Below are 288,358 nucleotides of genomic sequence, written 5' to 3'. Positions count from 1 at the left end.
TCAGGCCCCCGTAGTGGAAGGCTGGCGCTCTAGTACCGAGCGTGCGGGCCGCCATGGATACTTCGCGACCTCCAGCAGGCAAAGCATTCGCGGTCATGCGTTATCCAGAGCATCCGGAAACAGGGCAATCCCCCGGCTAATTGGAGCGCGTTGCGCCGAGTTTCCGTAGTTTAAAAATTGTGCTTTGTCGACCTACACAACATTAGTAATTTCGTTTCCTATTGGCTTCAGCTATCCAGGGTTAAAATATCGTGGCACAATTTTTCTCAACCCTGTATATTCATTCACTGATTCACACAAAAGGCGACTTAAAGGAGGAAACATGATAATACAGGATTTCATTATATACTTATTGGGGCGTATTACACAGGATGAGTAATAGAAACACGTAGCATATAAAATTTCTGATACAGAACACAGGTTACTTGCATCTAAACGCCAGATGATTAATTAATTAATATTAGTCCTACTGCTGAGACTTTCTAGGAACACGAGATGTGACCTCGACTTATAAGTAATGGCTGCCCGCGCCGTCAAGTCCGGGGTGGGACATGTGTGTTGTGGGCAAATTCACTCCGCTGTGACTAACAGCACGGCCAGAGGCTTACGTGGTCCTATCCCCGCTGCAAGTAGACGTTCACAATGCTCAAGTGCGCGGATATCGTTCCTGGATGCTGCGACCCATAGCAAGGCGAAGGGCCCTCCACTCGAACGTATGTAATGTATACAACTGTTTCACCTTATATTCAAATAAATACAGGCTCATTAATATGTTTTTACAATCAAAGAACATACACAGTGGTGCTAAACTTTCGCGTCTCTCTATTCAGTTCAAGCATTGACAATCGGGAAAGGTTAACCATCTGAAGATGGGCATGAATGTCCTAAAGTTGTTAGGTCACTGAAATAAAGTTTTGAAATTTTTAGTTAAGGATAAAAGCAACCAACCGGCTACACAAATTTTATTTTATTCGCCTGGCTTTGATGCCGACTAAGGGTCTCTTCTTCAGAATACGTTACAGTTATCTACAAAAAATTTTACAAGCAGCCAATTGGCTTCTGTTTCGGGTTCTTCGGCCGACGTTCGTCTGATGATTTTACAGACTTTTTGTCAGCAGGAGTGGCTGGCATTGTCAATGTTTCACCCTCCATTGCTGGTAGTGAACTGGAGCCGAACTCACCACCAGAAATAGAGGGTGAAGCGTTGACAATGCCAGCCACTCGTGCTGGTGAAACGTCGGTAAAATTATCAGGCGAACGTCGGCCGAGGAGCCGGAGACAGAAGCCATTAGGCAGTTTGTCAACGAGTCGCCACGAAAGCCTTAACAATTTTGTAAAAAATTTTTAATCAACGTAGGAGAATAACAATCATGTACAAAACATTAAATAGCACTAAACGTATGAAACAAAGATCAGGTATTAGTTACATAGCTGCACATTTCATGGCACGATGATGAAACAACGGCCGGCCGTAGTGGCCGTGCGGTTCTAGGCGCTACAGTCTAGAGTCGAGCGACCGCTACGGTCGCAGGTTCGAATCCCGCCTCGGGCATGGATGTGTGTGATGTCCTTAGGTTAGTTAGGTTTAATTAGTTCTAAGTTCTAGGCGACTGATGACTTCAGAAGTTAAGTCGCATAGTGCTCAGAGCCATTTCAACCATTTGAACCATTTCTGATGAAACAACATGAGCTGAAGTGCTGATGTGAAGTATGTAAAAGTTATCTTACAAAACCGACATTAAAATCACAAGCATAGCAAGCCGCTAGCACTGATGTCACACTGGTTACCCAGCTTTGTGAAAAAAGCACTGTGCACGCCACGTATGGGGCGCGAATAGCGTAGAGAGGCGCAAATTAAGAAATCAGTTATGTTATAAATGCATATAGTTATAACAAGAGACCAAGCTTAATAACCGAAGTATAAAAAAAGTAAAGAAACAAGATACATAGGAAACGCTACAAAAGTAAACAGTTATTCATCGCGCCATCTGTCCAGTGCAGGAGGCATTAAAGTGCTCTCAATGAACAGAATTAACGTAGAAGGAATGGTAGTTGTGGAATACGATTAAAACAATTAAAAGAGGTGGAAAACGATGTTTGAGAACCGTGTGTAAAGACCTTCATCTAAAGAACGACAGCAGGTCAAGAAGTTACGAATAACGGTTTGGAGCCGTTAAAGAAATTTTTATTTCGCAATTGTAGCTGTTCATTAACAAAGGCATTAACGTTAAGAGATATTGATAAAAATTTCGTCCGCCCGTGGTAGCTGAGGGGTCAGCGTGACGGACTGTTACACCTAACGGCCCGGGTTCGATTCCCGGCTGGGTCGGAGATTTTCTCCGCTCAGGAACTGGGTGTTGCGTTGTCCTAATGATCATCATTTCATCTCCATAGACACGCAAGTCGCCGAAGAGGCGTCAACTCTAAAGACTTGCAACAGGCGAAAGGTGTACTCGACAGGAGACCACAGCTACACGGCATTTTATTTACAAAAGTTTCAAGTTCTTTAAGAACGTCGAGTTTACAGAATTTCTCGTTTTCGTGAAGGATGCTGACTTCGTTGCCTCCGTTCGGTTTGTTGCCTGTAAAAAGCAAATGGTTAGGGAAAGGACGAATTATGCACATTAGCACCCGTTTTCTTAGTAAATGCTCTGTATATCCGATAGTGATGCCTCGTCCGGTCTGCTCAATGTATTAAACAAGTGTCACAGGTTATTTTACAGACTCCTCCATTACGCAAAGAGTAATAGAAGATTTCAGATTCCAAATTTAATTTATCTGCGAACTGTTATTTGCGGAAAAAGCAGGTTTGCATGATTAGAATACTGCTAGAGGATGTGAATTTGCAATGAAAATAAACAAGGCTCGAGTTCAAAGAGGAGGCGGCGGGCGAAGACGAGATGAACAGAGGGATGGGAGAAAAAGGATACAGAAAAGGAGGAGATGGACAACAACAAAAAGTTCAAATGTGTATGAAATCTTATGGGATTGCTGTGGTCATCAGTCCCTAAGCTTACACACTACTTAACCTAAATTATCCTAAGGACAAACACACACACCCATGCCTGAGGGAGGACTCGAACCTCCGCCGGGACCAGCCGCACAGTCCATGACTGCAGCGCCTTAGACAGCTCGGCGGAGATGGACAGAGAGGGGAGGAAGGGAGAAGATGGGTGAGGAGCAGATGGACGGAAAATGGGGAAGGAGCTGGTAGACTGTTGGGGGGGGGGGGGGAGAGGGGGCAGGAGGAGATGGGGAGATGGAGAGGATGGACAAAGAGAGAGGGAAGGAGGAGGAGATGGACAGAGACTGAGAAGGGAAGGAGATTAGGACGTATATCCCAGTCACATACACATTAGAAACGTATGCTTTCTCTTTTCTTTCTTTTCAGTTTAAGAAGACTGAGCCACAGCAAAGTGCGTCCGGGAAATGCCAGCTGAGAATAAACGTGGTAAGCTGTTTTAAAGAGCCTGCAGTAGTTTTTGCTGAGACGGAGTGTAGCAGGCAGAGCTGTGGACCTGGCAAGTTCTGCTACAGCCACTGCAGTGGCCGGTGGTGGTGGCCGTGCTGTGGCGGGCAGAGAGAGAGGGAGACAGAGAGAGAGAGAGAGAGAGAGAGAGAGGTAGGGCCTGCCTGCTGGCAGAATGAGCTATTGATCAAGCCTAACCGGCCACAACACAGGCCCAATGGCGGCCTATTTTCCGCTTCATTACGAGCCGCGCACTGCGCTGGCTGCAGTCGGCTACCGTTACCGGTAGGGGCAGGAGGGGGACCCAGCGAGTGAGTGGCCGAGGACTCGGTCCTCAGGTCGGTGAGGCGGGTGGCCACAGGTGCGGCGGCCGCTGCTGCGGCGCGTCGCTCGTTACGTGGTGGAGCAGTCTGGCCAGTAGGGCGCTCATACGCCTGCGTGCCCTCGTCTGACAAGTACCCCGCGATCAGCCAGTGTCCCACGAGGTGAAGGTTACGACTGATAAGTACTCTTACATAAGTGGGAAAGAAAATCGCCTTAAAAAAACTTCTCGACAGAAGTAAAAATTATGTAATAAATTTAAGAGAACCGTCCAAGTTGCAAGATTAATTTGCTCTATCACTTGATTACTAGTTTCCAGCCTAAGCTCTTAATCAAACTACGTATGTGAGTGAAGTTCAGTCCTGCAATAATTTACAAGAGGCGTTTCACTGGAATGCATAGCCATGTGGCTGTCGTAACGGAAGTTATTCCATAGATCAATGGGTGATCTGATAATGAGTTTAGGATCGAAACTACTTAACAGGTAATAAAAAAATAATAACACTGCAACTTCGACAATTTATTGCATAATTTGGTAAGCCATACAGTTCCTGACGTCATGCCCTACAGAATCGTCCAAATTACTAAAGAACAAATCAGGAAGAAGGAAACTGCTACCAGTATTTCGCATCAAGTGTTTGTTTATCCACTATCGAGTATCCCAACATCAGCAGACTCGTCATCTTATGGGACAGGCTCTTTCATATATTACGCAGTCTTTAAAATGCAATAATTAAGTCACAAACACGTCGAAATAAAACATTCTTTTTTAAAAACTTTACGTCTACACACACTCTCTTTTAAAATCTTAAACATGGTTGCTATTCAGTAACTGAATAAATCTGAAGAGGTCGGAAAAAAATCAGTCAACCAGTTGCAAACCCAACGTTTATTTAGCCCGTGACCTAGCTTTTGATACTTCTGAAGAAAATATTCTACATCTACATCTACATCCATACTCCGCGAGCCACCTGACGGTGTGTGTGCGAAGGGTACTTCGAGTACTTCTACCGGTTCTCCCTTCTATTCCAGTCTCGTATTGTTAGTGGAAAGAAAGGTTGTCGGTATGACTCTTCGCGAGATAGACGTAGGAGAGAGCAATATACTGCTTGAGTCCTCGGTGAAGGTATGTTCTCGAAACTTCAACAAAAGCCCGTACCGACCTACTGAGCGTCTCTAAAACAAAAATAGTTCAAATGGCTCTGAGTACTATGGGACTTAGCATCTAAGGTCATCAGTCCCCTAGAACTTAGAACTACTTGAGGCAGAATTCGAACCTGCGACCGTAGCGGTCGTGCGGTTCCAGACTGAAGCGCCTAGAACCGCTCGGCCACACCGGCCGGCGAGCGTCTCTCCTGCAGAGTCTTCCACTGGAGTTTATCCGTAATCTCCGTAACGCTTTCGCGATTACTAAACGATCCAGTAACGAAGCGCCCTGCTCTCCGTTGGATCTTCTCTTTCTCTTCTATCAACCCTATCTGGTACGGATTCCACACTGGCCGGCCGGTGAGGCCGTGCGGTTCTAGGTGCTACAGTCTGGAACCGCGTGACCGCTCCGGTCGCAGGTTCGAATCCTGCCACGGGCATGGATGTGTGTGATGTCCTTAGGTTAGTTAGGTTTAAGTAGTTCTAAGTTCTAGGGGACTGATGACCACAGCAGTTAAGTCCCATAGTGCTGAGAGCCATTTGAACCATTTGATTCCACACAGGTGAACAATATTCAAGCAGTGGGCGTACAAGTGTACTGTAACCTACTTCCTTTGTTTTCGGATTGCATTTCCTTACGATTCTTCCAATGAATCTCAGTCTGGCATCTGCTTTACCGAAGATCAACCTTATATTGTTACAAATATCGCAACCTAGGTCAAGGGCTAAATAAACCTCTGGTTTGCAATTGGTTGACAATTTTTTTTTCACGTCTTCACTCTTATGCAAGTGCTATCCCCTTCTTCCCTCGTTTAGCACACAAGACACTAACACTTTGCCTGCTAGCCACAGACTCTCACTGTCCGCCATTGATTATCTCTTGCCACAAACGATCCTAGTAGTTCGACCGCCAAATCCACCTTTCCTGTTCCTGCCATGGGGGTTTCGTACCGGAGGGACTTCCATTAAGGTTTTACATGATTCCCCTAACTTCCCTATGAACCAGCGGTACGAGTAAAGTTTTAACATTTCTATTGTTTTACATAATGTTAGTCTTGATTCAATACTTTAAGAGACAAATTGGTCTGGGGGAAAACCTGTTAGTAGTGTAAGTTTGGTACTTTTATGACTTTAAGTTGGCGTCATTGGTATGAGCTCTGATCCGCTGATGATCAACACTGTTTTGTTTATAACCTCAAAAATACATTTCAAAATGGCGAATCCGCTTGAAACGTCCACATGAACAACGTCCTGTTATTCGTTTTATACATGCTGAAGGCGAGAAACCAGTGAATATATGCCGTACAATGTCTAAAGTTATGGTGAAGGTTCTATGAATCGTGCAAATTTTTTACAAGTGGGTAGAGCAGTTCAAAAATGGTCGCGACTCAATGACTAACGAACACCGTTCTGGCCGACCAGTTGTAGTTTCAACTCCCTCACTTGAAATTGGAATTGATGAGAATTTACGAGCCGACCGCCGTGTGCCTGCGGAAATGATAGTTCAAATGGTTCAAATGGCTCTGAGCACTATGCGACTTAACTTCTGAGGTCATCAGTCGCCTAGAACTTAGAACTAATTAAACCTAACTAACCTAAGGACATCACACACATCCATGCCCGAGGCAGGATTCGAACCTGCGACCGTAGCGGTCGCTCGGCTCCAAACTGCAGCGCCTAGAACCACACGACCACTCCGGCCGGCGAAATGATAGTAGATAAGGTTCAAGTTAGTACTGGTACAGTCCATAACATTATCTGTAACAAGGTGAAGTACCGCAAAACATGTTGAAGATGGGTCCCAAAGCAGTTGACGTGGCTGCACAAGGAAACAAGGTTGAGAGTGCGCACAGAGCTAAAGGAACGTTATGAAAGATAAGGCGAGCACTTCCTCAACAAAATTTTAACTTGTGATGAAACTGGGGTTCACTGTTATGAGCCAGAATCAAAAAGACAAAGCACGGAGTGGAAGCACACCAACTCACATGTGAAGAAAAAAATTCAAAACCCAACCATCAGCAGGAATAGTCATGTTGACCGCGTTTTGAGATGCTGAAAGTCCAGTTTTTTTGTGATTATCTCGAAGAGCAGCCTACAATGAGCAGCCAGTACTACTCGGATTTGGTTTTAAACAAGGCGAGGCCAGCCATGAGAGAGAGACGTCGTGGATCTTAGAGGAGAGGTGTGATTCTCCAGCAAGACAACGCACGTCCTCATATTACTCAACTAAACCGTGAAAGATCGATAAAATGGACTGGGAAGTACTGCACCATCCGCCTTACAGTCCTGATTTAGCACCTAGTGACTTCCATTTGTTTGGTGCACTGGAGGAGGCATTACGTGGGAAGAGATACCAGGAGAACGAGAAGTTGAAAACCTTTGTGGGAAATCGGTTCAAACTTCAAGACAAGGAGTTCTTTGCAGCCGAAATAAAAAAGCTTCTAGCCCATTGGAACAAGTGCGTAAATGTTCAAGGGGAATATTTCGGAATGTATAAAAAGTATTGTTTTGTAAAAATAAACGCTTTTTTCTCCAGCTTATAACACCATAGCTCTAATGCTCTACTGATTTATTTTGCTTTTGTTTCATTTAATGTTACATCGCTGAGCTTCTGTAAATGTGTGTGATTGAATCGATAACATAAAACTGTATATTTCTTTCTTTGCACAAACTTTGATGTCATGGTTTGGTTCTATGCTGTCGTTTAAATGCTTTGTCTCATTTGGAGGGAACAAAACTTAATGTATATAATTGTAATTTTGTGTGAATAATTTTTTGTAGAGGTGTCAATATGTGTAAATGTTTTGTTTTATTTAATGCATTTGGTTACTGTTATGTAAATTGCTGATCCTCACTTAGGGTTCTTAGTTAGTTTGTATGTAAATGGAGTAGTGGTGTTCCTCGGGAACGGAACGGTGCAGCGCGCACAAATTGTGGTTGGCCTATGTAGAAAAGGTGGAACTGATAGTCAGACGGAGGCGAGCTACGAGTCGGGGACGAGCTACGAGTCCGTCACTGCCATGTAAAAGATGCATATTGTGCTGATTCCGAGAGAGGCTTTTCCTGCTTCTTTCCAAGACCTCGGATGGAACTATTCTGGAATTTGTATCTATAATCGCCACCAAGAAATGACCGAGTCCAGCAATTCTGCCTGCAATTCTACCTACCAACATGCAGTTGCCACCACATTGCGCAATCATTGCAACATAATACTATAATGATGTACAGTGAAGGATCAGCTTAATGGATGTGCTAATGTGCTGAAATATAAGGTAATTTATATCTGAATTTATGTACCTACCTTGACTTTTCTCCTCATCATAACACCTCTCAGGGTCCTCTCCGTTTGAACTAAAGTGATTACCAAGTGTCCTTACCGAAAGTACATTAAAACCCAGTTTTCTAATTAATGCCCCTTTGAACATAGTAAAGAGAAAGTTAAAGTTAATGTGGCAAGAGTGTGAGTTAAAGTTAATGATGCTTGCTGAAATAATTTTCCTAGTAAAACTGCTTATTAATGTGTTGTTGCCAACTTCAAATTAAAATTTCTCAAGACTGAGGCTTATAGAGTTTTGCTTAGTAAATGATCACATTACTGCCTGTTGTTAATCACAGAAAGTGAGTCAGTATCTTACATAAATGTTAATTTTATGTCTCACGGTAGTAAAAGTGGAAAACTGCATAGTAGGAAGTTATATGTTCATGATTACTAAGTGTTGGTCTCTCTTGTGTATTATAAGTGCATATTAACAGTATAACAGGATCCACAGTTTGTCTAGTGTGCTAATGCGAGATAACAAATAACGGAAAGATCTTTATTTATGAAAATCATAATCTATTTATTAGAAAAACAGTGATAAGTAACCTGTCAGTGAATTTCAACTAACTCTCATTTTAAATAGTAAAGTATTTAACTGAGAGAGACTTAACCTAAACCTATGTCCAATTTATGATCCTAGAGGGAATGTTAATGGTAGTGTTATAAAGACCACTCAGTTTGTGTAAGCCCTAAAAGTGATAGTGTTTTTCTGTACCTGTTATAATTTTGCAAATAGTTTGTGCTGCTCGAACTGTTAGTTTCAATCTTACCGTAAATATATGAGTGTGTCAGAGTTTATTGCACTCGCGTGTGGCCAAGTATAGGTTGTGTTTATCCATTACTAATAACTATTTTCTTGAACGAGAATGTTAATCACTCTCTTGCCTAGTTAGGCTGGCGACCGTTATCGTTATCCGTTAAACAGTGCAGATAGGCAATATTTTGTTTGTCACTGTTTAATTATTTACGTAATTCTGACTGTCATTTCCGATAAGCCATCTCCGTTAGGAATAACACAGTCAACATAACAAAATTCCTCTCAGAGGGTAACACTGCTCTGTAGCTTTATACCACAATTGCTATAACAAAATAGTTTTATTTCACAACCTGTTTCCAGCTTTAAGGTTATGGTACAGTAACAACAGACAGAAGTGTTATACGTGGCTTTTCCGTGACTGATTTGTTCTGTTTGGGGCATAGTACGTAACAAGCCAAATTTGGTATCTGATTACATAAGCTACGTAAATGCTGTTGCAGTGCTATAAGCTCAATTTGTCTCTTTATTGTATGGCCCAGATGCATCCATAGGTCAATTACTTGTCGCGCGCGTGTGTGTGTGTGTTGTCCTTAGTGTAAGTTGGATTAAGTTAGATTAGGTACTGTGTAAGCTTAGAGATCGATGACCTCAGCAGTTAGGTTCCATAAGACGTTACCAAGAATTTCCAATTATTTACTTTGTCATAAATGGACATAAATAACTAATGAAACATTTACACAGATGTGACGTCGAAGAGCATTGTTATACAGATGTTCCGTTACTTAAATGGAGACAGAGAATTTACGAGGTGTATGTGTAGCTAACACCGACACTGATATTACAGACTTCGTCATGAGGAATGTGGTTCACAGCTTCAGTTCAATATCTGTCAATGTGTTACTCTGTAGCAACTGTGATAAAGATTCACGATGCATGAAAACTGCTAAAGCGATATTCGAAAGATGCGTAAAATTGCTCCAACCCACGTTCCTCCAATGACTACTCGACTTTGCATTTTATATGAGAGACATTAATCTTCTCACAGCAGTCGATTGTAGCTAATATATTAACAATTCAGAAAAGCGCAGTAGACGACACAATACTTTTTATGGGGTTTCTTATTGGGAACATAAATCTCGCTCTTGCTTTCCTGAGGGGAGGAAAACGTACGGATGGCTTCCCCTACCCGCACGAATGCAAGACCGGTACAGATGCCTTGATGTCCCTGCCGCTGCGTCAGCTGTCTGGAACGCCATGTGATGTCTTGGACAAGGGTAAGGGCATTCGTCTACATCTACATACACACTCCGCAACCCACGATACGGTACATGGTGGAGGGTACCTTATCCACAACTAGCCATTCTCTTTGATGTTTCCACTCGTAAACAGAGCGACGGAAAAACGAGTATGTGTACGCGTCTTTGCGAGCCCTAATTTCTCCGACCTCGTATTCGTGGTCCTTAGGCGAAACGTACGTTGGCGGGAATCAGCTTCAAATGCCGCTTTTCTAAATTTGCTCAATAGCGTTCCACGAAGAGAGTGTCGTCTTCCCTCCAGGGATTCTCACTTAACTTCCCGAAGTATCTCCGTAACAGTTACGTGTTTTCGAACTTACTGCTAGCAAATCTAGCAGCCCACATCTGAAACACTTCGATGTCTGCCTTTTATCCGAGCTAGCAGGAATGCGAAACACAGGTGCAGTATTCAGTATTGGATCGCACTAGTGTTCTATACGCAGTCTCCTTCACAGATGACACACTTCCCTAAAATTGTCCCAATAAACCAAAGTCGACCATTTGCCTTTCCTAATAACGTCCTTACGTGAATGTTTCATTTCATATCGGTTTGCAGTGTTACACTCAGATATTGAATCTACGTGACTGCGTCAACCAGTACACTACTGATACTATATTCGAACATTAAAGTATTGTTTTTCCTACTCCGACCTCAGCTTACATTTTACTACGTTTAGAGCAAGCTGCCATTCATCAAACTAAACAGACATACTATGTACGTCACCTGTATCCTTATTGAATCTACGTGACTGCGTCAACCAGTACACTACTGATACTATATTCGAACATTAAAGTATTGTTTTTCCTACTCCGACCTCAGCTTACATTTTACTACGTTTAGAGCAAGCTGCCATTCATCAAACTAAACAGACATACTATGTACGTCACCTGTATCCCGCGCTCTGCAGATCTGGAATAACATACGTTGCTGTTACAGAGATATCCAGTTCTAATGTACCTTTGATTTTATACCCGCGTCCCGTGACTAACTTAATAATTTTTATTCGATATAGGTACTGAATTTCCTAAACGTTTGAAGATTTAAATTCAGTGACATCTCGCTGCTTTGCGACAATTGTCACTGTTCAAATGTCGGTGTTCTTGTTTCGTTATTGGAAAAAGGATCAGCAACGAACATTTTTTGCGCTTTTTACAGGGCTATCTTTTCTAATAAATTATTCTGTGATGTAATTACGAAATTGCTTTCCAGCGGTCCACTTTGACAGTGTTCGGAAAACTGACTTCAAATATGTGTGCAGAAAGAGACCAAGGTTTAACTACAGTTTTAAAGTTCACGTGGGTAGAGGTTGTACAAATTACGCAGAGATGAAGAGGCTGGCAGAGGACAGAATATTGTGGGGACATGCATCAAACCAGTCTTCAGACCGAATATCATAACAATAGCCAGTACAACAGGTGGCCACTGTTCGAAGGGAGTGGGGAAAATTGTTACAGATTTTTGGTTTCGAAGGTTTCCTTTTCTCTGGTTCAGAATTGCTGTGTACAGGCCCTTGTCACTGTCCAAGCACAACTCTCATGCTGAAGAACTGCTGATGACGGATGCCTAAGTAAACGTCGCCTGCAGCCCTCGACCAATGGGAGCGTAGGAGGCCCCTGTAGACGAGTGCAGCATGGTGGTTCCAGAACAGACTCGTTCTCTGGAAGCAGCTCACGGACCAGCGACGCATCTTCAAGCACGCTTTTGCTTCTCTAAATCTCTTAGCCGTAATGGCTCCCTGCAAACGCCTGGCCTCTTCTCTGGATCCGTCCTGCGTACTCGCAATAAATTGAATAAAAGCAGATCATTCGTTAACAGCATTGTTCTGCTTTCCGCTGAAACGTCGCGGCCTACACTTCTATTGTGCGTCTGTGTGTGTCGCCCGAGGACTCAGCACTCGTTAGTTCAAGCTGCCTGCCACATTGGCGAACAAAACACACAAAAGACCAAGTAACCGATAGTGTGCTGAGACAGAAACCATCACAACCGTACAATTGTTAAACTGTTGTGACACTGCTAAGTGATAACGCAGATAAAATTTCAACATCAACGGAATTTAAATTTAAATAAATTCATATAATTAAAAATCACCAGCTAATTTTCAAGATTAGAAGATAAAAATATATTTCTATTTACGGCAACTGCGTAACACTGGAAACGCCGTCATAATGAAACCGCAATTCATGAGCAAGAATCCACTGACGATAATGTTCTTATAAGGTCAGGGTTGCATTATCAGAATATCGTGGGAGGAAATGCTGCAGTGTGAAAAGTTATTTTTAATATATACTGATCATCCAGAACATTAAGCTGCTGCCTCTGGATCACGGGACCTGGGTTCGATTCGCGTCCGGGTTGGGGATTTTCTCTGCCCAGGGACTGGATGTTTGTGTTGTCCTCATCATTTCATTATCGTCATCATTCGTGACGGTGCCTTGATTGGACTGAATAAAAACTGGACTGTGTAAAAATCGGTATTTCGTACGGGCACTGATGACCGCGCAGTTGAGCGCCCCACAAACCAAACAGAAGATTATGCCCCCCGATCTACTATCGATACAAGCTCGTCCAGGCGATAGCAGCGTCACCTGGCTAGGACCGACTGCTAGTAAGACACACGCACGGTGCATGTAGCATCCGAGAGCGTGATGTCCGTGTTTAGAATGGCGAAGGCGAGCGATCTATCTGAGTCCGACAGAGGGCAGATTGTGATGGCCCGGAGGCTCGGCACGAGCATTTCGGAAACAGCACGACTTGTCGGGTGTTCGAAGAGTGCTGTGGTGAATGTCTTGAACACCACCTGCAGACGACGTGGAGTTGGGCGTCCACCCCTCATTTCAGATGTCGGACGTCCTAAGCTGGGCAGACTGGTAATACAGCACAGGCGTCGAACTGTGTTGGAACTAACATCAGACTTTAATGCTGGACAAAGTACAAGTATGTCTGAACACACAGTGCACCGAAAACTCCAAACTATGGGCCTCCGCAGGCGATGACCCACGCACGTGCCAGTGTTAACACCGTGACATCGGAAACTATGATAGAAATGGACACATGATCATCGACACTGGACGTTGGCGCAATGACAGAGAGTTGCATGATCTGTTGAATCCTGATACCTTGTTAATCCTGTCGATGGGAGTGCGCGAATCCGTCCTCTTCCAGGGGAACAGCTCCTTGACATGTGTACTGCGGGACGGAGACAATCTGGCAGCATTTACACTATGCTCTGGGGAACATTCACGTGGGCATCCATGGGTCCAGTGGAGCTCGTGCTAGGCACCATGACGGCCAAGGAGTATCGTATATTGGTTGCTGACCACGTACAGCCCTTCATGATGAGCATGCCTCCCGACCCCTGTGACATTTTTGGGCAAGATTATGCACCATCTCACAAGCCAGGAATGTCATAGAGTGGTTCTAGGAACACAATGGCGAGTTTCAATTTCTGCCCCCCCCCCTCCCCCCGCCCCACAACTTGCCAGATCTGAAACCGATCGATCACTTCGCTCCCCTCTGCGGAATTTACGGAAATTAAGTGAGTCGTGTGTGCAGATGTGGTGCCAACTTCCTTCAGCGACCTACCAACGCCTCATTGCTTCCATGCCGCGACGCGTCGCAGCTGTTATCCGTGCCAAAAGTAGACGTACCAGCTATTACGTAGGCAGTCATGATGTTCTGTCTGATAAGCATACTAATTAATTGGCTCAATCACTGTGATTTAAACTGAGTTTGTATTGATTTTTAATTGTTAGCGTAAACGGCATAAATAGCAATATGCTTACAGCCAGACGGATTGTTTGGATTACCAGCGTGATAATATTAAAATTTATGGTGACGGTGTCTGTTCAGAAAGCACCTGATTTTCCCTTCGGAAGTCTATAGAGCGAGATGCAAACTACTGTCCAAAGTCGGAGCAGCTCACAAAACGCACATGTACCGACAGCATTAACGCGACTATAATGAAGAAATAAAGATAAAATGCAGCCAAAAGCTGCGAAACAGATTCACGAATGTGTAAACGCCAAACGCGACACTTACTCCACAAGCGCTTAAGGCGCGCAAAGCTGCATGCGGAAACCGAACAGGTGCTTTGCAACAAAGATACACGAACAGACTCCCTGTGCTCACTCAGAAAACGACCTCTCTAGTCTCCAAGCAAATCCCGACTGACTGTATCTCTCACACTCGTAAAAGCTACCGTACGAGAGGAGGAAAATGCAAGATTGGTTACAGTGATAACTGGAAATCTCCCTCTTCTTCCTGTGTGCAGAGAAAGCCTACAGAATTTTCTCATCCAACATTTGTTGTATTTGCTGTTAACAGACTAACAGTTGGCAGTACGCCTTCCCTCGCATTATGACTGGCGGTAAGATATCTCGGTGCGTAGATGCCACTCACTTCGCACGCTGTTAACAGGAACGTAGCGGTGGTCATGCTGGTTTGGTTCCGTGTTCCGACCCACCTGTGGGCTTTGCTCACATCTCTCAGGACCTCAAGTGGTTCCCACAGCTCTGAAGGGCTCTTTTGTAGCACTCTGCTTTAAGACATGCTCAAAGCGGCCTACTCGCTCGACCGTTGCCTGTCAGAATTTCTCTTGGGAAACCTCTCCGCTTTTGTTAACCCACTGCCGAATACTTGCAGGTGCCATGGCTCGCCACATTCCCAGAACCGAGGAAAAAACAAACTAATATGCCAAAAATCACAGGCCCTGCTTTTCCTTTGGGAAAGTTTACGAGAATTCAATACTGAATGCACTTAGCAACGTGTGACAAAACAGTACTGCCACCTTAGCGACATGGGACAAACCAGTATCGCCACATTGCTTAAAAAACTTCTCCTAGTGGAGGTCCACCATCCCATCCTGCACAACAATCACTGCAAGATTTTCCTTGTGTTTACAGTGACCATGAGAAAAAGATCCAATAATCAACGAAAGGATGACGTTCTACGAGTAGGGCATGGAATATTAGAAACTTGGATGTCACAGAGAAGCTATTAAATCTAAAATGGGAAATGCAAAGGCTCAGTCTAGATATAGTAGGGAACAGTGGAGTGAAATGGAAAGAAGACATCTGGTCATATGAGTATAGGGTAATATCAACACCAGCTGAAAATATTACAACAGGAGTAGCATTCGTTATGAATAGGAAGTTAGAGCAAAGTGTTATAGTGAAGAGTTCAGTGTTAGGGTTGTTCTTGTCAGAATCGACAGCATACCAACACGAACAACGATAGTTTAAGCATACATGCCGTCGTCGCAAGCTGAAGTTGAATAGACAGAGAGAGTATATGTTGTTGTTGTTGTGGTCTTCAGTCCTGAGACTGGTTTGATGCAGCTCTCCATGCTACTCTATCCTGTGCAAGCTTTTTCATCTCCCAGTACCTACTGCAACCTACATCCTTCTGAATCTGCTTAGTGTATTCATCTCTTGGTCTTCCTCTACGATTTTTACCCTCCACGCTGCCCTCCAATACTAAATTGGTGATCCCTTGATGCCTCAGAACATGTCCTACCAACCGATCCCTTCTTCTGGTCAAGTTGTGCCACAAACTTCTCTTCTCCCCAATCCTATTCAATACCTCCTCATTAGTTATGTGATCTACCCATCTAATCTTCAGCATTCTTCTGTAGCACCACATTTCGAAAGCTTCTATTCTCTTCTTGTCCAAACTATTTATCGTCCATGTTTCACTTCCATACATGGCTACACTCCATACAAATACTTTCAGAAATGACTTCCTGACACTTAACTCTATACTCGATGTTAACAAATTTCTCTGCTTCAGAAACGCTTTCCTTGCCATTGCCAGTCAACGTTTTATATCCTCTCTACGTCGACCATCATCAGTTATTTTGCTCCCCAAATTGCAAAACTCCTTTACTACTTTATGTGTCTCATTTCCTAATCTAATTCCCTCAGCATCACCCGACTTAATTCGACTACATTCCATTACCCTTGTTTTGCTTTTGTTGATGTTCATCTTATATCCTCCTTTCAAGACACTGTCCATTCCATTCAACTGCTCTTCCAAGTCCTTTGCTGTCTCTGACAGAATTGCAATGTCATCGGCGAACCTCAAAGTTTTTATTTCTTCTCCACGAATTTTAATACCTACTCCGAATTTTTCTTTTGTTTCCTTTACTGCTTGCTCAATATACAGATTGAACAACATCGGGGAGAGGCTACAACCCCGTCTTACTCCCTTCCCAACCACTGCTTCTCTTTCATGTCCCTCGACTCTTATAACTGCCATCTGGTTTCTGTACAAATTGTAAATAGCCATTCGCTCCCTGTATTTTACCCCTGCCACCGTTAGAATTTGAAAGAGAGTATTCCAGTCAACATTGTCAAAAGCTTTCTCTAAGTCTACAAATACTAGAAACGTAGGTTTGCCTTTCCTAAGATAAGTCGTAAGGTCAGTACTGCCTCACGTGTTCCAGTGTTTCTACGGAATCCAAACTGATCTTCCCCGAGGTTGGCTTCTACTAGTTTTTCCATTCGTCTGTAAAGAATTCGTGTTAGTATTTTGCAGTTGTGACTTTTTAAACTGATACATCGGTAATTTTCACATCTGTCAACACCTGCTTCCTTTGGGATTGGAATTATTATATTCTTCTTGAAGTCTGAGGGTATTTCGCCTGTTTCATACATCTTACTCACCAGATGGTAGAGTTTTGTCAGTCCTGGCTCTCCCAAGGCCGTCAGTAGTTCCAATGGAATGTTGTCTACTCCGGGGGCCTTGTTTCGACTCATATCTTTCAGTGCTCTGTCAAACTCTTCACGCAGTATCATATCTCCCATTTCATCTTCATCTACATCCTCTACCATTTCCATAATATTGTCCTCAAGTACATCGCCCTTGTATAGACCCTCTATATACTCCTTCCACCTTTCTGCTTTCCCTTCTTTGCTTAGAACTGGGTTTCCATCTGAGCTCTTGATATTCATACAAGTCGTTCTCTTATCTCCAAAGGTCTCTTTAATTTTCCTGTAGGCAGTATCTATCTTACCCCTAATGAGATAGGCCTCTACATCCTTACATTTGTTCTCTAGCCATCCCTGCTTAGCCATTTTGCACTTCCTGTCGATCTCATTTTTGAGACGTTTGTATTCCTTTTTGCCTGCTTCATTTACTGCATTTTTATATTTTCTCCTTTCATCACTTAAATTCAATATTTCTTCTGTTACCCAAGGATTTCTACTAGCCCTCGTCTTTTTACCTACTTGATCCTCTGCTGCCTTCGCTACTTCATCCCTCAAAGCTACCCATTCTTCTTCTACTGTATTTCTTTCCCCCATTCCTGTCAATTGTTCCCTTATGCTCTCCCTGAAACTCTGTACAACCTCTGGTTTAGTCAGTTTATCCAGGTCCCATCTCCTTAAATTCCCACCTTTTTGCAGTTTCTTCAGTTTTAATCTACAGGTCATAACCAATAGATTGTGGTCAGAGTCCACATCTGCCCCTGGAAATGTCTTACAATTTAAAACCTGGTTCCTAAATCTCTGTCGTACCATTATATAATCTATCTGATACCTGTCAGTATGTCCAGGCTTCTTCTATGTATACAACCTTCTTTTATGATTCTTGAACCAAGTGTTAGCTGTGATTAAGTTGTGCTCTGTGCAAAATTCTACCAGGCGGCTTCCTCTTTCATTCCTTAGCACCAATCCATATTCACCTACTAAGTTTCCTTCTCTCCCTTTTCCTACACTCGAATTCCAGTCACCCATATATATAAGGATATTGAAAGCGTAGTACAGTACGTAAAGGAAGATGAAAATCTAATAATCATGGGGGACTAGAATGCAGTTGTACGGGAAGAAGCAGACGAAAAGGTTACAGGAGAATATGGGCTTGGGAAAGGGAACGAGAGAGGAGAAAGACTTACTTAGTTCCGTAATAAATTTCAAAATTTCAGCTATTAATAGTGAATACTCTGTTGAAGAATCACAGGAGGAGGTGGTGTACTTGGAAAAGACCGGGTGATACGGGAAGGTTTCTGTTACATTACATCAAGGTCAGACAGAGGTTTCGAAATAAAATATTGGGTTGTAAGGCGTACACAGGAGCAGATATAGACTAAGATCGCAATGCAGTGGTTATAAAGAGTAGACTGAATCTCAAGCAATTAGTTATGAACGATCAATACGCAAAGAAGTGGGATACAGAAATACTAAGGAATGACGAGACGCGCTTGAAGTTCTCTAAGGCTATAGATACAGCAATAAGGAATACCTCTGTAGGCAGTACAGTTTAAGAGGAGCGGACATCACTATGAAGTACCATCACCGAAATTGCGAAGAAACCATGGATAACAGAAGAGATACTTCAGTTGATCGATGGAAGACGGATGTACAAAAGAGTTCATGGAGATTCAGGAATAGAAAAATAAAAGTCGCTGAGGAATGAAACAAATTGGACGTGTAGGCAACATAAGACGAAATGGCTGTATGAAAAACGTGAAGAAATCGAAAAAGATAGTTTTTGCGGAAGAAATGATTGAGCATACAGGAAAGTCAAAAAACCTTCGGTGACATTGCCTTTAAAGCAAGGATGGTAACATTAAGAGTTCAACGGGAATTCCACTGTTAGAGGCAGACGAGAGAGCGGATAGGTGAAAGGATTACATTGCATGTCTCTATGAGGGGAAAGATTTGTCCAATGTGATAGAAGAAGAAACAGGAGTCGATTTAGAAGAGATAGGAGATCCAGTATTACAATGAATTTAAGAGCGCTTTGGAGAACGTAAGGTCAAATAAGGCAGAAGGGGTAGATAACATTGCATCAGAATTTATAAAACCATTGGAGGAAGTGGCAACGAAACGACTACTCACGTTGGTATGCAGAATGTATGAGTCAGACGACGTACCATCTGGCTCTCAGAATATCATCCACGTAATTCCGAAGACTGCAACAGCTGACAAGTGCGAGAATTATTGCACTATCAGCTTAACAGCTCATGCATCCAAGTTGCTGACAAGAATAATATGCAGAAGAATGCAAAAGAAAATTGAGCTTGTGCTAGATGACAATCAGTTTGGCTTTAGGAAAAGTAAAGACACCAGAGAAGCAATTCTGACGTGGCAGTTGATAATGGAAGCAAGACTAAAGGAAAATCGGGACACGTTCAAAGGATCTGTCGAATTGGAAAAAGCCCTCGACAATGTTAACTAGTGCAAGATTTTCGAAATTCTGAGAAAAATATGGGTAAGTTGCAGGAAAAGATGCGTATTATACTATATTTACAAGAGCCAACAGGGAATAATATGAGTGGATGATCAAGATCGAAGAGCACGGATTGAAAAGGGTCTAAAACAGGCATGTGGTCTTTCGCCACTAATGTTCAGTATGTACATCTAAGAAGCAATGATGGATATAAAAGAAAGGTTTAGGAGTAAGATTAAAATTGAAGGTGAATGGATATGAATGATACGATTCGCTGGTGAGATTGGTATCCTGAGTGAAAGTGATGAGGAATTACATGATATTCTGACTAGAATGAACGATCTAATGAGTGCAGTTTACGGACTGAGACTAAATCGAAGGAAGACGAAAGTAAGGAACGGCAGGGGTTTGCAAGCCGTCCGACAAAATCAGTTCGTGCGGCGTCCACAAAGCTGTACAAGCCACGATCGACAGTACACAGCTTTGAGCAAGAGGCTAGGTGTTGACGCCTACAAAGGACAGGTGCTTCACGCGGTAAAGCCGACAGACAACTCACAGAGCGAACGGTCTGCTGTGGATGTTTTTGGAAAAGATTTGTTTTTCGATGAGCCAGCTTTTCATCTGTCAGTCCAACTGAAGTGTTGTGATATTCATACATGGGAGTCAGTGTACAAAAATGGTTCAAAAGGCTCTGAGCACTATGGGACTTAACATCTGAGGTCATCAGTCCCTTAGAACTTATAACTACTTAAACCTAACTAACCTAAGGACATAACACACATCCTTGCCCGAGGCAGGATTCGAAACTGTGACCGTAGCAGTGGTGCTGTTCCGGACTGAAGCGCCTAGAACCGCTCGGCCACAGAGGCCGGCGGGAGCCAGTGTCCTAATTTTACACGTTGAAGAGAAACAAACATTGCATCATTAATCTATACATTTTCAGCAAGCCTACGGTCGACAGTGTTTTTTACTTGTACATATGCCACCTGCAACCTGACGTCACACTTCAGCAGCATGGAACACAACCTCACCGATTACTAAATGCCTATCTGTTTATGAATGAAAAGTTTTCGGATAGGTGGACTGGTCGAAATAGTCCGATTTGATGATCGTGAAGATCGACAGAGGGCTGAGAGGAGACACCGCTGGCTGAAGTGGCGACAGCTGCTGGGAACCTGAAGCGTCAACGACCCCAGTGAAATATTATTAGAGTTCAGTCTACAAGCCGTCGATCTGATGCAGCAGCCTCACCTATTGCTGGTTCAGCTGGGTGTTGGACTCTAGCTGGCGTCCGACCAGTCAGTTCCGCGACTGCACTCCCAGGAAGTGACGTCAGCTACCATGGCGGGGCGGCACTCCCAGGAAGTGACGTCAGCTACCATGGCGGGGCGGCGGCTGCCCAGAGCGAAGTGGCTCTCGCTGCGGAGTGTACTCAGTGCCAGTCAGAAATCTACGATGGTACACAAAGACCCATCCGCGACGTACCTGCTGTCTGTACTCGTGTGCTCGGTTGATCTCCTTCCTGTGCCTGGTATGGTAGGTTTCAGCACCCGAAGGCTCCTGAATGTTCAACAGGACCGTGTACACCAAGAGACCTTGTTGCTGTCTTCCGCGCTGAAGTCCGGCACTGGCTACAATCTGCGATGTGGTATTGCTGGAAGACGGTCAGTTTCTCCGTAGGTAGATGGTAGGCGGCGAGCAGCGCGAAGTCAGTCCAGTGAAGGCCGTCGTCTTGAGTACGCCTTCGGCTAGTTCATGGACTGTGCTGGAGCATGAACGACATAGATTCACTACACTATCATAATCGTGGAATCTAGAGCTACTACAGCGAATGCCATCGAGCCCAGTGATCAACCCACGTAATGGGTGGAGAGTGTTTAGAGGGAGTTAGCTTGAGCCTATGACGTAAAGCTCGGTACGTAATAACCTAATGTGTGCGCCATTTTCTGCTGTATTAACTTGTTGTTGTTGTTGTGGTCTTCAGCCCGGAGACTGGTTTGATGCAGCTCTCCATGATACCTTATCCTGTGCAAGGTTCTTCATCTCCCAGTACTTACTGCAACCTACATCCTTCTGAATCTGCTTAGTGTATTCATCTCTTGGTCTCCCTCTACGATTTTTACCCTCCACGCTGCCATCCAATGCTAAATTTGTGATCCCTTGATGCCTCAGAACATGTCCTACCAACCAGTCCCTTCTTCTGGTCAAGTTGTGCCACAAACTCCTCTTCTCCCCAATTCTATTCAATGCTTCCTCATTTGTTATGTGATCTACCCATCTAATCTTCAGCATTCTTCTGTAGCACCACATTTCGAAAGCTTCTATTCTCTTCTTGTCCAAACTATTTATCGTCCATGATTCACTTCCATACGTGGCTACACTCCATAAAAATACTTTCAGAAACGACTTCCTGACACATAAATCTATACTCGATGTTAACAAATTTCTCTGCTTCAGAAACGCTTTCCTTGCCATTGTCAGTCTACATTTTATATCTTCTCTACTTCGACCATCATCAGTTATTTTGCTCCCCAAATTGCAAAACTCCTTTACTACTTTAAGTGTCTCATTTCCTAATCTAACTCCCTCAGCATCACCAGAATTAACTCGACTACATTCCATTATCCTTGTTTTGCTTTTCTTGATGTTCATCTTATATCCTTCTTTCAAGACACTGTCCATTCCATTCAACTGCTCTTCCAAGTCCTTTGCTATCTCTGACAGAATGACAATGTCATCGGCGAACCTCAAAGTTTTTATTTATTCTCCATGGATTTTAATACCTACTCCGAATTTTTCTTTTGTTTCCTTTACAGCTTGTTCAATATACAGATTGCATAACATCGGGCAGAGGCTACAACCCTGTCTCACTCCCTTCCCAAGCATTGCTTCCCTTTCATGCCCCTCTACTCTTATAACTGCCATCTGCATTCTGTACAAATTGTAAATAGCCTTCGCTCCCTGTATTTTACCCCTGCCACCATCAGAATTTGAGAGTTTTCCAGTCAACATTGTCAAAAGCTTTCTCTAAGTCTACAAATGCTACAAATATAGGTTTGCCTTTCCTTAATCTATTTTCTAAGATACGTCGTAGGGTCAGTATTGCCTCACGTGTTCCAACAATTCTGCGGAATCCAAACTGATCTTCCCCGAGGTCGGCTTCTACCACTTTTTCCACTCGTCTGTAAAGAATTCGAGTTAGTATTTTGCAACTGTGACTTATTAAACTGATAGTTCGGTAATATTCACATCTGTCAACGCCTGCTTTCTTTGGGATTGGAATTATAATATTCTTCTTGAAGTCTGAGGGTATTTCGCCTGTTTCATACATCTTGCTCACCAGATGTTAGAGTTTTGTCAGGACTGGCTCTCCCAAGGCCGTCAGTAGTTCTCATGGAATGTTATCGACTCCGGGGGCCTTGTTTCGACTCAGGTCTTTCAGTGTTCTGTCAAACTCTTCACGCAGTATTGTATCTCCAATTTCATCTTCATCTACATCCTCTTCCATTTCCATAATATTGTCCTCAAGTACATCGCCCTTGTATAGACCCTCTATACACTCCTTCCACCTTTCTGCTTTCCCTTCTTTGCTTAGAACTGGGTTTCCATCTGAGCTCTTGATGTTCATGCAAGTGGTTCTCTTATCTCCAAAGGTCTCTTTAATTTTCCTGTAGGCAGTATCTATCCTACACCTAGTGAGATAAGCGTCTACATCCTTACATTTGTCCTCTAGCCATCCCTGCTTAGCCATGTTGCACTTCCTGTCAATCTCATTTTTGAGACGTTTGTATTCCTTTTTGCCTGCTTCATGTACTGCATTTTTATATTTGCTCCTTTCATCAATTAAATTCAACATATGTTCTGTTACCCAAGGATTTCTACTAGCCCTCGTCTTTTTACCTACTTGATCCTCTGCTGCCTTTACTACTTCATCCCTCAGAGCTACCCATTCTTACTCTACTGTATTTCTTTACCCCATTCCTACCGATTGTTCCCTTATGCTCTCCCTGAAACTCTGTACAACCTCTGGTTTAGTCAGTTTATCCAGGTCCCATCTCCTTAAATTCCCACCTTTTTGCAGTTTCTTCAGTTTTAATCTACAGATCATAACCAATAGATTGTGGTCAGAGTCCACATCTGCCCCTGGAAATGTTTTACAATTTAAAACCTGGTTCCTAAATCTCTGTTTTACCATTATATAATCTAACTGAAACCTGTCAGTATGTCCAGGCTTCTTCTATGTATACAACCTTCTTTTATGATTCTTGAACCAAGTGTTAGCTGTGATTAAGTTGTGCTCTGTGCAAACTTCTACCAGGCGGCTTCCTCTTTCATTTCTTAGCCCCAATCCATATTCACCCACTACGTTTCCTTTTCTCCCTTTTCCTACTATCGAATTCCAGTCACCCATCACTATTAAATTTTGGTCACCCTTCACTATCTGAATAATTTCTTTTATTTCATCATACATTTCTTCATCATCTGCAGAGCTAGTTAGCATATAAACTTGTACTACTATAGTAGGCGCGGGCTTCGTATCTACCTTTGCCACAATAATGCGTTCACGATGCTGTTTGTAGTAGCTTACCCGCATTCCTATTTTCCTATTCATTATTAAACCTACTCCGGCATTACCCCTATTTGATTTTGTGTTTATAACCCTGTAGTCACCTGACCAGAAGTCTTGTTTCTCCTGCCACCGAACTTCACTAATTCCGACTATATCTAACTTTAACCTATCCATTTCCCTTTTTAAATATTCTAATCTACCAGACCGATTAAGGGATCTGATATTCCACTCACCGATCCGTAGAACACCGGTTTTCTTTCTCCTGATAACGACATCCTCTTGAGTAGTCCCCGCCCAGATATCCGAATGGGGGACTATTTTACCTCCGGAATATTTTACCCAAGAGGACGCCATCATCATTTAACCATACAGTAAAGCTGCATGCCCTCGGGAAAAATTACGGCCGTAGTTTCCCCTTGCTCTCAGCCGTTCGCAGTACCAGCACAGCAAGGCCGTTTTGGTTAGTGTTACAAGGCCAGATCAGTCAATCATCCAGACTGTTGCCCCTGCAAGTACTGCCCTTGCAACTACTGAAAAGGCTGCTGCCCCTCTTCAGGAACCACACGTTTGTCTGGCCTCTCAACAGATACCCCTCCGTTGTGGTTGCACCTACGGTACGGCTATCTATATCGCTGAGGAACGCAAGCCTGCCCACCAACGGCAAGATCCATGGTTCATTATCTAAATTACCTTACTACATGTCCACTGTTGATTTACGGAGCTACCTTGCGGAATAACACTCAAATTACGAGAAACATTTCACACTTGAATATATCATAGTGTTTACTAAAGTGTATTTTGTGTGACAAGAAAATAACTTCCGAACTGAATGTAAGCTATCTGACCCAGTCGCTGATTAACTGTGTAACGACCCTGTTTTGCACGTATAGTGTGACTGTATGACTGCCCCTGGACTATTCTTGCCCTTACCTCGGTTCAGTAAGCGTTTTCTCTCTAAAGTGGAGCACAGAAAGCAGCACCATAACGAAGGAAAATTAAAACGGTAAACTAAAAATTATATTCAAAAGTGTGTGTACTGCTTCGTGCTATGCGAACATAAGCAACATACAATTTCTGGCATGGGAATTATTTTGGAATTAATGTTCTAAAAATAGATTTTCCAAAACGATTTTATAGGAAAGAATTACTTTATAGCTTCAGTTTAAAGAGCGTGAACAATGTTGACTTCATACAAAAAGTAATGGTTCGATGCACCCTCTGCCAGGCACTTAAATGTGATTTGCAGAGTATTCACGTAGATTTAGATGTACATGTAGATGCAGATGGCGTTTGATCAACGAAGTACGTTTGAATCGTCCACACGTAATACTAATTCTTAAAAAACTGTAGAATTTCACTCACCACAAAATTCTGTAATAGAAGGATTAATAGTATCTTCAAGACAGTTTTAACATACTACACTCTTAAATTTGGAGAGCCAAAAATACTAGGGCCGTTCAATGAGTAATACAACGCATTTTTTTTTTTTTTTTTTTTTTTTTTTTGTCAAATGTCGCTTGAAATACTGGGGAATATCTTGTGAAACATGATGGAATATTCCCGCTTCAGCCACCTATGGTATCATGAATTTCCGATAGTTTGGGCCTTGTATGTAGTCTTCAAAATGGCGTCTGTAATGGAGGTGCTTTCCAAGGATACGACTGTCACTGGGTTTCTTTTGGCAGAAAACCAGAGCATCGCAGATATTCATAGGTATTGCAGAATGTCTATGGAGACATGACAGTTAAGAAAAGTTTGCTGAGTCGTTGAACGAGGTGTACATCAACATCGAATCAAGGTCGCGCAAGCCAGTCCAATCTCCTGCGTGCCGGTCAGCCGCTCTGACTTCTGCAACTTTGGAACGTGCGGACACTCTCATGAGAAGTGAAGGACATTTCACAGACACTTCGCTGTCAACCGGTCCTCTCTGTTGTTAGGGGTCACACTCTAGCCCGCCAGCTGAGGTATTCGAAAGAGCATGCACGCTGGTTTCCTCGCTGCCCGGCAGAAGACTATAAAGAGCAACAAGGACCATATATCTGTAATTTCTTGAGCACGACGAGGGAGTTTATTGATGCAGAAAGACGTTGGCTCCGACGTCGTCGAGCAGAGTAGTACCATGCGGGCCTCACCGAGCAAGATGGCGTAAGGCCGTCGCATTGTACGGATATTTTGTTACAAATGGGGTTTTGAAGCCAAAAGGGTGAGGAATAATGTGGTGTATAGGGAATAAAACCAAACTGCTTCCAGAATAAAACGCCTTTGGTATTTACAAGTACTGCACGAAACAATACCTCATGTCTCACACCAACAATCTGAAATTGCCGGAAACGGCTTACGGATCTTTCTGTGATTCTGAAGTCAGTCAGTAGATTTAAACACTGACCAAGAGATATCATTTGTTTCTTGTACACTAACCTCCAGGTAAAAGATTCTGGGCTGCTAACGAATGAACAAAATTAGTGTTTTTAAATCATGCACCACGTTTACACGCGACAAAATTTGTTGGAAGTGAAAACCGAATTTCGCAACCAATTTTTCGCTGCCGTGTTTAAATGTTAGACAGGAAACAATGTTCCTACCTCGATGAAAAACCACATTTTTGGGTGTTAGTTTTTTCCACGAACTATGTCGTTTTTTTATTATTTTTAGCCGGCGAAACAGTCTGATGGAGCAGGAGGAAATCGTACAAGAAGAGTTTTAAAAATTGTGTCCACGTCAGTTATAGGGGAAAATACGCTGTCACTGGCAGAAGAGTACCGAAAGTTCTGCCAGCAAGATTGATTATGAAGGATAGAGAATGTCACTGAATGACAGGGCGCGGATAGCAGTTCACAAATTATCCAGCAGAATATAAAGGTGCGGTTCCTGCCAAACGGTAAAGCACTAATGCTCAAATCGTTATAGGCACTGAAAGCTGGCTAAAGCCGGAGATCAGCCGATATTTTTGCGAAGAACCTAACGGTGTTCCGAAAGGATAGGCTAAACACTGTTGGCGGGGGCGTGTTTGTTGCTGTTTGAAGTAGTTTATCTTGTCGTGAAATTGAAATAGATACTTCCCGTGAGTTAGTATGGGCAGAGGTCATTGTTAGCAACCGGAATAAAATAATAATTGGATCCTTTTATCGACCTCCCAATAAAGATGATAAAGTTGCTGAAAGGTTGAAACGAAACTTGAATTTGATTTCAAACACGTACCAAACTCATGCAATTATAGTCGGTGGTGACTTTAATTTGCCCTCGATATGTTGGCTAAAATATATGTTTAATTCTGGAGCTACACACAAAACATCATACGAAATTTTCCTAAGCGCATTGAGTGAAAATTATTTCCAGCAGCTAGTCCAAAAGTCCACGCGAATAGTAAATGGTTGTGAAAACACACTTGACCTCTTAGCAACAAATAATCCTGAGTTAATAACACGTATGAAAAGGGATACAGGGACTAGTGAACATAGGTTTGTCGAAACAGGGCTGAATCCTGTAACCCCGAAATCCTCCAAAAATAAGGGAAAAGTATATCTATTCCAAAAAGCAGATAAAATTTCGCTTGATATCTTCTTGAGAGGCAATCTACACTCATTCCAAATTAATGATATAAGTGTAGACCAGATGTGGCTTAAATTCAGAGAAATAGTATCGGCAGCAATTGAGATATTTATACCAAATAAATTAACAAAAGACGGAGCTGATCCTCCTTGGTACACAAAACGGGTCAAAACACTGTTGCAGAAACAAGAAAACAAACATACCAAATTTAAACAGAGGCAAAATCCCACAGATTGGCGACCTTTCACAGAAGATCGAAATTTAGCAATTCGAGATACACTACTGGCATTTAAAATTGCTACACCAAGAAAAAATGGAGATAATAAACGGGTATTCATTGGACAAATATATTATACTAGAACTGACATGTGATTACATTTTCACGCAATTTGGGTGCATAGATCCTGAGAAATCAGCACCCAGAACAACAACCTCTGGCCGTAATAACGACCTTGATACGCCAGGCCATTGAGTCAAACTGAGCTTGGATGGCATGTACAGGTACAGCTGCCCATGCAGCTTCAACACCATATCACAGTTCATCAAGAGTAGTGACTGGCGTATCGTGACGAGCCAGTTGCTGGGCCACCATTGACCAGAAATTTTCATTTGGTTAGAGATCTGGAGAATGTCCTGGCCAGGGCAGCAGTCGAACATTTTCTGTATCCAGAAAGGCCCGTACAGTACCTGCAACATGCGGTCGTGCATTATCCTGCTGAAATGTAGGGTTTCGAGGGATCGAATGAAGGGTAGAGCCACGAGTCGTAACACATCTGAAATGTTACGTCCATTGTTCAAACTGCCGTGTGTGCGAACAAGAGGTGACCGAGACGTGTAACCAATGGCACCCCATACCATCACGTCGTGTGATACGCCAAAATGACGACGACAATACACGCTTCCAATGTGCGTTCACCGCGATGTCGCCAAACACGGATGCGACCATCATGATGCTGTAAACAGAACCTGGATTCATCCGAAAAAATGTCGTTTTGCCATTCGTGCACCCAGGTTCGTCATTGAGTACACCATAGTAGGCGCTCCTGTCTGTGATGCAGCGTCAGGGGTAACCGCAGCCGTGGTCTCCAAGCTGATAGGTCATGCTGCTGCAAACGTCGTCGAACTGTTCGTGCAGATGTTTGTTGTCTTGCAAATGTCCCCATCTGTTGACTCGGGGATCGAGACGTGACTGCACGATACGTTACAGCCATGCGGATACGTTGCCCGTCATCTCGACTGCTAGTGATAAGAGGCCGTTGGGATCCATCACGGCGTTCCGTATTACCCTCCTGAACCCACCGATTCCATATTCTGCTAACAGTCATTTGATCTCGACCAACGCGAGAAGCAATGTCGCGATACGATAAACCGTAATCGCGATAGACTACAATGCGACGTTTATCAAAGTCGGAAACGTGATGGTACGCATTTCTCCTCCTTACACGAGGCATCACAACAATTTTTCACCAGGCAACGCCGGTCAACTGCTGTTTGTGTATGAGAAATCGGTTTGAAACTTTCCTCATGTCAGCACGTTGTAGGTGTCGCCAGCGGCACCAACCTTGTGTGAATGCTCTGAAAATCTACTCATTTGCATATCACAGCATCTTCTTCTGTCGGTTAAAGTTCGTGGCTGTAGCACGTCATCTTTGTGGTGTAGCAATTTTAATGGCCAGCAGTGTACTTATAAGAGTTTCCACAGCGAAACCTTGTCTCGAAACCTGACAGAAAATAAAACGAGGTTCTGGTCGTATGTGAAGTATGGCAGCGGCAAGACACAATCAGTGCCTTCTCTGCGCGGTAGCAATGGAGGCACTATAGAAGACAGTGATGGAAAAGCAGAGTTACTAAACACAGCCTTCCGACATGGCCATACGGAGTATATTCGCTCAAATTTAAGTAGCTCGCGAAGTATTTAACTAATAAAATCCAGTTCGCTGTACTGGCCGCCGAGTATTCCACAGAAACGGAAGTATACATGGCGTGCCACAGAAATGCGTAACAGGACGACAGACGTTCTCTGTATACATGAACCGGTTATCAGACACGGTCAACAGCGCTATAATATTGTTCATTACAGTGTTGCCGTCTAGAGAAACTGACGTAGTTGAACAGTCCGTAGTTGGACAATCGTAAAGAAATGGAAAAAGACTTAGACAAAATATTCACTTGGTGTAGTGACCGTCAGCTTGCTTTAAATGTGCGTTAGTGAAATGAAATGTCTGTAAATAAGAGAAAAAACTCGAGAATATACGATTAAAAGACTAGTGGCAGACATCTGGAGCACGTGGCATCACATATTTAACAGCGACACTTAAACAAGACGTATGGTACACCATACAGTGTGTTTCCGTAACAGGGCATAGAGAATGCTCCACTGAACTGTTTGAAGTAGGGAACCTGGAGTCGGAGAAGCCAGCTTAAGGAGATATGGAAGTAAACTTGTCTACTCTTTTGTCTAGCATTACTGTTTTCCAGCTTATTTACAACTAACATTCGTACAACGAGCCTCCATGTCTTCTACCCGACCGTCTGAACGACTAGCTGTACTTCAGGTCCACGCAGAGTTCTACCTGAGTTGCTGGTGAACGGCTGTTTCTTGAGAGGATGTGGATACAAAATAATGGTGCACCACCTCACTTCAGTGTGGATGCCCGCAGCCATCTCAGTGCTGCATTTCCTGGTCGCTGGATAGGAAGGGGAAGTCTTATTCTGCTAGGTCACCTATCCCGAACCCTCTATGGGGTGTCTAGAGTCACTTGCGTTGCACAACCTAGTGGATATGGAGACGGAATTAGTTGGCAGCATTGAAGTTCCCTGTGATCTGATTCGAAACGCACTAGGGATATTTGTGAGGGTGTGTCAGAATCTTATTTGCCGAAGTCAACCTTGGACTGACATTGATGGAAGTCAGTTCCAGTACATTTTGTAAGATGCAGTACGAACTGCGTTAATTGTGTGAATGATGGTATTTGGAGTTAACTGTCACTAATGTAAATAAAAAAGTAAACAGTTATGTGATTTTATTCCTATTTTCTCCTTAAGCTGGTTTCTCCGATCCCAGATCCCTACCTCAAAAAGTTCAGGTGGGCGTCCCCGCTAAAGTTTAGCACGCACTTATGGAAACACACCGAATAATTAATGTAATGACACTTTATTAGAATAATAATTTTCGTTTAAAACTTCCATGTGAGTTTCGTATATTTACCTATTACACGCACGTCACGGCGATCTAGAGATAACGATCTTTTCACATCTCTCGATACAATCCTGATGTCGACGTCCATCAACAGCACCATGAAGTGTAAAGTGATATCACATCTCTTGCGGCCATTATGACCTGACATAGAAATAAAAGAGTAAGTAGTTAATGTTATATACGTCTTTTGAAATAAGTTCAGTCTTTTACGGGCCACTCTAAAATCAAGTATATTTTTATAACATGGCCTACCATCATATAACTATGGTGGAAACAAACAAAGTTGAAATGTGTTATGAAAAATAGCTAATATTCATTGAATTATACTCACTGTCTTACACACTCAAGAAGAAAATTATTTCAGTTCTTCTTATTGAGAAGTGTAAGAAGTCAGAAATAATATCTCTGATTTCATTATAATTCGACGACTTGCATTTGCAAAACAATATTTTGGTGTTTCAAGGAGAGGAGAGTTGTACGAAGTATTTGTTGACGATAAGGACACAGATTTCCTGGGAAGTAATCCTACGACGTACTAATGTCGGAAAATATTAATTTCAAGTGAAATTGCTAGCACAGAAACTAACGATGAACTCGTTTTGTTGGCTACCTGTTTGAATTGCAACGCAGGTTGCTTAGGCAGAGGAGAAAAGCAATAACTGGAGTTTACGATAATTTCTGAAAATGACGACAGAAAAGTATATCCATTTCTTTTCCATACTCTAAGATGAAGTGATATCCATGAAGTTAGCCGTATCCTTTCATATTGTATCGAGTGTCAGACGACGTCCTGGTTGTGATGGGGCAACACTGGTTTCTAGCATCATACACTATATTATCTACTATCGATTTATAAGGAAAAGTGACCTTTCCATCCCATCTTCTAGCAAAAACCAGTTGGGTACTTTTAGAGAACCTGTATTCCTAGAGGACTGATTCAAATTTCTCCTTCCTTTCCTTCTTTCTTTCTGCAGCTCTTGAGGCCGTTTCTCGCCACCTCGTATCCAAGACTCTTGATCTCGACACTAGTTTTCAGATTTCTTCATTTTATATCTTTCACCACTTGATTTCTCCATTTTACATTCTACACAGGTCTTCCTGTTTGTGTCTCATATACAAACGGTACACAAAATATATTTTTCGGTTATCATTCATCCCTTAACCTCGTCACATACTCATACTATTTTAAACGACATTTTCTGATCGCTTCGGTGATGTGCACAGGAATTTTCATTCGCTTGTTGATTTCTTTATTTGAGATATTTTCTTGAATAAAACTCTGCACTTTCATTTTAAAAAATCGATTTCGACGATTTCAGATCTTTTCATATCTTCTTTTGCCATTTTACACGATTTCTCTTCATAAAAGCAAATGATGAGTATTATTGGTTCTTATAAACTTTTCTTGTCTTTTTCTTTTATTTTATCCGCTCAGAGGATGGAATTCATCTTACAGCTTACTTGCTCAGCTTCTGTTGTCCTCTAACTTATTTCTTGTTTACTGGTACCACGATGTGAGATTATAGCTCCGATATGTTTATACTTTGTACTAGCCTCGAAAATATCTTTATTTATATTAATATCGGGTTGTTTACCTCCTGTAGAGAGATTTATGCTTTTAGTCATCAGTCTTCTGACTGGTTTGATATGGCTGGCCACGAATCCCTCCCCTGTACCAACTACTTCACCTTACAGTAGCATTTGCACCGTAAGTCCTCAAATATTCGCTAGATCTATTCCAGTCTCAGTCTTCCCCTACCTCTCCCTCTAGTACCATGGAAGTCACTCCCTGATGTCTTAACACGTACCTTAACGTACTGTCCCTTGCCCTTGTCAGTGTTTCCATATGTTCCTTTCTTCATCGATTCAGCGGTGAAAATCCCAATATCTTGTCTTGTAAGGCCACCTAATTTTCGACGTGCTTCTGTAACACCACATTTCAAATGTTTCGTTTCTCTTTTGTTACAGTTTTCCTACTGCCCATGATTCACTACCATACAATGCTGTACTCCAAACGTACATTCCCAGAAATGTCTTCCTCAAATTATGTTTTCTTTTTTTAATTATTATTAGTCTGATTTTTGTAGGTTTCTAAGGTTTTCAAAATCATATAGGAGGCGTGTTTTACGTAGAGGAAAGTGTGCCTAGGGGCACATGTTGTTTTTGATCGGTACCTCAGTCTAGTGACTGATTTTATAATCACATGAAGAAGCGAACTTTAGGGACCGTTGAGCACTACCATCTACTATTGAAATAGTAATTTGCCTAAAATGTTTCCTCTGACAAAAGATTTCTATTTTGTGACCGTGACTAAGTGTAATGGAAAGGAGTCAGACTAAATACGTTCCCCTAAACATTTCTACTGAAAGAAGCAGTAACAACATAAACGGGAATCGAACTAAGATTCAACCTGTAGTCTAGTAAACTGTAATTACGTGAAAAGAAACAGTTGCCAGACTAATTAGGCAAAGTTGTACCCAGTACTATCATGGTTCATGAAGAAACTTAACTATTGGATTACTTGATCTGATAAGATACAAGAGAGTTACACTATTTAGCAAGACATATACCATTGATTTGACTTCAACTATACAGGAGTAGTGTTAATCCGTTTGCACAACAACTGGCTCTCAATGACACTTACTATTTGTACATTACAATAGGAAGATAATGATATATATAGGTGAATGAATCCTAATGCTAAAGCACTACTGACTTGGGCAAGATGTTCTCTTGCCAGTTGAACTAAAGGAAATTACTACTACTGAAATAATTATGAACCAGCAGTATGTTTTGTACTGATCATTATTTGCATGGTGAAGGAACATTCACTTTCTTATATTATTTATCTCAAGTGAAATATGTGACCCATGGATTTAGTATAGTTTGAAAATTTGTATCCAGTTACTTACTCTTCCTTGCTGTTATTATAATATATTTAAATCTGGCTGAACTGTTAACATGGTAGCCAGAAAATAATTTATCGGTAAATTCAGATCGTGGCTGAGCGCCTTAGTCACAACACGATATGGGAAACACTGTTAAAAACCAACACATGAGATTGTAAACACTATTATTTAAATAAGACAAATCTTTGAACTGAATATATTAACTGTCCAGTTATGAAAACTGCCAATACACTGGCCGCCGTGGTACCACCGGCTCCCGTCAGATTACCGAAGTTAATCGCTGTCGGGCTAGGCTAGCACTTGGATGGGTGACCGTCCGGTCTGCCGAGTGTTTTTGGCAAGGGAAGTGCACTCAGCCCTTGTGAGGGAAGCCGAGAAGCTACTTGAGTGAGAAGTAGTGGCTCTGGTCTCGTAAACTGACATACGGCTGGGAGAGAGGTGTGGTGACCACAAGCCCCTCCATATCCGCATCCAGTGGCGCCTATGGGTTGAGGATGACATGGCGGCCGGACGGTACCAAGGGGTCTTCATGGCCTGTTCGGGCGGAGTTTAGTTTATTTATGAAAACTATGTGGAATATTTCAAAACTTGTGCTCACGAAATGATTATGTACTTTACAACTTGTAACCTCCCCGCAAAAAAATTATAATTGAAATTAAAGATAATTATTATGGATAGCGATTCTAATTTTTGAGTGACCTCAGAACAAAATTGGTTCCCATTTAATGTATCCACTAAATTCTTTTCTCATTTAATGTAAGCACGAAACAGATAAATTCCTAAACCTCGTAATAAAAAATAAATTAAGTAACCGGGTAAAATTTGGACGACAGCTGTGCTGCGTCATGGCCCTGTAAGATCATTCTGAATAAAAAGCAAAAATTCTTACCTCAATAAAAACGGGGAATATATCTGCTCTTACCTAAAAAAAAAATTATTTTCGCTCAGCTCCGTGCAATGCTGGCCTATACATTTGTGATTTGTGAAAGAAAGCAACTGATTTTTTTTGAAATGAATGTTTTTTTTAAAAAAAATTACTTTATATTACCAAAATTATTATTAGAACATTTTTAAAACATTTGGATGACAGTTCAGATACATTACTAGATATGCGCGACGCTGCTTCTTTACCTTATACAACAATACTCCATCTCCAGATTCCCGACCAGAGCAGACTGGAGACAAACGCAGACAACCTCAGACAAGCGACTAGCATAAAAAAAATGGCTCTGAGCACTATGGGACTTAACAGCTGTGGTCATAAGTCCCCTAGAACTTAGAACTACTTAAACTTAACTAACCTAAGGACATCACACACATCCATGCCCGAGGCAGGATTCGAACCTGCGACCATAGCAGTCGCGCGGTTCCGGACTGCGCGCCTAGAACCGCGAGACCACCGCGGCCGGCGGCTAGCAACAACTAACTGCTACAGTTACACAGTTCGTACTGCAGTCAACACTGCTCTCTGGTCAGCGATTCTCATATCGCAGACAGCGCATACCTCTTACATAAGCCTCCACTGGGGGGTCAAAAATTTGGCAGCGATGGAATTCGATATGGACCTGCGTATAGAAGCTCAAATTTACTACACCTATTCTTTCCTCTGTTGGATAAATAATGTGTGCGTACTAATATCTTCTGTCCAATGTGAAAGTCACGGCGTGTACAAACCTGTTTTTGCTGTGTTCTCCGGCGCTCTGCGGCACGTTTGATGTTGTTCAGCGCAATGTCAATTATTTCATGGTGTCGTAGTCGACGAGATGTAGAAAAGGTTACTAATTCTTTAATTTTGTTAGGTGGTTCAACATTTTTCAGTATAACAGTCGGAGATTGCATAGTAGATTCATTTGGTATGGAATTAATTACATCCTGGAATGAGAGTATGTGTGTGTCCCAATCAATATGTTTTTTATGGCAGTATATTCGACACAGTTTACCAATTTCTTTCATTAATCGTTCACAAGGATTCGAAGAAGCATGGTACCTGGATATATAGATCGGAGAAATGTTTCTAGCTCGTAACATACATGTCCATATAGCAGATCGAAACTGTGATCCACTGTCGGAAATTACTTTCAATACATGCCCTACATGGAATACAAAATGTTTTACAAATGCTTTCGAAACAGTTTTAGCAGTAGCTTTGCGTAACGGAGTGAAGGTAACAAATTTTGAAGGGAGTTCAACAGCGACAAAGATGTAGCAAAAACCTCTATTAGTTCTGGGAATCGGACCAAAAACATCTACAGCAGCCATGTGTCTCAATTTAACAGGTATAATGGGATTTAACGGAGGAATATGTGAAGTCATATCTGACTTAGCTTTCTGGCAGATTTTACATGACGTTAAAATTCGTCGAATACGTTTCTCCATGTTGGTAAAATAACAGTTCTGCCTCAGTATAAGAAAACATTTTCTGGCTCCGTAATGTGCGTAACTTAAATGAGTATACCAAATTGATTTGTTAACAAGCTCGTCAGGAATACATAACAACCAATTGTTGCTGTCAGGGTGAGAGCGGCGAAACAGAATATTATTCCGTACAATGTAATGGTTTCTAATGGTAACATTATTCCTATCTTGCCAAAGCTGTTTAATTTGTTTCCATACGTTGTCTTTACTCTGCTCTTGTGCCATGTCTTGTAATGAAGACGAAATGAAATTTTCAAATGCAACTTGTTGAATGCACATGACGCTGAAATTTGCTTTGCAGAAGTTGGTTGAGATGTCTTGCTCATTGTTGCTGAAAGAACGGGATAGTGCGTCTGCTGCAATATTATGTGTGCCGGGAATGTGAACAATTGTAAAATTAAATTCCTGTAAATAAAGTTTCCATCTGCTTAATCTGTCGTGTGTAAATTTAGCGGAAAGTAAAAACTGTATATCTCTATGATCTGTGTAAACGGTAGTGTGTCTTCCATAAAGAAAATGCCTAAATCTCGTAAATACCAATACAACACATAATGTTTCAAGTTCTGTAACAGAATAATTGCGTTCAGCAGGTGACAGAATGCGACTCGCAAAGGCGATGTTTTTAATTACTGTAGTACCATCTTCTTCAATTTCCTGAAAAATGTGTACGCCTAAGGCGGTGTTAGAACTGTCGATAGCAATGGAAAAATTTCTAGTAAGATTTGGATGTGATAAAACTGGCGCATTCAACAAAGCTTCTTTCAGATTCACAAATTCAGAATGTGCTTGGCTATCCCAGGACCAAATAGTGTTTTTACCCGTCAATTGACATAATCTAGGGGTGTCTAAAGTAGAGTAATGAATAAATTTACGAAAAAAGTTAATTAAACCCAAAAAGCTGCGTAGTTGTTTCTTCGTCATAGGAACAGTAATGTCACGTAAAGCTTGAAGTTTTTCCGGGTCAGGCGCAATGCCTTCTGCTGAAATTACATGTCCAAGAAATGTTATAGAAGATTTGCCAAAGTGCGATTTACTGAGATTAACTGTGAGTCCTTATGCACGAAAAGTTTGCAACAGTTGTTCAAGAATCAGATTGTGTTCAGACCAGTTAGCTTCTGCAATAAGAATGTCGTCTATGTACGTTGTAATTCTGTCTTTAAGTTCTGTCCGAAGTATACTATTCAAACCGCGAATAAATGCTGCTGAAGAAATAGTTAAACCGAACGGTAATTTACAAAATTGATAACAGTCACCAAAACAGAGAAAAGCCGTGTACTTTCTGCAGTCCGGATGGAGTTGAATTTGCCAAAATCCCGATTTCAAATCTAATGTGGAATAAATAGCAGTACCATGAAATTTCTGTAGAAGTTCTTCTAGTGTCTGTGGGCGATCTGTTTCATTAATAATAATGTCGCTGATGTGACGCGAATCAAGTACGAGACGAAGTGAACCATCCTTTTTCTTAACAATATGGAGCGGGTTTATGTACGGACTAACTGCCGGTTCAATAATTCCTTGGTCAAGCATAGCTTGCCATCCTTTCTTAACTTGTTCTCTGTGAATATACGGAATGGGATAATGTTTGGCTTTAAATGTGTCGTGCTGTTTAACCTGAAATTCGTACATAAAACCGGACATAGTACCAGGAACGTTGTCAAAAACTGGAGCTTGCTGTAAAAGAATTTTTCGTAGTTGCGTGCGTTCGTCGTCTGTATTTGCACTGCCCTGTTTAACTTTATCAGAAATCATTTGCATAACGTCATAGTCAGCTTCGTCTGGAGTATTATAGTTGTGTACGTACGTATCTGTGAACAATGTGGAATGACAGTCTATGTCACGTGATCCGGAAATGACCTCTGTACGATTAATTGTTTGTTCTTCTGCAGATAAAGAGTGCTGAAATTCTAAAGCCAGTTGTTCATTTTCATCCTTTAACATTAAATAGGAGTTCTGAAAGTCAATAATTGCGTCGTGTTGTACCATAAAATTCGTACCTAAAATAACGTCTGTTGTCAATAACGGAACAATCCAATAATTTGAGTGAAATGTATGACTTGCAATACAAACTGATAAATGTGTCTGTAATTTTACATCTACTCCTTTACCAGATACTGCTCCTTTTACTTTAGTTTTGCCTAATGGTAACGTAGGATAGGTATTCTCTTTGTTACATTCGTTGAAAGTTTCCTCATTTATAACTGACATAGGTGATCCAGAATCGATTACTGCTGAAAATTTGGATGATCCAACCTTTACTTCAATGACAGGGTGTGAAATGGTTTTTTGAATAACCGGTCTTTCCTGCAAAAGAGTGTCTCGGATGTCGTCAAAAGTAATAACATTTTCGTGAACAAGATTCTGCGTGTCAAAAGCACTGCTTGCGTTGCTGGAAGATGCAACCTTTACTGTATCTACTCAAATTCTATCTGACGTGCTATTATTTTCGGGAGGATGCTGTGGCATTTCCACTGTTTGTACTGTTCTGTTATTTCTTCCTGGCGTATTGCGCTCGGGATGATATCTACTGTCCGGTTCATTCATGATAATTTGTTGCGGATGATTTGCTGCTGGTAAGACCGACTGTTATTAAACGTACGCTGAAAATTGTGCTCATTACTTTTACGTCTGTCATGATAATCATTTCTATACGGTGCGTTGCGATATGAGTTGAAATGGTGTGTTTTCTGTACGTAGTTATTTCTTTGTTGCTGTGCGTTACTATTTGGTGGAGCCGACGCTATACGTGTAGGCGGCGAAACATTAAAGCTTGATTGACCTTGTGCATTACATTGTTGGTTAGGTATGCTAACCGGCTGGTTTTGTTGCTGTTGTAGGGAAAAGCCTCTATTGATATCAAAATGTGGTTCCTGTTGCTGATAATTTTGACGATAGTGATAATTAAAGTTTTGTCTGTTATTAGAGTTCTGGTGGTTGTCGTTCCTGAAGCGACTATTACCTTTGCTATTGAAATAGCGTGGCTGATCGTAATTGCTGTATGCTTGTTGACCTTGGTTATTATATGAAACATTTTTGTTTATGAAGGAATAATCTGATTACTGAACTTCCAAAAGCTGTAACAGATCTCTGAATGCCGAAATATTTTCGTTCTGCTGACGCATTAAAAGTGATACTCTTAATGATCGTGGTAATTTAGAAATATATAATTGAGTAAGTGCAGATTCACTGTATGGTTCACTTAAGTACTGGTTTTGTTGGACCATGTGTTCAAAACATTGCGTGACAGTGGAAAAATTTGAGTTCTCATAATTCGGTAAACTAATTAATTGATCCTTGATTCCGCGCTGTGTCGTCTTCGACCAATACGCTGACAGAAAAACATTCTGAAATTCTTCTACCGAGCAGCATTGTCTCGCGATCGGTCTCATACGAGTTGCCGGTTCGCCTTCCAAAAAAGTGCAAATAAATTCAAGTTTGTGTGTTACGGGCCAGGTCGGTGGAAACGCAAAGTTAAATTGGTGTATCCAATACAAGGGGTGGATCTGTGTTCTGTCATTTTTAAATACTTTAAATTTTCTCATGGATCAAAAACGCTTGTAATCAAAATTATCGTCTCTGTATGTCTGAACAAGTTCAGGATTGTATGAGAATCTATTTGTCTGTGACTGATCGGGATCTAAGTCACGTACTCTCTGTAAATTACCTAAATTATACTAGCTGTGTGAGTCTGATAAATGTTCGCAAAGTGGCGTCTGCTGTTCTCTGTTAAAGGCTGAAATATTTTTCATTTCCGTCACTTCATGCTGTAAAGATGACAATTATTATTGGACGAACCTATCTCACTTCTTGTCTGCTGTAAATTTTGGAATTCGGGTGTTTCATTAAACGAAACTGGTGACGTATCATCTGATTTGGTATCATTATTACTTTCGATAACATCAACACGACTGGCCAATTCATCATATTTTTCAGTCAGTGCTTTTACCTGATCATCGTTTTTATTATCACAAGCATTAATTTGTTTTTGTATTTTACGTGTGGTTTCGTTCAATTTTTTAACATCTGCTTTGATGGCATCGGGATCCTGTATTAGTTCTAATTATTCAAGTCTGTTGGTCACTGTCTGAAAGTCTACTGTGTGTGTCTCTGTTTTTGCTTTAAGATCGGAGATTTCATCATGCAATTCGGTGTTCAACTGTTTGATAGCATTAATTTCGTCTGATACTGTTGCAATATTGTTGTCTACGTATGTTTTCGCTTTCGTAAACAATTTACGCCTATCTTCCTGTCTCTGTGCAGTAATTGTTTCCATTACTTGTCGCTTTACTTTATTCTGTTTCTGTATACATTTACGGTAACGCGTTTCACTGTTTTGTAGGTGGTGATTAAAGCGTTCGTCAATTTGGCTGTTCTGTTGGTCAAATTTCGCGTCTACTTTTGCGTCCAGTGTGCGCGAAAGTTCTGCTGACATTAATTTAAACTCGTCGCGTAACTGTGTTGCGTTTTCTGAGCATTGTTTAGCGACTGCACTAATTTCACCTCTAAGTAATTTAGTTGTAGCTGCATGTGTATTATTTAATTCTTGTTCCACAGATCTAATTTCTTCACTATTGTTCCTAGCACAAGCCTTAATTTCATCAAGTAATTGTTCTTTAGTATCATGACATTGCACGGCAATGGCTGCAATCTGTTCACTAAGTTGTTTGTTCTGTTCAATTAGGTGATCGTGTTTTTCGTTCAACTGTTTGAAATTTTCATTAAGTTGTTTGTGATTGTTGTCTTGCTTATCATTCGACTGTTTAAGACTTTCATTAATTTGTTGTTTGAGATTTTCATTATTTTCATTAAGTTGTTGTTTGACATTTTCACTAAGTTGTTTGTTTGATTCATTAATTTGTTGTTTATTCGATTCAGTAACTTGTAGCAATAATGCCTTAATTTGATCCAAGCCAAAATTACCTGCTGTAATCTCTGTGCTGTGTGATGGTGTATATGCATTTGTCACGTTTTATGTACCGGTAACCATTTGGTCATTCTGCGATTCTTGAAAATGTTTGCCAATCGGGTGTGCACTGTTGATCACTACACCGGAATCTAATAAATCAGCGTGTTTTGTGAATATTGTTCACCTTCGTTAGAAACAATTATCTGTTCACTATGTAAATTTTGCAAATTAGGCGTGTCAAACTGGGCAGCGTTCATTGTATCAGAACGTTCCGCGTCATCAATTGTCGTTAAATTAACAGAGGACACAATTGAATTTGTTTGCTCATAATTAGCATTAAAATCATTATTAGTGGTCGGTACGCACTGATTGTCTATAAATGGAGGACTATCATTAAGACACTGAGTGTCGCAAGTATTATCGGTCTAATTATTCGAATCGGCTATTTCACTCATCGCACATCGCGACGTACTGTTAACAGTTTTTCGCGGCATTTTTACACAAATCAAAATTAAGCACAAAATGAAACAAAGACGAAGCAAAAAAAAATGGAACAAACACAATTACAACAAAGAGCAATAAATTGCCGATGATCTGTGAAAGAAAGAGTGACAAATTAGTAAATGCGTAGCGCCAGATGCAAACTACATTTATGTAAATAAGAGCAGATATATGACTACTTATCAGAAGATTCACAAAGAAATACGATCCTGGCCGGATGTCGCCAAGTGTAACCTCCCCGCAAAAAATTTATAATTGAAATTAAAGATAATTATTATGGATAGCGATTCTAATTTTTGTGTGACCTCAGAATAAAATTGGTTTCCATTTAATGTATCCACAAAATTCTTTTCTCATTTAATGTAAGCACGAAACAGAAAAATTGCTAAACCTCGTAATAAGAAATAAAATCACTAACCTTGTAAAATTTGGACGACAGCAGTGCTGCGTCATGGCCCTGTAAGATCATTGTGAATAAAAAGCAAAAATTCTTACCTCAATAAAAACGGCGAATATATCTGCTCTTACCTAAAAAAAAAAATTTTTTTTCGCACAGCTCCGTGCAATGCTGGCCTTTACATTTGTGATTTGTGAAAGAAAGCAACTGATTTTTTTTGAAATGAATGCTTTTTTTTAAATTACTTTATATTACCAAAATTATTATTAGAACATTTTTAAAACATTTGGATGACAGTTCAGATACATTACTAGATATGCGCGACGCTGCTTCTTTACCTTATACAACAATACTCCATCTCCAGATTCCCGACCAGAGCAGACTGCAGACAAACGCAGACAACCTCAGACAAGCGACTAGCCACAACTAACTGCTACAGTTACACAGTTCGTACTGCAGTCAACACTGCTCTCTGGTCAGCGATTCTCATATCGCAGACAGCGCATACCTCTTACAAACTCCACTTTTCAACAAAATGCTTTTCAGTTCAGTAAAACGGGATGCTCGGGTTCAACGTAGAACTTCCTATGGACCCTGTCTAGGTAATTGACTAAGAATAAATTATGGTGGCTCTACACAAATTTTATAGAACACATAATTGGTCCATGCAAATGACATAGTACTCAACCGACAATTTGGGGTGAAGTTGATGGTATGGCCGATCTCCTGTGATATCCAAAAAAGGGCGGCAAAAGTATCCATGGCTCTTCCTGTGTAACAAGCTGTGGAAATCCTGTTTTTAGCGTCGAATCTCCGTAGTACAGAGCTAACCAAAGTATGCAGCGAATAATAAGACGCATTACTTCCGCATCCGAGGCTATATTATACAATCTTGCAGTTCTTCTCTCCTCTTTCAGTTCACGGGATGCATACTCTTCGCCTCCGAATCACCGACTGATCCATGCCACACAGGAGCCTTCCCGTTCGACCGCCAAATGCACCTTTTCTATTCCCGCCTAGCCAGTTCCGTTGAGCAGAGACTTCCCTCAAAATTTTATGTGTTTAAAACCTACTTACCCTATGCATGAACCACTATAATATAACATATTCGTTCTTTTACAGCGCTTTTCTTTTGTCGTTACATCCATAGATTAATTACATTTACGTAAATAATCAATAAAACATTTACATGGATGTTACATCAGAGAGCATACCTATACAGGAAACACATTAAGTAAAAACAGGCAAACAAGTTAAATAAGAGCACTATAGGTAATATCGATAAGTTACAACGACCGTAAGCAGTTTCCACAATGTTACTAGGAAAAAGCTTTTGTTTTGTGCAGCATTGTAAGTATTTAGATTTCTACGCATTTAAGTGCTGTATATTATATTAAAGGTATTTGGAATATGTTCTTTATTCTTCGGTTACTAAATTTTATAGAAAGTAAAATGTAATGTATTTTTAAAACTAGTTACATAACGGGTGGACTGTAAAGTCATACTTTAGTTTCCAATAGTTTCCACTTTTAAATGTGCACCGCTAAGAAATTATCCGAATGCGACGAAAATGGTAGATGTGACATATATGTGCAGACAAACAAATGATCACAATTTCAGAAGAACTGGGTGATTTATTCAAGAGAAACAACTTTATAAAATCAATAACTCGTAGGTATAGCTCTGGCCTTTATGCAAGCCGTTACTGAGTTTGGCACTGACTGTGTTTCTGGATGTCTTCGTTCCGTAACAGGGGCTCAGTTCGAAGTTGTACGCATCACTGAAGACAACTGTACTCCAGTCAATGTGATTCTAGGCCGAGGACATGCCTGGAGACGCCCTGGACAGAGGTGGGATACTAACCTAAATATCGCCCGTCATACGGCCCGACAACCAGGAGTGATGGTCAGGGGAGCCGTTTCTTTTCAGCGGAGGGGACCTGTGGTTGTCATCCGCAGAATCCGTACAGAACAACGGTAAGTCGACGATATTCTAAACCCCGTTTAGTTTTCCTTCATGGAAAGCCACCCAGGTCTGACATTTCAGCAAGATAACGTCCACCTGCATACGGTCAGAGTATCTACTGCACATCTACGTGCATGTTAAACCCAGCATTGGATAGCAACGTTGCCGAATTTATCCTCAATTAAGAACGTTTGGAGCATTATGGACAAGACCCTCATAGCATCTCGAGATTTTGACGCAGTAACGCGGCATTTACACAATATACGACGTGATATGCCTCAGGAGAACATCGAGCAACTCTGTTAATCCAGAATGAAATTTCCACTCCGCTGCAGAGTGGAAATTTCATTCTGGAAACATCCCCCAGGATGTGGCTAAGCCATGTCTCCGCAATATCCTTTCTTCAAGGAGCGCTAGTTCTGCAAGGTCTGCAGGAGAGCTTCTGTGAAGTTTTGAAGGTGGGAGACAAGGTAATGGCGGAATTAGAGCTGTGAGGACGGGTCGTGAATCATGCTTGGGTAGGTCAGATGGGCTGTCGGTCTTGAGAAGCCGTGCGGCGAGGACGTGTTGTTTACGCCATGGCCACAGCAAACAGCGTAGAGGAACCGTCGAGTGCTGTGATAGCAGCGAAACGTCCAGAGCACACAGACGACGTTCACATGGTTAACTCTTTACGAGAATCGACAGAGAACTTCACATTCGAGAGCCGCTTTTCCCGACCAAATGCGCTTGAAGTTGAACGTTTTTTGAGAAAAGTGGTGAAACCAGATTCTCACGAACTGATCGCCATTTATCTTTCGATAGCGGTTGGGTTTGGGTTGTTTGGGGAAGAAGACCAGACAGCGAGGTCATCGGTCTCACCGGAATAGGGAAGGACGGGGAAGGAAGTCGGCTATGACCTTTGAAAGGAACCATCCCGGCATTTGCCGGGAGTGATTTAGGGAAATCACGGAAAACCTCCGAGCGGCTGGTCCTGGCGGCGGTTCGAGTCCTCCCTCGGTCATAGGTGTGTGTGTTTGTCCTTAGGATAATTTAGGTTAAGTAGTGTGTAAGCTTAGGGACGGAAGACCTAAGCAGTTAAGTCTCATAAGATTTCACAGACATTTGAACATATTTGAACGGAAAACCTAAATCAGGATGGCCGGACGCGGGATTGAACCGTCATCCTGCCGAATTTCGATAGTGGGAAGTGTTGTATATGAAGATTGCTGTGACCGACTCCTTCGACCGTCAGGCGGGTCTTTCAAGTTCCTTCACTTCGTCGGCACTGCAGCACTACGGGACGGTTCTCGCCTATATGGAGCGAAAGTGGTTGAGCTTTGAGACCTGTCCTGTTCTCAGTCGTGTACGTCAGGTCAGAAACGATCTTCAAGAACACGTTTCCTCTTATGTATACATTTGTGGCTGCCGTGCGATCGTTACGTATGGCGGGCAACATCGTACATGAAGGTCACGTGCGATCAGAATGCCTACAATGACGAATTGCACAATTGCCGGTGAGAGACAGTCTTCACCAGCAACGATCCCAAGTGTGGCCCCTCACATAAGTAGAGGCTGCGCTGGGAACTACGGCACCACACCGCGTTGCACGAGGACCTCACGATGAATCAGAGGAGACAGCAGCGGTGCAGGATGCCCGGTAGTGGACCAGCCAATGAGACCGGTGGAAGAAGCCCCAAGTCACGCTGTGTCAGCGCGTGTCGAACCTATACGAACGGAGAGATAGTTGTAGTCACTGACGTAATGCACGAGACAGGAGGGGACTTAGAAATTCCAAGTGTGGGACAGTCTCAAAAATCATAAAAGAAGCGCTAGAAACAACGTATCACACTCTCTAATGATGCCGAGGCAGCTCGTCCATATCGAGAAAAAGCCAAACAGATAGCACAAACGCAGCCCAGTATTCCGAAGACGGTTCGTGCAAAAGATCAGGAACCTACACAGCAAGAGAAAACCCGAGGTCACTATGGCGGTGAAGACAGTGGTGCGACACCCATGTATGTGGGTTCGACGCGACAACCGGTGGTCCCGATCGACAAATTCCGACCTTGTACCGAGCCGACCCTATGCACAAACCTGTGAGTTGGGCGGATGACGTTGAGTTTGACAATCAGGATACAGGAACGATGGACAAACCCACAGCATCACAAGACGTGGCCGACAATCAGGATACAGTGGGCAGCGCAATACGAGGAGGTGCAAGTGAGACAGCCAACGTCTCGGAGAGAGAACGGCGAGTCGAGCCGCCGAATATGTAGCGGAGTTGTGCAGAAGGCATATGGAATAGCGACGATAAACATCAACAAAATAAGCAGTGGGCGTAAATTACAGCTTCTAAGTGATATGCTAGGGGTAGCAGAAGTCGATACCGCCCTGTTACAGAAGGTAAAGGAGTCGCAGTACCACTCCATGCACCTTTATATCGCTCATATCCATCCTGACAAAGCACACGAACTGGGCACAGCAATGCTAACTAAAGAGGTTATCGAAGTTACGGATGTCAAGTTTCCACCTTCGGCAACAGGAACAGCGCTTACGCTCGCCGGCGTCCGACTTATCAATGTATACGCCCCATCCGGCTCTAGAAACAGACGCGCCGGCTCCGAATTCTATCGAACTGAGATCATGCCCCTGTTCGCGGGCAGGTACAGTAGTGACTGGAACTGCGTGCGTTCACCCCGCGGTCAGACATCGAATCGCAACACCTGCTGTGAGCTCTCCACCAGCATACGTGACACAGTCTTGGTGGACACGTGGGCCTGCCTACATGGCGACGCGCTGGGGTTCACATACTTTACGGCTACATCATAGAGCCGCCTGGTCGTATATACAGGGCTATTACAAATGATTGAAGCGATTTCATAAATTCACTGTAGCTCCATTCATTGACATATGGTCACGACGTCACGACACACTACAGATACGTAGAAAAACTCATAAAGTTTTGTTCGGCTGAAGCCGCACTTCAGGTTTCTGCCGCCAGAGCGCTCGAGAGCGCAGTGAGACAAAATGGCGACAGGAGCCGAGAAAGCGTATGTCGTGCTTGAAATGCACTCTCATCAGTCAGTCATAACAGTGCAACGACACTTCAGGACGAAGTTCAACAAAGATCCACCAACTGCTAACTCCATTCGGCGATGGTATGCGCAGTTTAAAGCTTCTGGATGCCTCTGTAAGGGGAAATGAACGGGTCGGCCTGCAGTGAGCGAAGAAACGGTTGAACGCGTGCGGGCAAGTTTCACGCGTAGCCCGCGGAAATCGACGAATAAAGCAAGCAGGGAGCTAAACGTACCACAGCCGACGGTTTGGAAAAGGCTAAAGCAGAAGCCTTACCGTATACAATTGCTACAAGCCCTGACACCCGATGACAAAGTCAAACGCTTTGAATTTTCGGCGCGGTTGCAACAGCTCATGGAAGAGGATGCGTTCAGTGCGAAACTTGTTTTGAGTGATGAAGCAACATTGTTTCTTAATGCTGCAGTGAACAGACACAATGTGCGAATCTGGGCGGTAGAGAATCCTCACGCATTCATGCAGCAAATTCGCAATTCACCAAAAGTTAACGTGTTTTGTGCAATCTCACGGTTTAAAGTTTACAGCCCCTTTTTCTTCTGCGAAAAAAACGTTACAGGACACGTGTTTCTGGACTTACTGGAAAATTGGCTCATGCCATAACTGGAGACCGACAGCGCCGACTTCATCTTTCAACAGGATGGTGCTCCACCGCACTTCCATCATGATGTTCGGCATTTCTTAAACAGGAGATTGGAAAACCGATGGATCGGTCGTGGTGGAGATCATGATCAGCAATTCATGTCATGGCCTCCACGCTCTCCCGACTTAACCCCATGCGATTTCTTTCTGTGGGGTTATGTGAAAGATTCAATGTTTAAACCTCCTCTACCAAGAAACGTGCCAGAACTGCGAGCTCGCATCAACGATGCTTTCGAACTCATTGATGGGGACGCGCTGCGCCGAGTGTGGGAGGAACTTGATTATCGGCTTGATGTCTGCCGAATCACTAAAGGGGCACATATCGAACATTTGTGAATGCCTAAAGAAACTTTATGAGTTTTTGTATGTGTGTGTAAAGCATTGTGAAAATATCTCAAATAATAAAGTTATTGTAGAGCTGTGAAATCGCTTCAATCATTTGTAATAACCCTGTACAGGATGAGGCAGCTAAGTCATAACACCCCTTGTATCTCCCCAATCGTAATAAATACGAAGATGCCGTTCGGACAGTGAATTGCAGGGACAGGGGCTACTTGAATACATCACATTTCATGTTTGTGCTATTTTTGATTACCGAGATATGAGGCCATATTTAGTGTTTTAAATAGAACCCTATGTTAAATTTTAGCGTAACATGATGGGCTTATAAAGGCGGTTTCAAATATGTGTATGTCACAATATTTAAGCGAAAAGTTTTTGAGACACAGATATGTTCTCGTATCGTGTACGTCCTTCGAAGCGGCATTGTCCAATACTACCTTTCCTGTTGTGTAGAGTACATGATATACGTCGCGAGGCCGTCCTTACACAAAACCGCCAATTTACCCGACAATAGCAATACATAATACGATATTTTGCGCCAAAATTAACTGATGATGTCGCGCAAATATCATTCAGTTATTTGACAACTGTGATACCAAAATAACAGACAAAATGCAGTATTAAAATAGTACAAGATGTTAATACATTTTAAGTAACAGAAATATAAATGTAAATGAGGAGGCACTTGTTGGTCCCAATTATTTCGTACGTATTTGTTTTTATTTGAAAATATTTACTACTGATCACCATACGAAAAAAATACACACAAAGATGCAAAATACATACTCTACATGATACAAAACTTTACAGAAGCATGGGCTCAAAATGCTTCCCCTCTGCTGTAATGCGCATTTGTAGTCGCCATTCGAATGACTTATGAACGGCTGCGAGGATGTCACGTGAGATATCAGCGCCCGCTTCGATGAACGTTGCTTCATATCGTCTGGCGTAGTTGGTATTTGAGCATACACTTTATGTTTGATTGCTCCCCACAGAAAACAATCAAGAGGGGTCAAATCAGGAGACAGGGCTGGCCACTTCACTTCAGCACGTCGTCCTATCCAACAATCCGGGAACTTTTCATTTAACAGCTCTGTATCCACACGTGAAGAGTGAGCAGGACAGCCGTCATGTTGGAAGCACATGCAGTGACACGTAGTTAGTGATACCTCTTCCAGCAAACTTGGAGAACGTTTCGCAGGAACTGTGCATAATTATTGTCGTTTATTATACCCGGAATGACTTACGGATCCACAATGACATTTACGATGATGCCGCACCACACGTTAACACTCCACAGTTGCTGATGATGTAAATTCACATTACCGTGGTTGGTAAAAGTCGCTTCATCAGTAAGAAGCACCCGTTGAAAAAACGTTGGATCATCATGTTGGCGCTGCAGAGCAAACCGGCAAAATTCCTGGCGCCGTTCGAAATCCACACCTGAAAGTGCCTGATGTAATGAGTGGTGAAAAGGGTGAAATCTATGCTGGTGCAATATGCGTAGAACACTACTCTAACTTATACCACATTCCGAGGCGATACATCGCGACAAAACAGCAGGGTCACCATGCGGCAACGCTAGAACGCCCTCTTCATGTACCTCGCCAGTTGCAGTTTTCTGCCTTGTCCTCTGTATGGCGTTTCATGATCCCGATTCAAGTAGTTTCTTGCAAATATGTGCAAGAAGCTGACGGGTAGGACGCTCACGACGAGGATACAGCTCTCCATATCGCTTTATCGGTCTGAAAGTGTTTCATCTGGTTTCACCATACACTAGAAGCATTTCTAACTTTTCTTCGTTGGTGTACATGTGTGCTCCAAGAAACTGGGACAGAAATGCGATGTCTCACTACCCCAGCAGCACATTTTTATTCTCTCCAGCTACCTCGTGCGTCAACTTGCGGCGTTATCGAGAAGCAGGAAAACAACGCCTTCCCAGTTAAGTTCCTCAGTGGTCAACAGGAAAGGTCGCACTGCACAACGGCACTTCGAAGGACGAATACTTTACGGGAACATATATGTTTCTTAAAAACTATTCGCCTAAATATTATGATATGTTGTTGTTGTCGTCTTCAGTCCTGAGACGGGTTTGATACAGCTCTCCTTGCTACCCTATCCTGTGCAAGCTTCTTCATCTCCCAGTACTTACTGCAACCTACATCCTTCTGAATCTGCTTAGTGTATTCATCTCTTGATCTCCCTCTACGATTTTTACCATCCACGCTGCCCTCCAATGCTAAATTTGTGATCCCTTGATGCCTCAGAACATGTCCTACCAACCGGTCCCTTCTTCTTGTCAAGTTGTGCCACAAAATCCTCTTCTCCCCAATTCTATTCAATATCTCCTCATTAGTTACCTGATCTACCCATCTAATCTTCAGCATTCTTCTGTAGCACCACATTTCGAAAGCTTCTATTCTCTTCTTGTCCAAATTATTTATCGTCCATGTTTCACTTCCATACATGGCTACACTCCATAGAAATACTTTCAGAAACGACTTCCTGACACTTAACTCTATACTCGATGTTAACAAACTTCTCTGCTTCAGAAACGCTTTCCTTGCCATTGCCAGTCTACGTTTTATATCCTCTCTACTTCGACCATCATCAGTTATTTTGCTCCCCAAATAGAAACGCTCCTTTACTACTTTAAGTGTCTCATTTCCTAATCTAATTCCCTCAGCATCACCCGAATTAATTCGACTACATTCCATTATCCTCGTTTTGCTTTTGTTGATATTCATCTTATATCCTCCTTTCAAGACACTGTCCATTCCGTTCAACTGCTCTCCCAAGTCGTTTGCTGTCTCTGACAGAATAAAAATGTCATCGGCGAACCTCAACGTTTTTATTTCTTCTGCATGGACTTTAATACCTACTCCGAATTTTTCTTTCGTTTCCTTTACTGCGTGCTCAGTATACAGATTGAATAACATCGGGGACAGGCTACAACCCTGTCTCACTCCCTTCGCAACCGCTGCTTCCCTTTCATGCCCCTCGACTCTTATAACAGCCATCTGGTCTCTGTACAAATTGTAAATAGCCTTTCGCTCCCTGTATTTTACCCCTCCAACCTTCAGAATTTGAGAGTTTTCCAGTCAACATTGTGAAAAGCTTTCTCTAAGTCTACAAATGCTACAAATGTAGGTTTGCCTTTCCTTAATCTATTTTCTAAGATAAGTCGTAGGGTCAGCATTGCCTCAGGTGTTCCAACATTTCTACGGAATCCAAACTGATCTTCCCCGAGGTCGGCTTCTACCACTTTTTCCACTCGTCTGTAAAGAATTCGAGTTAGTATTTTGCAGCTGTGACTTATTAAACCGATAGTTGGGCAATCTTCACATCTGTCAACACCTGCTTTCTTTGGGATTGGAATTATTATATTGAAGTCTGAGGATATTTCGCCTGTCTCATACATCTTTCTCGCCAGATGGTAGAGTTTTGTCAGGACTGTCTCTCCCAAGGCCGTCAGTAGTTCCAATGGAATGTTGTCTACTCCCGGGGCCTTGTTTCGACTCAGGTCTTTCAATGCTCTGTCAAACTCTTCACGCAGTATCGTATCTCCCATTTCATCCTCATATACATCATCTTCCATTTCCATAATATTGTCCTCAAGTACATCGCGCTTGTATAGACCCTCTATATACTCCTTCCACCTTTCTGCTTTCCCTTCTTTGCTTAGAACTTGGTTTCCATCTGAGCTCTTGACATTCATACAAGTGGCTCTCTTTCCTCCAAAGGTCTCTTTAATTTTCCTGTTGGCAGTATCTATCTTACCCCTAGTGAGATAAGCCTCTACATCCTTACATTTGTCGTCTAGCCATCCCTGCTTAGCCATTTTGCACTTCCTGTCGATCTCATTTTTGAGACGTTTGTATTCCCTTTTGCCTGCTTCATTTACTGCGTTTTTACATTTTCTCCTTTCATCAATTAAATTCAATATTTCATCTGTTACCCAAGGATTTCTACTAGCCCTTGTCTTTTTACCTACTTGATCCTCTGCTGCCTTCATCCCTCAGAGCTACCTATTCTTCTTCTACTGTATTTCTTTCCCCCATTCCTGTCAATTGTTCCCTTAAGCACTCTCTGAAACCTCTGGTTTAGTCAGTTTATCCATGTCCCATCTCCTTAAATTCCCACCTTTTTGCAGTTTCTTCAGTTTTAATCTACAGTTCATAACCAATAGATTGTGTTCAGAGTCCACATCTGCCCCTGGAAATGTCTTACAATTTAAAACCTGGTTCCTAAATCTCTGTCTTACCATTATATAAACTATCTGATACCTTCTACTATCTCCAGGATTCTTCCATGTATACAACCTTTCTTTATGATTCTTGAACCAAGTGTTAGCTATGATTAAGTTATGCTCTGTGCAAAATTCTACCAGACGGCTTCCTCTTTCATTTCTCTGCCCCAATCCATATTCACCCACTATATATCCTTCTCTGCCTCTTCCTACTCTCGAACTCCCGTCACCCATGACTAATAAATTTTCGTCTCCCTTCACAATCTGAATAATTTCTTTTATCTCATCATACATTTCGTCAATTTCTTCATCATCTGCAGAGCTAGTTGGCATATAAACTTGTACTACTGTAGTAGGCACGGACTTCGTGTCTATCTTGGCCACAATAATGCGTTCACTATGCTGTTGGTAGTAGCTTACCCGCATTCGTATTTTTTTATTCATTATTTAACCAAATCCTTCATTACCCCTATTTGATTTTGTGTTTATAACCCTGTATTCACCTGACCAGAGTCTTGTTCCTCCTGACACCGAATTTCACTAATTCCCACTATATCTAACTTTAACCTATACATTTCCCTTTTTAAATTTTGTAACCTACCTGCCCGATTAAGGGATCTGACATTCCACGCTCCGATCCGTAGAATGCCAGTTTTCTTTCTCTTGATAACGACGTCCTCTTGAGTAGTCCCCGCCCGGAGATCCGAATGGGGGACTATTTTACCTCCGGAATATTTTACCCAAGAGGACGCTCATTTAACCATACAGTAAAGCTGCATGCCCTCGGGAAAAATTACGGCCTCTCATTTCCTCTTGCTTTCAGCCGTTCGCAGTCCCAGCACAGCAAGGCCGTTTTGGTTAGTGTTGCAAGTCCAGATCAGTCAATCATCCAGACTGTTGCCCCTGCAACTACTGAAAATGCTGCTCCCCCTCTTCAGGAGCCACACGTTTGTCTGGCCTCTCAACAGATACCCCTCCGTTGTGGTCGCACCTACGGTACGGCCATCTGTATCGCTGAGCACGCGAGCCTCTCCACCAACGGCAAGGTCCATGGTTCATGGGGGTAGTATTATGATATACATATATGATATATATAAGATTGTGGTCATATATATATGATATATATATTTTACACATATATGATATACATATATTTAAAACCGTCTTTTTAAGCCCATCATGTTACACTAAAATTTAACCTAGGGTTCCATTAAAAAAACCAAAGATGTCCTTATATCTCTGTAATAAAGAATAGCACAAACATGAAATGTGATGTATTCAAGAAGCCCCTGTCCCTGCAATTCACTGTCCAAACGGCATCTTTGTATCTATTACGGTTAGGGAGATACAAGGGGTGTTATGACTTAGCTATCTTACCCTGTATACGTCGCGCTAGCTACGGAACTCTGACCGAAGCTCTTTTCCGACAACTTGGCATACATCTGCACCATTAATCTGGCACGCCAGGCCACCTATCGCGGCAGAGGCTTGTGGAAATTGAATGTAGCTATTCTTACGGATCGAGATTGCCGTGAAGTAGTCGCCGAAACCCGTGCGAAATGCTTACGTCGCACATATGCATATCAGTCGGTTCTCCTGTGGTGGATACAGTGCGGCAAACCGGCTTTGAGGGGGACACTGATGAACTACTCCCCGAGATAGAATGAGACCGTATAACGACACAGTGGAATTTTAGTTTGGTGTCCTCAGTGATCTGTACAACAGTCCAGAACAGCAACCGGTTCGTCTTGTAGAAGTCAACCATACCGAAGCCGAAAGATGGATGGCACAGTCATTAGAGCACGACAGTGATATGTGGTCGCGCATGCACCACTCTACATACACCACATGGTAGGAGAAAACAGTCAGCACACTTCAGAGGATGACCAGCATTTAACAACACAGGCAGAGATAAAAAAGGGTTTGTCCGCTTTTGTACTCTCAGAAGAATCCGGATGGAGCGGCACTCGACCACATACTCACGGCACTGCTGCGCCGACTGGACCGCGAGGCTGCCGATGAGATGCAAGTAGAGGTGACGGACGAGGGGGTGGCGACGGCTTTCACAAGTGGTCACAAGAATAAATCCCCTGGACCCGATGGACTGCCCACAGAATTCTACACACAGTTTCAAGGTATATTAACACCGCCGTTGCGACAGTTGTTCCAGGAGTTACTAGCCCCCGAAGTGACCGTACTTCGCTAATTCATCGAAGGTCTGATCATCCCCGTTCCGAAGACATGGCAAGGATGCTCTGTGCATCGATTCCGTCGATACACTTCTTAACAGCGACTACAAAGTCTTTGCAAGACTTCTGGCACATGGTTTAAAACCAACCCTTATAGTGTTGATGGGAAAAGACCACACAGGAGTCGGCGACAAACGCCCTATTCACATAATTATCGCAGATGCATGCAGAATTCAACGCACGATGCTTGTGGTCGACTTAGAGAAAGTCTTTGAGGCAGTCGGCCTTGACTTTCTGCACGCAACAATGGCTGTGGTGAATATTCCGCAACGGTTCAACACGACTGTAATGCGGCTACTTCACCGATCACAGTCAATGGTGTTAGTCAACGGACTTTTGGCAGAACCAATACACACACAGTGCTCCGACAGACAGTGGTGTCCCATCTCGATGGGCTTGTTTGCTCTCGCGATTGAGCGGCTATTCATTCAACTCTACAAAACACTACGGGGCGTCACTGTGCAAGAAGATAAATTCGTGTACCGGGCTTGCGTGGGTGATATAGTCATTTTAGTATGTTCCAACGAAGAGATTGACATGGCACTAGCCCTAACTGAGAGATATGGGAAAGTGGCTGGTGCACAAATGAACAGCCGAAAATAGGGAATTATGCACATTAGTCGCGGGTTATCCGCGCCACCGGGAAGGCCGAATTAAAGTGCTTACTCAGATGAAATGTTTGGGGGTGGTGTACACTAAGACAACGAGCCGCACGATCGCTCTCAACTACAAACGCCTCTTGAACAATACCCGCGGCAATAACCGCCTACACTTCTAACGCTCCCTAGATGCACGGCGGGTGGTCGAAATAGTTAACGCCTACTTGGGGTCGAAGATTATATATTTGGCAAGGATATTTGCCATGCTGTGAGTGTCAGCGGAGAGATTCCATGCAGACTTCGGACATTGCGTGAATCAAGGACATCTCTTGAAAGTGACTAATACGACACTCACTCTCCCAATGGCTGGTGGCGGCCTCGGACTCAGCAAGGGTTTGGCGTTATTCATGCTACTGGCGCTGTGGCAATGCAAACACGACCATGCGGAAATTGTGCCACCCGACATGGACCCGCCGATAGGTATTCACCACATCCCTGCAGCATTGTCCCACGGCCGTACTTTTCTACTAGACCACAGTTAGCTGAGGAGAATGCTGCGCATTGACGATCTGCCCGCAGTCCGCAGGGTGTGAGGCACCCACATGTTGCGACAGCGACGGAACGTTGTCGAAAGCGAATATCCTACTGTTTACTGGAATACGGTCTGGTGTAATATGCACCCCGCACCCACCACCCCTTCCACCAACTTACCGACTGCGGTGCGGACTACATGGTACTGTTATGCGAATGGTAAATACACGCCCACAGACAAGTCTGTGCAAGATTCATCTCACAGCAACGTCGTTGTGCAAGACATGCCATATGCGTGATACCGACATCCACTGACTAGTTCGCGGGCCGACAAAGGAAGTGTGGCAACTGCTGTGCCGCATGTTGGCCTTCATCCAACGCACCGCGCAGCAAGCAATTTCTCTGATGTCCTCACTTTACACTGACGACGTACCATACGCGAGAACAAAGAGAAATCCAGTACACTGGTTAATGGGAGTCACCGTGTACTACACATTAAGCACATCGGAACATTCCATTGGTGATTACAGAACATTCCTGGAGAACCAACTTTCGATACGGAAGCGAACTCCAACATGCCACATGAATATTGCTAATATTTTTCTAAAAGTGTTTGAATACTTTCTGGAGATCCGTTGACGAAAGGCTTAAGCAGTTTATATATATGCGGAAGTATGTGTGTCTATACATATATGTTGTTGTTGAGGTCTTCAGTAAAGAGACTGGTTTGATGCAGCTCTCCATCCTGCTCAATACTCTGCAAGCTTCTTCATCTCCGAGTAACTATTGGACCTTACATCCTTCTGAATCTGTTTAGTGTATTCATCTCTGCGTCTCCCTCTACGATTTTTACCCTCCACGTTGCCCTCCAGTACTAAATTGGTAATCGCGTGATGCCTCAGAAAAAGTCCAATCCTTTCTTCTGGTCAAGTTGTGGCACAAATTCCTCTTCTCCCCAATACTATTCAATACCTCCTCGTTAGTTACGTGATCTACCCATCTACTCTTCAGCTTTCTTCTGCAGCAGCATATTTCGAAAGCTTTTATTCTCTTCTTGTCTAAACTATTTTTCGTCCATTTTTCACATCTATACATGGCTACACTCTATACAGATACTTTTAGAAAAGCTTCCTGACACTTAAATCTATACTCGCTGTTAACAAATTTCTCTTCTTCAGAAAGGCTTTTCCTGCCAATGCCTGTCTACATTTTATATCCCCTCTACTTCAACCACCATTAGTTATATTGCTCCTCAAACAGCAAAACTCATCTCCTTCTCCACAATTCTACTCAGTTCTTCCTTATCAGATACTGTTTCACTTCCGTACGTGTCTACACTACAACCAACCACCTTCAGAAAAGACTTCCCAACACTTAAATCTATTTTCGATTCTGACGAATATTCTTCAGAACAGCTTTTCTTGCCATTTCCATTCTACATTTTATGTCCTCTATGCTTCGGCCATCTTCAGCTGTTTTCCTGCCAGAATTCATCTACTACTCTAAGTGTCTCATTTCCTAATCTAATTCCCTCAGCATCACCTGATTTTATTAGAGTGTATTCCATTATGCTCATTTTGATTTTGTCGATGTTCATCTTATTTGCTCTTTTAAAGACACTGTCAGTTCCGTTCAGCTGCTCTTCCAGCTCCTTTGCTGTCTCTGACAGAATTACGATGTCATCGGCAAACTGCAAAGTTTCATTTCTTCTCCGTGGATTTTAATCACTTCTCCAAACTTTTCTTTTATTTGCTTTACTGCTTGCTCAATATACAGATTGAATAACATCGGGGATAGGCTGCAACCCTGTCTCCCTCCCTCCCCAACCACTGCTTCCCTTTCATGCCCTTCCATCTAATAACTGCCATCTGGTTTCTGTACAAATTTTACCCCAACCACTTCCGTAATTTGAAAGAGGGTATTCCAGTCAACATTATCAAAAGCTTTCTCTAAGTCTACAAATGCTAGAAACGTAGGTTTGCCTTTCCTTATCTATTTGCTAAGATGATTCGTAGGCTCAGTACTGCCCCACGTGTTCCAACATTTCTACGGAATCCAAACTGATCTTCCCCTAGGTCGGTTTCTACCAGTTTTTCCATTCGTCTGTAAAGAAATCGTGTTAGTATTTTCAGCCGTGACTAATTAAACTAATAGTTCGATAATTATCACATCTGTCAACACCTGCTTTCTTTGGCATTGGAATTATTATATTCTTTGTGAAGTCTCAGGGTATTTCCCCTGTCTCATACATCATGCTCACCAGATGGTAGAGTTTGGCCAGGGCTGGTTCTCAGAAGGCTGTCAGTGGTTCTAATGGAATGTTCTCTACTCCCGGGCCTTGTTTCGACTTATGTCTTTCAGTGCTCTGTCTAGTTCTTCACGCAGTATCATATCTCCCATTTCATTTTCATGAACGTCCTCTTCCACTTCCATAATATTGCCCTCAAGTACATCTCCCTTGTATAGACCCTCTAAATACTCATTTCATCTTCCTGCTTTCCTTTTTTTGCTTAGAACTGGTTTTCCATCTGAGCTCTTGATATACACACAAGTGGTTCTCTTTTCTCCAAAGGTCTCTTTAATTTTCCTGTAGGCAGTATCTTTCTCACCCCTAGTGCTATATGCCTCTACATCCTTAGATTTGTCCTGCTTAGCCATTTTGCACTTCCTATCGATCTCATTTTTGTGACTTTTTTTCCTTTTTGCCTGCCTAATTTACTACATTTTTATATTTTCTCCTTTCATCAATTAAATTCAATATCTCTTCTGTTAGCCAAGGATTTCTACTAAGCCTCGTCTTTTTACCTACCTGATCCATTTCTGCCTTCACTATTTCATCTCTCAAAGCTACCCACTCTTCTTCTACTGTATTTATAACCACTGTTCCTATCAATCGTTCCCTAATGCTCTATCTGAAACATTCTACAACCTCTAGTTTTTGTTAGTTAATCTAACATTATGCAACAGGACCCACCACATTAAATTCCTGCCTTTTGGCAGTTTCTTCAGTTTTATTCTACAGTTCATAACCAATCGATTGTGGTCAGAGTCCACATCTGCCCCTGGAAATGTGTTACAATTTAAAACCTGATTCTTAAATCTCTGTCTTTCCATTATGTAATCTATCTGAAACCTTCCAGTGTCTCCAGCCGTCTTCTACGTATACAACCTTCTTTCATGTTTCTTAAACTGGGTGTTAGCTATAATTAAGTTATGCAGTGCAAAATTCTTCCTCTTTCATTCCTTACCCCCATTCCATATTCATCTACTACACTTCCTTCTCTTCCTTTTCATACTATCGAATTACAGTCCCCCATGACTATTAAATTTTCGTCTCCCTTCACTATCTGAATAATTTCTTTTATCTCACCATACATTTAATCAATCTCTTCGTCATCAGCGGAGCTAGTTGCCATCTAAACTTGTAGTGTTGTGGTAGGCACGGGCTTCGTGTCTATCTTCGCTACAATAATGCATTCACTATGCTGTTCGTAATAGCTGACCAGCGCTCCTATTTTTTATTCATTATTAAACCTACTCCTGCATTACCCATACTTTATTTTGTATTTATACTCCTGTATTTACCTGACCAGAAGTCTTGTTCCTCCTGACACCGAACTTTACTAACTCCCACTATATCTAACCTATCCCTTTCCCTTTTTACGTTTTCTAAGCTACCTGCCGATTAAGGGATCTGACATTCCACACTCCGATCCATAGAGGCCAGTTTTGTTTGTCCTCCTGAGTAGTCCCTGCCTGGAGATCCGAATGGGGGGCTACTTTACCTCCAGAATGTTTTACTCAAGTGGGCGCCATCATCATTTAACCAAACAGTAAAGCTGCATGACCTCGAGAAAAATTACGGCTGTAGTTTTCCCTTGCTTTCAGCCGTTCGCAGCACCGGCAAAGCAAGGCCGCTTTGCTTAATGTTACAAGGCGAGATCAGACATTCATCCAGAGTGTCGCCCCTGCAACAACTGAAAAGGCTGCTGCCGCTCTTCAGGAACTATACGTATGTCTGGCCTCTCAACAGACATCTCTCCGTTGTGGTAGCACCTACGGTACGTCTATCTGTATCGCTGAGGAACGCAAGCGTCTCCACCAATGGCACGGTTCATACCAGAATCCACTGGCCCAAATGAGCATCGAGAAGACGACCGAGAGTACGGAAAGTCCGGAAGTCTATTTGGGAAGCAGCCGGCCGGGGTGGCCGAGCTGTTCTAGGCCCTACAGTCTGGAACCGCGCTGCTGCTACGGTCGCAGGTTCGAATCCTGCCTCGGGCATGGATGTATGTGATGTCCTTAGATTAGTTAGGTGTAAGTAGTTCTAAGTTCTAGGGGACTGATGACCTCAGAAGTTAAATCCCATAGTGCTCAGAACCATTTGAACCATTTTGGAGTCTCCATACATTCTGTCTCCACATTCGTAAATGTGTTCCAGACGGGAACTGATTGGCTTGTGGCCCAGGAGGGGCCTTTTCTTTTGTTTTTTGTAAGGACTTCTGTACGGGAAGTGAAAAATATGTTAAGATTGTATAAATGTAACTAAAATAAAAAATACACAAAGTAAATTAAAAAGAAACATGGTCGAGCCCTTGCCCGCGATAGACAAAGGTGCTGATTTCGAGTCTCGGTCCGGCACACAATTTTAATCTGCCAGGAAGTTTCGTATCAGCACACACTCCGCTGCATAGTGGAAATTTCATTCCAGAAACATCCCCCAGGCTATGACTAAGGCATGTCTCTGAAATATTCATTCTTCAAGGTCAACTAGTTCTGTAAGGGCTGCAAGAGAGATTCTTGAATTTTGGAAGGTCGGAGGCGAGGTACTGTTGAAATTAGAGCTGTGAGGACGGCTTGTGAGTCGTGCCTTGGAGTACTGAAATGGTGTCAGCACGGTAGGTCAGCCTGTTCTGTCAGAAGGCGAGCAGCCCTCTGTAATAATAAAAAACTGAGTAATGGAATCAACGGTCAACTTCAACGGATGTCTTGTGGCGTACACCCAGATAAAACGTAATGAACAATACCAAACAAAATGCAGGAGAAAAAGAGAATTGTAGGCACTTTCCCTCGAAAAGCAAAGGTGACGATTCGAGTCTCGGTCCAGCACATAGTTTTGATCTGCCAGGAAGTTTGAACTCTGTTAATCAGTGCATAGCACAGGAACTGCTTGCGTAAGGGCGTGAGGTGGACTAACACGTTATTGACTTACCGAGTTTGTGAAGCTTCTTCTCTCGAATGAATGGCCGTATTTTTCCGAAATTCTAATTGTTTATATGTACGTCATATCTAAACACGTCCGTCATATTCGGATAATTTCCTCGTGTTTCGCAGTTTTTTGTATTAGAATGTATTTAACATGTAACTAGTTTTTGATATGTGTTCTGCTTAATTGGATTCCAATTACTGATTATTGGTCTGAAGTAGAGTAATAATGTAACAGACAGATGAATAAATACAGTGTTGACAAGATTTCCTCTCCTTTAACGCTTTTAAATTTGAATCGAATATTTGTTCCTGTGTACATGACCCTGTTGTACCTTTTGTAATTTCAGAAAAAGAATTCCATCTTTTCAAATCTATTACAGAATTGGCTATAGGCGAGAGTCAAGAGGTACAACACTCTCTCCCACTCCGTATTTTAGTCATCTGCAGACATTTTCCATCACTCAGTATGGGAAGGTATGGGGTGACAAATAGATATACAGATACGAAACACCCTCCGCTACGCACTGTACTAACACTTACGAAATAGACGTGGTGATGTAGGTGTCCAAATCTGCTTGTTGCCACACACACACACACACACACACACACACACACACACACACACACACATCATCTGCCGTATCCAGTACTGATGACATGACGCACTTGTAGTGGAACCCGCAATAGCGGTGAGTATCTTGATGCCTGCTGAGTAGCGCAACTTCGTGTACACGTGGTCGATGCTGCAGACGTGCACCTGGTCAGTCACGATGTTTCTCCCTGCGCGGCGCCGGCAGGTTTGCCCCTACTGATTAGGCCTCTCCGCTCTACCTGCGCGGCGCGGGCAGGTTTGCCCCTGCTGAGCAGCCTTCCCCGCGCTACCTGCGGCCCTTGCGCTGGGGTAATTTATCGCCCGGCCAAATGCAAACCGGAGGCGGCTGTTGAGGCAAATTGTAATCGCACATCAGAGGCGCATTTATCTCTGCGCGCCCGTTAATCTCGGCCGACTTGTCGGAACAGCTGTAGCGGTTACCTGGCCTGCTACCTAGCGGCTGCTCCCAGGCTCCAGGGACACTAGGTCATCCGATGTCAGCCTCGACTGCTCCAGTAAAGGCCGCGTCCGTAGCAGAGGCTGCGATGGTTTCTGGAAAATATGAACACTATGTGATGACACACACTCGTCTGCGTCTACATCTATCCTCCAAAAGCCACATCGTGGCTTGTGGCGAAAGGTACTTTTTCACTTTTTCTACCATTGGCACCTCCCTTGCTTCTTGTTCCAGTCGCGAATGGTGAGCGGGAAGAGATCAAATGCACTGTCTACTCTCACATTAATGTGACCTCGCCTATGTTCGCCACCAACATGCAATTACCACTCACTGATGACCCGTGGCAGCACTGGTGGTGGCTGATATATAAAGTGTATTGGGGGAAAGTGGAAACAGTGCAGTCGTTGTCGTAAGGCGGAAACGAAGCGCTTATCTGGCGTCCAAAAGGGGATAATCGTTGGCTTTTGGGATGATTCACGTTTTCTACCTTCATCCGAAAGATGATCGTCGGAAGGATTGTAGCCAGAATATTGAGCGGTATGATCTGGGGAATATTTTCGCGGCATTCCCGATGTGATATCGTTATCCTGGAAATGCACAAAGGATCAACACAAGATTGCATCTATCATTCGGGACGATGTCCACCTCTACTTTTAGACTGTCTTTCGTCGCATGATGACATCTACCAGCATGACTGAGCAACGGGTCACAGAGCTCGCATTTTACGTGCGTGATTCGAAGAGCACCATGATGAATTTACCGTACTCCCCTGGCCACCAGACTCCCTGGATTTAAGCCAAATCTAGAATCTGTGGGGACACCTCGGTCTACCTATTCGCGCCATTGATCCACAACAGAAAAGCTAGCGCAGCTGGACACGACAGTGCAGTCATCATGGCTCCACATCCGCGTCGGTGCCTCCCAGATCCTCACTCTTCCACCGCGTCTCGCAGTTGTCAGCTTTGCAGATATGGTTATCCAGGCTTTTGACAGGTGGTTACACTAGAATGAGATTTTGACTCTGCAGCGGAGTGTTCGCTGATATGAAACTTCCTGGCAGATTAAAACTGTGTGCCCGACCGAGACTCGAACTCGGGACCTTTGCCTTTCGCGGGCAAGTGCTCTACCATCTGAGCTACCGAAGCACGACTCACGCCCGGTACTCACAGCTTTACTTCTGCCAGTACCTCGTCTCCTACCTTCGAAACTTTACAGAAGCTCTCCTGCGAAGGATTCTGTAAGGTATCTCCTTTATGAGTGTAATGCACTTCTTGAGGAACATATTCAATGAGTTTTGTCTGGCACCTGCCTTTCCTATGATTAGTATTATGTGGTCATTCCACTGTTCTTCGTTCACTAGGAATACACGCACATATTTAGTAGGCCTGATAATTTCACTAATTGGCACCCCATAATCGTACAGTAATGGGTCTTCCCACCTGATCCCGCACAGTACAGTACATTTGTTTATGTTGAGGGTCAAATTCCACTCCACGCTCAGAGCGTGAATACCTTGCAGGCCTCCTTGCATTTCACAACAGTTTACTCGTCAGTGCACAACTGGCACAGAATAGTTTACTCTTTCGCCGAAATTAATGTTGCATACTGATATTCGTTCCAAGCTCGTGCGGCCACAATTGCGTAGCTGTCGAGACCAAGGTACGAGCACAGGACAGTCTGTACGTGTAGTGCTCATGAAATTTGAAGAATTTTAGAACGTCCACTGACTTAGGTATGTCGTTCAGCGCTAACACATGTGAGACACAACACGTCGTAGCAATGGAAGGATTCGTGATTGGGTGTCGTTGTTCTGTAACGCAAGACGTTGATTACCAGTATGACTAACCAAAGGGACAAATCATCGACTGAATATAGCCTTGTTACTACCAAAGGCGAATTGTTGCCTTCGATCAATCTGGCAGCGCAGTAGCTCAGTCAGTTAAGAGAACGATATTTGTTAGAATTAAATATAATATTACTGTCATCAGTCAATGTCAAATATTTTATTTTTTCAGTCTACATACAAACTCTATTGCCATCGTATTTCTTAAGAAGTCCTATTCATGTACCTTGAAAAACTGCAGATAAAGTAAACCCTTATTTACTAACCCTCATTCGTTGTTACTTTGTAAGAAAAGGATCACCTTCAGGCAACCTAAATTTCTGAATCATTGTATAAGGTATGACTCTATGGCAGCAATAAAGATAAAATTATGAAATAATCGTGTAGGGTCACAGCCGGCAAGAGTAAACCACGATTATACAATTACGTAATTTAAGTTCGCGGTCCACTGTTACATCCGCTTCTGTACGTGCAATGTAGTAATGAAGAAGTTAAGTCGGCAGCCAACAAAAAGCCGATCAAGTAACCGACTTCAACCGAACTGGGTCACGGTTTTAACCAGCAGTCCCTGAAACAGGCACGATTACAGCCTACAGGTGAAGTGGGCGGTGACAGTATTCACTAAGTAAGGCATAGTTGCGTTTAGACTGTACTTGTAATTTACTGAACGCATGTAATAAACGTTTTTACCTCCACCAATTTCTTTTACCGATCAACTCAATGAAATTCCGTGACCCACTAAAGTTGATCTACAAGAACATGTTTCCCAGTAATCTCACGTTTATTAAGGAGACTTCATATAAGATACAGTGATTTAATAAAACCTCAAAATGGTTTACTCTCACTCGTGAGTGCAGCTGTTTCTCGTTGGTGAAATTTCGTCAGTTTGACGTCAATATTATTGCTTACTGCGCCATGATGCTCCTCATACATTCTTTGCATTGCTGTGGTTCCTCCAAGGACGCTATTGATCTGTCTATACCAGTTTGGCGAGGTGCTCTAAAACTGATCACACATTTGGTATGAATGTCGTTACAATTATTTCCTGAATCGTATTTTCCACCTTGAATGCTAATTGTTTCACCATAAAAGAGGAATGTAATTGTTCCCACTCTCCGTTTCCTCTAGTCATTTTCTGACCCTTCATATTAGTTACTGATTGAGAATTATTTCTCCACTTACTCCAGTTACAGCCTCCGACCCCATGATACATATAGCACTTTGCTTTTGCTGACAGGTTCTCTGCTAACATGCTACTGATCTCTACACTATTTCTGCAGTTAGTTCCTAAATTTCGATTCCATTGTGCCAAATGTCTTCTGTATTAACCTTTTTTACTTTTCGTCACCATATAGGATTTTATTTCTTAGTCAATACGCTAGTTACGCTCTTACATTCTCGTCTATGTATTTCACAACTATAGCAGCGTAAGTTTTTGTTTTATAAGTTTAGCTTACTCTTACCCGCACTCCGAAACTTCAAGTAATGCATGTCATTCGCTGATTAACTCCAGTTCCTGCTTGTATGTCTGCACTTGTTGTTGTGTTTCCTTGTACCATATTTGTACGTGCACTATGAACAACATGTAAACACTTAAGAGCTCATTTTTAGTGTTATTTAGGACTGCAGTACTATATTGCATACTTCTGCTTAGTTTTGACGCTCGGTAATAATGCGATAATTCTATATACCGTATGTACCAACTCTTCATCGTTAAATTTTTAAACTATTTTTTCTAAAGTTTTTAGTATTCTTACACAGCTTGTTCATTCGTGGTATATTTTTCTGTATAGTCTTCTAGGGGAGAGTTCTAGATACCTGAACCTGGTAAGGAAATAAAGTTTCTTTTGTAGAGTTGGTTGCTGATTTTTTTCAACAAATGTACCTTCATTTCCTTAAGGTGGATAAAGTTCTAAATTTATGTACCACATACTTTGCAAAGAAATGTAGCTTCAGTTGTTCCGAACGTTCATTAGAGTATAGTGGAAAAATCTGAAGTAAATCGGAGAAGAACTTTTCGAGATTTTTGGAAACAGTTTTCTTTTACAGTAATAGTATTGTTTAAGTTATCTGTGTGGCCAGTCATTTTCAGTGGAACATTTCGTGAAAGGTTGATATATGATGAAGTTAAGCCTTTCTTTAAGAAAGAGGATAAGCAAATACAGTCTAATTTCACTTTTTCATTATTATCGAATATTTTAGAGGAGGTAATACATAATCAGCTTCTTAACAACTGACTACAAGTAATATATCTACAAAGACCCACTTCAAATTGCTAAAGGATTCCGACCTAGAGAAAGCTATCTACACATACAGAAAGTATACACTTAATTCATTAGACAAAATAGTTCAGGCTACTCGTATATATTTTGTGATCTCAAGTGCGCTTGACTACATAAATCACAATATCATTTAACTAAATAATTACAATGTGATGACATAATAGGAAATGCTGCAAAACTGCAAATCCTGTATCTAAGATGGTTCACAAAGGTTGTGAATAGGAAATAGACGTGGGTTAAGGTATTAGGCGTCATGCAACTTTGACATAATTACATGTGGTGTCCCACAAGTTTCCATCTTATGGACCTTATTTTTGCATATGTATATTACTGATCTTTCCTCTGTAACATTACCAGATGATAAGTTTGTCTAGTTTGTCGATTATATAATCATTGTAATGAACAGGAAGTATAGTATAGTCTGGGAAAGATTTGTTAATCAAATTTTCATGGATATTAATAAACAGTTTCAAATGGTTCAAATGGCTCTGAGCACTTAACTTCTGAGGTCATCAGTCCCCTAGAACTTAGAACTACTTAAACCTAACTAACCTAAGGACATCACACACATGCATGCCCAAGACAGGATTCGAACCTACCACTCTAGCGGTCACGTGGTTCCAGACTGTAGCGCCTAGAGCCGCACGGCCACCCCGGCCGGCAATAAACGGTTTCTAACAAATACTTTGTTGTTAAACTTTGAAGGAACACACTGTGTGAAGTCTAGAACTTCTAAAATGTTTCCACCTGGGATAAGCCTAAAATATATCCACAAGCAGACAGAAGGAGTTGGCAATGTTATATTCCAGGAATTACAGCTTCATAATAAGTACAGTTAGAACGAGCGTACCCAGGAATGCTGAAGCACCTAAACAAAACTCTATTTACAAAGAGAATGTTGTCAGACAAAGGCAATATAAAAGTAAATTTCTTAGCACACTACTTAATTTCATTCAATAACGTAATTTGTGGTTACCTTCTGGCGAAACTCTTCAAGCAAAGCTAAAGTTTTCTGAGTTAAAAAACGCGTAAAAAGAATTAGTTGTTTTGTGAACATCCCAGCTGAGGCCTGTTTAGGGAACTAAGCATACTAACAGTAACGTCCCCACATACTTTTTTCTTAACGAAATTTTTGTCATTGACAATAAACCTCTTTTTCAAACAAACACTCCAGTTCATTGAATCAACACTAGTACTAATAATCTTCACAGTGATTTAAAGTCACTTATTTTGGTCCAGAAAGGTGTTCATTAGTCAGCAACAGACATTTCACTATGTTTAACTACTAATACAGTTCACTTCAATAGGAGTCTAAAGTAATTGTGTTAATGGCAAACTCCTATTCCTTGAAAAATTTGTTAGCAGAACCGATTGATGTGTAGATGTTACTGATATTACCAAATAATGAGAGTATTACATAAATTCTACTTCTGCTGAAATTCAGTGCAGCATTTCGATCGCTGTAAACAAGTGACATAAAATAATTTTTCTATTTGATGGAGCACTGCGGCAACTGCGTAAGAATTACCATATTCACTACAGTAAATTGAAAAATTTTTATGTTTTGTGATTCGCTCGTTATTATTTTTAAATGGAAAAATGTTTAAAATTTCTTTGACTAATTCCATATCCATGAGGCCCTTTCCACTTAGGGTCTGCGCAAGATAGATTATAATTTTTATTTTGCTTTGTTAATGTTTATGTGCATTTCTGTTTACTGGCATGTTCTAGAGCTTGGAGTGTGTACTGTAACAGAAAGTATATCTAATGTAATAACTATGGAGTCTATAAAGAATTGAACAAACAGAAAACTATAGCAACTTGATAGGAACGCATCAAACACAATTTATTGATGAACACTGTTGAAAGTCAACGAAAATGGATCACTGTTTTATTTAATACTGGATGTTACCATCCCCACTTTGCTGTGGATAAGCCTGCTTCAACGGAAAAGAAAGAAAAGAGAATGCACACGTTTCTAACATGTAAGGGAGTTGGATGTATGTCCTAATCCATTTTTCTACTCAGTCGCTGTCCATCTCTCCCTCCCCCTTTCTTTGCCCATCTCATCCTCTTTCCTCCTCTCTGTTGATTACCTGCCCCCTTTCTCTCCTTCTCCTCCTTTCCGTTTTCTGTGGCCAGTTCCACCCACCCCTCTGACCATCTCCTCTTGTCCCATCTCTCTGATCATAAGCCTCCATTACTATTATTGCAGATTTTAATCATAAACCAGCTATATATATCAAAGAATTAGGTACTTAAAAACAAAAAACACGTCCATACTAGAATGCAACGTTGTGTCGATTTCAAAACAATCGGTTAAGAACTTTTGGAGATTAACGAGTGTAAACAAAGGAACATTCATATTTTTATTTATAGAGATTTTGCACATTACATTTCCTAGTTGAATGCGTAGAGATTAGCGTTGTCACGTTTTTAAGAAATGTCGTGAACCTCTCTAAACGTCTCTGTGTACCTACTGGAGAAAGCGTCTTTGAAACGTTGCAGCAGTCTCGTTTCTTTCAAACATCCGTACGAAGTGAAGCAAAGAGCCGCCGCGAAATCGGATTTTCTCTAAAAATGACAACATTCTTCCACGATGAAAAGAATGCCGACGTGGAGTAAGCTTTTTCTGCGGTCCGCTGCGTAAGCCCTTCTGTTTCTAACAGCGCAAAACATGGCCTCTGTGTTCTTTTCATTCCTTCTGTCTCTGTGTAGCGGTCCAGCGCGTCGCACAGAATAAATTTCGCTGATGCCCTTCTCGCGTTTGTTTATCAAGTTACTAACAGCATGTGGCAACGAACACACAGTCAAGTCCTGGTTACGGGATCTCACGAAATAAATCTCTGTGGTCAACTCGTTGAAATAACAAAAACCTTACCACTATTTGTTTCTAGCGCATGATAAAATAACTAAGTAAATCTTTGTATTCAACTCATTGAAATAACAAAAACCTTACCACTATTTGTTTCTAGTGCATGATAAAATAACATTTTCTGTTACATGCGCTCAAAAACACGTACAGGATCCTTTCATTTGATGTAGTGTGCAATTATACTGTTCGCAGATATGAGCTTCAGTGGGGACTTATTTAAGGTAGTGTATTGTAACTGGAATGGTTTTATATAACAGCCTTGTTATTTTGAGTTTGTTAAGAATACATGATAAGAGCACAGGTTAAGAATACAAGACGAAATTATTCCATTTGATGTGCAAGATGTATGAGACAGGAGAAACACTCTCAAACTTCAAGAAAAATTTAATAGTTCCAATTTGAAAGAAGGCAGATACTGGAAAGTGTTAATATCAACGAACCCTCAGTTTTCAAGTCGTGGCTGCAAAATACTAACACAAGTCCTTTCCAGAAGAATCGAAAAACTGGAGAAGCTGACCTCGTGGAAAATAGTTTGGATCTCGGTGATATGTACAAAGACGCGAGATAATAGTAAGCTTACAACTTGCCTTAGAAGACAGGTTAAGGAAAGGCAAACCTATGTTTATTGCAGTTGTACTCTTAGAAAAAGTTTTGACAATATTGAGTGGAATACTTTTTTTGAAATTATGAAGGTAGCAGGGGTAAAACACAAGGAGCAAAAGGTTATCTGTAGCTTGTACAGATTCCACACAATAGTTGCTAGAGTCAAGTGGCATGTAAGGTAATCTGTGGTTGAGAAGCAAGTGAGACAGAGTTGTAGCCTATCCCCTATGTAATTCATTCTTTACGCTGTCAAGCAGTAAAGGAAACCAAAGAAAAACTTGCATTAAGAATTACAGTTCGGGGAGAAGAAATAAAAGCTTTGACATATGCCGTTGACACTGTAATTTTGTCAGAGACAGCAAAGGACTTGGAAGAGCAGTTGAATGGAATTGAGAGTATCTCAAACGGAAGATATAAGATGAACATGAAAAAAAAAACAATAAATCGACGATAATGGAATGTAGTCGAATTAAATTAGGTGATGCTGAGTAAATTAGATTAAGGAACGAGACACTTAGAAGAGTAGATTAATTTTGTTATTGGGGCAGAAAAACTGCTGATGATGGCCGAAGCATAGAGGACATAAAATGTAGACTGGCAATAGCAAGAAATGCTGCTCTACAAACTTTAGTTAGCATCGAAAATAGCTTTAAATTTTGGGAAGTCTTTTCTCAAGGTGTTTGGTTGAAGTGTATCCATGTATCGAAGTGAAACAGTAACTGATAAGGAAGTACTGAATAGAATTGTGGAGAAAAGAAGCACTGTTGGTAACAGCTTGGACATCACAAGTGATTCCTTCCACAGATTTCATGCGATTTCGTACAACCACCTTCATTGACCCGTGTCCGTCAGTACATGAGGTCTGTGTGGTGTTACTTTGACTGTACCCGCTAGGTCGCTTGTCCACTTCACAGTAACACCACCAGCAATCTACTTGAGCAGCTTTAGGAGGCCTGAAATTTTCCTTGATGGATTGGTATCCATCTCTCGTGAAACCTATTGCTCAAGTCCTTAGTGCATTATGGTTTCTGGATATATCTGATCAGATAGCGAATCTGTGGAAGGCTATAGTGCATTTTAATCGGTATTCGTGAGACTGTAGTGTATCATAGATAAAATTTTGATACAATGTGAGCAGATTTGGTTGAAACCTTATGAGTACCTTGTTATTTTTTGTTGCTTTCTGTTGCTTATGAGATAACAGCGGAGTATGTTGTTATACCAGAGCGTAATAGCACACGTAACCTCATTAGATGTCACACACATTTTGCAACTAGTAATAGCAGTTTCTTCGTTTCGTTTAAAGCTGTAACGAGAACAGAAGATACATAATTTACCTGATACAAGAAGTAAATTAAAGTTGTTAGAAAATTACATTATGATCGTCTACCAATTATGTTCTTTTATCACTTTTGAAAAATTAAAATGTCACACAATGCAAGGATTTTTGGTAACAGTTTACTATGGATTACTCTTAATTCCCACGAAGGAACTGAAATATCGTTTCAGCTATCAGTGCTATTCAAAATTTTTAGTTTCGTCTTTTAAATGCATGCTCATCTACGAGTGTAAGTGACGTGGGAAGGTAATTCATTGAGGTAACATATCAAACAAATAACGGGAAAGTTCCCAGATTGCAGGAAAATCTTCATGTATTCGATCATATTTTTTTAAATTTTCTTTAGGTGTCCTCCCGTGACGTTGCGAATTTCAAGTGTACAATATACGCTACTCGAAATTAAAATGTGACACGAAACTTCCTGGCAGATTAAAACTGTGTGCCGGACTGAGACTCGATCTCGGGACGTTTGTCTTTCGCGGGCAAGTGCTCTACCATATGAGGTACCCAAGCACTACTCACGCCCCGTCCTGACAGCCTTACTTCTGCCTTCCAAACTTTACAGAAGGTCTCCTGCGGTAGAGCACTTGCCCGCGAAAGGCAAAGGTTCGGAATTCGAGTCTCGGTCCGGCACACAGTTTTAATCTCTCAGGAAGTTTCATATAAGCGCACACTCCGCTGCAGAGTGAAAATCTCATTCTAAAGGTGACACCTTTGCGAAACCCTGTAATGACATTCCGTTGCGAAGCATAAGTTTAAAATTTGGCTCGAAGGTGCCCACAACTTTTTTCTGTAATAGTGCAACAGCATGGACGCCTGAAACGGCAGCCTCATGATCGGCGACGCCATAAGCAGAAAAAAAGGCCATAGCTTAGAAGTTCGTTTGAGTTTGGAGGTGGGTTGATGATGTCACATTGGCACCACAATTCTACCCAACGCCATTGTGGACGTGGGGCGTGTCACACCATTGGAAGGTTGTCACAGGTCGTCTTACAAACATATTAGCCCTTCCTTTGGCACCTCTATGATGGAGGTCAAACCCGCGCCGTTCTGCGTTGGAAACACGAAATGTTCTTGTGGGTGACAGAGGAAAATATTTCAGATACACTGGCACTCATAATCGACATTAAAAGCCCTCAAGGGGTGCCACCCCTTTCTTTGGGCCGTTGATGCCCATGCATTTCGCTGTCGAAAGCGTCACTTCACAGTGCGAGAAGCAATAGGACGAAGTTCTTGACCATTTTCGATGCTGGACGATTCAGCCTTACTATAAGGACATTTTAGAGCTGCAACCTGATTGAACGATATCTGACTCCTTTGGTGTGTAGCGAGAGTGCAATTTTTTTGCTCTGGTATAGCAGGTGGAATCAGTGGGGACTTTTAAATAGTCCCTACTGATTCCTCCTGGTACACCAGAACAAAAAAAATTGCTGGACGAAATTGGAACGTGATGCAAAGCAGCAATGGGTGTTTTAGCCACCCCGTTCGGCTCCCTATGGCAACGTGATCTGGAATGGGTGCATTACTTACAAGTGCATGAAGAAATGGCTAAGGGTCCCTCTATAAAACCCCAGTTCGACATCACCGTCGATGCTAGACCTGCACCGATGAAACGTCATCTGGCTCCTGTGTTGTGTAGCACGAACGCATTTTTTTTTGCTCTGATATACCAGTTGGAATCAGTAGGGACCATTTAAAAGCACACGACGAAATTTAAACATTATCCCAAACGGCAATGGAAGTTCGTGCCCTTTCAGCCGTCTTGTTCAGCTCTCAATTCCGGGGTAATCTAGGAGGGATGTAAAATTGACATGAGCGTGAATGAAACGGAAAAGGTTTCCTCTAAGAACCCCCTGTTCGACAACACCCTTGGTGGCACCTATGCACGTTTCCTGAGCACGTTGAAAATGTACTTGCCAGAGACTTCGACACCAATTCAGCTGAGTAGTTACTCACGAATGCTCGAGGACCTCAGGGCATACAACATCGCCTATGGTGTGTCGAAGTGGTTTCCCGCCATCAATACAACTTGAATGTGCTCAAGAAAGGCGCGTAGGTGGCACTGAGAGTGCTACCGAAGTTATAGGAACAGTTGGCTATTTTGTTCATGCCATGATTACTCTGCAGGAGGGCGCAAAAGAGGCGGGTTGAAAAAGCATAGACACCCTTTGCGTGTCGCACTGCGTCCAAATTTCAAGGAATGACACTGAATGGTCGCTAGTGGTTTCGCCCTAAATACCAAAGCAAAAACCGGCCGGAGTGACCGAGCGGTTCTAGGCGATTCAGTATGGAACCGCACGACCGTTACGGTCGCAGGTTCGAATCCTGCCCCGGGCATGGATGTGTGTGATATCCTTAGGTTAGTTAGGTTTAAGTAGTTCTAAGTTCTTGGGGACTGACGACGTCAGAAGTTAAGTCCCATAGTGCTCAGAGCAATTTCTGAAACAAAGCAAAATATTGCAGTCGCACAACACACCAAAGGGATCAGATCGCGTTAGGTGGGGTTGCAGCCCCATAGTATATTGACAGTAGGGCTGAACCGTCCGGAGGGTGTCAGCAGCGTCCAGCGTTGTCGAGAACGTCTTACTGTTGCTCACTGCACTGAAAACTGTAGTTTTCGATCTCTAAATGTACGAAAATCAACGCGCCAAGGGAAGGGCTGGTCTCATTGCTGCTATTTATTCCATCTCTTGAGGGCTTTTCATGTCGAATCTGAGCACCCGTGTGTCTAAAATGTTCTCCTCGGTGACCCATAAGAAACTTACGTGTTTTCAACGCTGTGTGGCACGGTTTTGAGCACCATCGCCGAGGTGCCAAAAGAGAGGGTGAAATGTCTGCAAGAGGACGTGTGACGACCTTCCAATTGCGTCACACGTCCCACGTCTACGATGGCGTTGGGCAGAATTGTGGTGCCAGTGTGATGTCATTAATCTAGCTTACAACTCACATGAACTTCCGAGGTGCGGCCTTTTTTGCATGTTTCGACACCTTGGTGTGTGAAGCGCCTCCGATTTGCAGGGAGCCACAATTTTGCACTGTTGCAGAGGAAGATTGTAGGCACCTTTGAGTCAACCTATGCATGGCAATGGGAGACAATTGCAGGCTTGTTTTTAGTTGTGTAGTGTAACGTCACACAGGTTAGCAGAGTTGTAGCTTTGGCATCGCGTTTGAAGATCTTCGATACCCATCAGTATGTTTGAAGATGAAACATCCATCGGCGAATAAATTACATCTCTGAAAACATTGTTATTAAAAGAGAAATACTAAATATAATAAACCAAACTAGAGACACAAAACCCAGCACCTATAAGGATACAACCCAGGCAGATTGTGGGGCCTGAAACAGGAGTGGCAGAGGCGTTCGTGGCAGACCAGGGGTGGCGCCAGCAATATCCGGATCGCCCCTCGCTGCTTTCACTCCCGGTGAAGACCTGGACGGCGGCGTCGTAATTATGCCCGCACGCAAGTATAGCGCTCCAGGTATTCTTAGACCACTGGCGGGCAAGTCGCTTCAGTGGGGGCAGAAACTTTTCCAGAGAAGTGTACTGCATTCTTCAGTGGAGTGTGCACATCGGCTGACACACACACACACACACACACACACACACACACACATACACACAGCTACACAACCCGGTCTGAAATAGTCTTCAGCGCTGTCATTAATCGTGAGGTTATCAGCGGCTGGCACGGCAGCCGATCTACCGACAGTGGGACGCGATTCTTGTGGAGCCAGAGGCAGGGCAGCAATTAATAACTCGCGACGTCAGGATTTCTCACGTCGGAACACGGAATCCTTCGGAAGCGCTGTTAATTTCCGCCTGCCCAGTTATATTTCCTGGTCTTTCCGTCAGGCGATCCGCTACAGCGAGACTGACACAACTGGTGTGCTTTTTTTTTAAAAATAAAGCTCGGAAATTTTATCATTTAACGTATCCTAAACACGTTTGTTGTGATCATTGTCTTCCAGTACCAACTGAATAAAGTCATTTCGGGTGTTAGGCTGTGTAATTATGAAACCCTGAAACAACTGTACCATCGACATTTTGACAGTAATACAGCGGTCCTCCTTCAGCATGGCTAAACTGATACATTACGGTCGTTTTCTTCTCTCTATACCGCCTCATGCGAAGTATAATATATCAAGAATTTTAACAGTTGCTGCTGCAGCCATGTTTAAAATCTTGATATAATATATCAAATGAGGAAAAAGTTGCCCTAAGTGGACTCAGGAATAACGAAGATATTGTAATTGCACGGGTGGAGATAGGACAAGGCACAGTAATAATGGACACTATAGTGTATGAAGGTAAAATGAGCGAGTTGTGAATCATTCCATACACAAAGAACTGAAAAGTGTCTCCACAGACAAGATAATGAAGAGACGGTAGCCACAATTAAGAGTTCTAGAATCGACGCTAAACAAGTAAGCCATTACTTATCATAACTTTATTTTTTTTTATTCGACCTATTTCAAATGGTTCAAATGGCTTTAAGCACTATGGGACTTAACATCTGAGGTCATCAGTCCCCTAGACTTAGAACTAATTAAACCTAAGAAACCTAAGGACATTACACACATCCATGCCCGAGGCAGGATTCGAACCTGCGACCGCAGCAGGCGCGCTGTTCCGGACTGAAGCGCCTAGAACCACGCAGCCACAACGGCCAGCTTCCACCCGTTTTACGTTAATGTGCTACCCTGAGAGATAAATGAAAGATAAAGCTTAAAAGCATCCTTCTCGCTTTCAGTTGCCTTTTTCTTAATCCAAATACACTTGATTTGCGTAACTTAACGTTCTTGCTGGTCTTGCCAGTCTGTGGTACAATCCTTTCTCTTATCTCTCCACCTTCCTCGATTCAGTACCAGTATAAATCAAGTAAGAGAACAGCATGAAATAATTAATTATTTGACAAATACGATTCATATTAGCACAACGAATAGCGCAAGAGAGGGCTCCGGTAATCGAAAGAGTTAGCCATCTAATCCACACACTGTATCACGATCTATATTTTGTATCTCATTAAATTTTTGTTCTACCTAGATTATGCTAGATTATGATGTCTACGTTCAATGCAGGAATAGTTAAAATTGTGGGAACTGTGATCTAAATCACCAGAAGAAATGTGGGAAGCTTTGTCCTTTGGCAAAATGATTTATTACAGTTTTCGTGCCCGTGAAACTATTGAAATGCATGCATTAACAATATCCTTGCGCTGATAATGCGTTTTTCCTAACATACTGGTCTCTCAGATACGATGTTCACATCGTTATTGGTGGGATCGATATTGTTATACTAGGAGACAATCAAATCTCTGTCAAAAATGGATTTCGATCTGCAATTGAAGTACGATTATCCAGCCCCTCGCTAACCTACGAAACTGAGTGTGCAACGCTATTGAGAATGACAGTCATTCGGCCACGGAATCAAAACTATCGTTTTGTAAACACAAAGTAATAGGGACGGGAAAAGGCACAGGCAGCATGAACTTTAACAGTAACACAGGCTCTTCATGCAGTAATACATCCTACTGATTGCTTCACTCGCGCACACGTAATTTCCTGGTCAGAATTTCAACAAGAGCGTGTGATCAAAACCAAATGGCTCTGAGCACTATGGGACTTAACGTCTGAGGTCATCAGTCCCCTAGAACTTAGAACTTCTTAAACCTAACTAACCTAAGGACATCACACACATCCATGCTCGAGGCAGGATTTGAACCTGCGTCCGTAGCGGGCGCGCGGTTACAGAATGTAGCGCCCAGAGCCACTCGGCCACTTCGGCCGGCGAAGAGCGTGTGACATCTTGCAGTATTAATTCGGCCACCGCCAGTTTGGTAGATGTTAGTCATTCTTATCAATTTCAATCACCGTTTTAATGACACACTCTTGGACTATAGCAAAATTGTCACTCGCATTTGTTTCAGCTGGAATTTCTCAGGAGCGGTTCACGTGTTCACGCTCTACTCACCTTCGGTGACCGTCCTTAGGCTATATATAAAATTTTACACGATTTACCTATGCTTACTAAAATTATGATGCTGGCGGTCAATTCTTCCCCTGGGACTGCCGATGAGGACAGACTGGACGCAACGACCGACTGTAGAAAGGCCCAGTAAGTAGCAAATTATTTTATACGCTGACATTTCTTAAATTTTTGACACAGGTTACACGTTTGTCCTAAATATTTTCATACGAGTTATGTGAATTATCTAAGTTATTCACGCTACGTTCACATAGCCACTTCAGCAACGGGTGAGGCCAAGTTACTATTAAAAATCTCAAATATTAATCAAAACTGGAAAAATTAATCTTAGTAAGAAAACAAATTCATTTTAGAGCTCATGTAAGATCAGTTGTCCATAAGGCACCCAAAAGATTGATTTCATTCTAACGGATAGCGGGAAGCTCCATGCTTGTATTTGAAACTGGAAACCCTATTTCTGAGTTTAGTAATGAAAATTACTACAAATGGCGGTTATAACAAAAATTTAACTAGCAGCCGCCTGTAAGAGAATGGATTATACACGTAATGATACAATAGCTCATCCTTATTGTCTTCGAATTTTCGTGTGGCGGTGACTATCACTCACTCCGTTCTCACCATCTGCAGTCCCAGTAACCAGAAGATGGCTGCTACCCCCAATTGTCGCTCTGCCTTCCCCGAAGGGGAGGGGGAACTGGTTTCAGCCTCTGAAGCCCAGACGGAAACAGGTGCATGTTCGAAGTCACACAATCAATTAGGTTGGCACCAGAAATTGAACATCTAATCAATCTTAGATACTCTATCACCCACATGACATCTCAACATTTAAAAATACATAATAACATAGAGAGAGAAATACAGGATGTGCATAATGTGATTTATAAGAAAGATACACAGTGATCTTCATTCCTTCATCAGAGGTTCACAAAATAGTAAGAAATCAACTAGAGTGACAATTTAAGTCCTTGAGACAAAAAAAAAGATGCCCCCGTGATAAGGTAATGATGTGGAATAACTGGTTCCATTTGAGGCAGTTTTGAAAAAAAAAAATCTGTGTATTACTGCGAAAACTGTAGACCGTTCCATTTTTTGGAAGTCAACAAAAATAGCTATCAAAATGCACAGTATTGCTGTCAATGCAAGAAACTACACACATCAAAAACAGTTTTGAAACACCTCGTTTCCAAGAGTTCCGGAACCTGTACAGAAAAATGGAATAGAGATCAACATAAACATCGGTTCAGCCCTTTTTACTGCGCATGAAAACCACATATTACATGTTGTACCACCATACAGCGAGACCTTCAGAGGTGGTGGAGTGCGTGAATTGTCGTCCACGAAGACGAATGCTCGCCATTATGCTGCCGATATGGTTGCACTATCAGTCAGAGCATGGCATCCACGTATCGAACAGCCGTTACGGTGACGTCTATGACCTCCAGAGGCGTACGTCGGTCTCACATAATGCCACCTCAAAACAGCAGGGAACCTCCACCTTGCTGCACTCGCCAGACTGTGTGTCTAAGGCGTTCAGTCTGACCGGGTTGCTTCCAAAAGCGTCTCCGACGATTGTCTGGTTGAAGCCATATGCGACACTCATCTGTGAAGAGAACGTGATGCCAATCCTAAGCGGCCCATTCGGCATGTTGTTGGGCCCATTTTACTGCGCTGGATGGTGTCGTGGTTGCGAAGGCGGACCTCGCCAGCGACGTCTGAAGTGAATTTGCGCATCATGCAGCCTACTGCCCACAGTTCGAGTCGTAACGCGACGACCTGTGGTTCCACGAAAAGCATTATTCAATATGGTGGCGTTGCTGTCAGGGTTCCTCCGAGCCATAATCCGCAGGTAGGGCTCATCCACTGCAGTAGTAGCCCTTGGGGGGCCTGTTCAAGGCATGTCATCGACAGTTCCTGTCTCTCTGTATCTCCTCCATGTCCGAACAACATTGGTTTAGTTCACTCCGAGACGCCTGAACACTTCCGTTGTTGACAGCCCTTCCTGGCACAAAGTAACAATGCGGAAGTGATCGAACGGGAGTACTGACCGTCTAGGCGTGGTTGAACTACAGACAACACGAGCCGTGTACCTCCTTCCTAGTGGAATGACTGGAACTGATCTGCTGTCGGACCCCCTTCGTCTAATAGGCGCTACTCAGTCATGGTTGTTTACATGTTTAGGTGGGTTTAGTGACATCTGTGAACAGTCAAAGGGACTTTGTCTGTGTTACAATATCCACAGTCAACGTTTATATTCAGGAGTTCTGGGAACCCGGGTGATGCAAAACTTTTTTGATGTGTGTATATTGAGAAAAAATAAAAAAAAATCTATTTTTAATATTATTGAATCCCTATCCAGTGAAAGGAAACAGGATTCTATGACAGCGTGTTTAACAAAGAGAATTAAGTTCTGATAGTGCAATGTAGGTACAACAAACCAGTATGTGTAGCCAGAAATTACGATACCCTTATTCCTTCGAGCTGGGGTACAAGATACTCATGGATAAACAAAAGGGAAATATCGGTGGCGTGCGGCATCGACGTCTTCGAGCTTCCCAGTGGGATGCCAGGCTGTGGCGTCGGCAAACAACTGACAACCCAAACAGGATAAGTAGGAGAGGTCGTTCCCAGGATCCAGCAATTTAAACACCCTGAAGAGTACCTCTGCAAAGGCAGTGCAAAAGCCGGTGATGCAGCTGATACAGCCTATTATAGTGACGTGGCCTTAGACACAAAATAATTTTATTCAGATTTCCAGCGAATTAACAATGTGTAACATTTAATGTGATTTCTGTAAAGGGGAAAGTCGCCGTACCTCTGCAGCTGGTTTAGAAGGTTAGTACCTCATACAACGTCCTTCGCTCGCTTTGGTCATTACTCGTGTCTGTAACTTAACCAAGCACTTGAACACCGAGTGCTTGCTTATATTCCCATACACAATAATGTTACTTCAAATTGTTCCAGTTCCTGTGAAATAAATTACTCCGAAAGAGCGAAGAGGAAAATATGAAAACAAAAATAAGTAAATAAATTTGTGATGAGTATTTTCAGCGAAAATAGATGTATCCTAATGAAATTATACACACAAGTGAGAAATCAGTACATACAAATACTCAATACAGAATACGGTGAGGAGATCTTGGGATTTCATGCACGATTGTTGCGAATTGCTGTGGGTCAAACTTCGTATTGATGGGCGACAATGCTCGACCTCAGAGAGCACGGATGGTTGAAGATTTTTTAGGAACGGAAGATATTGCATGCGTGGCATGGCCTGCTCGCTCTCCCGATCTGAATGCCATAGAGCATGTCTGTGATGCATTAGGGAGACGGGCTGCATCACGTCAGTATCCACCAAGCCCTCTCAAAGGCTTGTGAGCAACTCTGCAGGACGAATGGGCGCTATTGCCTCAACATGAGATTGGAAACATCGTTCAGAGCATGTACTTTCATAGTCGGGCCTGTATTGGTGCCAGAGGTGGTCACAACATGCAGTTGTGAGAATGTGTATGCAAATCCATTAAGTTGGAAGAAAAAGGAACAATATTGTTGTCCACTGTTGTGCATGTTGTAGTTGATTAAGCTCTGTATTGTTCACATTGTTTCTATTTTACTATCACCTGTTTATACTGTTTGTGGCAAAATAAACGCAACCTTGTCAAATTTCCGTTTGTTGCTTTAATTTTGGACACCAGTGTAGTTACAATGCAATACAAGTCGCTTTTATCAATACGTGCAAAGAAAAAAGTAGGTCTGAAGAAAAGAATTTACGCAAAGTGGTTAACCGTTAACGCTCCGCAGCAGAAGATAAATAACAAATATCGCTTCTTTAAATTATGAAAAGACAAAATTAAATAATGAAAGTTAACAGACAGCACTAGATTAAATCACTGAATTAAAGAGTGTTCCCCCAATAACAGGCCCCTATAAATTCACTCAAAAGGGGACCATCAGGCGTGTTAATCACGGATTTTCATGAGTCGTAGGTATTGTATCTACAGTGGTTAACAATCGGGACTACTACGTTGGCGGTACAGGTTCAAATCCTACCAGTGTGCTTTACCCCAATTTCACTGCAGAGAATATCATTGAATAGAATATGTGATGCAACATTATTCAAAAATCATACCACTCAAATGCACTCTACTCTGCCAATACTTTGATTTTTATTTTTACACGAAGGTTTAAAGTTGCACGGAAAAGAAAATACACTCCTGGAAATGGAAAACAGAACACATTGACACCGATGTGTCAAAACACCATACTTGCTCCGGACACTGCGAGAGGGCTGTACAAGCAATGATCACACGCACGGCACAGCGGACACACCAGGAACCGCGGTGTTGGCCGTCGAATGGCGCTAGCTGCGCAGCATTTGTGCACCGCCGCCGTCAGTGTCGGCCAGGTTGCCGTGGCATACGGAGCTCCATCGCAGTCTTTAACACTGGTAGCATGCCGCGACAGCGTGGACGTGAACCATATGTGCAGTTGACGGACTTTGAGCGAGGGCGTATAGTGGGCATGCGGGAGGCCGGGTGGACGTACCGCCGAATTGCTCAACACGTGGGGCGTGAGGTCTCCACAGTACATCGATGTTGTCGCCAGTGGTCGGCGGAAGGTGCACGTGCCCGTCGACCTGGGACCGGATCGCAGCGACGCACGGATGCACGCCAAGACCGTAGGATCCTACGCAGTGCCGTAGGGGACCGCACCGCCACTTCCCAGGAAATTAGGGACACTGTTGCACCTGGGGTATCGGCGAGGACCATTCGCAACCGTCTCCATGAAGCTGGGCTACGGTCCCGCACACCGTTAGGCCGTCTTCCGCTCACGCCCCTACATCGTGCAGCCCGCCTCCAGTGGTGTCGCGACAGGCGTGAATGGAGGGACGAATGGAGACGTGTCGTCTTCAGCGATGAGAGTCGCTTCTGCCTTGGTGCCAATGATGGTCGTATGCGTGTTTGGCGCCGTGCAGGTGAGCGCCACAATCAGGACTGCATACGACCGAGGCACACAGGGCCAACACCCGGCATCATGGTGTGGGGAGCGATCTCCTACACTGGCCGTACACCACTGGTGATCGTCGAGGGGACACTGAATAGTGCACGGTACATCCAAACCGTCATCGAACCCATCGTTCTACCATTCCTAGACCGGCAAGGGAACTTGCTGTTCCAACAGGACAATGCACGTCCGCATGTATCCCGTGCCACCCAACGTGCTCTAGAAGGTGTAAGTCAACTACCCTGGCCAGCAAGATCTCCGGATCTGTCCCCCATTGAGCATGTTTGGGACTGGATGAAGCGTCGTCTCACGCGGTCTGCACGTCCAGCACGAACGCTGGTCCAACTGAGGCGCCAGGTGGAAATGGCATGGCAAGCCGTTCCACAGGACTACATCCAGCATCTCTACGATCGTCTCCATGGGAGAATAGCAGCCTGCATTGCTGCGAAAGGTGGATATACACTGTACTAGTGCCGACATTGTGCATGCTCTGTTGCCTGTGTCTATGTGCCTGTGGTTCTGTCAGTGTGATCATGTGATGTATCTGACCCCAGGAATGTGTCAATAAAGTTTCCCCTTCCTGGGACAATGAATTCACGGTGTTCTTATTTCAATTTCCAGGAGTGTAATTCAAAATGCTCCCAACTCACTGGTGACTAACAGATAAATCACTCCGAGGGATGAATCAGAACTGTGCTTTCCGGTATCGCATTGACAACCCGTGTGCCTGCAAGGAAATAGCTTTCACTAAATATGCCTGATGTTCTACGGTGTTGTGTTTCGGTTCCTTCTACGGCATATACCACCAGAAATTACGTTGCACGACGTCAAGGTGTATAAGCGATACCCAGTAAGACGATTCTGTAATCCAGCATCTAACAAGCGGAATACTGGTTTCAGGGAAATTTGCTGTAATGATTTACGTGTTAATGACATTGCTACGATGAAAATGACTTTTGTATAGTTTTGTATGACAAAATTCGTGGGATACCTCCTAATATCGTGTCGGACCTCTTTTTGTCCGGCGTAGTGCAGCAACGTGACGTGGCAGGGACTCAACAAGTCGTTGTAAGCACCTGCAGAAATAGTGGTCCGTGATGCCACTGTAGCTTCCTTAATTGCGAAAATGTTGCCGATGCAGGATTTTAAGCACGAATTGACCTCTCGCCAATGCCCCATAAATGTTCGATGGGATTCATTTCGCGCGATCTGCCGATGTCATTAGCTCGCATTGTCCAGAACGATCCTCAAACCAATCGCGAAAAGCTTTGGTCGAGTGACATGATTCATTGTCATCCATAAACATTCCATCATTGTTTGGGAACAAGTCTGGGAACAACAATCACAACAACAGTGATTACACTCACAAAGAAATTTATTGAGACAATCAGTTTATATTCACAAACGTAATTTCTGTAATCTGTTAGCAGTTCAAACCAAATAAGAAAAGTCCTTCTTGAAAATAAAGGAATTACTTCTTTGACAACTTAAAGTTCCAGAAAAATAGAGTAAATAAATCTTTACTTAAGACTATCCTCTGGAAAGTTCTCTTGCAGACGAAAACGACTATTATCTTAAACATAAAAGTAAACAGAAAATTAAAGTCCCATCCCACGAGCAGTGTATGGAGTCCCAGTCTCAGAGTCCACAGCCGTGCGATGAGCGGTGGATCCGGGTATTAACAACGATGTCGAATCCGGGCGGCAGCGTGTTGCTGGCGATCTTCTGCTTCTGATGGCAGACACGGAACTACCTGCTGCTCGCCGGACGAGGGCAATTATACCCGCCTGGCAGGTGACTAACAGGTAACTATGGGTCTAACGATTTGGGCTTGGACTGACTGAGGAAAATGGCGGAGAGGATGTATCGAAACGCTTGTAGACGTGTCGTCCTTTACCGCTCTTGTGGGCGCTCTCTGAACAAGCCTGCTTCTTGCAGGCCAGGCCAACTTCGGCTGACATCGGCCAGTGCGCCTAAGGAACTGGAGCGATGACCCGCATAGCGGTAGTACGTTGCGAGTTGGCGACGCTGCAGGTAACTCCGGAAACACGCCGGTTACGAACCGAGGAGGAGCGCTGCAGGCAGTGTCGTGCTGTTAGCAAAGGCACTTGCGTAGGTCGTCTGCTGCCATTAACAACAAATTTCGCACACTGTGCCAACGGATACGTTAGTCGTACGTCCCACTTTCATTTCTGCAGCTATTTCACGCAGTGTTGTTTGTCTGTTACCACCAATAACTCTATCCAAACGGTGCTGCTCTCGGTTGTTAAGTGAAGCTCGTCGGCCACTGCATTGTTCGCGGTGAGAGGTAATGTCTGAAATGTGAAATTCTCGGCACCCACTAGATACTGTGGATCTAGGATTACTGAATTCCCTAACGATTTTCGAAATGTAATGGCTTTTGCGTTTCGCTACAACTACCACTCCGCGTTCAAAGCCTGTTAATTGCCGTCGTGCGGCCATAATCACGTAGCAAATCTTTTCGCATGAATCATCTGTGTACGAATGACATTGAACTGCCTTTTTATACCTTTTGTATCTGATACTACCACAATGTATATATGTGCATCTCGTTATCTCGCGACTTTTTCACATCTGTGTATACTATTTAATGACGCAATGTACGTTGAAGTTGAAAAAAATAACAGAAAAAGGATAGGGGCCGGTTTTGAACCCACATCAGTAGCCAAAAACTGTTAAAGCTGAGCTACGCTTTTCGGTTGAATCGTGATTAAGTTTACAGGTATAGCTCGTACGAAAAAGACTTCAATATCGATTGTCTTGGAAAGTAGGGGCCGTCGCATGAAAATCCGACAGTTACTTACTCAGAACAGGTCCGTCTAGTGCATACGTATGACTCACCAAACACCGTGAGTGAGAGGTCTGATGGTCCACTTGTCAGTGAGTAGGCAAAGGTTGTTGACTGAAGCGCTTCGTAAGTGACCCATTGACATCCATTGTCACAGAAGCACGTATCCGTAGAGGAACCCCACCTTCTCTCACCATCCTTGCACCTGCCTATTCTGTGCCTACAACACTGGCCGACGATTATTTGTGCTCTGCTGGTGAGGACTGTCTTGTACTTCTAACAGGTGAGTCATAGACTTTTCCACACATGCAAATCACACGGTAGACCCTCATACAGGTGTGTTAGAAGATGGATGTATGGACACCTGATACTGTTGTATGAGACATAGTACTACAGAAATAAGTTTTACGAAAGTCCTATTACAGTAGCTCCATTCTACGTATTGTGGAGCTTCCGCTTAATTGTAAGGGAATTAAAGGAACGTCTCGACCCAAATGTTTTCAATTGCGAACTCTTCTATCTCCTCTCAGCTAACTAGAATGTTAACGAATAGGTCAAACTGTTTACATGGTCAGGTCTGATGATGCTAGCTATGCGTGGGCTCAACAGATAGACTTTCAGAGTCAGCAATCAATATAACATGCCACGAAACAAAATTTTAGGCTTTCCTATATGTAATGTGATCAATTTGATGACTGCAGTCGATTTATCGTCTCTGGTCCCGAAGTTCACTTGTGCTGTGAGGTTTGGTAAATTTCTGCAGTGTAAATACTGACAAATGAAACACCTCTCAATAACTCACAATTTATTTTGCAAACAACTCATGGAAGTCAGTAATGACGGACACCGGAAATATTTAAGAAATGTTGCCAACCTACATTTGATTGGCGTTCACAAAAGCTGGAAGTATAAGAAGTGTATTTGACATACCACTACACACGTTCACTCTCTACTGACGCTTTAGCGTCTGTGGAAACCACACTGAGGTGACAAAAGTCGTTGAATCGCGGTATGCACATAGATAGCGGTAATAACGTGTGCACAGGATATGAAGGACCAGTGCACTGGCGGTGCTGTCCTTTGTCTTCGGTAATTCATGTGAAAAGGTTTCCGACGTGATTATGGATGTACGACGAGAATTAACAGACTCCGAACGCGGACTGGTAGTTGGAGCGAAACTGACCAGACATTCTGTTCCAAAAATCGCTAGGGAATTCAATATCCCGAGATCCAAAGTGTTAGGAGCGTGCCGACAATATCACAGTTCAGGCATTACCCCTCACCACGGACAACGTAGTGGTCGGAGGTCTTCACTTAATGACCAAGAGCAGCGGCATTTGCTTAGAGTTCTCAGTGCTAACAGACAAGCAACACTGCATGAAATAACCGCAGACGTCGATGTGGGACGTACGACGAAGATATCCATCAGGACATTGCGGCTTAATTTGACATTAATGGGCTATGGCAGCAGACGAACTATGCGAATGCCTTTCCTAACGCCACTACATCACCTGCAGCTCCTCTTCTGCATTCGTGACCATATTGGTTGTTTAGTGGCCTGCGGTCGGCAGGAAAGAACTAACGATCAAGTCTGAACACACTTTATTTTAATTAAAACGCCTTCTTGGCGTAATAACGAAACTCAAGAACAACAAGAAACACAATAACCACAATAATTATTGTGGTGGCAAAATAAAGAGTACAAGACAACGAAAATAAATAATAACCAAAATACTATCAACACAATTACAAACTGGCGTTACGCCCATCAAGATACAACTTTCTACAAAAAGACTACAGAGTGACTACTGGGCTGGAGCCAGCATAGGCATTGGCCGGAGCTGTCCAAGCTGTAGGTACACACTGCCGGTCCGCCTCTGCTAGCGTGCTTGTAACACCGATTCTGCTGAGTCTTACACTTAGCCACATTAGTTCCAATTGGTGGTATCACTGTCACATGGCTTTTCACGAAGTAGTGCCATGTTTATGCGGAAAGTCTGTTGATGTTTACATTCACTGGCGATGTTTTGATCTGATCTCTTGGAGGGAAGTCGGCAGCCCACCTTGCTTGTCTGTTGTGCTAGCCCTCTAACTGATGAGGGGCGCTACGACAGGTTGGACCGGAGATGACTGGAAAACCGTGGTTTAGTCAGATGAGTCCCGAGTTCAGTTGGTAAGAGCTAATGGTTAGGTTAGAGTGTGGTCCAGACCCAACGAAGCCATGGATTCAAGTTGTCAAGAAGGCATTGTGCAACCTGATGATGACTCCATAACTGTGTTGACTGTGTTTGACATACTGGACAGGGTCCTCTGGTCAGACTGGACCGATCATTGAATCGAAATGGTCATGTTCGACTACTTGGAGACCAAAGTTTTGATCATGGCTGCTTGGTTCAGTGACCGTTTATAAATTAAAATTGAAACAAATGAGCTCTCAGTCACAACTTTTTGGTCTTATTTACCAGGTTTCAACGCTTCTAAGAGTACCTTCATCAGAATTTAGACATTTTCAGTGCTCTATAAGTCCGTTGAAAACTGTGGCTGTACAGGTATGAGCAGCCCTTAGAAGCTTGCCTTCACACATTCCTTTTAAATACTTTGTGACTAAAGCCCTTCTGGCTTGTTATTTATTTTATATGTGACATATAAGTACTGATTATCTTGTATCGTTAGTCAGTACTTACACATTTCCTTGTATAAAAAAAATTTCATCCCACAAATTTGTAATTATGTTAGAGACCACCTTAAATGTCTAAAATCTGATGAAGGCACTCTTAGAGGTGTTGAAAGCTGGCAAATAAGACTAAAAAATTGTGACCGGGGGCTCGTTTGTTTCGATTTTACTTGGAGACCATTTACAGCCACTCATGGAATTTCCTTTTATGGATGACTATGTGCCATCCCACCAGGCCACAGTTGTTTTCAAGTGGTTTGAAGAACGCTCTGGACAATTCGTGTGAATGGTTTGGCTACCCATTTTTCCTGACATGAAACCCATCGAGAATTCAGTTCATGCACAAAATCCTGCACAGCCAACACTATCGCAGTTATGGATGGCTACAGAGGCAACATGGCTCACTGTTTCTCTGGGGGACTTCCAACGACTTGTTGAGTACACTTCAGGTCGAAGGTCTGCACTACGTCGACCAAACGGAGGCCTGACACGATAAAAGGAACTTTGGGTACCACAGTGTATATTCAAAGTAAGTGTCTCTACCAATTTAAAGGACGTGACTCCACTAAAACGAAGTAAAAGAATGTATATGATAATAGAATTAAGCTGCCAGAAGGCTAGCTCTGTCTTAATTTATATTTGTATTAACTAGCAATAATTTGTCCGTTGCATACTAAATTCTTTTGGATGTACACTCTCCATTCACATCAATGTGACCTCCTGTTAAATGCCTAACCACTTTTTGTAGCGCAGACCACTGCGAGACGTGCAGGAAGAAAGTCATTGATGTTCTAGAAGGTCCTGACAGGGATGTGGAGCTGTGCGAACTCCAGTGCCATGGGTAGCCCACTAGGACGCTCTATTGATGAACCATAGCACTAACAGCCCCATCGAGTTGTTCCCACAGACTCTCCGTTGGGTTTTAATCCAGGGAGTCTTGTGGCCAGGGGAGTATGTTAAACCCATCCTGGTGCTTTCCGAGCCACACACGTACACTGCCAGCTGTGTGAGAAGTCGCATTGTTCTACTGGTCAATATCATCGTACCGAGGAAAAACAAACTGCATGTAGGAGTGGACATAATCTCCAAAGGATAGATGCATATTTGTGTTGGTGCACTGTGCCTTCGAGAATGACGAGATCACCCAGTGAATACTACGAAAATATTCCCCAAACCATAACGCTCATGTGATGCAGTACTCGGCGTTAGTTTTGGGAAACGTCAGTTTGTTATGCATGATATGCATCAACCACTGCGGCATGCGAATATATAACTTACTTAGCGATTTTCGAAATGCTTCCTCCCTTGGCTCCAAAGTCAATGATCATTCCCTCTTGGACGTTACATAAATCTCTCCGTTTCTGCGCTGTTTTCTGCGTCTCCTTGACACTCTTTATGTACCCGTCACTACTGCTAGTGCTGCCACCTGTCGTGTGTGAGTGGTTGCTGTTCGTTGACGTCAAATACAGGCGGTGGTCTCATTAATGTGGTAGCAAACTAACTTCAACCCACTATTATTTTCAGAAACCTGACTACGTTCTTAGCAAAATAAAATAAGCGAAATATGTACGAAATTGAAAATGACTGACATTTTGTGTATGAAATTTCTCATCTTAAAACAATTTTTGTGTTGATTCCAAAACTACTCTTACATTTTCTATCCGTAACATTTCTGAACTTACAGAGAATGTGATATTCTGATTTATATTTTAGTAATATTAATGCGACTGATCCATTGGATTTTAGTTTTAGGTCTAACTCATGTCCTTCCTTATTCCAAAATTTACTAAGTAAATGTTACTTTTCACAACAGCCATTTAACTGAACCTGAGTATTACGAAACAGGTTCCTTTGTTCATACATGACACAGTTTTAAAATTAACAAAATGAATTGGTCCCCCATGGAACCTATAACCTTGTTATGATATTGAGTTGATGCTGATCGTTAATGCATAGTATCAAAATATGAAGTCACATATCAAAGTAATTTTGATATTCGAATTGTGGATTTCTTGCATATGCACGGTTGTATAAATTCGGAGGGAACTGTATGGTATCAGTCGAATCAGAATGCAGTCTGCAGTATTATGCCAAGGTTATCAATATGTCTTTTTTTTTTTTTGGTCATTAGTCTACTGACGAATTCCTTTCCTCTGCTAACCTCTTCATCTCAGAGTAGCACTTGCAACCTACGTCCTCAATTATTTGCTTCATGTATTCCAATCTCTGTCTTCCTCTACAGCTTTTGCCCTCTACAGCTCCCTCTAGTACCATGGAAGTCATTCCCTCATGTCTTAGCAGATGTCCTATCATCCTGTCCCTTCTCCTTATCAGTGTTTTCCACATATTCCTTTCCTCTCCGATTCTGCGTAGAACCTCCTCATTCCTTATCTTATCAGTCCACTTAATTTTCAACATTCGTCTATAGCACCACATCTCAAATGCTTCGATTCTCTTCTGTTCCGGTTTTCCCACAGTCCATGTTTCACTACCATACAATGCTGTACTCCAGACGTACATCCTCAGAAATTTCTTCCTCAAATTAAGGCCGGTATTTGATATTAGTAGACTTCTCTTGGCCAGAAATGCCTTTTTGGCCATAGCTAGTCTGCTTTTGATGTCCTCCTTGCTCCGTCCGTCATTGGTTATTTTACTGCCTAGGTAGCGGAATTCCTTAACTTCATTGACTTCGTGACCATCAATCCTGATGTTAAGTTTCTCGCTGTCCTCATTTCTACTACTTCTCCTTACCTTCGTCTTTCTCCGATTTACTCTCAAACCATACTGTGTACTCATTAGACTGTTCATTCCGTTCAGCAGGTCATTTAATTCTTCTTCACTTTCACTCAGGACAGCAATGTCATCAGCGAATCGTATCATTGATATCCTTTCACCTTGTATTTTAATTCCACTCCTGAACCTTTCTTTTATTTCCATCATTGCTTCCTCGATGTACAGATTGAAGAGTAGAGGCGAAAGGCTACAGACTTGTCTTACACCCTTCTCAATTCGAGCACTTCGTTCTTGATCGTCCACTCTTATTATTCCCTCTTGGTTGTTGTACACATTGTATATGACCCGTCTCTCCCTATAGCTTACCCCGACTTTTTTCAGAATCTCGAACAGCTTGTACCATTTTATATTGTCGAACGCTTTTTCCAGGTCGACAAATCCTATGAAAGTGTCTTGATTTTTCTTTAGCCTTACTTCCATTATTAGCCGTAACGTCAGAATTGCCTCTCTCGTCCCTTTACTTTTCCTAAAGCCAAACTGATCGGCACCTAGCGCATTCTCAATTTTCTTTTCCATTCTTCTGTATATTATTCTTGTAAGCAGCTTCGATGCATGAGCTGTTAAGCTGATTGTGCGATAATTCTCGCACTTGTCAGCTCTTGCCGTCTTCGCAATTGTGTGGATGATGCTTTACCGAAAGTCAGATGGTATATCGCCAGACTCATATATTCTACACACCAACGTGAATAGTCGTTTTGTTGCCACTTCCCCCAATGATTTTAGAAATTCTGATGGAATGTTATCTATCCCTTCTGCCTTATTTGACCGTAAGTCCTCCAAAGCTCTTTTAAATTCCGATTCTAATATTGGATCCCCTATCTCTTCTAAATCGACTCCTGTTTCTTCTTCTATCACATCAGACAAATCTTCACCCTCATAGAGGCTTTCAATGTATTCTTTCCACCAATCTGCTCTCTACTCTGCATTTAATAGTGGAATTCCCGTTGCACTCCTAATGTTACCACCGTTGCTTTTAGTGTCACCAAAGGTTGTTTTGACTTTCCTGTATGCTGAGTCTGTCCTTCCGACAATCATATCTTTTTCGATGTCTTCACATTTTTTCCTGCAGCCATTTCGTCTTAGCTTCCCTGCTCTTTCTATTTATTTCATTCCTCAGCGACTTGTATTTCTGTATTCCTTATTTTCCCGGAACATGTTTCTACTTCCTCCTTTCATCAATCAACTGAAGTATTTCTTCTGTTACCCATGGTTTCTTCGCAGCTACCGTCTTTGTACTTATGTTTTCCTTCCCAACTTCTGTGATGGCCCTTTTTAGAGATGTCCATTCTTCTTCAACTGTACTGCCTACTGCGCTATTCCTTATTGCTGTATCTATAGCGTTAGAGAACTTGAAACGTATCTCGTCATTCCTTAGCACTTCCGTATCCCACTTCTTTGCGTATTGATTCTTCCTGACTAATGTCTTGAACTTCAGCCTACTCTTCATCGCCGGCCGGTGTGGCCGTGCGGTTCTAAGCGCGTCAGTTTGGAACCGCGTGACCGCTACGGTCGCAGGTTCGGATCCTGCCTCGGGCATGGATGTGTGTGATGTCCTTAGGTTAGTTAGGTTTAAGTAGTTCTAAGTTCTAGGGGACTGATGACCTCAGTAGTTAAGTCCCATAGTGCTCAGAGCCATTTGAACCATTTTTTTTTACTCTTCATCACTACTATATTGTGATCTGAGTCTATATCTGCTCCTGAGTACGCCTTACAATCCAGTATCTGATTACGGAATCTCTGTCTGACCATGATGTAATCTAATTGAAATCTTCCCGTATCTCCTGGCCTTTTCCAAGTATACCTCCTCCTCTTGTGATTCTTGAACAGGGTATTCGCTATTACTAGCTGAAACTTGTTACAGAACTCGATTAGTCTTTCTCCTCTTTCATTCCTTGTCCCAAGCCCATATTCTCCTGTAACGTTTTCTTCTACTCCTTCCCCTACAACTGCATTCCAGTCGCCCATGACTATTAGATTTTCGTCCCCCTTTACATACTGCATTACCCTTTCAATATCCTCATACACTTTCTCTATCTGTTCATATTCAGCTTACGACGTCGGCATGTATACCTGAACTATCGTTGTCGGTGTTGATCTGCTGTCAATTCTGATTAGAACAACCCGGTCACTGAACTGTTCACAGTAACACACCCTCTGCCCTACCTTCCTATTCATAAGGAATCCTACACCTGTTATACCATTTTCTGTTGCTGTTGATATTACCCGATACTCGTCCGACCAGAAATCCCTGTCTTCCTTCCACTTCACTTCACTGACCCCTATTATATCTAGATTGGGCCTTTGCATTTCTCTTTTCAGATTTTCTAGTTTCCCTACCACGTTCAAGCTTCTGACATTCCACGCCCCGACTCGTAGAACGTTATCCTTTCGTTGATTATTCAATCTTTTTCTCATGGTAACCTCCCCCTTGGCATACAAGAAAAAACGAAACTGAATTCATATAAATTTTGATTTCAATCATAGAGCTTGTAGATAGGGAGTCACAATCGATACTGCTTCGAGAATAGATTATGAAGTTAAATCATATTCTCAAACAGCTTCTCATAATCTATTTTAATCGTTAAAATTATGAAATTTAGCTGTTTTATACGGTAGTTTTCTGTGTTCCAATGACGAGCAGTTAGTGGTAGATAATATCTAAATGGAAGATTAAAAATTTCGGGCTATAGCAGGGGCGGGCAAGAATTCGTCTCGAGCCCTGTTTTGTCTTACACCTTATAGCGTTCTACCTGGCTCAGCAGTTGGGGGGGGGGTGGCAGGGGAAGGAAGAGGGGGAGAGGGGAACTAAGAATGAGCTGGGTTTGGATGGGAGTGCAGTGGCGCTGTATTCGAGCTTCACTCACATTTCATATTTGTCATAAACATATATCCCAAATGAAACAAATTTTCAGTATTATTCAGTTATTTTTGGGGTATTGAGGACGTAATATAACCTTTATCTGGAACAAAGGGTTGGCGTACGGACAGCCGCAGCCAGTTTCACAGATTTTCTCCCTCAGTTTGCCACGTAATCGTGACTTGTTTAGTTTCATAATCGAATAAAGCTTATCAAACACTCATATTGATCGAAATATTTTAGCATGTTTGCAACGTCATTACGAAGACGTTAAAAGGTAAACAATGTAGGCATCAGGGACAGCTCTAACTTAAAGAGATTAGTCTTGAAAATGGGAATTACTCTGCAGATCAGTCAGTCCCGTCCGCGCATACAAAGGGGTGCCTTCAACAGAAACGACAACTGGTATCGAAAACACCTTGAAAATCGATGTAATATTGGCAGTGTCCTCAAAATATTTAGAAACTATCCTTGTAATTATTTCAAAGCCACCATGAACTCGTGTTATCTTTAACGTCACTGAACTTATGAAACTAGTCGCTTGTACATTGCCATTTTCTTTTCAGATTCATCCACATCAAAATCAAAAACAAATTGCTTTTCATCTTCAAATGTCTTACTGTGCAGTCAAATCCACTTAAAATCGAAGTCTGCTATCCATTCCCTTCCTCTACTCCTTTTGTTTCGTAAATTCAATAGTAGCAGGTTTCAGATCGAAAAATAGTTCCAAGCATGACGCTTGACTTCACTAACGTACTTTGCAGTAATATATGAAGTGTCGACACTCTTTGTCAATCTCTATTTGAAACTGACAGTAGGAAACTGACAGTGGGATAATGCGTGAGACCTCAGAAATTTTAATATTCGTTCCACGAGTTGCATCACGTGCTTGACGTCTATAAATTTCGGACAGAGTGATTTTGGTATACAGAAGAATGAATACAGGCTGTGGATTGCTGTAATATTTTTGCTCCTTCATTGTCAACTAAATCTTTAAAATCTTTCTGCATGGCACTTCTAAAATGAACTCTTCTACGTCGTAAAGAGAAAAATTAATTAATTAACTCGCTTGCTATTTGACTTTGACATAGATAAGACAGGTACTACATTAAAAAACCTCTCTTTTGATTTTTTGCGTAGATGCATACTTTCTAAAATTTTTACCTGTCTAATACAAACAATCTCTGAAAAAAATTGACTTTAGATGAATTTTTTTTCTTGGTGGTTGCTATAAGGAGAGAACTGGTTAGGTATAGGATGAGTTGGCAGTCGGAGGTTTCCGTTTCTCCATTTGTCTGAGAACGCCTGGCAAAGTCGGAGAAAACTGCAACTCGCGATGAAGATGCCGTCTGTCTTAGCAGCCACAATATCAGCTACAATTTCAGAATAATACGGTTTAACAACAGTGGCAGTATGATATCTTCTGACTAACAAACAGGTCGCATATGGAACATCTTGAACACACAAGCTGACGGCGAAATATTGCACGTCGTTCGGACGGTGATAGTAGCAGATTCGCCCAGTATTGTTAGTTCACGAAGAAATAACTGTATTGGTAAACACAGTAGTAGTTTTTATGACGGCCCGAAGCTCCAACATCGAATAAAGGATCGTAAACGATATTTACCTTCTTTTTTCACAAATTCAGTTTTTATTCTTGATAATTGCAATTACAAGTTGACCTCTGCACTTCAAATTACTTCTATATGCAAACTTATCACCTCAAAAAAAAAGCACAATGTCCAATCGGCATTTCTTATCACTGACAGTTACAAAAAACATAGATGCTCCTCTTTTTTTCACAGCAAAGAGTTTTGGTGTCACAGCAGAGAGCGTTGTCATCTCAATTACGGTAGCACATCATCGCTGGTACTCGCAGCCGTAATATTACAATCATTAGGACATTTCGTACTGTATTGTAGTTCGATTGTATATATGAAGTACCTGTCGATTGTGTGACTACGTATTACATATTGACATTTATCATCTATTCTCTCTATAATTCCCATTCGTTTTCAAAAGATTGGGGCGATAAATCCATTTTCCATAGGAAATGTGCAGTATCTGTCGATTATGCGGCTACTTGATAGATATTGACATTTATCACACATCCCCTCTGTCATTCGCATTCATTTTCCAAAGATTGTGGCGGTAGATCCACAGACTCTCTGTTCTGCATAAACAACCACTAGACCTGTCAACGTCATTTATACAATGAGCAAACAGTAAAGGGTAAAGAGTGCTGACACCACGGTTCTTCCGAACTGCAGAGAGTTACGCTGACTGAAAAATCCGCACCGCACTATTAAACGAAACGTGGCGTTGTACCGGGTACTTCTGAGAAGGACCCAGCAAAGCCGACATGCAGGCCGCACATCTGGCTCACGTATGGCTCTGCACACTGGCCCTGGCCTAGAGGAAAGCCGACCACTGTAGGGTGTTGGTGGAAACGAGGTACAGCGATCAAGCTCTTGCCACAGGCAAGTCACAGCCATTATCCTTCATCTCTGAGTGTTTCCTTTGGCAGATGAGCCCACATACGTATCTGCTATACAGTTGTCGCACTGATTCTCCACTGGCTGAAATTCTTACCTCGAAGGAAAAGATGGTAATTCTTTGTCAGGAAAGGCTCTTAGTCTGAATCATATCTATAGCGGAAATTTGCTGCCTAGTACTTCACCATTGACATTATTTCCTGGTATGAAATACCGGAGTCAGAAGACACTTCGCTGTAATCAAGCAATCAGCGTGAATTATTCCATATGTGCCTTGATAACTCATAACCTAAATACCCAGAAATCTGATCTGCCTTGGGCCAGTTTCTACTGCACCATCGTTGATTCGCCTCACTGTTTACGAACAGGGTTTTGGAAAACTGGACAGCTGAAGGGCTGTATCCCACTGTCAGAATCCGATGAATCCGAGACGAAATGATTCCATCTAATCACAACAGTGATAAAAAGGGTAGGAGCAGGAGGGTGGAAGAACACGCATTAGCTCGCAAGTCTAGGTTCTGTCTAACAACTTATTAACTTGGCATGTATACAGAGTTCATGATATTTATTCAGTAAGAATTTTCAGTTATCTGGAGATACAGGCTGAAAAGCAATCTATATCTGAAATCAGAGGTAAACAAGCGTAATGATAGCTTGTTCCGGCTGTAGTTACGGAATATTGCTTTGTGTCGTCTAACAGGCTAATACAGGATGACTTCTTATAGCTCACACAACACATTTTCTGAGAGTCACTGGAGACACTGCACATTAACTCCAAATCGCACCCCTTCTATCGATGGTCACTGGCTGACGATGATTCTCATTAACCGACACTGTTGCGAAACTATTAGGCTGGTGCATATGTTCGTAGCGTTTGTGTTTTTCACGTTAGTACTTTGGTTGCTATGTGTTTATTTATCGATTGTCATTTATATTTGTAGTTTACTGTTGTTATTTGAGTCTAAATACTGTCAATTTTTATTTGAAGATAGTGAGTGGAGCCTGTGGACACTACAAAATGGAGTGCAGTAAGAGAAATTAGAACATTTCGACAAATTCTTTTGTGTGTGTTCAGTAGAGGGGAGACAGCAGTAGAGGCAGCCATGAACATATGCGCCGTATGGGGCTAATGGCAATGGACAGAGCACGGCAAGAAAATGATTTTCTCGTTTTAAGGAGGATCGTTTTGATCTTAGTGACTCTCCATGTTCAGAAAGACCATCAAGCTTTGATGAAGATCATTTAAATCCTTTATCCTCAGTGATCCACGTTAGCGTACTCGAGAACTGGCAAAAGTGATGAACTGAGTTCATTCCACCATCGTTAGATATTTGCATGCAGTGGGGAGGTTGAAAAATGGAGTGTGTGCGCTCCACGTGCTCTAAACCAAAATCACAAAAATCAGAGGGTCGCCATATGTGCATCTCCGCTTGGTCGTGAACAAGACCAACCATTCCCATCCTGTACCGTTACTGGTGACGAGAAATGGCGTCTCTACGCCTGCATGAGGAAAACAAAGGAATATTTGAGCTCAAACAAAGCAGCAACTCCCTGTACAAATACCTGCACAAGTGCACAAAAGATCATTTATGCTCTGCTGGAGCAGAGTCGGTGTAGTGAACTACGAACTACTTCTGCAAGGTGTAACGACCAATGTTGACAATTATTGTCAACAACTGAGACGTCTTATACATGCAATCCCAGAACAAAAACTAAGAAGACTACGTCAAATGATGCTATTGCACGATAACGTCTGACTCACAAAAAAAACATACAGGAGTTGTGTTGGGAAGTCATTACGCACCCATGTTATTCACTTGATTTTGTGGCCTCACGTTTTCATCTTTTCCCCTCTCTGTCGAACAACCTTCAAGGAACTTCCTTTCTGAAAGAAATTGCGCTCAGAACATGCCTCAACGAGTTCTTTGAATCAAAGCCACGTGATTTCTACAGTCGCGGAATCGAAAAGTTACCTCAAAGTTGGCAGACTATTGGAAATAGCGAAGGAGAATATATTATTGATGACTATAATCTCTGTTATTTTTATCTATTTAGTTTCTACATCTACATTTACACTCCGCAAGCCACCCAACGGTGTGTGGCGGAGGGCACTTTACGCGCCACTGTCATTACCTCCCTTTCCTGTTCCAGTCGCGTATGGTTCGCGGGAAGAACGACTGTCTGAAAGTCTCCGTGCGCGCTCTAATCTCTCTAATTTTCCATTCGTGATCTCCTCGGGAGGTATAAGTAGGGGGAAGCAATATATTCGATACCTCATCCAGAAACGTACCCTCTCGAAACCTGGCGAGCAAGCTACACCGTGATGCAGAGCGCCTCTCTTGCAGAGTCTGCCACTTGAGTTCGTTAAACATCTCCGTAACGCTATCACGGTTACCAAATAACCCTGTGACGAAACGCGCCGCTCTTCTTTGGATCTTCTCTATCTCCTCCGTCAACCCGATCTGGTACGGATCCCACACTGATGAGCAATACTCAAGTATAGGTCGAACGAGTGTTTTGTAAGCCACCTCCTTTGTTGATGGACTACATTTTCTAAGGACTCTCCCAATGAATCTCAACCTGGTACCCGCCTTACCAACAATTAATTTTTTTGATCATTCCACTTCAAATCGTTCCGCACGCATACTCCCAGGTATTTTACAGAAGTAACTGCTACCAGTGTTTGTTCCGCTATCATATAATCATACAATAAAGGATCCTTCTTTCTATGTATTCGCAATACGTTACATTTGTCTATGTTAAGGGTCAGTTGCCACTCCCTGCACCAAGTGCCTATCCGCTGCAGAGCTTCCTGCATTTCGCTACAATTTTCTAATGCTGCAACTCCTCTGTATACTGCAGCATCATCCGCGAAAAGCCGCATGGGACTTCCGACACTATCTACTAGGTCAATTATATATATTGTGAAAAGCAATGGTCCCATAACACTCCCCTGTGGCACGCCAGAGGTTACTTTAACGTCTGTAGACGTCTCTCCATTGATAACAACATGCTGTGTTCTGTTTGCTAAAAACTCTTCAATCCAGCCACACAGCTGGTCTGATATTCCGTAGCCTCTTACTTTGTTTATCAGGTGACAGCGCGGAACTGTATCGAACGCCTTCCGGAAGTCAAGAAAAGTAGCATCTACCTGGGAGCCTGTATCTAATATTTTCTGGGTCTCATGAACAAATAAAGCGAGTTGGATCTCACACGATCGCTGTTTCCGGAATCCATGTTGATTCCTACGTAGTAGATTCTCGATACTCGAGCAAAAAACATGTTCTAAAATTCTACAACAGATCGACGTCAGAGATATAGGTCTACAGTTTTGCGCATCTGCTCGACGACCCTTCTTAAAGACTGGGACTACCTGTGCTCTTCTCCAATCATTTGGAATCTTCCGTTCCTCCAGAGACTTGCGGTACACGGCTGTTAGAAGGGGGACAAGTTCTTTCGCGTACTCTGTGTAGAATCGAATTGGTATCACGTCAGGTCCAGTGGACTTTCCTCTGTTGAGTGATTCCAGTTGCTTTTCTGTTCCTTGGACACTTATTTCGATGTCAGCCATTCTTTCGTTTGTGCGAGGATTTAGAGAAGGAACTGCAGTGCCGTCTTCCTCTGTGAAACAGCTTTCGAAAAAGGTGTTTACTATTTCAGCTTTACGCGTGTCATCCTCTGTTTCAATGCCATCATCATCCCGGAGTGTCTGGATATGCTGTTTCGAGACACTTACTGATTTAACGTAAGACCAGAACTTCCTAGGATTTTCTGTCAAGTCGTACATAGAATTTTACTTTCGAATTCACTGAACGCTTCACGCATAGCCCTCCTTGCGCTAACTTTGACATCGTTTAGCTTCTGTTTGTCAGAGAGGTTTTGGCTGCGTTTAAACTTAGAGTGAAGCTCTCTTTGCTTTCGCAGTAGTTTCCTAACTTTGTTGTTGTACCACGGTGGGTTTTTCCCGTCCCTCACAGTTTTACTCGGCACGTACCTGTCTAAAACGCATTTTACGATTGCCTTGAACTTTCTCCACAAACACTCAACATTGTCAGTGTCGGAACAGAAATTTTCGTTTTGATCTGTTAGGTAGTCTGAAATCTGCCTTCTATTACTCTTGCTAAACAGATAAACCTTCCTCCCTTTTTTTATATTCCTACTAACTTCCATATACAGGGATGCTGCAACGGCCTTATGATCACTGATTCCCTGTTCTGTACATACAGAGTCGAAAAGTTCGGGTCTGTTTGTTATCAGTAGGTCCAAGATGTTATCTCCACGAGTCGGTTCTCTGTTTAATTGCTCGAGGTAATTTTCGGATAGTGCACTCAGTATAATGTCACTCTATGCTATGTCCCTACCATCTGTCCCTAAACATCTGAGTGTCCCAGTCAATATCTGGTAAATTGAAATCTCCACCTAAGACTATAACATGCTGAGAAAATTTATGTGAAATGTATTCCAAATTTTCTCTCAGTTGTTCTGCCACTAATGCAGCTGAGTCGGGAGGTCGGTAAAAGGAGCCAATTATTAACCTAGCTCGGTTGTTGAGTGGAACCTCCACCCATAATAATTCACAGGAACTATCCGCTTCTACACTCCTGGAAATGGAAAAAGAACACATTGACACCGGTGTGTCAGACCCACAATACTTGCTCCGGACACTGCGAGAGGGCTGTACAAGCAATGATCACACGCACGGCACAGCGGACACACCAGGAACCGCGGTGTTGGCCGTCGAATGGCGCTAGCTGCGCAGCATTTGTGCACCGCCGCCGTCAGTGTCAGCCAGTTTGCCGTGGCATACGGAGCTCCATCGCAGTCTTTAACACTGGTAGCATGCCGTGACAGCGTGGACGTGAACCGTATGTGCAGTTGACGGACTTTGAGCGAGGGCGTATAGTGGGCATGCGGGAGGCCGGGTGGACGTACCGCCGAGTTGCTCAACACGTGGGGCGTGAGGTCTCCACAGTACATCGATGTTGTCGCCAGTGGTCGGCGGAAGGTGCACGTGCCCGTCGACCTGGGACCGGACCGCAGCGACGCACGGATGCACGCCAAGACCGTAGGATCCTACGCAGTGCCGTAGGGGACCGCACCGCCACTTCCCAGGAAATTAGGGACACTGTTGCTCCTGGGGTATCGGCGAGGACCATTCGCAACCGTCTCCATGAAGCTGGGCTACGGTCCCGCACACCGTTAGGCCGTCTTCCGCTCACGCCCCAACATCGTGCAGCCCGCCTCCAGTGGTGTCGCGACAGGCGTGAATGGAGGGACGAATGGAGACATGTCGTCTTCAGCGATGAGAGTCGCTTCTGCCTTGGTGCCAATGATGGTCGTATTCGAGTTTGGCGCCGTGCAGGCGAGCGCCACAATCAGGACTGCATACGACCGAGGCACACAGGGCCAACACCCGGCATCATGGTGTGGGGAGCGATCTCCTACACTGGCCGTACACCACTGGTGATCGTCGAGGGTACACTGAATAGTGCACGGTACATCCAAACCGTCATCGAACCCATCGTTCTACCATTCCTAGACCGGCAATGGAACTTGCTGTTCCATCAGGACAATGCACGTCCGCATGTATCCCGTGCCACCCAACGTGCTCTAGAAGGTGTAAGTCAACTACCCTGGCCAGCAAGATCTCCGGATCTGTCCCCCATTGAGCATGTTTGGGACTGGATGAAGCGTCGTCTCACGCGGCCTGCACGTCCAGCACGAACGCTGGTCCAACTGAGGCGCCAGGTGGAAATGGCGTGGCAAGCCGTTCCACAGGACTACATCCAGCATCTCTACGATCGTCTCCATGGGAGAATAGCAGCCTGCATTGCTGCGAAAGGTGGATATACACTGTACTAGTGCCGACATTGTGCATGCTCTGTTGCCTGTGTCTATGTGCCTGTGGTTCTGTCAGTGTGATCATGTGATGTATCTGACCCCAGGAATGTGTCAATAAAGTTTCCCCTTCCTGGGACAATGAATTCACGGTGTTCTTATTTCAATTTCCAGGAGTGTATTTCACTACAGGATAAACTACTACTAACAGCGACGAACACTCCACCACCGGTTGCATGCAATCTATCCTTCATTCCTTTATTCATCTTATGAAAAAAGGCTACGAACTTGTGCACCAACCCAACATTACATGTCAGTACGGAGTACTAAGGTACCTGATTATAATCTGCAGACGACTTACTACACAGACTAAAATACGATAATTACCATAGTATGCCAGTATTCTTAGTACTGCAACACAGTAAAAACAGTACCTATCCAGCTGTCTGTCAATCACAAGTAGTTTTTCTTCATATCACCACAGGGTGACATGAAGCCTCCCCTCTCAGTGTATCATGTGTTTCTAGGGTCATAAAGTCAGCAAAAGTATTAGAGGTGTCTGGAAGATCGGCAGATTTAGGCGCCATGCGCATAGATCTGGATCATTTATTCCCTATCGTTCTTCATTCGAATTTTGTGATCTAAGAACAGTGACTATATGACCTCTAACTCATATTGTTGGATTGCATTATTTACTAATAGAATAAAAATGAGATTTATGTATGGGAATATGGAACTTTAATACTTATGCTGATCAGATACCTGTTCTGTTGTTCTATTACAATACAAGGGAATTAATGTTTCATAGAAATAAATAAGAAGACAATGTTATTAATAACGTTAGAATAATAACACATTACGTTAATTTAAGGGCTGGATAAGTAATGGTATATAAAGACTGAAATAAGACATTTCTTGAAGAACAAGTCTTAATAGTGACATCAAAGATTGCATTTAATAGTAAGTTTCGTCAATTTTCATTCCATGACTTTTATTCACATTGTGTTAACTGAAAACCTTATGAGTGTGCATCTAAATGGATAATCACTTGTTGTTGAAGACCTAGAAAATATGTTTCAACTACTAACTTGAAAAATGTAAGAGAGGTAGAAGAACGATCTGGAGGTGTTACCAAAATGTTTCAAACAGAATATCCGCTAAATTCTGGTGTAATGATAACTCAAGCTGAGCCTAAACGTGAAGTTCAAATCGATAAAATATATTCGATTTTGGTTTGACATAAAGTTTAATGTCATTTTATCAAAAGAAAGCCACTGTTTCACGGTAGAATAAAGCTTTATTTTAGTGAAAGGCCTGTTCTCTTTCTTTTGCACCTGAGGTGAACTGAGATGCAGTTCTCACCTTTTCTTACGTCCATACTACAAATAGTTGTGTTCTCATTTACGTACAATAAGAAGAGATATCATGAGTAACAGATCCTATTACATAGAACAAAGGAAACTATATTTAGGTCACAGATGGAGACACAGTGTGTGGTAGAGGGCCATCAATAACCCTCAGCCATTCTGTGAATGGAGGAAAGGGAGCAGCAGCGAGGGACAGCTGACTATCCCAACACACACACACACACACACACACACACACACACACACACACACACACACACAGTGGCACCGTGGCCAACAGTCATCTATCACTGTGGGGGGAAGGGTGGGAGGGATACAGGGTCCGCCATTGACGCCCGACGCTGGAGGCAGGGTCGCCAAAACACGACACAGACACGCTAGGATGACCGCTTCAGGGTCCCACTTTATCTCTGACCAATGGACAACACTAAGACCGTCCAGAAAGGAAGGAACGAGCGAATAGGTTTCAACAACAGCAACAATACATCACAACATAATTTCAGTCACAACAATATAAAAGAGCTAATTAAATAAAAACCTTTTTAAAATAACGTGCTTTTAAAACAATTAAAAGTGTGAAATAAATTCGGCTAGCGCCATAGAGATTCCTAGCCCCATACAGTTAGTCCTGAAAATCTGCGCTTCTGAATTTTTTATAGCTATAACAATACATGTAAAATTTAAAACGAAACAGTAGGGTGCGAGCAATAAATAATTGAGGCATTAATAGTTTATCTAAGTCACTAACAAATTTATTGCACTGCAAATGATACGAACTGTTGTGTGATTTTCCTCAATGACAGTTGCTCTCTGTACTCCTTATTACGAGTTAATATTACATTACCGTGAAGTTCTCAACTATATTGAAAGTTTCAAGGCACTACCTGATCCGAAAGCCAATTCAAAATAGATTACAAAATTTCTACTGAACAAACAAACGGACTAGAAAGCGGCCTACTAAAGATGTGTTAAAATAAGTCCAGTTGTCCACGTTATAACTCAGTGGAGTGAAGTGTACGTCACCTGAATACTACGGAGTAAGACTACTCATCATACTGGAAAGAACGGAAACGTTCTGAGCTTACTGATAAATCAACCAAACTTTGAAACTTCCCGTGTGCCGGACCAAGACTCGAAATCGGGACCTTTGCCTTTTGCGGGCAATTGCTCTACCAACTGAGCTACCCAAGCACGACTCACGTCCCGTCCTTACAGCTTTACTTCCGCCAGTACCTTGTCTCCTACCTTCCAAACAGTTATGTGTAACAGTAAGGGATTTGAAGATCAACGAACGTCAAAGGTGGCATGAACGTCTTTTATAGGTATTTGAAGTGATGACCATTGGTATCAATGCAATGCAGCGATCTTCTTATCATGGTTTCAGTGGTATTCCTTATCACTTTGGCACTTATCGAAGCACGTGCTCTGACAATTATCACTCACATATCTTCAGGTATATTTGGGATCTCTTTATAAACAATGTCTTTTACGAATCCTCACAAGAAAAAAATCCAGAGGCGTCAAGTCTGGCGAACGAGCCGGCCACTACACATCTCCTCCGCGTCCAGTCCAACAATGTGGGAATTGTCTCTGCAACTCATTTCTAGCCATCAGCGAAAAATGTGCCGGACACCCATCGTGTTGATACCACATCCTGTACGTTGATCTTAAAGGTATTTTTTCCAATAACAGACATAATGTTTCTTGCAGAATTTAGATTTCCTTCGATGAAATAGGTGGCTATAATTCTGTCCTCCAGAATCCCACACCATATGGTTTTTGGTGTGCAATCACTGAACACGGTTTTTGGTGTGCAACTGGCCGCAGCTAGCATGGATTTTCAGTTGCCCAATAATGCATGGTATGCGAATTAAGATTTCCATGGTTCGAGAATGTAGCCTAGTCAGTAAATAAAATCAAATTAATAAATGTGTCATCTTTCTGAATATGGAGTTTAGCCCATCGTCAGAATTCAATGCGACGCCTGCAATCCGCACCAATTAATTCTTGGGAGAGACTGACATCGTAAGGTTGATATTTGTGGAGATGCAGAACACGAACAACACTACTCTGGCTCACGCTGGATTCCCTTGGGATCTGACACGAACTGACACGAGGATCTCGAACCACAGTGGCAAAAGCTTCCTTATAAGTAACTTTCCTTTGCAGGATATGTTTCCGATGCGTTAATGATCCAGTTGTTCTCAATTTATCATACATATATTCAAATGTACGACGTGTAGGATGAGTACGTTGAGGATATCTTTCAGCGTATAACTCTCTAGCTCTCACAGAATTTCGTTGGCGTCCTCGTTAAATGAGAAGCATATCGACTTGTTCTTCGAAGGAATACATCATTCACATTCGCTTGATTCGACGATATAGTCTTATCGTTCCTGTTGGTGTTGTATTGCGAAACAGTCGAATGGTGTTTACATGTCAATGGCAGCTTAGATGGATACGCCCTATTCGGCGAATATTTACTATTTGCACGATATACGAGATACAATTGTCAGAGGATGTGCTTCGATAAGTGCGAAAGTGATGAGAAGTACCACTCAATCCATGATAAGAAGATTTCAGCACTGCGTTAATACCAATGATCATCACTTTGAACACCTTCTGTAAATGGACGTTTGATCTTTCTTTGACGTTCAACACATCACTGGATTTGTGTCGATAGCCGATATCAGAAAATAAGTACAAACTAAAGCATCCCATTTAGTTGGTTCAAATAGCTCTGAGCACTATGCGACTTAACTTCTGAGGTCATCAGTCGCCTAGAACTTAGAACTAATTAAACCTAACTAACCTAGGGACCACACACAGCCATGCCCGAGACAGGATTCGAACCTGCGACCGTAGCGCTCACTCGGTTCCAGACTGAAGCGCCTAGAACCGCACGGCCACTCCAGCCGGCATCCCATTTGGAAAAACAAAGTTGACCTTAACATCTCTGAAGCGATCCCACCTAGCAACAACAAACCAACGCCATGTTATGGCCCCCGTTGTACCATGCAACTTTTTCCCCACAAACTTTTCAGCTACTATCATACTTTTGGAGTTATTCTAGGTAGCAATATTAGTGAGTGACCCTGTATAAATCGTGTAGTGGGAACAAGGTAACAGTGCGGTCGTTGTCATAATGTGGAATAGGAACGATTTATTTGACGTCCAAAAGGGCATGGTCATTGTCTTTCGGGACAAGGGTGGAATCGTTTTGGAAATGGGAAAACCTGTAAACTGTCCGCCTGTTGCCGTGATTAAAGTAGACCGTGTATGGCAAATTGTCACTAGCGACAACCAGCGTCGAGACATCTGTGGTAGACGACGGGCCATAGACATCATAGGTGAACGACGGTTGCAGAAGTGTTTACGGGCGAGTAGACATGAAACTTCTGAGCAACACACCGCCCAGGAGAACAATGGGGCTACCAACAGTATCTCCTCAACGACCGTTCAGTGAAGGGTGCTATGCATGGGCCTCCACAGCATGAGCCCTGGTTCACGCACCCTTGCTGACTGCTGTTCATCAGCGACGAAACTTGAAACTTGACCAGTACGGTGACTGGACGTCCACTGAGTGGCTAATGGTGGCGTTTTCATATGACTCACGTTTTTGCTCTACTGGATGGATAGTAACTGACGTGTATGATGTGAAACTTCTGACGCTGATCTGCAACAGTTGTGGTCTGAAGAATGTTTCCGTTGTATTCCATGGGTGATCGCGGCATTCTCCAAGGCACAACGGATCAACACAAGCTTTCATCTATATTTGGCGACCATGGCCACCCCAATATGAAGCTTGTATTTCCTCAGCACGATGGCATTTACCAGCATGACAATGCAACGCTCATTATTGCTCACAGTGTACGTGCGTGTTCCGATGAGCACCAGCATGATTTTACCGTACATCCTGGGAGGAAACTCTCAGGATTTGACCCCAATCAAGAATCTGTTGGACCACCTCGATTGAGATGTTCGCGCCATGAATCCTCAACCGGAAGCCTAGTGCAGCTGGCCACCGCACTGTAGTCGGCATGGATTCACATCCCACATCCCTTTAGAACTTCACTGACTCTCTCCCTGCACGTCTCATTGTGATCCGCTCTGCATCAGATAGTAATTTAGGTTTCTGACAGGTGATCACATTCACGTGGCTGGACTATGTCAGTAAAATGGTCCTAGAGGATGAATCTAGTATGGCTCTAGATTATCGTGTATAATTACATAAGCCGAACTAAGGTTATCCGGTAAAACACAGTCAGTCAAAATGCACTCTAAAAACTACTGCTGTGAATATCTAGCTTGTGAACTACCGCCACAGACCCTTATTACGGTATGAATATTTATCGATGTTAGATTTCGTGAAATGCGGCACTCCAGCTACACCGTATTGTCCTTCCATACAGAAATAATAAATGTGCAATTGGTGTTCAGAGCGTTAATACAACCTATAACGACACTGCATGCTTTACACTGGCCGAAACAAACGCAACGTTAGTTAAAACACATCGTCCTGAGGCCACGGCCCGTCAGTGACAACATCATCGCCGCGCGGGATAGTCGCGCGGTCTAGGGCGCCTTGCCACAGTTCGCGCGGCTCCCTCCGTCGAAGTTCAGTCCTCCCTCGGGCATGGGTGTTTGTGTTGTTCTTAGTGTAGCTTGGTTTAAGCTAGAATAAGTAGTGAGTAAGCCTAGGGACCGATGCCCTCAGCTATTTGGTCCCATAGGAACTTACCACAAATTTCAATTCACAACATCGTTGGCCACTTCCTGTCTGTATTGGATCTCCAAGAAGGCTACTCGGTAGCTGCTGTAGGTAATTGTAGTCACAAGTATAAATGGCATCCACGGTTTCTACGAAGTATTACAGAAGGTGTGATAAAGGGGATGTGATACATGTCTCTCTGTGAGTTTGTCTTTATAGGAAATAACCCTGAGAGCAGTAATTAGATTAAATGTACGGTTAAATTCCTTCTTCAGATCCAACATTCAATAATCCCAATATCTGTATGGAATTCGTCATTTATAAAGTAAAACAACTGTTAACACACAAAAGAATGTACAGGTAAAGAAAGGCAACAGATGTGTAAATCAAGTTTAGTGTCAAAACTGTTCTTTGCTTGACACAGTCTAGATGGAATAAACATTTAAGAAACACGTCTGAAGTCTAGTACCAGACACTTGCGGAACGGAGGGATGCAATCCTAAAAACAGGTATTGATCCAATGCACAGACTAGTTTAACTGTCGTCTGGAATAGTTACACAACAAGACAATAGCTATTCACATGCTGTTGTGAAAGGCTTAGACCACCCATCCTGCAATCCAGGTCTCGCAAAAGAAACAGTGGGAAACTGTCTTTAGACGTTGAGGAACTGAAAACTGCCGTTGTTAACGGCTTCAGTTACAAGGCAGAGAACTTTTATGGAGAGAAGTTCTACAAGCTAATGCAACAACGTGTAAAAAGTATTGAGAAGTGAACGACGATGTTGGGAAAAAGAAGTATAGGTTTGTATGACATCACCTGTATAAGATTTTCTAACGAATATATTTTTCATGACGCAGTGGATCTTATATTTCTGGTACACTTTGTAAACCTATTTCTGTTAGTGCTTAGATACAATGTAGGCATAATTAAACTGGCCTGAAAAACATGAAATGCACTTAAGATAGGCAACTCTACTTAAATCACCCACTCGTAAGCTGGGTTGCATATCTCAAGGTGCTTGATACACACAACACAATAGTATCAAAGGATTACTTTTTCGAAACCCCGTAATTGTCTCCCATTGCGAGATATAAGTTTGAAATTTGCCTCAAAGGGGCCTACAACCTTCCTCTGTAATAGTGCACAAGCTTGACGGCATGTGGCCTCACCCTCAGGCTGGACGACACTTCAAACAATAAGATGTCGATACACGTGAATAAAACGCCACAATTCAGAAGTTCTGGTGATGGGTAAAGTGGGTTAATAATAACTCATTGGCGCCAAATGTCTCCAAAATTCTGGCCAACGCAACCGTGGACGTGGAACACGATGGGAAGAACTTCACAGCCCCTCTCAGCCACATTTCGACCCTTATTTCGACGCCTCTGCGATGGAGGTCAGAACAACGACACCCCACCTTGAAATCAAGCGATGTTCTTGTGAGTGACCGACGGAAACATTTCAGACACACCAACTCTCAGAATCGACTCGAATACCTCACAGGGTGCCATAAAGGGCGAGAACAAAGCCACCCTTTCTTTTGGAGCGTTCATTCTTAGACATTATCGGGAAATAATTACAGCTCGCAGTGCTACGAGAAACAGGACGACTTCCTTGACAACTGTTGACCCAGCTGATACCTCCCTGGGGTTCCAACCCTTCCCTAAGATCATCGTGGGTTAACAACCCTACCGAATGTGATCTTACCCCTGTGGAGTGCAACTGTGCGGCCGCAATTTTTGCTTGTGATGTATGGGGTGGAACCACTGGAGGCCGTGTAAAACCACTCGACGAAGTTTAAACGTTAACTCATTCGTGAACAAAACAGCAAAGGGTCCCTAGGGCCACTTTGCAGGTTTCCTCTGTAAAGGCACACTTCTGAAGTTCTCAGTAAGTGTGGATTGGAGCCACCAGGAGTTTTGTGAACTGTAGGGGTGAGTGTCTTATAGGGACCATTTGCCGTTTCACAGTGATTGCGCGACAGGAGTTGTCAAAGAGGACAACCGGAAAGCACCCATTTGCTGCATCGCATCACGTTCACATTTCGTCGAATGGTTTTTAACATTCCCTCGTGGTTCCATTCTGTATACAAGAGAAAAGCTTGCGGTCATTGCAGTCTACACACATGACGCGGAGTGGGATTGTTAGCCGACGATCTCCTTTGAAAAGGGATGAAGTGTCAGGGAGATATCAGCAGTATCAAAGATTGTCGAGAACATCTTGCTGTTGCTCCTCGCACTGAAAACTGTTGTCTTCGACTGCGGTATGTGTGGGAATCAACGTCTCACAGAAATAGGTGGGTTCTTTGGTGGCCTTTATGCCACACTCGGAAGCCTTTTCGCGTTCCTTCTGAGCGGCTGTGTCTGAAATGTTTTCCTCCCCACGGATAAGATCAAAATGGTTCAAATGGTTCTGAGCACTATGGGACTTAACATCTGTTGTCATCAGTCCCATAGAACTTAGAACTACTTAAACCTAACCAACCTAAGGACATCACACACATCCATGCCCGAGGCAGGATTCGAACCTGCGACCGTAGCAGTCGCGCGGTTCCGGACTGAGTGCCTGAACCGCTAGACCACCGCGGCCGGCCCCACCGATAAGACAACTGCCCTACGCTGGGCGTTCCGGTTCTGACCTCCATCGCAGAGGCGTCAAAAGAAGGCGTGAAATGTCGATGAGAGCGTCTGTGACGATCTCCCGTCGTGTGACGCCATGGTGGCGCCTGGCAGAATTGTGGTGAAATTATGTGCAAATGTGATAACATTAACCGACTTTACACGTCATACGAATATCAGAGTTGTGGCCTTTTTTTCACAGGAGCCAATACTTAGCTGTTTGAAGCGTTGAAGAGCCCGAGTGTGACGTCGCAGAGCGCCATGTTTTTACATCATTACAGTGGAAGGATTGAGACAACTTCGAGACATGTTTCAAACTTACGTGCCGCAATGGGATACAATTACTGGGCCTCGAAGAAGTGATCTTTTAATTCTGTTGCGCTGTAGATTTTCTCTCTCTTCGTCTGAACAGGCTTCGGAAGGTCCAAAGGTACCGACCGACCTTCGTGTCACCCTCAGACAGTAGGTGTCGCTGGATGCTAGTATGGAGGGGTATGTGGTCAGTACATCGCTCTCTCGGCCCATTTTTCCTGATCGGAGCGGCTACTCCTCAATTAAGTAGTTTCTCAATTGGCGTCAGCGGGGCTAAGTGCGCCTCATTTGTCAGCAGCGTACGGTAGAACAGGGAGGTCACCTATCCCAGTGCAAGCCACGCCCGACACCGCATAACTTCGGTAGTAGTTTCGGAAAGAAATATTCGTTGACAGTTAGGAAGTATTGCCAAAAGTATATTGTAACCAATGGAGAATATCTTGAACCACTGTTTTGTGACACTAGTTGCGAACTTTTTTAAGCATATTACAGCCTATCTGTGCTGTACCCGTCATTGCGTCCCAGCAGTTTCATCATCGACAGCGGGCAGACTGAATTCCGGCTGCACGCCGCACAGGAGGGAACTGTGCTGTACGTATTGCGAGTAATATCCGCCGCCGCAGCTATTGTCGTCCAACTGCGCAGGGAGCAACTTCGGCGGTGGCTAGCCGCGCGGAAGATGCGGAAGCAGTCGCTGCGGTCGGCTGCGGAACTAAACTCCAGGCAGGCGGCGTCGTGCGCCGTCGCTGAAGGGAGGGAGCGTTCTCCAAGCAGTTCATCCGTCAGTCTCTCTGACGCTGCTCCCTCTTTTATTTAGCAAAGAATTCACAAGAACCTATACACAGGGTGACTCAGCTGTTTTGCGTTTTACGCCATCTGCAAGACCTTCGAAACCACCCACGAGATTTTCATATTCTCTTGATCGCTGCATGCAAACTATTAGTCGTACAGAAAAAATTAATGGGAACTTTTTACAGGAAATTTAGTGAAATTAAATTTTGTACTGGGGCAGTTTTTATTTTTATTTTTATTTTATTTTTTTTTTTGTATGCCACAGCTTTCGAGCTATTCAAAAGAAAAGTACAGAAGTGACCATCAAATGCGTTTTTCTTTAATAACTGTGGACGCCAGCATAAACGTAGCCCACTACAAAATTTAAAAACGTTAAATTTCCAACCAGAAGGCTCTGTACATTTTTTCTGTAAGACCAGTAGTTAGTGTGTAGCTAGCGAGAGAATATCAAAATCTCAGTCGTCGTTTTCAAAGGCCTTGCAGGTTCCGCTCCCAGATAGTGGAAACTGAATCGCACTGTATTTAACCATTTTAACTGAATTTACTCTTGTTTCTTGCTGACACACTGAGAATAGTTACACAAGAATACAAATTTCTTGTCTATTCTTGAAACATAAATGAAAAAACTTGAAAATCACTCAGAACAGATGCTGAACAGTCCAATGTCGTCCCACAACTGAATACTCTCAGAACAAGTCAAAAGAAACTGAACAGTACTATTCGTGTGGTCCATAGTTCATAAGCAGCTCAAAATCTTCCCTCAACAATCCTATTTCATTCTTCCAACACGATCATAAAAATCACTCTTGATAAAAATCTGGGTAAGAATAATGAGTAGTAAGTTTAGAGCTCATAATAGGAACGTCAGCGATCTTGCACCGTAATATAAGAAAAAACAGTCGTTCTATATCGGAAAAGGGGTTCACTTTTATGGTACAGTAACCGGAGTCAGTCACACATAGTCAGTCTTCAGACGAATGTGTCTCCGAAATTAATATGCCAGGAGTAATACAGCTATTCACCTTAAATGACGTTGGATAGGAACAAGGTTACAAAACAAATAAACCGTCGTATATACACCCATTGATGACGTTTGGAGTCGATACGTGGAGCAAATGTAAGAGTAAGAAGCACCTGTCGTCAACTGCTTGCTGTCATAAGGGTGCTGCTGGGTGTAAAGAAAGAGCTCCGCTCATCAATCTATGCGTGATCAGTTGAACACCTAACAACGTTAACAGACATAAAAAATAATAGCGTGCGTATAGTTACAAAAAACATCATAGCCAACAAATGGCGGCTGATACACGACGATGCCCTCCGTGCACAATAGAGAAAACTATCTGGTCGTGCGTATCTCGCCAAAGATTGTGGCGCAGGAACTGCAGACATCGACGCAAAGATGTCGTGTAGAGTAGGATTCCGCCAGTTAACAAGGAAAAGGACGCTGGAAAGGGTCGCTACTCCAGCAATAATATGCGCCGATTGACAGACAGTAAAAGAATAGAGTTCCACTGCATGGTCGTAATTTAAAGCCAGTTATTCAGCTTTGTAAGTTGGCTTTCTCTGGACGGTTTATGTCTATTTTCAAGGGTCTGCCATTTCGTTTTCTTCAGAATCTTCGTGACACTCTCATGGACTAAAAGAAACCTGTGTCTATTCATGCTTCCATTCTCTGTAAATGTTCCATATCCCCTCGTAGCTTTATTTGGTATGGATCCCATACGCCTGAACAATATTCTAGAATGGGTCATACGAGTGATGACATTTCCACAGTATTCTACGAATAAACTGAAGTTTGCCACCTGCTTCATCCATAGCAGAACATTTCCACTTCATATACCTAAAAGGTGTTACACCAAGCTACAGGGTGACACTAAACTGTATGAAATAAAACTGTCATAACTTCTGAGCGGTTTGCGTTAGCTCGTTCAAACTGCACCGTTGGCCGCGGGGCATGGCGGTAATTAGTATCCGCTGTATGGTTTGGCTTAGCGACGAAGTCCACTTTTATTTGGATGCATTTGTCAATAAGCAAAATTGTTGCGTTTGGCGGACTGAGAATACGCATTCCGCGATCGAGAAGTCTCTTCATCCTCAACAGATGACGGATGGTGTGCAATATCTAAATGGTTCAAATGGCTCTGAGTACTATGGGACTTAACATCTGAGGTCATCAGTCCCCTAGAACTTAGAACTACTTAAACCTAACTAACCTAACAACATCACACACATCCATGCCTGAGGCAGGATTCGAACCTACAACCGTAGCAGTCGCGCGGTTCCGGACTGAAGCGCCTAGAACTGCTCGGCCACAGCGGCCGGCCTGCAATATCCAGTCGCGAAAAATATTGGCGATATTCCTTTCTGGCATGGTGACTACGAACGGTACGTGAAGGTTTTGGAAGAAGATTTTATCACCATTATCCAAAGTGACACTGATTTCGACAAGATGTGGTTTATGCAAGATGGAGCTCGACCCCATCGAAGCATGAGAGTGTTAGATGTCTTGGAGGAGCAGTTTGGGGAGCGCATTCTGGCTCTAGGGTACCCAGAGGCCACTGGCCTGAGCCTCGATTGGCCATCATATTCGCCGGATCTGAACACATGCGACTCCATTCTGTCGGTCCTTTTTCTGGGGCTGTATTAAAAACAAGGCGTACAGCAATAACCCCGAAACCATTGCTGAGCTGGAAACAGCCGTTCAGGAGGTCATCGAGAGCATCGATGTTCCGACACTTCAGCGGATCATGCAGAATTTCGCTATTCATCTGAGGCAAGTCATCTCAAATGATGGTAGGCATACCGAACACGTCCTATCTGTAGTTACGTTGACGTGTTGAATAAAGTGTGTAAACGCCGTAGTTTGCAACTAATTTCGTTTTTTTTTCACATACTTCAATGATTGTCACCCTGTATTTATGTGAGTTGACTGCTTTCAGTTGTGACTCACTGATATTATAGTCATAGGATTGTTATGTAACCATTTTTTACAAAAATGTCCCACAAGAAATAATAAATCAGAATTAACTAGACTAATCATGTCAGAAGAATTAATCCCCACTATCTGACGAGATGTATGTACAGTACCTCTGATTTCCAGTTGGTAATCAATGTAGTTTAGATTGTAATACTGTGTTGCATGGGTCATTGTAAATAAGAGGTGACTTCGGAAACATAGTACGGCTGGAATTCAGCAGGTGAAGTCATGTCACACGGGCTGACAAGAGAGGTCCACCACTGGACGAGGTTTCCCAGAAGGATCCAACGTGAGATGCACATCTCAGCGTCTCTTGGTTTATGAGATTTCTCTTGAGGAGACGATGCAGGACCCCAGTCACTGTCATAACAATAGGATCTCCTGCAGAGACACAGCAGAAACGTTTTTATGGGTCGAATGTGGAAGCAGGAGAAACGCCATTTCTAGCAAGGTCCACTTTTCAGTAATCTTCAAGCTCCACTCTGAAGATTTGCTTGCAGATTTTGAAAATTAACATGCTTTCAATTCCAGCCGCAGTTGTAAATTTACGCTTTTCTGTAGCGCTTCATATCTTTTAAAGCCAGCATTTCAACAACTACTTATCACGTACGTAATTTTTGGTGATGTATGTTGCTGAGAAATAATAAATATGAAATTAATCAGCATTCGGTGCTTTTACAGCCAGTCCCCCACCCCTTCCCCCTCTTGCCACCTAGCGCAAGGCTTAATAGAGGGGAAATGTGCACTCAGGTAAGAAAGATTGGAATGCGTGCACAAGCACCATGTGTGAGTTGAGTTTATATCGTCCCCCTCTCTTCTTTGGCATTAAAGGGTTTTGATTTTAATATAATGTGTGCTAGGGATTGTTGGGAAAAAGGCGAAGGATATGTAATACACTGTTGGCGTCGCGTGTATTCTGCACGCTCATAAATGCGGCTTACTTATACGCTGGCGATAAACACGGTTGCTATCGAGGCACAAATATTAAAAAAAAGGGGCACCGTTTGCTTGTGAATGTTTAATTACTTGTGGCTATCTCAAAGACAGTCAGAAGTAGCATGAAACTATTACTGTTATGCCCGTTAAATTAATTCTTGCGAAGAAAGAGAGAATATAGTCACCTGCGTAGCATGACTTGCACTCATGATAAATAATTTCACTGATATCACACTGGCTTCATTTTAGGTTAAACATTTTCTTGACAGAAATAAATTTAATTGCAAACTCAAAGATATCGTGAAGCAAACCTTTGCCTGGTTGCCTACTGCAGTTAAACGTATCCATGCAATTCCGCAAAATTTCTGATAAAATGAACTTTGCAAATATTAATGGTTGAAAATTATTATCATTATTTGAAATATTTATTATGTTAACGTGAGGGTGAAGCCCAATATTTAATATTTTAAATTCCACGTAATGAACGCCTGCGAGCCATTACGACAAAAGAAAGCCACATGGGCAATCTTCTATACAACTCACTTTAAATAATTATTTCCCGCATAAATATTTCCACAGGGAGAGAGACGTTTTAAGTAAGAAAAGGAGAAATTAACATTGTACAGTACATTACAACAGAAAATACGTACAGCAAATACTTTGTGCGTCAGAACAGCTAACTGACTTAATTCTTCAACAGCAGGGACAAAAGTAGTATTCCATCTTTGAACCCAGGCTTTTTTTAACCTTAATGATATAGGTTGTCCATGGTTGCAAAGGATCTCTTTACATTGTATAGTTACTCTTTGATACTAAAGTACACATTTTATTAACATGTTTACCACAAAAAATATCATATTGACGAGGTGTCGGTTTTATAGTTATCTGTCATATCAGTTTTGGTTTTTATCGGCAGAAATATACTCAGTTTAACTTTACATTTCACATTTACACGTCTGGTATAGGTTCAGTTTAATTTTTATATGGCTTTCCAGGAGACGTCACAAGTTTCTGACTATCCTTGTTTTGTACCTAACAGGCATATCTTAGTTGTAAAAAGTAAAGAGTATATTAGAAGATTTGAATAGAAAGTAAAATAGTGTACTAAAGCTGTACACAAAATTAAACTATAGTCCTAGATGTCATAAAAACACAAGCATCAATAGGAAAGCTTAAAGCAGAAGAGCAGTAAACACATTGTATGGCAACTTTTGTTTCCCGTGCTCTGATTGGTCGCAAATGGGAACCACGGTTAAAATCTAAAATGTTTTACTCGCAACATTTAGCTAAACCATACAGCTACTTCGCTACATAGTTGTTGCTTCGAATTAAACATCTGTTGCAGCGTGGTATCAGCTTTCCAATAATCTCGTCACAAAAAACAGCCACCTGTACTTTGTATCAATTCTCTATACTGGTCTGGTCTCGTTCCCTGTACCAAAATACCATCCTCATAGCCAGCGTTTCATATCAGCAAAGATATGAAAATCAGAGGGAACCATGTCCTGGCTGTATGCTGAGTGATCAAACACTTCCCGTGGAAATCGCTGCAGGAATGTCTTTGTTACAGCTTCAGTAAGCTTCTGCAACATTGACGCACTATGCTGTCACGCATGACGTTTACCTTCTGCGGGCTGCAGGAAATGAGGCGAAAGCCATCAGCTAGTGACAGCACGCAGTACACACTTGGCGGGAGACTCTGTTGCTCTAGGTATCTTTAATTGCTCACTGTTGCGCTCAGAAAATTGACGGGTGTACTGGAGACACTGCAGAACACATCTGCCCAAACCTTCATCAGATTTTCACTGTGACTTTAATTTCGCTACCCATCGCACATTTTTTTGAACTCTACTAATAAATCATCAAATAACTCGTAAAAATGTTTGTCTTGAAATCAAGTTGATAGTTAAAACGACCTGGGTCTGATTTTTTTACGCTGATTGTATATATCTCTCTTTAAAAGAACATCTAATAAAAGATCTTTCAAGACCCTTAGTAGTGTTATGTAAAATCTGTACATTGTCTTTGAGTGTTTATTTTGTAACAGATGCTGTGCAAAGAACGATTTATTGCATGCAACACACTGGACCCCTATTCGGGAGGACAACGGTTCAAATCCGTGTCTTGCCAACCTGATTTAGGTTTCGCTTGATTTCCCTAAATCGTTTCAGGCAAATGACGGGGTACATCTATCGAAAGGGCATGGCTGACTTCCTTCCCCATCCACGCCTAACCCAATGGGACCGATGACCTCGTTGTTTGGCCCCCTCCTCGAAATCAACCAACCGACCAAACAACCATCCAACTGCATGCAACTCCAGTGGTTGTTGTTGTGGTCTTAAGTCCTGGGACTGGTTTGTTGCAGCTCTCCATGCTACCCTATCCTCTGCAAGCTCCTTCATTTCCCGGTACTTACTGCAACCTGCATCCTTCTGAATCTGCTTAATGTATTCATCTCTTGGTCTTCCTTTACGATTTTTACCCTCCACGCTGCCTTCCAATGCTAAATTTGTGATCCCTTGATGCCTCAGAACATGTCCTATCAACCGGTCCCTTCTTCTTCCCTTGTGCCACAAATTCCTCTGCAAATCTATTCAATACCTCCTCATTAGTTATGTGATCTACCCATCTAATCTTCAGCATTCTTCTGTAGCACCACATTTCGAAAGCTTCTATTCTCTTCTTGTCTAAACTATTTATCGTCCATGTTTCAGTTCCATACATGGCTACACTCCATACACACACTTTCAGAGACGACTTCCTGAAACATAAATCTATACTCGCTGTCAACAAATTTCTCTTCTTCAGAAACGCTTTCCTTGCCATTGCCAGTCTACATTTTATATCTTTTCTACTTCGACAATCATCAGTTATTTTTCTCCCCAAATAGCAAAACTCCCTTACTATTTTAAGGGTCTCATTTCCTAATCTAAATCCCTCGGCATCACCTGACTTAAATCGACTGCTTTCCATTATCCTCGTTTTGCTTTTGGTGTTGTTCATCTTATATCCTCCTTTCAAGACACTGTCCATTCCGTTCAGCTGCTCTTCCAGGTCCTTTGCTGTCTCTGACAGAATTACAACGTCATCGGCGAACCTCAAAGTTTTTATTTCTTCTCCATGGATTTTAATACCTACTCCGAATTTTTCTTTTGTTTCCTTTACTGCTTGCTCAATATACAGATTGAATAACATCGGAGAGAGGCCACAACCCAGTCTCACTCCCTTCCCAACCAGTGCTTCCCTTTCATGCCCCTCGACTCTTATAACTGCCATCTGGTTTCTGTACAGATTGTAAATAGCCTTTCGCTCCCTGTATTTTATCCCTGCCACCTTTGGAATTTGAAAGAGAGTATTCCAGTTAACACTGTCAAAAGCTTTCTCTAAGTGGTATGATACTTAAAATTATTATAATTTCGGACTGTCTGCCCTACATACTCCATATAACACTTACCAAACGCTCCTTTATTAATGACTGTTCAGGTGATGATGTGGAGATCGTTGGGTGGAGCTCTGTGTCTGTAGCCAAGTAGACCATCACACCAGATGTGAATTTGATCATGCTTCGTGCCGCCTCAAGTACACTGCTGCTCTCTCGAACTATGGCGGCTGTTCGCTAGGTGGCAGTGGTGTATTTTTCACGTTTTAACTTTAATTGATCACAATTCAGACAAGCTGTACGAAATATTAATAAGTTACATATGTAACCAGATCAAAATTACTACAGCGGCTCCTTAGATTAGCCCCTCATATACGGATGGGGGCGAAGAGGCTACTCTTATTTATACATATAAAGATTAGTATTCCTAAGCTACACAACGGTTAACGGCAGGTGCTCCTTCCACTTACTATGACTCCGTACATAGACGTGATGCATTACCAAGTGGTATATTCGACGATTTTTGTCTGTTTTGTAACTAAGTGGCGTTTATAACGTTATTTAAGATAAATAGCTGTATTATTGCTGGATAGCGTTATTAATTTCAGATACATCACTGGTTTGTCGATGGTCTATGTACGCTTGAGACTGTTTACCATACCATAAAAATGAAGACCATTTGCGATATGGACTGATGCCTTCTGTTCCACATAAGAATAATGCGATTTAGCATCAGCATATACTACCTGCTCTCTTTATACCTCCCTGTAGTGAAAAGTTTTCTAAGTCGAATGTTTAGGCATTTAAGCCATTTTACACGAGTGTACGAAACATGAATGAAACCAGCAAATGTAGACAAATGTTAGTAATGGAACTGTTCACCGATAGCAGAAAATCCGTGTTCCTTTTCTGTCTTCGGTCGAGGAAACGCGTGCTATCGACAGAGGAGGTCAAATTGATTTGATATTTTTAGATCCTCGAAAGGCTTTTGACGCCGTTTCTCACAAGCAACTTCTAATCAAATTGCATGCTTATGAAATATCGTCTCAGTTGTGTGAATGGATCCGTGAACACCCGTCAGAAAGATCATACTTCGCAGTACTTTATGGAAAGTCATCGAGTAAAAGAGAATTGATATCAGGCATTTCGCAAGGACATGCTACTGGCCTTCTACTGTTCCTGATCAACATAAATGATTTAGGACACAATCTGAGCAGCCCTCTGGCATTCTTTGCATGTGATGCTGCATTTACCGCCTTGTAAAACCATCAGAAAATCAAAACCAATTGCAAAATGCTTCAGACAAGAAATCTGTGTGCGGGCCGGTGTGGCCGAGTGGTTCTAGGCGCTTCAGTCTGGCAGCGCGCGACCGCTACGGTCGCAGGTTCGAATCCTGCCCATGGCATGGATGTGTGATGTCCTTGGGTTAGTTAGGTTTAAGTAGTCGTAAGTTCTAGAGGACTGATGACCTCAGGTGTTAGGTCCCATAGTGCTCAGAGCCATTTGACCCACTTGAAATCTGTATGGTGTGGAAAGTGACAGGTGATTGTAAACAGTGAAAAGCTTAACGTCATACACATGAATACTAGAAGGAGTTCGCTAAATTTCGGTAACATGATAAATAAAACAAATCTAAAGGCTGCAAATTCAACTAAACACTTCGGGCTAATAATTACGATTAATAGTAATTGGAATGACCACATTGACAATGCTGTGGGGAAAGCAAACCTAAGACTGCGATTTGTTGGCAGTACACTTAGAAAATTCGACGGTCTTCTTAAGAGCCTGCACACACAACGCTTGTCTGCCAAAGCACTGCTGTGAAGTGAGGAACCACATTAGGATTGTAGAAGAACATAGAAAAAGAGCAAGGAAGGGGAGCTCGTTTTATATGAGGGAGAGTGCCACGAATATGATATGCGAATTGGAGTGGCAGTCATTAGCACAAAGGCGTTTTTTGTGGTGGCAGCATTTTCCCATAAAATTTTAGCCACCAATTTTCCTCTCAGAGTGCGAAAATGTCCTATTGGCGCTCACCCATATAGTGAAAAAAGACCATAATAATAAGAGAAATCAGAGCTCATAGGGATAGATTTAAGTGTTAGTTTTCCTGCGTACTGCGATGGGAAGGTTAGAAAAATAGTTTGAAGGTTGTTCGATGAACCCTCTGCCTGGCACTCCAGAGCAATCATGTGGTTGTAAATGCTCTGTCATAAACGTTAGCTAGTCAGAACACTGCAAAACATAAGTGCTATAAGGCATGCAGCGTATATATGACCAATGAAAATAGTCTTCTGACCATGAAAACTGCAGCACCGTGAAGATAACGTTTCAACAAACATTAAAATAGCATGAACTCTACAACGTAATTGGATAACCAAAGTGGGTAAGAGTAAACCTATTAACATTCCATATTCAGGGTGTAACAGGTATAAGGGGAGATATTTTTGTTTGTGGTATCTTAACATGCACACTCATCAGAGTAATGATTATTTTTTCTCTGCTTCGAGAAGTCTTCCCACAAACACGTCACAAACTTTACGACCTGATATTTTCTGCATGGCTGTATCTGGGATGCGAAGTGAACGACCCGGGTTTGCTTCCTCGTGTCCACACTTCAATAACAGGCCGCTACCCATGTAGTCGAGGGCCATTAGCATTTCAGGAAACACGCAACACACACACACACACACACACACACGCACACACACACACACACACACACACACACACACACACACACGCTCACGCTCACGCGCAGTTCCAGCACAACGGAGGTACTACCCAAATCTGAAAACATACGACTTGTTAAAGCTAAAATGTTAGTCTGCAAACGACGTAAATACCGATGTAATGTTTTTCAGCACACCGTCATCGGCACTGCACTCATACCCGTTACGCCTTGCATAAGGAAATATTACACTACTAGTTTCTCACTTTCTCAAACTCAAAGTTGATTTGATTGTTGTTTGTTTATGGCAAGATCGTGTAAAGGGTAGGAGGAACCCCTAGCAGCACGTATAATGATTTGACTGCGGAAGCATCTATGGCTATCAGTGCTACTGTATGTCTTAACAGCACTGCTGCTCGGTTTCGTCGGGATTCGATGACTAATATATGAATATAGAATCGGTGGGTGGGAGGGGTCATACTCAAACCGTCGCAGTGCCACATGATTAGAGCCTGAGAGATGAGAAATATTTTTCACTTGACCGTGCAGACCCGTACAGTCATTTCGCGTACACTGACGAAGAGAACACGGCCAGTGCCAGAATCTGATTTCACAGAAATTTCACTCGGGAGAAGAGGGGTCAAAATAAGTGAACAGAGGTCTCGGCTTATCAGTACATACTCAACCATGTTTGAAAAAAAAAAAACGACGATCAAAGTTTTCAATGTATTTTCTAGATAGTTTATGTGTCCTTAATCGCGTGATATCCTGAGAGGAAACAGTAGCATAGAAGTTAGCTTTGCGGCATCTTATTTTTCTGCCATATGTTCGAAACCCCATTATTAATTTTATTTTTTCACTTATACACCCATTTTGCTACTTGCTTACCACATGATTTTTTTCCAGTGTATATTGATATAACGATGTCCTAATTCGTTTACTAATTGTATGTCAGACGAATGAATTTAAAAAAAAAAGCAAAGGATGGGGAGAGAGAGAGAGAGAGAGAAAGCTATTTGCAGTTGTTTTCAATGAAATTCCTGTAGTGTACCTTCGATCATAATCAGTTACAAGGTGCGAGTTTTCGGAAGGCTCATCCGTTATGCATGATTTGGCGTGAAATTACTACAAACGTGCGAAATCTTCGTCAGTATTAACGACATTTCTCTCCTGAGTCAGATTCATACATAGATATCTGAGATGCTCCGGGTGTTCGGAATATCTGTGTTTCGAATGTTTCTCCGATCCGTACCATCCAAGGGAATAGACCAAATCTTCCTGAACAATAAGCATATAAATGAAATGTAATAATTAATATATGAATTGATATGATAATGGAATATGAGAATTTAAAAGTATTGTGACCTCTCAACATACAATACATATTTATATTATGTAATAGGTGTGAGACGGTTACTGTGAAATCCAGTTGTATTTTTGCAGTTAATACAACGCTCTCGCATACCCTAATCTGCTAAGAAATATTTAGCACACTGGACTCGCATTCGTGAGGACGACGGTACAAACGTGCTTCCAGCCATCCTCATTTTCCATGATTTCACTAAATCGCATCGAGCAAATGCCAGGAATGTTCCTTCAATAGGGCATGGCCGTCTTCCTTCTCCATCCTATCCTAATCAGATGGGATTGATGACCTCGTTGTTTGGTGCTATCCCCTCCCCTCCCCCATCACCCCCACCCACCAAATCAGCCAACCAACCAAGAAAGACGCGTGTTGTAGCCTTCTACGGACATAGGCAGATGAATGAAAACAATTAAAATAAAAATGAAATAAAAAATAATCGAGTTTCGAACACGGGACCCTAAAATAATAAACCGCAATATTAATCACTGACCCACCATTTTTATGACGTTATCGCACGGTAAAAGGCACAAAGTATTTCGAAAATTGTTCGAGAGCTCCGACTGTTGTTTTATCAGAAACTGTCCAGTATCTATGGATAACCCGAGCCACGTGTTCACTTTTCGATACCCGCCTTCCAATGAGCGATGTTTCTGGAAAATCGGATGATGACACTTGTGTTCTCGTCGTAAGTCAGGAAACGGACTTCTTGGCAGCAAGACGGGTATTCACACAGACAGTGCAAAAATTTCTGGAGCACCACAGACTGTGAACAAGACGAGCATTGTTGCAGCTTCCTCTGAAACGGCAACAGAGCGTGTCGAACTGACAGTGCTGCTCCCAAAGACAACACTGGACACGGGACCAACAATTCGTTATCTGCGCGGACAATTTCTGATTCTATGTACAGCAGCACGATGGATGTCTCCACGAACTGAGCCTCTCCGGAAATCGAATGTGCCAGACTGCATTTGTCGGACTGCATTCGTGATCGTCATATGGGTCCAGTACATGTAATGGTATGAGGTGCTATAGGTTGCCCTACAGCATCATCTGTGTAAGGCACTGCCGGCAAGATGCACAGCTGCTGTTGCATTCCACAAGTGCTGGGACCGGTGGCTGTGAACTGTTTCCGAGGTCTCACTGGCGTCGTCTTCCAACAAGATTTTGCAAGACCGCAATTAGTCCGTGATGCCCAGAACAACTCTGATGCAGGTGGTGTCCAACTGTGGCCACCTTAAGCATATTTTTCAGACGTCCCACTCACTGAAGTCATTTGGTTATTGGTTGACGAGAGACTGGCACCCACGACTTACCAGCCACTGCAGTGTGGTACTCCGGCGTAGTGCTGAGGCAGCATCGAACAATTTACACATATCTGTCATCCTAGCTTAGTTGGCTCTATGTCCGTTGGGTTAGTTTCATTGCGATGCTAGAGCGGACAGAATATTAATAATAATATATTCTCCCCGCTAAGCCACACAGGCAGAATGAATTCGCAAAATGCGATTAAAGTTCCGAAGCAGTTATAGAATATTTCAGAAGCCTAGGGCTCAAACCTAGACTTTCCCGTTTGTGAAGAGCGGTGGTGAAGCTTCCTGGCAGATTAAAACTGTGTGCCGCACCGAGACTCGAACTCGGGACCTTTGCCTTTCGCGGGCAAGTGCTCTACCGACTAAGCTACCCAAGCATGACTCACGTCCCGTCCTCACAGCTTCTTTTAATTCCGCCAGTACCTCGTCTCCTACCTTCCAAACTTCGCAGAAGTTCTCCTGCGAACCTTGCAGAACTAGCACTCCTGGAAGAAAGGATATTGCGGAGACATGGCTTAGCCACAGCCTGGGGGATGTTTCTAGAATGAAATTTTCGCTCTACAGCGGAGTGTGCGTTGATATGAAACTTCCTGGCAGATGAAGCGGTGATGTTAACCACATCGTCTATCCGGGAAAGCTTCCTGGACCGGCCCAAATATCTATTCGTCCTGATGTGTACTTGTCCTTGTGCTCGAAACACTACACTGCAGCATTTCACGCCGTAGCAAGGCAATGAGAAAAGACATTGTCACACCCTGTACGGGAATCACGATAATAGAGTGTGAGCAGATGGGAGAGTAGACACCACGACAAATGGAGGTTTTGGCCTCTCCTGGAAGCGTACTCGGATAGCAAAACTCGTTAACGCGATCGATCGCGACAAGCGGGAAATACGGTTCGATTCCCAGTCCAGCATAAATTTTCCATTTCTTCTGAAATATAGGTTAGGTTAGGTTAGGTTAGGTTAGGTTACTAAAATCGCAGTCTACGACTTCATTCTTAACTGAAAGCGGCTGTTGATCGTGAAAGCAGCATCTTACACACTACACCACTTTATATACAGAATAATTAAAACGTAGTTACTTACTATCCTTCCTGGTGCTGCAATTTAATTACATGCGGCATACATGAATACATAAAATGTAATGCAGGCTTTCTCGACAAATTTTACTAATGAAATCTTTTTGGCATACCATTCGGGTAACGGCTTCGTCTGGCAGCATCGTTTCACTCGAAGATGTTTCTTAGATCATTGAAACCATGCGGCAAGACAACACTGCGAATCGATTGATATCCCCAGAATATTTAATCAGCACTGAATGACGGCTTGTAGTCACAAACACATTGCCACATTTTCGTCAGAATCATGGACCATTAAGAGCTGACGTGGGTGATAGGCACTAGCAGTTAGTTTCACTGAACTCTTGACATACGTCGACGAAACATTCCAGCCAGTAACCAAAAGATCATTTATGTGTATTTCAGCTCTGTTACAATGCGTTCACTCTTTTACCTTTATAAACGAGCTCGTTTTTCACTTGTCTCTTCAGATCTGCCGTAAGTCTCGCTGCAACGAACGGTTTGCTTCGAATCTTGGCTCCTCAGCATGAGTTGAAGTACCGATACCCGAAACTGCGTCTCTGCTCATCATCCGTCGCGTCACTCCCAAAAGAGTTTGTTCGGTCGCTCATTCCCATGGACAGTCCACGTCAGCGCTGTATCTGTGTACTTGAGGAGCACCATCAGTCGATAGGGTGCACAACAGCCTTGTTGTCAATGTATTAGTAATGTTCAATTGTAAAGGTACGAAACGTCATAAGAACGAAACCGGTTGAAGTCTGCACATGTCACTTTGCAACATCGTAGTGAGACATCTAGGGATCCGAATGTAGCGTCAGAAGTGGTTGTGTGAATTCGCGGGCGCATCACGCAGGTGGAAAGCACGCACTTCTGCGTCAAGTCCATTTGACGCTACAGTGAATCTGAGGTATCACCATGGCGTTCACATTCCGCAATTCGACGACTGAGGAGCAGCGCGGCATCATCAGATATCTGACTGTAGAGGGGTTAACGCGGCTCATATTCATCGCAGGACGGTGGACCTGTACAAGGGAGACTGTGTGTCTGACATATCATTGAGAGAGTGGAGTGGCCGTTTTCGTGAAGGCCGGCAGTGTTTGAGTGATGACCCGATACCAGGCCAGGCAAACACAGTGACGATGGTTGAACATATCAACAACGTGAACGATTGGCGTGTCGCTACGCGAATGATGGTTGGTGCCAGTGTTGGAATGGTGTGGAAAACTGTGCACGATAGTTGGCTTACCAGAAGGTACGTGCGCAATGGGTTCCAAAGAACCTCAGCAAACCACATAATGAACTGCATGTGGGACTACTAGCACAGCAAAACCTGTTCGGATAACAAGAAGAGCCTGCTTTCCTGCAGCGGATCGTCGCTAGTGACAAGGGCTGGTGCCATCAGTTCGAGCCAAAGTGGGATAGCAGGCTATGGAAGCACACATCGTCACCTAGCCCTAAAAAATTCATAGCCGAGCACTCAGCAGGCAAGGTGATACCATCTTTTTCGGCATCCGGGTTCCAGTACTCATAGAATTCCTCGAGTACGGCAAGACCATTAACTGTGACATGTACTGTGAGACACCGCACAACCTATGTAAGTCCATTGCCAAGGGCCTGGGAGGCTCATGGAGTGAGTGACTCTGTTCCACAATAACACACGTCCACATGTCACCAAGTTCACGCAAAGTGCAAAGGTAAAGCTCAAGTGGGAGCAGTTTGAGCATACGCCCAACAGCCTGGACTTATAGGTCTGTTACTTTCACGTGTTTGGTCTGTTTTTTTTGTTTTTTTTTTTTCTTTGATTTTCAAGGGGAAACTCTTCAAATCTGCCACAGCCACATTTGTGCTTGGGCCTCTGTAATTATTTTTGAGTAAAGACTGAAATTATACCCACATTGTGTGTTGTACCTATTCTTCTGTACACCCTTCGTACACTGACAGAAAGAAACGAAACTGTAACATCGAGAAGGAGTTGTGCAGCATAAAGACAGGATAGTAGGTGTATTTCTGCATCTGAACGATGATGAGTATTTCTATTTCACGCCAGTCGTGTAAGTATGCAAATCAGGAATGCTTTAAATACACGCTTTAACGGTCGTGATCTTTAGTTACCTTCGAAATTATACTTGGTGAGCTGATGTTTGGCAAGAATGCCGTTAATTTGACAAAGACACCATTATCAACACCTCAGTCGTTACAATAGGGCTACGAGAAACTGGATATGTCTTCTACGATATTGCAGAAAAACTAGGCAGCACTGTAGCCACTGTACATGATTGCTGGTAGTGGCAGCCACGAGATTGTATGGTCACAAGAAGACCGAGCTCCGGACAGCCATGTCGTACTACTGGAAGGGAAATCCATTGTGCTTAGAGTATGGCTCTGGCGCATCGTAGTCTACCTGCAGCAGCAATTGGAGCAATTGTCTACACCACAGCGACGCAAGGAACTGTTGCAAATTATTTTCTTTAGCAACAGGTCCCAGCCAGACACTCTGTGGTTTGCATTCCACTGACCGCAGACGACCATCATCTGCGACTTCAGTGGTGTCAACCGAGATCTCGTTACAGGGCAGGGTGAGGGTCTGTTGTATTTTCCGATGAAAGCCAATTCTTCCTCGGAGCCGGTGATGACCGTGTATTGGTTGAAGGAAGCTAATTCAGAGCCTGAAGCCAACCTGTCTCCGTGCTGGACACATTGGGCGTACATCTGGAGTCACGGTCTAAGATTCGATTTAGTATGACCGCAGAAGCACTCTAGCGGTTATCCCCCGCACCGTAAGTGCAAATTTATGTCAGTCTTGTGATCCGTCTCGTAGCACTGCCATTACTGAATAGCGTTCCATGGCGTGTTGTCCAACAAGATAACGCTCGCCCGCGTACTACTATTGCGACCCAACATGCTCTACACAGTGTCGAGATGTTGCCTTCTTCTGCTCGATCACCAGATCCGTCTCCAATTGAGCACATACGGGGCATCATCGGACGACAAGCCCAATGTCATCCACAGCCAGAAATAGCGGTCGCTGTGCTGACCGACCAATTCCAACAGGCATGGAACACCGCCGCACAAAGTGACATCCGGCACCTTACAACAGAATGCATGCACGTTTGCATGGTAGCGTTCAACATTCCGGCGATTGCACCGGTTATTATTGTACCTACAATTCATACTCGGAATTGCTTATCTCGTGCGTACGTTCACCTGTGTTTTTTCAATATTAGTCATTTAAATATGTTACCTAGACAAGTGTATTCCAAAAATATCATTAGTCTACATTCATTAATTTTTGTCTTGCTGTTTTTTTTTCCTGGCAGTGAGCATAAACTATGTGTAAGATATTGTCAGTAATACATCTACATCTACATCTACATCTAAATCTACATGATTTCTCTGCAATTCACATTTACGTGCTTGGCAGAGGGTTCATCGAACCACAATCATACTACCTCTCTACCATTCTACTCCCGAACAGCGCGCGGGAAAAACGAACACCTAAACCTTTCAGTTCGAGCTCTATTTTCTCTTATTTTATTTTGATGATCATTCCTACCTTTGTAGGTTGGGCTCAACAAAATATTTTCGCATTCGGAAGAGAAAGTTGGTGGCAAATTTCGTAAATAGATCTCGCCGCGACGAAAAACGTCTTTGCTTTAATGACTTCCAACCCAACTCGCGTATCATATATGCCACACTCTCTCCCCTATTACGTGATAATATAAAACGAGCTGCCCTTTTTTGCACCCTTTCGATGTCCGCCATCAATCCCACCTGGTAATGATCCCACACTGCGCAGCAATATTCTAACAGAGGACGAACCAGTGTAGTGTAATCTGTCTCTTTAGTGGACTTGTTGCACCTTCTAAGTGTCCTGCCAATGAACCGCAGCCTTTGGCTCGCCTTCCCCACAATATTATCTATGTGGTCTTTCCAACTGAAGTTATTCGTAATTTTAACACCCAGGTACTTAGTTGAATTGGCAGCCTTCAGAATTGTACTATTTATCGAGTAATCGAATTCCAAAGGATTTCTTTTGGAACTCATGTGGATCACCTCACACTTTTCGTTATTTAACGTCAACTGCCACCTGCCACACTGTGGGGCGGCGGGTGGACTGATGTTGTTAATATAAAATGTTCCTACTATTTATGCTGTCTTTTGCCGTTCTCAACACTGGCTCTCTAACTACAATATTGGCAACCAGAAAGTGATTAGCAAAACGTGAAGCCTGTAATTAAAATTCCTAGTGCCCACCTCATCTGAGAAATACACTTATAGCTACAGCTTATAGCTCTGAGGAATTAGGAGATTGTCTGGGAGTCATAATCAAAAACGATCGTGTAAAAACGTTCGCTATATTCTGAAAGTCACAGATAAAAAAAAAAGAATCCACACAATCTGACTAACAGAGCAGTTCAGAGTCTAATGCGCTGATGCAACTATAACTGTCCAAATTAAATGTTTAAGTGAATGCTCGCCGTAATTTGATGATAATGTTCACCAAACGCCACGCTAAATAATGGTAGAATGTTTGTCCCGCGGCAGCACGTGAAAATACGACATACGCAAACTGAAGATACATCATTAAAGTCATCCCAGAACTAACACTTCACTCGAAAATGATTTCATGGTTACGCGTATCCCGAGTAACTTAATACAGCTTCCGCGGCTGTTTATAGCAATGATACCGACGCGACGCGACTCCTGACACAGATGGTGTGCTATTCAGCGTCTGGAGAGAACTGGGGCCTTCCTTCCTCGCGCAACGTTCATACACTCCTGGAAATGGAAAAAAGAACACATTGACACCGGTGTGTCAGACCCACCATACTTGCTCCGGACACTGCGAGAGGGCTGTACAAGCAATGATCACACGCACGGCACAGCGGACACACCAGGAACCGCAGTGTTGGCCGTCGAATGGCGCTAGCTGCGCAGCATTTGTGCACCGCCGCCGTCAGTGTCAGCCAGTTTGCCGTGGCATACGGAGCTCCATCGCAGTCTTTAACACTGGTAGCATGCCGCGACAGCGTGGACGTGAACCGTATGTGCAGTTGACGGACTTTGAGCGAGGGCGTATAGTGGGCATGCGGGAGGCCGGGTGGACGTACCGCCGAATTGCTCAACACGTGGGGCGTGAGGTCTCCACAGTACATCGATGTTGTCGCCAGTGGTCGGCGGAAGGTGCACGTGCCCGTCGACCAGGGACCGGACCGCAGCGACGCACGGATGCACGCCAAGACCGTAGGATCCTACGCAGTGCCGTAGGGGACCGCACCGCCATTTCCCAGCAACTTAGGGACACTGTTGCTCCTGGGGTATCGGCGAGGACCATTCGCAACCGTCTCCATGAAGCTGGGCTACGGTCCCGCATACCGTTAGGCCGTCTTCCGCTCACGCCCCAACATCGTGCAGCCCGCCTTTAGTGGTGTCGCGGCAGGCGTGAATGGAGGGACGAATGGAGACGTGTCGTCTTCAGCGATGAGAGTCGCTTCTGCCTTGGTGCCAATGATGGTCGTATGCGTGTTTGGCGCCGTGCAAGTGAGCGCCACAATCAGGACTGCATACGACCTAGGCACACAGGGCCAACACCCGTCATAATGGTGTGGGGAGCGATCTCCTACACTGGCCGTACACCACTGGTGATCGTCGAGGGGACACTGAATAGTGCACGGTACATCCAAACCGTCATCGAACCCGTCGTTCTACCATTCCTAGACCGGCAAGGGAACTTGCTGTTCCAACAGGACAATGCACGTCCTCATGTATCCCGTGCCACCCAACGTGCTCTAGAAGGTGTAAGTCAACTACCCTGGCCAGCAAAATCTCCGGATCTGTCCCCCATTGAGCATGTTTGAGACTGGATGAAGCGTCGTCTCACGCGGTCTGCACGTCCAGCACGAACGCTGGTCCAACTGAGGCGCCAGGTGGAAATGGCATGGCAAGCCGTTCCACAGGACTACATCCAGCATCTCTACGATCGTCTCCATGGGAGAATAGCAGTCTGCATTGCTGCGAAAAGTGGATATACACTGTACTAGTGCCGACATTGTGCATGCTCTGTTGCCTGTGTCTATGTGCCTGTGGTTCTGTCAGTGTGATCATGTGATGTATCTGACCCCAGGAATGTGTCAATAAAGTTTCCCCTTCCTGGGACAATGAATTCACGGTGTTCTTATTTCAATTTCCAGGAGTGTATATATAAAGCAGCGGTGCGGACGGCTAAGGGAACGCCTGATCAAATCCGCTCTCCCTACTAGCTGTTGGGCTAGTAATGCACCACTGTAAGTTATTGAATAAATCAACGCTTCCTTTGCTGATGGCTGATGAAGCTCTCAATTTAAATGTGCATTCAGCACACAGGTAAGTAATCATAATAAAAGTCTGATGTGGCTAATTCAAATATTTTGGGTGAGAGAATTAATTTAATTACACCACACGCGGTAGACGAGCTCTGAACTTGCCCTTTGCATATACGCTATCGCTATAGTTTTATGGTTATTCAATTAAAACTTCTCACATCTTTATGATTATAGCGGATCTCCATTCTACTTAAATTTAAACATCCTAGCCTTATTTATTAGCCTACGTATTCTATCTTGCTTCCTTAATTTTTAAGACAAATACCAAAAAATCATGAATTTCCACTAAAATTTTAATTTGTGTGATCCAAAGTACTGTTTCTATTAAATTATTATGAAAAAGGAATCTAAATATAAATTTTTAAGTCTCTAGCTCTTTTCTGTTGTGCCAATGATTTTTACAGAAAAACATCCAAATTTCGAAAATGGTTAAAGTTATTGAACTGATATTCAACACATATTGATTTAGTATTACTCCTGACATGCTAGAAACGTTTCAGGTTATTTACTTGATTTTTAAAGTATTGCGCAACATTTATGATGTCAGAGCTAGTTATAGTGGACTGGCTGGCACACAATGGAAAGACTGATGTGAATTTATTACGGCGTGAGTAGGCTGCTTCCCTACATCACCCTCTACTTAAATTTTTTTTTGAATGTTAATTAATGAAAAAAAATTAATTAGAAAAAGGGAAACAAGAGTACAGCTTAACTCCCTATGAAAAATTAAAATTGAAATGTAAACATATAGAAATATTAAGAGAAAACTGATTACCTACTTCAATTATTTAAATTGCTGGCATGTTCACTGCCTCTTAAGCAACATTATCCCTAAAACTTAAGCAAAATCAATGAAACACTTTGGCATACATATTGCCTTAGACAAAGAAACACATAAAAATATGAAAAATTATGAAAATCTTAAATCCATGAAATACATTTTTACAAACACAAATTCAAAGAAAATAACACAGTTATTCATAATACATAAACAGATGATTATATCTTAGCAGTCTTTTCTAAACCTGAAACAGAATTTCACAATCATGACAATTTCATTTTTACACATGTGATTGTAGCCACTTTGGCTGGCGTTCTACACTTCCATTCACAAGGGTAGAGGAGGGGAAGTTCCTATAGTGTGCGTCCTTCACGTTCACTCTAAATTACATGGGGAAAGGGGAGGGGTCACTGTGAGTTGTGTCCAAGTCACTCCACGCTTTCACGCAGCTGCCAGGCTGCCATTATCTGGTTTTTCCTGTAGAACAAATAAAAAGAGTGCCTCAGACTCTGTTCATTCATTATCTAAGGGTGGGTCACAATGAAATAGGAATATATACATTTTATCTTTCAATATGTTTCTGGAACAAAGTTAACAGAACTTTTTCAATTTTACTTACGCGGTTACTTAACTGTCAAAATCGATAAACAAATGGCTCAAAACGTCGTTAGTCACGTACTAGAGAAACTTTATGCTCAAGGCATACAATCATAAGTTCTATTCAATTTCAGTTTATTATTTCTGGGCCGGCTAAATTCCTTAAACCCATAGGACACCATGAGCTGATCTGTCTCATCTAACATAAGGGTACCTCTGGGCGCATTCATGCCTACAACTCATAACCTCAATACGTGTAGGTGTGTCCTGTCACACACTATACCAAATTAATGGCCAGCTCCAATCTTACAAAACCTTCAGGGACGTGTCCTTCACGTCTCAACCACATCCACTGTTCAGTTCTATTACACTGCCATTCCTTGCTACAGAAGGTAAGTTCATTTTTACAACTTATCTGCACATTTTTCATAACACTAAGCAATCTCTTTTACTATTAATTAGTTAGCTCTAATGCATACAATAGGTTTCACAGTCACTTCAGATCCTGCTTGTACACGAATTTGTAGATCTTTTTAAATTTAAATATTATTGTGGGACCATTTCCAATAAAACAACACTTTGTACTTATAATATTACCAGGGTTCTATACATAACTGTTACTCAAATAGATTTGTATCTTAATTACGTCATACTTCTCTGTTGTTTATTTAACTGTTAGGGGTGTCACATTAGGTATTTTCTTCACTAATCGGTGGATAGAATGGTTACAGAACTCATGGCTAGATAACCATGACGGAAAATTTTTGTATTGCAAAGAAGGAGTCGTAACTTTGGTAGATAGGAAAGATGAAGAATGAGTGAGACCTGAAATGGGAAAGTAGATGTCACACAGCTGGGACTGCACAGCTGCCACACCGTGTAGAGGTTACGGAACAACCTCCTCCCTACAAAATTCATTAGTTTCAGGAACTTTTCGTAATGGAAAAGAAGGGGTCGAAATTTTTTGTAGATAGGGAAGATGAAGAATGAGTGAGATCTGAAATGGGAAAGAAGATCTCACACAGCGGGGACTGCACAGCTGCCGCACTGTGTAGAGGTTACAGAACAACCTCTTCCCTACAGCATTCATTCACTACCTACGAACTTCTTTAGGTCGATCACATTCCCGAGACCGAATAGCTTTTTACTCTTAGGGTACTCTAGCCTATATGCATTGGCATGTGGGTTTCCTATGATCCTGAAAGGTCCTTGGTATACGAACATGAATTTCTTTGTTTCTGCATTTATTTTCTTTGATTTTTCCTTGGTTTTGACAAGGCCTAACTGACCTATTTCAAAACTGGTGGGTACAGCTTTTGCGTCATAACGCTTCTTCCTTTCCAATGCTATTTTTCTTATATTTGCCCAAGCCTTTAACTTCTTCTGGTCTGTGGATATTTGCGTTAGAATAGGGAATTCTACCATATTTGCAATACATTGTGCGGTTCTTGGCCAAACACCAATACGCAAGGCGCAAAACCAGTTGCATCATGCCTTAAGTTGTTAATTACATTCTCAAAATACTTCATGTGCTCTGCCCAACTACAGTGTTTCAGAACACAATAAGTCCTGCAAAGCTTATTCAATTCTCTCATAATACGTTCGCTCATATTTCCTTGGGGGAAATACGCAGATATTTTTAGATGTTTCACTCCGGCCTTATCTAGACATTCCTTAAATGTATCAGAAGTAAATTGAGGCTCATTGTCTGATAGCAAATTCTTCGCAACGCCAACGTTCACGAAGAAATCTTTTTCCAACTTTTCTACCCCCGTTTTTGCATTTGCTCTTTTAATTGGGTATAGCTTAACATATTTACTGAATCCATCCACAACAACAAAAACATGGGTGCGCCCACCTCTCGAAGCAGGAAGAGGGCCAAACAAATCACAAGCCAGTAATTCTAGGGTTTCAGTTGGCTCTACTGAATGCATATCCCTTTGTATTCTGGTGTTAGCAGCACAGACTTTCTGGCACACTACACAAGATGCTAGACGCTTGGCCACACGACGGTACATGTTGTCAAACACAACCTTCTCTTTTAATTTTGCAATGCACTTCTTTGCACCGTAGTGCCCATACCTCAGGTGCACATAGTCGATTAGTAAGTGTACATGTTGTGAGGGAAAGCACAGCTTCCACTCAGAAACACCTACCTTTTTCCTCCTAAACAAAATACCTTTATGCAGACAATAGTATTGCGAAACCTTAGGATAGTTCGCATTTCCTAAATAGCTCTTCACTAATTTCAGTTGGTCATCTGGATTCTGCTCACGTCTCAAGTTCTTAATCACTCTCCTTAATGCACTTTCTTCCTTAACTTCGTGTAATGCAAACATTCGTGCTTCACTTAGGTCTGTTGCTATAATTCCCGCGTCATCACAGAGCGCCGCACTTCTAGATAACCCATCAGCTACCAGATTGTCTTTCCCTTGAATATATCTAACCTCAAGGTCAAACTGCTGGAGATACAATGACCATCTTTCCAAACGAGCATTCCTCAACTTACAGGTCTTTAAAAATGTTAACGCCTTATGGTCACTGTAAACAATTATCTTGTTACCTAATAGATACTGCTCAAACTTCTGTACCCCAAATACAATTGCCAATGCTTCCAGTTCTGAGATGCCATAATTTCTCTCTGCTGCCTGTAAAGATCGACTTGCGAAAGCTATAGTCTTGTGCACTTCTTGTTCGTTCTTTATTTCTACTTGGAATACCCACACAGCTATACCATAGCCACTAGCATCAACCGACATACAGAATGGTTTTCCAAAATCAGGATGATGTAAAATAGGACTATTAATTACAGATTGTTTAAGCACCTCGAACGCCTGTTGACATTCTGCTGTCCAAATCCAAGGGGTATTCTTTTTCAGCAGGAGGTGAAGACAGGGCGCATTAAAAGCCTGATCACTAACAAAACGCCTATAGAAGCCGAAAAGACCGAACATCGATCTCAACTGCTTCTTGTTTCTGGGAGCCTCAAATTTTTCAATGACTGCTAGCTTGCCTGGTCAGGCAGAATACCTTTTCCACTTATCATATATCCCAAGAAACCTATTTCCACTTTAACGCACTCTGTCTTTTCAATCTTGAGTTTCATGCCACCTCTCTCAATAGCCTTTAACACTTCCTCTAATAAAACTATGTGTTCTTCCCAGGTAGGAGTTGCTATCAACAGATCATCTACGTAGACTGTTATTTTATTACTTAAAGCTGGTCCTAAAACATGGCACATCACACGTACGAAGGCACAAACAGAGATATTAAGTCTGAAAGGTACCACACGGTATTGGTAACAAACTCCTTCGTACAAGAAAGCTGTGTATTTCCTTGAACTTTCCGCCAGTGGCAAATTCCAATATCCACACGTGATGTCCATAGAAGTTAAGAATTTTACTCCCCGGAACTTTTGCAATAACTCGTCCATGTTCTGCGGTCTATCACTTTCCCTAACCACAATTTCATTCAACCAACGAGCGTCCAAGACCAATCTGACACTCCCGTCTCATTTAGGTACAACAACAAGAGGATTATTGTACTCACTGACCGCTTTTTCAATCACACCCCACTCTAGCGTTCTCTGTATCTCCTTCCGAACTGCCTCCTTCCTAGCTACATGTATTTGGTATGGCTTCCTGAAAAACACTTGGCAGGTTTTACCTTTAATTGACATTCATAACCTATGACCACGCCAGGTCGATTTGAAAATACCTTATGATGCCTTTTCAAAACTTGTCTCAGTTCTTCCTTCTGATTAGCTGAAATTTTATCGATTTCCTGAAATTTAGCTTCTATTTTGTCCAAAATAATTGCTTCTTCTTCTTCTGTGTTTAGCTTACTTTTACTAAAACTAACACCTTCGTCCCAATATCTCCTATTTTTCAGAACTCGTATAGGCAGTTCCCAAGTTTCATCATTAGTTACTACATGTTTATCACTAAAAGGTACTGTAATTACTCCGGTTATCGGCAAGACCATTTTTAATTGCTTTTTTCAAAATCAACAACACTCTGATATTTTGACAAGAAATCTATGCCAATTAAAACCTCAATACTGAGATTGTTTACAATTAAGCAGGGATGACCAATTAAATTACCATTAATGTTAAAGGGCAGCAAAGCTTCTTACTTTACCGTTTTTGACACCTTGCCAGTAGCACCAATTATTCTTAGTCCTGATACCCTCATTACTGTAAGCTTGTCTTTACCAGGTAATGCATCAAAGAAGGACTCAGATATCGCACTCACCTCACTTCCACTGTCTAAGAGACAACATACATTGATAACCAACATATTCACTATTATGATAGGGTGGCTTATTCTAGGCTGTACAGGTGGTTCCTCAAACTCATCCAATAGTTCCTTTTGTATTTGTCTCTAACTAAAGTGATCGACATCTGCCTTCATTACATTTAGGTCAAAGAGTGTAGGGGTTTCCTGAATTACATTTTCAGCTGCCTTTTCCAGTCGGTCTATTAAATTCAAATCGAAACACCACACGACTTCATTACATTTAGTTTGCTGATTATAATCCAAATTACTGTAGTCTGAGCGATTCTGCGCCTCCAGACTGGGCATAACACTAGTTACAGCTAAACCACTTTCACTATTATCGTCGGGTTCCTTCACAAGTGACAACTGGTCACAGCTACTGGGTTCATCGACCCCCAACAGACTATCCTCTACATTCTCACTTACCTCCTGTCCTAAATCTATTAGTACAGTATCTACATCCTGCACATCATCCTCATCGTAAACATAAGCATGAATTTCTTCTGCTTCTTCACCTGACAATTCAGTATTTTGTAGCTCCTCCCTACCGTTACACTGCTGCGTCTTCTCTTTCTCTTCCCACTTATAAAGCGTCTCCAACACGGTATCTATCAAATATTGTGAGTGATCTAATATTTCTACTGTATCCTTAGATGCTACCGACCCTTCATCCACATGTTCAGTCTGAGTATTCTGATCTGTCTTACCAATTACTGTAACTACTGACTTAGGAAAAATAACCGCCTGGTGAGCGCCAGTGTCCTCACAGACGGGAACCAGTTTTCCTGCCTTTGCTACTACTGTTTACTTTATTTCCATTATAGTTAACTGGCACAGTACTGCTTTCTGCACTGTTGTTTACCTGCATAATTTTGTTCGGCACAAAATTTCTATCATTTGGATGAGATGGTTGATTCTGATAATTATTTCTCCAATTCCTACCTCTCTTAGGATGGCGAACACCTATTGTTCTGATGTTTATGTGGCCATTCTGCTCGTTCTTAAAATTACTACTAGTGTTATTAGCATTTCTGTTATTACGTGCTTGCTTCTCGTTGGCAGCAACACGCTCTACACGTTCTAAATACTCAATGAAACGATCAAGATTGTCTCTAGGGGCAGATATAATTCTAGTTTGCCAATACCATCGCAGTTTGGCTTCAAGACCTAGTATTATCATTTCAGGTTTCAGCTTTTCGGCCAAATGTGACAAACGTGAGATCCATGACCTGGCAAACTCTTTAATAGATTCCTTGCCTACATTGAAGCGTTTCCCACTCCAAAATTCTCTCAACACTTCATTTTGCTTATTACTAGACCAATACTCATTAATGAAAGCTGTTTTAAATTCCGCTAATGTTTTGCACTTCAACATAACATCAGCTGACCATCGCATGGCGTCACCTGCTAAATGGCTTCTAATAAATGAGATTTTCTCTCGTTCAGACCAAGTTGGTGGAATCACATCTTCAAAATCGTTCCAGAAATCTAGCGGGTGGATATTTTTATCTGAATCGAACCGCAAGAACTGCTGACACCCGATAAAAGCGGCGTTTGCAGCTACAACTTGTTGCATACTACCATTACCAGAAGTTACTGAAGCTACTTTACTCTCAATGTTAGTACTAATATTTTCTACTCTCATTTCAACATTATCTACTTTTTGCACAATATGAGTAGTGTCAGTTTTGATTGCATCTACTTCTGCTTGACATATGTTTACTTTTATATTAACATCTTTAAACCTATCTGAGCATAGTTCAGATTCCGCCTCGATCTTTTCTGTTAACTTGTGCTCCAGCTTCGCATATGCCATTTGGAAGTCTCTGCGAACCTCAGCAACTTCGGATTTTACTGTTTTATACATTTCAGAAAATTGTTGAGCAACCTTTCTCTTAATATCCTCATGGTTGTAATCAATTTTATAATTCAAACTGTCCAGATCCTCTTTCAACTTATTGCAACTAGCCTTGAAGGAAGTTTCTAATTCAGCTTTATTGGATTCTAATTTATTGTCCATTGCCTCAAACTGTTCATTAAAATTAGTTTGGCTGGCCACAATTATGTTATTTACCTCAATTATATGAGATTTTAACTCAGCTGTCATTCTAGCATTACTGGCTGACTTTTTGCATTACTGGCAGCTATTGCTTGTAATATAACATTTAAATCAATAGCCCCAGTATCTTTGGGTTGCTCACTAGCTGGCTTATTATCACACTCAGGTGATGAAAAACTAGCTCCAACACCAGAATCATCAAAACCAAATGAAACATCTGATTGATCAGTCATATCTAACTGCTCCTTCTTAAACTCTACCACCTCTGATGACTGTTTCGTTTTTAACTCATCAGATAAACTATCATCCAATAAATTAACAATTCCTAATTTCTGCTTTATTACAGAGGACTCTATTATTGAATTATTGCCCCTTTTCACACTAATGCCAGGAGGCAATACTTCATATTTCACCATAACACAACTATTTTCATGCATATTTACACTTGAACCGTTGTCTGGATTTACGGTTCCCTCAACAGACATAGGTTCTGATTTAAGTTTAACCTCAGTTTCTTCTCGCAGTTCCATCGCCGATAGTTTTTTAGTGCAGGTTAGTAAAATTTTTAACGTACGGCGTTGCCGGCGCTTCGTACCAGGATTACTGATGCGTTTTGAACTGCAGACGGCACTTCGACGGCTGCTGTGTGTTTGCGTGGCCCGCAGCTGTAGGCGCGGCTCTGCTTGCTCCGGCGGACGACTGTGGTGAGGCGAAATTGGCTTCTCACGATGCCGGCAGCGCCACTAGACTCAATGCCAGCTCTGTCCATCCAGATGCGTTGTTAATCCAATTGCGTCGTCCACATGCACACATAACACTATCACTGTTCTGTCACTCAGTTGCGTGTCGCATTTCACTCCCAAATCCGAATATTTAAAAATCACTTTCACTATTACTCAGTTTCTTTCCCGGCCGATGCACCAATTGAGGGGCGGCGGGTGGAATTAATTGTTATATAAATGTTCCTATTAATAATGCTGTCTTTTGCCGTTCTCAACACTGGCTCTCTAACTACAATTTTGGCAACCAGAAAGTGATTAGCAAAACGTGAAGCCTGTAATTAGATTTCCTAGTGCCCACTTCATCTGAGAAATACACTTATAGCTACAGCTTATAGTTCTGAGGAATTAGGAGATTGTCTGGGAGTCATAATCAAAAACTATCGTGAAAAAACGTTCGCTATATTCTGAAAGTCACAGATGAAAAAAAAAAGAATCCACACAATCCAACTACCAGAGCAGTTCAGAGTCTAATGCGCTGATGCAACTATAACTGTTCAAATTCAAGGTTTAAGTGAATGCTCGCCGTAATTTGATGATAATGTTCATCAAACGCCACGCTAAATAATGGTAGAATGTTTGTCCCGCGGCGGCATGTGAAAATACGACATACGCAAACTGAAGCTGGATCATTAAAGTCATCCCAGAATTAACACTTCACTTGAAAATGATTTCATGGTTACGCGTATCCCGAGTAACTTAATACGGAAACCGAGGCTGTGTATAGCAATGATACCGACGCGACATGGCTCCTGACACAGATGGTGTGCTATTCAGTGTCTGGAGAGAACCGGGGCGGTGCGGACGGCTAAGGGAACGCCTGATCAAATCGGCTCTCCCGACTAGCCGCTGGGCTAGTAATGCACAAGATTAAGTTATTGAATAAATCATCCCTTCCTTTGCTGATGGCCGATGAAGCTCTCAATTTAAATGTGCATTCAGCACACAGATAAGTAATCATAATAAAAGTCTGACGTGGCTAAGTTAAATATTTTGGGCGAGAGAATTAATTTAATCACACTACACGCAGTAGACGAGCTCTGAACTTGCCCTTTGGAGATACGCTATCGCTATAGTTATATAGTTATTCAGTTGCAACTTCTCACATCTTTATGATTATAGCGGATCTCCATTCTGCTTAAATTTAAACATCCTAGGCTTATTTATTAGCCTACTTAATCTATCTTGCTTCCTTAATTTTTAAAACAAAAACCAGAAAATATTGAATTTCAACTAAAATCTTAATTTGTGAGATCCAGAAGACTGTTTCTACTAAATTATTATGAAAAAGGAATCTAAATATAAATTTTTGAGTCTCTAACTCTTTTCTGTTGCGCCAATGAATTTTACAGAAAAACGTCCAAATTTCGAAAATGGTTAAAGTAATTGAACTGACATTCAATACATATTGATTTAGTATTATTGCTGACATGCTAGAAACGTTTCAGGTTATTTACTTGATTTTTAAAGTATTGCACAACATTTATGACGTCAGAGCTAGTTACAACGGACTAGGCTGGCACACAATGGAAAGACTGATGAGAATTTAATACGGCCTGAGTAGGCTCCTTCCCTACACACCATACAGCAATGTTTTCTAAATCGCTTTGCAACTGATACTGGTCTTCGGATGACCTTACTAGACGATAAATTACAGCATCATCTGCGAACAACGTAAGAGAACTGCTCAGATTGTCACCCAGGTCATTTATACAGATCAGGAACAGCAGAGGTCCCATGACTCTTCCCTGGGGAACACCTGATATCACTTCAATTTTATTCAATGATTTGCCGTCTATTACTACGAACTGCGGCCTTCCTGACGGGAATAATAGTATAAGATTGTTTTATTTCGGTGCCATTATGTGAAAGAGAGTATCGTCACTAGACGAAAGACTTGAACATAATTTTCCCGTGGTGTAAGGAATGGAAGATCGATTTAAATGTGGAGAATGTGAGATAAAAATCATGACGAACATGATAGTGGCTGATTACAAGATTACCGGTGAACAAATGGTTCAAATGGTTCTGAGCACTATGGGACTCAACTGCTGAGGTCATTAGTCCCCTAGAACGTAGAACTACTTAAACCTAACTAACCTAAGGACATCACACACATCCATGACCGAGGGAGGATTCGAACCTGCGACCGTAGCGGTCTCGCGGTTCCAGACGGCAGCGCCAGAACCGCGCGGCCACTTCGGCCGGCACCGGTGAACATCTGAGTTAAGTTCTCAGTGGTAATACTTATAAGCGATATGACAGGTGACGATCACGTAAAACCATTTTTACGAAAGAGAACGCCGGCCGAAGTGGCCGAGCGGTTCTAGGCGCTACAGTCTGGAACCCCGCGTCCGCTACGGTCGCAGGTTCGAATCCTGCCTCGGTCATGGATGTGTGTGATGTCCTTAGGTTAATTAGGTTTAAGTAGTTCTAAGTTCTAGGGGACTGATGACCTCAGCAGTTACGTCCCATAGTGCTCAGAGCCATTTGAACCATTTGAACGAAAGAGAACCGAGACTTAAAATTGAAATGTATCTGTATAGGCGATATTATTCAACAAAGTGGAGCAACTAATTGTAGAGCATTGTCCTACCGTCAGAAATCTTTTCCAAGTAGCCATAGCAACAAATATGTGACGAAGTCAGATTCACGCAGATAACGATGTAACAGCATAGCCAGTACAAAAGTATAGCGTAGCTGCTCGCCAAACCTACAAAATAAGTAGGCATAATTCTCACTTTCTCTGGGTTTGATAACTCCTCCTATCGTTGTTAATCATTTTTCACGAAACGAGTTAGCTATGTTTATGAGTACTGACGAAAATTTTTCGCGTTCAGTAACTACTTTCCATAATTGAATGTGTGAACATTATGAAATTTTTCTGTTATCTAATATGGCATTAACACGTTACTTATTCTCTGTAGTCGATTCAGACTATCATTAATACATTCCTAATATGTCTCGTGCTACGTACCACAAGATGGCAATAGAAGGTAGCAAAAATATGTTGAAGCCTTCAATTTCGCGTTTGAAAAGTCATTCAAAGAGGACGATTGTACAGACACCGTGGTTTTCCCATCGCACAGACACACTTGTAGGCACATAGACATCCCTCGCGTTGAAAGAGCTGAAAACAAATAAATGGCCTGACCCGGATAAACCTATAATTCGATTTGACAAACAATGTTCTTCGGCATGGTAGCCTTACTTTGTTTGCATTTCTCGCGAATCTCTCACCCAGTGCGACATTCCGAGCTACTGAAATAAATTCCAGGTGACGCATGTACAAGGACATAAAAATTATCCGCAAAATTGCAGACTTATATTCATAATATCGGTATGCTGTTCAACTGTTTGAGCATATTCTAAGGAATAACGTTATAAATTTTCTTGAGACAGAAAACATTTTGTTCACAAATCATCACCGATTTAAAACACATCGTTCGTGCGAATCTCAGCTTGCCATTTTCTGTCACGATATCTTGCGAATCGTGGGTGAAGGACAACATATATTCCTAGATATCCAGGAAGCGTTTAACACATTGCCCCACTGCAGTTTGTTCATTTAGGTAGGAGCGTACGGGATAGGTTGCCAAATATGTGTGTGGCTCGAAGATTTCTTAAGTAATAGAACCTGGTATGTCGGACTGGACGGCGAGTGTTAATCAGAGACAAGGGCGTCGTCATCAGTGCCCCTGGCATGTGTGATGGGACCGCTATTGTTCTCCATATACATAAACTATCTGACGGACAGAGTGAGCAGTAGTCTGAGGCTCTGTGAGGACTCCGTAGTGTGCGAGAAACAGCCATCGTGGAGTGACTATAGAAGACAGGATGACTTAGCATTTTTATTAGGTCTGATGAACGGTGGCCTACTCTGAATGTACAGGAACGTAACATAACGCAGACGAATAGCAAAAAAATCTCATAATACTCGAATACAGTATTACGTGTGTGCTGCTTGGTATACTCTTATCGGTTACGTACCTAGACCTAATGTCGCAAAGCACTTAAGTCCGATGGTACGAAAGGCGAATGGTCGACTTTGGTTTATTGCGAGAATACTAGGAAAGTGTAGCTCATCTACAAAGGAACCCGCGTATAAAACGCTAGTAAAACACATTTTTGAATAGTTCTGGAGTGTTTGGGCTCCCTACTTGGTGTGATTAAACGAAGCCATCGAGGCAGTACAAAGACTTGTTAACGGTAATTTCGAACAACATGCTAGGGTTATGCAGATGGGGATCCCTGGAGGGCAGGTGACGTTCTTCTGAAGAAAAACTATTGAGAAAGTTTGTAGAACCGGAATTTGCTGATGATTACAGAACTTCTCTATTGTCGCTAACGAGGATTTCGCCTAAAGACCGATAAGAAAAGTTGAGGGAAATGCGGGTGCGTACTGAGACATACAGACAGTACAGTACTCTCTCCCTTTGTGAGTGAAATAGCAAAGGAAATGACTAGTATTTGTAGAAGATGCCGTGCTCCATGAGCCATATGGCGGCTTGCGCAGTATGTATGTAGATGTATCAGTCTGTACTGACCGAGGCCCACCATTTCGCAATAATGGAAACGTTGTCCAATTCCGAACTTTTATAATACACAGATTTTCTGGCCTTTATAGAGGGTGTTTCCGTAATAGCGTGCAAGAATGAAACAGGTCACAGAGAATGTTCCATTGAACAATTTGAAGTAGGTTACCTGGAGTCGGAGAAGTCAGCTTAAGGAGATATGGAAGTAAACTTGTCTACTGCTTTGTCTAGCACTAGTGTCTTCTAGCTTATATGCAAGTAACTTGCGTACGAGTTTATACGTACTGCGGCGTTTATTTACATGTAAATTCTTTATTGCCCGCAAGGCAACCAGGAGGACGAGCCTCATTGCTAGGAAGCCATGATTCAGGTTTTGTTTACTTTAATTGCCCATAGGACGGCTATGTTGTTTTGCCTTTACACTGTCCCATGACACAATGTGCTATGAATCAAAACAGACCCATTGATTACTCAGTACCGTTCAGAGCCGTTTAGTAGAATACTATGGAGCAGTACCCGTACAGTTTCATAAAACTCACTGACAAGCACCTTGTGTATGGGGAAGTACGTACCAATGCTCTTGCTACTGAAAGGCTGTACATGGATGATTTCCTAACAGGCGTCATCCATTTCGACGAGTGTTTATTTCTCTCGATCGACGAATGCGTCAGACTGGTCCCTTCGAAAGAAGAAACGAGGGACCTGAAAACGTGAAGACCATTCGCACATCCGATTATGAAGAGGTGTTCGAATGTGTTGTTGCGGACGCCACTGCAAGTACTCGTCGTTGTTGTTGTTGTTGTGGTCTTCAGTCCTGAGACTGGTTTGATGCAGCTCTCCATGCTACTCTATCCTGTGCAAGCTTTTTCATCTCCCAGTACCTACTGCAACCTACATCCTTCTGAATCTGCTTAGTGTATTCATCTCTTGGTCTCCCTCTACGATTTTTACCCTCCACGCTGCCCTCAAATACTAAATTGGTGATCCCTTGATGCCTCAGAACATGTCCTACCAACCGATCCCTTCTTCTGGTCAAGTTGTGCCACAAACTTCTCTTCTCCCCAATCCTATTCAATACTTCCTCATTAGTTATGTGATCTACCCATCTAATCTTCAGCATTCTTCTGTAGCACCACATTTCGAAAGCTTCTATTCTCTTCTTGTCCAAACTATTTATCGTCCATGTTTCACTTCCATACATGGCTACACTCCATACGAATACTTTCAGAAATGACTTCCTGACACTTAAATCAATACTGGATGTTAACAAATTTCTCTTCTTCAGAAACGCTTTCCTTGCCATTGCCAGCCTACATTTTATATCCCCTCTACTTCGACCATCATCAGTTATTTTGCTCCCCAAATAGCAAAACTCCTTTACTACTTTAAGTGCCTCATTTCCTAAACTAATTCCCTCAGCATCACCCGACTTAATTAGACTACATTCCATTATCCTTGTTTTGCTTTTGTTGATGTTCATCTTATATCCTCCTTTCAAGACACTGTCCATTCCATTCAACTGCTCTTCCAAGTCCTTTGCTGTCTCTGACAGAATTACAATGTCATCGGCGAACCTCAAAGTTTTTATTTCTTCTCCATGAATTTTAATACCTACTCCGAATTTTTCTTTTGTTTCCTTTACTGCTTGCTCAATATACAAATTGAACAACATCGGGGAGAGGCTACAACCCTGTCTTACTCCCTTCCCAACCACTGCTTCCCTTTCATGTCCCTCGACTCTTATACCTGCCATCTGGTTTCTGTACAAATTGTAAATAGCCTTTCGCTCCCTGTATTTTACCCCTGCCACCTTTAGAATTTGAAAGAGAGTATTCCAGTCAACATTGTCAAAAGCTTTCTCTAAGTCTACAAATGCTAGAAACGTAGGTTTGCCTTTCCTTAATCTTTCTTCTAAGATAAGTCGTAAGGTCAGTATTGCCTCACGTGTTCCAGTGTTTCTACGGAATCCAAACTGATCTTCCCCGAGGTTGGCTTCTACTAGTTTTTCCATTCGTCTGTAAAGAATTCGTGTTAGTACTCGTCGTATTGCACGTGAAATGGACGCTGCAGATTCTAGCGTGTGACGAGCACTCCACGAACAACAACTACACTCATATCACCCACAACGAGTCCATGCAATTGACTTTGCACTAAGGGTCGCATTGTGTCAGTGGTTGCTCTAGCAATGGGTTGATCGACAAGATTTCATCAAATCGTGCTGTTTATTGACGAGGCCTCATTTGATCATTATGGTATATCGAACTGCAGGAATAGCCGTGTGTCGGATGAGGAAAACCCTCACGCGGTAGTAGAGTCACACCATCAAGTACGTTTTGCTGTGAATATCTGGGCCGGCATTGTAGGCGACAATCTCATTGGGCCATATCTTCCACGTGGCTCTCTCTGAACGGCCACCTGTACGTGAGGTTCATGCAAATTGTTCTACTTGAGTTATTGGAGGACGCACCTTTGGCTGTTGGTGAGAGGATGTGGATACAACACGACACTGCATCGGTTTACTTTAGTAGGGAAGTCTGCAACCATCTCAGTGCTGTATATCCTGGTCGCTGGATTGGAATGGGAGGAGCTATTCCACGGCCTGCGAGGTCACCTTGTGACGCTACAACGCAGTCCTTGCTATGAATTTTTTCGCTTACTTAACACATGAAACTGTTTGTATACGATGTATTGTCTAGTGTAAATATGTATTGTAAATACTATGTTTAAATTATGTAATATTTAACACTGGCAAGTCAGGGCATATTTAGTTAACGTTGAAGTCAGCGCTTAGTAGTAGCAGTAACGCCGTGCTCGGAGTAAGACGTACAGTCGAGTGCTGCTAGTCCTAGCTGTGCTACACCTAACGGCTAGTGTGTGGATCGAAGTACGACGGGAAAGTAATGGTCGGCATATCATCGCCGGGCAAGTTATTATGGATTAATGGGCATAGTGCTGAAGAAATGAGGACTTAAATTTGAAGGGCACTGTGGGCCCAAGTCGCAACAGTAAAAGCCCGATGCCACATTGTGTCGCAGTCGTGGACTTCCGTCGATCCACCGACAACGAGGGAAGTAAGATCTACGTAATTTTCGTAGGATAAAATTGTAGAAGGCTTGCCGGTGACTGTGCTTTTCTCTGAAGTTCAACAATTAATAACAAGCACTTTATAATCGAAGTGTTGCAGTTACATTCCACCCGACAATAACACCAAGTAGGTTCCTTCCAATCCTTATTGAACCTAGTGTGTCACACCATTATCAAGAGAAAATATGTTAATTATCAAAGTATTTGCATAGACAGTGAAGAGTAAATTTCAGACTGGTTATCGTAGTTAGTTGTTACACTTAATAATCTTACGCCAACCGTAGTAACTCAATAATAGACTGAAGTAATAAATTTGATTATTAAGATTTATTTCAATGCATATTCAGCTGAAGTTAATTCAAGGATATTTCATGTAACTATAAACCTTATACCACCTGACAATCCCCCAATTAATGAATTATTATCAGACAAAACATAATTAATCAATTATTGGCAATATATTTCATTATCAGTAGATTAAACTGTGCAAAGTACCCAATTTTAAAGACAGAATGACAGTCCATTATTCAAAATCTCGATAGAGCATTGCACGTAGCTGACAAATTATGAATAAAATAAGTGTTGTTAGATTGTTATGACATTGTTTTATATGACTACTGAGCCTGACACAATTATTCACGTACTTAACAGTAGTGTCGCTCATCAGTTGAGATGGCGACCGATTTTTTTATTGCTTTTACAACTTAATCATTTCTTTCAGCAAAATTTCCACTGGCAAAATTTATTTCCAAATTATTTCCATTATTTCATTTACCGATCGTTATTGAATCAAATTACTCATTCAATAATGATCAAGTTATAACGTCTCCTGTTTCCCTAGGAATACTCATTGTTTACTTCGGATTCGGATGCCTTATCCCGACGCGGGTCAACATTCATAATTCACGGTCATTGTCAACTTGTAATTTCGCAAATCCCGGGAAGCAGGTGGGTGTTAAAACTTGACCTGAATCCCCTCGGTTATTTCCTATGAATATCTAAAGTCACTTGTCTATGAGACCGCAGTGGATACAGGGATGGAATTAATTGCCAAAATTCTAGCTACCTGTGAAGTGATTCGAAATACACCAGGGATACGAGTCAGGGTGCGTCAGAATCTTTTTCGCCGGTGTCCTGCTTGCATTGAGGTTGATGGCCATCAGTTTCGGCAGATTTTCTAGGATACAGAACAAATGGTACGTTCATTGGGTCAATAATTGTATTTGAAGTTACTGTAACTGATGTAAATAAGAAAGTACACAGTAATGTGATTTTATTCGTATTATCTCCTTAAGCTGGCTTCTCTGACTCCAGGTTCCCTGCCTCGAATTGTCCGGTATAACAGCCTCTATCTCCTTACAGAAACATCGTGTGTATGGGACCATTTCTGTACAACTGTCTTGCATTCACAACGCCAGATTTTCTCCTGGTGGCCAAAATTGGAACAGATTTTTTTTCAGCGTAAATCGGTTTCGCTTTAAAGCAGTAGCACATCTAACAAGTTTCGCTCTACCATACGATAATGACAGCCCACAAAGGACCTCTGTGAGTAACTGCACTTTATTTATAACCAGCTGCTACGTCCCTTTCCACACTTCTTACCTATCGTGCTGTGTTCCCGCACTTTATATAGTTTTTTAACTGCAGTGTAGCACCCACTTGCTGAGGCAAGCTAGCCGGCCTCTGTGGCCGAGTGGTTCTAGGCGCTTCAGTCCGGAACCGCGCTGCTGCTACGGTCGCTGCTTCGAATCTTGCCTCGGGTATGGATGTGTGTGCTGTCCTTAGATTAGTTAGGTTTAAGTAGTTCTAAGTCTAGGGGACTGATGACCACAAATGTTAAGTGCCATTGACTTAAAGCCATCTGAACCATTTTTTGAGGCAAGCTAGTGCCTACACATAGGTGTTCTACCGGGAAGTCCCATCTTTTCAGAATGTTGTCTGCAACTTTGTATTTTTAAACCGCATACGATTCCTGAACAGAAGTAATTATTCTTTTCTTAAACATCTCTTACGCTACATTTTAAAGACTTAGAAGTGCAGCAGATGCATTCTGAACAGCTTACTAAGATTGTTTATGAACAACGAGAGTGTTCGAAAGAACACTTCTGGAAATTAATGAAAATTAAGGGTGAAAGATGACCTTTTTTCCCATTTATCACCCTTCTGCCGTCAGTCAGCAACGGTTTGGGATTCATTATTCTACTATTCTGCATTTGAAATTACTTTTTAGCGTGGCGTAAATAGTAATCGTGTGTATCTGGACCGTTAGAAAGTCAGGCAGACAATGCTATGTTGGAATCCTGCACCGCTGCCTCGGCTACACTCTAAGCCGCGATGTCGCCAACTCATCTGGCAGTCACGCCAGTTGCGTGCGAAACCCACGTTCCGCCCGCGACATGTTCACTCGCACCAGGGGATGGGGAGGGGGAGGACATTGCCGCAGGAAAACAGCCCGGGGACGTCAGCGGTCGCCTCCACGCATCCATTATGCGCGCACCAGCGTACGTGACCGCGCCCCCGCGAGCTGAGGCCGAAGGCGCGACCCGAAGAGCGCGTGAGCCAGTACCCTCTTCCGGTTTCGCGTTGCGTTCTACGCGACGCGTTTGACACAAGCGTTCGCCACGCTGTTACAAATTTTAATAGACTATATGCAACATTCTTGCCTTTAGCTGCGATGTGTGTGTACCATCTTCCCCTCATAAGTGCTTTGGCTTATTGAGATGCTTATGTCGCCGAATCAGCATGGTTTCAAAAACTCTTGCGAAACTCAGCTTGTCCTTTTCTCACACGATATATTGCGAACTATGGATGAAGACCAACAGACTGATTTCATACTTCTAGATTTCCGGAAATCGTTTGGCACGGTGCCCCATTGCAGACAGTCAACGAAGGTACGAGCATATGTTCACGGATATCTCAGTGGCTCGAAGACTTCTCAAATAATAGAGCCCGGTATGTTGCCTTCGATGGCGAGTGTTCATCAGAGATGAGAATATCGTCAGGACTGCCCCAGGAAAGAGTGACAGGGCTAATGTTGTTCTCTATATATGAGCCGTGCTATGGCTCGCGTTGGTGCTGTTTGTAGGTTTCCGCCCTCTCTTGAAGGCCAGACGGTATCGTTTAGTTGGCATCGTTGCGGTTGTTTGTCTTCTTCTCGCGTTTACTGGCGCCACTCGGTTTCGTAAGCGTGTCATGTCCGATAGTGGCAGCAGCGGCGGTTATGGGTATGTAGTAACTGTAGCCCTATCTTTGGGGCGACGTCGTTGTTTTTCCGGGTCGTGTGAGTGTGCGAGTTCGGTTGGAGACACATGAGGAGCCAGGTCCACGCCGAGCCATAACACGCCGGGACAGCTGGTGGCACGCATGCACTGCCAGACGGAAGGGCTGTGGTCACGAGGGTGCACGACCTCGTCGTAAACCGGACCCAGAAAGCTTTAGGATGAGTGCATTTCAATCCAAGTTGAGAAACCTACACCAATGTGATATCTCGCGATTCTCCTGTGGCTTGGGTTCGTTTTGCTGCTCGTAGTGCCGCCGAGGCAAAGAGCAGCGAGTGAGTGAAAGCGGAAGACGAATCTGATTAGCTTTCCTCGACTTCTTATTACTATTTACTGCGTTCAACTTGTTACAATTTGTTAAATTCAACCAGCGGTAATTTTGCTGGCCGGGTGGTTGCTAACGCCCCAGTTACCTCCCCTGGGGTTAAGTGTATGTATCACCAGTGAACGTTTCTCGCCTTGCCGCTGCTGTCCGGCAGGGAATGTGGTTTTGACAGCTTTCTTGATTGCAGGCTGGTTGGTGATTCTTCTACTCTGGTGGTAGTGATTCCTATCTCGTTCCGGGCACTCTAAGCACAGCATTCTGGGGATGTAGTAAAATCAGTCGGTTCCGGCTTTGTCGTATTGTTCCATCGTTGCATTTTGTTTATCGGACGTCAGGTAGCTTCAGTAAGATTATCATTAGTCATTAGTTAGACGGCCACTAGTCTGAATTACCATCTGGTGAAGTGAATGCAACTCTTGACTGCCTATTTCATCGCTCGCGAAAGTGTTTGTTGCTGGACCTTCTCAGAGGTCGATTCCTGGAGCACCGTCTGTGGCCCCTGGGTTCTTATAAGACATGTGTGTTCTAAAAGGAGGTCTGATGGCCAGTAGTTCAGTTTAACGCTCCTTGAATCCACTCCTTCTTCGGGTATTGTCTGCCTCAGTACCCTTTGAGGAACTTATGTACTGGTCCTTATATTTTATTATTATTTTATTACAGTACCTTGTAATGCCTACATTAAAGGTTATATAAGTCTAGTTAATAGTTCTGGTCGCCTTCTGGAATAAATCTAGCAGTGTAGTGTTCAGTGGATGTTAAGGGTTGTGTTATAAAGTTTACCATCATCTTATTTCACCCATTTGGTGATCAGTTGCTTGTTTTTTTAATTAACCTATGCTATTGTATTTGCCGTTTTACAGCAGGTTTCTAAATTTTTTATATTATTGCCGTCCCTGGCGTGTAAGGCCTTCAGCCGTGATTGTAGTCACTTGCCTTAAAATTCTAATTTGGTATCTGTCTTTAAAACCTTATTTACTGCCATTCCTGGCGCTTGATGCCTTCTGCTGTGTTTGTGGTTTCTTGCCTTTAATGTTTCAATACCTCATTGTAGGTTGCACCGAGTTTTACACAATTATTAATTTATTGTCATTTCTGGCGTGTAAGGCCTTCTGCCCAGATCACAGTGGCTTGCTTTTAAAACATTATCTGCTGTATCTGTATTTAATTGTGATTTGCTAAATTGTAACTCACTGAAAACACTATTATTTACACAGTTGTTTATTCCGTCATTAATAACGTGTGGTATTTTTATTTATTGTTGAGTCTGGAATTCCTGGTTTAAAATAAATTGTGTGTAACTGTAGAAGGAAACCAATGGTAATTGATTACGGCCCCGTCCACAATCGTAACTGAATCCTGCCTTCCCTCGACTATCAGGCTTCAACATCCATAAATGATTTGGCAGACAGGGTGGGCAGAAACCTGCGGTTGTTTGCTACTGATGCTGTGGTGTGCGGTAAGGTGCCGAAGTTTAGTGACTGTAGGAAGATACAACACAACTTAGACAAACCTTGTAATTGGTGTAGTGAAAGGCAGCTAGCTCTAAATGTCGAAAAATGTAAGTTAATGCGGATGAGTAGGAAGAACGAACCTGTAATGTTCGGATACAGTACTAGTAGTATCCTTCTTGACACAGTCTGGTCGTTTAAATATCTGGGCGTAGCATTGCAAAGGGATATGAAACGGAACAAGCATGTGAGAACTGTGGTAGTGAAGGCGAATGGCCGACTTTGGTTTATCGGGAGAATTTTAGGGAAGAGTGGTTCACCTGTAAAGGAGACCGCATGTAGGACGCTGGTGCGCCCTGTTCTTGCGTACTGCTCGAGTGTTTGGGATCCGTACCAGGTCTGATAGAAGAAGGACACTGAGGCAGTTCAGAGGCGGGCTAGTACATTTTGTTAACAGTATGTTCGAACAACATGTAAGTGTTAAAGAGATGCTTCGAGAACTTAGATGGGAATTTCTGGAGAGCAGGCGACGTTTTTTGGGCGATTACTTTTGAGGAAATTTAGATAACCAGTATTTGAAGCCGACTACTAAATGATTCTACTGCCGCGATATTTTGCACGTAAGGACGGCGAAGGTAAGATATGAGAAACTAGGGTTCATCAGGAGGCATATAGCAGTCGTTTTTCTCTCGCTCTGTCTGCAAGTGGAACTGGGAAGGGAATAACTAGTGGGGGTACATGGCTCCCTCTCGGTTCTAGGCGCTACAGTCTGGAGCCGCGCGACCGCTCCGGTCGCAGGTTCGAATCCTACCTCGGGCATGGATGTGTGTCCTGTCCTTAGGTTAGTTAGGTTTAAGTAGTTCTAAGTTCTAGGGGACTGATGACCACAGTAGTTACGTCCCATAGTGCTCAGAATCATTTGAACCATTTTTTTTGGCTCCCTCTGTCACGCACCGTAGGGTAACTTGCGGAGATATCCATGCAGATGCAATGCGCAACAGTGAACAGTACTGGCATCACCCACACGTTCGTTTTCGCTTTTGGCCATCGCTACATGCAAGGATTATTCCAGAAAGTTGTTCTGATAAACATTCATCGCCAGTGGCCATAGAAAGTTGTCTGGAGGAGGATTAACTCCAAATTTAACTGCTCAGATAGCTCCCCGCAAACGAAAGACAGTCAGTACGTCCTATCTGAAGCACTGCTTGTTCCGACTTGCCACTATGAATGCGCGTCACACTTAAGACTTCTTGTTAGCAGCGGGTTGCTACATATGTGGTACATGCAGCCGTTCCATCGCTCAGGAAGGCGGGTTTTTGGGGGCCGGAAATTCTTAAATTTTAAACCAGTTCCTGGAGGACAAATGAAACAAGACAGTGAAAGTTTTGTATGAATGAAGAAGTGTGCGAACATATTCGAAATACAAATTACTCATAAAATCTAGTGTCTTACTGGAACCTTTGTTTTCCTACTTTAAGTTCACACGGCTTAAAGCCACAAAATTCTGTACTTGATAATGGCCTAGGGCCGAAATTACAATCGTGAAATAAAGAAGGTGTTACAGTCACTGGCGTACATATATATATGTGTCAGCTCATTTTAAATTGACATGGCTTAAAGCCACAAAAATCTGCACTTGATAATGGCCTAAGACCGAAATCGCAATCATGATATAAAGAAAGTGTTACAGTCACTGGCGTAAATATGATGTCTTTTAAAAAGTTACTGGAACCTGTCTTTGGCATTGTAAAACAGATGATAAAGGAACCGCTGGAGTTGGTAACCCTCGTCGCGGCTTTCAAAATACCACAGGTTGCTGCTGGCCGTGCTGACAACTCTGCTTCTACCATGCGCCTACATAACACCTGAAATGTACGTAAGTCACATGCAAAGATCGCAAAATAGTCGGGGCAGCCACAACTGCGCATATGTATCTTGGAAATTAGAAATCCGCTTCATCTGTATGAAAAAAAATTTTTTGTTTGACTCACAACAATAAAGATTTTAGTACAGCTGAAGCAATTTTCTATTTTCCAAGATACTTATGTTGAAGGCCACTACAGAAACGAAAAATTTTATTATAATGAAACAAAGATAAATGTCATGATAGGATGGGGTAACGGGTCCTCAAATTCCTGTGGGAATATCAGGGAGGAAAACACTTCGTAATAAATAAAGAAAGCATGAGTAAAATATGCACTTCCCATCACATACTTGATTCATAATTATAATAATAATGAGCGTATGACATTGGTGGCCGGGAGACCCCTTGCGGGGCGGTTCGGCCGCAACTCCACAAGTTCTTTAACGCCACTACGGCAACTTGCGAGTGAATGAGGATGAAAGACACAAACCCAGTCATCTCGAGGCAGAGAAAATCCCTGACCCCGCCGGGAATCGTACCCGGGACCCCGTGTGCGCGAAGTGAGGACGCTACCGCAAGACCAAGAGCCGCGGACATATACTTGATTGACTAATTTATTTAGAAGTTATAATTAAAATGTATTTCATCTTTTCAATAAAGACTTTGTGATTAAGGGGCGTGTACACGTGGAAAGATGTGTGGCATCCATAACCCATGAGTCCCTTTCCCTAGGACCTGTTATTAATACCATTTACATTGTTATCTCTCTTGTCATGTCCTCTAAATTAATTTCTTCTGCTTCGTCTGTAACTTTTTTTAGTTTTTCCCCATTTCGTTTTTCCTCGATGTTGAAGCAGATATTTATTATTTGTTTTTATTTATTGCTCAGTTACAGACCTGTTACCTGATGTTTTTAAACATGTCGTACATCTTACAATTTTCATTTTTCATCTTTTTACAGTTTTCTTTTCTTTTGATTTATCTACAGCATTTACAAAGAATAATGCTTTTCAAAATAACAATAATTTAAGGTTGTCATGTAAATCAAGTTTTGTTGTTTTTTAAGAAGAAGCCAATTATTACCATATTACGGAAGACAATACTTATTTTGGAGCTGAAGGAATTAAAATGCATTGCGGGAGCTGTTTATCCAGTTCCGCCGAATTTCACAATGTTTGCGTTCCAGCAACTTTATTTAGAAAACAACTATTACTTCTCAATGGATGAACGTGTTTTCAAAACTGCTTGTTTCGAGCCATAAATCATGATCGTGGCACGTCTGAAAGTACGCCTTCTCGATATTCGACCATATCCGCTTTTCCTTTGTGCACTACGGACACACTAAATAGGCACTGCAGATTTGTACATCTTTTTCAACAAATAATGCATTTCTATCCAAGCCACACGCTGTGCTATGATCTTCCACTTTGTACAGCAGAAGTATCGCTCCGAACTCGTCCCCTTTGTTCAGGGGACTAGAAAAAGTTTACAGATTTTAGTAATGTACACTGCGAGTGGCATAAACTAATTTTGTTTGCTTCATTACTTTTGGAGTTATAATTCAAAATATATTACACTATAAACATTTCACTTGTGTTTCACTGCCTGGTGTCTTATATCTGACTCTGATGTTAACATATTCACGTTGAAAAGACATATCAGTAAGTGTGATATGTGTAAATAAAACATCATGGATGAATGACACTAAGGGAAAACAGTTTTTAACATGGATGTCTTTCAGCAAACGTATATATATTCAATGGAGAAATAACACAGCCAACCGGTTGAAAGTAATTGTTTGATACATTTACTTAGATTTCGACACGTCTTAAGTATTTCTTCATCAGAATGAAAATTTAAAGGCCGTAAAATTACATTGCAAGAAGGCAACATTCAATGTTTACAGCAGACATGCTCATGTCAAAAATTGAAAATTAAAAGCCATCCAGTCTTTGGTACACTTTAATTTTTGACTTGAGTATGTTTGCTCTAGCTTTGATTATTGCCTTTTCCCAGTGTAATTTTACGAATTTTAAATTTTCATTCTGATGAAGACATCCATAGCGGTGTCGGAACTTAGGTAAATGTATGAAAAAATTATTTTCAACCTCTTGGCTGTGTTACTTCTCCATCGTTTGACTATATCTGAAAATGCAAGAAGCAGTCTCGCCGGAGAGCGGGGAAAGGGGGGAGTGTTGCAGTGCATATGTGTATGGGGGCGGGAGGGGGGGCGGCTTTTGAAAATTCCGCATGGGGTGGCAAAATACTGGAACCGACCCGGGATGCATGACCACACTGAAAAGTTTACAAAAGAGCAGTGTACGCAGGGTGAGAGCGCAAAGCTTACAAATCATTCAACCTCTTTAGCATACTTTTCCGATTTTTACGCTTTCAGAGTTTACAATGAAAAAAAATTACACGCAGTTAGACAATTACCTGACAGTAACATGAAATACCGACGTAGAAAATGTAACACAAAGGTATATACTGAAATGATGCTTTTTAACATTAACAAAAATGTACTGTATGGCCTTATAACTACAAATTACGTTACAACTTGTTGCATGGCGATGACCTAAGCAGCTGTAAGAGGATTCATGATTAGATAAATAATGTTTTTTTTAAGAAATTAGTAAATATTAACTGATTTGATATTATTGTCAGAGGGAAAAGTAATTCTCAAACATAAAAAAAACTATAATGAAGAAGTAATCTCTGCCTTCGGGTTGCAAGTCTCTCTTCCTAATTCTAAAATAACAAGGTCTGGACCTCAAACCAATTACAAGTGTTAATTAAACGCTGAGTGGCTTAAAATTTAACGTAAAATTCAGGAGAGAAAATTCAGAACGTATTAAAATCAAAACAGGAGTGACACGAGGTGACGGACTCACTCCATTACTTTTCAACTGTGTCTTGTAAAAATATTCCAAGATTGACGAAAATAGAGATCGACTACTAAAACTGACGAACCTGACAAATTAGTAAGAACCAGTATTAGGACATACAGCCTAGGTTTTACATTCGACCTGTCGATTCTGCTCCAGAAAACTCAGACAGCTCAGAAACAAAGAAAAATCCATAAATAAACAGCAGAAGGAATAGGTCTCCAAATAACAGTTGGAAAATCAAAATACGTGTCTACCGAGAACCTTACATCCAGAATCCCAAAAACTACTTGCAGGAAAATAGAGAGATTTTGAAAAGGAAGACCGCACCAGTTATACTTTTCTGTTTGTTTGAAACCACGATTAGTTTCGGTCCCCAATGCTGTTGTCTAGACGTGTTTACATAGTATCAAACAGCAAAGTAACAACAGAATTAGTCAAATGGTAGCTATAAGCATCATCATCGATAGCTAAAATACATAAGTGTTCAAAATGATTTGTCTACACGTTTCAAGAAAGCGACAAACTAACATCATATGGTGTTAACTCGTCTACAATTAAAATGGGTATATGTTAAATAAATTACGTAATGCTAAAAGGCAACTTGTCAACTATGATCTCTGAAGCACTATAACTATGAAACTATTGTAAGGAGACGGTTACAGTCTAAGAAACAGACGTATGTCTCTTTAACTTGCGTGTGAGGCGTCTTGAGAAGTTACAACTGCTGAAGAATGCCAAGCGTGGGCAAGTCATGAGACAAAAGCTGACAGCAGGCTTTAAAGTGAAATAAAGTAAAAAACAAATTGGAATTAAATGACTGACAAGGATGCATAATAAAAATACTTGAGAAAACCATTTTTAAGAAACGAGAAAGCACAGCAAGAGACATCCGGAGATCGTATGATGAACGAGAAGCCGATTTGTGAACGAATGACTGTAAACGAACGAAAGCAGCAAAGTGCAGCTCTGCATGCAGACACGATATTAATATGACGTGTAAACGTAAGGAACGGAGCTTGGTCTGCTGTTTACATTAAATACGTGGCTGCATAACTGGCGGCGCGCTTATTTTGAAGTGTGGCCGACCAGGTAGCGGCTGATTCCGCAGCAATCAATGGCGCCGAATTTAGAAATGATTGCAGTAGCAAATTTGTTGTTTTTAGTTTTGATATCGTTCAGAAGTAGCTGATCTAGCCTGTTATCGCTTTGGAAGCCATTTCTAACATTAAATTTGGGAAACTATGCACAGAGTTTTGGGAATCGTTCCCATAAAACTCAATCATACCAATTTCCCTTCTAGCTTTGCCTCGTTTGACAGCACCAATCTCAACACAAATATTCCCGTGGACGAAACTACTGAGATAATTGAAAATAACTTTTCCAACTGCAAAACGATGTGACAGGGTGCAGTTGTCGAACTTACACAATTGCTAACATTACTACTACACTACAATCACTTTTCGTTCGACAATAAGATTTTTATGAAGGAAGGGCTACGAGCAGTGGGCTCTCCGGTTACTGCAACTATTGCCTACATGTTTATCAATCATCTTGAAAACCAGTTCTTCAGTAAGCATTTACAAGAAACACAGAAAGTGACTTATTGCAATCGATGTGTAGATGACATTCTGTTGTTGTATTTAGGATCTAAAGATGACATTACTCTGTCAGGCAATAAGATAAACGAACTTTATTTCAATGTTCATTTTCACGTTGAACAATAGCAAAATATGCTAATTAATTTTCTGGGATTATGTATATCTAACGTCAACCAGAGTCATTCATTTGGCAATTGTAAGCCTACAACAACTGATGTCAATATTTCTCAGATCTCTTGGCACTCAGAACAACAAAAGACTGCCTTATTCCGATAAATGGTAAGTAGATTACTTAGAATACCCGTTAACAATTCAGAAACTAATAAAGAACTGAATCTGCTGCACCAGATTGCCTCCTAAATCACTTTCCAAAGTTGACAGGATTTCTTATTCTGAATTTGGGGTTCCATCTAAACAGAGGCAACACAGCTAGTGACTATGTGGCCGAAAAAAAATTAAATTCATCTCGTTCCCCGTTTATAGGAATGTCTCTTGTAAACTTCACCCATTGTTTCGTTAGTTTAATGTTAGAATTGGCTCCAGAACCGGTGACAGAACAATACAATATGCTTTGGATTTCTTCTTAAATCCTAATGTGAGATATTCATGGCAACTGCATCAGGGCACAATTTCCTGCTAGTCTTTGCGACTCTGCCGACTTCGAAAATATGGAAATCGGAATTATTATAAACCATATAGAGTAGGAATGAAAAATACCTTGAAAAGTTGTTGACCTATTTACTTGAAATTTTCACGCTATTTTCTAATTAAAACCTACTGTGAGAAAAGAAATGCTGTGGAAGTGTATGGGTGCCTTTTTCTCGCGCAGTCGGTCTAAATAATAAATTTTTGGAAACAACGTTTCTGCTTCAGACACTGCAAGGAAAAAAAAAAAAAACAGTACGCCACTTTAGAGACTTCCAATTACGCAAGATGTACTGTTGAAACAGTGCATATGAAGTACATGAAATGAATACGTTTACACATCAACAGTACAAGCAAATATGAAGTACCAAGGATCGACCCATGCTGAAACACTGATATTAGTACGTGGTGTAACCTCCACGGGCGGCAATGCAGACGCTCACTTTGGCTCCCAATCGGTGGTACTGAGGGAGAATACTGTCGTGGGATACGTCTGGTCGACCTGTTCACGTAGCCCTGTGAGAGTCATTGCTTGATCAGTCACACGAGTCGCTTCTCATCCCATCATATCCGACACACTCTCGATTGGAGACAAATCGAGAGATTGTGCTAACCAAGGACGTTGCTGCATCTCATGCAGATCACATTGAGTTTCACAGGCAGTGTGAACGAGCATTATCCTCTTGGAAAAGCACATCACCTTCTAAAATTCTGCATATACTGAGCGCTTGTCAGTGTCCCCTCTAGAAATACCAAAGGAGAACGAGAGTTGAAGCTTATTGCACCATAGACCATAAAGCCTGCGGTGGGACTGGTGTGTCATAGACGAGTGCACTCTATGAGACTGTGTTCATCAGGTCTAATCCGCGTGCACACACCACCATCAAATCATTGGTGTGCAGGCAGAATTTGCTTTCGTCACTGAAGACCATGGCGCGCCATTCCACCTTCCAGGTGATTCTCTGACGGCACCAGTCGAGCTCTGCACATCGATGTTGTGGCATGAGTCGGAGACAGTCTAGAGGCGTGCGTGCCAGTAGTCTCACTCCTAATAATTGGTTCGCAACGGTTTATGTTGACCCATCTGTGGTCACAGCCGCCTCACCTGTGTTGTGGTAGCTGTACGGTTGGTTGCTGCTTCCCTTTTAATACGATGATCCTGGTGTGCATCTGTGCTGCTCGGAAGTCCAGAACCTCGTCTACAGATCTGAGAATATTCAGGTAACAATTGATACGAGCATCGCTCCGCATGTGACGCAGCACGTCCTACTTTTTGAGAGTGACAATAGGACCATCCCGCCACTCGGAAGGCCTCAATTTCACCACTTTCAACCTCACTCAGTTGGCTGTAGGAAGCACGAGTTGATCTCCGAGGCATAGTCGCCTGCTTGCTTCACACATCTGCACCACTCTGACCCATCTCGCCGTGAGCAATCCCTAGTAAATGGTAGGCACAGACGGCTCTCTGAGATAGCTATGCCACTACTCTATCTGTTTGAAGACGACACTGAAACCATTGTCACTACATCTACTATACCGCAGGTGGCGTATGCCAGCATGGGAGCAAAGTCGACGTCGTCTTTCCAGGTGTACTAATTTCTTTTCCGGCAGGGCATATTAGTATAGATAAGATTCATTTACAGTTCATAGGAAATACGACAAAATTTTCTAACGAACGTAGATTCAACGGATACATCATATATTCTTACAAAGTGACGGCAGGCAGTAGCTGAGTAAGAGACTCAAGTTGTGTTTTACAGGGATAAACGTGTGACAATGTGACTTTTGTGATATTTAGCTAGAGTATCAAGGAATTCAGATTAATACAGGCTAAACCTCGCTTTAATATACCGTATACTCTAAAATTCTGCTATGAAAAATAACAGGTAACGCAGCATACATCTCGTCACCAAATATTTACGTATTAGGAGGCACGTTGGGTGGTCGGATAGCGATTTCTTGTTTAGAAGCGTGCGATACCAGACTACTGACAAACAAGTTTCATTCGAGGGCTAAAGCGAAGATAACGAGGGAGGGGCCATAAATTCGCAAACGCTTCGGTTGACACGTGTGCCGGATCGGAAATTTATTGCCCCAGGAATGGGAACAAAAACTGACATCCACGTACCCTGATACACCCCAGTTGTCGATACAGACCTGCCGCTTGGTATTTAAACACACTGTTCTGCAGAAGTCTGGGCACGAGAGGGTAAATAGGCGCGGGGATGTTATAGCGTTGTAAGGCCAACTTCCATCGTACCGTACTCCAAGTGCAATATTAAATTCTGAAATTTTCTTCAGAATTGAAAGTAAGTGTAACACTAAAAGGGAGTGAACTCCATTCTTAATGATACTGACAGTGTGAGTCAATAAAAACTTATTAATCAGATCATATACTTAATTGGCGAATTTGTTTGAAAAAAAAATGTTAATGAAAAGAAATTATTGAGATGAAATCTGTTTACACGCTTTTGCAAACGACTTACATTCTGTAGCCATAGAGGAAAAAAAATTCCAAAATCTTTTCTTGAGGATGATCACATTGCTTAATACCTGTTGAACACGTTGAAGTTCATCAGCGTTCGCTCTCCCGCGTATACTGATGATCATATGCCACATAATGTACATATTCATCACTACAACTATGCTCGTTATCTATATAAATGAGTGGAGCTCGAGCTATATATTTCTTTCTTTTCATTTTGGGAGGTTTTGTCGGCCATTTGGGTAGCTGATCTTCGATGGTTCTTATTTGGTTTGTTTCTACTGCTACCCTTCGGGCATTCTTCTTCTTCTTTTGTAATTAAGAAAAAAGACTTTTCTGTTATAGAAAACTTCCATTAATTACGTCAATTATCTGTTTTGAGCTTAATGTACAGTTTGTCCCAAAAGTTCGGTAACATTCAGTTATACAGGGTGTTACAAAAAGGTACGGCCAAACTTTCAGGAAACATTTCTCAAACACAAAGAAAGAAAATACGTTATGTGGACATGTGTCCGGAAACGCTTACTTTCCATGTTAGAGCTCATTTTATTACTTCTCTTCAAATCACATTAATCATGGAATGGAAACACACAGCAACAGAACGTACCAGGGTGACTTCAAACACTTTGTTACAGGAAATGTTCAAAATGTCCTCCGTTAGCTAGGATACGTGCATCCACCCTCCATCGCATGGAATCCCTGATGCGCTGATGCAGCCCTGGAGAATGGTGTATTGTATCACAGCTGTCGACAATACGAGCACGCAGAGTCTCTACATTTGGTACCGGGGTTGCGTAGACAAGAGCTTTCAAATGCCCCCATAAATGAAAGTCAAGAGGGTCGAGGTCAGGAGAGCGTGGAGGCCATGGAATTGGTCCGCCTCTACCAATCCATAGGTCACCTAATCTGTTGTTGAGAAGCGTACGAACGCTTCGACTGAAATGTGCAGGAGCTCCATCGTGCATGAACCACATGTTGTGTCGTACTTGCAAAGGCACATATTCTAGCAGCACAGGTAGAGTATCCCGTATGAAATCATGATAACGTGCTCCATTGAGCGTAGGTTGAAGAACGTGGGGTCCAATCAAGACATCACCAACAATGCCTGCCCAAACGTTCACAGAAAATCTGTGTTTATGACGTGATTGCACAATTACGTGCGGATTCTCTTCAACCCACACATGTTGATTGTGAAAATTTACAATTTGATCACGTTGGAATGAAGCCTCATCCGCAAAGAGAACATTTGCACTGAAGTGAGAATTGACACATTGTTGGATGAACCACTGGCAGAAGTGCACCCGTGGAGGCCAAACAGCTGCTGATAGTGCCTGCACACGCTGTACGTAGTACGGAAACAACTGGTTCTCCCGTAGCACTCTCCATACAGTGACGTGGTCAACGTTACCTTGTACAGCAGCAACTTCTCTGACGCTGACATTAGGGTTATCGTCAACTGCACGAAGAATTGCCTCGTCCATTGCAGGTGTCCTCGTCGTTCTAGGTCTTCCCCAGTCGCGAGTCATAGGCTGGAATGTTCCGTGTCCCCTAAGACGCCGATCAATTGCTTCGAACGTCTTCCTGTCGGGACACCTTCGTTCTGGAAATCTGTCTCGATACAAACGTACCGCGCCACGGCTATTGCCCCGTTCTAATCCAGACATCAAATGGGCATCTGCCAACTCCGCATTTGTAAACATTGCACTGACTGCAAAACCACGTTCGTGATGAACACTAACCTGTTGATGCTACGTACTGATGTGCTTGATGCTAGTACTGTAGAGCAATGAGTCGCATGTCAACACAAGCACCGAAGTCAACGTTACCTTCCTTCAATTGGGCCAACTGGCGGTGAATCGAGGAAGCACAGTACATACGGACGAAACTAATATAAGCTCTTACATGGAAATTAAGCGTTTCCGGACACATGTCCCCATAACATCTATTCTTTATTTATGTGTGATGGAATGTTTCCTGAAAGTTTAGCCATACCTTTTTGTAACACCCTGTATACTAATTTGCAGAATAATATAGCTAGAGAGCAAAATATCGGCACACACTTCCCTGAAATAAGGTGGAGTTTTATTGAAACCAAAAACGAGTGCCAAAACTGACCACCGGAGGGTGCACTCTGAGGGTCTTTCAGCATCCACAACTGCGGAACTGGGCTACCAAAATTCCCAGAATTGTGTGGAAACCCCACTCCATGATAAGAAGGTCATGGTATGATGTGGATTTATCAGGGTATGGCGTGGATTTACCACATCAATCACGGGACCCTCTTTCTTCGAGGAAATGCGGTGCTGCCACCGTGACTGGTGCGAAGTGGGCCCAAGTGTCACAGACTCGCGTCATCTCTAGCCTGGCTGATAAACACGTGTAGAACGGCGCTCCACACCACGTTGCTACACGTGTAACAGACTTCTTGCCCACAACATTTGGTGAGGATCGCGTGGCGAGCAGCCACTTCCATCGTGCTCGCCCTCCCCAGACCTCAGTCCGTGTGATTGTTGGTTGTGAGGTTAACTGAAGTCACAAGTCTACCGCGATCGTCCAACATCATTAGGGATGCTAAAAGACAATATCCGACGACAGTTTCTGACCATACCTACTGATATACTGTACACTGCTGTTCGTAAAATTGTCCCTCGACTACATGTATTATTACATTATTTATTTATGGTTCATTTAAATTTTTATAATCTTTTCTACTATAAAATTTACTATAAAATTTTCGCCTACTGGTATTCTACGTCCTGTGGATGTAAAGTGTGCCATACAGGAGTACGAGGTTCTTTGCATTGCATGTGAGTAACGTATGTAAAATGCTATGTAATTTGTTTGTCACGTTAAATAATTTTCTGGTGACTTTTTGTATTTAAAAATATTTGTACTTATAAATTGTTCAGCTTGATGTAAATTTGACAATTGTATGAAATGGTCACGCTTAGGAACAATGTGAAAAATAAGTGTTATGTGAAAGCCAGTGTGCTTTCGTTTGAAACGAAAGTGGCTCTGGGGAGTGGAGCAGGAGAAGCTTTGCCTGCAAATTTGCACAAAATTGCCTTGGATGAAGACTGCAAACGGCCTACGGCACAGCTGCGAGTTGGTGGGCTACTGTATGTAGAACGTACCGACGCCAAGAAGAGAAATCGAGCCCATACAGCAAGAGACTTTCAGGAAATACTCTGAGTAATGTAGCTCTCATAATTGTTCGGCACACCTATGCCTACAGCCACCACATAAAACTTTTTTTGCATTTTTACTTATGTACAGTGGAATCATTAATTTAATTTGTGTTTTAATAATATTTCTTGAAGTTTAAAGAAACTGGGCACCTTGTCATTTCATCCTAATCATACACCTATATGCTGTTTCTTCCTGGTGTTTGATGAATCCGAGTATCCTGTTTTACAGACTTATGAAGTTCCAAGATAATATAAAGAGGCAACATTTAAATTGTTTTTGTGTAAGTAATAACAAAGTGTTCTTAAGTTTTGCTAAGTGTTGTAGTAAAAGTTTGCTTATGTGTAATTGAGTGTGTGGGCAAGTTACTAGAATATGTTAAATGACTACACAGAGTTAGTTCAAATAGTAATAGCTACTGAAAGTAAATTCCATCGAGAAAGAAATTTTTTTGAAGTGAAATGTTCAGTACTAAAATTATGCCCTTTAGTATCTAAGTATTTTAGTATTTAAGTTTGTTGATTATGGAAAGTGCTTTTCTAAAGATCCCTCCCGGCCAAATTATTTTAGCTTCCTTGAATATATCTTCTGGGATTTTTCTCTTTGGAAAACGTAGTGTATAAGGTTATAGTCCAACATTGTTTAAGTGGAGTAATATTTATTTGAAGAACCAAACTAAACAGTAGCAAGAAAGTAGGCAAAATTAATACTTCTGCTTTTCCAGTACTTTACTGTTTCATCGCCTGGATAGGCTGGCGACCTTTAGTACATGTTTTAAACCACTGAATGAACTTGGAACTGAGTTGTACTAGCTTCCAAATAATATTATTCATATGGAGTTTCTACCAAACCGCTGGGTAAGATCTTAGGAAAAGAAGTGAATAGTCTGATTTACTTATCCGTTGGACACAACACACAGTGAAATCCTGTAAACTCTGTTGATTAGGTTTTCATATTAACTGGAGTATCCTCCCATAGTGTACTTTATCTGGAAACTAAACTAAACTTAGTAAGAGGGTTATTCGTGGCAACGTAGAGACAGGTTTTTCTATTAATTAAGGTTAAAATGGTTCAACTGGTTCTAAGCACTATGGGACTTAACATCTGAAATCATCAGTCCCCTAGAATTAGGACTAGTTAGACTTAACTAACCTAAGGACATCACGCACATCCATGCCCGAGGCAGGATTACAACCTGCGACCGTAGCAGCAGCGCGGTTCGAGACAGAAGCGCCTAGAAATGCTCGGCCACAGAGGCCGGCCTTAATTTAGGTAAAAGCACACTAAATTACAATAGTAGTGGTAGGGCTATAGTATTGTTGATGAACGACGGCCGATATCATGTGATATTGTTAAAAAAAATCTTGTTTGCTTAAAATCAGTTGTTATGCTGTATCTCTCTACCTACATTATTCCGAAAAGTACAGAATTTCCAAATGGTATAGTGAGTATAAGTGTGGTACCCACTATAAAACGGTCATCACTTGATAATACACGAAAAGTCCCATTCGTCCTGATTAAATTAAGTGAATCACAAAAACGTGCTTTATATGAGTGCTAAATATGACTCCGGAGCTCATTTTGGCACTTCATAAGAGACGAATCCAGGACTACGGTTGTAACACAAAGGCGAATGCTCCTACCCAAACGACTATGTCTGAACTGTTGTCACGAAAAGACCACAACATTCAAACAAAATCTTAAATTATCAGTTGTTGAATGATGAAAAATTTCCCGTGTGATGTCAAAGTAACTCATTAATAGTTGATTAAACACGGAAATGCGGTAGGGAGCTGGTGTTGAGTGGAAAGGTACTGAGCCATATTGAATTAATTAACGTTTCTAAAAACACTAATGAATTTATTTTTAAAATCAAACATCCAAGAACAACATTAACTGAAAAGACTAAATTTCAGTAACCAACTAATGGCAAACACCTCAAAAGGGCAACAGTATAAAATCACTTCCTTTTTGTAAAGAATGTTAATTAAAAAAAGTATATTTACATTACAAACAGCAAAAAATATGATCAAATGATTATGTCACAAATATCAACTATCGTCTATTTCCAGTAATTATCAAAACACCTTTGCCTTCGAAGTAGCCTAAATGACTGACAAAAGTGGTTCAAAGTTATGATGGTAAGGGGCGGTGGTGGAGGCGACGTCAGTAGCAATAATTCCTACTTCTCTACTAACATAGGACGGCGGTTGCCGCTACCACATTAGTACTAACCTTCATTAAAAATTTCGGTCACGATTCTCAAGCACCTTTAAGAAGATCACAAATAACAAAAGATACCATCACCTATCCTGCAACACAGAGACAACTCGTTAATTAGTAAACATTAACATACTACAAGTGCAGAAATTCTTCTTTAGCTTTTTTTGTACTTGCAAACAAATTAGTAAATAGCTCGACCTCGCTATAGTAGCAAGTAGGTAACTATAGACATACCTCAGAAGTAAGGTAGCTAAATTCAACAATTTTCACTGAGTGTAAAGTACAATTCGTAAATCAGAAGAATTACATCTGCGTTCTATAACCTTAGACTCTAAAATCCGTTTGGAATAGTAACGGTCACAAGCCCACACTCATTGACCAACACTGAACTCAAGTAGTAGCAGGGAAATCCTTCATAAATATCATATTTATACAGGGTGAAAAGTGTTTAAACCTACAAACTCTGGGAGGTTTTAGGGGACATCAAAACAAATATTTTTCCCTAATGTCATTTTTTCCTATGAGGATTATTTAAACCGGTGGAGGAAGTTTTCTCTGGCGGCCAAATAATTTAACCAACAAACACTTTTACATTTTTTATGACCAAGAGACAGCACATTAACACTACCCAATTTCAACTACAGTAAATTTTTAAAAATGCCTCCATTGACACGTAAACAAAGGTTACACCGTCGGATCATGTTCTGACTGACACGGGCAAAAACCCCAGGAGTATCCTGAATTGTTCCTGCTACTATCCGGGCAACCAGATCCTCTTATGATGCAACAGGAGATGCGTAAACAAGGTTGCACATCTCTCCCCACACAAAAATGTCCAGAGGGGACTAATCTGGGGATTGAGCAGGCCACGGTACAGGACCACCTCTGTCTATACAAGTTTCTGGGAACCGTCGGTCCAGGAATCGACGCAAACGACGACTGAAATGTGCTGGCGCCCCGTCATGTTGGAACCACATGCGTTGTCTTGTAGGGAGCGGGACGCCTTCCAGCAATTCTGGCAATGCTCTGGCTAGAAAATTGTAATAGTGCCTGCCATTCAATGGCCTAGGTAGCAGATACGGCTCAATTAAACAAATCCCAAGAACACCGACCTACACATTAACGAAGAACTCACTTGAAGGGCGGAAGTAACTGTGGCATGTGGGTTATCCTCACTCCAAACATGCGAATTGCGCATGTTGAAGACTCCATCATGCCCGAACGTTGCTTCCTCGGTAAACAACACAGAGGATGGAAATGTAGGATGCATTTCACACTGTTCCAGGTACCATTGCGAAAACTGTGCTCTGGGTGGATAATCAACTGGTTTCAGGTTGCGGACACGCTGTAAGTGAAATGAACGTAACAATTGCTCTCGAAGGACTGTTCGTACATTCGTCTGATTCGTCCCCATGTTACGTGCAATTGCACGAGTGCTGATTGAAGGATCCCGCTCCACATGCTGCAAGACAGCTTCCTCAAATTGCAGCGTTCTTACCGTGCGACGGCATCCCTGTCCATGTAATCTGCTAAATGACCCGGTCTCACGCAGACGTTGGTACACAGCAGCAAAGGTCGTATGATGCGGGATACAGGGATTAGGATATTGTTGTTGATAAACCCTCTGTGCAGCTCGTCCGTTGTGGTGCGCTACGTAGTACGCACCAACCATATCAGTGTACTCACTCCAAGTGTATCGCTCCATTAGTAAACTGAGACAATGCACTACTACACTGGTGGACAGCAGTTGCCTACAACTGAAGAGCGTAATACGCCCTCTAACAACTAAAGATCGTAATACGGCCTCCGCCGGTTTAAATAATCCTCATCGGAAAATATGATAGTAGGCAAAATATTTTTTTTGATGTCCCCCACAACCTCCCAGAGTTTGTCGGTTTATATATTTTTCACCCCGAATACATAACAACAGGCAACCAGGGTACGGAGTCAAAATAGCCACCACACCACACCAAGTGACTTGCACACTAATCGGTTGCTCACCGTGATTTCTGGTAAAATCCAGCGGCCACTGAGAAACGCTTGCTTAGAGAGCGCCGAGAGAAGGATGTAACGAAGATTACTCGTAGTCGGAGACCCAGAGGTATCATCCAGCAGACGCTACCGCGTCCAGTACTTTCAAAGGTCACACTGGACTCCAACCCGGCATGACAATGAGCACAAACTGCTTGCAACTTCAGTAGCAGAGTACACGCCGAATACTGCACGTCTTGCCGAAGTAGCTTTCAACGAACAATGTTCACGACTGTGATCAACACTCGGCCCCGCCAAAACCGCAGTGAGCAAAGGCATTACTGTTGCTAACGCGCCACGGCGGGCGCTTGGCCACAACAACACGCCGCCTCACTTGCGCTGCCCGCCGTGCGTGTCACTCTCTCCTCTCTGTGAAGGTCGCTGCCATGGAGGTAAGAATAGAGGGAGACGCCGTGACGTCACAGCTGTGAAGCTATGTGAAGCCGAGGGTAGCCATCTCAATCCGACCAAAACATTGCTGCTGTTAAGCTTGTATGCATAGGCTTGTTGCTCGCTTTTGGAAGGATTTTGCGCTATTATGGTGACTTGTGTGGTGTTCGGATGTACGAATCGTTCCGATTGTGATGCGAAATCGAAGGGAATAACATTTCATGTGTAAGTTGTCTCGTTAAGTGTGATTTTACAACTTCATTGTGAATGAACGTGTGCTACATCGGTACTTGTACTATAGCGTGTTTTTCTCCTGTACGATTTTAGATTTCCTAAAAATGAAAGTTGGAAAGCTCTGTGGGAGAAGGCCGTGAGGAGGAAGAATTGGCGTGCGTCTAAATGGAGCACTATCTGCTCTCAGCATTTCCGAGAAGAGGACATAGACCGAAGTTCCCTTTCAACAGTAAGGCTCCGAGAAAATGCTGTACCATCAGTTTTCCCTACACACCCAGACCATTTGCAAAAGGTATGTTAATTCAAAGAATTACATTCTTAGTTTTCAAGTTCACGTTTCAGTATAATACGTACGTATCGTCGATAATCGAAGTGTTGAGTAACTCACTTTGTCTTCATCATGTACCAAATTAAAAGCTAACACTACATTAACTGGCGTAAAGTATAGGCCTAAACAGGACACTGTGTAGATTTGCCATTCTATGTACCGTATTTCAGTAAATATTGGTGGTAATGAACAGTGTTTCCCAGTAGTGTAACGTAACTGAAATGTCCCAGTACGTATTACAAACAAGATGTATTTATGGGGCTTTGGAGGGAGGGTATAGCTAACTTAGTTTTCAGTTTCTATTATTTAGTTTGTGATACACGTTTATTACTGAATTAACAAAATTGTATCGTTTACATTGAAGGCAAGCTATTCGTAATATTACATTAAAAACTATTTTTAATCAGAAGAAACGCGGAATTTCGCCTTTACGAGATTTTATTTTGAACAAAAACTTTGTAACAACCTATCTGATGACGTTACATGCGTATATGGTGCAATTAGCGACTGTAATACACGCAGCGCTATAGCGCACTGGCAATGTTTTGGTCAGTGTCATGGCAGCGAGCCACGCCCCCATGGCTTCAAAACGTAGTACGGCTGGGATACGTAGCGCCGTCTCCCCTTATTCTTACCTCCATGGTCCCAGCAGCCGTAACTACCTTCTCCTCCGACCTGCCCCCTACCGGGCACAGTATCACTCCATGCGCTCTTGAAGCCAGAGGGATTCCAAATCCGCGGGAATTACGCGGGCGCACGACACAAACACATAGGAAGCTAACACAAAAACTTCTTCATTTTTCAATTAACTCCCAAAAAGAGTGAATACCAGAATGCAACTGAATCGTTCTGAAAAGTTTTCAACGCCTCTTGCAGCACTGTCCACAGAATTTAAAGTAGGGGGATGAAACTATGACGAGGAAACGGATTTCAGGCACTTTGTTAGTCTAGAAAAAGTGTTCTGGAGTCGTGATTACCCTCTAGCGGCTACCATGATACGGTCCGACACGACCTTCACAAGAATGCTGCTGATTTATTCTCAAAAGGAAATGGAAATGAGCGTTTGGCGTCATTGGCCGAAAGGCCCCTGACGGGGCAGGTCCGGCCGGCTTGGTGCAGGTCTTATTACAGTCGAACCCCACACTGGGCGACCTGCGCGCCGGATGTGGATGAAATGATGAAGACAACAGAACACCCAGACCCTGAGCGCAGAAAATCTCTGACCCAGTCGGGAATCGAACCTGGGCCGGTAGGACGGCAGTCCGTCGCGCTGACCATTCAGCTATCGGGGGGAGTTTTCAAAACGTAAAGCCCTATGAGGCAGCCTACTGGTACGAGAAAGCTCGTTACATTACTGCATCGTAATGAAAAATCGACACTTGAATACCAATAGGGGACTATAAAACAATATAACAACCCTGGAGAAACACCTCATTGCCAAAGGTTGATTGTTCCTGACTGCCATGGTATGCTTCACTCTTGAACTCTGTTCTCTCGGATTACGTTCTGAACCACAGACAGATCCAACACCATTGTCATGTTGTGCTGATCTGGAATCATACCGGTGCTTGTAGACATACTATGAAGACAAAATACAAAGTGTTGTTTAATCAATATTTCCGTGACGACAGTCGTTAAACTTCTGCAGGTGTCAAATACTACTGTATCTATTGTCGCGTTGTATCAGAACAGCAGTTATCCGGAGTTAAGGTAAGCCAAGAAAATAAAAGTACTTTTAACCGGGCATAAAGAAATGTATGAAAACCGAGTACACTTTTTAATTTGAATTAACCGATAAATGTTTTCGCAGAAAGTCGCGCAAGCAGAAAGACTACAGCTCGCCCAGATGTGAACTATGTGAACCATACTTGATGTTAATCATCGGTGGTCAATTACATTCATGCTTAATAAGCCAACGTACATTCCTACCCTCATGCCATGGCACACCGTTTCGCGTATTGAGTTGCGGCTGAGATTAACTTGTTTAAAGGCGGCAACACCATAACTTCTGTGAACAGAATTAAAGATTATTATTTAATTATATGTGTAGGTGTAAGTGAAATGGCACAGTAATTTTTGTAAACATTAATATGAGATCAGTGATCTCAGTGCACTATTTTTTAGAAGTTAAAAATCAAGTTTCTTGCATAAAGAAGCATTGTAATGGTGGCCGATTTCACTCTATTTTTAGACCATCTTCAGATCCTTCTTTGAAATATATATACTTTTACGGACTAAGAGGGACAGATAACAACAAGAGTTAAAATCTGAAACGTATAAACGTAATATTTAAGCTTGAGTAACACCTAAACTGCTCATGTTCTAATTATTTTTGGTAAGCTGAAGGTTCAACATGAATTTTAACAATTATTTGGTGGCTGAAGATCCCCACCTACAAACATACACAACTTATTTTATTTCTAATTAGTTTTCGGCTTATTGCTCCGTTTTCAGGAAACAACTGACCAGCGTCGCAAAGGACATTAGGGAAACGAACACAATAAGCAATTATGCAATCCACTTGCACAGAATGCTGTGCACCAAACTTCGTTTTTAACGCTGTATATTACACTTTTAGGCAATGGACAATATGAAATGCAATAAACACACTGATCAACCAGAACATTATGACCACAGACCTACTATCGATATAAAGCCGTCGAGGCGATAGCAGCGTCAACTGACGAGGAATGACTGCTAGTCAGACACGTGCACGGTACGTGTGGTATCAGTTAGCGCGCTGTCAGTGTGTAGAATGGGGGAGGCGCGCTATCTATTGCAGTTTGACGGGGACCAGATTGTGATGGCCCGGAGGCTCGACGTGAGCATTTTGTAAACTGCATTAATTGTAGGATGTTCTAGGAGTGCTTGCGCTGAGTGTCTTCAACAAATATTGAAACCGAGGCGAAACCACGTTCGTACGTCGTGGGTCTGGGGGTTCACCCCTCGCTACAGATATCAGACGTCACAGGCTGAAGAGACAGGTATAACAGGACAGGCGGCGAACTGTGGCGGAACTACCGTCAAATTTTAATGTGTGGACAGAGTATAAGTGGTTGTGAACAGACAATGAACCGAAAACTCCTGGCCGGCCGAAGTGGCCGTGCGGTTCTAGGCGCTGCAGTCTGGGACCGCGAGACCGCTACGGTCGCAGGTTCGAATCCTGCCTCGGGCATGGATGTGTGTGATGTCCTTAGGTTAGTTAGGTTTAACTAGTTCTAAGTTCTAGGAGACTAATGACCTCAGAAGTTGAGTCCCATAGTGCTCAGAGACATTTGAACCATTTGAACACTCCTGACGATGGGCCTCCGAGTCGACGACCTGTGTATGTGCGTGTGTTAACACCAAGACATCGGCAGCTACGACTCAAATGAGCACGTGACCATCGGCAGTAGAAACTGGCTCAGTGGCAGAGCGTGGCATGGTCGGATGAATCCCAATACCTTCTTCATCATCCCCTTGGGAGGACGCGAATCTGTTGGCTTCCAGGTGAACAACTCCTTGGCACCAGTACTGTGGGACGGAGACAAGCTGGTGGCTGCTCCATTACGGTCTGGGGAGCATTCACGTGACCATCCACGGGTGCAATGGAGCTCGTGCAAGGCAAGATGTCGGCCAATGTCGTACACTGGTTGCACACCACGTACACCCTTTCATGAGGATCATGATTCTCGACAGCAGTGGCAGTTTTCAAAAAGATAATGTGCCATATTAAAAGGCCAGGACTGTGATAGAATGGTTCATGGAAGACAGGGGCGAATTCCAGTTTACGTTCTGGCCCCCCAACTCGCCCAGATCTGAAGCTCATCGAGCACATCTGGGATGGGACTGAACGTGGCGTCAGATGTCATCGCCTTCCCTCTCCCCCTCCCCCCCCCCCCCCGGAATTTGCTGATTGTGTGTGCAGATGAGGTGTTACCTCCCTCCAGCGACCTACCAAGGCCCCATTGCTTCCATGCCACGACGTGTCGCCGCTGTTATCCGTGTCAAATGTGGACACATCGGCTTATAGCCAGGTGGTTGTAATGTTCCGGCGGATCAGTGTAATTAAACTGCGTACCATTACAGAATCACAGATTACATGGCTATAGTTCTAAAGTATGTGAGGATCACAAAGATATATCATTATGTATATAATGCAATAATGTAATATTGTGTATTACAGTTATTTATTCTGTTTTATATTGCCCATTTTGGAATGTGTAACTTACAACGTTAAAAACAAGTTTGTCACAACACATTCTGTGCAAGTGGGTTGTATCTTTGCTTGTAATATTTAGTTACCTAAGGACAAGTGTTCCACTCTACATCGCTGCTGGACCCACTGGTCTGCAGCGTCAATTTGAGCAATAGTTGGCATCACGGTGACGCACCGAACAGTTACGAATCGGTTACTTCAAGGACAGCTCCGATGTAGACGCCGTGTAGCGTGCATTCCACTGACCCCAAACAACCGCGACTGCAGTAATGGTAAGCGAGAAGTCATTAGAGGGCAGAGTGGAGGTCTGTCGTATTTTCTGACGAAATCTGGTTCTGCGTCGGTGTCAGTGATGCCCGTGTGTTGGCTGGAAGGAGGCTAGTTCAGAGCTTGCAACCATCCTGTATGAATGCTAGAATCACTGGACCGGCACTTGGAGCTAGGATCCGGGGTGCGATTTCGTATGACAACAGGAACACTCTCGTGGTTATCACACGCACCCTCACTGCAAATTTGTACGCCAGTCTAGTGATTCGACCATTTGTGCTGTCATTCATGAACAGCATTTCTGACGGTGTTTTCTAAACAGGGCAACACTCGTCCACATACAGCTGTTGTAACGCAAAATATTCTATTGAGTATTGACATGTTGCCTTGGCTTGCTCGATCACCAGGTCTGTTCTCCAATCCAGCACCTATGGGACATCATCGAACGAAAACTCAAGCATCAGCTACAGACAGCATTAACTGTCCCTGTATTGAGCGACCAAGCGCAACAGGCATAAAACTCCATCCTACCAATTGACATCCGGCAGATGTACAGCAGAATGCATGCACGTTTGCATGCCTGTATTCTACGTTCTCCGGTTACGCCGGTTATTAAAGTACCAGCATTTCACATTTGCAGTCACTTATCTAGTGCTTACATTAACATGTGATCTTGCGATGTTAATCACTTAAATGTATTACGTAATCAAATTTATTCCCAAAATTTCAGTACTCTACATTAATCATCTTTTGGTGTTGCCATTTTTTCCCGTCAGTGTATCTATACAATAAAATCTTTGATCATGTAAAATGCGATAACAAGTCAATAAAAACCTGTGTGATCCTAAGCAGTCAAAGGTAAAACCAAAACAGTTCAGTTGCAAAAAGGTCAAGGTCGGCAGACAAAGAATCTTATTTATTAATTATAAATTAACAACAGCCTCAGTGGCAATGTTTACCTAGATTTACCCAGGTTTCAGTTGAGATAACTCAACCTTCTTCAGAATAAAAGGAACTTCGGTTTGTCCATAATGGACAACATCAAAAACTAAAACCTATAATATAGTAATACATCGTCATATTACAATAACTTGCCTGGGAAACACCCTCGGCCCCACTTCGCGACCGCAGTGCGGCAGCAACGGATATTGTACTGGAACTGGCTATAGCCTCGAGAGCGCATGCGCGATAATGTGTCATGCGTACTTGTTAACACTGGAACCAACATGTGCTCCTAAACTTCAAATTATATCAATAACCAGGTGCGGCTATCGAAATTGGCGTATACGTTATCCCGTAAGGAACAAAGATATATCGACTGTCTTCACATTTTAATAATTTGTTAGACATCAAAAGTGAAGGGAGTAATGCGTTTACTATTTTAAGCCAAACTAGCATATTCGGGCTAATCATCGAATTGACCGCATGGGGATAGCTACGGGTTTGAAATACCAGATAATCCTAGCCATTCAACAAACGGGAGTGCTAAAAACACGTTGGCAAGGGTATAATGACTACCCCCTAAAATTATGGAGGTTCAAATGGCTCTGAGCACTATGGGACTTAACATCTATGGTCATCAGTCCCCTAGAACTTAGAACTACTTAAACCTAACCAACGTAAGGACATCACACAACACACAGCCATCACGAGGCAGAGAAAATCCCTGACCCCGCCGGGAATTGATCCCGGGAACCCGGGCGTGGGAAACGAGAACGCTACCGAAAATTATGGAGGATGGAGTAACGGTCGAATACCTTCAAAAAAGTTTTTGTTTCGCAGCTGCAGTTGGTCGTTAAGAAGTTTATTTTTGTCATATAGTAAGTGTTTAAAAATTTGCATTTCTTCAAAAATATCCAACCTTGCGCCCTTCACTTCGGAATGCAAGAGCTGAGTATTATCCGGAGGGTTGGGTGCGTGAGCTGTTTGCACTAAGTGTACAGCGAATGTCGAAACACACGTGCCGTCTCCAACTTTAGTAAGGCCCGTGAAATGTTGAAAATATTAAAATATTACTTATTTTTATAATATTTCTACTTACTTTGCGCCTCACTGGCTGCTACTGACGTCGTGCCGAATGCGGTGAAGTAGCCTCTCCCACTCAACCCATAGCTATTCCATGGTATTCAGCAATACACGTTCGTCACTCAGCAGATAATGCCTGCCCCGTTCATCACTTCACCCTGCCACCATTGGGTATATTTTCTTTTCCTTATTCTAACGTGTATATTTGTCAGATTGTAACTCCTGTTTTTAGATGTCTGTCTAAGGATGTAAATGAACTTATATTTCAGAGAATGGTCTGAAGATGGTCTACATATAGGTCGACACCGGTCATCGTTGTAGCAATTGTTTTTAAGCGATGAAGACTGTTTTAGCGATCGAACAGGCCACGGGTGTACTGCCGGTTCAAAGTGTCCTACGAACACTATTTATTTTTAATTTTTAACTTTTTTAGGCGGCCGCTGTGGCAGAGCGGTTCTAGGCCTTTGAATCGGGAACCACGCGGCCGTTACAGTCGCAGGTTCGAATCCTGCCTCGGGTATGGATGTGTGTGATGCCCTTAGGTTAGTTGGGTTTAACTAGTTCTAAGTCTAGGGGACTGATGACCTCAGATGTTACATCCCATAGTGCTTAGAGCCATCTAAAACATTTTTAAATTTTTTTTATATTTCGGCCATAAAACATGTCGCCCCCGCGAGCCGCTCCTTCTTCGGCTCACGCCCGCGGCAGCACGCCGGTAGTCGCGGAGACGCCAGCGCCTGCGTCTGTGATGGCGTTCACCTAAGTTCTCTTTTCCGCCTTGGTCGCCAAAATGTTTTCTTTGCTGAGAGTAATCTTCATTAAACTAAGTAATGATTCCCAAGCCTTGCTAGGATTATAACCGCAGTCTCGGTTGATGATTTTCTGGTGCGAACTTCTATGGCGTCTCTATCAACGCTCTCCTAGTATATGGAAATCTGTGCGCAGATCCTGGTACATTCGTAAACCATTGCGTGATTCTCTGACAAACAGTGCTCTACGGCCGCTGACTTGTTGGGGCACGTCAGTCGAGTTCGCCTCTGTTGTTCTCGGCAAGGATCTTCGACGGTACGCATTGTCTGTCCAATACGTGTCTCCCCACATTGACATGAAGTCTGGTACAAGCCGGCCTTGCCCAAACCGAGATCATCCTTAACACCTCCCAATAATGCTCGTGTTTTATTGGTCGGACGTAAGACCGTTTTTACTCGGTGCTTCTTCAATATAAGTCCAATGTTTCCCGACAGAGCGCCGGTGTACGGTATAAAGTCAATGGCTGCCTCTTCCTCCGTGTCTTCTTCCGTCTCCACAGAATGGATCGATGAGCAGGGGCGGAGAGTGGGTCTGATCTGCCATTGTAGGTATCAGTCTTTTCAGAATACATTTCTGAGGTGTTCCAGCTCCTGTGGCAGACTCTCTGCGTCTGTTATGTTGTCCTCCCTGTGTACTTGTGCTTTTAGTACCCCATTCCTCTGCGAAGGGTGGTGGCAGTTGTCTGCTTGCAAATCCAGGTCAGTGTGCGTTTTCTCCCGATGTACACCGTGGTCCTGGGTGCCATGGGCTCTTCTCTTGACCATGACGTCCAGGAATGGTAGTCTTCCTTCTGCCTCGGTCTGCAGGTCGGGATGTATAGAGTTCAAATGTGCAAGGAAGTCAAGGTGTTAGTTCAATCCATGGGTACACATTGAGGCGTAGCGCCGTATAACTATCCAGCCTTGGAGGCGGTTAGGTGGGAGATGTGTCTCAGAGCTGGATAGTGACAGATGGTGAGGAGAGACTGGACACGCACGTAGTTTATGTATCAGCCGATAGAGAACAGTACTGGACAGGGGGACTGATTTAGTTTCGATTGTGCCCAGTAGAGTGCACTAAAGTAATAGAATGTTTTTCATAAGCTGTTATAGTATTTTCATAAAGTGTTATTATGTCTTTTTCTGTATGTACAATGTTATAAATGTGTTTTAGCAGCATGAATGATGCGTGAGTGTGGATTAATGTTAATATGAAGGTAATTGTTTAACGAGTTGTGTAGTAGGATTTAGTGTGGGAACATTTCTAAGAAGTATGGATATGGGCAAAGGGGATATTTGTAGAATAGATTTGTAAAGTAACTTTATGGTAAAGTGAAAGTCAATTCAGGTATAAATAACAATAGTAAATAACTTTATAAATACACAAAACTTCAGAATATTAGATAATTACGTCGGTAAAAGGTGCAGTCGTTAGGTTTACTATTTTGCCATTGGTTACGGATGAAAAGCGCGGACTGACGAGTGAGAATGTTGTTTTGCTATTGGCTCTTAAGTAAACTGACCAATAGTAAAGCAATATTCTTCGCGCGCCTTTCTCTGCTGGTAGAGAAGACTTAGAGTGTTATAGAGAAGAGTGGAAGCCTAGCCTAGCCGGACGTGTATAGTAGTAGTTCCGATGGAAATGATAAGTTGCCGGATCTAGCAGTGTTTCATACATCAAAAGTGTTGGAAAGTGACGGCATAATAATTCCGATATGTGTGTAGAAATTTCGGAATTTTTAAGTGAATTTTGTGACGAGATAAGACATATATTCCCCGTGGCGTATTGAGCAGGTCGGTGGCTAAAATTGTGACTGCATTTGATACCGACAGACTTAAGATTTGGCGAGCATTATCGATCTAAAACAATCAGTACTTTTGTAGCTATTACGTTGTCGGGAAATGCAACACCATAAACTTGCTAACGTGAGTGAAAGGGGTTGTGAGTGACTGTGTTAAGACTATCACGGGCTTGGCAGTGATACTTGTTCACTTAAGTTTCAGAATATATTAATTCAGGACAAAATTTCCAACCTTTCGTTTCGTGTTTCTCCCGAAACGTAGATTAGTGATTTTAATTCCAGCTTGGTTCACGTCGAAGTACAGTACGTTTCACTCGGCTTTCCTACTGATGATCTGCTGAGATAATGTTCATAGGTAGGTGCAGGTTCGTCGTAAAGGGACGGAAAGAACCGCGCCGCCGCACGAACGTGTAATCCACATAATGGATGAAACACGTGGGTTTCCTTTTGGATGACGCCAGGGCTTCCTCCTCTAAGTATTCTACGAGGGTTGGAACTTAAATAGTGGCCATTATTTATTCACAACCGATACAAAATTGTTACATGTTTGCACCTGTTACTGTCCTTCAAAGTAGTCACCAGCGTTGTTTAGAACCCTTTGCCAGCGACTTGGAAGGCGTAGTACACCGTTAGCAGATCCTGTTCTGTTGAGGGTGTCAATAGAGCGGTCTACTGCCTGTAGAATCTCTGGAACAGTTCTGAAGTGGATTCCACGAAATGGTTCCTTCATCTTCGGAATCAAATCAAAGTCACAAGGACTTAAGTCCGGGGAGTATGGTGGATGTTTCAGTACTTCCCAGTTCCATCGACCGAACAGAGCACCCACAGCTTGCACTGTATGCGCCCGCCAATTGTCGTGCAAAATGGTGTGTGGGTTGCGCAGAAAGTGTCGCCGCATCTTTCGCAAAGCTGGTTGCAGGTGATGCTCCAAAAACAAACAGTAATACTGTGAATTGACGGTCTGCCGTGAAGAAGAGTAATGCATTACGATGACACCATCACAGTCGTACACGACAATCTCCGTAACTTTAGACCGCTCCATTTGCACCACCAACAGAACAGGCTCTCCTAACGCCTTTCACGTCGATGGAAACGGATTCTACTCAACGCTGGTGACTCCTTTGAAGCACAGTAACAGGCACACACATGTAACTCCTTTGTATCGGTTGTGAATAAATAGTAGACACTATTTAAGTTCCAGTCTTCGTACATACAAATTCACGTTTACAGACGAGTGTGGGATGTCCATTGCGAATCCTTCCGTTTGTTCGTAGTATTCTCCATTAAACAGAAAATACGTGGAGGTCCGGGCATGCCTTAAACGGTCAGTGGCCTTCTCGTCAAATTTCTGACCAATAAGCTCTAGTGACTCTCATAGAAGAACCATGGTGGATAACGAAACGACGTCAAAACTCACCAGGATATCCGTTTTTCACCCTGAAGCTGTCGACGAGTTTTACCAAATTCACAGAGTTGTGGATATGAAGGGAGCATTTACCCACATAAGATCTTAGTATTTCCTTTAGGTATTTTGCCGGAAGATATGTACGTGCCCGAATGTTGCTGACAAAGGGGTGCACCGACACCCCATCTTTCTGAACTTTAGCCGATGCATAAAGTTCTTTGCGGTAAAGGTTCTTGAGGTAACAGTTTCTTGGCAACATCCTCTGAGACCTGGGAAGGAGCTCTAGTCTTGTCCTCCACCTTTTACATGGCGTCAGCGTATGTGCCGAAAAAGTGGGTTACGGACGGGAAACACCCACCATCGTTTAACAGCGCAATTCGGCGAATGCTCAGGAAGCAAAGTCAGTTGCACTCGCGGTACAAGAAAGATCGGGAGAATGAGGACAGGCAAAAGTCAGTAGAGATTCGTGCTGCTGTAAAAAGAGCGATGGGCGAAGCATTCAACCACCACCATCGTCATACCTTAGCAAAAGATCTTGCTGAAAACTCAAGGAAATTCTGGTCTTACGTAAAATCGGTAAGCGGGTCGAAGGCTTCCTTCCAGTCACTCACTGATCAGTCTGGCCTGGCAACGGAAGACAGCAAAACGAAAGCTGAAATGTTAAATTTAGCATTTGAGAAATCTTTCACGCAGCAGGATCGTACAAACATACCGCCGTTTGAGTCTCGTACAGATTCCCGTATGGAGGAAACAGTGATAGACATCCCTGGGGTTGTGAAGCAGCTGAATGGGTTGAAAATAAATAAATCACCAGGTCCTGATGGGATTCCAATTTAGTTTTACAGAGAGTACTCTACTGCATTGGCTCCTTACTTAGCTTGCATTTATCGCGAATCTCTTACCGAACGTAAAGTCCCGAACGACTGGAAAAAAAGAGCTGGTATATAAGAAGAGTAGAAGGACGGATCCTCAAAATTACAGACCAATATCCTTAGCATCGGTTTGTTGCAGGATTCTCGAACATATTCTCAGTTCCAATATAATGAATTTCCTTGAAACAGAGAAGTTGCTGTCCATGCATCAGCACGGTTTTAGAAAGCATCGCTCCTGCGAAACGCAACTCGCCCTCTTTTCACATATCTTGTGAACCATGGATGAAGGGTATCAGACGGATGCCATATTCCTTGACTTACGGAAAGCGTTTGACTCGGTGCCTCACTGCAGACTCCTAACTAAGGTACGAGCATATGGGATTGCTTCCCCACTATGTGAGTGGCTCGAAGACTTCTTTGTAAGGTGTCAGGCAAATCCAACACCTTCCATGAAAACCCTGACATGATAAGCAAATCCAGTAGTATGTCACATAGCTCCGAATAAATCGTGACATTAAATTAACCAAAGTAATACGAGTAACGAGTTAGCAAATGGAATACCACAGACTAACACAAGAATGCCTAAATGCATGTCATACCTTCCCACCGTGAGACAGACGCAGTTCCGAGGGGAGGAACGAGAACAGAAGCCGAGAGCAGAACCGTGTTAATTTAGAAGGCCCTACGATAAGGGACGGACATCCACGTTGCCAGCTAACCGTTAGGACCACCCCCAGCCCATGTTAAAAGCTAGAGCCCTCCAGAAGAACAGTATAGGTGTTACTATAACACAAAAAGGGCCACACCACCCGCAGGTTTTAGCGTGAGACTTTTTCGCGTCTCTGTTACGTCAGGACCACCCCCAGCTCATGTTAAAAGATAGAGCCCTCCAGAAGAACAGTATAGATCTTATGATAACATTAAAAGGACCCCACCAGCTGCAAGTTTTAGTGTGAGACTTTTTCGCGTCTCTGTTACGTTGCAAACTTTAGAAACATTGCCCCACCACGAAAAGTATAACGTTTCTCATTGGATAGACAGAATTTTTGTAGGTGGAGCTTAAGGTTAACATTGAGACCCTGATTGGTCAGATGAAAACACAGCCAGATAGTTTTTTTTAAACCAACTTCGGTAAATTCTAGTAAGGAGAAGTTAGGAGAGAGTTGCTTCCGAGACGGCGAGGTGAGCGGAGCTGTGCTGCCCGCCACCCCCTGACGAACACCGACAAGGTAATGAACGCACGCAATGCCGCATAGCAGCGCATAAAGCTTCACTCAGAACTGCAGAGATCTCATCTGTTACACCCCCTTTTTGCGTAATACTAGTGTCGATAGTCAATTAAAGCTCATGGTGTTCACATTTGCCACTTGAAGTAAAAATCTGAAACGCGATGATTTTTCTGTTATATAGGTATTGAGAAGCTACATCAGCCACTGTAATTTACGACAAGTTAAATAAGTAATTAAAGATAATTGAGGGTCACTGTAGACCATTTTGATAGTTTTCTCTTTTGTGAAACTTAATTTAAACCTAGATTGTAGATGTGATGTGGCATAGGTCATCCTTCGATCCATTGTAGAACTTGCAAACCCATTCAGGGAATATTCGTTCACATTTTTGTTGCATGCAGTTGGTTTTTACAATCCTGTATTAAAATATTTCCTTTTATCAATAGTGCAATTTATAAACAATGTTTTGTGAGTAGAATCAAATTTCCAATGGTAAACTTAACTGCTTTTTCGACGTTATTTTACCAGCTAACTAAAAATAGGAAAGTCTTGAACCACTTCCACTAAATTTAGTTAGTATTAAGATTCTTTTACAGGGAGTACAGTGGAGCTGACGCTGAAATCATTAAGTATTTGGTTATATCATCGCTAGTCTCACTGAACTCTTCTGAATTCTACATGTCATGTGTGGTCTGACGTCTCCTTACCAGCAACAGGTCCCATGTTCAAACTAGTCAATTCCCTAAAAAACACGCTCAGAGCGTCGCTGCGCGAAAGTGGTAGGTAGACACGATATAGAACAAACAGACACCACGCAGCATGTTAGATCTTAAGTAATAGAACCCAGTACGTTGTCCTCGATGGTGAGTGTTCATCGGAAGTGTGGTAGGCCCGCTGTTGTCTTCTATCTACATAAACGATCTTTTCGATAGTGTGGATAGCAATGTGCGGCTGTTGGCTGATGACGCTGTGGTGTACAGGAAGGTGTCGTCGTTGAGTGACTGTAGGAGGATACAAGAGGACTTGGACAGGACTTGTGTTTGGTGTAAAGAATGGCAGCTAACTTTAAATATAGATAAATGTAAATTAATGCAGATGAATAGGAAAAAGAATCCTGTAATGTTTGAATACTCCATTAGTTGTGTAGCGCTTGACACAGTCACGTCGATTTAATATTTAGGCGTAACATTGTAGAGCGATATGAAGTGGGACAAGCATGTAATGGCAGTTGTGGGGAAGACGGATAGTCATCTTCGGTTCATTGGTAGAATTTTGGGAAGATGTGATTCATCTGTAAAGGAGACCGCTTATAAAACACTAATACGACCTACTCTTGAGTACTGCTCAAGCGTTTGGTATTCCTATCAGGTCGGATTGAGGGAGGACATTGAATCAATTCAGAGGCGGGCTGCTAGATTTGTTACCGGTAGGTTTGATCATCACGCGAGTGTTACGGAAATGCTTCAGGAACTCGGGTGGAAGTATCTAGAGGAAAGGAGGCGTTCTTTTCGTGAATCGCTACTGAGGAAATTTAGAGAACCAGCATTGGAGGCTGACTGCAGTACAATTTTACTGCCGCCAACTTACATTACGCGTAAAGACCACAAAGATAAGATAAGAGAGATTAGGGCTCGTACAGAGGCATATAGGCAGTCATTTTTCACTCGTTCTGTTTGGGAGTGGATCAGGGAGAGAAGATGCTAGTTGTGGTACGAGGTACCCTCCGCCACGCATCGTATGGTGGATTGCAGTTTATGTATGTAGATGTAGATAGGTGTAGATCTTCTTGTAGGAGTCATCATCTAGTAGACTCTGCACCTTCCCAATGTAGTCCTTGTGGGAAAGAACAACAGGAGCGTCGCCTTTGTCAGCAGATAAGACAACAATCTCAGGGCACTCTCTCAGTACCGAATCGCTGCCCCCGTTATGCTGGTAATGTCTGACTTTGTAGGCTTAGTTCTCGACAGAGCACGGCAGGTTTCACGACGTACTTCTGTCGGTGCTTCAGGCGGTAGTCGCGCCGCGCCGCGATGGCCACAACCGGTGCGTGCTTAGGGGTGGGAGCGAAGTTAAGTCCCTTCACCAGAACTGGAACGGTATCAGCTCCCTATCACTCAGATTGATGGTCGTCTTGCAAGGGGTGTCCAGTGATGGTTGGTCAGAGAGACGTGAGTATTTTGATATTTGCCGGCCGGTGTGGCCGAGCGGTTCTAGGCGCTTTAGCCTGGAACCGCGCGACCGCTACGGTCGCAGATTCGAATCCTGCCTCGGGCATGGATGTGTGTGATGTCCTTAGGTTAGTAAGGTTTAAGTAGTTCTAGGGGACTGCTGACCTCAGATCTTAAGCCCCATAGTGCTCAGAGCCAGAACCAGAATCATTTTGATATTTGACCACCGGAGGCCCATCTAAGGGTGGAATCGGCTGCCACTCAGCCAACACCATCAATACAATCCCAGGTCCAGGAATTAATATGGTTTTGCAGCTGTAAATGTAGTCTAAATAGTTCCTGGGAATTGTACTCAAGTCTTCGGCGGGTAAAATGCACTCTCTCGCGTTCCAAAGCAAGGCTGGTACGGATGTACTGTTCGATCAACAAATACGCCGGGAGAAACTAAAGAGTCTCAAGACTGTTTTAAATTTTATAAAAATGGGACAAGATGACCGAAAGTCTGATTTGGAAGTACAGGAAACTGTTTAAGCAGCTACACATAAGGCACAAAGCAACCATGAACCTATGAAATGCTGTCACTTTGTTTTGAAATCGGAAGAGGAGTAACATAGGTTTTTGTCTTTCATCATCTCCGTTTATCACATGTGTCGAAGACTTGATCATAAAAACTCTTGAAGTAGAGAAAGACGGTGTAACTAGAGGAAGCCGGAAGATAACCAACATCCGATTAGCTATAACATGTTATTGCTGGCATATAAAACGACATTTCTTCAAAGAATACTGTCGAAACTTGAAGAAGGATTATAAGAATACTGAATGAGAAACTAATGAATTGGCAGTACATTACGAAGAAGATATGTGAGTGAAAACAACAAAAGGTCAAATGGAACATATTCCACATGTCAAGTATCTGGGGAGCACGCTAACTGATAACTCGATGAGTGAGAAAGAAATAAAACCAAGAACTGCAATGGAAAAGCCATCTTTACAGAGAAAGAAACACTTATTTCGCTGCGAAATAGGGTAGTAGATAAAGAAAAGGTTGATTACATATTTCTTATGGGGTGTTGTTCTACTGGGATGCGAAAATTGAAAAAGAGAGAAATAAACAAAACTTAAGAGTTCGAGATGTAAGTTTGGAGGTACGAAAATGGGTGGTTGAAGTGAAGTAGTGGAAAAATGGAGAGGCTAAAGGAACAAAGAACTCTGCTAAACTTGGGCATGTGGTGAGAGGAAAAGGAATTCTGACAATGGATACCGAGGAAGGACAGGAGAAAACCGAAGGAGAAGAATAAAGAAGCTGCATGGAGTGAAAAGGGGCAGATACTAGACTACGAAGCACTTGGCGTGGAACAGAATCATACAGAGGCAGCAACAGTGCCAGGAGCTTGTCAATTGTCAGAACAAAAATGGTTCAAATGGCTCTGAGCACTATGGGTCTTAACATCTGAGGTCATCAGTCCCCTAGAACCTAGAACTACTTAAACCTAACTAACCTTAGGACATCACACACATCCATGCCCAAGGCAGGACTCTAACCTGCGACCGCAGCGGTCACGCGGTTCCAGACTGAAGCGCCTAGAACCGCTCGTCCACACATCGGCTGGCAATAGTCAGAACACGTTACGATGATGGTAACTTCTCCAGATGGTTTTCCTCCCGTAATTACTGTTCTTTTAGTATGAAATTCCTCTTTGTAATTATTTTATTGACCTAGATTTGCAAGAAAGAAGGTAATATGAGTAGTTTCCAGACACGATCTTTGTTTACAAAGTGTGACGGTTCATAAGTGATGCATTGCGGCACAGAAAGGACCAAGTGACCACTGGAAGCCTATGCCGCAGGTTACTCCAAAGTCGTAACACAAAGCATACATATCGTATTAACACACTAAAACCCGCGTGACGGTGGAGGTTTAAACCTTTGAAACGCGTTGTGAATGTAAATAAACAGTGACCTGCAACAGCAAACTTGTTGTTTCATTCGATATCAATAGAAGCCACAGTTAAGCGCAATCTAAAATGTTTGCATTTGAAAACATTAGTGGTCTTTAAAAATATCAGTAACGACTCTTTAATTTTAAAGCAGTCGACACATTTTGCTAATGCACGTCATTCTCTTCCGTTTTGTTAATTAAAACCTCCCACTGGCTCATGCTCACGAAGTAATTAGTGTTTTCGTATGACAGCATTAATTAATTCAGTATTAACTGGCAATAGCAGTTTACTTGTATGAGACTGTATGTGTCAAAGTAGTTCAACATCACACGTCATCTGCAGTTCAATTTGAGCTGTTATACGTGATCAAAATGACGTGACAGGACAGGTGGAAATTACCACACGTCAGTCGTGAGGGGTAACTTTAACGATGCAGCCACTCACAAAGCCTATTATGTCATAATAAACTAATTTTTCTCATGTTTTACGTTAAACGTCACGTGCAATACGGTGTGTACGCAAGAAAGAGAACTGGACTGGTATTTAGGATTGAGTTCCAGATATATAAGTAAGTGAATACATTGACGGAAGAAAGCTGCAATACTAAAAAGGATTTGTTTGACACAAATGGAAGTTGGTAGCCCTGTTTCTACATCTGAACGACGACATCTATTGAGATTTGTCGCCAGTCGCATAACAGATGCGCTAGTAGCGGCACAATGACGATGCAGATCAGGCATGCTTTAAATATTAGCAATTTTCGCCTATTAAACATTAATATACGCTCAATAGTACACGCCTGATGGCCTAAAGTGATCGAATAATTGTAAAGTAAAAGAAATAAACCATCGCATAAGCAGCGACAGAATCTACACTCCTGGAAATTGAAATAAGAACACCGTGAATTCATTGTCCCAGGAAGGGGAAACTTTATTGACACATTCCTGGGGTCAGATACATCACATGATCACACTGACAGAACCACAGGCACATAGACACAGGCAACAGAGCATCCAAAATGTCGGCACTAGTACAGTGTATATCCACCTTTCGCAGCAATGCAGGCTGCTATTCTCCCATGGAGACGATCGTAGAGATGCTGGATGTAGTCCTGTGGAACAGCTTGTCATGCCATTTCCACCTGGCGCCTCAGTTGGACCAGCGTTCGTGCTGGACGTGCAGACCGCGTGAGACGACGCTTCATCCAGTCCCAAACATGCTCACTGGGGGACAGATCCGGAGACCTTGCTGGCCAGGGTAGTTGACTTACACCTTCTAGAGCACGTTGGGTGGCACGGGATACATGCGGACGTGCATTGTCCTGTTGGAACAGCAAGTTTCCTTGCCGGTCTAGGAATGGTAGAACGATGGGTTCGATGACGGTTTGGATGTACCGTGCACTATTCAGTGTCCCCTCGACGATCACCAGTGGTGTACAGCCAGTGTAGGAGATCGCTCCCCACACCATGATGCCGGGTGTTGGCCCTGTGTGCCTCGGTCGTGTGCAGTCCTGATTGTAGCGCTCACCTGCACGGCGCCAAACACGCATACGACCATCATTGGCACCAAGGCAGAAGCGACTCTCATCGCTGAAGACGACACGTCTCCATTCGTCCATCCATTCACGCCTGTCGCGACACCACTGGAGGCAGGTTGCACGATGTTGGGGCGTGAGCGGAAGACGGCCTAACGGTGTGCGGGACCGTAGCCCAGCTTCATGGAGACGGTTGCGAATGGTCCTCGCCGATACCCCAGGAGCAACAGTGTCCCTAATTTGCTGGGAAGTGGCGGTGCGGTCCCCTACGGCACTGCGTAGGATCCTACGGTCTTGGCGTGCATCCGTGCGTCGCTGCGGTCCGGTCCCAGGTCGACGGGCACGTGCACCTTCCGCCGACCACTGGCGACAACATCGATGTACTGTGGAGACCTCACGCCCCACGTGTTGAGCAATTCGGCGGTACGTCCACCCGGCCTCCCGCATGCCCACTATACGCCCTCGCTCAAAGTCCGTCAACTGCACATACGGTTCTCGTCCACGCTGTCGCGGCATGCTACCAGTGTTAAAGACTGCGATGGAGCTCCGTATGCCACGGCAAACTGGCTGACACTGACGGCGGCGGTGCACAAATGCTGCGCAGCTAGCGCCATTCGACGGCCAACACCGCAGTTCCTGGTGTGTCCGCTGTGCCGTGCGTGTGATCATTGCTTGTACAGCCCTCTCGCAGTGTCCGGAGCAAGTATGGTGGGTCTGACACACCGGTGTCAATGTGTTCTTTTTTCCATTTCCAGGAGTGTATTATTCTTTATCTTTGCCGTTCTTTGGGCGGTACCTGTAAATCTCTATGTACATGTATCGATTTATGATATAAAAAAGAATTCTGTTGTTTCAAGACAAATGAGGCAACTGGCGCCTCACCTTTTACTGTTTGTATTCCATGAAAGGCGGACGCGGACTTGCTGTGTTCCGCAACGGTATTTTATATTTCATGTGAAAATATTGAGTGAATTTGCTAATTGTTATTTTTCCAATCAGAAAACATGTAGTTTCTTGTAACTGATTACGGACAGACAGCATCAAGAGGACACATTGACTGTTATGTATAAAGTATTTAACCAAAATTGTCATCTGTTGTAATTTAATATGAAAAGGTACGTAGCATTAAAAAAAAAGTGTGTTAAAGATAAATTTTGTGTTAGTTCATCACCAGAAATTACGATCACGCTGATGGGCCGAACGAAGTATGAGTCAGAAGGAACCTTATCGTTTTCCTATTATTTCTGAACCAACTTTTTTTTAATTATGTAGTGTTGCATTTCTTTCGAAGTCTATAAATATTCAGGTCCCTTAGTGTTGTTCCGGGTATGACTACTTCGTGAATATAAAAATGCACTGCAATGATAATGTTTCTCTTATTCAGATATTTAATGCTCAACGTATGTTATTATAATAGTGCAATCAATCCCTGATTCTGTTGCCAAGTGGCCCACCAAAATATTCACTTTTCCGACATTTTTTCAAAAAAATAACAATTATTTTCCTTTTTGCCCCCCCCTCCCCCCCCCCCCCCCAAGAGCAACGCTACAGGCTCTGGTTCAGCGTACTGCATCTGCAGCAGCAATTTGAGCAGCAGTTGGAACCACAGCGATACATCGAGCTTCAATCGTGTACTTCAAGGACAGCTCAGAGATAGATGCCCCGTAGCATGAATTCCACTGATACCATACTATCCCCAACTGCGACAATGGCGTCCAGCAAAAGCTCCTTGGAGTGCCGGGTAGAGGTCTGTTGTGATCTCTTATGAAAGCTGGTTCTGCCAGTTACGGTTGTGTGTGGGTTAGAATGAGGCCAGATGAGGGCCTGCAACTAACCTATCTGTGTGCTAGAGACACTGGATCTACACCTGGCGCTATGGCCTGGTGTGGGATGTCGAATCTACATCTACATACATACTCCGCAATCCACCATACGGTGCGTGGCGGAGGGTACCTCGTACCACAACTAGCATGACACAAGGAGCACTCTCGTGGTTACCCCGCCCATCTGACTGCAAATTTGTACGTCGATCTGCTGATTCGACCTGGTGTGCTGCAAATCATAAACCACATTCCAGAGGTGTGTTCCATAACGAACTTCCACATACCGCTGTTACAACCCAACATGATCTACAGCGTGTCGACATGATGCTTTGACCTTCTCGATCACCAGATCTACATCCAGTCGAGTACGTATCGGATATCATCTGACTACAATTCCAGCATTATACACATCGTGCAGTAAAATTTGCTCTATTGACCGACTAATTGCAACAGGCATGGACCTCCATCCCACAAACTGAAATCCGGCACCAGTACAACACATTGCATGCACGTTTGCATGTCGGCAGTCAACAATCTGGCAGTTGCAACGGTTGTTAATGTACAACCGCTTCACATTCGCAATGAATTATCTCACGCTTACATTAAACTGTGATAGTACAACGTTAACCACCTAAATACACTGCTGGCCATTAAAGTTGCTACACCACGAAGATGAAGTGCTACAGACGCGAAATTTCACCGACAGGAAGAAGCTGCTGTGATATGCAAATGATTAGCTTTTCAGAGCATTCACACAAGGGTGGCGCCGCTGGCGACACCTACAACGTGCTGACATGAGGAAAGTTTCCAACCGATTTCTCAAACACAAACAGCAGTTGACCGGCGTTGCCTGGTGAAACGTTGTTGTGATGCCTCGTGTAAGGCGGAGCAATGCGTACAATCACGTTTCCGACTTTGATAAAGGCCGGATTGTAGCCAATTCGCGTCTGTAGCCCGTCACATTCGTGGTGTAGCAATTTTAATGGGCAGTATTCTATCTCGACAAGAACTCAAACTGCAGAAGGCCAGTTTCTAGAATAGTTTTAGGATCAGAGGAACATTCGGAAAAGACCATGCTTTTATAACTGTAACTAGCGTGAAAAGTTTAGAAAATATTGCAATTTCTGAACAACATGGAAATTCGTTAAAAAAAGAAAAAATGGAAAATAAAAGAAACGGCCTAGACCATACGGTCATAGCGGCAGAGGAGTATCGACTCAAGGAAGGACCTGAAGAGTCTCAGGTCAGTGTTGACTTCGATCACTGCATCTGAGAATCTCAGAATTAATATTATCCAACCTCGACTAAGAGGGCCAAGACGGTATTGTTCGCTAAAATATATGTTGGGTCGCAGAAAATGGCCTCTATCATGGAAGCAAAGCGTTTCCTAACCCATGTCCATAAAATGTATTTCCATCTGCTGCGTTTGCTGAATTAATCCTGACAGTTAGCTGTAACGTTTCTCTACAGCACGTATGTATTTACAGCCCCCATTCGTTCACACAATAAAAACAATTTCGTGACTTTCAAAATATCTGTGGTTCACAACCACGGCAGGTCGGGCACATTCCAGCGACGTGCGGGTCCTGAGCGACTACCAGAGGAATTCCACCAATTCATGTGTAATATTGCGTACTGAATTAACAATATTATTTTCAGCTCATGCGATTAGTTAATTAATAATTTGATTTGGTAATTACGCTGGAATAAATTATATTAAACGAGGTTCAGCACGATTCACTAAACCAGAACTATAGTATGATACGTCATTTTTCTGGACAACTTCCTGACTGGTAAAATAAGACCGTCTGAGGGACGGTCTGAGATTACTATGTCTTTGCCCGGCTATGTTATGTTTGACTACTTGATTTTGCGGGTGGTGGAATTCCTTGCGAATATATCTAGGAGAAGACTAAGGTGACAAAAGTCATGCATGGTGGTATGTACATATACAGATGGTGTTAGCACATATACAGATGGTGTTAGCGTCGCGTACGCTAGGTATAAAAGGATAAAAACTGTTATTTGTAAGAGTTTTACTTGGCGCTTCAGTCTGGAACCGCGCGACCGCTACGGTCGCCGGTTCGAATCCTGTCTCGGGCATGGATGTGTGTGATGTCCTTAGGTTAGTTAGGTTTAAGTAGTTCTAAGTTCTAGGGAACTGATGACCTCAGTGGTCAGAGCCATTTGAACCAATTTGTTATCTGTAGTCACGTGATTCATGTGAAAAGGTTTCCGACGTGATTATGGCCACACGACGGGAATTAACGGAAGCTGAACGCGGAATGGTAGTTGGAACTAGACGCATGGGCCATTCCATTTCGGGAATCGTTAAGGAATTCAGTTTTCTGAGATACACATAAACAAGACTACGCTGAATATACGAAATTTCAGACATTACCTCTCACCACGCACAACGCTGTGGTCCTCGGCGATCACTTAAAGACGAAGAGCAGCGGAGTTTGCGTAGCGTTGTCAGTGCTAACAGACAAACAACACGTCCAGAAATAACCTCTGAACTCAATGTGGGATCTACGACGAACGTATCCGTTAGGACAGTGCGACGAAATTTAGGGATAATGGGCTACGGCAGCAGACGACCGACGCGAGTGCCTTTACTGACAGCACGACATCGCCTTTAGCGCCTCTCCTGGGCTTTTGTCCATATCGGTTGGACCTTAGACGACTGGCAAACCGTGGCTGGTCAGATGAGTCCCGATTTCAGATGGCAAGAGCTGATGTAGGGTTCAAGTGTGGCGCAGACTTCACGAAGCCATGGACCCAATGTTTCAATAAGGGACTCTGCAAGCTGGTAGCGGCTCCGTGATGGCATGGGCTCTGTTTACATGGAATAGAGTGGCCTCTCTGGTCCAACTGGACCGATCATTGACTGGAAATGGCTATTTTCGGCTGCTTGAAGACCATTTGCAGTAATTCATGGACTCGTTTTTCGTAGACAACGATGGAATTTGTATAGATGAGAAAGCGGCATGTCATTGGGCCACAGTTCGCGACTACTTTGAAGAACATTCTGGAAAGTTCGAGCGAATGATTTGGCTACCCAGATCGTCCGACATGAATCCAATCGAACGATTGTGGGGCATAATCGAGAGATCAGTTCGTGCACAAAATCTTGCACCAATAACACTTTAGTTGTTATGGACGGCTATAGAGGTAGAAAGGTTGAGTATTTCTGCACGGGACTTCCAACGACTTGTTGAGTCCATGCCACGTCGAGTTGCTGTACTACGCCGGGTGAATGGAGGTCCGACACGGTATGAGGAGGTGTCCCATGAATTTGGTCACGTCACTGTACTTGAACTTTTAACGATAGGAGGGGTGACGTAAACTGAACGGAAGATAATTTGCGCCGGCCGCTGTGACCGAGTGGTTCTAGGCGCTTCAGTCCGGAACAGCTCTGCTGCTACGGTCGCAAGTTCGAATCCTGCCTCGGGCATGGATGTGTGTGATGTCCTTAGGTTAGTTAGGTTTAAGTAGTTCTAACTGTAGGGGACTGATGACCTCAGATGTGAAGTCTCATAGTGCTTAGAGCCATTTGAACCATTTTGAAAGATAGTTTGCAACAAGAAAAGAAAACAGACTGCAGTTTTCTCAGTCGAAGGACGTGGAAGCGGTAGATGAGGAAGAATGGAGACAAGTACTGTAGCTTATTCCCTATCTGTACATTCAGCAATTAACAAATACATCTCAGGAGGCATATGGAAAGGTATGAAAATTTGGGCGGAAGAAAACTTTTACTGTTAACCGACAACAACTTAATTTGGTCTGAAGCAGAAATGGACTTCCTTTGAGAGGAGTAGGTAGCGCCTTGAAATAAGTTCATGAGATACATACCATCAAAAGGAGTGAAGAAGAATTAGAGGAAATTGAATTAGGATGTGAGACATTGATAGTAGCACACGACTTTTGCACGATGGAGAGCAAAACTATTGATAGATGAAATATGAAAGATATAAAACGCAGACTGGCAAAAACAAGAAAACATTTTGTGAAGAAAGATAAATGTACTAACAGTGAATATAAATGTAAGTGCCAGGAAGTCTTTTGTGAAGGCATTCGTGTGGACTATGGCCAAGCATGGAAGTCAAATGTGGACTATAAAAAGATCAGGCAAGGGGCGAATAGAAGATTTTCAAATGTGGAGCTACACGAAAAGTTAGATGAGTAGCCTGAATAAACGGTGCTCCTACACAAAAATGCTGAGGATTAGATGACTGGGGAACATATGAAGCAGTACCCAATCTAAATGGTGAGAAAAGAACTTTATGGCACAACTTTACTAAAAGAACGGGTCGGTTGATGTGACACATCGCGAATCATCGAGGAATAGTAAGTCTGGTAATGCAGGGAGGTAGAGGAAGGGATGGTGGAAGTGGATACACAGGGTGTTGCACAATTCAGGTTACACACTTCTGGAGGTTGTAGAAAGGACTTACTAGATCACGTTTTACATAGGAACCCATTGCCGTAGCCACGATACGCTCAACCGGATCTTCCTGAGACTGGGCAGGGGTCTCGTAAACAAGACTCTTCATGTTCCTCGACTGGAAAAATGCAGTGGGGCTAAGAGTGGGGATCTTGGTGTCCAAGTATGTGGTCCACCTTGATCGATATCGATCCATCTATCTATGTGGATGGTTTCGGACGTGAGCTGCAAAATGTACTACCACCACATCATATTGGAAGCACAACGGCACCTCTTCCAGAAATTCTTCCAGCACTTGTTGCAGGAAAATCAAATATCTGGCACTAATTAGATGGGAGGGAAGGATGTACGGTCCAATCATACGAACATCGCAGATATCTCCAAAGACATTTATGCCGAATGTATGCTGAAATCTTTGTGTAGACGTGGCTTTGGGGTTTTCTTGATAACAAATGTGGCTATTTCTAGCGTTCAAAACACCTTCCCTGTTGATATTCTCTTCGACCCTGAACAAAATTCGCCTGGAAAGTGAGGAAAATCCCTGCAATGGTTTAAAAACCAAGTACAGAAATTGACACGTGGGACAAAATCTGCAGGGAGCATGGCGTGTACCTTCGGAGGGTGGTATAGGTGGAGCTGCTGTTCATTTACAACATGCCAGACAAACGAGTGAGACACGTGCAAGTCACGTGCAATGGCTCGAGTACCCGTCGATGGGTTCTCTTCAACTTTGCGAAGCACTTCCTATTCCAATACGACAGTGCGTCACCTTCAAGCACAGTTAGCCCTATCGGTTGTTCTACTCTGGAAAACTTGGGATGACATTGAGTCTACGATTTGAAAAGTGCTCGTGGTACACAAGTTTGAACCTCTCTTCCATTACGGCAAGTTTCACTGTAAATTAACGACGTGTCGGTGTTCCGCCAACGTGTACCCAGGCATCCTGTTACTGCAGTACTAGTCACTGTAATGTCAACTTACGAATCACCAGGAAGTATGAAAACAAGGCAGATCGAAACGGAAGACATCGTATGATATCGCGTCATCGTACCGTTCGTGATTGTGGGTTGCATTAAGAGGCGAATTGCGTGAGAAACGTCTACGGCGTGACAGGGTTGCTCCTGTTCCCCTTGGAAATGAACAATCTCCGGACAAGGGGTCATATGTTAAACTTGACCTACTATGTTCCCTCTAGAACTTCTAGAAGTGTGTAACATAAATTGTGGAACACACTGTAGGTTGCAGCTGTAGTGCTGAGATGAAGAGCCCTCCGCTTTCTAACACGGAGAGCTGCTTAGAACTGTCTTCGGACTGAAGACCATGAGCAAAACAAGTCCGACGTCATGACATTAAATAATTTGCAGAGCAAAAAATCCAGTGTCTTACACAAATTCAAGCTTAACCGGAATACATAAATTTTGCCTCCCGTGATCACCACCGGTAGATTGTGAGAATGGAGGAGAAGACACTGCTGGAACAAATCTCCGTCAGTCGCTGCCTGTTGTCTAGTGCCTACCTGCCTACCTGTGGCAGCTGCTGGCAGGCCTTAACGCAGATGAGAATGAGTGGCGGGTTGCCGACAGCCGAGGATTATCTCGGAACCAGGAGCTACCGCCCTTGCAGCGACCCGCCCCTTCGCATACAAAACAGGTGGCCTTTTAAATCCCTCTCCCTGTCTCGTGGATCCTCACTGTCCTATTACACAGGTAAGCAGAAAGATAAAAGCATTAGGCCGAGATTAAACTGACGCTCATCCTATAACTCTACCGCCCACTACTGTTATACTACAACTTCAAAGCTGGAAGCAGTTCGTATAATTAAATTATTTTTATTAAAACAATTACAGTATAAAGAAGCAAGGCAGTGTTACCCTCTGAAAGGAATTTTGTTGTTTTGACTGCGATGTACCTAACGGAGGTGGCTTACTGAAAGTGAAAGTCAGAATTACGTAAATATTTAAACAGTAAAAAACAATATTTTGCCTATCCACACTGTCCAAATGATAAAGAAAACGGTCGCCAGCCTAATTAGGCATAAGAACAAGTAACATTTTTGTTGAAGAAACTAAATATGAGTACTTTAATGGAAAGATCCAACCTATAGTTTGTCATACGAGAGTGCAACGAACTCTGGCACAAGCATATGTTAATCTTAAAGACTGAACTGACTGACAGAGCCCAACAAAGCTATTCGCATAAGTACAATAGATAATAACATACACTTTTGCCTTCTATGCTAGGCCAAACTGAATGGTTTCAATAATATTACTATTAAAGTGCATTTTAGGATTATACAATCAAGCATTGATTTAGTCTCACTTTTCAAATACTATCCTATCTGAAATGAAATGTGAATATGGTTCACTGAAAAATTATGTATTGTGCATATGTTAAGTCTCTCTGTGCTAAATACTTTTCTGCGTAGCATGAAAGTTAAGTGGAGTTCACTAGCAAACACTTTCTCACTGACCTTTGAATAAAAGAAGTTACTGTTTTCATAGGTAGTGGTCTTTCTGTTAATTGTTATCTAGCATGAGCACAATAGACAAACTGTCAATCCTATTACAGTATTAATATGCACTTTCAATACACAAGAGGAACAAGCACTTAGCAGCATGAGTATATAACTTTGCACAGTTACAGTTCTCAACGTTTACTGCGGTGAGACACAAAGTTGACTCACCTTTTGCAATTGACAACAGGCAGCACTATGATCATTTACTAAGCAAAACTTTATAAGCCTCAGTTTTAAGAAACTTTAATGCCTGTTTGTACTACTTTATTACTTTAAATTCTATTTTTCAATTTAGTTTTTTAGCAAGCCCACAAACTTTTAATAAGTAATTTTAATTGCAAAATTACTTTCAGCAAACAGTATTTACTTTAGCACACTCTTTTGTCACATTAACTTTAACTTTCTTTTTACTATATTCGAGAGGCATTAATTAGTAAAACAGTGGGCTTTAATATTTTTTCAATAAGGACACTCGGTAATCACTTTAGCAAAATAAGGATCCTAAGTGGATATGTGACAGAGGATAAATCAAGGTAAGTTTTCATAGATAGTCTTTTTGTCTACCTTATAACTGAAAACAAATAAATCATTCACATGAGCTGATCCTTCACTGTACATTTCTAAGATTCTCCTATTCCGTTATAGTGATTGCGCAATACGGTGGTGAGTACATGTTGGTAAGTGGATTTGCAGGTAGAAATGCTGGACTCTATCATTTCTTGGTGGCGATTACAGATACTAATTCCAGAATAGTTCCAGCTATTTATCTATCCATCCGAGGCTTTGGCACATTAGAAAACGGCACTAAAAGTATCTCTCGGCACCAGCACAAGACACAACTTTTACATGAGCAGTTGTCGGATAGGTAGCTCGTCGCAGACTGACTCTTGCATCTACCTTTCTATCCATGCCAGCCACATTTTGCGCGTGTTACAAAGTTCCGTTCTGGAAGGGAACCACACTATGTTTTATATCATAGAATAATTAAAAGCCCTAAGTGAAGGTCAGTAATTACTTAGCAGCAACCAAACATTTCAAATAAAACGGAACATTTGCACATATTAATATTTCTACAGAAAATTATTTAAACAGATTTTCAGTTACATAAAATAAGTTTTGTCTCCCTCCAAGTGAGGAAAGGCATTTAACTAATAAGGACAATACATTGTATAGGAATAAACCATGACATCAAGGGACCGATGACCATGGCAGTCTGGTCCCTTTAATCCCCCAAACCAACCAACCAACCAACCATGACATCAAAGTTTTTACAAACGAAAATGGGAACACTCTTGTGATATAAATACAATCAAGCAATATTTACAACATCTGAATGGCAGAAGGTAGAACAGACAGAAAAGAAAAATGTATGTCAGTAGAGCTATGGAGCTCTGGTGTTACAGTCCGATGCCAACAAGCGAAATCTATATGTATTAGAAAACAGGGTGTATGTACTTACATACTCATACGTGCACTGAGATGACAAAAGTCAATGGATATCTCATAATAACTTGTCGGGCATCCTTTTGGATGGCGTAGTACAGAGACTCAACAAGTAGATGGAAGTCCCCTGCAGAATTATTGAGTCATGCAGCCTCTATAGACGTCCATAATTGCGTAAGTTGCCATTGGAGGATATCGTGCACGAACTGACCTCTTGGTTAAGTCTCACAGACGTTCGATGGGATTCATGTCGGGCGATGCAGATGGCTTATTTCTTTAGGTGAACTAAACTGAATTTTTTCAAACAAATCGTGAACAACGGACTGGTGGCTCATTTGGAACCATGAAGTTCATGAATGGCTGACAGTGGTCTCCAATTAGCCGAAAACATCCACTTTCAGTTAATGAGAGGTTGAGTTGGACCAGAGGACCCAGTCAGTTCCAGCGGAACCCGAAACCCCACCACCCTATGGCGCAAGTCGAGGAATCTGCAGCCCACACGGTTGCAAAACCGTCTCAGCCTCTGATTCAGACCCTCCACTAGGCTCTGTACCAAAGGTCCGCAGTCAGTTCTGTCGACGATGCTGCAGATAGTGAGCTCTGCTTTCATCCCACTAGCGAGACCGGCAGTCTTCACCAAATCAGATAGCCACCAGAAGCCAGAGAGTATTTCCTCCCATAGCGACACACATCATTGGTGCCGACATGAGCGACCACCTGCAGATGGGTGCACCCTGTACCCTTTATGGCATCCAGAAGCGCCCTTTCAACATCTGGAATGACTCCCCCAGTATGCACACGGAGTGCACATTGGTTATCTTCCCATCCCTTGCAGCCATATCGCTAAGGGGCCCCATTACGTGCCTCATGTTGAGGCTCCAAACTACAAGCCCATCCTCTGGGACCACCTGGATCTTTTCAAACTGAGGGGCAACCTCTGAAACAGGACAAGCAGCCATGTCTGGCCAAAGATCAGTATCAGCCGGAGACAGAGCCTGAAACTGGTTCATCAGACAAACTGGAGAGTCCTTCCATTCAGCCCTCTGAACTGTCTTTCGCCCCCTGCCACCCCTCGAGACGACCTCCCACTCTACCACGGGTGAGGGGTCAGCCTCAATGTGGGCAGTATCCCGGGCAACCACAGCCGTAGTCCAATCGGGGGATGCATGGGACGAGCTAGCCGTCCCCAACAATCCCCCGTCCAGCCACCCACAGTGATGCCCATTGGCAACAGCGTCAAGCTGTGTCACCGAAGCCAACACTGCCTGAAGCTGGGAGCGAAGGGACAGAATTTTTTCAAACCAATCGTGAACAATGGTGGACTGGTGACTCATTTGGAACCATGAAATTCATGAATGGCTGACAGTGGTCTCCAGTTAGCCGAAAACATCCACTTCCAGTTAATGACAGGTTGAGCTGGACCAGAGGACCCAGTCAATTCCATGTAAACACAGCATATACCAGTATGGAGAAACCAACAGCATACAGTGTCTTGTCCTCCACTTTGATCAATGGCTTCGTGGCTTTTATCAACTGAAATCGAGAATCACTGACCATTTTCAAGACGTCTAGGGTCCAACTTATATGGTCACGAGCCCAGGAGAGGCGCTGCAGGCGCGCTGTGCTGTCAGAAAAGGCACTCTCGTCGGTCGTCTGGTGCCGTAGCCCATTAACGCCAAGTTTCGCCGCACTGTGCTAAGGAAAACGGTCATCGTACGTCCCACATTGGTTTCTGCGGTTATTTCACGCAGTACTGCTTGTCTTTTAGCACTGACAGCTGTGTGGAATCCCCGATAGCCTCCGTCTTTAAGTGAAGGCCGTCGGACCATGTGTTGTTTGTGGTGAGAGGTAATGGTTAGAATCTGATATTCTCGGCACACTCTAGACATTTTGGATATCAGAATATTGGTTTCCCTAACGTGCAGCTCCAACTACCCATTCCGTGTTCAATCTGTTAATTCTGGTTGTGCGGCCATAACCATGTCCGAAACCTTTGCACGTGAATCAGCTGAGTACAAATGAAAGTTCAGGCAATGCACTGCCCTTTTATACCTTGTGAACGCTATATTACCACTATCTGAATGTGTGCAAATCGCTATCGCATGAATTTTGTAACTGACTGTACATCTCTTCTTGAACTATTGAAGCGACTTCAACCATACTTCGTACGCACACTATTTAGTGCCTGGAAATAATCACTGTAGCGGTAGCAACCACATGTCTATCTAAGCGGTGGTGGTGATGATAGGAAAGTAGTGTAGCCCATGACACGAGAATACCCAGATTTTATTTATCGAGTATTTGATAATGAGACTGCTTAGTGACTTGCAACAAACTTCACACATCATGTACGAAACATCTTCTCGGTTAAAATGTAAAAAATTTTTGGAAAGGGCGAAATTTATCACTTGCTACATTTTCCCTGTGGGTGGCAGAAATCTGTCGCATCAGGCATGACACTTTATTTAGTTTTTCTTACCAGTAACTGTATTCGTGATCCATTTTGCAAACAGTATTCCTACGTATCACTGAATGTACCTGCAAAATTATACCACTGTAAAACATATTGTTCAGGAGATACGATTTTATAAACACTGAGATGCGTGAAAAACTGTCACATCGTCATGACGTTTAAATTTATTAGTTCTTCGCTGCTAACTAGTGTCGCAAAAGCCATTGAATGTGTCTCCATATTTATATCGTTATATGACACGTAGTTTACGGGATACGACGTCATAATCATTGAGCTGGGCAAAAACGAAACTGCAGGGCGAAATTCGCTAGTGACACACATTAAATATGCTTTGAAATATCTGTGCAATACATTAAATATATGGTAAATATATGTGAAATTTGCGTATGTGGGTAAAGTTGCAGATAAAAATCTTCGTCTAAACCACAGGATCGATTTCAACCAAATTTGGCACACATATTACTGTCTGGGAGGAAATACTGTGGTGGTATGAACCAGCAACGTCTTGTTAGGGTAGAGGAGATACAGTGGAGAGAGAAAGGGGAGGAAGAGGTGGGCAGACAGAGTAGAGGAAGGAGGGAATCGACGCAAATATGAGGGAAGAGAAGATGTGCAGAGTGAAGGGGAGGGGGACTGGCACAGGAGTAGGAGATGATCAGAGAGAGAGTGGACGAGGAAATGGACAGAGGTGGGAGGGGGGAGGGGGGGAGCAGAAGGAGACTGGCGGATAGCTGGGGAGGAGAGAATGGACAGGGAGAGGAGACAGAGGGAATAAGCCGGAGGATGCAGGAGGAGATGGATAGAGCGAGTGGGAAGTGCAGATAGACAGAGAAAGGGGGGAGGAAGAGACAGATGGATGGAAGAGGAACTATAGGGCGCAGGAGGACGCAAATTCAGTGAAGAAACTATAAGATAGAGGGGAAAGGAGCAAATGGACAAAGGAGGAAGGAACAGTTGGACAGAGAGAGTGGTGAGTAACAGGTGGACAGAGAGGGTGGCGGGATATCAGATGGAGAGAAAGAGGGGTGGGAGGCGAAGGGCAGAAAGTGGGATGGAGAAGGTGGACAGAGGGAGAGAGGGAAGACGGAGATGGTTAGAGAGGCGAATATGGACTAATAGAACTGGAATAAAAACATAACAGGGCAATGCCAGGCACCCAGTTACTAAATCAATCTGCAGTACTCGATACAGTGAACTGAAAATAGAACAGTGCTACTCCATGTTGATCGCAGTGTGCTATAAGAATGTGATTTGATTGAGTTATCAATATTTCATAATGCTCATATAGAGAGAGATATAATTAACACCTTGTGAAACCATAAGATGATTTGGTACTGCATATTTATCTCTTGTTATAGCTTGCAGTATATAAATGAACACTAAATGTATGAGGTCTGAGCTCATGCTAATGGTGTTAGAATTACTATTATACAATACACAGTACTCTGCAAAATGTGACGGCCATTAAGCCTGACGACGCCTAACACTTTTTCTGTACGCGAATCGGCAACAGTTATGTCCCTAGCAGCCAAACGTTATGTCCCCGTTGTTAATAATAAGTGAGTGGAAGGTGGCCAAAGGGATCTGTCGCCGCAGAAATCTGGACAGTTGACTCAAGTCCACTTTAAATAAACGTATTTTACTCAGTCTGTTGCTGAGGAACTGTTCCACTGTTGACAACTTCTGGGAGCAGAGGTCCGACACAGCCCAGCGCCTATTTGCATTGCATGTTTGCCAGTTAGATATGAACAGTTCGGTGTAACGATTGGCATCTACTAGCAACACGGAGCTAATCCCAAACTAAAAGAAGGTGCCCAGGTGCCCGCCGCTTATTATACCTTGCTGGCAGTCTCATTGGTCAGCAGTGTGTAGGTTCTTCACCGGTAAGGTCATTCTATTGGTGGCGATGTTCAAAGCAGTCTCTCGTGGCGGACACAGTAATCTTGATCGAGGCACTGATTTTTGGCAGTATCGATAAGCCAGGATAGTACACCTTTCTAGTTGTCGGTGCATTTTGTAGACACGTTTTCTTCAAGGTAAAATTCGGAATAGGCTGATCTGGTGCCCAGCATCGAGATAGGGTGGCTGGTTTGCCTTGTTTTCCGTTTTGGGAACGCCTTTTCTCCAATGAAAGGTATACCGAAGATATACAGGACTGAAGGGACTTCCTACTATCAGTGAAAGTGGGAGGTCATGTTTTAGTTCACTCCTCGAGACATTGAGTATTATTTGGTACAATTCATTGCAACAGGTAATAATTATCACATCTGGAAATGAAAGTCGTCTTTTTTATACTACTGCCATTTTTCCAGGCATTATTGTTAGGTGCTGTAATATTAGACCATATTACTTGAAGTATACTGGTAAAGGGTATACATGTCGGTACTTCGGTGTATACAAGTTATTAGGTATGTGAAAAAATATCCTGGAGTACCTTAGCATCATATCCTCATCTGCACTGCTCCTGAAAAGCCAATCTGTGTGAACAAGGATTTAAGTTAATACATCGACAGTGAGCTTAACGACCGCCATTTCATTTCGACCACCTGTTCACTTCACTTAAATCATATTTTAAAATTAATATTTTCTGATGGGGTACTTGTATCATTGAATCGTGATGATGAGATGATGATGATGATGATGGTTATGTGTTTAAAGGAACTAAACTACTGGGTCATAAGTCTCCGTATCATTGGTAGCAATGGCTTTATTGTGCAGTTATGTGAGGGACGGACTGTCAAACTGTTTCAATCTTTGCTTCAATTTCGTTGGCACATACACTCCTGGAAATTGAAATAAGAACACCGTGAATTCATTGTCCCAGGAAGGGGAAAGTTTATTGACACATTCCTGGGGTCAGATACATCACATGATCACACTGACAGAACCACAGGCACATAGACACAGGCAACAGAGCATGCACAATGTCGGCACTAGTACAGTGTATATCCACCTTTCGCAGCAATGCAGGCTGCTATTCTCCCATGGAGACGATCGTAGAGATGCTGGATGTAGTCCTGTGGAACGGCTTGCCATGCCATTTCCACCTGGCGCCTCAGTTGGACCAGCGTTCGTGCTGGACGTGCAGACCGCGTGAGACGACGCTTCATCCAGTCCCAAACATGCTCAATGAGGGACAGATCCGGAGATCTTGCTGGCCAGGGTAGTTGACTTACACCTTCTAGAGCACGTTGGGTGGCACGGGATACATGCGGACGTGCATTGTCCTGTTGGAACAGCAAGTTCCCTTGCCGGTCTAGGAATGGTAGAACGATGGGTTCGATGACGGTTTGGATGTACCGTGCACTATTCAGTGTCCCCTCGACGATCACCAGTGGTGTACGGCCAGTGTAGGAGATCGCTCCCCACACCATGATGCCGGGTGTTGGCCCTGTGTGCCTCGGTCGTATGCAGTCCTGATTGTGGCGCTCACCTGCACGGCGCCAAACACGCATACGACCATCATTGGCACCAAGGCAGAAGCGACTCTCATCGCTGAAGACGACACGTCTCCATTCGTCCCTCCATTCACGCCTGTCGCGACACCACTGGAGGCGGGCTGCACGATGTTGGGGCGTGAGCGGAAGACGGCCTAACGGTGTGCGGGACCGTAGCCCAGCTTCATTGAGACGGTTGCGAATGGTCCTCGCCGATACCCCAGGAGCAACAGTGTCCCTAATTTGCTGGGAAGTGGCGGTGCGGTCCCCTACGGCACTGCGTAGGATCCTACGGTCTTGGCGTGCATCCGTGCGTCGCTGCGGTCCGGTCCCAGGTCGACGGGCACGTGCACCTTCCGCCGACCACTGGCGACAACATCGATGTACTGTGGAGACCTCACGCCCCACGTGTTGAGCAATTCGGCGGTACGTCCACCCGGCCTCCCGCATGCCCACTATACGCCCTCGCTCAAAGTCCGTCAACTGCACATACGGTTCACGTCCACGCTGTCGCGGCATGCTACCAGTGTTGAAGACTGCGGTGGAGCTCCGTATGCCACGGCAAACTGGCTGACACTGACGGCGGCGGTGCACAAATGCTGCGCAGCTAGCGCCATTCGACGGCCAACACCGCGGTTCCTGGTGTGTCCGCTGTACCGTGCGTGTGATCATTGCTTGTACAGCCCTCTCGCAGTGTCCGGAGCAAGTATGGTGGGTCTGACACACCGGTGTCAATGTGTTATTTTTTCCATTTCCAGGAGTGTATATAGATGGGGGTAGTATCGCTTATAGAAGTTTTAAAAGGACAGTACATTGGTGGAGCTGTCATTTGTACTGAGGTAACTCATGTGAAAAGGTGTCAGACGCGATTAAAGCCACACGAAGGGAGTTAACAGACGCTGAACGTGAAATGGTAGTCGGTGCGTGGTACATTTCAGTTTGGAAATCCTTAGAGAGTTTTTTTTCCCTAGATCCACAGTGCAAAAATGTGCCGAGCATTCCAAATTTCAGGTCTTGAGTCTCACCACGGGTGACGGCCTTCACTTAACGACTAAGAGCAGTGGCGTTTGCGTAAAGATGTCAGCGCTAACAGTGAAGCAACACTCCGTGGAATATCGCAGAAACCAATCTGGGACGTACGACGAACGTATCCGCTACGACAGCATGGCGAAGTATGTCTTTAATGGGCTATGGCAGTAGTCGTTCGACGCTAGTGCCTTTGCTAATAACACGACATCACCTGAATCGCCTCTCCGAGGCTCGTGACCACATTGGTTGTACCCTAGACGACCGGAAAATTGTGACCTGCTCAGATGAATCCCGATTTCAGTTGGTAGGAGCTGATGGTAGTGTCCGAGTGTTTCGCGGACCCGCAGAACCAGACCTCAGTTGTCAATATGGGATTGTGAAAGATGGTGCTGGATTCATAATGGGGTGAGCAGTGTTTACGTAGAATGCGCTGGATACTCTGGTGCAACTGAGAACACTGACTGGAAGTGGTTATATTCGGCTATTTGGAGACCAATAGTAGCCATTCATGTTCTTCATGTTCTCAATGAATGATTGTGGATGACAGTGAATTTTGTCACCGGGTCACAGTTATTCGTGACTGGTTTGAACAACATTCTGGGTAATTTGGTCGAATCATTTGGTCACCCAGATCACCAGACATGAAGGCCATTATACATTTGTGGGACATAATAGAGAGGTCAGTTCGTGCACGATATCCTACACCGAAAACACTTTCGTAATTATGGACGGTTATAGAGGAGGCATGGCTCAATATTTCTGCAGGGGACTTCCAACTATTTGTTGAGTCCCTGCCACGTCGAGTTGCTGCAATACGACGGGAAAATGGAGGTCTGACACGATCTTAGGAGGCATCCCGCGACTATTGTCACATCATTGTATGAACCGTTTGCACCGTTTGTATTGGTCCATGTAACATCGTGTGTAATTCGTCTACTGGCGCGTATAATTTAGCGTGCAACGGGATTGTAGAGGTGTACCTGCAAAATATTATTAACACTCTTCGTAGATTAGCAATGCGAAACCGACTTGTATCTGGAATTACTCCAACATCATCTTTTTTCCACAAGTTCCTCGTTTAGACCTTTACCTTGTTCGCTGGCCTTCCCACCTATCGTTTTATGTACTTCCCGGAACGCAGTAATAGTTGCAGGTGCGGTTACCTATCTCACGCCTTCGAGGGGCAACAGCAATTTACTTTTCAATTCATCGCGTGATTCTTGAGCGTATTTAAAAAAAAATTAAAGTGTTGTCATAATCTACTCATTATGAGTAGGGTAGTAGGATTTAAAGGTTAACACAATACGAAATGTGTTACAGTTAGAATCTGTCTGTTTTTCTTGAGACCGCTTACAGGGCGGTAAAAAATAAAAAAAAAATATATTCACACTGAATTTGAGAAGGAGAGCACTTAGCTACTTGCCGCCAACTTTAGATTTAATTTCAAACTATCACGAAACTTTCTGTCGCTTACAACCTCCAAGAATATGCTGAAAGGTAAAAATTTGGTCTTTTACCACGTTTTTGATACTAATACAGCGAAACTGCGCCACAATTATGACCTTTTAATTTATTACTGCTTTACTACTAAGGCTACTACCAACACAGTAACACATTTGGCAGACGGTATGCACATGTATCACTGAACGTATTTCCTGAATTACATCATCGTACGGTACATAGCTCAGTAGATATTATTAAGACCTTCATACCGCTACTATGAATAACCATTATCAAGAGAAGGTTTTTAGTTACTCTAGCGCTGGGTTAGTGGTCACATTAGTAATAGGAAGGAAAACTGAATAAATGTGGAGCATAATTTATTCATCTAGTCCTTGTAGCTCCTCCACGAAATTGTGGATCTCTCAAAATATGGCTCGACATAACAATAAATTTCGTTTTCTCCAGAAAGTGTGCTGGGGATTGTCTTTGAGAACTGGATAGTGTATGATTGGATTTTGTTGCTCCGACTTTTTATTGTCTTCGTTTCACAAGAGCACATATCAGACTCAATATTACCACACACAACACCTAGGCCGGCCGCTGTGGCCGAGCGGTTCTGGGCGCTTCAGTCTGGAACCACGCTGCTGCTACCGTCGCGGGTTCGAATCCTGTCTGGGGCATGGATGTGTGTGATGTCCTTAGGTTAGTTAGGTTTAAGTAGTTCTAAGTCTAGGGAACTGATGACCTCAGATATTAAGTCCCATAGTGCTTGGAGCCATTTGAACCATTTTCAAGAACACCTCGTACACTCCCGCCAGAATATTTTAACTCGAGAACATAGAAACAACAAGTATCAGCACAGCGATATTACAAAGTATAACTTTTTATTTCCAGAAGGTTCACATGATTTTCCAACAATTATTATAGAGTAACAATAATGACAATAACAGTTATTAATTTCAAACCTCTGTACAAAATTTAGAAAATAACTTTTAAGTATATCTAGTTCTTTTTTTCTTAAGAATAATTCATTACAATTTTTTTATAATTTAATGAGAATAAAATACTACTTCACCGTTTCTTCATTTAAAGAATAATTCAAAGTTATTATGACGTATGAAGAATTTTTTGCGTCGATTTCTCTAATTCTTTGAGCGTACTGGCTACTCTAGTTTATAAAAAATATGGTCCACTGACCAGTTCCATCACAATATGGCGACATGAAAGTTTAGATACGGGAAAATCTACCGTTGCCTAAAACTGTGCGTAGTAAAACTTCACATAGGGCATGATGTTTCAATTTATTAGTTATTTACTACTAACTCTCTTCACAAAACACTTTATTGACAGTGTCCATGTATATCACTGAAAGTATCTGCAACATTATATCAATATAGCACACACAGTTCAGTAAATATGAAGTAACTAACATAGAGATGCGTGAAGGACTAGCTTTCTCTTACAATGGAGCGCAAATTACTCAGACTATTATTCATCCAGGGTTTCGCAATGACAGCGCTTATCGACTTCTAACAAGCTTCAAGCAAAATTTCAAACTTTTCATGAAGATTTTCGCATACACGTGCCTAGTCATATATTCGACACATTAACTCACTTGTACGGTAAGCAAACATTTGAATCTACTTAATACACGAGAGTCGATTCTCACTCTCTCGAGATGTTCGCTCCGTTTTCTTCTGACGTCTTCAAATTTGTTCCTTATAGTAAATGTAATTACTTTTTAGTGTAGCTCTTTCCTGACCACTCTACTCTGGTAGAGCCTTTCACAGTCCTAAGGATCTCATTTCAGTTTAAAGATACTCGAAGAAACACTTGAGTACTTACGTTTCATAACCACGCCGCAAAAACCTCAAACATTTGCGTGTTACAGTTGGTCAAGAATATTTTCTCTTACATTTCGTTGCTTTACTGAAACATCAGCGTTGTCTCGATTATGTAATGCTCTCCGAATAACCAGGATTCAAAACGGCAGGCGCTAATATTAAAAGGAAGTGCTTGATCAGGTGTCCTCCCATTAGTGTAAATCGCACTTAACGTGAGCGACAAAATTTGTGTCACGTTGAACAGCCCACGCGACGAAGCTGTGAGCGGATTTAACTGATTTTGCTTTACGTTCACCGCTACACCAATAGTCGAGAGAAAAAGCCATTTGTACCCAATACCGTCACGTCACGGGCAATTAAAAACTGCCAATTTTTTTCTTCATCCTCCACCAGAGACCGATGAATACCTGTCGGATTTGTGCGGTCGTATTTATTGCTGTTGTGGAATTCCCGGTACGTAACTCTCTCGGTCATTCCACGAACAAAGTCACACACACGCACACACACGCACACACACACACACACACACACACACACACACACAGACATCTCCCTTGGACACAACGTGGGCAGACAACGCGGCCAGGATCAAAGTTGCTGTCCGCTCCTAAATGAATATTCCCACCTGAATATTCAGCAGGCGCCCAGACGGAACAGTTGGCAGTTCAACAGCTTGCCCCGACTACAGGGCAGACGGAGACACAGAAACAGGCCTGCCGGCAATTACAGCGGTCGCTGACGGGATAAACCCCAAAGGGAATTAGTATCTCCTTCTCTAACTTCGCTTTCGCTCTCTCTCTCTCTCTCTCTCTCACACACACACACACACACACGCACACACACGCGGACAGTTCCAACCTTTCCGTTAGCTCTTCATGTCTGACAGTGAAAAATACTATTCTGACCAGATGGTGAGGGAAGATAATTTTTGCAGTGCAGAATCCCCTTGTCAGTTAAACTTCATGTTTCACCCGACGTGAGTCTCTACGGATGTCGGAATATTTGCAGCCATTCCAGGGAGCGTACACCGTCACAAACAATACACGGTGCACTGCGACGATAAAATTCCAGAGTTAAACACCAGATGGCTTTGCAGCCTCTCCTACAACGAAAGCGTGAGACAGAGTTTATAGAGATCTGTCCGCATTATACTGTGTGGCCTCTATGATGACTATGTTTCGAACTGGTTCATTTTACCAATGCACTGCAACATTACAAAAATATGCACATTATGTTTCAGTAGATCGTTGTGATAGCTTTACCTAATGCACGGATCAATTATCTTATTTATATGTTTATGACTTCCGCAAATGTTTTATTAACACCTAAGTATGTTCTAGTTCTTTTACTCCCCCTGTATCCCACGTATCACTGTTTCAAAATAAGAAACACAGAAAGCAAAAAGGTGCATTGTGAACATCACACCGATACATACCACTCGTTTCATTCACTTTCATACCAATTTTTCTTGTATACTCGCTTTCTTACCACCACCTATAGCTTTTTGACTGACAGCGGTACTAATTTTTTGAAATTTGGTGGTGACTTCCTACGCGACCAACCTGAAGTCATCGGTCCCTAGGCTTGCACACTACTGAATCTAACTTAAACTAACTTACGCTAAGGACAACACAACATGTCCGAGGGGGACTCGAGGACTCGAACCTCTGACGGGTGGAGCTGCGTGAACCGTCGTAAGGAACCTTAGACCGCGTGGCTACCCCGCGCGGACAAGGATATTAATCATAAGTAAACTGAATATGTTAATTTTAAGAATATATACTGAATTGTTTATACACATTTAAATTTTATCAGTGACTAACTGTAACGGACCACGCTTTGCTCAGGCTCAGCCTGTTTAAATGGAAAGAAAGGAAAGGAAAAGCACACATTTCTAGTATGTTTGGGAATTGGATTTACTTCCTAACCTCTTTCTCTCTGCTGCCTAAGACCTTATCACCCACCCTCACTATTTGTCCATCTCCTTCAACTTCCCCCTCTATCTGCCCTCCTCCCCTCTCTCTTTGTCTTCTCCTCCTCCTCTCCCTCCACCTCCTCCTGCATCCTATATCTTCCCCTTTGTCAGTCGATCAGCTCCTCACCCCTATCAGTGTCCATCTCACCCTCCTCCCTCTTTATCTCCTCCTGCCCTCTCCCTGTGTCCACCTCCTCCTCCCTGTTTTCTATCTTCATTTCCTCCAGCCCCCCTCCATCCATCTCTTTCCGTCTCTGTCTGATATTGAGCCTCGTTTATTGTTACCGTAAATTCAGATTCTGTAGGAGTATTCTAATCATAAACCAATAAGCCACCTAAGAACTATATATATGTGTGTGTATGTCTAAATATTAATTTCAGTAACGTACAATAAATCGGTAGTAATTGGTAAAGCTATATTCTGAGGCTTTTGGTAACAATATTTTCCCTTTATATATTACAAATATATATTTATGGACTGTATGTACCAAAGAAATATACATGTATCAAACAATTAGACACTTAAACACACGTCTCTATTGAAATTGAACGTCGTGTCAAAATTTCAAAGCAATTGAAGAAGAACTTTAGAATATTAACGATTTTGAACAAACAAACATTTACATTTTTATAACGTTTCTCCTTTTATTACATATATGTTACATATAAAGTAGTAGGTATATAAAAACACTTGAGTATCCGTGTGCAACATTATGTCAAAAATTCAAATCAATCTTTGTATGTATATAAAATAAATCATACCTAAAAGCAAACCTGTATTAAAATGAAAAGTTCTGTCAAAACGTCAAAGGAGTTGGTCAAGAACTTTTGGAAATTCAAGTTTTTGAAAAAGACGAAGATTTACATTTTTGTACATATTTCGTCAGTTTATAATTGCATTAAAGGAGATGAAAAACAAAGAGAATGATGAGCTTTTCACTCTGCAGCGGAGTGTACACTGATATGAAACTTCATGGCAGATTAAAACTGTGTGCTGGACCGAGACTTAAACTCGGGACCTTTGCCTTTCGCGGGCAAGTGCTCTACCAACCTTTTTTTTTTTTTTTTTTTTTTTTTTTTTTTTTTTTTTTTTTTTTTTTTTTTTTTGCATTTTGTTCGTTATTGATAGTTGTGTTTGGTCGTTCCGGACGTCGCAAGACAGCCTGTTCAAGTTCGGTGGTTGATCTTTCCACAGAGTTTCTTATTACAGAGGCCAACCAGCTCCCTGACCGAACACGCTGAGCTACCGTGCCGGCAGTACTTCGTCTCGGAGACTGGCAGAACTAAAGCTGTGAGGACGGGGCGTGAGTCGTGCTTGGGTAGCTCAGTTGCCCGCGAAAGGCAAAGGTCCCGAGTTCGAGTCTAGGTCCGGCACACAGTTTCAATCTTCCAGGAAGTTACAAAGAGAAAGATGGTATGCAACAAGAATCGAACCTAAACTGATGAACTGCCAGTCGGTGAGCTTGCTCCACCATGGCACCAATAAGTGAACTGTGGCTGAAAAATATTTCAAACATCATCTGCAAAGTCTTTAGAGAGCGTTTCATCTTTCCTAGAGCTCACTTGCGAAATATTATAGGTACTTGAAAGGGACATCTACCTGTTTGTACTCACCTAGTTTGGTTCAAATCGGTCGGCTCCATCCCGCACGCTCACCTTGTTAGATTTAAATTTGGAGTCGGTCTGCTTAACTCGTATACTCTCACTATCTCCTCCAAATATCCACTGGAACAGCGCCTCTGAAGCAACCATCTTCAGAATTGATCATGTTTCTTGTAAAATATTTTACATACACTTTCAAAGAAAAATACTGACCTGGTGCTGTGAGCAATACAGTACACTCAGTGATGCCGGGAATGGCGTCACACGAGAGCATGTTCAGTCGAAAACAAACAACTGCCTCTCTTTTCTGAGTTGATCGTAGCACAGCTGACTATAATTTCAGTATCCGACACTCGTTTCTAGTTATCGTGGAAAGAGCTCTACTGAACTTCTTTTCGTCCATTTTATTTGCATACCAGCACGCATTCGAAGAGAAAAGGTATAATATTAGTTCAATATTTACAGGGTGCTGTAACACATTAGCACATAATCGCCTGCCACCACTGTTTCGAACTAAAGTTTCTCCACAACTGTTGTCTTCCAACGTCGTTAACAACACAAACACGTCATTACTCTCCATAAATACAGCTATACAAAAGAAAAATTCACTCTTAATATAAAATACTTACTCTGTGCTACATAAAGTTAATGAGAAACAACCCCTTTGCAGGGCATTTCATTCAAGAGTTCCTTAGAAGTTCAAATTTGTATTTAAAACTTCATTTACTCTCCCAATTGCTAAGGTGAGATGTCGAGCTCAGGGATGTGTGAAATTCTTCATGTCTGTTATCTGCCTGGTTTCACTCATGGCCGGAAAAATATAAAATACAGTTTCAGTTTTCGTGTTGTAACTAATCTGTTTCTACGGGCTATTACTTTATTATTGGGAATTATTGCTTGCGAAATTAACGTGAGAAGATTAGGGTCGCCACCGACTCTATCCACACAACTAATCAAACGTTTGGCGAATGGCTCAAATGGTTCAAATGGCTCTGAGCACTATGGGACTTAACATCCGTGGTCATCAGTTCCCTAGAACTTAGAACTACTTAAACCTAACTAACCTAAGGACATCACACACATCCATGCCCGAGGCAGGATTCGAGCCTGCGACCGTCGCAGTCGCGCGGTTCCGGACTGCGCGCCTAGAACCGCGAGACCACCGCGGCCCGCTTGGCGAGTGGGAAAATAAATTAATATGATCACAGACGAAATACTGATAAAAAAAATGCATACGTCGTGGTGTCTCTCATAGGGATTGGAATGTAATTAATTGTATTGCCCCGTACACTGTTCACGAGAATCAAACATTTAAAATAAAATAGAAAATGCATGAACACTACATGAGTTCAGCTCCCAGCAACACAACTGAAAATAAGACTTAATCCAAAGCATTTGTTTGAAAATAAAAGGGGAAACTAATCACTGGACCTGCGCGTAAGGAAACGCGTTGGATGTGCTAATGGGAAACCTACGAGGTGAGTGGCTTAGGTGCAAAAACGTAACCTCGGAACACAAGAGAAAATTATAGATAAAATAATTCATTCCTAAGACATGGATGTAAGGCATGTACACAATTCCTGAGAACATTAATTCCTAAAACATTAAAGAAAAGCATCGATACATTCATCGTTATAATCTACACCTAGAATCATTGGTGTGAATCATTCATACAACTGCTGTTGCCTGATAACCAATCGCAATAACTCGTGAAACGGTACACGTTTCGCAGTACACCCGCGTGCCCACGTGGTTTGTGGAGACGCCATTTCTAGGTATTGTGACCAAGTTGCAACAATATCACATCACAAAATCATGAACAGTTAATATCCTTTAAACCAAACATGAGATCAGACAGTTAGTGATGACGGTAGCCCAACAAACTCTAATGTTCAACCACATGGTTGGCTCCCCACAGACGAAAGATACATAAAGCATGGAACACTTACGAGAAGACAAAGCTATTAATATTTAGGAAAATAAAAGCTTATATAGGCACAGCTGAAGGCAAACAGACATTCACACAGATGCGAGTGATCACTTCTCATGGACACCTTTGTGTGGCGCTCTTCCGGCGGATCCAAGTCTGCTACAGAAATTTACTAAAAGAAAAATCTGCCAAAGTTTTGCATTCCTTGTTGCGACAAGGCAAAGCCATCTCTCAGAGCTGAAAAGCGAGACCAAAAGCTAACAGCTCTCCCCTCAACGCGCCCCGCGGTCAGTCTAACTCACCCTTCTTCGACTGGAGCATAGCTGTGGACGCTTTCCGGACTGGTGGCAGACTGCCTCCCTTCTTCATCTCCAGCCTCCTCCACGCTCCGCGTGGCCCGGAAAACCCAAAGATGCTATTTCCGCCACGAACCTAACGCAGGTGGATTTCTCACAATTAGCGCAAACCTCTTTGCCTAATTGACCACTACGAGAGTTGGCTATTCTGTACAATTGCTGCTGAATCTGTATCACTATCGCAGACTTTCTGCAGCAGACTACGCCACCGTCTAGCAGCGTGACACACAAACACATTCATTCAATCACACCACTATGAGAGTTATGAGAAAAGATAAACATGGAAAAGAAAGAGAAATGGTAGTGAAAATGGGCTACCGGACTAATGAAAGGTGGCTACAGGACCCTTTCAGTTTATTTTCAATCGCACAATGAAATATTACTTAGAATTTTGTGACTCTCAAATTGAAGCTAATTTTCAAGACATGTTTCTCGGTTGCACAGGAAAAACTGGTCGTCCGGAGTTGAACAGCCAGCACTACTGTCGTGTGAAGAGACATGTAGGCTAATTTCCCTGTCCTAAAGTACCAGCCTTGGAAGGTAGAGTGTTGGCGTTTGCGTGAACAGAGGTGCTGTATGCGGACCTTAACGTGCTGGCCGTTGAGCACAGAGCACAATTTATTGGTCTTCTATGTTAATTCTAACCCACTTGTTGGCATCCAAGGCCTCGGCTAATGTACTACAGGCTCCGTATCCTAGATTGTAACGTATTTTACGCCGAGAGAGTTTGCACGCACTTCTCTTACAAACAAGTATACTCATTTCTCCCTCCTGCTCGTTTAGGGTTCTGCGAGCAATTCAGAGGTTAAGATAGGTGCGCTCTCGGTACTTAAAACACTGTATAGTTTATTTATTTATTTATTTACATGTCAAGTTCCGTAGGACCAAATTGAGGAGCAAATCTCCAAGGTCATGGAACGTGTCAGTACATGAACTTACAACATAAGAATAATAACAGATAAAAATAAATGTTCGTGAACCTGAAAGAAAATCAGTCCATAAGTTTAAGCAAACGCTATCAGCAATACAATGAGAATCTGCTTAATTTTTCAAGGAACTCCTCGACAGAATAGAAGGAGTGACCCATGAGGAAACTCTTTGAAAGCGCGTGGGTTACTGCTAAGATTTTTGAATTCGTGTGGCAGCTTATTGAAAATGGATGCAGCAGTATACTGCACACCTTTTTGCACAAGAGTTAAGGAAGTCCGATCCAAATGGAGGTTTGATTTCTACCGAGTATTAACCGAGTGAAAACTGCTTATTGTTGGATATAAACTAATATTGGTAACAAGAAACGACAATAAGGAATATACATATTGAGAGGCCAATGTCAAAATACCCAGACTCGTGAACAGAGGTCGACAAGAGGATCGTGAACTCACACCACTTATTGCCCGAACCGCCCGTTTCTGAGCCAAAAATATACTTCTAGAATGGGAAGAGTTACCCCAAAACATACGACATAAGTTAATGAAAATAAGCAAAGTAGACTAATTTACGTGACGAAGTATCACTCACTTTCGATACCGTTCGAATAGTGAAAATGGCAGTATTAAGTTTTTGAACAAGATCCTGAACGTGGGCTTTCCACGACACCTAGGAATTTGAACTGTTCAGTTTCACTAATCATATGCCCGTTCTGTGAGATTAAAACGTCAGGTTTTGTTGAATTGTGTGTTAGAAACTGTAAAAACTGAGTCTTACTGTGATTTAACGACAGTTTATTTTCTACAAGCCATGAACTGACGTCATGTACTGCACTACTTGAAACCGAGTCAATGTTGCACCGACGAACCACACTTCACGACACAGGGTGGTGTTTTCTACGTACAGAATGGTCGTGTGAGGGCACACATCCATCCAAATGCCGTACAGGAATATAACTTACAATCAATAGTTTCGCAATACGCCTATCGTTTTGTCCAGTCAAAACGGGGTCTAGGATAATATACTCTCATGCAGACGTTAAAGGCGCAAGTAACTTCCGCATGATGTGTTACTGACAAGTAACATTGCTCGGCGAAATGTGGACGATACATAGAAAGAATTGCTAGAGGATAATACACAAGGTAAGTGAAATAAATAAGTGATGAGACGAACAGAAATGACAATTTCATGCAAAGAGAATAATTAGACTGAAGTAACCGCGATTTATTGTGGCCCCCTGGACATTACAGAAGGCGCGACATGGTTCTTAATAGGGTGTGTGATCACCTGTGACGGCAGTGCGTGCTGTGCAACGTACTCCCACGCTGGTAACAAGGTTGCTAAGGAGTCGTCGTGGACGACGTTCCATTCCTTCATGCCGAGGGGCTATAAGCACTTGTTCATCTTCGCTACTGTCAAACGCATCTCCTGTATTGAACAACTACTCATAACTCTTAAGGTATGCCTTTTATAGCCCATATTTACTAGACATTTTTCCTTGTTTTAGTCAATACTACCACCTCTGTAAGTTCCTACCCTACAGCCTAAGCAACAACAGTACCAGTACAACTATTTGCACTGTCAGAGGGATCAAAAAAGTTTTCGCTTGTAACTCTTGACTGATTTGTTTCTGGTACAGGGAGCCTCACCTCGTATTGATAGTTTATCCTCCTGCATCATCCTAGAAAGCTTTTAACATCATCAAGGTATAACCCTGTATAGACAAACATTAACAGGCGCCGGCGCTTGTAACTATGCCGCGTTGTAGCATGGTTGGATGATGTTTCTGGACATTTGTTATTGTGTAGAACTTAATTTACTTAGTCTCCTCTACAACCTCCAGAAGTGTGTAACTTGAACTATGAAACATTCTTTCTACAGGGTGTCACTAACTATTGCCACGAAGAATTACTCCAAAAGTATAATAGGAGTTGAAAAGTATGTGGGACGAAAGTTGCATGCGACAGTGGGGGCCATAATACGAAATTGGTTTTTTGTTGCTATGTGGTGCCGCGCCAGAGATATGAAGGTCAACTTTTTTTTAATGGGATGTTATAGTTTAGTACTTATTTTCGGATAGCGGCAATCGATACGAATCCAATCATGTGTAACAGTAAGGCCTTTGAAGGTCAGCGAAGGTCACAAAGGTGGCATGAACGTCCATTTGCAGCAGGTGTTCGAATTGATGACCGTCGGTATCAATGCAGTGCTGCAATCTTCTTGTCATGGATTGAGTGGTATTGCTTATCACATCGGCACTTATCGAAGCACATGCTATGAGAATTCTCTCTCACATATCTTCAGGTGTAGTTGGAACGTCTTTTTAAATAACGTCTTTTATGAACCCCCACAAGAAAAATTCCGGAGGCACCAAGTTTGGTGAACGAGCCGATCACGATACATCTCCTCCGCGTCCAATCCAACAATCTGGGAATTTTCTCTGCAACTCATTTCTAGCCATCAGCGAAAAATGTGCCGGATACCAATCGCTTGATACCACATTGTGTTCCTTGTTCCTAAAGGTATTTCTTCCAATAAAAGGCCTAATGTTTCTTGCAGGAATGTGGTATACTTCCTAGCATTAAGATCTCCTTCGATGAAATAGGGGCCTATAACTCTATCCTTGAGAATCCCACGCCATACATTCACATTCTGATGGTTCGTGAATGTAGCCTCCTCAATAAATAAAATCGAATTAACGTGTTATCCCTCCGAATCCGAAGTTGAGCTCATCGGCAGAATTCAATGCGATGCATACAATCCGTACCAGTTAATTCATGGTGGTGAATGATATGATAAGGATGATATTTATGTTGATGCAGAACACGAACCACACTACACTGGCTCATGCCAGATTCCCTTGCGATTTGACGCCAACTAACACAAGGATCTCTAACCACAGTGGCAAGAGTACCAATTTCCGTTTGCTCGTTAGTAACTTTACTTTGCCGGATATGTTTCCGATGCGTTAAAGATCCAGGTGTTCTCAGTTTATCATACACATATTTAAATGTACGACGTGTAGGGCGAGTACATTGAGGACATATTTTAGCGTATAAGTACCTAGCTCTCAATGAATTTCGTTGGCATTCTTCGTAAATGAGAAGAGCACATCGACTTGTTCGAAACCATCGAATGGTGTTTACATGTCAATGGCACGTTAGATGGATACGCCGTATTCGGAGAATATTTACTGTTTGCACGATATCAGAGATACAATTTTCAGAGCATGTGCTTCGGTAAGTGTCGATGTGATAAGGAATACCACTGAATCCATGATAAGAAGATTGCAGCACTGCACTGATACCAATGGTCATATCTTCGAACAGCTTCTGTAAAAGGACGTACACCCCACCTTATTGTCCTTTGTTGACCTTCAAAGACCTTACTGTTACACATCATTGGGTTTGTCTCGATAGCCGCTATCAGAAAATAAGTACCAAATTAAAGCCTCCCATTAAAAAAAAAAGAACATAGTTGACATCCATTTATTTGAAGCGACTCCACCTAGCAACAAAGAACTAACGTCATATTATGGCCTCTATTGTACCATGCATCTTTTATCCCACAAACGTTTCAGCTCCTGTCACATCGTCGGTGTTATTCTTGGTGGTAATAGTAAGTGACTCAACCTGTGTGTCATTCTCCATGTTATTCGCTCCGAAAACTGTTGCAACTGACGGTGGAATAATGCCTGTCGCTTCAAACATTTTACTTTTCATACCACCGATTTCCTGACGTGCTTCATGCCTGAAAATTTAGCAAAAGGAGCTTTTTGATGAACAAATATTCCTGTCTATCGATCGTTATAATTTTCTGCTCTTTCATTGTCAACTAAATCTTTAAATCCTTTGTGTATGGTATTGTAATTTTGTTTCATAGCAAATTTGCCATACCCGTTCCATATGGGACTGCATATATTGAGAATTTCCATCTCTCTCTTCAGTCAGTTCGCTAGTCTGCAAACAAGCTTGGACATGTGAAATTATTTCATGCCACGAACAAGTAGGAAAGGGAAAAGAACGATGACATCTAGATTCTGCCGAGATGAGGAGAGTCACTGTAACCGAAAAACGTCACACCACAACTCTAAATGAATTGGCACACTATACTAGGTACTTCCTGGAAGGACCAAAGAATGCCGTGACACGCTAAGTAGGCCTGCACGCGGTCCGCACACACGTCCTGCATGGGGTTTGGCACGCCGTGGCCGACCCTGCTGCACACCAATTACTGTGAGAAGAGTCAGTTTCTCTCCCCTATTGGATAACGAGAGTCAAATGCACGTCTTCGCAGGAATCTCACTCGGAATGGTTTTCATACAACGAAGCTGACAATTTTAATTCTTTAATACTTCAGGTCAAATGGTTGAAATGGCTCTGAGCACTATGGGACTTAACATCTGTGGTCATCAGTCCCCTAGAACTTAAAACTACTTAAACCTAACCAACCTAAGGACATCACACACATCCATGCCCGAGGCAGGATTCGAACCTGCGACCCTAGCGGTCACGCGGTTGCAGACTGAAGCTCCTAGAACCGCACAGCCACACAAGTCGGCCTACTTCTGGTCGTTTTAGAAACTTGTATGCCTTGTTTGTAATCATTCCATACTGATTTAGTTGCTTATTAGCTCTCCTATGCCTACCAATGTGGAAGCGTAAAAAATACAAGTGAAAGAAACCTGTAGAATGCAAATGGGAACGGAAAAGGGCCTTTTCCTCTCCACAGCCAGATGTCTTGGTCGCTACGCCACATGTGTTGTCGTTGAAGAGATTTTACATTGTAGGTACATAGGTACTCATCGAAAAAGTTTCTCCCCTCAATTTCTAGGAAAAGACACGCTTGTGGATCCCAAACATGTTGATGAAAAATGCTGAGTTTTCAATTATCTATTGATTCCGTCAACTCTCAATTGATTGTGTGCCATGAATCTTGCGGCTGTTTTCTCAAAAAGGAGGGGTGTGGCGAGGATGGGAGCCGAAATATTTTAGAGTCTTTCATTTTGATCATACACAAATGAGAGGAAAAGTTTGGCCGTGGCTGAGACCTTACCCTTGTGAGAGGAACCTGAAGAGTGTCGAAAGTAACAATGAGTGGCAGCACTGAAATAATCTTTAAAATGACTGTCAAAATTTTGAAGCACATTGCAGACTAAGGGAAGCAATGTTTCTACTTTGGAAGCAAAATTGGCCGACCACGGGCAATGGCAGGGAGTCTACAATACTCGCCTTAACTTCAGGAGCCGGACGGAGTGGCCGAGCGGTTCTAGGCACTATAGTGAGAAAACGCGAGACCGCTACGGTCGCAATTTCGAATCCTGCCTCGGGCACGGATGTGTGAGATGTCCTTAGGTTAGTTAGTTAAGTAGTTCGAAGATCTAGGGGACTGATGACCTCTGAAGTTAAGTCCCATAGTGCTCAGAGCCATTTGAACCATTTTTTAACTTCAGGAAGACATTTCTGAGAAAGTAATGGTACGTTTGGATAACAGTGTTCTAACGATGCTAATCATGGACTGTGGTAAAACCGAAGAAGAATGGAATCGAAGTGTCTGATATGTGGTACTATAGAAAGATGTTGAAAATTAGGTAAACTGAAAATAAGTAAATGTGTAGTGTTTCCACAGAATCAGTGACGAAACGTATATTTGGGAAACGCTGGGAAGAAGGAGGGCGGGATGATAAGACATGTGTTGTGATAATAGTCGCTATCTTTCATGATACTAGAGAGAGTTGTAGAGAGCAAAAATGTCACGAAGAATTGGTGAAGTTGGGTGTAAGTACTCCTCTGAGATGAAGACTGGTTGGCCCTATCGGATTAGGTAAGAATGGGGAAGAAAGTAGGCCGTGCCCTTTCAGGGGAACCATTCGGGAATTTGCCTGAAGACATTTAGGGAATCGCGGGAAACCTAAATCGGGGTGGCCGGATGCGGATTTGACCCGTCGTCCTCGCGAATGCGAGTCCAGTGTGCTAAATACTGCGCCACCTCGCTTGGATTGAGATGAAGAGGTAAGCACAGGCGAGGAAGCTGTGGGAGAGCGCATCAGACTAGACATATGACTGCTGCGTCTTCCACGTTGGAGTAACGGTGACTTACTGTTGGATTCAGTCAACTCATACAAAAACCAGGGTGTAACAATTTGTGAGAACATGAAATGGAACGATCACATGCTTTCCAATGGTGGGTAAGCTGGTGCCAGATTCCGGTGCATTGGTAGAATACTAAAGAAATATAATCGGCCGACAAAGGAAATTGCTTAAAAACCACTCGTGCAACCTATCTTAGAATGTTGCTCAAGACCATGAGACTCGTACTAAATAGGATTAGCAGGTGATATTGAACGTATTCAGAGAAGGGCAGCGAGTACGGTCACATATTTGTTTGGCCTGTTCTTCGGTGCCTAACCGAATCCTAGATGGTGTTTCCCTTTGAATTCTTGACTGACAAAGTAGAAACGCCAATGAAAAGATAGTAAATTTATATTCTTTTTAAGTTTTCCATTCGTGATGTACATATGCAGACTGAAACCATAAATAAGGATTTCTGCTAAGACCGAAATTCGAACCCAGTTCTCCCGCTCACTAGACGAATTCGATAACCACTACACTACCCTTGCACAGTGGCTTTGTACAATAGAACAAACTAGCCTAAGACGCCTCCCTTCTCGATCCAAATTTCCATTCGCTCCTCAACCCACTTGATGTTACCCCTAAACCCGAACACCATTGCCGAGGCTCTCCAACTCTACTTGGAACAGCACCTCAGCATCGAGAGAAACTGGGGATCGAGCCTTAAACCCAGGCATAGGTGCTTTCAATCAAATCTAACTATACGGTTCCAGAAACCTTTCCATGTTTCACACATCTGTGATGTACGAGAGTTGGAAGTTAAATAGTGGCAACTATTTATTCACAACCGATACAAAAGAGTTGCATGTTTGCACCTGTTACTGTCCTTCAAAGTAGTCACCAGCGTTGTGTAGAGCCCGTTGCCATCGATGTGGAAGGCGTTGTATACCGTTAGCAGAGCTTGTTCTGTTGATGGTGCGAATGGAGCGGTCTACTGCCTGTCGAATCTCTGAAACAGTTTTGAAGCGAATGCCACGAAGTGGCTCCTTCATCTTCGGAATCAAATCAAAGTCACAAGGACTTATGTAGTATTACTGTTCGTTTTTGGAGCATCACCTACGACCAGCTTTGCGAAAGAAGCGGCGACACTTTTTGCGCAACCCACGCATCGGTTTGTACAACGATGCGCGGGCGAATACAGCGCAAATTGTGGCCGCGCTGTTCGGTCGTGGGACTGGGAAGTACTGTACGATTCACCACATTCCGGGAACTTAAGTCCTTGTGACTTCGATTTGATTCCGAAGATGAAGGAGCCACTTCGTGGCATTCGCTTCAAAACTGTTCCAGAGATTCGACAGGCAGTAGACCGCTCCATTCACACCATGAACAGAACAGGCTCTGCTAACGGTATACTACGCCTTCCACATCGCTGGCAACGGGTTCTACACAACGCTGGTGAATACTTTGAAGGACAGTAACAGGGGAAAGCATGTAACTCTTTTGTATCGGCTGTGAAAAAAAGGTGCCACTATGTGACTTCCAACCCTCTTATATACATGGTGAATAAAGCAGCAAGGTTCCTCATATACTGGGGATACAAAAATGTCTGTCACATAATTTCGTCCTGCACATATTTGTGGCAGCGAATGCATGCCAAAGACAGGCAGTCTGGCAACACTGTTATTACGTGTACAGTGTCTCCCTCTGACAGCATATAGAGCAATGCTGTACAGTCGATGCAGTGGGTAGCATTTTTGGCTAGAATGCAGGAGGTCAAGGGTTCGATTCTGGATCGAGGTTTATTTGTTTTTATTTGCTAAAAGTATTCTATGCGGCACGATATCTGGCAGCTTAAACGTTATATAGCAATTACAGTGGGTCTCCTAAAAAACATTTGCAGCTACGTACTACGAACACAGAACTGATAATACCATCGTTTTCATTGGTTACCTTTTAAAGAAACCTTTTTGCACGTCCTGGACCCAAATTGTTTCGCACCTCTGCATCTACTAGATTCCAAACTTGTTTTGTGTGTAGCCTTCCCCAATGGTCCAATGGTAATATCCTTTAGCACGAACAACTATTCATGCCACGTTAATGTGTATTACATTTCGCTAGGGCCTTACGTCACCAGTAGGGCTAGCAACGTGCTTTGCATATAATTTCGATGGGCCCATTCGGGGAGGGCACACAGAAAATGGTTTCCGGATCTAGCAGATGCAGTGGCGCGAACTAATGCGCGTCCACGACGTGCAAAAGGCTTCTTTAAAAGCTGACCAATGAAAACTATTGTACTTCCGTTTCTGTGGACGTTGTACATAACAGTAAATATTTTGTAGACCACCCACTGTAATCACTGGATGACGATTAAGGCTCCAGGTACCGCCCCATGCAGACTACTTTTAGCAAATAAAAACAAATAAGCCTCGATCCAGAATGAAAACCTCGACCTCTTGCATGCTAACCCAAAAACGCTATCCGTTGCACCACCTGCAAAGTACTGCTGTATCTGCTGGCGGAGGTAGTTACGCCGGCCACTGTGGCCGAGCGGTTCTAGGCGCTTCAGTCCGGAACCGCGCTACTTCTATGGTCGTAGGTTCGAATCCTGCCTCGGGCATGGATGTGTGTGATGTCCTTAGGTTAATTAGTTTTAAGTAGTTCTAATTCTACTGAACTGATGACCACAGATGTTAAGTCCCATAGTGCTCAGAGCCATTTGAACCCATTTTTGGAGATAGTTACCGTACATGTGATTACAGTGTTGCCAGACAACCAATGTTCAAGTTTCATTTATTCGCCGAAATATGCACAGGACGAAATTTTGTGAGAGACATTTTTGTATTCCCAGTATATGAGGAATCGCGCTGCGAAGTCCGAGTGCGCAAATTTTTCTTCACTCTGTATACAGACTGTAGCGACGAATGAAAGTCTGTCTAGTCAGAATTCCCGTCTTTTTTCCTAATTTTCATTAGTCGCTTGAGTCTGCATACATCATAGATCGTCGAGAGACCAGAAAAGGTCTCTGAAAACGTATAGTTTCCTTCATAATTTTTATCTTGGTTATATCAAGAACAGTCACCAAAATTAGTAATCTACTCTGTTCTCAATACTGAAGTAATGGAGAAGCATGGACGTAACGCTGTAGTTACCGATAGAAAAGTGGGAATAAAGAAACAAATGCGATAAAGGAGTTATTGTGTTTTTTCAGATAACTCCTTTGCGAACGGGAACATGATGGATGTGGTGTCACCGCCAGACACCACACTTGCTAGGTGGTAGCCTTTAAATCAGCCGCGGTCCGTTAGTATACGTCGGACCCGCGTGCCGCCACTATTAGTGATTGCAGACCGAGCGCCGCCACACGGCAGGTCTAGTCTAGAGAGACTCCATAGCACTCGCCCCAGTTGCACAGCCGACTTTGCTAGCGATGGTTCACTGACTACATACGTTTTCATTTACAGAGACTACAGTTTAGCATAGTCTTCAGCTACGTCATTTGCTACGACCTAGAAAGGCGCCATATTGAGTTACTATAAGAACTATCTTCAAGAATGTATTCTGAACAGATAATATTGTGAATCATGTACCGTGAAGAGCGACGTTCATCATTAATGGATTAAAGTTAAGTATCAAACTAATTTCGTCCGCTTTCTGAATTCTAATTCCTCGTTGTGTTCCAGACCTCACGTCAGTATAGTTCTTCCCTCCTCACGCCAGCCTGCGTGAGGTAAAACGCTTGCATTTCGTCCTCCACTCGTAACACGGTGTTGGCTCTTCTGCCAACACAAAAATGGAAAATCTTTGGTACAAATAGGCTGCTCTAATAAAGTTTGGCTGAGTAAGCGTCTTCATTGGAGGGTAGCCAAGACATCTGACACTATCGTAACGACACGGTGAAAGAGCAGCCTTGAGACAGACAGAATCCACCCTTCCCTCCCATCCCTTTAACTTGGTCTTGCTATTAACGGCGACAGGGGCGGAAATTCGCCGGCTGTTCAGACGAGAAACACCGAGCAGGTCGGAAGGCGAAAGTTACCGAGTGGCCCCATTCGGCTTATTATTGGGCCACGGGGAGAGGGGGAGGGGGAGAGCCGGGGAATAATTCGCGGCGCCAGGTGTCGGACATGTCGCACCGCGCTGCTAGGCGGCAGCACCGGCGGAACAGTAATTAAAGTTGAGCGCAGCTGCTCACAGCTCACCTTCGATCCGCCAGTTCCAACCCCCCTCTCCGTTCCGTGTGAGTCCTCGCCTCACCTCACCGTGCGAGGTACCGGCAGGAGAATCACTTAATTAAATCGCTCGCTCCTTGGAGGCAGCGGGGTGGTGCGGAGGAAAGCGGCTTCAAGAAGCGAGCTACGAGACGTGAATGAAAGACGAAGGCGCCGATCCCGTGCCGGGTGAGCCGTCTCCCAAATTCCACCTGTTCTTCCGGTCGCAGATTCTCAAGTATTCCAACTATTACTGAATGCTCGCGACAATCGATAAGCCTGAAACGATTCTTACCCTCGCTTTCGCTCCTCCGCGATTTATTATTTGCTGCATGGAAAGGATGGAGACGCAATCCTGTGCTTACCTGCGTGCGTTTGCGTCAGTAGGTCAAATCTCAGCAGCACTATTCTCATTATCCGTTTTATTGCGTCCACAGTTCCGCAGTGTTCCAGAAGCAACACATTCTGGCTCGACTGTTATTGAACTTATTTATTGCACGAGGGCATTTTTGACGTGTGTGCTGTCCTCAACAAGTGGCTCGCAGTGAAATGCATGAATGAGAGAAATTCCTCCTCTTTACAACCTGTCTACGTATATAAGGTCGAAAGAAAACAAAATACGATTTCTCGTCATCCTAATAAAATGATATAGCACTTCATATAGTAAATTACAGCCGCGCGGGATAGCCGCGCGGTCTTGGGCGCCTTGTCACGGTCCGCGCGGTTTCCCCCGTCGGAGGTTCGAGTCCTCCTTCGGGCATGGGTGTGTGTGTTGTCCTCAGCGTAAGTTAAAGTTAAATTAAGTAGTGCGTAAGCGTAGGGACCGATGACCTCAGCAGTTTGGTCCCATAAGACCTTACCACAAATTACCAATTTCCAGTAATGTCTATCCATTTCAGGTAAATAGTGCTCTTGCAACAGGAGTGAGATTTTTATGCGTAGGACGTAAAACGCGTAGAGAACAGTGTTGCACCATCGAAAACTTTTCAGACTGTTTAATACGAGGATATTTTCTTATTCAATCTTTAAATGATGACATTAATTTTTATATGAGGCAGAATTTTTTGTCAAATTACAAAAATATTTCCGAAAATTAAGGTTTTTCCAAATCTGAGAACATGTTCCGAGGTAGAACAGAAACACATAGTCCAGTGCAATTTAAAAGCGTTGTAATCGAGAGAATCTTGTCGATATCATACACGTCTAACGTAAATAAAACCGAATTTGTGAATGGAAATGGAGGAAAGGAGATCCTATGAACACGTGTCGAAACATTAATAAAACCGACCAAATGCACGGAGGGATTTCTGAATGGAAATGGCGGAAAGAAGATATTATGAACAAGTGTCCGGAATTGCATCGTTGTCACGGTAGATGGTGCTGACGAATGACAGTTTCTCTAACCACATGCGACCGGCTGCTGTGGCCGAGCAGTTCCAGGCGCTTCAGTCTGGAACCTCGCGACCGCTACGTCCGCAGATTCGAATCCTGCCTCAGGCATGGATGTGTATGATGTCCTTAGGTCAGTTAGGTTTAAGTAGTTCTAAGTTCTAGGGGACTGATGACCTCAGATGTCAAGTCCCATAGTGCTCAGAGCCAGCCATCTAACTACATGTCGTGTGTTCCTTGTGTGTTGCAGGCCTTGTGATTGGGGCAGCATACTGTAAGCAGCGGAACGGTACAGTAATCATGCCGAGAAAAAGCCGACATGGTGTTTGTGTACGACCAAGCAGATGGAAACGGTCGAGAGGCAGCACGTCGTTATCAAAACAAGTAGCCTCTCAGACACGAACCACACTGCACGACATTTCAAACCCTTTTTGGAGGGTTGTGTGACCATGGGTTGTTCCAGAAAGGCGAAAGTGCAAGTAGGCGGCGAGCTGCACGTACACCAGATTTGGAGGAGCCAGTTCTACAGAGAACTGAGTCCAACTGTAGTACAAGCTCCAGGTAAGTGGTCCGCCAAACTGGTTCAAATGGTTCACATGGCTCTCAGCACTATGGCACTTAACATCTGAGGTCTAGAACTTACAACTACTTAAACCTAACTAACCTAAGAACATCACACACATCCATGCCCGAGGGAGGATTCGAACCTGCGACCGTAGATGTCACGCGGTTCCAGACTGAGGCGCCAAGAACCGCTAGGCCACAACGGCCGGCTGCCACCATGGTGTAAGACAAAATACGATCATGTGTATCCTACAAGACACCCGTTACTATCCCTATCCACTGCAATCCCATGGAGGCAACTTTGAACTTCTGTTGTGACGTGCATGCGATGCATCTCTGTTCTGTCCTCCGAGACGATTTGATGTCGTTGCACGCACGCCGTCTGTTTCCGGACACGCGTCCATAGGTCATATTTTCCTCCATTTCCAGTCAGGAATCTGTCACTCCAGTCTGTTGGTTTAACTAAGGTTCATCCTGTATTTAGACGTACGTCTGTTACATTACTGGTCTGCTACACACCAATAATCAGCAAGTCAAGTGAAATTATGCACAAGTGTTACATAAAATCAGTTAAAAGTTAAATAAATTTGGAAACTGAAGGTATTGGAAACTAACACAAATTTCAATTTTCAAGACAGGGAAAACGGTTAAGACGTTGTAAATGTCGTGTGACTGGGGCCTCCCATCGGGCAGACCGTTCGCCGGGAGAAAGTCTTTCGATTTGACGCCACTTCGGCGACGTGCGAGTCGATGGGGATGAAACGATGATAATGAGAACACAACACCCACTCCCTGAGCGGGGAAAATCTCCGACCCGGCTGGGAATCGAACCCGGGCTCTTAGGACGATTAAGGCATTAACGAAGCTTAATTAATTTGCAAGTATCTTGGGTTCTAATGTAAAAGACTTTCTCGTCTTTTAGGATACAACAAGGTGCATGACCGAATAAGTATGGCTTTAATGCCCACATATTATACACTAGTTTTAAAAACGCATAGAATTTTACTTGCTGCAAATTCTGTAACTGAAGAATTAACTATAGAGGGTGAGTCACCAAAAATTGCCACCAAGAATAACTGCTAAAATATGATAGGAGCTCAAAGGGATGTGGGACAAAAGTTGTATGGGACAATGGGGGCCATAATATGATGTTGGTTTTTTGATGCTAGGTGGTGTCGCTTCAGAGATATGAAGGTAAACTTTGTTATCTTTAATGGGATGCTATAGTTTGCTACTTATTTTCTGATAGCGGCAATAGAAAGAAATCCAATGATCCCAGAATGAGATTTTCAATCTGCAGCGGAGCGTGTACTGATATGAAATGTGGTGTCACTGCCAGACACCACATTTTCTAGGTGGTAGCCTTTAAATCGACCGCGGTCCGTTAGTATACGCCGGACCCGCGTGTCGCCACTATCAGTGATTGCAGACCGAGCGCCGCCACACGGCAGGTCTAGAGAGACTTCCTAGCACTCTCCCAGTTGTACAACCGACTTTGCTAGCGATGGTTCACTGACAAGATACGCTCTCATTTGCCGAGACGATAGTTAGCATAGCCTTCAGCTACGTCATTTGCTACGACCTAGCAAGGCGCCATTATCAGTTGCTATTGATCTTGTGATGCATGTACCGTCAAGAGCGACGTTCACCATTAACGGATTAAAGTTAAGTATTCCACCAGCTACGTCCGTTTTTCTAAATTCTAATTTCCTTGTCCTGTTCCAGACCTCACGCCAGCCTGCGTGAGCTAAAACGCGTGCCTTTCGGCTTCCTTTATTATTAAGGTGTTGACTCTCCTGCCAACCCACAACATTTGGCGACGAGGCAACACCGAGTTCTTCTCTATTGCCCTGATTTACTTGTGTAATGGCTTCGCCACAATCTCCAGATGTACTGTCCGAATTTTGTCGCTTACAGAATCAGCAGACGCAGGCCTTACTGGATGCCCTTGGACAGCTCGTCCACAGTCAATGTGCTATGCAAAACGATTCGCAGCCGCCGCTCCACCCATAACACAGCCACAACATGCAGTTGCACCAACTTTTCGTCCTTTTGATGCTGCACTGGAAAGCTGGACGGAGTGATCACGCCAATTTGGATTCCATCTCGCCGCCTACAGAATTCAAGGTAACAAGCAGCAGCCGTTTTTGTTGTCCTCGGTAGGGGTGAAAACGTACCATGTGATAGTCAAATTATTTCCCTGACGCGACATAGCAACTCTGTTCTACGACGAAATTTTGTCTGCATTAGATGCATATTTCAAAGAATCAGTCAATGTAGTTGCCATACGGTGTACCTTATTTCGTACAAAACGTACGGCAGGTCAGACTAATAGGGAGTGGGTTGCAACCTTGCAAGGCCTTACTAGGGATTGTGCTTTTGAGTGTCAATGTGGACTCCCTTATTCAGACACTATGGTACATGATGCAATTGCACAGAACGTTTCTGATGTTCGTATACGGGAACAGATATTGAAACTAGTCAATCCCTCCCTTCAACAGGTGATGGACATATTGGATCGGCAGGACACACTTGACTTTGCTCAGGAATCATTTGAAACTTCACCAGCCGTGTGTCAGGTTAACCGGCCCGCCGAGCGAGCTGCACGGAGCCGTAAACAGCCCTCGCGCCCGGCCGCGCCGCTGCTGCCAGGCTGTCAGCCACGTGTGCCGCTCAGGCAAGCAAATGCAATGCTAAAATCATGCCCGCAGTATGCTAGTAGTCATACGCGTGAGAATTGCCCGTCACGCCAGGCTATTTGCTTTTTCTGTAATAAAAAATGACATGTTCAGAGTGTTTGCCAGAAAAAGCTCAGATCGGACACTCACAACCATTCCAGGCCCTTTGCTTCGCGCTGAATTCGAACCAAGGATACTCAGGCTCCTGAAACTTCGGCCATGGAAATTCATGTAGTTCATTCTACTCCCCTCAGTGCCACTCTCTCTAACAGTGACTGTGTTCGTCCCACAAATAGTGTGCGTCGATATCGCCGGAAATCCCGTCAAGTCGCAAGTGATTCTGTACCAGTGTCAGTTCACGTTGCACAAGACAGTCGCTCTTGTCGTCAGCAGGACAATAAACTTTTTCTAGACTTGGACATTAACGGCAAAGTGATACCATTCCAGCTCGATACCGGAGCTGCAGTTTCACTGATCAGTCAAGACACTTACAAACTGCTGGGCACACCTCCTTTGCGTGCCACAAATGTTAAGTTAACTACCTATTCAGGTCACAAGATCCCTGTGTTAGGACAGTGCAGCCTTTTTGCAACATACAAAGGACAAACAAAACTTATGTCATTTTACGTCCTTCGTTCTTCTTTTGCAGAGAACTTGTTTGGTTTCGATTTATTTCAGTTGTTTAACTTGTCTATAGTAAATCAGGTCCTATCAGTGAACCAGTCTGTGCCTTCAGACAGTGTTTCTCGTCTATGTGAAGAATTTGCAGACTTTTTGCACCGGACCTTGGTTGCACTACGAACTATAAAGCACATTTGGAACTGAAAATAAATGCACAACCGGAATTTTTCAGAGCGCGCAATGTTCCCCACGCATTGCGTGATGAGGTCGTAAAAACATTACACGATTTGGAATCACAAGGTGTAATTGAACGTGTGCAGGCTTCTCTCTGGGCATCACCCTTAGTAATTTTGCCAAAACCTTCGGGAAAATTGAGACTTTGTGTGGACTTCAAGGCAACAGTGAATCCACAACTAGTGATTGCAACTTTTCCTTTACCCCGTCTGGAACATCTTTTTGACGAACTGTGCCCGGGTAAATATTCTTCAAAGTTGGACCTAGCAGATGCGTACTTGCAAATACCGGTGGACGAAGAATCATAGCGCATTTTGGTGGTTAACACGCATCTTGGTTTGTATTGAAACAAACGACTGCCATTCGGGTTTGCATCCACCCCTGCATTGTTTCAGCAATATCTCCAAACTGTTTGTGCGTCGCTCCCTACTACAGCAAACTATCTGGACGATATTGTCATCTCCGTAAAGACGGAAGAAGAACATTTAGCCAATCTTGGAACATTATTTCAGGTCTTGCAACAAAATGGTCTTCGCTTGCGGAAGGACAAATGTGTGTTTTTTCCTCGGGACTTGCCCTACCTGGTACATGTACTCAATGCCCAAGACATACATCCCAGTCCCGAGCACCTCCGTGCCATACAAGACTTGCCTTCGCCGCAGAATTTGAAGCAGCTACAGAGTGTGCTGGAAAAATCAACTATTATCATAACTATGTGCAGCACGCCTCTTCCATTTCAGCTCCGCTTCATCGCTTACGCCGTAAAGGTGTTCCGTTCGTCTGGACGACGGAATGCGAACGCGCCTTCCGCCAGTTGAAATCGGTGTTGCTTTCCAATACTTGCCTTACGCCATTCGATCCCCGGTAGCCCCTTTTGTTGATGGTGGATGCATCGGATTTCGGGATCGGTGCGGTGCTTGCGCACAAAGATGGATCGCACGATCGCCCTATTGCCTTTGCGTCCAAATTGCTCTCGTCTGTGCAAAGAAATTATTCACGGATCGAGAAAGAAGCATTGGCTCTCGTATTTGGTGTTACAAAGTTTCATGATTTCTTGTATGGTCGTCACTTTACCATAGTCACAGACCACAAACCTTTGACATCGCTTTTTCATCCGACCAAGCCCGTACCTCCACGTACAGCGCAGAAATTCATTCGCTGGTCTATTTTCCTCTCGCAGTACCGCTACGATATCTTGTATCGGTCCACTGCTAAGCACGGAAACGCCGATGCGTTGTCCAGTTTGTCTGTTGCTGGGGATAGAGCATTCGATTCCTCCGAACTTGCTTGCATGTTCATTGATTCGGAAACCGATGACGTGGTCGAATCGTTTCCGATTGATTTTATTCGTGTAGCTACCGCCACAGCTGCCGACCCTGTCCTTGCTACCGTTCCGCGTTTTGTTGCTACGCAATGGCTCTTGTCAAAGTCACGGATCGGGGATACGTTGGTTCGCCGATTTTTTGCTCACAAGGAGAGACTTTTTGTTCGACGTGGTGTTTTGTTTTTGCTTTCTGATAATGATCAGTGCAGGGTCGTGGTTCCACGTTCGTTGCAGTCCTCTGTATTACAGCTTCTCCACCAAGGACATTGGGGTATAGTGAGAACGAAACAATTTGCTCGTCAGCACTGTACTTGGTTTGGAATCGATGCCGCGATTACGAATATGTGCTCCTCTTGCATGGTGTGTGCCGAACAACAATCAGCACCACCGCGGAAATTCTTTGCATGGCCACAAACCACCTCCCCTTGGCAACGCTTACACATCGATTTTGCTGGTCCATTCTGGAATGCTCGATGGTTGGTTGTGGTAGATTCATTCAGTAACTTTCCTTTTGTTGTCCGGATGTCTTCCACGACGTCATCAGCCACCATCCAAGCGTTATCTGCTATCTTTTGCATCGAAAGTCTTCCACAGACTATTGTTTCGGACAATGGCCCACAATTCATGTCCGCAGAATTTCAGTCATTCTGCAAGGCCAATGGTATTCAACATCTGACGTCCGCGCCGTTTTCACCACAGTCAAACGGTGCCGCTGAACGATTGGTCAGGACTTTCAAGTCACAGATGTTGATGTTGAAAGAGTCGCATTCTCGGGAGGACGCGTTATTGCTCTTTTTGTCTTCGTATCGCTCTCAGCCCCGAGATGGCCGCTCGCCGGCTGAGTTGCTCCACGGTCGTCATCATCAAACCTTGATGTCTTTGCTACATCCGCCGCATCAGGTTCCTGTGCAGCGGCAGACACCTGCTTTTGCTCCAGGCGACGTTGTCTACTATCGTCACTACCGAGGTTCAAGGCGTTGGCTCGAAGGGCGCATTCTTTGCTGCCTCGGACGCGCTATGTAACTGGTTTTGGGGGCCTCTGGTGAGGTGCGCTGGCATCTCATCCAGCTGCGCCTCTATCGTCGCATGGGATCTGCCGCTCTCCGTCTGCTTTCAGCGACGGTGCCGTCCGGTCAGCGCCCAGGGGACCCATCTACTGGCTCGCCTCAGCCCCAGGTGTTACCAACGCTGCCTTCCATTTTGCCCCATGGCGTCGCGCCGCCGCCACCGCCGCCGCCGCCTGTTCTCCCGCCGGCGACGCCCGCAGTGGACGCGTCGCTGCAACCGCCGGGCGCCTCCCTGGGTCACGCGCTGCCGATCACTTCCCGTGATCATTTATCCTCCGACATGGAACTCTTGCCCGCTCCGGACCATATGTCGTCTTTGCCCGTCGGGTGCCCCGACCCATTGGAGGTCGACCCTTCGGCCCCTCCTGTCTCTCTGCGGGCGCATACACCGCATGTTGGCGTGCACACTGGAGCAGGTTTTCAGGCGTTTCCTAGCTCCCCACGGTCCGAATGGCAGGGTGCGGGTGGCACAGCCTCGCCTGTTGTTAGGCTCCCCACCTCGTCGCATACGTCAACATGGGATCCTCCCAACGGCGGGCGGAAGCCTTATGCCACAACCGTACGCCGATTTGCGGGGGAGGAATGTGGTGTAACCGTCAGACACCACACTTGCTACGTGGTAGCCTTTAAATCGGCCGCGGTCCGTTAGTATACGTCGGACCCGCGTGTCACCACTATCAGTGATTGCAGACCGAGCGCAGCCACACGGCAGGTCTACAGGGACTTCCTAGCACTCGCCCAGTTGTACAAACGACTTTGCTAGCAATGGTTCACTGACAAAATACGCTCTCATTTGCCGAGACGATAGTTAGCACAGCCTTCAGCTACGTCATTTGCTATGACCTAGCAAGACGCCATTATCAGTTGCTATTGATCTTGTGATGGATGTACCGTCAAGAGCGACGGACACCATTAACGGATTAAAGTTAAGTATTCCACCAGCTACATCCGCTTTTCTAAATTATAATTTCCTTGTCCTGTTCCAGACCTCACGCCAGCCTGCGTGAGCTAAAACGCGTGCCTTTTGGCTTCCTTTATTATTAAGGTGTTGGCTCTCCTGCGAACCCACAACATGAAACTTCCTGACAGACTAAAACTGTGTGCCGGGCCGAAACTCGAACTCGGGACCTTTGCCTTTCGCGGGCAAGTGCTCTACCATGTGGGCTACCCAAGCACGACTCACGCCCCCTCCTCACAGCTTTACTTCTACCTAGTCTCCTACTTTCTATAAAGTTTGGAGGGTAGGAGACGAGGTACTGGCAGAAGTAAAGCTGTGAGGAAGGGCGTGAGTCGTGCTTGAGTAGCTCAGATGGTAGAACACTTGCCCGCGAAAGGCAAAGGTCCCGAGTTCGAGTCTCGGTCCGGCACACAGTTTTAGTCTGTCAGGAAGTTTCAAATCCAATGATGTGTAACAGTAAAGTCTTTGAAGGTCAACGAAGGTCACAAATGTGGCATCGACGTTAATTTACAGAAGGTGTTCGAAGTGATGACAGTTGTTATCAATGCAGTGCTGCAATCTTCTTATCATTGATTGAGTGATATTCCTTATCACATCGGTACTTATCGAAGCACATTTTCTGGCAATTCTCTCTCGCATAACTTCAGGTATACTTGGAACGTCTTTATAAACAATGCCTTCTGCAAATTCCCACAAGAAAAAATCCAGAGGCATCAAGTCTGGTGAACGAGCCGGGCACGACACATCTCCTCCGAGTCCAATCCAACGATTTGGGAATTTTCTCAGCAACTCATTTCCAGTCATCAGCGAAAAATGTGCCGGACAACCATCGTAATGATACCACATTCTGTTCCTTGTTCCTAAAGGTATTTCTTCCAATAACAGACCTAATGTTTCTTGCAGGAATGTGGTGTACTTCCTACGATTTAGATTTCCTTCGATGAAATACTGGCTTCCAATTCTGTCCCCCAGAATCCCACACCATACGGTTTATGGTGTGCAATCACTGAACACGGTTTTTTGTGTGTAACTGGATTTTCAGTTGCATGGATTTTCAGTTGCCCACTAATGCGTGTTATGCAAATTAACATTTCCATGGTCCGTGAATATAGCCGCGTCAGTAAATAAATTAATAAATGTGTCAACCCTCTGAATCTGAAGTTGAGCCCATTGACAGAATTCGTGCGACGAATAAAATCCGTACCAGTTAATTCTTGGTGGAGACTGATATAATAAGGATGATATTTACGGTGATGCAGAACATGAACAACACTACTCTGGCTCAAGCTTGATTCCCTTGCGATTTAACCCGAATTAACATGAGGATCTGGACCCACAGTGGCAAGAGTACCAATTTCCGTTTCCTCGTTAGTAACTTTCCTTTGTCGTATATGTTTCCGATGCCTTAAAGATCCAGTTATTCTCAATTTGTCATATACATATTTAAATGTACGACGTGTAGGGTGAATACGTTGATGATATCTTTCAGCGTATAGGTCTCTAGGTCTCACTGAATTTCGTTGGCATTCTCCGTAAATGAGAAGCATATCGTCTTTTTCTTCGAAGGAAAACATCATTTACATTCGCTTGATTCGAATTTTCCGTTCACATCAGTGTTGTACTGCGAAACCGTCGAATGGTGTTTACATGTCAATGGCACGTAAGATGGATACGCCGTATCGGCGAATATTTACTATTTGCAAGATGCGCGAAAGAGAATTGTCAGAGAATGTGCTTCGATAAGTGCTGAAGTGGGAACGAATATCACTCAGTCCATGATAAGAAGATTGCAGCACTGCACTGACACCAATGGTCACCACTTCGAACACCTTCTGTAAATGGACGTTCACGCCACCTTTGACTTTCGTTGACCTTAAAAGACCTTACTGTTACACATCACGGGATTCGTCTCGATAGCCGCTATCAAAAAATAAATCCCAAACTATAGCATCCCATTAAAAAAATTAGAGTTGAACTTCATATCTCTGACATAACCCCACCTAGCATCAAAAACCCAGCGTCATATTATGGTCCCCGTGGTCCCATATAACATTTTTCCCATAAACTCTTCAGCTACTATGTTTTTTTTTTTTTTTTTAACAGGATACTATAGTTTGGTATTTATTTTTTGATGGCGGTTATCGAGACGAATCCCGTAATGTGTAACAGTAAGGTCTTTGAAGGTCAACGAAAGTCAGAGGTGGCGTGAACGTCCATATACAGAAGGTGTTCGAAGTGGTGACCATTGGTGTCAGTGCAGTGCTGCAATCTTCTTATCATGGACTGAGAGATATTCCTTCCCACTTCAGCACTTATCGAAGCATATGCTCTGACAATTCTCTTTCGCACATCTTGCAAATAGTAAATATTCGCCGATACGGCGTATCCATCTTTCGGAGTTATTCTAGGTGGCAATACTTTGTGACTTAACCTGCATATAAAAGTTGCTTTAACGTATTACACAACTTAACTATATAGAAGTCGTAGTATTTACAAATGTTGCACTGGCTCTGAGCACTATGGGACTCAACTGCTGAGGTCATTAGTCCCCTAGAACTTAGAACTAGTTAAACCTAACTAACCTAAGGACATCACAAACATCCATGCCCGAGGCAGGATTCGAACCTGCGGCCGTAGCGGTCTTGCGGTTCCAGACTGCAGCGCCTTTAACCGCACGGCCACTTCGGCCGGCTGTTGCACTGAACACCTCATATTTAGCAACAAGAAAAACTGTACAAAATAGTGGAAATGATAATGGTGGTCTTCAGAGGGCATTCCTTTCTATGATTTTAAAGCCGGTCAGTAAGCTGAAGTTATGCCCGCCTGTCTAACCGCGTGGTCTAACGCTCTGCTTCCCGAGTGGAAAGGCGTGCCGATCCCCCACACGAATCGACCCGGCGGATTAGTGTCGAGGTCCGGTGTGCCTTGAAGCCTGTGGATGGTTTTTAAAGCGGTTTTCCATCTACTGCGGCGAATGCGGGCTGGTTCCCCTTATTCCCCCTCACTTCCTCAGTTACACTGTGGCGGCGATTGCTGCGCACACACTATTTCCACGTAAGCTTATACCATAATTATAATTACTCTACCACGCAAACATTTGGGGCTACACTCGTCTGGTATGAGACTTTCCCGGGGGGTTGTCCATTGGGGGCCAAACCGCACAGTAACCCTTGGGTTCGCAGTGTTGCTGCGGTGGGATGAGTGGACTGCTGTGGACTGGTCTGGGGTTGTGAACCACTGAGGGCTACGGCGGGACGAAGCCTCTCCGTCATTTCTAGGTCCCAGGTGTAATACATACAACCTGACGTTCCGATCAAACCACAATATGTTTTCCTATGTAGCCTATACTGTCTTCTAGATATAGTTTTCTCCTGTATATGGTTCACGCTAGGACAATATCCTCTTAACGGAATTTCACACTCTTTGATTGAACATGCATTAACTATTTCTTAATAATGACACACTTGCTTAAAATTTTTATAAAATTCTGCGAGAGATAATCTAAGATGGATTTTTTTGTTTTGTTTTCACAAATAATGCGCTTCGCTTGGTTAAGGCTTCTTCAATTTAAAAGGAATGGAACGCAAGGGTACATTCATGCAAAAGTATAATCCTAGGGCGTGGTTCTGAGCTGCGCTGAAAATGATTTAAAATTTTTGTTAAAAAATAGATATTAATTAGTCACGAAAAGCTATCAAGAGCATTTCATATCACCGGTTGGAAAGACAGTTGGTCAGAACTGATTCATGTATAAACGCTTAAAAGACATTTCTTTCAGACTAGATCCTGTGAAGCTAGACCATATGTAAGGCGGTAATAGGAATAAACCGTCCATAAATGTATGAACCATCGACCTTGCCGTTGGTGGGGAGGCTTGCGTGCCTCAACGATACAGATAGCCGTACCGTAGGTGCAACCACAACGGAGGGGTATCTGTTGAGAGGCCAGACAAACGCGTGGTTCCTGAAGAGGGGCAGCAGCATTTTCAGTAGTTGCAGGGGCAACAGTCTGGATGATTGACTGATCTGGCCTTGTAACACTATCCAAAACGGCCTTGCTGTGCTGGTGATGCGAACGGTTGAAAGCAAAGGGAAACTACAGCCGTAATTTTTCCCGATGGCATGCAGCTTCACTGTATGGTTAATGATGATGGCGTACTCTTGGGTAAAATATTCCGGAGGTAAAATAGTCCCCCATTTGGATCTCCGGGCGGGGACTACTCAAGAGGACGTCGTTATCAGGAGAAAGAAAACTGGCTCTCTACGGATCTGAGCGTGGAATGTCAGATCCCTTAATCGGGCAGGTAGGTTAGAAAATTTAAAAAGGGAATGGGATAGGTTCAAGTTAGATATGGTGGGAATTATTGAAGTTCAGTGGGAGGAGGAACAAGACTTTTGGTCAGGTGAATACAGGGTTGTAAATACAAAATCAAATAGGGGTAATGCAGGAGTAGATTTAATAATGAATAAAAAAATAGGAATGCGGGTAAGCTACTACATACAAACAGCATAGTGAACAGATTATTGTGGGCAAGATAGACACGAAGCCCACGTCTACTACAGTAGTACAAGTTTATATGCCAACTAGCTCTGCAGATGCCGAAGAAATTGAAGAAATGTATGATGAAATAAAAGATATTATTCAGATACTGAAGGGAGACGAAAATTTAATAGTCATGGGTGACTGGAATTCGGTAGTAGGAAAAGGGAGCGAAGGAAACATAGTAGGTGAATATGAAAGAGGAAGCCGCCTGGTAGAATTTTGCACAGAGCACAACTTAAGCATAGCTAACACTTGGTTTAAGAATCATAAAAGAAGGTTGTATACATGGAAGAAGCCTGGAGATGCTGACAGATTTCTGATAAATTATATAATGGTAAGACAGAGATTTAGGAACCAGGTTTTAAATTGTAAGACATTTCCAGGGGCAGATGTGGACTCTGACAACAATCTATTGGTTATGAACTGTAGATTAAAACTGAAGAAACTGCAAAATGGTGGGAATTTAAGGAGATGGGACCTGGATAAACTGACTAAACCAGAGGTTATACAGAGTTCCAGGGAGAGCGTAAGGGAACAGATGGCAGGAATGGGGGAAAGAAATACAGTAGAAGAAGAATGGGTAGCTTTGAGGGATGAAGTAGCGAAGGCAGCAGAAGATCAAGTAGGTAAAAAGACGAGGGCTAGTAGAAATCCTTGGGTAACAGAGGAATATTGAATTTAATTGATGAAAGGAGAAAATATAAAAATGCTGTAAATGAAGCAGGCAAAAAGGAATACAAACGTCTCAAAAATGAGATTGACAGGAATTGCAAAATGGCTAAGCAGGGATGGCTAGAGGATAAATGTATGGATGTAGAGGCTTATCTCACTATGGGTATGATAGATACTGCCTACAGGAAAATTAAAGAGACCTCTTGGAGAAAAGAGAACCACTTGTATGAATATCAAGAGCTCAGATGGAAACCCAGTTCTAAGCAAAGAAGGGAAAGCAGAAAGGTGGAAGTAGTTTATAGAGGGTCTATACAAGGGCGATGTATTTGAGGACAATATTATGGAAATGGAAGAGAATGTAGATGAAGATGAAATTGGAGATACGATACTGCGTGAAGAGTTTGACAGAGCACTGAAAGACCTGAGTCGAAACAAGGCCCCGGGAGTAGACAACATTCCATTAGAACTACTGACGGCCTTGGGAGAGCCAGTTCTGACAAAACTCTACCATCTGGTGAGCAAGATGTATGAGACAGGCGAAATTCCCTCAGACTTCAAGAAGAATATAATAATTCCAATCCCAAAGAAAGCACGTGTTGACAGATGTGAAAATTACCGAACTATCAGTTTAATAAGTCACAGCTGCATAATACTAACGCGAATTCTTTACAGACGAACGGAAAAACTAGTAGAAGCCGACCTTTGGGAAGATCAGTTTGGATTCCGTAGAAATATTGGAACACGTGAGGCAATATTGACCCTACGGCTTATCTTAGAAGCTAGATTAAGGAAAGGCAAACCTACGTTTCTAGCATTTGTAGACTAGAGAAAGCTTTTGACAATGTTGACTGGAACACTCTCTTTCAAATTCTGAAGGTGGCAGGGGTAAAATACAGGGAGCGAAAGGCTATTTACAATTTGTACAGAAAGCAAATGGCAGTTATAAGAATCGACGGGACATGAAAGGGAAGCAGTGGTTGGGAAGGGAGTGAGACAGGGTTGTAGCCTCTCGCCGATGTTATTCAATCTGTATATAGAGCGAGCAGTAAAGGAAACAAACGAAAAATTCGGAGCAGGTATTCAAATCCATGGAGAAGAAATAAAATCTTTGAGGTTCGCCGATGACATTGTAATTGCCAGAGACAGCAAAAGACTTGGAAGGGCAGTTTAACTGAATGGATAGTGTCTTGATGGGAGGATATAAGATGAACATCAACAAAAGTAAAACGAGGATAATGGAATGTAGTCGAATTAAGTCGGGTGATGTTGAGGGTATTAGATTAGGAAATGAGACACTTAATGTAGTAAAGGAGTTTTGCTATTTAGGGAGCAAAATAACTGATGATGGTCGAAGTAGAGAGGATATAAAATGTAGACTGGCAATGGCAAGGAAAGCGTTTCTGAAGAAGAGAAATTTGTTAACATCGAGTATAGATTTAAATGTGAGGAAGTCGTTTCTGAAACTATTTGTATGGAGTGTAGCTATGTATGGAAGTGAAACATGGACAATAAATAGTTTAGACAAGAAGAGAATAGAAGCTTTCGAAATGTGGTGCCACAGAAGAATGCTGAAAATTGGATGGGTAGATCTCGTAACTAATGAGGTGGTGTTGAATAGGGTTGGGGAGAATGAAGTTTGTGGCACAACTTGACTAAAGAAGGGATCGGTTTTTAGGACATGTTCTGAGGCATCAAGGGATCACCAATTTAGTATTGGAGGGCAGCGTGGAGGGTAAAAATCGTAGAGGGAGACCAAGAGATGAATATACCAAGCAGATTGAAAAGGATGTAGGTTGCAGTAGGTACTGGGAGATGAAGAAGCTTGCGCAGGATAGAGTAGCATGAAGAGCTGCATCAAACCAGTCTCAGGACTGAAGACCACAACAACAACAACAACAACAACAAATGTATGAAAGTAAAAGAGGGGTCTTTGTAGACCGGTTGAAGTAACAACGGATAATCTAGGAAATCGTGAACACCACCGAGCGAAGAGCAGCGTCGAGTCACACGTGCATCATGTTGTTGTTCTGGTCTTCAGTTCGAAGACTGGTTTGATGCAGCTCTTAATGCTGCTCTATCATGTACGAGCCTCTTCATCTGCAATAACGACTGCAGCCTACATCCTTCTGAATCTGGTTAGTGTATTCATCTCTTCATCTCCCTCTACGAATTTTACCCCAATACTTCTCTCGAGTACGAAACTGGTCCCTTTATGTCTCAGAACGTGTTCTGTCAACTGATCCCTACATTTGGTTAAGTTGTGCCACAAATTCCTTGTCTGCTCTGTTCTATTCACTACCTCCTCAGTAGTTACGTGAACTTCACATCTAATCTGCGGCATTCTTCTTTAGCATCACATTTTGAAATCTTCTCTTATCTTAACTATTTATCGTCCATGTTTCGCTTCCATACTTGTCTAGACTCCAAGCAAATATCTTTAGAAAAGACTTTCTAACACTTAAATCTGTATTCGATGTTAACAAATTTCTCTTCTTCAGAAATGCTTTCCTTGCCATTGCCAGTTAACATTTTACATAGTCTCTACTTTGGCCATCATCAGCTAGTTTGCTGTTCAAATGCCAAAACTCATCTAGTACCATAAGTGTCTCGTTTCCTAATCTAATTCCCTCAGCTTCACCTGATTATGCTCCTTTCGACACCCTGCTCTTCCAAATACTTCGCTATCACTGAGAGAATTACTAAGTCACTGGCAAACCTCAAAGTTTTTGTTTCATTCCCCATGAACTTGAATTTCCATTCCAAATTTTTGTGTGGATTCCTTTACTGATTGCTCAGTGTACACATTGAATAACATCGGAGTTGGCTACAACCTGTCTCACTCCCTTTTCAAACACTGATTCCCTTTGATGCCCGTCGACTCTTACAACTGCAGTCGGCTTTGACGGCTGCGGCAACCTTTCCTAGTTGTGGGACATTTTAATGCATGTAATGTGCTATGGGTTTCTACATCGACCTGCACCAAGGTCCGACGAGTCGACAGCCCCAATGTGTCATAAGAGTTATGCCTTCTGGCGGCAGCACATACTTCTGCACTCTCATGAGGTGATTCTCGAACACAGATGTTACATTCTCTTCGCCTGCCCTTATAGATGCTGATCACTGGAGCAGATGCGTTGTCTTCCCTCGTCTACGCAGACTACCTAAGTGCCCTTCAGGCTATACTTCACATTTATTTTATTTTTTGTTACTCCAGCCTCGAAACTACTTGGACTGACCATTTATTTCATAACTTTCTCTTATATAAGCGTCTTGTCTTCGAGTGAGTGCAGGGACTGAGCTCGGTAACCAATACTTAGGACGACTTGTGTTGTTTAGTGATACTTTTGACGTGGTATGCACATGGTTTATGCCACCATCTTCATCGCGGTCATACAATGGAGATACATTGATTTGTAACTGTGGCCTTTTTATTCGAATCGGCCGTTATTAAACGTCATACAGTATTAAATACTCAATTCCGCCCTGTTGAATACAATGCACAGAACGTAGAGACAGTAACATGAAACTGTCAGAAACGTAGCGACCACGGACCATCAAGCAGTGTTCACAAGGGATCACGTCAGTGGTGGTCGGTAACCAGAAAGCCTCTTGCAGTGGACTATTTGAAGACAAGCGCTAGTTCAACGAGATTGGGGTATTACTGAAATCACTTCTGTCGATGGCTCTCCATTGAAGATGACATATTGCGTCCCACCTACCAAGAAACTCTCAGTCCTGTCGCCAAATTCGATCTGTAGATGGTCCATGGATCGAAACGACTCATTTATTTAAAAAAATAAGCAACCGGGACGGAAAAACAAGCGATATATTAGAAGTCTTTTAAGCTAGATCCTTTGTCATCTATGTAAAAGGACGTAGCCTTTCAAGACTTTCCGCAAGTCTTGCGTTTATTACGAACCGCAGTATCAGAGTTGCTTCTGTTATGCCTCTGTTCCCCAGCACATTCATTCTCCTCATTTTCGCTTCTTTCACTTTCAAGGTGAAGAGAGGTACACTACTGGCCATTAAATTTGCTACACGAAGATGAAATTCAGATGATAAACTGGTATTCATTGGACAAATATATTATACTAGACTGACATGTGATTACATTTTCACGCAATTTCGGTGCATAGATCCTGAGAAATCAGTACGCAGAACAACCACCTCTGGCCGTAATAACGGCCTTGATACGCCTGGGCATTGAGTCAAACAGAGCTTGGATAGCGTGTACAGGAACAGCTGGCCATGCAGCTTCAACATGATACCACAGTTCATAAACGAATACACGCTTCCAATGAGCGTTCGCCGCGATGTCACCAAACACGGATTCGACCACCATAATGTTGTAAACATAACCTGGGTTCATCCGAAAAAGTGACGTTTTGCAATTCGTGCGCCTAGGTTCGTCGTTGAGTACACCATCGCAGGCTTTCCTGTCTGTAATGAAGCGTAACCGCAGCCATGGTCTCCGAGCTGATAGTCCAGTCTGTTGCAAACGTCGTCGAACTGTTCGTGCAGATGGTTGTTGTCTTGCAAACGTCCCCATCTGTTGACTCGGGGATCGAGACGTGGCTGCACGATCTGTTACAGCCCTGCGGGTAAGATGCCTGTCATTTCGACTGCTAGTGATATGAGGCCGTTGGGATCGAGCACGGCGTTCCGTATTACCCTCCTGAACCCACCTATTCCATATTCTGCTAACAGTCATTGGATCTCGACCAACACGAGCAGCAATGTCGCGATACGATAAACCGCAATCACGATAGGTTAAAATCCGACCTTTATCAAAGTCGGAGACGTGATGGTACGCATTTCTCCTTCACACACGAGGCATCACAACAACGTTTCACCAGGCAACGCCGGTCAACTGCTGTTTGTGTATGAGAAATCGGTTGGAAACTTTCCTCATGTCAGGACGTTGTAGGCGTCGCCACCGGCGCCAACCTTGTGTGAATGCTCTGAAAAGGTAATCATTTGCATGTCACAGCATCGTCTTCCTGTCTGTTGAATTTCGCGTCTATAGCACGTCATCTTCGTGGTGTAGCAATTTTAATGCCAGTAGTGTTGTTATAAGTTCCACTCCAGTCTTACAATCTTCTTGATACGAACCTATCTTTCTTGTCCAGCCACTTTTATTATGTGACACTTAAACTCTTGGAAATGGCCGAAAGCCCGTGATTAAATGACAGACTAATTTACACATGAATGAGGCAGGTAACGTGGGGGAAAATATTGTTTTACTTTAGGCTGTGGAACGCAGCACAAGGAGAAGAAGAGGAGGACACTTCGGTGTGGGGAACTGTCCCCCGCAGTCGCCTCCAGTTGCTTCCCGTTGAGAGTATTCTCTGCGCGACGCCTTTCAATATTCTCCGGCGACGAGGTGTACTGCAGTGTAGCGTCGTGTAGGGCAGTGTAGCGTGCAGTGGCGGCGGTAGCTGTACTACTCCACACTGCCCTGCGAGCAGCAAGAAGCGCCTCATCTGCATGCAGCGCTCACAAGCACCCTCCGCCAGGCACTGATAACTTGGAGCGCCAGGTGCCCCTCTCCCTCCCTCTCTCTCTCTCTCTCTCTCTCTCTTGCTCTCCCTCTGTCTGCGACACCTTCAGAGCTGCGAATGCAAGACCGTCTGCCCAGTCCATCGCTGGGAATCCCCGGACGTGCGCTGAATACGCTCAGCCAGTCCACACCGGCGACCAGTTTTTCGTAGTCATCAGCCGGGAAGCTACCTCTCTCTCGGCGAATGCAAGTACGTGATCCGGAAGAAGAAAGTAATAACTTTAGACTAAGAGTGTTTTTGCCTTACGCACGTGCTGTTTCCTCAAAGGTAGATACTGTGTTAAGGTGATCATCAAGCCCCCAACGAAGATGTGAGCCATATTCGGTCCTGTGAAGGGCTATTTACTGCCTCGTAAGGCGGGTGTGTAACGGATTCCTCGCGGAAATTGTGATAAGTCACATACAGGTCAGACAACACCGGAGATACGCACACTTACTGCATCCAGATAATTCAGCTGTGGCAGTTGTGTAAACAGGGTGACAATTATTGGCCAATGTGAAATAAAACCTAAATTAGTTACAAAATATGGCATGGACACGCTTCATTCAACGTGTAAATCTCACTACAGGAATTCGACTTTAGGTTATGGCGTGTTCAATATGTCTGCCATCACTTGCGATGTCGAATAGCGAAATTCTGCAGGACCCACTGAAGTGTCGGACCATCGATGCTGTTGATGACATCCCGTTTTCAGCTCAGCAACGAGTTTGTGTTATTGCTGTATACTTTGTCTTTAATATAGCCCCAAAAAAAGGAGTCGCATTTTTTCGGATAGGGAAAATATGGCGGCCAATCAAGGCCCATGCCAGTGCCCTCTGGGTACCCCATAGCCTGAAAGCGGTCTCCAAAGTGCTCCTCCAGAACATCAGGCACTCTCCTACTTCGATGGGGTCAAGCTCCGTCTTGTATGAACCACATCTTGTCGAAATCAGGGCCACTTTGGGTAACGAGGACAAAATCATCTTCCAAAACCTTCATGTACCGTTCAGTAGTCATTGTGCCACCAAGGAATACCGCACCGATTATTCCGTGACTGGACATTGCACAGTACACAGTCACCCGTTGGGGGTGAAGAGATGTCTCGATTGCGAAATTTAGATTCTCATTCCCCCAAATGCGCCAGTTTTGCTTATTGACGAACTTATCCAACTGAAAGTGGGCTTCGTCGCTAAGCCAAACCATACAGCGCATACTAATTCCCATCACGGCCGGCGGCCAACCGTGTAGTTTAAACTCCCTAATGTAAACCGTAGTTGTTCAATAACTGTCACCCTGTACATAGATAAGCAAATCGAATCTCTGAACCGTTTCACCATAGGCGGCGCACCGACCAGCATATGTGACCGCTCCAGTAGAGCATATAGGGCCACCCTTGATACCTTGTCAGTACTCCTTGGCCAGAACTTTTGCGAGAGTGATGTTCCTCGCAACACGATGAGGACCATCCTTCTCACATAACCAGAGGCCTATCCCACACGATAGGCCACGACCCCACCCCACGACAAGAGATGCAGGAACTGTGCTACGGCCTGCCACTGGTGGCCGTGCGCTTCTAGGCGCTTCAGTCTGGAACCGCGCGACCGCTACGGTCGCTGGTTCGAATCCTGCCTCGGGCGTGGATGTGTGTAATGTCCTTAGGTTAGTTAGGTTTAAGTAGTTCTAAGTTCTAAAAAATGGTTCAAATGGCTCTGAGCACTATGGGACTCAACTGCTGAGGTCATTAGTCCCCTAGAACTTAGAACTAGTTAAACCTAACTAACCTAAGGACATCACAAACATCCATGCCCGAGGCAGGATTCGAACCTGCGACCGTAGCGGTCTTGCGGTTCCAGACTGCAGCGCCTTTAACCGCACGGCCACTTCGGCCGGCCTCTAAGTTCTAGGGGACTGATGACCTGAGATGTTAAGTCCCATAGTGCTCAGAGCCATTTCAACCATTTTTGAACTGTGCTACGGTGTTTGCCCTGAGAAACGCCGAGCTCAGTTCGCTACCTCGTAACTCCGACTGCGCCTTGTCGTCAGTTTTTTGAATCACTCTGAGGATAACCGGACGATATACGGCCGTAACATCAGTTGTAGAATAAGTAGTTTCACGGCTGTGCGCCGAAAGTTCATGGATTCCGTTCTCCATGTACATAAACTATGTCGTCGGGCAGGGTGGGCAGCAATCCTACAGTGAGTGCTGGTGACGCTATTGTGTAAGGATACGTTCACTCGTTGGCTGAGGTAGGTTGATTCACCGGACTTACACGGAATTTATAATTGGTGAGATGAATGGGAGCTTTATATAAAGGTCAGTAAGTGCAAGTTAGTAGGAATGCATGAGAGAGGCATTCTTGTAACAAGATATTAATGGTGCTCTGCTTGCCACAGTCGCATCGATTGAATAACTAGGTGTGACGGTGCGGAACGAGACGAAATGAACCGAGCGCAGAAGATCAGTTGCAGAAAAGGTGAATGGCTGACTACATTTTGTTTTTGGAAAATGTAATACCCTTACGCCGATGAACATTATGACTGCCTGTTTCACAGTGTGTGGTTGCACCTTTGTAACGCAGTACAGCTTTCGAATATGCTTAATATGCATTCGACTAGTCCATGGTAGCTCTCCGAGGGTGTGCGATACCAGATGTTTACGTACGTCATGCGGTGCCCCTACATTACGGTGCAGCAGTTTGAGACTGCTGAACTGGAGCCATATAGTGAGCCGGATGTTCTCGCCAGGTGCAGAGCAGATGCATTCGGTGACCTAGACGTTAACGTGAGTTCCTCAAACCACTGTAGGATGATCTCTTGACACTAGGACAGTTATCCTGCTGGAATGTCCCACCGCTGTCAGGGAAGATATCGAGGGGCGCGGCGCCAGTCTCTCGTGTAACAGCCAATTGTGTGGTCTGTCCTACAGCACTGCTGATTCTCCGAAAAACGTGCTGTCCCTCTGCCTTTTGTGTTGTACCGCTGCCCGTTAGTGAACTTACAGCCAGCCTCGACTCAGAGCAGACAGGAATTATTGGTTCAAATGGCTCTGAGCACTATGGGACTTAACATCTATGGTCATCAGTCCTCTAGAACTTAGAACTACTTAAACCTAACTAACCTAAGGACATCACACAACACCCAGCCATCACGAGGCAGAGAAAATCCCTGACCCCGCCGGGAATCGAACCCGGGAACCCGGGCGTGGGAAGCGAGAACGCTACCGCACGACCACGAGATGCGGGCATAGGAATTATTCCCGGCCAGAAAATAACCTACGCAGATATGCTGCTTCATGTACTCAAACCACTATCAACTACTTATTACAATGCGCTGTTATTACCCTCCTGTGAAGACGTATTTATTGATTAATAATTACATAAAAAACAGCACAAATAATCTCGGAAGTGAAATGAAGGCCGTCGGAAATAACAGCCTCATTTCAACATCACAATCGAAGGGATCCAGGTGGTCCACAGTAATATACATTTAGTCTACAGTTTTCATGGTTCCTTCGATTCCTGCCATGAGTTCCATGGTCGCGCAGGTCAACATCCCATACACGAAAATACTGCCCTCATGAGCCTGCGTTCGTGGCACAGAGCATGTTTCGACCAGCTATTCACCTGGCTGACAGTCTATCTGAACACGATTATCGAAATGGTCTGCTGGGAAACGTGACTCATTCGACCAGGCGAGACGTTTTACTGTTCCGCGGTCTAATCTCGATGACAAACACATATGGTTAGTCTGCTGTGGGGCGCCATGTTCGAAAATATTCGCTGATCGGTGTGCTCTGGAAGACTCGTGCCCACACCAGCATCGCACACTGTCGTCAGATGATCCACAAATCGTTGCCTATCGCGAATAATAAAGTGCGCATCCCTCCGACCTCCACGGTGTGTGACGAGCTTTCGGCGTCCAAACATAGTCGCTCGTGCGTCGGTTAAGCATTCTTTAATCACTCTCCACAATGTTCATGACAACATCACGCAACAACTGATCGGCTTCATCTTTTGCGACACGCTCGTCTCAGGATGCCGGAGCATAACAATCTGCTCCTCGTAAAATGCACTAACGTGACTGGATATCCACATTTTAGACCAGTTTCGTCGTCAGTGTTTTCCGTTTCGTTCCTGCTCCTTTAATACAATTCCTTCATCGCTGAATATCGCTACAAAGCCACCAGATCTCATACAGTGTTGCGATGGGCAGTGGCAATAGTTTTTTGCTTCAAGAGTGTATAAAAGACACCAACTTACAGAATAAATTTCATATGCAAATCAATTGCAATGAAAGTGCAAGTACACTACTGGCCATTAAAATTGCTACACCAAGAAGAAATGCAGATGATAAACGAGTATTCATTGGACAGGGTGGTCAGAAAATGTGTGAAATGCTTGTAGGGATGTTACAGGGCCGGTTGTACTGAGACATAAATGTTAAGACAGAAATTCGATACGTTGAGCCGTTTCCGAGTTATTTAGCATAGAATTTAGCCAATCGAGGTGACGCGCGCTCGCACTCAATCGGCCTGCCAGGGGCGGTGTTGCCCGAGTGCTTCGTCTCGTTAGCTGAAACTTGAATTTACGAGCGCGACGATCTGATTGGCTAACTTCAATGCTAAATAACTCGGAAACGGCGTAACGTATCGAATTTCTTTCTTGACATTTATGTCTCAGTACGACCTGCCCTGTAACATCGCTACAAGCATTTCACGCATTTTCTGACCACCCTGTATATTATACTAGAACTGACATGTGATTACATTTTTACGCAATTTGGGTGCATAGATCCTGAGAAATAAGTACCCAGAACAACCACCTCTGGCCGTAATAACGGCCTTGATACGCCTGGGCATTGACTCAAACAGAGCTTGGATGGCGTGTACAGGTACAGCTGCCCATACAGCTTCAACACGATACCACAGTTCATCAATAGTAGCGTACTATAACGAGCCAGTTGCTCGGTCACCATTGACAAGACGTTTTCAATTGGTGAGAGATCTGAAGAATGTGCTGGCCAGGGCAGCAGTCGAACATACGAGTATTCTGTATCCAGAAAGGCCCGTTCAGGACCTGCAACATGCCGTTGTGCATTATCCTGCTGAAATGAGGGTTTCGCAGGGATCGAATGAAGGGTAGAGCCACGGGTCGTAACTCATCTGAAATGTAACGTCCACTGTTCAAAGTGCCGTCAATGCGAACAAGAGGTGACCGAGACGTATAACCAATGGCACCCCATACCATCGCGCCGGGTGATACGCCAGTATGGCGATGAGGAATACACGCTTCCAATGTGCGTTCACCGTGAAGTCGCCAAACACGAATGCGACCATCATGATGCTGTAAACAGAACCTGGATTCACCTAAAACAATGACGTTTTGCCATTCGTGCACCCAGGTCGTCGTTGAGTACACCATCGCAGGCGCTCCTGTCTGTGATGCGGCGTCAAGGGTAACCCCAGCCATGGTCTCCGAGCTGATAGTCCATGCTGCCACAAACGTCGTCGAACTATTCGTGCAGTTGGTTGTTGTCTTGCAAGCGTCCCCATCTGTTGACTCAGGGATCGAGACGTGGCTGCACGATCCGTTACAGCCATACGGATAAGATGCCTGTCATCTGGACTGCTAGTGATACGAGGCCGTTGGGATCCAGCATGGCCTCCCGTATTACCCTCCTGAACCCACAGATTCTATATGCTGCTAACCGTCATTGGATCTCGACTAACGCGAGCAGTCATGTCGCAATACGATAAGCCGCAATCGCGATAGGCTACAATCCGACCTTTATCAAAGTCGGAAACGTGATGGTACGCAGTTCTCCTCCTTACACGAGGCATCACAACAACGTTTCACCAGGCAACGTCGCTCTACTGTTGTTTTTGTATGAGAAATCGGTTGGAAACTTTCCTCATGTCAGGACGTTGTAGGTGTCGCCACCGGCACCGACCTTGTATGAATGCTCTGAAAAGCTAATCATTTACATATGACAGCATCTTCTTCCTGCCGGTTAAATTTCGCGTCAGTAGCACGTCATCTTCGTGGTGTAGCAATTTTAATGGCCAGTAGTGTAACTAATGACCGTATCAATATAACCAATACCAAACAAAATGTAAAACGTAACCAGATTAAGTAATTGGTCTATCCCCATCACCTCTCTCTTTCATACACACACACAAACACACACACACACACACACACACACACACACACACACACAAATAAAGGAACTAGTATCAAATCACACTTACCCGACACAAACAATAGACGAAATATGAACACACAGCGACAATTGACAACACACTGTAGACACGAACATGTTCAAGAAACAATGAAAAGTTCAAGTGAAGTGTTGTAATCAATGTGGGTGACAAAACACAGAATATCGGCCATCTTGGCTATGGGGACCGAATAAACACAGCACCAGGATGACACATCTGCACTAGCAGCTGTGGAAATTGTAAATAACACCATGCGATAATTTAACTTCACGAAACTTGTGTTGGAAAAGTTCTCTCTAATCTGAGAAACAAAGAGCAACATGAGAAACCATAACGGAGTAACAAACTCGTAACTAGTACATAATGCAATATCATATACACTGAAGCGCCAAAGTAAGTGGTATAGGCATCCGTATGCAAATACAGAGATATGTAAACAGGCAGAATACGGCTCTCCGGTCGCCAACGCCTGAATAAGACAAGTGCCTGGTGCAGTTGTTAGAGCGGTTACTGCCGCTCCAATGGTACGGTTTCAAGATTCACGTGAGTGTGGCCGTGCCGTTATAGTCGGCGCACGAGCGACGGGACACAGCATCTCAGAGGTAGCGATGAAGTGGGGACTTTCTCGTACGAATATTAGGAATCCGGAAAAAATGCAATCTTTCCGCAAACAGCTGCAGATTTCAGTGCTGGACCGTCAGCGAGTGTCAGCGTGCGAAGCATTCATCGAAACTTCATCGATATGGGCTTTCGGAGCCGAAGGCCCGCTGCTGTACACCTGACGACTGCACGACAGAAAGTTTTACGGTGTAAAACTTTTACCTGGGCCCCTCAAGACCGACATTCGACTGTTGATGAGTAGAAACATTTTGCCTGGTTGGACGGGTCTCGTTTCAAATTGTATCGAGCGGATGGAGACAACCTCCTGAACCCGTGGACCCTGTATGTCAGCAGGCGACTTTCCAAGCTAGTGCAGGTTTTGTAATGGTATGGGGCATGTGCAGCTGGAGCGATGTGGGACCCCTGATACGTCTAGACACGACTGACAGGTGACGCGTGCCGGCCGCAGTGGCCGAGAGGTTTTAGGCGCTGCAGTCTGGAACCGCGCGACCGCTACGGTCGCAGGTTCGAATCATGCCTTCGGCACGGATGTGTGTGATGTCCTTAGGTTACTTAGGTTTAAGTAGTCCTAAGTTCTATGGGACTGATGACCTCAGAAGTTAAGTCCCATAGTGCTCAGAGCGATTTGAATCAGGTGAAGCGAACGTATGCATTCCGTCTGATGACTTGAATTCATTCATGTCCATTGGGCAATTCCAGCATGACAATGCGACACCCCACACGTCCAGAATTGCTACAGAGTGTCTCCAGAAACACTCTTTTGAGTTTAAAAACTTCCGCTGCCTACCAAACTCCCCAAACATGAACATTATTGAGAATATTTGGGATGTCTTACAACGTACTGTTCAGAAGAGATCTCCATCGCTTCGTACTCTTGCGGATTTGCGGATACCTCAGCAGGTTTCATGGTGCCAGTTCCCTCCAGAACAACTTCAGACATTTGTCAAGCCCGTGCCACCTCGCATTGCGGCATGACTTTTAAAGCAACGCTACAAGCAGTTTGGAAAGATATAATGTTAAGGCAAGTCGTCTTGTACGACAGAATCCATAACTATCTAACTGTCCTTCAGGGTTAGTTTGGCTCCGCTGGGAAAACGTGGGCGATGCCTGTTGAACTTGTGAACTGTGTTTACATAATTAATGTATTACACACATCAAGAAAAGTATTGCATCACCCCAGTTTCCAGAACTCCTGAAGATAGACGTTGACTGTGGATATGAGCGGCGCCTATGAGTGGGGGGATCTCCGACAGCCGGTCAGTTCCAGTCATTCCACCAGGAATGAGGTACACGGCACATGTTGTCTGTCGTTCAACCATGCCTAGGCGGTCAATACCGCGACTCGATCGCGTCCGAATTGTTACTTTGTGCCAGGAAGAGCTCTCAAAGAGGCAAGTGTCCAGGCATCTCAGAGTGAACCAAAGCGATGTTGTTCGGACATGGAGGCGATACAGAGAGACAGGAACTCTCGATGACATGCCTCGTTCAGTGCTCCCAAGAGTTACTACTGCAGTGGATGACCGCTACCTATGGATTATGGCTCGGAGAAACCCTGACAGCAACGCCACCATGTTGAATAATGCTTTTCGTGCAGCCACAGGGCGTATTGTTACGACTCAAACTGTGCGCAAGAGGCTGCATGATTCCCAACTTCATTTCCGATGTCCATGTCGAGGCCCATGTTTGCAACCACGACATCAAGCAGCGCGGTACAGATGGGCCCAGCAACATGCCAAATGTACCGCTCAAGATTGGCATCACATTCTCTTCACCGATCAGTTTCGCATATGACTTCAACCAGACAATCCTCGGAGACATGTTTGGAGGAATCCCGTTCAGGCTGAACGCCTTAGACACACTGTCCAGCGAGTGCAGCAAGGTAGATGTCCCCTGCTGTTTTGGGGTGGCAATATGTGCTGCCGACGTACACAGCTGTTGGTCATGGAACGCGCCGTAACGGCTGTACGATACATGAATGTCTTCCTCCGACCTTCAGTGCAACGATCGGCAGCATATTGGCGAGGCATTCGTCTTCGTGGACCACAATTCGCGCCCCCATCGTGCACATCTTGAGAATGACTTCCTCCAGGATAACGACATCGCCCGATTAGAGTGGCCAACATGTTCTTCGTACATGAACCCTATCAAACTTACGTACGATACATTGAAAAGGGCTGTTTAAGGACGACGTGACCCAGCAACCACTCTGAGGGATCTACGCCGATTTGCCGTTGAGGAGTGGGACGATCTGGCCCAACAGGTCCTTGATGAACTTGTGGATAGTATGCACAACGAATACAGGCATGCAGCAATGCAAGAGGACGTGCTACTGGGTATTATAGGTACCGATGTGTACGGCAATCTGTACCACCACGTCTGAAAGTCTCGCTGTATGGTGGTACAACATTCAATGTGTGGTTTTCGTGAGCAATAAAATGGGCGGAAATGATGTTGATGTTCATGTCTATTCCAATTTTCTGTACAGGTTCCGGAACTCTCGGAGCCGAGGTGATGCAAAACTTTTTTTGATTTGTGTACTATCACTTATAGCCTGGTATATGGAACACGGTGCGTGCAGAAATGAACCCTGGGACACATCTCCTGGCATGGATTGCAACCATATTAATTCATTATTGACTTTCGATGACATGAAGAAAATGGATGTGTGGCATAATAGAAGGGGGATCAGAATTAAAATGTTTATTTGGCCTCCAGTTTAGTCGACGCTACGATGTGAGGTCCTACTGATAACGGCATATTGTAAACGGATGTCCCGGACGTGCTGCAAACGCTTTGGGCTATGGATTGATGTTTTACTATGTATTAATTATTTAATTTATTTATTTTTGTCATCAGCCATTTGACTGGTTTGCCGCGGACTGCCATGAATTCCTCTCTTAAGCCAACCAATACATCTCAGAGTAACACCTGCAACGTACGTCCTCAATTATTTGCTGGTTGTATTCCAATCACTGTCTCTCTCTACAGTTCTTATCCTCTACAGCGCCCTCTAGCACCGTGGATGCTATCCCGTGATGTTTTAATACATGTCCTATCATCCTGCCCCTTCTCCTTGAATTTTCCACACATTCCTTTCCTCTCTGATTTTACGCAAAACCTCGTCATTCCTTAACTTACCTGCTCACCTAATTTTCAGCATTCGCCTGTAACACCACATCTCAAATGCTTCGATTCTCTTCTGTTCCGGTTTTCCCACAGTCCCTGATTCACTAGAATACAGTGCTGTACTTGAAACGTACATTATCAGAAGTGTCTTCCTCAAATTAGGGCCTATGTCTGACACCAGTAGATTTCCCTTGGCGGAGAATGCCCTTTTAGCCAGTACTAGTCTGCTTTTGATGTCCGTCTTGCTCCGTCCGTCATTGGTTATTTTGCTGCCTGAGTAATAGAATTCCTTAACTTCATGTACTTCAGTCCTGAGTTAAGTTTCTCGCTGTTTTCATTTCTGCTACTTTCGTCTTTGTCTGATTTACTGTCAATCCGTATTCTGTACTCATTAGACTGTTCATTCCATTCAACTGATCATCTAAGTCTTCTTCACTTTCACTCAGGACAGCAATGTCGTCGCCGAATCGTATCGTTTACATCCATTCACTTTGAATTTTAATTCCACTCCTTAATCTTTCTTTTATTTCCATCATTTCTTCTTCGATGTACAGATTGAACAGTAGGGGTGAAAGACTACATCCCTGTCCTAAACTATTTTTAATCCGAGCGCAAAACAAAGGGACAGAGTCAATATTACCTCAACTGCTAGTTCGTAGACTTTGACTGTCGATACCTCTGACTTTGGTCATCTTTAGTCGCATTAGTGTTAACTTTTTGTGTGTTATCTTTCCTCAATTACTCAATGAAACGGGGTTTTAAATTTACTTGTACATCGCCTGTCCGTTGCATTTTAGGTCTTGAAAATGGCGGTGTGTGCTCCCATCGAAGTATCGGCGGTCGCTGTAAATGTTACCTGGCTGTATTACCGTAAGCTGTTTGAACATCGTTCTTGATCGTCCACTTTCATTATTCGCTCTTGGCTCTTGTAGATATTGTATACAACCCGTCCCTGTCTGTAGCTTACCCCCATTTTCCAAACTGATCATCATCTAATTACACACTCAGTTTTATTTTCCGTTCTGCTGTATATTATTTTCGTCAGCAACTTGGATGCTTGAGCCGTTAAGCTGATTGTGCGATAATTCTCGCACTTGTCGGCTCTTGCCGTCTTTGGAATTGTGTGGATGATGTTCTTCCGAAAGTCAGATGGTGTATCGCTAGTCTCAAACATTCTACACAGCAACTCGTTTTCTTGCCACTTTCCCCTATTGTCTTAGAAGTTCAGATTGATTGGTATCTGTCTCTTCTGCCATATTTGATCTTAAGTCTTCCAAGTCCCTTTTAAATTCTGAGCTTACCTGGTGTTTACCGTAGGCATCTACCTCCTGGCTAGGGCGCGCTGGGTTCCCACCGCCGTGAAATGCCCTACCCTGCCCTGTACTGCTGCGGGTCGGTCGATGTCGCCATCTGTATGCGGGCCGAGGTCCGCCAGTAGACGGGGCCGGCGCTGATAACTCGCGTGCCGCCTGCTGACTTCTGACTGCTGACACCGTTCTTTTGGTGCTCCAGAGCTGGCTTGCTTGCGAACCGTTTGGGATGTGCGTGATCGCCGGCCACTGTGCCGACAGCCAGCAAATAGGCACAAGGTGACAATTATTCAGCTAGCTTTGCTATGGGGAGCAACATAACTGATGATGGTCGAAGTAGAGCGGATATAAAATGTAGACTGGCAATGTCAAGGAAAGCATTTCTGAAAAAGAGAAATTTATTAACATCGACTATAGATTTATGTGTCAGGAAGTCGTTTCTGAAAGTATTTGTATGGAGTGTAGCCATGTATGGAAGTGAAACGTGGACGATAAATAGTTTAGACAAGAAGAGAAAAGAAGCTTTCGAAATGTTGTTGCTACAGAAGAATGCTGTAGATTCGATGGGTAGATCACATAACTAATGAGGAGGTATTGAATGGAATTGGAGAGAACAGAAATTTGTGGCATAACTTGACTAGAAGAAGGGATCGATTGGTAGGGCATATTCTGAGGCATCAAGGGATCACCAATTTAGTATTGGAGGGCAGCGTGGAGGGTAACCATCGTAGAGGGAGACCAAGAGATGAATACACTAAACATATTCAGAAGGAGGTAGGTTGCAGTAGGTGCTGGGAGATGAAGAAGCTTGCACAGGATAGAGAAGCATGGAGAGCTGCATCAAACCAGTCTCTGGACTGAAGACTACAACAACGACATGAAATAAAATCGTCGTAACTTCTGAACGGTTTGCGTTAGGACGTTCAAATTGTACCGTTGGCCACGGGGCATGATGGGAATTGGTGTGGTTTGGTTTAGCGACGAAGGCCACTTTCATTTGCATGGGTTCGTCAGTTAGCAAAATTGGTGCATTTGAGGGACTGAGAACGCGCATTTCGCAATCGAGAAAGCTCTTCACTCTCAACAGGTGACTGTGATGTGTGCAGTGTCGTCACGAAACAGTCGGTGCGATATTCCTTGATGGCATCGTGACTACCGAAGGCTACGTGAAGGTTTTGCAAGATGATTTAATCCCCGTTATCCAAAGTGACCCTGATTTCGACAAGACGTGGTTCATGCAATACGGGGCTCGACGCCATCGAAGCAGGAGAGTATTTGACGTCCTAAAGGAGCACTTTTGGGACCGCATTCGAGCTCTGGGATACCCAGAAACCACTGGAGTATGCCTCGATTGGCTGCCATATTCTCCGGATCTGAAAACATTTCACTCCTTTTTGTGGGGCTGTATTAAAGACAAGCTGTGCAGCAATAACCCCAAAAGCATTGCTGAGCTGAAAACATCCATTCAGGAGGTCATCGACAGCATCGATGTTTCGACACTTCAGCGGTTCACGCAGAATTTTGCTATTCGACTGCGCCACATCATCGCCAATGACGGCAGGCAAATCTAATATTTTTGAAATCCACATAATAACAATCTTATGACTTGGGCAAGACAAAATTTTGAATTTTAAATTTAAGAGGGATTAAACTCGGCTGAAGGCCACATAGTAAAGAACACAAATCTTATAACCTTAAGGCATAACCAACATTTTGAAATTTTAATTTAAAAGAGATTAAAAATCGGCTGAAATCCACAAACTATGTCAAAACGATTTCACGGCTAAGGACTAGGAAGAAGAGCTTTCAATCTGAAAAGGCTGCGTGCTTTAGCTGAAAACATTTCATGCAAACTCGACGGAAGGCCTTATATCCCCAAAAATGACAATTTTATGACTTAACGACAAGAGCATTATATTAAATTTTCAGTTTAAAAGAGTTTAAAACTCGGCAGAAGGCTACACACCATGGAGATAACAATTTCACGGCTTAAGGCCTAAAGAGAAAAGAACTTACAATTTTAATAAGCTAAAACTCGGCTGAAGGCCACACAGAGTACTTAAAGGGACCACACACTGCCTATCTAAGCCATGTTAATTTAGGCAAATATTTGACCAATTTCTGAGAAAAACTATTTGATGCAGGACCTTAATATTTTTGCTGTTTGTTACATGATGCTAACAGAGTCTACTGTACTAAAATCTACTTTATCCATTTTATACTTTTTAACAAATACTTTTTAAAATTTATCAACAAAAAATATTGTGTTTTTTGTGCGGAAAATACTTTTTGTGAATTTCCCAATGGAGGAATATTAATGAATGCAGTACAAGAGATGGATTTCTATGTCATGCAGAGCCTTTGAAAATTTCATTCATTTTTTATATAATGGGGCATATGTACTGAAAATTTTTGCTTTCAGGAAATTGACTTTATAGAAAAAACTTCTGAAATTTGTTACTTACAGTTAATTAAAACTGTCCTGCTGCATATGATGGCCCTTCTTTGGCCTCTAGCAGATCTTCCAGCTTTTTTTTTCACCTTTCTGGATGTTTGTCTTGCTTTCTTGGCCATATTAGATGCAGACCTGTCTGCATCGGCTATCCTCATTTTATCGCAATGTTGCAGCCCAGTGATCATATTTTCACCAGGATTAATTCCCAGCTTTTTCAGTACCCAACACTTTCCAATATTACCACAACTGAATGTAATAACAGCATCATGATCTCCTAGTTTCATTGTATGCATGCCTACAAATACAGTTTTAGGATGGCCATTCCAAATTATGCTGTTGAGACGATCATTTGGGTTCTGTGTCTGCCCATGCAGAAATTTCCTTAGAAGGTCAGGGTGAGCCAAGTCTCTAAAAATAGGTTTGATTGCTGTAATAACAGCAGCATGAAACCCTATTGTATTTGCACCACGAATTTTCTCCTGATGGACACAATCCATGACATGGCTTATCATCAGTAGAGGACTTATGGAAGAATATGGCCCAAACATCTCTCTTCATTGCCTCCAGATTTTCTTTATTTCTCCTAATTACCTGCCCATAGTATACCTGCAAGTTTTCTATTTCAGTTTTAGTTAACCGACCCTGTCTGGTCAACAATTTACCATCTTTTAATTTTCTTCCTCTCATATCAACAGTTAGTTTTCTCAGCCTTGTTCCCAAACGTTTTTGAACATGGTCTACACATTCTATTTTTCTAATAATGGCATCTCCATATGGCATAGAGTTCACCACATTGTCGTATGCCTTACTGTCACCATCGCCCAAATATTTGGTGTACCATACGCCTCTTGTTTCTACGGAGCGATGAAATATTTGTTGTACTCCATGAACTTCCATACCACCACTTGTTCCTCTAAAATAGCCACACAGTTGTGTTCTTTACGTTCATTGACTTTAAAACATTTGCAATATTTAGACATTAGCTCCACATCTAACATTTGACCGGTGTCTACACTCGTGGCAGTCACTACTTCATTCACGGTAGTATGTCCTCTTTCCTGCCAACTTCCATCAAGTGCGACTGCAACATCCGAACATCCATCATTTTCTTCCACTGCTTTCCTAGCAGACAGTTTCAGGCTTTCCTCACTGACCTTACATGCAACTTTCTCTGATATTGCAGTCAGTTTGCCAAATTTATTTGGGGGTTGATGTAAGTTCATCACTGAACAAAATGTTCTTCCTGCAACCATGCTCTTGCCAATGGGTCGTAAGGCATAAACTAATCTAGTATTTATTTCATAAGGGCCACATGCATCTGGTTTTGAAGAACTCATAAATGAAATCATAGCTGAGCATTTAGTGCAAATAAAATCCAAAGCAATTGCTAGGCCTTTTCTCCCACTGGCACTCTCACAAACTTTCACACTTTGTGACTCACCACACTGTCTACATTGTACAAATTTAGAAATTACATCTGATAATATTTTCAAATTTATGATAATGTTACTGCACCCCTTGTCACTTACAGTAAATTCGTTGTAGTTCTCTTGAAATTGTGAGAGCTTCTTTGATGATGCACTTGTTCAAGAATTACAGTTAGAAACATCGTTGCCAGGCGACATAACCTCTTGTACAGAAAGCTTTCTAAACTTGTTTCCTCTAAATTGTCGTTTCTTGAAAATGCCTTTACGTTTCGTCATCTTCAATAAACACAACAAAACACATCCAAACAAGCACTGCAAACGTAAGTTTAACAACTACTCGCAATCACACTTGAACAAAACTAACCGCCTGTTTGAAAGTGTGTTGTTGACGAACAGCAGAAACAAAAGAATACCGACCGTTGCATTCCAAGTGTAGCCAACGCACTCGGGAGTAAGAAAAAATCCCTAACGTGCAATGTAGGAGATGTAAAGATCTAAAATATATGCAGAAAAGTGGGTGACAGAAAAGTGGGCGTGGCAAATAAACACACGTGGTAGGAAAACGCTCTTTAAATGCTCGAAAAAAATAAAACCTTAATCTAAAGAAATATGATGAAAAGCGAAAACAGATTTTTTCGACCTCAACCACGATGTGGTCCCCTTAAGACTAAAAAGGAAATCACTATGTGAAACACAAGGAGTGGCGCTCAGAAGGTTCCAAGGGTCGGACTAGGAATTAACACTAATGCACGTTTAGATGAGACAGGTAGCCAGACCGACAACCTCTTAATCACAAGGCAACCCAACAGAAGGGCAGCAGACAAACCAACCAACCAAATCAGTTCTGCTCCACCCAACAAGCAAAACGACAACATGACGTCAATAGCTCAACGTTCTGGATACTGGTGTCTAATCCAGCCAAGCCAGAATAACCGCCCAAAACTACCAAAACACCTCAGCTGCCGAACTACACTCCGTGCTGGACAGCAACAGCACGACGAGGAAAATACACTACCAAAAACTGCGTCAACGCCCAGGGCAGGTAACCGGAACGTTAAAGGCCAAAATGCAGAAGATACCGCTGGTGAACTTCAATAATGAAGGAGTGAATTAAATTAAGTTAAACACACACGTTGTTACTCGTGGGAACCTCGCAGAAAGCAACAACCAGGATGAAACGAAGAGAAGTGGTAGCTGTTGATGCTTGATAGGAGGCTAAGTGAGTGCTAAACTTTAAGAGTCTAAGATCGGTGGGTGACGAACTTCGTAACGCTCACAACCCTCATAACCGCGCGTGCACGCCACCAGCAACTCCGGCCCGACCTCACGCGACAGGGACCTCTTCGCTACTCTGCGCCAACAGACCGACTGCAACCCACCGCACACTCAGAAAATATATTCCCCACCCCAAAGATATTACAGCAGTAACAGTATCGATACACGCTGCTGCTGCCACTCACGGAGAGAAGACAGCAAGGTTATGGCGGTATCCGAAGAAGACATAAGACACAATAGGACTGCAACCAATGATAATTCAAAAAAGACATGACACAATCCAGCCACGGCACAATTTTATAACCTAAATCCGAATATCTGTAGTGACGTTTACATGTTGAATGATGTGTGTGCACTCCGTAGTTTGTAACTAATTTACGTTTATTTCATATAGTTCAGTAATCGCCACCCTGTATGTGCCACACCTCTGTGTCGCTGTGGTCTCCAATCCGAAGTATGGTGAGGAGCAACATGCTACGCTAGTCTCTTCTGCGGCATCCTCTACGTCTCTGAATAACTACTGGACCAGCATCCACTTGCATCTGCCAATTGGTCTCGCTCCACAATTCCCCTCATCCCCTCTCCCCCCAGCATCAACATATATATTCCACAAGCCACCTGATGGAGTATACCAGGGGATAAATCCTGAGGAAGTACAGGATGTTGCAGTTACGCTTCAAAAGAGAAGGCGCAAATGACGACAATACAAAGATAGTAGAGGTTCGTACGTCTGTAAAAATTCCTATGCGTGAAGCATACATCATCTACCACCGTCGTACATGAGCGAAAGATCTGGCCGAGAACCAGAGAAAATGCTGGTCCTGTGTATAATCGCCAGGTTGGTCTAAGGCATCCATCCATTGGCACGATGACCAGTCTCGTGTGGCAGCTGAAGATAGCAAAAGGAAAGCCAAAGTTTCAAATTTATTGTTTAAGCAATCGTTCATGCAGGAGAATCGTACAAACTTACCGTCGTGTGATCATCGCACAGACTACCACATGGACGACGTAGTAATAACGATTCCTGTCGTAGAGAGACAACTGAAAGAGTTGGAAACAAATCAGTCGCCAGGTCCGCGTTCAGTCCCTCTTCACTTTTATGATGAATACTCTATGGCATTGGTCTCTTACTTAGCTTACATTTGTCGCGAATCTCTCGCCCAGCGCTAAGTCACAAACTACTGCGAACTATGAATGAAGGGCAGCTGGCAGATTGAATATTTCCAGTTTTCCGAAAAGCATTTGACGCGGTACCCCACAGCAGACTGGTACAAGTTGGTAACGCACCTACAAATACAGAACAGATCCGTGGGCCCGCATCTCGTGGTCGTGCGGCAGCGTTCTCGCTTCCCACGCCCGGGTTCCGGGGTTCGATTCCCGGCGGGGTCCGGGATTTTCTCTGCCTCGTGATGGCTGAGTGTTGTGTGCTGTCTTTAGGTTAGTTAGGTTTAAGTAGTTCTAAGTTCTAGGGGACTGATGACCATAGATGTTAAGTCCCATAGTGCTCAGAGCCATTTGAACCATATCCGTGGTATGTGAGTTTTTCCAGGACTTCTTAAGTAACAGAACTCAGTACGTTGTCCTCGACGGCTAGTATTCATCAGAGACAAGGGTACCATCAGACCATCAGTAGTATCCCAGCGAAGTGCGACAGGACCTATTATTTTGAATCACTTCGATTCCGAGATTTCTGGAACCTGTACAGAAAATTGGAATAGAGATCAACATCAACATCATTTCCCGCCTTTTTATTGCTCATGAAAACCACACATGCATGTTGTACCACTATATAGCGAGACCTTCAGAGCTGGTGGTCCTGACTGCTGTACACACCGGTACATCTAATACCCAGTACCTCCTGAATTGATGCATGCCTGTATTCGTCTTCGTATACTATCCACAAGTTCATCAAGGCACTGTTGGTCCACATTGTCTCACTCCTCAACGTCGTCCATAAACAGCCCTTTTCAATCCATCCCAGGCATGTTCGATAGGGTTCATGTACGGAGAACATGCTGGCTACTCTAGTCGAGCGATGTCATTCACAAGACTTGCACGATGGGGCCGCGAATTGTTATCCACGATGACAAATGCCTCGACAGTATGTTGCCGATATGGTTACACTATCGGTCGGAGGATGGCATTCACGTATCGTATAGCTGTTATGGCACCTTCCACGACCACCTGCGGCGTACGTCGGCCCCACATAATGCCACCCCAAAACATCAGTGATCCTCCACCTTGCTGCACTCGCTGGACAGTGTGTGTAAGGCGTTCAGCCTGACCGGATTGCCTCCAAAGATGTTTCCGACGATTGTCTGGTTGGAGGCATGTGGGACACTGATCGGTGAAGAGAACGTGATGCCAATCCTGAGCGGTCAACTCGGCATGTTGTTGGGTCCAGTTATACCGCTCGCCATGGACGTCGGGAGTGAAGTTGCGCATCTCGCAGCCTATTGCACACAGTTTGAGTCGTACCACGACGTTCTGTGGCTGCACGAAAAGCATTATTCAACATGGTGGCGTTGCTGTCAGGTTTCATCCGAGCCATAATCCGTAGGTAGCGGTCATTCACTGCAGCAGTAGCCCTGGGGCGGCCTGACCGAGGCATCTTATCGACAGTTCCTGCCTCTCTGTATCTCTTCGATGTCCTAGCAATATCACTTTGGTTCACTCCAAGATGCCTGGGCACTTCGCTTGTTGAGAGCCCTTCCTGGCGCAAAGTAACAATGCGGACGCGATCGAACCACGGTATTGACCGTCTAGGCATGGTTGAACTACATACAACACGAGCCGTGTACTTTCTTCCTGGTGATACGACTGGAGCTGATCGGCTGTCGGGCCCCCTCAATCTAATAGGCACTGCTCATTCATGGTTGTTTTCATCTTTGGGCGGGTTTAGTGACATCCCTAAAGAGTCAAAGGGACTGTGTCTGTGACATAATATCCACTGTCCAAGACTATCCTCGGAAGTTCATGGAACTGGGGCGAGGCAAGACTTTCTTTGATGTGTGTATATACGTAAATGATTTGGCGCACAGGATAGGCAGCAATCTGTGGTTATTTCTGATGTTACTATGGTGCACGGGAAGCTGTTGATGATGTGTAGCTGTAGGAGGATTCAAGACGACTTAGACAAAATTTCCAGTCGGTGTGATGAATAGCATTTAGCTCTAAATGCAGAAAAGTGTAAAGTTAATGAGGATCAATAGGAAAACCAAAACCGTAATGTTCGGATACAGAATAGGTAGTGTTCTCTTTTGACAAAATTATGCCATTTAAATATCTGGGCGTAAAGTTGCAAAGTGATATAAAGTGTAACGAGCATTAGGGAACTGTGGTAGTGAAGGCGAATGGTGGACTTGGGTTTATTGGGAGAATAATATGAAAGTGTAAAGGAGACCGCATATAGGACGACAGTGCGACCTATTCTTTAGTACTGCTCGAGGTTTCGGACACGCACCCGGTCGTTTTAAAGGAAGACATCGAAACAATTCAGAGGCTTGCTGCTACATTCGTTAGCGGTAGGTTCGAACAACACACTAGTGTTACGCAGATCGTAAGGGAATTCAAATATGAACCCGTGGAAGAAGGCAACGTACACTTCACGCAAGGACCACGAAGATAAGAGATGAGACTTTGGTGCTGATACGGAGGCGTGCCTCTATGTGCGAGTGGAATAGGAAACGCAACGACTATTAATAATACGTGGTACCCTCGGCGAAACACAGTACCACCGTTTGCTGAGTATGTATGCAGTCACTTTGCTGTTCCAGTCATGAATCGTGCCCAAGAACATGGTTGTCGTAAACCTCCGTGAGAACTCAACTTTATCTAATGTCACTTTAATGGTATTTTTTGGAAATAAACGTAGGAGGAAGTAATTAATTATTTGACGACTGTAGCAATGTACGCTCACCGAAATTTCACATAAACGACTCCATGATCCACAATGCGTCTCTTGAAAAGTCTGCTCCTGGAGATGGATGAGCATCTGCGAGACGCTTTCGCACTTACCAAAAGAACCTGTGACAAAACGTGCTGTTCTTCTTTGTATCATCTCCACTTTTTCTGTCGATCTTATCTGATACAGAACCAGCACTGACAAGCAATATTCAATTATCAGTCAAACAGATACTGCACTCATGGACGGACTACACATCCCAAAGATCCACCTACCGAATCTCATTTTAGCACCGTTACCACTGTACATCGCTCCGTACCCACACTTACAGATATTTAACGGAATATATCACTTCCAGATATTTAACGGACTTCACTGCTTCCAGTGGTTTTTCCAGCAATGGTATAATAATACGTTAATAGGATTTTCCGCCTATTTATGCTCCACACTATCTGTTTATGTGGGGGTAAACTGCCCATCTCTGTACCAACAGACGGTCGTTTGTAGGTATTCCTGCATTTTTCTACAATTCTCTATATAACAAGAGCACCATCCGCGAAAATCTTTTGAAAACATCCGACATTGTTCACTATATTGTATATAGTGCAACGTGTACTACGATTTTAGAGCGCAGATATGTCTGCCTTTACAGGGAACGATATTATTTTAAGATCTCTTATGAAAAAGAATCTCAGGAAATGCACAGAAATTACTTTTTACACCTATTGAAGAGCATTATTGATACATAATTATTCTTTAACGCCTATACGCGTTTCCAACTAATGGCCATGCCAGATGACCTTAAGCTGTTTGAAATTATCCTATCAACTTTCTACCAAAAGCAGTTATTTTACGAACAAAATTTTCTTCAAACCTGTGAAGCAGCAGCAGTTATATTCACTTCCTGTTATACAAATGTTTTCATCTTTAATCCAGCACTTCTTTAAAGCTCATCGGAAAAAAATCCAAGAACTGCTTTAAATATTCAGGGTTATGTCATTTATTTTAAATAATTCAATGAGCCTTGCATGTGGAACCTGTGACGTCATTTCTTCTTGAGTTCAGCAATCCTTACGTGGAGCAAACTTACATGAAATATGTGTATAAGCACTCCTACGTCCATCTGAGGCTATGGTAGTAGTAGTTGAGCAATTCGTTGTTGACACCCAGACTACTGCCTCGTTCACAACAGCTGATTTCCAGCTTCCAGTGCCTGGAACCGCTAGTTGCGAAGGATCCCTATATGAGCGCAATGCAATTTCAGCTCTGCTTTTCAAAACAGCCGTTCCCCAAAAGGCAAGGTTCGGAATATACAAAACAACTGACAACCCAACGTGTAATCAGAAACGTTGAAACAATACAAGCTTTCGCTATACCTGTCTTACATCTTTGCATTTATAAACTTATACAACGAAAAATGACGAAAACCAACTCTATAAACCTATAGCTATTTTGAATACCAAAGGTAGGAGGAAGGGCAGCATCGGTCGTGAATTTTAATCGATTTGTTGCAGCTCTATTTAAGCTAGCATGTAGCTATCTTCAGTGCAATTACATCCAAGTCATGATGACTTTCGTAAATAGACTCGCACATGGCACCACGATGACAAAATAGATAACAAACAACTAAAAATAGTTTTAAACATGTTCAAATACATTTATTACACATTTAATTACGTGAATTATACTTACAGACATAAATGTAAGTACGATAAGATAGGCAAGTGTGTGTCATAGTAGTGTTACGTTAAATTATCAGTTGAAAAGTAATGAATTTGAAAAAATCAGAATGTCAGCCGGCCGATGTGGCCGAGCGGTTCTAGGCACTTCAGTCTGGAAATGCGCGACCGCTACGGTCACAGGTTCGAATCCTGCCTCGGGCATGGATGTGTGTGATGCTCTTAGGTTAGTTAGGTTTAAGTAGTTCTAAGTTCTAGGGGACTGATGACCTCAGCAGTTAAGTCACACAGTGCTCAGAGCCATTTGAACCATTCAGAATGTCAGTAAATGACGTGAGACGTCATGTTCTGGTAGGTTTTGACATTTTTGGAGATAGACCACGAGAAGGGTGCAGGGATGGATTTCCCATTATAATATCAAACAAGACATGCTTTTATGTGAATGTTTTCAAAAATGGTTCAAATGCCTCTGAGCACTAAGCGAGGTCATCAGTCGCCTAGAACTTAGAACTAATAACACCGAACTAATCTAAGGACATCACACACATCCATGCCCGAGGCAGGATTCGAGCCTGCGACCGTAGCGGTAGCTCAGCTGCAGACTGTAGCGCCTAGAACCGCTCTCCGGCCGGCTGAATGTTTCCGGTGTGATCTATTCGAAACCGATTAAGTGATATGAAATACTTAGAGATTACAAGAATTTGGGATTATTTTAGGCGAGGTATTGCAGGAATTTCGCAGTTCGGTGGTATCGATGGAAGGTGGTTGTAACTGTAACCTTACATTCATGGTATCGAAATATTCTCTTGGCCCCCTCGACACTGTGTCTATGTACTGTCAATCTTATCGTAGCTTTTCCATACTTTTTTTTCTGACCTTACAACTTCAGCATGTAGCTAATTTTTCCTTTGGGCCGTCTAATGACAGTTGAGTAAAAAACTATTTTTGTGCGACACTAGTTTCGCTTTTGTTCTCTGCAAGGCATCTTCACTGGCCTTGAGTTACTATTTGAACTACATTTACGACATTGTGTATATAGGTTGTAAACAGTTATATCATATTTTGTTTTTCCAGATGTGGTAGTAAATTAAAGTTCAACTTACAGATTCCATGGATGTTGCTCTACGTGCTGGATTCTTGTTCCTTTGTAAAGCTGTTTTTCATCTGATAATTCCCATCAGAAATTTAGTGGAGAAAGTGCAACTTGATTGTTGGTGGTACCTGCAAAACGGTCAGAGCGCCCTGGAACACACACCTTGGACACCGTATGCTCTTCACAAATTATTTACACAGTGTTTCCTTTCTCTTCCTCCTACCTCTCTCCGCCCCCCTCCCCCCGTCTCAGGCTGGAGAGTTGCAGGCTCAGTCAGACATTCTACGTTGCACGACATTGAAAAGAGGAAGTCTGGAACTGTAGGCAGTGATAAAGAAAAGATACTGGCTGATTTCTGGAAAGCTTCAGTCATTGAGGCATTAGGAAAGAAGAATCAGTCTGATGTCCATATTTTAGGCGGCACTGTTGGAGACAGAAAACTCCAGTCGAAGAGCACAAGAAAACTTTTTGTAGGATTTTCATTTGTACACATTTACTGATTACAATAAAGTAATAAAAGATGAATAAAAAAAGAAAAATTATAGAAACTTTCATCCCATCGCCTTAGGAGTGTTTTTGGGAATAGGCAGGGGCAATGTCTGAAGAGGGATAGTTCATTTTTTGTGGTAATGTAAAACTGGCTGTGCCAAATAGCGAGTGAAAAAGCGGTCACTGCTTTAGACTGCCAAACTGCTAGTCCGTGTTCGATAGGTGGCCGTGACATTTTTTTTCATTCGATATTTTTTTGGTGCATCTCATAATGGGAGTCCTTTCTTTCCACTTTTGAAGTAAGACATCAGGAGACATGAATAATAATGAAGTATACGTAATGTGTTGACAGTTTCATTGTGATATATGATGCACTTGATGCACTGTGGTAGGACTTTTGCAGATGATGATGCTCAATCGATCTGACCATGCAATTTTTGTCACCGAAATGTACCTCTCTTTGTACCTGATACGCTCGCTAAACCCGCAGGGCAGAACAGGTAATAGGATTGTGGAAAGGGCCAAAGTTTGAGGTCAGTTTCTCCTTCTAATTGTCATTTATTGTAATTTCATAACCTTTACAACCAATGAGGCACATAGCCGTACCTTTACTGAATGCAACTCTCTCAAGGCTGAAGGCCTCCAAACAAGAAATCTTAACAAATCAACAAGATAAAATTCCATTTAAGATATCAATAAAATAATTTACAAAGAAAAGAATCAAACATATGCCAAGTGAAATACAAATGCCTGAGGGCGACAATTAAATTTCAAAATTTTAAAATATATTACCATAATCTTTTAAAGGCAGAAGGTCGCAACGTTTAAGCTTGAAAGATAAATTTAAAAATTAATTTCGCAAAATTTTAAGAAAATAAAATAAAAATAACCACTAGCCTTGAATTTAAAGTAGCTGACAACAGATAATTAAACACCGGTGGCACTCAGAAGCCTCCAGGGAGGTCAGTGTGCCCCCATTCACTTGGGCGAGACAGGTGGTGAGCCCAACTATACTTCATCCATCGGAATCCAACCAGGGGACAGCCACGGACCCACCGACACAACGACTTGCTTCCCGTCAATCAGTACATGGGAACTCAAACCGGAAAGGTTACAAACCTGATAATCCGCAGTGGAGTATTAGCTATAAAAATTACACATCATGTTGGACAGCGACAACAGGTTAGGAAAGGACGCCGCCTGAATCTACGTTAGTGGCCAGGGCAGGTAACTGGAACACTAACGGCCACATAGTGTCCAGGACAGGTAACCGGAACACTAACGGCCACACTCAAATTGGTGCACTCAAATTGTAGTCGACTAAAATAGTTAATTGCACCATATGGAGGCTGAAATTCGGCGGTAGAAACGCTCGGTCTCGATCACAGGAAAACCTTCCCAACAGCAAACTGCCGGAACGAACCACCACAACGTGAAAGGACGTGGCTTTGGCAGTTGAAACTACTACTCTGTCGTCCTGGGTCGGTGAACCACGAAGCTCATAGTGATAGGACAGCTCCACACACGCTCCAATACTGCGCAGGAGCTGCCAGCGGTCCCAGCCGACTGCACCGCGTGGCGATAACAACCGACCGACTGTCGCAGAGTGCCGACAACATCTAAAATAGTCGTCAGTGGAACTAACGCCATTTGCACACACAACCTGACAAACACTTGCACGAAGACCTCAACGATACCCAACAGTAACTAAGCAGGCACGAACACAAATCGGGAGTCGATGCACACACACACACACACACACACACACACACACACACACACACACACACGCACACACACACACACACACACAGCCGACTCATGAACGATCCGCGAGCCACAACGCGTCGTCCGGTTGGACGACCGAACGACCATCCTCCAAGACTGCGGCGCGGCTCAAGTGATGCCTGGCGGCAATGGTCGGGCGAGCCACGGTTCCAACCTGATTGCACTTGTGCCACATTGCAACCCAAACTGGTAGGTCCGGACTGTGCTCCAGACACGTTCCAACTGAGTGGTAGCCCGGACTCGCATCCTCAACTCCCGACGCTAACTGGTCTACGACAGACAACGACTGGGAAGTAATAGCAGTCCAGCAAAGATATTATGAGAGGGGAAATATCGATACGCACTGCTAGGGCCGGTCACGGTCAGGCAAAGCAGCAACTCAGTTGCAGTAGTAATTTAAATTAACGTAATGAGGTGGAAGTACGTTAAAAACAGGGTGTAAAATGCATGATGGCGGGAATACGAGCCACGCACGGCCTAGTACTGTATCACAGCAAAGCGCCAATACGTATTGGCCGCCTGCGCAACAGATGCGTCGGGCGGGTCCCGGACCGTTTAGGGGCCACCCCATCGGCCACCAAGCAGAGTACAGGTCAGGCTGGCAGCCTCCAGGAGCCTTCAGGTACTCCGCTGGAGGTCGCCACGTGCACGGACTAGTTTACTGTGCATAGACACGTGCTTGAAAGTAGTACTCAGCTGCGGGCATCCAATTTAAGGCCTCGCACAGGCCACAGGAAGCAAGTCTTCACTGAGTAATCCTCTGGGCCACAATCGCCGAGAGCAACCCATCTTCAATCAGGGGCCTACTTCGGTGCATCCAGAAAGACACGTCGCAGTTTACCACCGCTATGCTGCTGCGTCGTCCTCCTGGGGAAACCACTACGCTCCGGACCAGATGTGCGGCCTACGACGCCATGTCAAGGGTCTGGTTCCCTAAATTATACTAGTTGTTGACTTTGGTAGTACCAGACATTGACTACCAGTGATTGATGCCTAACCTCTGAAAACATAATTGACATACTTGTATATTTTCTGAATTACATTGACACACTAATTCAAGCTGGGGGAATTTCTTTCAGTATTGGCGTTTTGCTGTATTGGTCAGTCGGAATGTTAACTGTTGTTATGTTAGATGTCGTCATCTTGCAAAAAAAATTTTGCTGTCCAGGTATTTACCCGGAAATTACTTGTTATCTTGTAATTTGACCATCAGCCAATTATTGTGTCTCATTTCCGGTTTCAGCCATGGTAAGCACCAGCCTAATAATAAATGAAAACCACCAGTTTGCTTTTGTTCTACAATACAACTTTTATTGCTAAACGGTTTTCAGCTTACAAGGCCATCTTCAGACATTTACTGAGTATTATCACCAAAGAAGTTAAATGTAAGATTGTAGCCAAAGCACTGAAATCCAGCAAGTATAGGGTTTCTTACTATGTCAGGAACACGACAGCCCAGTGTGTTTTTAATAGCAAAGACAAGATCCAGTTATTAGCCAACAGTGGGTTATACAAAATCACCTGTTCTGATTGTGACTAATTTTACATAGGTCAGTCAGGCAGAGACATATCAGCTAGGCTGGCTGAACATGAACGCAGCTGCAGGTTGCAGACTTCAGACTCTGCATTTGCTGAGCATGTACTGAGTGAGGGTCACAACTACCAGCTAGTGTCCCATGTACTTCACTTAGCAAAAAAGGCCATAAACTCAACCAGCTGGAAGCCCTGGAAATTAACAAATATCTTGCTCACAGTTCAGATCTCATCCTAAATGACCAGGCACTACTCATCACTTCCCCTCTCCTAAACTTCATATAATCATCTTTGTTGTTCATTACTTCCCACACTCTCTCTTCCTATATATTCCCATTTTCCTGTATTCATTAAGTTGTTTTATTTGTTGCAGTTGTCTTTGTATTCCACATAGGCTGTAGTTTCAATAGTTAAGGGTTTCCTTTTAACTTGTACTTGTATCACTATCCATGTTTAACTCCCCTTGTAGTTGTCTCATCAAATACTGTTCATATTTTACTTTGCTCTTTTATTTAATGAAAACTGGTACACAGCCACTGCTTTGATTATAATTTCAATGTTAAAATGCAGTACCACCACACTCTCAAACTGTTGGTTCCCTCAAACACCTCAATTTTCCTGCATTTATTAATTTCTGTTTATCTTATTGATATTGGTTAAGTGCCATATGTATTTACATTGACAACGGTCTCTTCTTTTTTAATTGGTTGTGTATCACTCTCCATGTTTCATACCTCTTGATGCAGCCTTGTCTAGTACTAATTTTATCTTATTTTATTAGTTTTGTTTATTAGTAGAAACTGTTACGTAGGCATGCTATTCCTATTTTGTGATAAAGGTTTTCCTGTCAATTCCATTGTTATTTATGTACTGTTCAGTTTTTACTGTTTCATTGCAAAGTAGTTACTTACTGTTTGTTTCTACTTCAGTCTAGATGTGTTACTTCTCTTCCAATGTTGTCTGCTAACATTTAACTTCTTTGGTGATAATACTCAGTAAATGTCTGAAGATGGCCTTGTAAGCCGAAAACCGGTTAGGAATAAAACTAATATTGTAGAACAAAACCAAACTGGTGCTTTTCATTTATTATAATGTTGTTCTACCAAGAACCGACGGAAGATTCTGTTAATATGACCAACCTAATATTTGCTTTAATACCTCGTTTGATACAACAGCTAAGATGATTAAAAACACAACAAAGTTACGTCTCTCTCTGCTTATTATAATTTGACAAAAATTTTGTCTCGATAACTTCGTTCACGAAATAAAAGGTGTGTTACGACTTACGCAGCTCACTGTGTATACTACAGGGTATGAAAGAGTCGCTACATGGTGACACAAATAGTGAGAGGTCTTTATTTGTTAACTAATTTTCCACGCACACCTAAACCAGTAGCTAATACATATATAGTGTTTACTCTTTTGAGACATGGAACGGTTTGATGTTTAAAACACGAAAGATAAGCGCTCCGTTGTACAGTTCTCCCATCTGAAACATATGACGGTCAGTTTCTTTAGAGCACGGCAGATAATAGCTTCATGTTGCACCTGTCCCCTACTGGACTTCCATGCAACGGTGTTCCGACAAAAGCGAAGCCCCGGCGGCTTCATAGGCTGTCGTCGGCCAGACGATATTTCAAGAGGACGCAGAGCGTCCAGCCACACGTGTTGGCCGCAGAGAGCGAGCGCCGGCCTAATGGATAACCGTGTGTGTGTGTGTCCCTTTCTCCTCAGATGCAATACATATCATAATTTATCACCGGTCAAAATTTATGAGGCGCGTTCGTATGATGGATGAGGCCGCAAGGCTGTCCGGGGCAGACTGCTGATGAACTTCTAACACAGCGCGCCGTGCCCCGTTTGCTCTTTACCTGCGCGTTATTGCAGGAGAATATTATTTTATGCTACGCACACAGCACGCAAAGGTACTCCTACGTGACCTTATGTAAGCCTGCCACACACCAAACGACGTAAAATGCGTAATTTATTTATTCTTTTCCCACTGACATGCGGGCTTAACAGTACCATTCTAATCCATGAAGTAACCGTACGCGCTACAACAATTCAATACGACAACTCGTTTCTCCTTTCTACTTCTACACCTACACATGTACACCACAAGCTAATGTAAATGCATGATGACATGTAGACTGTTATTATAGAGGTTTCCCTAAATCGCTTAAACGGTAACACCACAGTAGAATTTTCAAAAACTCATCTTCCTTTAATTGGCTTAAAGGGTGCTTTCGACCATCTACAGTGTGAGGAAAAGAGTCTAATCCCTTAAAAAAATTGTGCTATGGAATTGTGAGCTCCTGCTCTAGTGCCTCGGATGGCCCGAAACGGCCTACCTGCGCAAACTCGGTACTTCCTGCAGTGTCTGGGTATAGTTGGAAGCATTTCAAAATAATATACTGTTAGCTTGGCGTCAGCAACCGTTAAAACTTGAACGGAAGAGACAGTTCTTTCAGTTCGAATATTGATTTTTATGTGCAGTATTGTCTTTTGATGTATTTATTTGTGATTCATAGCATACAGTTTTGTCTTTCAAGTAAGAATGACTGGTAAGAAAGTGTGCTCAAGCAGAGAAGGTACGAAAACATCGCATCCGACGCGGTGTCGAAGGAGTATGTCATCAAAGCGTTCAAAGAATAGATGTGAGGGTGGGAGCAGTACGGAAAGAGTCAGTGCTTCTGCTAAGAAACTGAAAGACAGTGATCAGGATTTTTATGTGCATTACGGATTGAGCGGTAGGATTATAAATTTTCCTGCCGTTTTCTCCGTTGTATCTCAATACGTGACATGTATAAAGTGCAATGCAGACATCATGTTTCAAGAACGAGGTGCTTGAGTCTTAGGCTTCCCAATAATTATTGCTTGTCCAACTGCCCAGAAGTTTATACGGAACGTGTATGAAATCAACTATCGAATCATCCTAGCAATGCCCCTGCTCGGAGTAGGGCTAAATAAAATTTTAAAATTTTGTGCGTTCATGGAACTGGCGCTACCGATATTTCAATAGTTCTATGCTAAACTTGTGGATACGACTCCGATCGCAACGGGACACAGTACGCCAAGCCAGTCCTGGGATACCGGATTAATGATAAGAGTTTTCTAAAAGTAGAAGGTTTTAGATTGATCATGTCTATAGCACATTTCAGAACTTCAAACGCGTTTTACCCGGGATAAGATTTTTCAAAACGGCACGCAGCTTAACTCCGACAATTTTCAACCTTTTATTTGAAAATTTGACCACAAATTTGAAATAGTATTTGAAAGTGAATCATATAGGGGATTTTCGATTAGTTAATTTCAACACTTTTTATCAATAAATGAATATCCTTTTTTGGTGAAGACTGAACGACTTAAATTCAAACCCTCACCAATAAACAAAAATCAATATTTCTACGATCCCCTAAGTGGTTCACTAGCTACACTCATCTACATTACATAGGTTTTTTTTTTCTCTTTTCCAGATTCATATTGAAACCAGATACAGTGCGTGTCGCAGATTGCTCCAGATTCGATATGCCTTGGGAGAATTGCAACAGTACCATCATTTTGTAACCTTTTCCGACCATTTAATACGTGCTTAGTAACCACCCCAGATATAATTCATCAATCGACTTTTCTACAGCCCAAAAAGAAAGACAAGAAAAAGCAAAAAAAGAAATTTCCAAGGAAACGCTTGTTTTAGGCCCTTGCAGTGTTGTTATCCATTAAGGCAAATGCTCGGATGGCTCGTCTTTGGCATCCTTCCGAAACCGAAATTCTGCTCCGTCTCTAATGACGTTGTCGTTGACGGTACGTTAAACAAATTTTCCTTCGTATTCTTATTACTAGGCACTTCCAGTCCCACTGCGTTCGTTAATTCGTGGCACATAAAGGGAAAAGTGGCTGTCTAAATAAAAGTACGATCGCTATTATCTCTTATCTTAATCTTACGATCCCTACGGAGTGTCTGCAAATACTAAATTTACCCATCATGTTACGATTCTAGGTCTCTGGAGCGTTCGCTAACTGTTGCTATGGTTACTTGGTTTAGGACTCCAAACGTTGAAACGTGTCCTAGCACTTCCTCTCCATGTAATTCACTGTCCACGAACTTATTCAACAAGTCTAGGACTTGTACAAATTAAAAATCTGTATCGATGATAAAACAGTGCAGCAAGTGCTTCTTTTCCAGTACCTCGACTTTGACGTAACCTGTGAACAGGTCAAGGATATTAAAAAACGAAACAAACACCTACAAGACAATAACAAGAGGGCTTAGAGAGAAAGGGAGGAAAGGGATGCAAAAGAAATTTGATGAAGTAACAGCGGTATTCACCTGATTATACAGAGACGAAGAGCCAGCGGGAATAATGACCTTAGGCAACCGGAAAAATTCTAAATAAAGTTCTTCAAATGTGCAAAAAGTTGCAGAGATGATAAAATTACAGACAGTTTTGTGAGAGGAGAGACACCATCTATAACCGTGAAACCTTGCAAGGTAGTTACTGATTTAAAGAGATTGGACTGCTAACCTAAGTAGTATCTTTAAGTTCTGACTTATTGAAAAAACTATGCCTTCTTATAAACAAATTTATAACCCAATAAACCATTTTTCTACGCCACCTGATTCAAAAATTAATTATAAATTCACTCAGCAGCTCACACTTACAATAAATCACGCAGCTAATACGCTGAAGAGCCAAAAAAATAGGTACACCTGCCTAATATCTTGTAGGGCCCCCGCGAGCACGCAGAAGTGCGGCAACACGACGTGGCAGGGACTCGACAAATGTGTGAAGTAGTGCTGGAGGTAACTGACAGCATGAATTCTGCAAGGCTGTCCATAAATCGGTAAGAGTACGAGAGGGTGGAGTTCTCTTCTGAACAACATATTGCCACGCATCCTAGGTACGCTCAGTATTGCTCACGTCTGGGAATTGTTTCTGGAGCCACTCTATAACAATTCTGGGCGTGTGGGGTGTCGCATTGCCCTGCTGGAATAGCACAAGTCCTTAGGAGTGCACAACGGGGATGAACGGATACAGGTGAACAGGCAGAACGCTTATGTACATGTCACCTGTCAGGTGGTATATAGACGTATACAATTTGAAACGAGACTCACCCAAACAGGCAACATGTTTTGTGTCATCAACAGTCCTATGTCGGTGTTGACAGGTCAAGTCGAGGCGTAAAGCTATGTGTCGTGTAATCTTCAAGGGTACACGATTGGGCCTTCGGCTCCGGAAGCCCATATCGATGACGTTTCGTTGAATGGTTCGCACGCTGACACTTGTTAATGGCCCAGCATTGAAATCTGCAGGAGTTTGCGAAAGGGTTGCACTTCTGTCACTCTGAACGATTCTCTTCAGCCGCAGGATCGCTTTCCAGCCGCAGCGATGCTGGAGATTAGATATTTTACCGGATTTCTGATATTCACTGTAGACTCGTGAAATGGTCGTACGGGAAAATCCTCACTTCATCACTAACTCGGAGATGCTGTGTCCCATAGCTCGTGGACCGACTACAACATGACGTTCCGGCTCACTTAAATCTTGATAAGCTGCCATTGTAGCGTCAGTAACCGACCTAACAACTGCGCCAGACACTTGCTGTCTTATACAGAGTGTTACAAAAAGGTATGGCTAAACTTTCAGGAAACATTCCTCACACACAAATAAAGAAAAGATGTTATGTGGACATGTGTCCGGAAACGCTTAATTTCCATGTTAGAGCTCATTTTAGTTTCGTCAGTATGTACTGTACTTCCTCGATTCACCGCCAGTTGGCCCAATTCAAGGAAGGTAACGTTGACTTCGCTGCTTGTGTTGACATGCGACTCATTGCTCTACAGTACTAGCATCAAGTACATCAGTACGTAGCATCAACAGGTTAGTGTTCATCACGAACGTGGTTTTGCAGTCAGTGCAATGTTTACAAATGCGGAGTTGGCAGAGGCCCATTTGTTATATGGATTAGCACGGGGCAATAGCCGTGGCGTGGTACGTTTGTATCGATACAGATTTCCAGAACGAAGATGTCCCGACAGGAAGACGTTCGAAGCAATTGATCGGCGTCTTAGGGAGCACGCAACATTCCAGCCTATGACTCGCGACTGGGGAAGACCTAGAACGACGAGGACATCTGCAATGGACGATGCAATTCTTCGTGCAGTTGTCGATAACCCTAATGTCAGCGTAAGAGAAATTGCTGCTGTACAAGGTAACGTTGACCACGTCACTGTATGGAGAGTGCTACGGGAGAACCAGTTGTTTCCGTACTACGTACAGCGTGTGCAGGCACTATCAGCAGCTGTTTGTCCTCCACGGGTGCACTTCTGCCAGTGGTTCATCCAACAATGTGTCAATTCTCACTTCAGTGCAAATGTTCTCTTTGCGGATGAGGCTTCATTCCAACGTGATCAAATTGTAAATTTTCACAATCAACATGTGTGGGTTGAAGAGAATCCGCACGCAATTGTGCAATCACGTCATCAACACAGATTTTGTGTGAACGTTTGGGCAGGCATTGTTGGTGATGTCTTGATTGGACCCCACGTTCTTCAACCTACGCTCAATGGAGCACGTTATCATGATTTCATACGGGATACTCTACCTGTGCTGCTAGAATATGTGCCTTTGCAAGTTCGACACAACATGTGGTTCATGCACGGTGGAGCTCCTGCACATTTCAGTCGAAGTGTTCGTACGCTTCTCAACAACAGATTCGGTGACCGATGGATTGGTAGAGGCGGACCAATTCCATGGCCTCCACGCTCTCCTGACCTCAACCCTCTTGACTGTTATTTATGGGGGCATTTGAAAGCTCTTGTCTACGCAACCCCGGTACCAAATGTAGAGACTCTTCGTGCTCGTATTGTGGACGGCTGTGATACAATACGCCATTCTCCAGGGCTGTATCAGCGCATCAGGGATTCCATGCGACGGAGGGTCGATGCGTGTATCCTCGCTAACGGAGGACCTATTGAACATTTCCTGTAACAAAGTGTTTGAAGTCACGCTGGTACGTTCTGTTTCTGTGTATTTCCATTCCATGATTAATGTGATTTGAAGAGAAGTAATAAAATGAGCTCTGACATGGAAAGTAAACGTTTCCGGACACATGTCCACATCACATATGTTCTTTCTTTTAGTGTGAGGAATGTTTCCTGAAAGTTTGACCGTACCTGTTTGTAACACCCTGTATAGGCGTTGCCGACGGCACGGCCGTATTCTGCCTGTTTGCATAACTTTGTGTTTGAATACGCTTGCCTATACCAGTTTATATGGAGCTTCAGTGCTGAAGGTAGTATGAATGAACATCAAATACTGTGAAAATCATTTGTAAATTTTTATAAAAATTACAAGACTGTAAGAGTGATCAACTTACAGTTGAACTCTCTGCAATGGTGATATTTGCCTATGTTTATAATCACAGTTCTTAGATACGTAAACGATTATCTCCTGATCATAATTCTCCAATTTATTTGAATAATGACATTGTTTGAAAGTGCTGAATATACAAGAACTCTTACTAATAACTTGACACATTATTGCAATGCGCTACACAATTTTATTGTGGACAATGAAATAGACGCACATACTGTATAAAATCTGCCACAGCAATTCTGCACTCACTAGCAGAGGAAGAAATGTACCTTCACACCTAAAAGTTGCTTGCAGAGAGAGGGATATTTGAGACGAAAGTACGTGCAAACTGAATTATATTATCGTCTGAATTTTTAACAATCACTAAAAGACAAGAAGGGCTACATTGCCACATTTGAGCATAAGATGGTGTCACAGAAAAGCTGCACCGAAAATACACACTCAAGTGACAAATGTCGTGGGATAGACATTTGCACGTATGCAGATGGCAAGAGTATCGTGTACACAAGAACAGTTCATTGGCGGAGCTGTACTCACGTGATTCATGTAAAAAGGTTTTCGACGTAATTATTGCCTCACTACGGGAAATAACAGACTTGAACGCGGAATGGTATGTGGAGCTAGAAACATGGGACATTCCATATCAGAAATCGTTACCGAATTCGATATTCCAAGATCAACAGTGTCAAGTGAGTGCCAAGAATACTACACTTTGGGCATTACCTCTCACCACGAACAACGCAGTGGCCGACGGCCTTCTCTTAACGACCGAGAGCAACGGCGTTTGCCTTATGTTATGAGTGATAAAAGACAAGCAACACTGACTGAAATATCCGCAGAAATCAATATGCGATGTATGACGAAAGTATCGGTCAGGACAGTGCAGTGAAATTTGACGTTAATGGGCTGTGGCAGCAAACGACCGAAGCGAGTGCCTGTGCTAACAGCACTACATAGCCAGCAGTGCCTCTCCTGGACTCGCGACTGGTATCTCACAACTGACGTGGGGATAACGGTAAGGAAAACACATGGGAGATGGACCAACACATTTTGTCACTTGTTGTTGTATTGAATACACTTTATTGCTTAACAACAATATTATAACTACAATTTTTTAAAAAAAACCTTAATAGAATCAAAACGCTTATAATCTAAAAATAAACCTTGAACAGGCTCAGTTCTATGAACTTAAACTTTAAAAAATTATATCATTAAGAGCAGGTCTTGAAATCGGAAATGTACAGTTCTCAAAAACGAGAAAAATGACACACCAACTAGGCATGGCTGCAAGCAGGTTCAGCAAATAATTTTATCAGCTAACTGGATTACAATGACAGTCACTAAATGCACTGCTTCCGAGTTTGGATAACATGTTAACTCCCATCAAAAATACAGAAAGGATAAAAAGTCATGCTCCGGTTTGTGGCAGTTGGAATGTCCTTGACAATTTGTTGTTGGTGTTGTGGCCTTCAGTCCAGAGACTGGTTTGACACAGTTCTCCATGTTACTCTATCCTGTGCAAGCTTGTTCATCTCCCAGTACCTAGTGCAACCTGCATCCTTCTGAATCTGCTTAATGTATTCATCTTTTGGTCTCCCTCTACGATTTTTACCCTCCACGCTGCCCTCCAGTACTAAATTGATGATCCCTTTATGCCTCAGAACATGTCCTACCAACCGATCCCTTCTTCTAGTCAAGTTGTGCCACAAATTTCTCTTCTCCCCAATTCTGTTCAATACCTCCTCATTATTTATGTCGTCTACCCATCTAATCTTCAGCATTTTTCTGTAGCACTACATTTCGAAAGCCTCTATCCTCTTCTTGTCTAAACTAGTTATTGTCCGTGTTTCACTTCCATACATGATTACACTCCACAAAAATACATTCAGAAACGACTTCGTGACATTTAAATCCGTACTCGATTGACAAATTTCTCTTTTTCAGAAACGCTTTTCTTGCCATTTCCAGTCTACATTTCGTATCCTCTCTACTTCGACTATCATCAGTTACTTTGCTCCCCACACACCAAAACTCATTTACTACTTTAAGTGTCCCATTTCCTGATGTAATTCCCTCAGCATCACCGGATTTAGTTCGACTACATTCCATTATCCTCGTTTTGTCTTTGTTGATGTTCATCTTATATCCCCCATTCCGTTGAACTGCTCACCCAGGTCCTTTGCTGTCTCTGACAGAATTACAATGTCATCGGCAAACCTCAACGTTTTTATCTATTCTCCATGGATTTTAATTCCTACTCCGTATTTTTCCTTTGTTTCCTTAACTGCTTGCTCAATATACAGATTGAATAACATTGGTGATAGGCTGCAAACCTGTCTCACTCCCTTCCCAACCACTGCTTCCCTTTCATGTCCCCCGACTCTTACAGCTGCCATCGGGTTTCTGTACAAATCGCAAATAACCATTCTCTCCCTGTATTTGACCCTTGCCACATTCAGAATTTGAAAGAGAGTATTCCAGTCAACATTGTCAAAAGCTTTCTCTAAGTCTACAAATGCTAGAACTGTAGGTTTGCCTTTCCTTAATCTATCTTCTAAGATAGGTCGTGCGATCAGTATTGCCTCACGTGTTCCACCATTTCTACGGAATCGAAACTGATCTCCCCCGAGGTCGGCTTCTACTAGTTTTTCCATTCGTCTGTAAAGAATTCGTGGTAGTATTTTGTAGCCGTGACTTTTTGGTAGTTCGGTAATTTTCACATCTGTCAACACTTGCTTTCCTTGGGGGTCTTAATAAAAATCTCCTAAGCAATAAAATATACTCTGGGCTCACATTCCGGAGGATGATGGTTCAAACCCTCATCCGGCCATGCTGATCTAGTTTTCCAGTGATTTCCCTAAATCGCTTCAGGCAAATGCAAAGATGCTTCCTTTCAAAGGACATAGCCGACTTCCATCTTCATCCTTCTCTAATCCGTTGGGACAAATGACCCGCTGTTTCGTCCCCTCCCACCAACCAACCAATAAAACACACAAGCCACCAAAAGACAGACCAAGCCGGGAAAGTATACTATTTAAATGTAACTCCTAACTGGGGTGTGTGGTTCATGGTGTGGGTTCCTGTAGTCATGTCCTAGTTGATGAACCACGGGCAACGTATGAGTGGCCAAGTAAGTGGTCCCGACAGTCGGGATACCAGTTACTTTGGAATAAGGCTGGGCATCTCGGACATATTCTGAGTCGTGGTCACCTTTGTGCTCATACGGCAAAGACTACCAAATCCACCGGTTAATCCCTCAACCGTTAGGGGTAAAACTCAATGGGAGTCGGGGCAAGTAAGGCTAGCAACCTGCTTCCCTGGAACTTTAAATATGATGCTGGCAACAATCAGAGCACAATGCCTCGAACCTTTGGAGGTGATGGAGTCCCACCTCTAACTGACAAACCAGGGACTCCTAAGATACGACTTGGCAAACAAATGGTAATGAAATGGGGAGCTATTAATATCAATGGGGGCTACTCTGGGAAGAAGGTAGAGCTGGCAGAGGCTGCAAGTAAGATGGGGCTGGACGTTTTAGCTGTTAGTGACATTCGGGTAAGGGGTGAGAAAGAAGAGGAAGTGGGAGAATACAAGGTCTACCTGTCAGGAGTCAAAGCAGGAACAGCACAATGGGGTGTAGGGCTTTACATCAGGAAAGAAATGGAACCCGGCGTAGTTGCAATAAGGTATGTAAACGAACGACTGATGTGATTAGATTTGACAGTGTCTAGCAAGAAAATTAGGATTGTGTCATAATATTCGCATTGTGAAGGGACAGATCAAGGTAAGTTCGATAGTTTTTATGAGGCACTCAGTGATGTAGTTGTTAGAGTAAAGCACAAGGACAGTGTTCTGCTCATGGTTGATTTTAATGCCAGGATTGGAAATCGAACAGAAGGGTATGAAAAGGTTATGGGTAAATTTGGAGAGGATATGGAGGCCAACAGGAACGGGAAACAACTGTTGGATTTCTGTGCCAGTATGGGCTTAGTAATCACAAACTCCTTTTATAAACATAAGAAAATTCACCGGTATACTTGGGAAGGCGGCGGAATCAGATCTGTCATTGACTATATAATAAGAGATCAGGAATTCAGGAAGGCTGTGAGGGAAAAACGTGTATTCAGGGGATTCTTTGATGACACTGATCATTATTTAATCTGCAGTGAAATTGGTATTGTGAGGCCGAAAGTGCAGGAGGTTAAGTCCATATGTAGGAGGATAAGAGTGGAGAAATTTCAGGATAAGGAAATCAGGCACAAGTACATAACAGTGATCTCAGAAAGGTACCAGTTCGTTGAATGTAGGCAAATACAGTCATTGGAAAAGGAATGGGCAAGGTACAGGGACACAGTACTAGAGGTGGCTAAAGAATGTCTTGGAACAGTAGTGTGTAAAGGTAGGATGAAGCAAACAGCTTGGTGGAATGTCACAGTCAAGGTAGCCCGTAAAAGGAAAAAGCAGGCGTATCAGAAATGACTACATACAAGAACTCAGGTAGACAGAGAAAGTTATGTTTCAGAAAGAAATAAAGCCAAACAGATAATTGCAGCATCCAAGAAGAAATCTTGGGAAGACTTTGGAAACAGGTTGGAGATTTTGGGTCAAGCTGCTGGAAAACCATTCTGGAGTGTAATTAGCACTCTTCGAAAGGGAGGTAAGAAGGAAATGACAAGTACTTTGGACAGGACAGGAAAACTGCTGGTGAATCCTGTGGATTCCTTGGGCAGATGGGGGGAATATTTTGAAGAGTTGCTCAATGTAGGTGAAAATACGATCAGTAATGTTTCAGATTTCGATGTACAATGGCATAGGAATGATGATGGAAATGGGATCACATTTGAGGAAGTGGCGAAAATGGTCAATAGATTGCAGTGCAATAAAGCAGCTGGGGTGGACTAAATTAAGTCGGAACTCATCAAATACAGTGGAATTTCAGGTCTTAAATGGCTACACAGGATAATTGAAATGGCCTGGGAGTCGGGACAGGTTCCATCAGACTGGACAAAGGCAGTAATCACACCAATCTTTATACATGGAAACAGAAAAGACTGTAACAACTACAGAGGTATCTCTTTAATCAGCGTTGTGGGTAAAAATCTTCTCAGGTATTGTTGAAAGGAAAGTGCGAGTATTAGTTGAGGACCAATTGGATGAAAATCAGGGTGGGTTTAGGCGTCTTAGAGGTTGTCAGGACCAGATCTTTAGCTTGCGGCAAATAATGGAGAAGTGTTATGAGTGGATTCAAATGGTTCAAATGACTCTGAGCACTATGGGACTTAACATCTATGGTCATCAGTCCCCTAGAACTTAGAACTACTTAAACCTAACTAACCTAAGGACAGCACACTACACCCAGTCATCACGAGGCAGAGAAAATCCCTGACCCAGCCGGGAATGGAACCCGAGAACGCTACCGCACGACCACGAGCTGCGGACATGTTATGAGTGGAACAGGGAATTGTATCTATGCTTTATAGATCTAGAAAAGTCATATGACCGGGTTCCTAGGAGGAAGTTATTGTCTGTTCTACGAGATTATGGAATAGGAGGCAAACTTTTGCACGCAATTAAAGGTCTTTACATGGATAGTCAGGCAGCAGTTAGAGTTGACGGTAAATTGAGTTCATGGCTGAGAGTAGTTTCAGGGGAAAGACAAGGCTGCAACCTGTCTCCACTGTTGTTCATATTACTTATGGATCATATGTTGAAAACAATAGACTAGCTGGGTGAGATTAAGATATGTGAACACAAAATAAGCAGTCTTGCATATGCGGATGACTTAGTTGTGATGGCAGATTCGACTGAAAGTTTGCAAAGTAATATTTCAGAGTTACATCAGAAATGTAAGGACTATGGTATGAAGATTAGCATCTCCAAAACGAAAGTAATGTCAGTGGGAAAGAGACATAAATGGATTGAGTGCTATATAGGAGGAACAAAGTTCGAACACGTGGACGGTTTCAAGTACTTAGGATTCATATTCTCACAGGATGGCAACATAGTGAAAGAACTGGAAGCGAGGTGTAGCTAAGCTAATGCAGTGAGTGCTCACCTGCGATCTACTCTCTTCTGCAAGAAGGAAGTCAGTACCAAGACTAAGTTATCTGTGCACCGTTCAATCTTTCGACCAACTTTGTTGTATGCGAGCGAAAGCTGGGTGGATTCAGGCTACCTTTTCAATAACGTTGAGGTTACGGATATGAAAGTAGCTAGTATGATTGCAGGTACTAGTAGATAGGAACAATGGCAGGAGGGTGTCCACAATAAGGAAGTCAAAGAAAAACTGGGAATGAACTCTATAGATGTAGCATTCAGGGTGAACAGGCTTAGATGGTGGGGTCATGTTACACGCATGGGAGAAGCAAGGTTACCCAAGAGACTCATGGGTTCAGCAGTAGAGAGTAGGAGGAGTTGGGGCAGACCAAGGTACCTGGATTCGGTTAAGAGTGATTTTGAAGTAACAAGCTTAACGTCAGATTAGGCACCAATGTTAGCACTGAATAGGGCATCATGGAGGAATTTTATAAGGGGGACTATGCTCCAGACTGAACGCTGAAAGCCATAATCAGCATTAAATTATGATGATGATTATGTTCCTAACTGGTACACACCAAAAGAAACATTGATTTGACCCTTAAACAAACATACAATTGCCCAAAATACAAGATAATGTGGGATGACATGCAATTTAAATGCTAATCCGCACTAGTACACACCAGCAGGAGCGTTGACAGTGACCTTTAATGAATATACGATTGCCCAAAATTCAAGGTAAGCTGAGAACTACGGCAGACAGATATCACAGCTGGTAAGCTGACAACTATAGGAGACAGATATCACAGCCAACAAGGAACAAGTATTCAAGTTTCATAATGAGTAGAGTGGATCAGAGAAAGGCTCGACTATGTTGATAAGTAAAAGGCCTTAAACATAACGTACTCAGAAGTAGTAACAAGGGTGGAAGGTTTAAACGAATAGTTAAAGAACAGGTATAGCGATGAGGAACTTCGGGCTTGCAAAACACACTTTAAACCTCATAAGTTTACTGAATTCGCCAAATAGGGCAGATTACTGGTTGCTGATTATTCGGCGACACTCCGCCGTGGTACGCATCAAACGATCAGATCGGCCAACCCAGACGCCGTGCAACGATGGAAGTGTCGCCGCAGCGGAAACAAACACGTTCTACTCCGGGCCCAGGGAACAGGAACGCGTCTTCCGCTGTCAAGTATATACTGCAGCAGAAGGGAACAGTAACTTGCGCATATAAGACTGCAGACGAGAGTGCCTAAGATGTAGATAATCACAACTGATCACACAAGCGGCTATGCATACAAGTTGTAACATTAACACTGCTTAAAACTACTTGTTATTTAGAAGCAGAATTATCAGAGCAAGCTGATGCAATGATTATGTTACAAATTTAAACCCGTCCATTGAATTTATAACATAGATACTCCTACGTTTGCATAGAATACGGCCTGGAACGTAAATTGCGATCAGCTACACTGACTGAAGATCATAACGCAGTCACTCGTAGGTGCGTTAATATAACAGGTCCATTTCCACATAATACTTTCAATATCAAGTACCCAAAAATAAGAAAGCAACACGTAACTCCACTCAGAAACCGTGACCTGCTGGATTCCAGCCAGTGTGTCATTACCTCCAATCTGTACAGGCTGCCTTCGAGGTGTTGTAAAACTTAAGCTTGCAGAGTAGGCCGGGAACTCACCGACTAGGTTGCTCGCGACATCCGTCGCTCTTCCCGCAACTCGCCAAAATGGTTCAAATGGCTCTGAGCACTATGGGACTTAACATCTGAGGTCATCAGTCCCCTAGAACTTAGAACTACTTAAACCTAACTAACAAAAGGACATCACACACATCCATGCCTGAGGCAGGATTCGAACCTGCGACCGTAGCGGTCACGCAGTTCCAGACTGTAGCACCTAGAATCGCTCGGCCACCCCGACCTGCGCAACTTGCCACCACCAGTTCCTAAGCCAGCCAGCAAGGCATGCCCCCGACCGGTTTAACCATTCGCTGCTTCTGGAGGCCTATGCCTTACCGCAGGAGTCCCCCAAAAGCAACGACTTGTCAGCCACGTGTCCTGCAGCCAACTGACTGTCCCAGGCCCCGCCAAAGCAACAAACACGCCTCGACCAAAGACCGTAGGTCGCCACGTATGATCAGATCGATATCTGTAACGCAAGAAAGTAGTGGTGCCAACGGAGTGCCATGCGACCGAGATCAAATCCACCACGGCTCAGTGACCACATCGGCTGGCGCTTTTCTTTCTTTCTTTCACTTGCGCCTTCGTCCCACAATGTTCGCAGGGTCGGCTTGGCTACAACGGATTTGGCAAGGTTAATTTAAAGTGGAGGCCGGATGGCCTTCCTGCCGCCACCCCGTACCCCCCCAGGATGGAATCAGTGTACCCCAGTTGTCAGGGGTCTAGTGTAAACCATGAAACTGTGCGGAAGTGTAACAAATGTCTGTGTGTCGTGTAACTGAGGCGGGATGTGGGGACCAGCCCGGTAGTCACCCAGCGGGATCTGGAAAACAGCCTAAAAAC

This window comes from Schistocerca serialis, chromosome 9, assembly GCF_023864345.2.
Source record: "Schistocerca serialis cubense isolate TAMUIC-IGC-003099 chromosome 9, iqSchSeri2.2, whole genome shotgun sequence".
Taxonomy (NCBI): Eukaryota; Metazoa; Arthropoda; class Insecta; order Orthoptera; family Acrididae; genus Schistocerca; species Schistocerca serialis.
The sequence above is the reverse complement of the archived record's forward strand: the minus strand, read 5'-3'. Positions refer to the sequence as shown.